At 39.9% G+C, this 265909-nt stretch overlaps 8 protein-coding genes and 2 non-coding genes across 11 annotated transcripts; 4 read left to right on the top strand and 6 right to left on the bottom strand.

Annotated features, from left to right (window-relative positions):
• Positions 1-18784: 18784 nt before the first annotated feature.
• Positions 18785-83937, bottom strand: wdr17 (WD repeat domain 17). Its single transcript, XM_038288202.1, has 32 exons — positions 83819-83937; positions 76869-76997; positions 74988-75171; positions 74685-74915; positions 67598-67708; positions 67188-67328; positions 66852-66974; positions 64023-64210; positions 63769-63937; positions 60925-61016; positions 60764-60846; positions 60587-60673; positions 51648-51812; positions 51450-51565; positions 50029-50115; positions 49768-49917; positions 49562-49692; positions 42979-43104; positions 40942-41097; positions 40797-40861; positions 40580-40712; positions 40417-40505; positions 35202-35301; positions 31058-31197; positions 30820-30931; positions 29416-29557; positions 29231-29333; positions 28670-28771; positions 25966-26064; positions 19904-19971; positions 19566-19663; positions 18785-19497 (listed from the first exon to the last, which is right to left on the bottom strand). The coding sequence occupies exons 2-32, from the start codon at positions 76989-76991 to the stop codon at positions 19378-19380; spliced, it is 3834 nt and encodes a 1277-aa protein (XP_038144130.1). The 5' UTR covers positions 76992-76997; positions 83819-83937; the 3' UTR covers positions 18785-19377.
• An 870-nt stretch (positions 83938-84807) lies between these two features.
• Positions 84808-87385, bottom strand: hmgb2a (high mobility group box 2a). The gene is made up of 5 exons (XM_038288201.1): positions 87234-87385; positions 85914-86073; positions 85682-85830; positions 85431-85605; positions 84808-85357 (listed from the first exon to the last, which is right to left on the bottom strand). The coding sequence occupies exons 2-5, from the start codon at positions 86058-86060 to the stop codon at positions 85187-85189; spliced, it is 642 nt and encodes a 213-aa protein (XP_038144129.1). The 5' UTR covers positions 86061-86073; positions 87234-87385; the 3' UTR covers positions 84808-85186.
• Positions 87386-100220: 12835 nt separating this feature from the next.
• pmm2 (phosphomannomutase 2) lies at positions 100221-106508 on the top strand. Its single transcript, XM_038288203.1, has 8 exons — positions 100221-100503; positions 102596-102707; positions 102784-102860; positions 102964-103055; positions 103796-103895; positions 104479-104554; positions 104694-104809; positions 106144-106508. Exons 1-8 carry the CDS (start codon positions 100429-100431, stop codon positions 106246-106248), a joined length of 753 nt encoding a protein of 250 aa, XP_038144131.1. The 5' UTR covers positions 100221-100428; the 3' UTR covers positions 106249-106508.
• Positions 106509-107898: 1390 nt separating this feature from the next.
• Positions 107899-125811, bottom strand: mtmr7b (myotubularin related protein 7b). Its single transcript, XM_038288204.1, has 14 exons — positions 125516-125811; positions 124964-125089; positions 123874-124036; positions 121342-121499; positions 118719-118847; positions 117917-118051; positions 114971-115103; positions 114764-114873; positions 113786-113911; positions 113662-113711; positions 113227-113427; positions 112994-113128; positions 110967-111093; positions 107899-109364 (listed from the first exon to the last, which is right to left on the bottom strand). The coding sequence occupies exons 1-14, from the start codon at positions 125549-125551 to the stop codon at positions 109017-109019; spliced, it is 1977 nt and encodes a 658-aa protein (XP_038144132.1). The 5' UTR covers positions 125552-125811; the 3' UTR covers positions 107899-109016.
• Positions 125812-130021: 4210 nt separating this feature from the next.
• On the top strand, positions 130022-209686 carry LOC119785478 (microtubule-associated tumor suppressor 1 homolog). 2 transcript variants are annotated; one of them, XM_038288176.1, is made up of 18 exons: positions 130022-130143; positions 149184-150292; positions 150376-150726; positions 154746-154920; positions 157862-158065; positions 162408-162632; positions 163057-163209; positions 183010-183113; positions 183246-183584; positions 192904-192970; positions 196224-196347; positions 197671-197761; positions 198589-198694; positions 198804-198877; positions 204744-204842; positions 207401-207517; positions 207595-207692; positions 208283-209686. In XM_038288176.1, exons 2-18 carry the CDS (start codon positions 149438-149440, stop codon positions 208494-208496), a joined length of 3396 nt encoding a protein of 1131 aa, XP_038144104.1. In that variant the 5' UTR covers positions 130022-130143; positions 149184-149437; the 3' UTR covers positions 208497-209686. The 2 variants fall into 2 exon arrangements, with proteins under 2 accessions (XP_038144104.1, XP_038144103.1); XM_038288175.1 differs by lacking the exon at positions 130022-130143 and adding an exon at positions 142161-142386.
• On the bottom strand, positions 209687-217190 carry LOC119785479 (fibrinogen-like protein 1). Its single transcript, XM_038288178.1, has 7 exons — positions 216684-217190; positions 215864-216032; positions 215281-215440; positions 214911-215008; positions 212345-212433; positions 210040-210230; positions 209687-209954 (listed from the first exon to the last, which is right to left on the bottom strand). The coding sequence occupies exons 1-7, from the start codon at positions 216738-216740 to the stop codon at positions 209741-209743; spliced, it is 978 nt and encodes a 325-aa protein (XP_038144106.1). The 5' UTR covers positions 216741-217190; the 3' UTR covers positions 209687-209740.
• Positions 217060-217151, bottom strand: trnar-ucu. The gene is given in 2 exon segments: positions 217060-217095; positions 217115-217151. It is a non-coding gene; the product is annotated as a tRNA-Arg (tRNA).
• A 4408-nt stretch (positions 217191-221598) lies between the features above and the next one.
• Positions 221599-221671, top strand: trnak-uuu. The gene has a single exon. It is a non-coding gene; the product is annotated as a tRNA-Lys (tRNA).
• A 1723-nt stretch (positions 221672-223394) lies between these two features.
• patl1 (PAT1 homolog 1, processing body mRNA decay factor) lies at positions 223395-253706 on the bottom strand. Its single transcript, XM_038288228.1, is given in 21 exon segments — positions 223395-223722; positions 223792-223941; positions 224656-224747; positions 230799-230924; positions 233106-233265; positions 233381-233526; positions 233628-233687; positions 233771-233868; positions 233940-234060; positions 237913-238057; positions 238139-238356; positions 239665-239751; positions 239868-239969; positions 240045-240239; positions 240334-240345; positions 240347-240415; positions 240633-240709; positions 242673-242909; positions 242999-243163; positions 243398-243503; positions 253603-253706. Coding segments are annotated over 21 exon segments (2403 nt in total). The 5' UTR covers positions 253618-253706; the 3' UTR covers positions 223395-223700.
• Positions 253703-260594, top strand: LOC119785517. Its single transcript, XM_038288229.1, has 5 exons — positions 253703-253813; positions 255584-255772; positions 255859-255972; positions 259495-260020; positions 260282-260594. Exons 2-5 carry the CDS (start codon positions 255626-255628, stop codon positions 260584-260586), a joined length of 1092 nt encoding a protein of 363 aa, XP_038144157.1. The 5' UTR covers positions 253703-253813; positions 255584-255625; the 3' UTR covers positions 260587-260594.
• Positions 260595-265909: the final 5315 nt, after the last annotated feature.

Here is a 265909-nt window from a genome sequence, read left to right as displayed (position 1 = left end):
GTGTTCTTTGCTTGCAAAATTAATGGAACAAAATTCACTCCCTACATACAGCTTAAGTAAGTCAATGAGGCTGCAGATCATCATCATCATCTCTCCACCACTGTGTTTCAGCCCTTGAAGGAGCTGATGGTTTCTGCTGATCCACTGATGTTGGATTCTTCGTGTCCATTATTGTCAAAAGTCTGCGCTCATGTCTCCTCTGTCCAGAGAATATTTTCCCAGAGGTCTCGTCCTTCATCCAGATCTTTTTTATTTATATTTTATTTTATTTTACAATATTAACTTTACAGAATACATACAAACACAGTCATCTACTAACCACCACTTTGGTCAAAGAAGGTTTTCTAATGTACATAAGATGACCAATATGTTTGCTAGCATATAAAAGCTGAATATACAAAAAAAGAAAAAAGAAAAGATATGTATACAAATAAACAGAGAAAGAAACAAAAATTTTAGCTGTGTGGTTTCCTTGATTTTCCATAACCGTAATGCTCCCATCTGTTCATACACCCTAATAAAAGTCAGATCTGTCTTCTCTTGATATTATTGAGTTTATCAGCCTATAATCTAACTGCCACAGTTGATTTCTCCATTATCTAAATACTTAATTGAACATGAATAATTTCTCTTAAGAGAGTAGATCCCTTCACCATCCTCTGGGTTCTGGCTTCAATATTATTAAAACCAAAGAACACTTTTTAAAAATGGGAAATCTGACGAAAATTGGTCTCAAAAATAGAACTTTGAAAAACTTCTCAATCAAATATATTTTATATTTTTTCTCTCTTTTTTTCATTCCTTTGGTGAGACTCTTTTTATATCCTGTTTTATACAGTTCTTACCCTCAACATTTTGGAGTGGTCTGTGCGTAATAGAAATAGAATAGAATAGAATAGTGATAGAAGGGTCAAATCTGAAAAACAGGATTCATAAACAATACAATTCATAAAATCATTCCCCCAACTGCAGGGAAAGCTCGGTTGTTTTACTCCATTTATCCATTACCTCAATGTATCAGGCGGTGAAGGTGTGGCAGTAGTTTCCTATCTATTTATCTATGATAGACGTTCAATCTGAAAAAAACTGACACGAAGAGAAAAGACAATCAGGAGAAATTTATTGATACAAATACTTCGTCTTTGGTGCGCAGAACTCGGCAGGAAACATAGCACTTAATTTTGATAGATACGCACGAAAAGGAGTAAAGAACAGGGCTGTTTCTCCCCCCAGGCCTGAAACTGGTGGTGGAGTGGAGATGGATGAAGTTGGTATACGATATATAAATAAACCTAAATATAATTATTAACTAGACTTTTTAACTTTACCTTTTTTTCTTGACTTGTTAACTTATTTCTTCTTAATTTACAGTAGGTATATTATTCAGGGGCTCATCTAATTGGTCAAATGCCAAAATAAGATGTTCTTGAAGCTCAGGATTTCTCCTTTTTTGTTGCAGCTTTATCTCGTCATCAAAGTATATATAACATCAGAGAAAAGTGAGGAGCAGAAAGTACAGATGTTTGTGTTCAAGTATTGAGTAAAAGTTAAAAGGTCCACATAAAAACACAAACTTAAGTAAAGAAAAGATACCAAAAAAGCTACTTAGAGTAACTATTTAACTGTTATTTATACTTAGTTACTTAACATCTCTGTATCATAGTACCATTGTGGGGACAAACACCCCACCTCTGTGTCTTGCTTTATTGTCTTATGATGATGCATTCACTGAAACTCGGACATTTTTAATGAAACTCATCAAGCAGGAAATTTGACTTAAGCAATCTAAAATGGTTCCAGTCGTCTCAAGGCTGTTTTGCAGAGTGAAATCATTAAGGCTCATGTGTTTCTGACCTTGGTTCTCCTCTGGAACTTCTCATCCTCATCTGGCGTCTCTCAGCCAATGTTTCTTCCTGTTTGCGTCTGCTCTGAAACACGCCACAATGCCTGAAGTCAGGACAAACATTTTACTTCCAGCATTTCCCCCAGGCTAATTCTAACAGGAGAATATCGGATTCCGGCTCTTAACCCAGATTTCATTACAGAGTGCAGCACCAGAAACCAACCAGTTAAACCAGTTTCTCTTCCCAGATTCGTGTCAGAGCTTTCGGTTGCAGATGAGAGAAACATGGAATCCCTTTGCTTTTAAATAAGTTCAAATCAGGTTCCTAAAACCAAAAATGTACGTGTCTATCCTCAAAAGAGGTTTGATCATTAAAACTTGGCTCCATAAAGTTCATTAACACGCAAAACCTTCCTGGGTAATTGCTAGTATCTTTTTTATACAATTATACATCTCCTTTTGAATTGTCTTGGCACTGAAATTTGCAATATAAAAAAAAAAAAGTCTAGCCTAAAAGCAGGCGATTGGCAAGCTGGCAATAAGATTCTGAAGGTCAAAAGGTCGTGGATGAGTTCTGGCTGGAGTTTGCATGCTCTCTCCCACAGTCCATTGACATGAGTTCCAGGTTAACTGGTCTATCGGGTAGTAATGTGGACGGTTGTCTGTCCTGTGTGTCTCTGCGATGGACTAACCAACTGTTTATAAAGACAAGTACCAACAGACCGTGTAACTTTTAGGTGCTTCAGTTGTCTTGAGTTTTCTCAGGGTTTTTTTCTGGTAAACTACAGCTTTGGAATCACTGACCTACTTCTGCGGCTACACCATGAATCCTGACTAAAAAGAAGATATTAAACACTTAAACCAGATAAACTGAGATTACTGGTGACCAGTGTTGTATTGTAATGAAGTAAAAATACTTCACTACTGTACTTAAGTTTATTTTGGAGTACTTTATAAATTTTTTTTTTGAGAACTTTCACTTTTACTTCACTATATTTACAAACTTCATTGCATACTTTTACTCGGATACATTCTCAATGTTTGCACTGCAAAAAAATGAAATCTAAATAAGTAATTTCTTCTTAAAATATGTGCATTTTTTCTTGAATTAAGGATTTAAGTGAGACACTTTGCCAATGGAACAAGACAATTTCACTTAAAATAAGAAAAAACAATTGCATTGTGTTATTTCAAGTGCATTTTATCTAGATACCTTATTTTAAGAGTAAAGATACTAATGCCATTGGCAAATCATCTTATTTACCTGCTCAAATTAAGGGCAAATACCCTTAATTTAAGAAATTTATACTCATTTAAAGATAATTTTTGCAGTGTGGTTTAGTTACTAAGTAAAAAAAAAAAAAAAAAGCGAGAGAGCGAGAGAAACGCAACTGTTTTGACACCTACTGACTACAAAGTCGGGTCTTGCCTGGGCTTGTTCATCAACACCAATAGGATACACCTGTTTCACAAAGCCAGTCTAAATTTATCCTACACTTTGTTGTTTATATTATTTTAAGTGAATTTAACCTTCAAAGTTTACCAAAATGTAAAAAAATGTCATTTAAACTGCACTTACTTTTTTCTTATACTTTTCAATACATTACTTGAGTACATCTATTTTTACAGTAATTCTTAAACTTCAGTTCAAGCCATTTCAGATACTTTAAGACTTTTACTCAAGTAACATTTCAGTCAGTGACTTGGAATTTTACCAAAGTCAATATTTTGGAGAGGTACTTATACTTTTACTTGACTCTGAGATTTCAGTACTTTATACAACACTGCTGGTGACCATCTGAGACTGAGCTGTTTACCAGTAAACTTCAGCTTACCTCCTTAAATAAGTCCAGTCAGCCTGGAATGATCAATGGATCATTATTTATACCTAAAACTAATACGTTTGCAGTGATTTCCAGAGGACTTCACCATTGAAATTCACCAGAGCTATAGTGAAACTGACAATGCCCACGTACATGGCGGTTGGAATACAAAGTGAAAATAACATTAGTTACATAACTTTTCCTATTCCTGATCCTCCATAGACAGGTTTGTCATTAGATTGCCAACTTGAAGAGGGAGGATTTGCCATTAAAGGAATAGTACACCCAAAACATGATTAGCCTTCATTTTCTACTCACCCCCATGCTGAACAACACTCTGGAGTACTTTTTTGATATCTCAAATGCATCTGGAGATCTGGGAGGCTTCTTGCTGTCTGCTGACATTCAAATAATGGAGGTCCATAGCGCCCAAGGCAGAAAGGTCCATAAAAGTCCACAAAAAACGTGTCAATATTACTCCATACTGCTCGTCCAATGTAATCCAAGTGTCCTGAGTGAGTAGCGTCCATAATTAACTTTTTTTAGAGCATAAACAGTAGTGTATAGGATTTCCTGAAAGCGCGCGCCTGCGAGTTCACGACTCTACGGAAACTGCGGCAGACCAAGCCAGATGAAAGTGCGCATTCAGCTCGGCAAAGAACTCATTCTCTTCCTCAACACTGAAGTCCTCAGACATTTTTCTTTCGTTTTTTCGTTCTTTGCACAGGTAAACAGCACATTTCTTCTTCTACGCTTGCATTATCGGCAGAGCAGACGCTGAATGCGCACTTTCATCTGGCTTGGTCTGCTGCGGTTTCCGTAGCGGCATGAACGCACCGGCGCGCGCTTTCAGGAAATCCTATACACCACTGTTTAGGTTCTAAAAACATTCTAAATGACTTCGTTTCGAGTAAATTATGGACGCTATCCACTCAGGACACTTGGAATACATTGGACGAGCAGTATGGAGGAATATTGACACGTTTTTTGTGGACTTTTATGGACCTTTCTGCCTCGGGCACCATAGACCTCCATTATTTGAATGTCAGCAGACAGCAAGAAGCCTCCCAGATCTCCAGATGCATTTGAGATATCAAAAAAGTACTCCAGAGTGTTGTTCAGCATGGGGGGTGAGTAGAAAATGAAATGTTGGAAATGAAAAGGAAATGTTTTACTCTGCTGGTTGAGAACTCTAATAAGATGGCGCAAGAGGCGGTTTGGCAGAGAGATGGTGTTGGTGAACATCAGATTAGTTCATTTCAATGCGGTTTGTCAGGCTCCGTTTTGCTTGGACTCTATGTGTTTCTCCATACACTCCTTGTGCCTAAACTTCCAGACCTTTGGAAAAATATCCAACCGCCTAAAACAAGAGGGAGCGCAAGACACGAGGGACGCCACCAAAACAATGCAAAGCTTATCTCTCAACAGCGCGCACAACGATTGAGTTATGCCCTACTTTTGTTTTGTGCTGGATTATTGTTGCTCCCGACTACACACATGTATGTTAAAGTTAAGACAGTACAACATGAGTCGTATGAAGGATTCCAGGTTAGGCCTACCTCCAGCCAAAACAAGTTTGAGTATGGACATTTTATCATTTTCACAACAATCCTGAGCTACGATGAAGCAAGATTTGAACGCAATACAAAGCCGGACACTCCATACACCCAGAAGAAGAACATAATTAAATGGACAAAAATAATTAAACTGCTTTCCTTGCTAATACTGTTAGCAGGGGATATTCACCTCAACCCCGGCCCGGCTGTCATTGGCGACATCTCGCAGCTGATGGGACCAGGTCCAGCCGCGTCTGAGCCGCCGGCGATGGAGGCGGTGACAGCGCCTGTGTCTGAGCCGGCTTTACTCGGGCTGATCTTGCCCCGCCGCTCCGACACTACTGTGGATATGCTGAATATGCCTGAAATGGATGCATTGCAACTCGGGGAGGGTCGCATCCTGTTGCCCAGAAGGGAGGCTGTGGAGAGCGCTGGAGGTGCGGCCGCACCGGTGAGAAAGGCAGGGTCAGCCGCCATGGGCCGCTGGACTACACAGGTGTCATCCGGAGGCAAGTCACCGGGAGAGCGGCGGGCCACACCAATAGTGTGCGAAGAGAGGGAAATCACATCACAAGAGGACAACGGCCGAATATTTTTTCCCCCCTCAATAAAAACGAGGAGCCGGGATAGACCATCACCACTAATATTAACTTGGAGCGGTTTCTAACCCTACAGAGCAGAACGGAGCTGGACAGAAACCTACAACAGGAGTAGTAGTGAGTAAACACTCATCTCAACTGATTTTTTCAACAGTGAACCACGCTAAAGTTATATGGGACAAAAACAGTAAACCGAAGGGTATATTTGGGGCACATTTGAACATCAGGAGTTTGTTGCCAAAGCATGATGAGATTAAGACATTATTGATAGAGTCAAATTTGCACTTCTTAGCCTTAAGTGAGACATGGCTCAACAGTAAAATTCACTCTAATCTAATTGATATTCCAGGATATAGTCTTTATAGAACTGATAGGAAAACAGGCAAAGGAGGAGGAGTGGCAATTTACTTAAGAGACTCTTTTAAGTGCACTGAAGTCACCTTTGAACATGATGTAAACATTGAGCATATTTGTGTTGAAGTATCCATGTCATCAAGCATGCACTTTTTAATTGTGGTTTTATATAATCCCCCTTCTTGCAATGAAATTTTTTATGGTGAACTAGATAAATTGTTGAAAATGGTTGCCCATAAGTCAGAAGTTATGATACTGGGTGATTTTAATATTGACTGGCTTAATTCTAGCAAAAGGAAAAAACTTAAGACCCTAATGACAAAGTTTGATTTTACCCAGATAATGAAAGGTGCCACAAGGATCTCAAAGTCTTCAAAGACCCAAATTGATTTAATATTCTCTAATAAAGAAGATCGAATATTAAAATCATACAATTTTCTAAACGGTTTGTCAGACCACAATATGATTTTGATAGCAAGAAAACTTTCTAAAAAACGCCTTCAAAATGTTAACAATATTAAATCAAATATATTAACTATTTTTAAGCGCGATTTCCCTGTTTTAGATAATGAATTAAATGGCATCAGTTGGAGCAATATTTTGGAAAATGAGGATGTCCACAACTGTTGCAAAGAATTAATAAGTAGTTTGGAAGAAGTAATTTCTAAGTTCCTCAAAAAACAATAACATTTAAAAAAAATATCTTTACCGTGGCTTAATGGTGACATCAGGAGATTGATGAAAGAGAGAGACATGGCTTTGAAGAAATCACTTAAAAGTAAATTGAATACTGATATCAACATATATAAAAGTTTAAGAAATCGTGTCATAAAAAATTTAAGAAAGGCAAAAATAGAATATTACATATCTACAATAACAGAAGCCAAAGGAAGTTCATCTATAATGTGGAAACAAATAAATAGCATTGTAAAACCACAGAGTACAACATAAATGTTTGAGCTTAAAATTGGAGACCAGCAGATAAGAGACATTAAACAAATAGCCCAGGAATTTAATAATTATTTTGTGTCATCTGTGGAGGAGCTGGTCCAACAGTTTGATTTTGGAAACCTTACAAGACCAATTCAACAACAGGTTACATCAGGCACAACATTCTGCATAGAGCAGACTTGTGAATCTATTGTGCTTGATGCCATAAATACAATTAAACAAAGCAATTGCATGGATCTCTCCCACATTAATACTGCTTTCGTAAAGCGAAACAAAAATGCACTCATAAAACCTCTAACGCATGTAATTAATTTGTCCATTGAGAGCGGGCAATTCCCTGCACCCTGGAAACAGGCTAGAGTTATGCCTATCTTTAAGTCAGGATCCCAAGACCAAGCCTGTAACTATCGGCCTATAAGCATCCTGCCTGTATTTAGGTCAGAAAAAATAGTCTCCAATCAGTTAATGGCGTACATACAGTATCATAAAATCTTACATCCTTTACAGTTTGGCTTCCGACCTCATTATTCTACGTTGGCAATAGACAGCGGGGAAATAGTAGGCGCAGTCTTTTTGGATCTCAAAAAGGCATTTGATACGTTAAATCATAAAATTCTAATTGCAAAATTATCCAAATTAAAATTTTCACCGAAGACTTTACAGTGGTTTGAATCCTACTTAGAAGGAAGAGAGCAGTGTGTCACAATAAACAATGAAAAATCATCATTTTTAAAGATAAATACAGGAGTGCCACAGGGATCCATCCTTGGCCCTCTACTATTTACATTATACATAAATGACTTGCCAGAGTCTTGTCCAACAGCAGGTTTTCAGTTATATGCAGACGATGCAGTAATTTATGTTCGTGGAAAGACTGTGCAAGCAGTTTCTAATGAACTGTCAGGACATCTACAAACTGTGTCAGTGTGGTTCCATAATGCAGGGTTGTCTCTGAATGTTAAAAAAACTATGTCTGTCTGTTTCTCTTCTAGGACCAAGCTCATATCTCAAGAACTAAATTTACAGATAAATGGAGCTAGAATCCAGCAGGTCTCAGAAATCAAGTATCTAGGACTAATACTTGACTCACAATTGAAATTTGACAGCCATGTAAAAAAAGTGTCCAGAGTGACAAAAGCAAACTTGTACACATTCAAACTGATTAGAGTTTCCCTACCGTTTCACGCTGCTCACAGTTTTGTGCACTCCATGATCTTTTCACATCTAAGTTACTGCATTAGTTCTTGGTCACAGGCCACAAGCACTACTATCAAGCCTCTTCAGATGATCTATAATAGAGCTATAAAAATCTTAGATAAAAAACCAATCAGGTCCCATCACTGTGTTAGTCTGAACAATTTAAAAATGCTGAATTTCGAAAACTTTGTGAAATTTGTTCAGTTAAAACTGGTATATAAATGCTTGCATGATAAGGCCCCTAAGGTTTTGAGTGACTGTGTAGTTCCTCTCAGAGCTGTGGGCTCAGTCACAAGAGGAGCCCACAGTGGAAACTGTCAAGTTCCCAGACGCAAAACCTCTTTCGGTCAATCAGCTTTCATTGTACAAGGCACCAAAACATGGAACACATTACCTGCAGAACTGAAGGGAGAGTCAAACTGGGTCCTTTTTAAACATAAACTTAAAGACTTTTTATTGAGAGGTCAGTCATGTGAACATTAATAACCTAACTGACCTGATTTTATTTCTGTGATGTTTTAATATGTAATTTGCTCTGTTGTTCTTGTGTACAGTCACTGTGTTTGTGTAAAAGCCTAACTGGGGACAGACATTGAGAATTAGCCTTAGCTAAAATGTTGTAGTGTGTGACATGATGCATGAAACATACTTGTCCCTATCAAATAAACGAATAAAAAAAAAAAGAAGGCTAATCATGTTTTGGGTGTACTATTCCTTTAAACTTCTGGCCAGAGAAAAAACATGTAATCTGTAGCCAATATTTCGAAGAAGAATGTTTTCAAGATGACTTGGATAATAGCGCTTTGTGACAAACACCAGATACAGCACTGGGACTTGATCAACAGCCGATACCGCACCGTGACGTCACAAACCGGTAGGTGGCAGTAGTGTTCTTTGACAAACATGGATGCCTCCAGTAAAGCACATTCAAATAAAAAATACTCTTAATTAAAATCACTTATCATTTTTTGAACAGTATGTAATAATAAAATTTTTTAAGTACTTTCATTCGTTTGAGTTCTGTATATGACCAACTCTTTGGCCATTTTCCAAATAGGAGTTCTCCAGGAACCCGTCCCAGGTCTGCCTGAGGTCAGTGGCTCTTATTTAGAGGAGGAAGAAGAGGAAGAGGGGGGTGTTTACTGTTTGAGCCGCTGCTTACATCCCCTCAGCTTTCAGACGGGACTTCTTGTTCCCACCAGCTGCTTTGTTGGATGATTGACAGCTCCTCTGCAGTACAATGAGGCTCTAATGAAGTGTTTCCCCTTCATTTCACACCCTGTGTTTGTTTAACTTCACCAGCTGAACAAAAAGTTCAGTTCAAAGGTCAAGCTGCTCAAATGGCTGAGGCCCTTTGCTCTGCTGCTTCCGGCTGAACCACTAACCTTTTTAAACCGCTTGGGGTTATTTTGAGGCTGCTAAGGGGCTCAGGCCAGAAGTGGGAACCGAGCGCAGACTCAGATGTTTGAATTGAAACCTTTCTGTTTATGCTGAGTTTCCTTTGGTTTTAATGTGGCTTCATGAGGTTGACCAGAAGGTCGACCACCAGCTCACACTCTGCGGGTAGTTTTGTCTACTGAACCAGGAGGCGTGAGATTGTATTTCCTCCATAAAGTCCATTCTGTCAGTTTATGAAGTTAATTTTATTCCATTATTTTATTCCAGAACAGATTTTGTAAATATGGCCACTGTTATGTTGATACACTGTTGCTATATTACTCTATAAATCCAGAAGAAACTAACCCATTACATAGACTACAGGCATCTCTGACCTGAATGACTCTAAACTTTCTGCTTCTGCATGCAGACTAAACAGAAGGTGTTGTCTTTGATCAAGTCTCCTGACTTGAACAAGTGCTAAATAAACACAGGCCGTTAAAAGTCACTATTCTTTGGAGCACAGTCTGTAAAAAAATGTTTTCTACTATTTTATTTAAAAGGAAATCTATTTTGTTCATATTGAATTTTTTAGTTTAGTTTCTTTTCTTTTTTTTTTACATTATTTTTTTTTTTTGGGGGGGGGGTTGTTTTAATTTCTTGTTTTCAAATTGATTTTTAAAAAATTCAAATTTTTTCTAATTGTGTTTTGCTAATCACATTCTCTTTACTTAAAGCCCAAATAAACACCGACTATTGACTTCTACAAATGTTGCTAACATCCATGGCAACCACTAGAAATAGGTAGAATAGAAAAAGCCCACCCCTAGAGGTCAAGAAACTCACTTGAAAAAGAATAACTTTAAAAGAATATGGATTTTCCGCCATTTTAAAAGAAAATGGCCAGTAAATGATTTACAGTCTGAGTCGGCTACTTGCGGGTATACGTCAGGTGCCAGAGATGGGGGATCTAGATTCAACAAGTCATCTCTTCGTCATGTATTTGTTCTACCCAGACACTGAACCAGGTGAGTCCATTCTGGTTTAACCTGTGCAGATTGGACTCACCTGGTCAGAACAAATACATGACTTAGAGATGACTTGATGACTCCAGATCCCCCATCTCTGGCGGTTGTCCGTATAAAACTTAAACCTATGGGTAAAAAAAAACAAAAAACTATTATATCACAGGTTTGGGCGTGGGTATAAATGAACAAAAATGCAGGCAGGTATCATCCAGAGAGTTATGTTCCTTGGCCGCACGCCATTCCCAGAAGTTCTCCAATGACTCAGCCATTGTAGGGGAATGAGATGGAATATTGATCGGTCATCATGAACTTTGTGGACTGTTGTGAGAAGAACTACCTAATACCAGTAAGACCAAAGAGATGGTAATCGACTTCAGGTGATGACTCTGTGGTGGCATCAGCCCTCCTCTACGCTGTTGTCTGCTGGGCCCCTGGCAGCGCAGAGTGGGACAGAAAAAGATTGAACAAACTGGTGAGGAAGGCCACTTCTGTCCTGGGCTGCACTCTGGACTCAGTGGAGGAAGTGGCTAAGAGGAGGATGCTGTCCAAGCTTACATCCATCATGAACAACACCTCTCACCCCCTGCACCCAACTGTAGAGGAGCTGAGCAGCTTCTTTAGTGAAAGACTTTTACACCCTGTTTAGAAATAGGAGCGCTACTGCAGGTCATTCATCCCTGATGCAACCAGACTCTACAATACGACACTACAACGGCAATAAATTGTGCAATTTATAATGCATATACTATATGATACCCTGTGCAATAACCTTTCTTTATATTTGACACCCAGTGCAATAATTATATATATAAGTATACATCAACAGGGGTTGACGTTAAGGCTTTTTACCACTTGCCCAAAGGGCAAGTGACTTTCACATTTCATTCGCCCAGAAACAATTTTTACTTGCCCAGTATAATGTTTGACAAATATAGCTGCTAATATTCATTTTTGTATATATATCAATGAAACATGTTTGTTTTTTAAATGTTTTTTGTAATTCAGTATTTTTTAATTTTACAGGTTCCTGGTGTGTATATGCATGCCTCAGATAATTAACTCAAGCCTACATTACCGTGTTAACATGCTTTTCAATCCTTCCTCCACATTCTTTTCAAACTAAACTTTGCTTTAAACTGTTGTGTGCTTGGAAAAATATAAATTGTAATGTTAAAAATCTAAAAAAAAAAAAAAAAACTTGACAGGTTACAAACTTAAGATAAATCACAAGACAGAAGTCAATGTCACAAAGGAATAACTTATTTTAGAGTCACAGTATGTTTATACAAGATAATACTATTAATATAATGTGACTTTTCTAGAGAATCATTATACATAGTTATTTTATACAGGGTTTCCACAGTCTTACGTAATTTCAGAATTCCCTGACTTTTAACTGACTCAGGATTAGTTTTCTCTGACAAAATAAATGCAGCAACAAGACAATAATAATAACATAACAGGTCACCAATTTAACATGTTTAGCTCTATAACATTTAAATGCACCTCTCCAATGTCTGAGAGAAAAAAAATTAATGAACATTTTTTAATGTATGACCACTGTACAGAAGACTGCCATATGATAGCGCTTCCTAGCTTGTTTGTCGTTTTGGTAACTACATCAAAATTACCGCTAGGTTGACAAAAATCACAAGTAAATCACGGCATCTGGCGGAAAATCTCGCGGCTTTTTCAAATCACGCGAGAATGTGTACTAAACAACAAAAATGGCGCCGGCTGGGTCGTTTTCATCTAATGTCGGTGATTTTAAAGTAATTTTGAGTGATAATTATTTTTTTTTTTAGCAATGAACTGCAATGAAATTTGTACTCTCCCGACAATAAAAAATACTTGCCCCTAGCGATCGAGCGATGGTTAACATCGAGCCCTGAATCAATATAAATACCCATGTAAACACCCTGTGCAATAATCCTGTATAATAATCCTGCTAAAGCTGTCATATGTGGACGCACTGTATATACTCTATATATCCTATGCAGCTTTTTCTCCCTTTGGCACCACCTTCTTCTCTTTTTGACTTTTTGAGCTGATGTAAGGAGTAAATTTCGCCACTGTGAGATCAATAAAATCAATCAATCAATGTAATGTCAATCACTTTATTGTCCCATAATGTAGAAATTCACTCTGCATTTAACCCATCTCCTTAGGGAGCAGTGGACTGCCATTGTGGGGTGCCAGGGGAGCAGTGTGGGGTTAAAGGTCTTGCTCAGGAACCCAGAGTAGTTAACTCTACATCTTAATAAATAAATTGTTTCAAGAATATCCAGATAACAGTAATGTTAAGCAATGAGGTGAAACCTTACTTCGGCCAATTTACAGCTGTTAATCTATGAGCGCAGCGCGCACTGCATCTGAATGTGTGGCAATGTTCCTGGCAGCCTCTGTTATTAGGAGAGCATTCTGTTGCAGTTGGAAAAAATCAAGCATTTTGTTAAAGCACCAAAACAGCTTTCAGACTGTGAATGAGCAGCAGTTTAGTAGTGAAATGAACATTTCCATTTCATAAAATGCAGCAGTGATCAAATGTTAACAGCGTGGGTGACTTTTAAATGGAATAATAACAGGTAACGGTCTGGGTCCTGAACGCTATGGGTGGGGCAGGTACAGTTGTGAAAAATCTGACCTGTTCAGGACTCTGCGTCTTCAAATACTTGGAAAATGCATAAGGCTACAGTCACGGTATCAAAGATGGAGACCCAACATGGCATCTTTCATTTGGTGCACTTTCACCAACGTATTTATAAGTAACTCATCTGAAACTTTCATTTTTGATACGACTGATATTAGATGTTGACAGAATATTTATGAAAGCAATGCTCAATATTTGCTAACAAAAAGCTAATTAGTTACACACTGTCCCTCTACCTCTTCTCTTTTTAAGAGCAAACATCTCATTATTTTTATGAAATAATTAGGCTGCATTTACCTCAATGATTTATCATTTCTTAAACAGCAAAGTGACGACTCATCCTGAGGCCTTCACTGCATCGACCACATAAGGTAATTCTAAACACTGATGGAACCACTGGATCCAAGTCTTGCACTGCAAAAAATCTTTTTCTTAAATTTCTATTTTTCTTAAAATAAGTGCATTTCTTCTTGAATTGAGGAGGTAAAACAATTTTTGCCAATGGAACAAGACAATTGACACTTAAAATAAGAAACACTATTGCATTGTCTTATTTCAAGTGCATATTATCTAATTATCTTATTTTAAGTGTAAAATTACTAATTCCATTGGCAAACTATCTCATTTACCTGCTCAAATTAAGGGTAAATACACTTAATTTAAGACATTTTTACTTATTTCTAGATCGTTTTTGCAGTGCGGAGATAATCTATTATCAAACCTGGAAGTTCAATCAGCTGCTGTGCATCAATAACAATTCACTGTTAAGGAAAATAATTTCCCTTTTTATTTGTTTCTTCCTTTAGTTTCTGCACTTTGTGCTCTCCATGGAGCTTATGCTGGGGTTCAGCATGAATAAGACTAGATGCTGGAGCGCCATCTGGTGGTCTTTGTGTGCAGCTGCTGCCTTTGTTAGCTTCTTACATGGAGTTTGGATGGAACATTTATCTGAAGAACAAAGATAACAAAGAGACAGAGGCAGGATTAAACCAGTTTGGTTTGATTATTTAACAAAGGTTGCATTAAACAGCTGCTGTTTCTTAATCAGAGGCTAGACCAGAAGCAGATCCTCTGCAGATTTTTTACATAAACATGTTGCGTCTCAATAACAATCAGAAACCTGAAGTAAGTTTGCATTGCTCACTTTATTCTGTTTTCTTTTCTTTACATTATAATAATCAGATTTATATCCTGTATTTACATGTTCTGCTGAAAAACAGAAACTGAATCCTATTAGAATAGCCAAAGGTTTCACTTTGTTCTCACATAACAGCTAAATAAATCAAAGCCAAGGTCTAAGAAATGGCAACAACCTGCTTTGAAAACAGCTGAGATCTAGAGTCACAGTGGAAAGAAAGTAAAACCCGAACGTTTCACCATAATTGAGCATAAAATACTACCGGGAGATTAAAAAGGCTTAAACATTTCTGATCCGCAACAACTTATTAATGTCATAAAAATAAACCAGCAGGAGCAGGAAGGTGGTCATTTGATACAGTTGATCATAATATTCTGTTAAAAAGGCTTGAATATTTTTTTTTTCAGGAAGGAAACAGAACTAGACTGGTTTAAATCTTATCTGACTTCAGCTATCTTTTAGTTTGTTCACGTTAATGACAAATCTTCCGCGTGCTCAAAGGTTACCTGTGGAGTACCACAGGGATCAGTGCTTGGACCAATTCTCTTCACTATATATATATATACGCTCCCAATCGGTAGAGTTATTAGACAGCATGGGGTTAATTTCCACTGTTATGCTGATGATACCCAGCTATATCTGTCTATAAATCCAGATGAAGCTAACCCATTACATAGATTACAGGCATGTCTCGAAGACATAAAAACCTGGATGACTTTTAACTTTCTTCTCCTGAATGCAGACAAAACAGCAGTTATAGTCTTTGGACCAGAGTCTCTTGAAAAAGAAGCTGATTTGTCAGTCACTTCATTTGGATGGGATTAAACTGATCTCAAATAATAAAGTAAAAACTCTTGGTGTTATTTTTGATCAGGACCTGTCATTTTAATCCCATTTCAAAGAGGTTTCTAGAATTTCATTTCATCTACGTAATAACAAAAATGAGAAGTATCCTGTTCAGGGGTGATGCTGAGTAACTAATCCAACCACAAACTATAGTTAAAAGCCTTCAGCTGATCCAAAATGCTGCAGCCAGAGTTCTGATGAAAATGAAAAAGAGAGATCATATCTCTCCTATCCTAGCTTCTCTTCATTCTGAGATTAAAGTCCGAATTCTGACTTTAATCTCAGAATTCTGACTTTTTTCCCCTGTTAAACTGAAATAAAATGTAAAAATCAGTTTACTTTTTTTTTTCAGTGGCCCTAATCCTCTTCCGTAGATACATGTACCATTGCACCTTAATCCTTATTTATCTTGATATACTGTATATATATTGTTTATTCTTAATTCACCTTTTTCCTCCTTGTTTGCACCTTCTTTAATTACTATGCCAATATGTGACCAGTGAATTTCTCCGCTGTGAGATCAATAAAGCTCATCTAATCTAATCTAAGTGCATTTTATCCTAAGTTGAGGAGGTAAATGAAACACTTTTCCAATGGAACAAGATGATTTACATTTAAATTAAGAAAAATCAATTGCATTGTCTTATTTCAAGTGCATATTATCTAATTAGCTTATTTTAAGTGTAAAAATACTCATTCTATTGGCAAACTGTCTTATTTACCTGCTCAAATTAAGGGTAAATATTTAAGAAATGTTTAATTAATTTCAGATCGTTTTTGCAGTGTACCAGTTTTAGTCTGTGAGGCAGACACCCTGTCTACTTTTAAGGGTAGGGATAAAACTTTCCTTTTTGATAAAGCTTATAGTTAAAAATAGAGTAATATCACAGCCAGATCTAGCAGGGGAGAATTTCAGTCCGGACAGACATTTCTCCTCGACTACCTCAGCCCAATTGTGGCTCTATGTTTCTTATACTTCTTTATACTATTTTCTGAATTTGTGCTGCTATCTTTGGGCTACTGGATCACATAGGGATCATTTTTCCTTATTCTGCTTCATTCTATATCTATTCTCCCTTTCTGGAGTATTTGTCAAGATCCACTCATAACTTTGTTGTCTCTGCCATTTCTTATCATAGTAGCTTCATCGTGTCTGTCTGGCTGTGACACCATCCAGGAGAGATTTCAGCTGTGCTGCCATCGACACCTTTGTTTATAGATGTTGGAGCTTGGCCTGTTTCCAGAGTAGTCCCGTTTCTTTTACAGTGGAGCTCGTCTTCCTGGCTGCGTGTGTCCTGGATGGAGCCGCCTTTGGATTTGCTTGTATCTATGCTTCTTTTTCTTTGCCTGCTTCTGTCTCCTTGATACCAGTCGGCCTTAGCAGAAGGCTGCTCACACTGAGTCTGCTGGAGGTTTCTTCCTGTTAAAAGGGAGTTTTCCTCTCCACTGCAGCCACATACCTGCTTGGTGTGAGGGATTGCTGAAGCGTCAACGACAAATTGCAAGCGCAGGTCGTCGCCGCAGACTCACCCAGGAGCATGTATTGCAAGAAAATCTGGGCCTTGAGATGACATTTGATTGGTGCTATATAAACAAACTGAATTGAACTATTAATAAATATATATACCTATATTTATACCTTGGCCCATTTAAAGTACAGGCAGATCTATGAGATATACTTTTGGTCATTATTTCATAAAATGCATAACCCTTAAGAAAAAGTTCTTCTCCATATTATAACAGTAGCAGCCATTCAAGATTTCCCCACTTTCCTTTATGGGTCCTTGGCTGGTCCCCTAAGAATCTTTTTTTTTAAATCAATCCTTGTACTAAATTATTATTTCTTTCATATTTTGTGGACATTAAAGGGATAGTTCGGGATTTTTGACATGAATCTGTATGGCATCCCCATCACCAGTGTCATGCAATCACACTGACTTACCCCTGGCAGCGTCCTGTGAGCAGAGTTCTCGTCCAGCTTTGGTCAAGCCGAAAGTAGTCCGGCAGGTTTGCTAGACCCAGCGAAATAGCTCCTAGCTAGGCGGAGCGAGACATGCATCTGGCTGTTGTTGAGCTCGCTGTCAGAATGACGGCGCGCACTGATACGAACAGAGAGAAAATAGGACCAAGTGATAACGACGTGTGACTTTTTCCACTACAATGTTTTTGGGATGCAAAAATATCACTCTTTTGAGCACATAATGTTTTGGGAAGAGAAACGTTTTATTTCGCTGGGTCTAGCAAACCTGCCGGACTACTTTCGGCTTGACCAAAGCTGGACGAGAACTCTGCTCACAGGATGCTGCCAGGGGTAAGTCAGTGTGATTGCATGACACTGGTGATGGGGATGCCATACAGATTCATGTCAAAAATCCCGAACTATCCCTTTAAGATCTAAAGAGAAGCGCCTCCTGATCAGACCCTGTAATTCAGTGAAAGGGTGGAGTCAGATTAAAACAAATATGCACACCCAGAAGAATGAGGGGGTCACTACAGGGGCTGGAAGTTGGCTGGCGTTTGACTGGGGAAGGGCCATTTTGAATGGCTGCTACTGTAGTTCTGTTGCAGGCTTGTGAAATTTTAAATCTAAAGCCTGTTTTAATCACCTTCAGATGACTCATATGTTACGTTTATAGATGCTAATTAGGGATGCGCGATATTGGGATTTTGGCCGATATCCGATATTTTAAAACTCATGTAGCCGATAACCGATATCGATGTTAAAGCTGGACAAAAATAAGTAGTCATTGAAAATCGCAGTTTTGTTATCCATTTCTGACACTTTGAAAAATAATATACTCAAATATATTTTCATATGCTGATATCAAATAGATTTTTAAAAACGCGGTATCGATCTATTTTACTTTCAAAATCTCGTGAAATTTTGCAAATTCTTGTGAGATTTTGTTAGTAAAATAGATCGATACCGCGTCAATATATCAACATATAAAAATATGGCAACATTTCGTGAATTTTCGGGGGATTTCGTAGCATAACGATGACATATAGCAATATTTCATTAGTAAAAGAGATTGATATGGTGTTTTTAAATGGCAATATATCAGCATATGAAGATATTGTGATATTTTAATGTATCAATATTTTTTCCCTCGTCTTTAGAAGTTTTTAAGTCTGTAAAAAAGAAGTTTTTGAGGAAGAAGAAGAAGTAGTATTTTTTATTTTTTTTTAGACTTTAGAAACTCAGAAGCTGATCAAATATCGGGTTAAATATCGGTGGGGTGGCCGATGTCCGATATTCAGTTTTAAGGCCGATACAGGCTGATACCGATAGGGGGCCGATTATATCGTGCATCCCTAATGCTAACGTTTTGTTTATATGACCAAAGACAATCAGAATACCCTAAACTGGGTATTCTGGGTTTTAAGTATAAATGGATGTAGTCTTACAAATAACTTACCTCTTTACATTTGTATTTATTGTATGCCTTGTATTCTGTATAGCTGTGCATCTAACAAACTTTCCGTTTTATCCATCTCACACATTCATTTTTATTTTTTAATGCTAGGTAGAAGCAGAGAGAACGATGTGATAATGATGACTTGTTGTCTTTTTTCCAGGAGTTTAGCATGGTTTGCTAATGTCTATGGCAATGCTAGCATGAGCGGCTAACTTCCCACAAACAACTGAAGCTCTGTGTGTTAAATTGGTCTTTGAAATGTTGCCAATCATCAACAATGGAGTTGTCAGAACTCTCTTTTCTTCATGGCCCTGCTGAAGAGGGTTCTACAAACCTTTAAAGAGGGTTCTACCTAGGAAGGTACTTAAAGCTGCTGGATCTACAGGCAGATCACTTATGCTTAGTTTTTCTTGACATGATGGAACGTTTTGGTGTAAAATGTTTGGTTTTTGTAATTAAATGTAGTCCTGAAAAGCAGAACCCTAGAGGTTAAAAATAATCTACGTTCTTTCCACTGCGAGTCATTTGAAATGTTCCTGTCCGCTCAGCTTGTCATCCTCGGTTAATACTCTTCTGTGTTCAGGTTCCTCTCCAGGTTAGAAGGGATTGATCCGGACTCCTGTTCCCAGCGGGGAGAACGGGTTCACCTTGGCCCACATTAACGCATCATTTAGGGAAATGGCAGATTTATTGTCCTCCAGTAAAAACACTGGACCCTGAAAGAACAAGAACGTCAGCGTCAGAGTAAACACTCAGAGGAACACAGACGCCTAGAGAGGCTCACCTGGATCCTGTGTCCGGTGAAACAGGACAGGTGAAGGTCCGAGTGGCTCGGCAGGTTTGAGCCAGTCACGTAATCGGCTCCGTTCAGAACCAAGGTAGCTGGGGAGAGAAGGAAACGCCCGTCAGTGGATCGTCATTCCGCATCACGTGTACAAGAGGACCAATCAGAGAGCAACGTGAAAACAGCTGAACTCATCTAGAGACTTCATGGTCCAAAACCAGGAATGCCTTCGCTTACCTCAGATGAATCCAGACAGGTCTGCTTCTGCTTTCCTACATAATGGATCTTTTCAACCTGTGAATCTGAACAAACCAGCTGGAATAATTCTGGACGGTTACCTGATTCTGTTGGCAGAATTCTCCTCTCCAGGCAGCTGAACTCCTCTGACTGGCTCTCTGATGGTTGACTGTAAACAGACATGCATGTAGATATATTCAGTTTGTCACTGATAGGGGGCAGTGGTGTCAAAAGTACACACATTTGTTACTTAAGTAGAAGTACAGATACTGCAGTTAAAACACTCTGGTAAAAGTTGAAGTATCAACTTGACCTCTTTACTCAAGTAAAAGTGAAAAAGTATGTGCTCCAAAAACTACTTAAAGTATAAAAGTATAAAGTTACCTCCAAATAAAAACAGCCAGATGCCACTATATGAATTAAAAGCTCAATTTTTCGACTATATCGAAACGTTCTTAAGGCCAAGGATGAGGGAGGTCTTGTTGGTCTCCATCTCCCGATAGACTCTCACCTGTGTCCGCCATTTCAGACATTTCAACATCTTTTTCTGAATCCATCATTGTAGCATGGCATAGACAATTCACGTTAGCAGTTTGAAGAACACCTGCTTGCTTCTGATGATTTCCTTTAGCTAACCAATGAGTGTTTGCGTTATATGACTCATCCAATTACACTAGTTTTCACTAGATGTGGATGAAGCCAGGGGTGGACTAGCCTGGGTGCCTTTCCGAACTTAGTCCCGCCCGCAAGGTTTGAGGTCGGGAAGTTCGGTCTGGCATTGCTCAACAGTAGCGCGAGTATGATCGCCCACTCTCTGGCGATCCAATCAAATTGTCAGGGCGGGCTTTATACGATGATGGACAGTTGATCAACAGTAACGTAATCAACCACGTCACCAAAGCGCGCTTGGGTGACAACAACAATGGCTGCCGCCGGAGAGTTGAGGTGTGTAGATTCGGCTATTAGGTCTGTTCTAGAAGATATCGACAGCAAATTAATTTTAAAAGAGGAACAGAGAAACGCGATCAAGGCTCATCTTCTAATTCTAGGCGTGCAACTGCACGCTTTGATTTTTGTTGACAACAACTATGCATCGCTTAACATACGTCACACACTCCGTTGCTCTTATTGGTTTTAGATCTATCCAATTGATTGCAGAGGCATTTTTTTTCCTGGTTCGTTCAAAACACGCCCCATAATCACAGCTCTATGGAGCAGTATCAGACTCATATTCTGACTAGAATTGAGTAGGACTACGTCAGGCTAGGGGTGGACTGGGACAAAATAAATCGGCCCTGGCATTTTGGACTAGACTGGCCCACCACTTTTTTTTTTGGTGTACTGAACGTGTATACCAACTGTGCAATACCTTGAGGCCTGGTTCATGGAAATTAGTGAGAGTGGACACTTAAAATATTTCTAAAATCTTAATTTATTAACACTGTAAAATGTAAACCCCACCACAGCACAGCAACAATTTTTAGATCAGAGAGAGGGAGAGAGAGAGCAAGAGAGGGAGAGAGAGAGAGAGAGGGAGAAAGAAAAGTCACAGTCAATCACACAAATTGCTCTTCTGTGCGCTGGTGCACATGCCTCCAATCAGACATCCCAGTAATAAATGAGCTTGTGTCAGTAGTCTTTCCAAATGCAATACATACAAAACTAAATATGTGAGCCACCTCCTGTTGGTTGCATTTTTAGTGGTGAATACCTTTTGCACAACTGGGTGGTGATTCAAAAAGCTTTGTAAAAGACAAGGATCAGGACGGGCAAAGTAATCTATTTCCTCCTGCTGTCTGCTCTCATCTCTCTCGCCATGTCTCTCCTCGGCCGCACTGACTCGGTTCGCCGTCGCCTCCACTACAACCGCAGACATCCCAAGTTCCAAAAACTCATTTCAGGGAGATGCTTAATGAAGATCAATTGTGCCTTCATCAGTAGTGGATTAGAGATAAACAGGGAATTCAATTCAGTTTGCTTCAGGTAGATATTTCCTGATGCAGAAAATAACAATCTTATTGTACAATCTTATTTATGATGCTTTATAATAATAAATAAGTGCCATAAAATATTTGCTCGAATGCTTGCATTAATTATCTGTGCCCATGTTTTTATAAAATAAATAATTGCCCCCATTCTTTTTTTTTTTGCTCACGTGCTCTGTGCGCTCGCATTTTATTTGGTGCCCTATTGTGCCCCTGTATAGTACTGGGTCAGCTGACGCCCGTGGCCGCACCGTGCCCCATTCATGCAGTCCATCATTCTTCACCTTCACTAGACATGGGTTAGGGTTAGACTTTCTGCTGTAAATTGAGGTGACTGTAAAAGAGTAAACTGAAACTTATTGGCTTGTTTTTCTGACTGATCCAATCAGCTCTCTGATCAGAGCATCGCTTTGGACAGATACACTGCTGAGGTTTCACCAGCAACCTCCTCCTCCACACACCCCGCACTCTCTTGTTGTCTGCACAATCGCAGTAGTTCTAATCCGCACATGATGCATGAATTATTGTATTGCCTGCTCGCTCTCACTCGCATTAAAAAAACACCACCTCGCAGAGTCTAAAATCCGGGATAATTTATCCGACTCGCGGGCATCAATGAACAACTACCTATATCAGGGAGACTCCTGGAACTTCCGGGAGACTTGGGATCTCTGCAACCACCACCATCATATTTTACATCAGACACCGGAGCAGATGAAGGGCCTGCTGTTGGGAACATTTCAGTCAGTTTCTCTGCGCCTCCCTTGCGTTTCTTATCCATTACTACCGTGAACGCCGCTGCACTAAGTTCCAATGGAGAGTGTAGATGTTTTTCTACTTTCTGATTGGCCTAGCCCTTTAGACTGACAGGGATGATAACCAATGGGCTGCAGCAGCCTGTGGTAAGGGCTGGATGATCGGAAGAGACCCTCGCGCTGCTGATTTTATTTTTCTTTATGCATTATGCAAATATAATGAGGCAGATATATAATAATAATAATAATAATAATAATAATAATAATAAACATTATTAATATACATGTCGGGTCTGCAGGCCCAAACAGCACGTCGGCCCACCGGGCAAATGCCGGGTACGCCCGATTACCAGTCCATGCCTGAATGGAGCCAATGATCCGCATTGATTGGCGCACATGACATGAAATAAATATTTATAAACATTAAACCGAAACCAAGAGTAACAAGTAACATTTGTTTTAAAAATGTAAGGAATAGAAAGAACAGATACTTGTGTGAAAATGTAATGAGTAGGAGTCAGAAGTAGGAAGAAAAATAATTATTGGAGTAAAAAGTATAGATACCTAAAAAGTGGACTTCAGTACGGTAACAAAGTATTTATACTTCGTTACTTGACACCTCTGCAGGGGGGACAGCAGAGCAACGAGGACATGAGATGTTCTAGAAAGGTCCATAGGAACATGTTCCACTGACAGGGGAACAAGGATCCAAAGTCACATCTTACTTTGGCATTTTCTCACCATCAGTTTTTGTTTTTTTAGGAAAAGTCAGCAAGGAGTGATCAATAAATAATTATTTATACTTAAAACTAATACTAATAATGAATTTAGCATTAATCGGTAAGAAAATAAAAGCAATAATTTTCGTTGCGATCACCGAGTCTGGGAGCAGCCATTTTTGACCAAGTAGAGTAACACATCACTGATGACATCTTCCGTCAGCGACGCCTCGGTGTGGTAAGCCTAGCGCATGCATTAGGGTTGCGATGATAACACGCAACCATAACCCCTTTACATGGGAACAGAAGACCTCGCCTATTCAGCCAGGCCAACAATTCCCTTTAACAACCCCCGCTCAGAGACATAGACAGGTATGAGGCATTACAGGCTAATAAAAGGAACAACAACCCCCATTCCAAAGGGGCAGACCTGTTCCAATTGCATGTTTTCTAAGCCAAAACAAGGCTTTGTTGGGCTACTGTATAAAGCCTCGAACTCAACGCTATTTCCGACATTTTTAATTGAAAAAGTTTCCTGGCCAAACGTCTTCAAACTTGGAAACAAAGTCCAGTACAGTGTTAATGTCGTAAACTAGGACGATGATGAAAATATTTCGTCAACACCCCTTTTTCCCGAATGCGCACTTTCATCTGGTTTGGTCTGCTGCGCTTTCTGTAGACTCATGAACGCGCTTTTAGGAAATCCTATACACTACTGTTTAGGCTCTAAAACATTCTAAATGACTTTGTTTCGAGTAAATTATGGACGCTACCCACTCAGGACACTTGGAATACATTGGACGAGCAGTATGGAGGAATATTGACACGTTTTTTGTGGACTTTTATGGACCTTTCTGCCTCGGGCACCATAGACCTCCATTATTTGAATGTCAGCAGACAGCAAGAAGCCTCCCAGATCTCCAGATGCATTTGAGATATCAAAAAAGTACTCCAGAGTGTTGTTCAACATGGGGGTGAGTAGAAAATGAAGGCTAATCATGTTTTGGGTGTACTATTCCTTTAATATAATGTTTCTTGAGCTTCATAGATTACACGTTGTTGCACTGTTGTCCCTACACTGCGCCTGTCCCACAGTGCTTCATGCCACTCGGTCAGTACTAGCAGAGTTGTCACTGCGTGGGGCTCGGATACCGGTGTACGATTTGCTGTTTCATTTACAACGCGAAGGAAAAAACCGGAGGAAGGACGCCACCAAGGAGTCTGCGGCTTCAAAATGACAGGGAAGAACACAGCGACATCTGAGGTGCCAACATTCTGCCATATGGAAGAAGGTAAGGAACGGGTGTGTCTGTGCGCACGTGGGCGCATACATGTGAATGTGTGTGTGCCTGTGTGCGTGCGGGCAGGCATGTACGTGGCTGTCTGTGTGTGCCTTCCTGTGTCTGTACCTGTCTGTCTCTCTTTCATAGAAGAAAGATGTTCTACTGATACACTGGATATTAATCGTTTAAATTTCTTCCTCCCAACTAAATACCTTACACAGTGACACAACAGCCAAATCAGAGGTTGGGGAAGGAAGGGAAGTCTGTTGCACAGATTTTAGGAGCCCCCCCACCGTACAAACCTGACGCCAAAGAGCAGCAAGCCCCGGAAAACTCAATGGCAAAGTGGATTGGGCGTTCTGGCCTGCCTGCAAGGACCATTGAGGATGAAGACTTTGTGGATATGATGAAACAAGCCGATATATGTTAAAAAGAGAATCAGTGTGTGGAGAAGTTCTATTCCTACAGTGTTATATAAATAAAATAGAGAAAAGGAGAAGCTGTCTGAAGAATTTTTATTCTGTACAGTGTGATATATATGTTTAAAAAAGCAGAGTGTAGAGAAGTTATATTATTTACAGTGTTGACTAAATGACTAAAATGACAAAAATGAGACTAAGACTAAAACAAAATCGGGAAGGCAATGACTAAATATGACTAAGACTTAAATAGATTTTTGTCGTTGTGACTAAGACTAAATAAAAAAAGCTGGATTGTTTTTTTTTACTTTTTTGGAACAACTGTGACCTTGATGACTGAGAACCTTCACCAACATGATCAAAGTTCACAACCTTCCCGCCACAGCCTGCTGGTGAATGACAAAGTGTCGTATATATTGTCATTTGGCAACAGTTAACGTGCCAGCTTTATTCTACCATTATCAAGATCTACAGGGATGGTTTTAAATCGACTGGTTAGCGACCACTGCTTTAGGCTAACTGCTGGAGATGGAAGGAGGAGAGAGGACAATCAGAGACGCATGCCGGGCAGCAGCTGGCCGGTGTGCTGGACCTAGGACCACAAAACAGTCCTTTCTAGAGCTAAATTAAAGCGACTTATTAAAAAGCTACCAACAAACCCCTTAAAAGCAATTCCATCTTCTGCCTTTGTCTACATTATTTTCATCATTATCTTTCATTTTAAGTGTTTAATACAAGATACTTTCTCATCTCCTAATTTTTACTTTATATTTCATCATTAAATATCTCCCAGATCTCCTCATCATCATCATTCAGAGCTGCTCGTCCTCTAGAAAGACTGTCACTGCAGCCAACTGGTTGCCGTGGTAATTCCTCTTCGACATCTGCTTCTCCTTAGTTATCTTCTGCTACCTATGACCCTCGTGAGGAAGCTTGGTTCTGCCCCTCTAGGCTCTCCGTTCTCTCTGATGCTGGTGAGACCAGTCGGCGGCGCTAACCTACCTGCTGTCGGGTTGCGTGCACGCCCTCCATGCATCCATCTCCACCGACAGCTGCTCGATCTTCAGAGGGACGCAGACCTCTCTCCTCTTCAGCAGCTGGCTGAGAGACAGATAGGAAAAGCTTTCAATAAAACCAGAAACCTAAACATGTTGCCTGCTTCCTGATTACCACCTTCAGGAGATGTTTATCAAGCTACATCCCTGAAAACGTCAAACAACTGAAAAAAACGGCCACAGTTTAAACAATGACGTCTTTCATGTGTTTCTCCTGGTTGCAGAGCGGCAACGGCTGTATTTATACATATTGATATCCTGCTCCATTCTGCCCTAACTCATGAACAGGACCCCAAGATACTTGAACTCCTCAACTTGAGACGGGAACTATGGCATTGGACTTGAAGGAACTGATTCTCATCCCGTCCGCTTCACACTCGGCTGCAAATCCCCCAAATGCATGCTGTAGGTTTGGAGCGAATCAGCATTAACACATCAGATCAACAAACTGTCCTTGGCTGCACCGAGAAATCCTCTCCATGAAGGTTATGAACAGGACCGGTGACAGAGGGCAGCCCTGTCAAGAGTCTAGAACACACCGAATTCGATTTGGCGTCTGATCAGACAGAAAATCGCGTCGGACAAGGTGGTGGTGTTTAGCTCTCATTGAAAGTCAATGGGGATGATCACACCGACACGATTTTATGCAAGGGGGCTGCGTAGCTCCGACTGAGATAGACCCCAGGTCGATTTTAGCTGCTTTCTTGATCATCTCTTTACAAAACAAGCATAAAAAATAAGGTTTCAGGATGTTCACACAAACCATTCCCACAAACCTCTGCAGTAACATCCAAACAACCCTTCCAAGCATCTCTGAACTAACAGCAGGAGTTTTTTTTTTTTTCTTCATTTTAAACTGCCATAAGGCAGACATGGGCAATGTGGAGTCAACAAGTCATCTCCATGTCATGTATTTAATCTACCCAGCCAATTAACCAGGTGAGTCCAATCTGCACAGGTTAATTCACGGTGAAGATTGGACTCACCTGCTTCACCAACACGTGACAAAACTGATTTATGAGAAGAAAACTATTTAATGAGGGCTGTGGGAAGAAGAGCGGCCATTTTTGTTTTCTGTTTCTTTGTTACATTGCTGGTAACTGGAGGGAGGCTGAGGCCCAGAGTATCTTGTATATGTTTAGTTTCTTTTGCACCCTGTTTTGAGTTTTTGAGCACAATAAATCACCAACACCGGTAACCCGACTGAGCCTGGATTCTTGGAGGCCAAAGAACTCCGTCACAGTGACCAAAATCATCACTGTTACTGTTATTATATAGTAAATTAAATCATTACTGTTAAATTGTATGTATTGTCCAATTGTTTATTTAAATTCTTATTCTGGATTAGTTGGAGACATACACTAGGCTATATCAGCCCCACCAAAAATATTTTTCACGAGCCGCCACTGGTTTGTAGTAGTGTCATTAAGCTACTCACATCATCTAAAAATACACTGAATTTCAAAACCTTTGTTATCATTTCCATTTATAGCTTGAATCAAGATTTAGTTTTGAAGAAAGACTCATGACAGAACATCTAGTTTAAAAGAAAAGTCCGCTCATATTCAGAATTCAAACTTCTAAAAGTACTTTAAATATGAAATTATTCCATACTGTTAAATAAATAATACAGGTTTTTAATTAAGAGTAATTTTCAATTTAATGTGCTTTACTGGAGACATCCATGTTGGTCAAAGAACAATACTGCCACCTACTGGTTTGTGACGTCACGGTGCGGTATCGGCTGTTGATCAAGTCCCAGTGCTGTATCTGGTGTTTGTCACAACGCGCTATTATCCAAGTCATCTTGAAAACATTCTTCTTCCAAATATTGGCTACAGATTACGTGTTTTTTCTCTGTCCACAAATTTGATGGCAAATCCTCCCTCTTCAAGTTGGCAATCCGACGACGAACCCGTCCGTGGAGGATCAGGAATCGAAAAGGGGAAATAAGTCTTTTTTTTTTCCACTTTTACCCGATGTATTCCATCATCCAACTGCCATGCACATGGGCATTGTCAGTTTCACTATAGCTCTGGTGAATTTCAATGGTGAAGTCCTCTGGAAATCTTCAATAATTGTTGTTGATTGCAGATGTGTCTAGTAGTTCCCATTGATTTTGCCTGTAAAGCGGGGATAATGGCGATAGGCTTACCGCACCGTGATGTCACTGCTGGAAGATGGCAGGAGTGAAGTGTTTCCCGAACTCAGTGAAGACGACCAAAATGATTGTTTTTATTTTTTTACTGATTAACCCTAAATTCATTAAATCACCGCGAACGTATTAGTTTTAGGTATAGATAATGATCCACTGATCATTCCTTGCTGACCGGACTTTCCTTTAAAACTAAACACATTCTGCATGATGATAATTAATAAAATAAAATATTGAAGAATAAAGTCTGGCTGTTCAATACAGGCAGTTAGTCAGTAATCCCAATTCAAACATCAATAATTAACTAATTGAATGAAATATATATTCTTTTCATTGTATTTCTATTATAAATTAATTGGATTATGTACTAATCTAAACATGAGCGTCTCCAGTGGATCTGAGCTCTCTGCAGATTTACACAAGATGCATAAGATGCCTGAAAACATGGAGGTAAGGGAAAAGCCTTTTTGTGGGTTTAAAGGTGCTGGAAGTCTACCTGGTGTATTCATAGAGAGCAGGAACGATGCTGCAGTAGTTTCTTCTGATGGCGAGCAGAGCTCCGATGTAACCACACAGGATCAACAGCTCGCTGCGCGCTCTGCAGGGACAAACACACTTTTATCACTTCAAACACTTAATATAAAGCTGTTCATTAACAGGTGATAGTTAAATTCTCTATAGTCTCAAAGCTGTCGGCTTTAAAGCTTTCCTGATATCCAAACTCATTTCAAATATTTGCAGAATTTCCCACATTAACCCACACTAACCCACAACTCCAGTTCAATCCAGTTAATCCATTACTAAATTAGCTGACAATTATTACAATAATCAATTAAACATGAAGAAGAATTTGCGAACTTGTGTTGATTAGGCCTCAAAATAATGAAATAAAAAAAATAAAAAAATGCAATAGTAAAATAAAAAAAGTTAAAATAATTTCCCAAAATATTCCTAAGTAATGTATAAATTCCGCAAAAGTATTTTTTTAATCTCTCTCTCCTGCGGCCATGAGTAAATATGTTCTAATGCTGAAACAGGAGTCCAACTGTGTTCTCACTCTGTCATCTTGGCCATGACGAGGCGCTCGGTCCGAATGTAGCTCATCAGATCCAGGATTGGATGAACGGCATCCACCGTCCAATCAGATCCAGACAGCTGCTCTGATCAGCAGGAACATTAGAGATGGACTTTTAGAAAGGAGACAGGACAGAAATCCATCATATAATCAAACGCTGTCGGTACCTTTGACATAACCGATGCCTATCGTCAGGGCGTCTTCAGGTTCAGAGCTGAGCAGGTGGAACTTAACCGCAGAGATGAGATCTCCGCTGCTCACTGCTTCTTCTGCCAGAGTCTTACATTCATCCATGGGAGGAAGACCACACTTTAACAACAACAAAAAATCAGTTTTAATATGGTCAGGTCTAGAAATGGCAGTTTATCGTGTTGTTTGTGGTGAAAAATGTCTCAATAAATTCTAGGTAGAAATGAATGGAATTGTGAGGTTTATTTAAAAAAAAAAGATACTTTTATTAAACATTGAACTTAACAGCGTGAAGACTTTTTCTGTAAATCAAAGGAGGGCCTAGGAAGAAAAGTTTGACAACCACAGCAATAAGTGCCTGTAATGTCAGGTCATTCATTTATTCCATGAGGACATCAATAAATACTAAGAAACTAGGGATGCACGATATTGGGATTTTGGCCGATATCCGATATGCCGATATTTTAAAACTCATGTAGCCGATGTCATTGTCATTGAAAATAGCAGTTTTGTTATCCATTTCTGACACTTTGAAAAATAATATACTCAAATATATTTTCATATGCTGATGTCAAAATGATTTTTAAAAACGCGGTATTGATCTACTTTACTTTCAAAATCTCGTGAAATTTCATCGTTCTGTTACAAACTCTCGTGATATTTTGCAAATTCTTGTGAGATTTTGTTAGTAAAATCGATCGATGCCGCGTCAATATATCAACATATAAAAATATGGCAAAATTTCGTGAATTTTCGGGGGATTTCGTAGCATAACGATGACATATAGCAATATTTCATTAGTAAAAGAGATTGATATGGTGTTTTTAAATGGCAATATATCAGCATATGAAGATATTGTGATATTTTAATGTATCAATATTTTTTCCCTCGTCTTTAGAAGTTTTTAAGTCTGTAAAAAAGAAGTTTTTGAGGAAGAAGAAGAAGTAGTATTTTTTTTTTTTTTTTTTAGACTTTAGAAACTCAGAAGCTGATCAAATATCGGGTTTAATATCGGTGGGGTGGCCGATGTCCGATATTCAGTTTTAAGGCCGATACCGATAGGGGGCCGATTATATCGTGCATCCCTATAAGAAACAATAAAATACAGATAATATGTGCAGTTTAATTATAAAAATCTTCCTTTATTGTGTAACCCATGAACTGAAGAAGCCTATTTGAACACATATGTGTTTTTTAAGAGCTATGTTTATGCTTCGTGGTGCTTTCATTGCAGCTGCATGCATTTAGAGTCTTAGTGTTCAAATTGGCAGAAACAAGTTTGACCTTTTTATCATCGTCTGTATCCAAATTCAAATAGAACCACTAAATATGGTGAGTCCATATGTTCTGTTTCACTTGAAGTGTGTGTCTAAGTGACCCACCCTCTCGTGCAGTTGGTTGATTTCCGCAGAGCTTCCTGGGTAAAATGTACACAGCTTAGCCAGTAAAATATGGTTGTCGGGAATCATCTGCAGCAGGTCAACTGAAAGCTCCCTGCGTGTGAAAAGAGGAAGTTTTCACAGTTTTAATCCCTTTTAGTGATCTGCAGATCATCAAACATTTTTGTGATTTAGCTCTAGAGTGATGTGTGGTAGTAGCAGGGTTGGTTTGGAGCTCTACCATGTTGAGGGGGTCATGTACTTCCTCGCCAACAGTTCAAGGCAATAAGCCGTGCTCTGACTGGCAGCCTCTCCCAGGACGAGTCCAACAAATGCAGCCAACTCCAGCTCGTTTCCACGGATCAGGTTGACCATGGCCTCCTGGAGAACACAGCTCACATTTCAGAAACCACTGAATCCTCTAAGTGGAAGGAGTTTTAGGCTACATTCACACTGCAGATAATTTTTGCCCTGAAGTGACTCTGGGGAGATTCTTCCTCGCTGTGTGAACAGAACAAGTCCCATAGAATAGGCCTTTTTCCAATCTGATCTTGGCCACGTTTGTAGGTGGTTTCAAATACGATGCCGGTCCGATCTTTTGGACAGCCAGGTGACCTATACTGGAATTAGTATGAGGATGATGTCACTCTGTACTGACAGCGCGGAACAAAAACAATGACAACAAACATGGAGGATAGCAAAGAGGGACGTGGACAATGGAGGGATGATAAAATTCTGGAATTAATAATTATTTTGGCCGGTACAACGATCCAAAAGGAACATAAGGGGTTATACCCTGACAGGTCAATTGGCTAAGAAGCTGCACCAACACATTTCTCCTCAAGCCCCTGTCCCACCTTGACGATTCAGACCAGCCTACGCCTGATGTATAAAAAATCAGGCAAAAACGCGGACATAAGTTGGATAAGTTATGGGTACGTTTTATGTAAGTTATGAGCACGCTGAAGCACGCTGGCACATGTCAACATACGGCGAGAAATTTTGCGCATGCTTAAAACTTCCCGCCGTATGCCAGCGTGTGCTCATAAGTGGGGCATAAGTTAGAGGTAAGGTATATGATCATTGGCATTCGTTAAGTATAAGTTACTCATAAGTCGTAGTGTTTAGCTTATCCAAAACCTATGAGCAACTCGTGCATAACTTATGCGTAACTTATCAAGAACTTATCTCCAACGTATATCAACATATCTGACGCTTTCAAGGCAACCGCTGAACGTGTTTCTAACTGACAGCTACTGTTTAATGGCGTATTGGCAGCGTTTTGGTATAAAAGGGGGTTCACAGGAGGAAATTGTCTGTACTCCTCCAGACTTCTTCCCCATCATAGGGTTAGCGGGAAGTGAGTGTGATGTCTCCTATCCATCTGGAAACCTTCCGTAGAAGTAATTTTGGGAAGGGGCGAAAATACTGGTTAGCTGATTGGCCTATGTTGGTGATAGACGGGCCAAATAAACCAATCAGATCAACGAAGCATATGACATAACAGAGCGACGACGAAGAGGAGCCAATTGATAGATCAAACTCTTGCCGAAACCAGTCGGGAGAAGAGCAAAAACATCTTTTCCTCTGAGAAAAGCCTCCAGAGCAGTGTTTTGCTCTTCTTTCAGTGAAGAAATACTCTGTAATTCCGATAAAACTTGCTCGATAGCCACGCTAACGCTAGTTTCATCGGCTGAAGCCGCCATGTTCTTTAGACTGAACTGTCGCGCTTCTCGTTGCGTTACACCTCAACCCGCCTCAAAGCCAACGCTGATTGGACGTTCGTTTGGTGAACGGCTCCAAATTTTTCTTCAACGGAGAGTCTCCAGACTGATTAGCGAGTGAAATCTTGAAAGCTCGCGAGATCAGGATGGTCTCACGAGGCTACTCTGGATCTGCTGTGACTGCAAACCTTCTTTCTTTCCGTCTTTCTCGGGTGGTAAACAGCAGCTAGGTTAATATCACAATCAAAGAAATCTATTTATGCAGGCTGGGCGTAGGGTTTGTCGCGGTTGAGGAATTTCCCCTGCGATTTTTCAAGGAGGCTAAATATTGCAATATGCAATATTATTGAACCATCTTTTTTTTTCTTTATTTTTATCTATTTATTTCGCAAATGTGTTTTCGACACTTTATTGAACACTGATCAAAGGGCAGTAATGGCACATATATGCCTCATTTCTCTGACTGAACTTAACAAGATTCAGAAGAAGGCAGAACTTTTAAAGGCAAATTTGACTGCAGAATCTTTCATTAAAAAAAAAGTGCCCGTTTTGTTATTTTTTTTTTTACTTAAGTGCGCCTATACAAAATTAAATGATAACACGCACCATAATTCTTAATTCACACACAAACAAATGACGGCAATATAAAGCTCAGCCATGTCCTTGTGGCTGGCACCGACATGAGCCGCTGCACGACTCTGTGTGGCAGGAGGCGGCGGTAGTCGCGCCGTAACAGCTGGGTGGCAGCTAGTCAAATGAGCCCTTACATTCGTTGTGTTTCCACGTTTTACTTAAACAGTTTTGCCGCAGATTTTTACAAATTGCCTCATTTAAATTGTCAGGCTCCCCCTTTTTATTTGGTTGAAAACCGAAATGCTCCCAAAGGGGCGAATAGGGCTGGGTATTGTTAAAAAAATTTCGGTTCCGGTACCAATACCGATACCTTCACTTCGATACCGGTTCCTGAACGATACTTTTTTCGATACCAGTTTTATAATATCAATTCGAAAAAAAAGAAAATTACACAACATAAAAAAGTACAAATCTTGAGTTTTATTTTAAGCTATGTTTTTCCATTTACATTTTTCCTCTTACATAAAAAAATAAATAATTCAGTGTCTAATATTCACTGTTACATTGTGAGGACCTTTTTACTTAGCAGTTTTCCTTTAGAAAAATTACCATGTCTGACAAACAAGCCCGTTGAATGGGATCCTACTGACAGCGCACCGCTGGTATGGGGGGGGGTCTGAGCGGCTCCGACAGAAATATTGAAGGCAGGATGAACTGACTGCACTGATTACGTTTTCAGGTGGATTTTCCCACTTAAAAACATAATAAAACTACTTTATTCCCACTGATCACAGCAAATATAGCTGCAAGGCAAATAAAGGATAGAGTAGCTCCGCCCAACGCGCGTCTGACCCACTTTGCGACCGCGCAGCCAGAGCAGCAAAGCTTCTTCAGCAGCGCGTCAGAAGCTGGTACAAGCAGCAAAAATGAAGCAGCAGACGAGATTTTGCTGCGTCCAGTTTGAAAGCAGCATGATTCACTCCGCTCTGGCTTTGCTCTGCCCACGGGCTGCTGAGAGGAGGATGGTCGCGCTGGCTGCGGTCCGCTCTTCTTGCAGTCAAACACAGAGCGACTTTCTGCTCTTAAATTATTTCCGTGCACGATGTATTGCATTGTGCACTATTAGCATCAGTCTTAATAAAGTGAAGCCGCACTTTTGACCTGGGGGGCATTTTAAAGGGGTTCCGCGACGCTGCAACCAGTTCACAATAGATACACATGAACCCTGGCTGTAGGCGTGACCACCTGTGTATTTTTCCTGGATGACGCAATCACCTTAAGTGTTCCAGCCAATCACCGAAACTTGGTACCGAAAGACGAGGCATGTTTCGATACTCTGTAGAACCGAAGCATTTCGGTCGGTACCATAAAAGTACCGAAGTTCGGTACCCAGCCCTAGGGGCGAAGTAACATTTGGTTTTGATATTAGTGCAGCTGCCATTGTATCCTTCTCAGCTGTTGTCCCAAGATGCGGTGATGGCGGTGGCTGGTTTTGTAGCGCGTTGAGCTTCTTGATATTGCGATATATTTCATTTGTGCGGTTATTGTGACAGCCCTAGCCGGGCGCCTTTGGGCGCATCGCTGTGCCCCTCAGGACATTGGCTTGTGCATCAATTCATTGGCATTACACGATCGTGCGTTATGCATAAGTTAGGCTGTCGTTGGACATAAGTTCTGGACTAGTTATAAATACGCTATGTATACGCCCAGAATTGAAAAAAAAATACATAGAAAGTTTACCATATGCCAGCATTTTAAGAGATTCTGGTATGTCAAGGCATGTCAGCGCCCTCGGAGATGTCTCTGCCAGTGCTTCACAGAAATATGTAATTAAAAGTTTAGCCCTCTTTCTCCTGTGGTCTGCTGTATCATCCGGCTACTTCCACAGTTTAACAGCTTTAAAGCCATCCATAGATGCAGACTTCTGACACGTCTTTTTTTTGTTTTTCTGAGCATGTGGGTCACCTCACAGACACAATCTGATATGGTCATGTGAACTGCCTCACAGAATAAAAAATAAAAAATAAATCAGAATTGAGCATTAGGACCTGCAGTGTAAACGTAGCCTTTGATGAGCAAGATGCAAACCTGGATGTTGTCGACAGCCAGGTGGCAGCATGCAGCCAGGACCGAGCATCCGTCCTGGAAATACCAATCTGCAAGTCCCCTACAAACGATATGAAGGAGGCTGAAAGAAACAAGAGATCGTAGCTATAGATTAAAAAGCTCAAACCTCTGATTCTGTCAGAAATGTGATCACTTAACATCTTTGTAGGTTCACTTCAATAACAGTGGAGTGTTTGGAGCTGGAGTCTGTCGGCTGATCGGATTTAACCTTTCTGGATTCTATTGTAAATTTTGCTTAGAAAAACTTAAATATGATTAGGTGGGGACTGAGATCAACATCCGGTTAGCTGAACAGATCTAAGCTAAAACAAAATAAACAACAACAAAAAAGACATTTAAACTGCTAAACTTAAATCAATATAATACAAGCTTTTGTAATGAAAGCTAAGGTAGGCTTAAGGCTGAATGTTAGTTTAAAGTCAAAGAGAGATCCATCATCCTTCAGCTGATCCCCCTAGCTTCTACAAAAGTGTCAGTGTTAATAGATGCTGATCACAAAAAAGCTAAAGATCTCATTAAAACTAGTTTCACTATTTTATTCCTGGCATTAAGCAGCTCTTGTGACTTAAACCAGGTGACAAAATGCACTTTGAGAAACCTTGGGAGTTTTAATTGATGAGGAATTGTCTCTGGAGCAGCACACAAAACAACTGATAAAACACAGTTTCTTTCAACTTCGTAACATCACAAAACTCAGAAATGTAGTTTCTGAAAATGACCTTGAGATGCTGATCCATGCATTTCTGTCATCACGTTTGGACTACTGCAATATCCTGTTCACTTGTCTGAACAAAAAAGGCTTAGCTCGATTGCAGCTAGAGCAAAATTCTGCAGCAAGGATCTTGACATGCACAACCAGAGGAACCTAGCCTTGTGAGACCATCCTGATCTCGCGAGCTTTCAAGATTTCACTCGCTAATCAGTCTGGAGACTCTCCGTTGAAGAAAATTTGGAGCAGTTCACCAAACGAACGCCCAATCAGCGTTGGCTTTGAGGCAGGTTGAAGTGTGACGCAACGAGAAGCGTGACAGTTCAGTCTAAAGAACATGGCGGCTTCAGCCGATGAAACTAGCGTTAGCGTGGCTATCGAACAAGTTTTATCGGAATTACAGAGTATTTCTTCACTGAAAGAAGAGCAAAACACTGCTCTGGAGGCTTTTCTCAAAGGAAAAGATGTTTTTGCTCTTCTCCCGACTAGCCTGGCTGTTAGTACGTCATATGCTTCGTTGATCTGATTGGTTTATTTGGCCCGTCTATCACCAACATAGGCCAATCAGCTAACCAGTATTTTCGCCCCTTCCCAAATTTACTTCTCGGAAGGTTTCCAGATGGATATGCAGAGCAAATCCATCTGGCGGAGTCAGGTTAAGAGGAACCCACATGACTCCTGTCCTCAAAGTTCTATACTGGCTTCCAATTGAATAAGGCATAAACTTTAAAATCTTGGTCCTGACCTTTAGAGCCCTGCACGGACAGGCTCCCTCTTAAATTTGCGATCTGGATTAAGACTCTCTTTTCTGCTTGCAGAGAGAACTTGTTAATGGCCCCTGGACGAGAGGAGACAGGTCTTTCCAAGCTGCCGCACACAGACTGTGGAATGCTTTGCACTTAGTAAACTCCATGGATAATTTTACAGGGGAACACCAGTTTTTTTACATTGGGCCCTTGATTTTACGTTATTACATCATGTTCTGCTCACCTATATGAGTCGTGTGTCATTTGGAGCTGTTCTGAAGATATTCCGTTAGGTTATATCCAAGTAACGTCTTCCTACAGGCAACGACTTGAAGGCAAAAACTAAATTGTTCATAATTTATTCTTTATGGAATGCCAGCATTCACTGTCCCCCATACATGAGCCTTTATATTTTTTATATTTATATATATTTTTTTAAACAAAGCGGAGTGTGTATGACATCATCCGCGCAACATATTCTCATTATCAGTTCGTATGAAATCGTACAAAAAGTTATGCACAGTATTTCGTACGTTTTTGAAGTTTTTCCTCGAAAATACAGATCAGTGCGCATGCGCAGCCAGACAGACGAAAAAAGCAGATCCGCGGACGGATGTAAAACTGCGAAAAACAGTGCGATAATTACTTCTTCATGTCTCTAACTAGGTTGCTTGCTGTTTTGTATCTTAGGGTTAGGGTCAGGGTCAGGGTTAGGGTTAATTGTATGTTAAATTCTATGTTATTTAATGTTGCATAAGATGCGCATGCGCAAGGATATCTTGTCTCGAGGCAAGACGTAAAAATACGACGAAATGCAAGGAAAAAAACGTCAAAAACGTACGAAATTACTGTGCATAACTTTTCGTACGTTTCATACGAACTGATAATGAGAATACACTGATCCGCGTGCAGGCTACCATTCATTTATTCTGTCCGCTGAACTGCTGCTAGTTTTCCTCACATGCCTGGAAGATGTCTAGTGCTGCTACCACAGATGATCTCGCTCTCCAAATGGAATTGAACGATTCAGATTAGCTAGAACGAATAGAAGGGGTAAAGCGTATCCGCCTGTGGCCCTGGCTGCCTGTCACAACTCCAGTCCGGCGCGCGGATGACGTCATACACGCTCCACTTTAAAAAAATATATATATAACCGCGGATGTCTGGGGGACAGTGATTCGCCTACATGTTATGAATGCTGGCGTACCATAAAGAATAAATTATGAACAGTTTAGTTTGTGCCTTCAATTCCTTGCCCATAGGAAGACGTTACTTAGATATAACAAAACCGAATATCTTCAGAACAGCTCCAAATGACACAAAACTAATATGGGTGAGTAGAACATGATGTAATAACATAAAATCAAGGGCCCAATGTAAAAAAAAAACGGTGTTCACCTTTAAAGAACTAAAAAAATTCTGTTAGATTCCTTTTATGAAGGGCTGCTATGATTTTATTTATTATTTATGTATGTTAGATGGTACTGTATGCTGGTGAAGATTCTCAGTCATCCAGAGTCATTAAACAGAGCGGGTGGACTCAGATTTCAGCTTTCACCTAAAAATAAGCGATTGAGTTGATACCTTCCTGCTATCGTCACAAACCCCACACCATTTCAGGGGAACAGAACACTTTGCCTATTCAGCCAGGCCAACAATTCCCTTTAACGACCCCCCTTTTAGAGACATAGGGCCGGATCTATCAAAAGTTTGCGTGTATAAAAACGTGAGCTATTTCACTGCGCACGCTAAAAAATGTACAAACTGATCTATCAACAGCGTGCTAAAAGGATTTGGTCTTTAAAACGTGCCAAATAGCGCCTCTTATCCATTTAGTACTTTTTCTGCAATGAATATGCAATATGGGGCGTTTACACGCAAAAGTGCGTCTTGTGGGAGGAGAACATGTAAATATATTAATTTAGCACTTGCAAAGTGATTTATCAAACCTGAAAGCAATTTTGCTAACGGTATCTGACTCTATATTTAACACGTTTCAAAAGAAGGTGCAAATGGTCTGTATGCGTAATTGCGCACACATGGCAGCGGTTATTGTCGCAGGAAGGAGACATCGAAATGAAGCAAGGAGACGCAGAGAAGGCATTTTTTCACTCCGTGTGAATATTTTTGGAATTAACGAGGAAACGATCATCAAAACATATCGTTTATCCTGCATTGCCGTTTTGGAGCTGTTGGGGGAACTCCGAATGGATTTTAAGCCAGCCACAAGGAGGACCCACGCAATACCAGATATCACAAAACTCCTTGCAACGTTGGATCTCCCAATCTAGTTTTTCAGAAGTGCTGTCTGACGTTCTAAATGCCATGTCGCCCTGACGCCCTAACGGAGAAACCAGACCTCTCCCCTGCGCCTGTGGAGCAACATGCCAATGCTGCAGGGATGCGTACGCGCAGTAATCTCATCCACAGTCACTTGTGAGCCATTTGTTTTGTGCATTTTTCTACAGGCCGATACAAAACACCAGTTTTTTTTTTTTTTTTTTTTTACTGCAGTGAAGTAGAAATTCAGCCACATACCACCTTAGGTAATAAAGGTTGCCAAAGTTTTTTCTTTATATATATATATATAGATATAGATATATATCTATATATATATTTTTTTTTGTTGGGGGTCACTGTAAGATTTAAATTTCTTAATGCACTAGTTTGTACAAACTACAAACTACTTTGCCGCAAACCACAAAACGCGCAAAAACATCATTTAAATAGGGCGTCTCCAACAGTTTTGCACCTGCCACCAGTTACGCAATCACTCTTGTTCAATCACCCGCAAACCATGGTTCAGCCCCTTGCGCAAAATTCCAGTTTGCGAGCGCAAATTACTGCACGCAAAATTGGATCGTGATAAATCCGGCCCATAGACAGGTTTCGGGTATTGCAGGCTAACATAGAAACAAAACAACCCCCAACCCAAAGGGGCGGACCCGTTCTTCAGGTTCAATTTGCATGTTTTCTAAGCCAAAACAATACTCCACTCTATTAAGCCTTGATCTCAACGCCATTTCTGACATTTTGAATTGAAAAAGCTTCCTGGATGGAAACCAAATATCTTCATACTTAGAAACAAAGTCCAGTGGATTGTTTTTTTTTACTTTTTTTGGAATTTATAGGATGTTATAGGAGCACTTTGTGAAGCTTGTCTGAGAAAGCTGCTAAATAAATAAATAAACCTTACTTACAGTTCATCCCTTGAATTAATGTGTTATTATGCCTAAATTAGCCATATATCAGAGAACTTACTTGACATAAACCAAAGTAATCAATTTTTATTAGTATCTGCTTATTTCCAAGGGATCCTTAGAAATAAGCAGACACAAAAACTGTGTATGAAGAACCTCAAGTCCAAAGATAAACCTTTAAAGACCTCCAGTAAGTGTAGAGAACCATGGGCCGGGATCAGTTTAGCAGACTATAAAGACTGGATCATAGGAGGGAGAAGGATCAGGACTTGAAGATGCAGCTGTTTGTCTTTAATCTAATACCAATCCTATTAAAGAAGGTCCTCATAAATGCAGTTTTCCAGTTAGTTTTTTTTCATTTAACACTTTTTAAAACCGTTTCGTTGGCGTTCAGCTGGAACTTCCTGGGAAAATGTTTTTCCCACCGATTGTTTTTTTGTTTCTGACCTGCTTCTGTTTTTTTCAGAAACTTTCTAGAAACAAATTAAACAAAGAAGGAAACTGCAGACCGACGTTTTTACCTTTGGTACTGCTGTCTGTTGTCCACGTCGTTGGCTGTGTGGTTAATGGAGGAAGTCGGCGGTGGACGGATGTTCCCTTCGCACGCACCCTGAAATCAGTCGATAGTTAGAGCTGTTATATAGACGCCTGTATAGCCAAAGCGCCTGGTTTACCCCCTGTTACCTGTGCGATCAGTAAGGCTTCCAGCAGCTGCCCTCTGCTGGTGAAGAAGCTCACGAGTTTTTTAATGTCCCCGGTGGCGACGCAGTACGGGATGGCGTCGTCGTTATCCTCGGCCATCAGCTGATCGGCTCGTCTGCAACACCACAAATCTTTCCCGTCATTCCTCGTTGGACCCAAATGGACTGAATGAGAAACTGTGGCTCTGGTGAAAGTTTACCTCTGCATGAGTTTCTTCCAGTACTTCATGGAGACTCCGGGTGCCACAGATAAGGCTTTCTCCCACTGAAACAGACGGCAGCAGCTGTGAAGCACATCTGAACCACAATAACCGATGGTCTAGTATACTGGGATCTGAGCCTCACCTCTCCCAGTTCCACCATCAGCTCACAGTATCTCTGGATCTGGCCCAGTCTCAGATGGATCTGCGCTGCTTCTTTCAGACGCTCCTCTTTACTGGGAGCTCCGATGCCTCCTCCAAACTTGGACATCTTAACAATCGTCAGCTCCTGAGCTTCAGACTGAAGCAACCAAAAAGTTTCATTATTACACTTTTCTGTACTGAAAAAAAAACAACCCTACCGACTGTCAGGATTTAAAAAACAAAATTTTAACTGCTTTAATATCACTGCTTTGACTTCACTAAGTTTTTTTAGTTTGTTTTTTCTCCCTGTAAGGCAAGGCAATTTTATTTGTGTAGCACAATTCAGTTTATAGACAATTTTAAGTGTTTTACATGGATTAGATAATAAAATAGAAGAAAAAAAAAACAAAAAAAATTGTAAAAAAAAAAAAACTTGGACCACAAAAAAGCAGGGATTTATGCTGAATTTTTTAAAGCATGAAAGCAGAGCATTGTTTTAAAGTCTTAAGTACTTATATTTTTACTAAATAAATCGCTGCAGCAACAAGATACATAAAATAAAAAATAAATAATGTCAAATCAAACCAGCCAGCTTATTTATCTAATAAATTGAAATAAACATAAATTGTTTATCATGTTTATATTAAGTAATTTTTAATTACTATAAGATCTTTTGGTAAACAATTTCAAATTCAAGTTTGTAGATAATTTTCTTATTTAAAGCAATAAAATTATCCGATCTGTCAACATCTGTATGTCTATATTATTTTAGGGGCATTATTTCTCTTCATGGTTTTTGGTTTATCCTTCATTTTGGCAACAATTTAATGCATATGTATGTTATTTTGTTTCTCTTTCTTTGATTTCTGTTGCCCTTTGGTTTTATTTGCCTTCATATTTTTGGCTTTTTTAAATATTGTAACTATTTTGTATTTTTTTTTTCAATGTTTTATTTCTGATTGCATATTTTTTTGTTAGTTTTTTTGCTATTTATATTTACTAAAGGTGTTCTTTGCTTGTAATAATAATGGAACAAAATTTATTCCATACATATAGTAAATGCTTTTTCCAAAATGTGAAACTTTTACACTGGACAAAGAAAGTCAAATTTAAAGGTAAAATAAACTTTTTTTGTTTTATTGTGAAGTTAGTCTTAATTTCAAATTTCAAGAGACATTTAAAAAGTCTTATAAAACCTTAAATTTAATTTGTATTAAGCTATGGAAACCCTAGATAATGATATACTTTTAAATAAAAAAAAAACCCTCAATTAACTCTCCATTAACTTATAATAAGTGTATGAAATCTAATTATCTTATTTTAAGGGTAAAAACACTCCCTGCATCAGCAGATACATTTTTTAACGTGCTTAAATTAAGGGAAAATACACTTATCTTTAAAAAAAACTTGTACTATTTTAAGATTAGTTTTGTGTTTAATGTTTGTTTCGCTGCTCAGGAGTGAAATTTGTTCCATTTGTGCTTCTAGCAAAAAAAACATTTTATAAATAGAAAATTAAAAAAAAATATTCAGAAATGAATGTATTTTAAGATTTTTTACTTTTTTACTTTTCTTTTTTTATATGATCCATAAACTTTAATTTGAAAACAATTAGATTTTTACAATTTTTTTTTCTGAAAATAGAAATAAAAAAATAATTAAAAAAAGAAATCTGTAAAAAAAAAAAAATGTTTTAAAGAATTAAAGGCTGAAGCCAATAGTAATTATTTTGACATCAATTTAATGGATCCCTTATATGTGCTGCTAAACAATGAGAACAAATTTTACCACCCTTTCTAATCGGCCTCAATTTAAACCAAAAAATAAACATTTAGTAAATCAAGCTAAACCTTTATAAATTGCAAATGGAGGGAGCGGCAATGCATGATCTTCACGTGATCCAATCCAATTGGCCAATGCCAATACAAGGAATATCAGCTGGCTCATGTATCAATCTACCTTTAACGTGATTGGTTGTCCGTCTGAGTGGGGGTGGAGCTTACAGTCTGCGCTGAGGACAGACTACCTGAGGACTCACCGTTTTAAACTTGACCAGGTGTTTCATGTGCATCACTCCTTTACTGTAGCTGGCAGGAAGCAGCGAGTCGTCCTGACCGTTTATAACGAAGACCAGGTCCCACAGGTTACCGCTGCCCCCTGGAGGCTGAAGGGAACACTACAAATGTTCAAAACATCTAGAAAATTCAGCCAGAAGCTGAAGGGACAGGAAAGAAATTTAATAAATCCCATAGTTTTGACTGCTTTGAATAATTCATAGTTTTTTATCTTGTGCTGACCAGGTTCAGGCATGATGCCAGAGGCTTTCTCCCCCCTCACACATAAGGTTTATGCAGGGACCGTTAATAAATATACAACTTTTAAGAAACTACTAGTACTAACTACTACTGGCTGTTAATTTTAATACAACAAAGTATGTAGCAAATATTTATTATGGTCTCCAAAAGGTTATTATGGCCTCCAAAGGGTGGGTTCGCGCCACCGTGAGGCGTGACCCACTGACACTAAACTAATATCAAATTATTGAACTAGACTTGACAAATTATGCAGACTCACTTTTATCCAACTATAATGCATTTTCATTTTTTAATGAACTTGATTTATTTTTTATTTCTGCAAAATAAACAATGATTACAGAAAGTGCAATACAGCAGAACAAATAGGAGCCCACTGCAAAAAAATCTAAATCTAGATAAGTCATTTTTTCTTAAAATAAGTGCATTTGTTCCTGAATTGAGGAGGTAAAAGAGACATTTTGCCAACGGAACAAGACAATTCACACTTAAAATAAGAAAACACAATTGCAATGACTTATTTCAAGTGCATATTATCTAATTATCTTATTTTAAGAGTAAAATTACTCATTCCATTGGCAAACTATCTCATTTACCTGCTCAAATTAACGGTGAATACACTTAAGACATTTTTTCTTATTTCTAGATCGTTTTTGCAGTGAATTGTCTTTCTACCTTAAAATCAATATTTAACATTAACTTTATGTCACTCAGCTACCACAGTATACATGTCAGATTAAATAAAACTAGTTAAACTTCAGTGATAGCATCAAAGTGCTACTTAATTGTATCTCTTATACTATATCCGTTGGTTTTGCTTTTCTTTTAACATCTTTCTTTGCAGGTGATGAAGCAGACTGAAGATGTTTTATCATCGTCTCCCTTTTATCTCCTCTTTCTTTTATCTTTTCTCCTTTTTCCTGTTTTTTCTTCCTGTTCTACTTATATTTCAGTGTCCATATAATCTGTAATACTCCCTGCATGAATTATAATAAAGCTAATCATATGCATAAAACAAGCGGAACACTATGGAGATAGCTGTACTGCTCCACTTGTGAAAGCAAAATCTGTTGGGCTCTTTTTGGCATCAAGACAATTATTCTTATTGCCACATCGCCAGACAGGACAGTGAAAAAAAAGAAAACTTTTTATAACTGGGTAGCAAGACAAAGTTATTCCTCTTTAGTTTTACTAGGAGCCTGTCCAGAATGTTCCGGGTGACGTTGCAAAAACAGAAAATCCAACCCTAATTCTGTCTCAAAGATCAGATGTGATGAACCTGCTTTAACCAGACGAACAGGCCGCTGCCTCACAAATGTCATTTTGTGTGGATAACTTAGAGCAAAACTTTGCTTTTTTCTTAAGTAGGAGGAGCTTCTATCTGTTGCATACCTGTTTTCACTCATGGCTGTGCGAAGACTTTCCCTGTTACTCGTCTGGAGAACTTAAACTACGGCTCTACGGCAATTCATTTTAACATTAAATAGCTGGACTCTATATTCATTACTTATCTCTGCAGCATTATTTGCTCATTTAAAACTCTTATTCAATATGTCTGTAAAAAAAGATTCTGAGCATTCAAAGCTCAGTTACCAATTATCGTAATTTTGTTTTAGATAGTCAAAACATTTTTTTTTTAAAAGTCCGAACATATTCAGAATTCAAATTTCTGAAAGAACTTTAAAATGAAATTATTTCATACTGTTAAATAAATAATACATGTTTTTAATTAAGAGTAATTTCCATTTGAATAGGTATAGATAATGATACATTGATAATTCCTTGCTGACCAGACTTTTCCTTTAATATAAAAATATAGTATAGTATCTAGATATATTATAGCATAAAGTATAGTATAAGTTTTGATATCTAAAAACAAACAAACTAACTTAAAAACGTAACGTAAACGTACTAAATTCTGGTAATTCTCAATAAAAACTGAACGATAAAGTGTTAATTGGCTTGCCATACCCTCTTTCTCTCACATATAATTAATTTTCCTTTTTTTCATGTGATCAAACATCTAGTTTTAATTGTCTTTGCTAACATTTAACTAAAAATAATGAAAAACATTTTTTAGAGGTTTTTTGATGATAGACTTTAAAATTAGGTTTAAGATTGAGCAGTGATGGGACTAACCTGTTATATTTGCTAATTATTTCTCAAGAAAAGTAACTGAGTTAGTAACTCAGTTAGTTTCTAGCCAAAGTAAGTATGCAGTTACTTTTATGATCTAACATATCAAAACATTTGGAAAACTTTCTTGTTTTTGTAACGTTTAAATGGGTTCAAATATGGAATATGAGGTGTTTTTTTAATTAATAAATTATTAATTAAAAGGATTACATATCTGGAAGCATTGTTGCAATATCATCATGTGATTATGTTTTTTGTTTACAAAACAGAATAATAATAGTTTTAAAACTTTAGATTTTTCCATGTTACCTTTAACTGGCTATGAAATAGCTTTGAACCCGAAAAATTATGCTTTCCAAGCGGTTTAACAAAAATGAAATATACTCTGTAACAGATCACGTTCACATCACTAGAGTTGCCTCTTTAGCATCGCTTCGCTCCTGAACGTGCCTCTACAGAGGGAAAATATCTTCAGGTTTCAGCCACCACTCAGACTGGAAGCGGGAAACCAAGCAGATCCACATCAGTTTGGACTAAAATCCCTTCAGGTATTTTTTTTTTTTTTTTAGTTTCAACAATTTAAACAGTGAGTTTTTCAGTTTTCTCTGAGATTCATCATCTTTAAAACGACAGTGTGTGCAGGGGCTGAAGTTACAGCAAAACACCAGAAGAGGGAGACAGAGAGCTCTGTAGTCCTGAGGAGGTGAGCTCTTTATCTCATTATGCACTGATCCAGAATCAGGTCACTCCGGCAGCACTGTTTAAAGCCTTCAGCAGGAATTTTCAATGAAGTTCTCCAGCAGATTAGCTCTAATTTAGCTTCAGGCTATTTCAAAGAAGATCAGGAAAGCATAGGGTTTAGAATGCAAAGACCACAAAAGGTCAGAAATAAGGAGAACTTGTTAATTGCACCAGTTTTTTTCCCAAAAGAGTCTATCTGCAGACCTGCACTGTCAGGTTGTTGCAGACTTGGACTGTGAGGTGTCCTGCACTGTCAGAACCGGAAGTTTATTCATAGCTTTTCAAAGTAAAAGCAAAATAAAATAAAAGCTAGTTAATCCAAAATATTTTACGTTCCCCTGTTTATTTCCTGGGTCTACATAATTAAAATATCTTTGTCTTTTCATGTGTTTAATGATTTATATATATAAACAGTTCAACTAGGTAAGGTTAAGATACGCAAAAAAATTGTCTAAATTAACTAAGGTCCTTTATAAAGACATCTCTCATGTGTGTTTGCAAGTATTACATTACATATTCTTTATTATTTCAGCATTTTGTGGTATGTTTCTGCTATGTTCTTAACTTTTCTATTGGAGGGAGTGATTTCCAATTTTTTGTGTTCTCACGGTGAATTACTGAATAACTAGATCAAGGTTTATACAGGAATGACTACCTCTAATTTAATGTTTTTTATTGTTCTTAGAAATACTTTTAATGCCATCAACAAGTACCCATCAACAGGCTGCAGCCATGTCCCTAAGTCCTCTTTTTCCAGCCACTTTTGTTGAATTTTGCATTTTCCCATTCTTTAGCTTTTCTCCAACTCGAGCTTCTTTTCTGAACATACTGCTTTAAATTCGAGCAATTCCGCTCAAATATTTCGCAATATAAAATATCTGACGAAATTGTTTTTATAAAGAGTTTTTAAGTAAAGCTCACATTTAATGATTTTTTTTTTTTTAGATTGTTTTAAATGGCACTAGTGGACTTGTTTTTTCAATAGTAGTCTGATAGGAAAAGGGGTATGAGAGAGGGGGGGGGGCATGCAGCAAAGGACCACAGGCCGGATTAGAACCCGGCTTGGCCGCGTCAAGGACTAAGGCCTCCATGCATGGGTCGCGTGCACTAACTATTGCGACACCTGTACGCCCACATTTAATACGTTTTAATGCCAATTAAAGTCTTAATTTAGATAAATAACAATTTAATGACTTAATGATTTTTAATGACCCGCGGAAACCCTTTAGACACATGGAAAAAATAGCCAATAACTCTTGGTTTTTTTCTCCGACACTGGAGAACTTTCTACTGTCTATTTATTTTCCTTGAATTGTTTTTATTGTTGAAACAGCAGATTTTACAGCATGATGTGAAGCACTTAACTTTTGACGAAGTGCCATCACAACTGACACATACGTCTGTAAGAGACACATAATGTAATGAGTAAAAGAAAGTCAGCCAAAAATTATGATAAAAGATGGTTTTCTTGGTCTTTAAATGGGGAAAAGTAGGGAAAAGGCACATTTATGCTCTGTTCGAAAACCTAGGACGCATCCTTAGAAGGCCAGATTCGAAGGCCGATTACGTCATAGCGCGGCGCCGAGGTCTGGTCGGATTCCAAGAGTCCTCGTTATGCGGCCTTAAAATGCGGCCTTCTTTTTCCCCGATTTGAAGGACGGGTCCCGATGTATCCTTGGTTTACCCAGGATTCATTGCGAGACCAAGCAAGCCGTGATCAGAGGAAAGGTTACTTGGCGCCGAACAGTGGTGAAAATTGGAATTTCAGTGTAATATAATACGAGTCAGTGAATAGTTCCGTCTGAAATGAATGAAAATAGTTGTTTTAATGGTTATAGAGTCAGATATGTGGCGGTAATGTTTGGTTTATCTAAAGGTTTTTATCTGTTACTGTGTAAATGGGTTTGGCTGTAATTTAAGGACAGATTCTAATATATCTGCAGGGTGGGGACTATAAATCTGATAGGATTTTTATCTTTTTATTGCTGTTTTGCACAATATGCTTAACTACGTATTTTTTGTTGTTGAATATTAGAGATTTTGCAGATATATTTTTTATACATACATTGTTTAGATTTACTTATATCTTTCTACCCCTTTTATAGAATAGAATAGAAAATCCCTTTATTGTCCCACAATGGGCAAATTTAAAGCAGCAGAAAGATTATTGAAAATGGTTACACAAATGTGGACCTTAGAAAAATGTATAAGAATAACATAATAGGGAAGAGTTAAAATATAAAAAATAAAATACTGTGTTTTAACAATATAAAACTGGAGAATAAATAACCAATATGCAGCTATGGACATTTTTACAGGAATGGATATTTGAAAATAGCAGCAACATCAGAGATGTGCAGAATGACAGCAGCATGTTATTTAACTGAAAGGTTTCTATCATTACATTTGATTTTATTTGTTCCTGCTCCCGGTGGTTGGAACCTTTATTCCACTCTGGATTTTTGTGAGTGTAGTCTTTGTTCACTGTATAATAAAAAAGAAATAAATAAACAGTTTTGAAAACTTCGGTTTTCATTCTTTTCCTGCTTTTTGTGTCCAGTTTCGCAGTTGCTAAGCAACAGAGCATTAAAGTAAAACCCGCCGAAGGGTAGACCTGTTTGAATTCACAGCCAAAACTCTTCCGGTCTCCTTATTTTCAAGGACTTCGAAGGATCCAGTCTAGGTAGACCGCGTCCTTGGAGGATGCAGCCCAGGATTTCGAACAGAGCCTTAGTGTGCACTCACTGTGCAGAAAAAATATATCTTCTTCTTCTAATAAAATCAGGCAGCACTGAGGTTACGTGCCATGCACTATTCCTGCAGGCTTCAAATAAAACGTCCGGAATAAACTTCCGGTCCTGACAGTGCAGGAGACCCCATTGTACAGGTCTGAAATGAAGGGTCCTGACAGTGCAGGTCTCCAGCCAGACAATTTTCATTTTGATAGCAAAAATGTTTACAAATCTAATGAAAACTAAACCGACTCCAGCTGATTAAATCAGAGTAAACTAAGCTAAGAGAGTCACATCAAAGTAATGAAAAAGGAGAAGTCAGAGTGAAATAAGGGATATTTAAGAAAACAGTTGACCCAGAGTGTCTGAAAGTCGCCCAAGATTAAAATGTATCATAATTTTTAGCAATATTTTACACCTAAAGGTTAAAAAGCTGCAGGATTTTTGGACAAAGCAGCCCTTTTTTTTCTCAGTTTCTCTTATATACTGAATAAATTCTTGTAGATTTAGTCTCTCTGAATTATTCAAAAGGAAACTACAGACATGCTGTCATTTCGTAAATAATTAGAGCTTAAGCAGTAAAGAATTTACTACCCTGACCTAATTTATCAATTCCTGTTTTTGTTTTTTATTCAATATTTAATTATCCCTTTTCTCCAAGTTAATAATCAGCACTGAGGAGGACGACAGGTTCACTCACAGAGAAGCACTCAGAAAACCAGCGCAGCTTCCTGGCCCTGGCGTTCCCGCTCAGTTTATCCAGCTCCTGCTTGATGTCTCTGGACACCTTCCCACAGAGTAGCGGAGGCGAGCCGGGGACCATCGCCTTGTCTGCGGAGACAGACGGCCCACCGGGTCAAATCGGCCTCTGGGACCCAGCTCAGCAGATTCGAGGTCAGCTCTCACCTGTGTTTCCGATTATCTTCTCCCACGGCTGCTCAGTCAGGATGTTCAGCAGCAGAGGAGAGATGAGGGGCGTGAGGGACCACAGCCTGACCGTGCTGTCCCTGCTGCAGCTGGCCATGGTGAAGGGACGGCTCTGGTGGCACGTCAAACCTTCTCACACACAGACACACATGAAGGGCTTAGAGAGCCTGATGAAGAATGAGAGCTGGTGGAGACGAAGCTCGGCGAGCTAACAGACAGGAGAAAACACAGCTGTCTCACCATAGACATCGGCTCCGTGGTCGTAGACCGTATCGAGACACGTCCCGTCTCTGGTGTCCCACACTCTGATGGTGTAATCCCAGGAACCTGCAAAATATTTCAAAATTCAACAAGAGGTCTGACACGAAGGAAGGAAGGAAGGAAGGAAGGAAGGAAGGAAGGAAGGAAGGAAGGAAGGAAGGAAGGAAGGAAGGAAGGAAGGAAGGAAGGAAGGAAGGAAGGAAGGAAGGAAGGAAGGAAGGAAGGAAGGAAGGAAGGAAGGAAGGAAGGAAGGAAGGAAGGAAGGAAGGAAGGAAGGAAGTTTGCTTTTATTATCCTGGTGCCTGTAGTTTGCTTTATGCCGCTGCAAACCGCCAAGAGGCGACCGGGCCAGAGGCTGCTGCTGAATGGGATTCCTACTGACAGCGCATCGCCGGTATGTGGGGATCTGAGCTGCTCCAACGGCGAAATAATATTAGAATGCTGGATGAACAGACTGCACTGATAAAGTCTTCATGTACACTTTCTCACTTAAAAACATATTAAAACTACTTTATTCCCACTGATCACAGCAAATATAGCTGCAAGGCAAAGAAAGGATAGAGTAGCTCCGCCCGACACGCGTCAGACCCACTTCCCACCGCACAGCTAAACCATCTTTGTCAGAACTAAACTTGTAGAAGCATCAAAAATGAAGCAGCGCACGCGTTTTTGCTGCTCTTGCTGCGTTTGGTGTGAACGTAGCATTACAGCCGTACATGTTTGAGCCCTCGCCTCGCAACGCTGCCAGCTCTGTTAGCTCTACGCCTGCAGAAGATACAGACGTCCATCCCTGTAAACACTGGGACGGAACTTAATGGGAAAGGAAATGATTCTTATTTCTTATTTCAACCGTCATGTATATTAGTTGCGACATATGGATCAAGATGCTATGACCGAAAAAAAATTGACACATGACCGTTGATATATGATTGGAGAAATGTAGGAGTACAAGCTGACATATAGCTAACTGCCCTGCATAAGATAACGGGGAAAAAAAACAGATTTTTGTTTTTTAAAATAGAAATTTTCTAACTTTTGGGACAATATCGTCTGATAAAGACTACATTTATATACATGTTTAAGCCAGAATGATTTGACATTTAAATATGACTTCCCTACGACTTTAACCCCACACTGCTCCCCGGGCGCCGCACAATGGCAGCCCACTGCTCACCAAGGGTGTGTGTGAAATGAAGCGGTGAATTTCTGTGCTCTGTACTTCTGACAATAAAGTTGAATTCTATTCTACCTTTAGCGTTTTTGTCTCACGCAGACAAAATGAGGAAAGGTTTGAGGTGGTTGAATGTTTTTGCAAAGCAAATGCATAAGGCTAAATTCTCCCAGACATGCTGGTCACAGAAGAATGAATAAAAACCAGCGATTGGTTTTGGGTTCTGTACCTGAGATGAGGAGGTGAGGAACCTCGGTGTTCCACATCAGGCCTCGGACCGGAGCTGTGTGACCGCTCAGCACGTTGATACAAGCATCCTGAGTGTAGTCCCAGATCCGGACCGTGCTGCAATAAAAAAACAAACATTAAAACCGTAGAAACATAAAATAAACTCATCTGGAATCTAACTTCTAGAACCAGGACTCACCCATCATCTGATCCGGAGCACAGAATCCCCTCTCTGAGCGGAGACCATCGAACATGGAAAACCTTGGCCGAGTGTCCTGTGAAAACCTTCAGAGGCTGATCTGAGCTGGTGGCCAGGTAGTAAACCCGCACATTCTTATCCTCACAGCCGGTCGCAATCATGTCCCTGTGGAGGAACAATCGGACCATCAAAAAAACCTGACCTTATGAGGACAGCGTTAACAGCCATTTTAAATCATAAACAGACTATTTTCCACTTTATTTAAAGCTCTACATATTCTCGCTCTGCACCTGCCTTCTGTTTAGCGGCTCTCTTTGCCCTCTTCTGTCCTTATCATCATGTTTTAACCTGCAGTGTTTGACCAAGTTGCTCTGTCTCAAGTGCTTCTTGCTGTTTTCCCACAAATATCACAGCTCTTTGTGGAGCTAAAATAATTCCTTCACTCCTTTTATGATCTACCACTTTGTTTGAGCAGCTTGGCATTACCTGCTGACGCATTCACATTACCAGAAAAACGATTTCCCATTAAAACGCGCATATCTAGGCAATTTTCTTGGCAACATGTACCCTCTAAAATGACAGTAGTAACCAAAGTATTCAAACTTTAATTTAAAAATCTTATTTCGATGTCTAAATTCAGGTATCTGAGGCGTTTAAGTTAAAGTATAGATCTGCACCTCACAGTATGTGCATTAGGGTGGCCATTTCTATAGCACCAAAAATGAGGACATTGTTCGGCATATCAATAAATTGCTATGGTGTACATAAGAATCGGGTAAAGTCACATTTATAGTATAATTCTTAGTAGTTTAAAGAGGATACTCGTGTAGCTGAATAGAACAAAATATTAAAGAAATGTAAAAAAAAAAAAAAAAAGAATCGGTTCCCAGCATTTGTATTTATTTAATACATTGTGGTGTTTCAAAAGTGACCAGCGAGATGAATCTTAAAAGCGCAGAATACCACAAAGCATAAGATGTGTGGACTTAAACGTTAGAAACTCTTTTTAACAAGAAACATTCATAATAAAACAGCCTAATTTATTTTTTTAAACAACAAAATAGATTGTAGAAAACACATTCAAATGCTCTAAAAGTATAGCTTTATTTTGAAGAGCCTTGGGAACTTATCTAAAGTGTCTGTGTGCAGCACACCTGTCTTTATGGTCATCCCTTTAGCTATGGGCGAATCACTGAAATCCACTTTCACGTCACAGTCTACACTTCCGTAGGACTAGTGATGTTTTATAGTATAGTCCACCCAGAGATGGCAAAAGTACTCACTTTCCGTACTTGAGTAAAAGTACAGATACTTGTGTTAAAAAATACTCTGGTAAAAGTGGAAGTACTGATTAAACTTCTTTACTCAAGTAAAAGTACCAAAGTACAGGCTTGTAAATTTACTTAAAGTATAAAAGTAAAAGTAGAAACCACTTTTTTCATGCCGTTGCCTACATTTTTAATGGATGTCTGCCAATAGGACTAGATCTCCGTTGTGTTCATTTTCAATCATCTCGTCGTCCATGCTACTATGCTAACGCCACCGCCACCAAGCTGCAATGATTTGCCGCGAATGAATACCGCCGAATCTGTCGATTCATCTTGTAGTAGTGCATTAAATGCAATGTAGATTCCCATCCAATTAGATTGAATTTGGTATTGATGACGTGAAAAATAATAACGGTAACTCCATTGAAATGATTCAAAACTAAAGTAACGAGCAAATTTTTTAAAATGTAAGGAGTAGAAAGTACAGATATTTGTGTAAAAATGTAAGAAGTAGAAGTAAAAAGTCGCCATAAAAATAAGTAGTAAAGTAAAAATATCAGAAAAATCTACTTGAGTACAGTAACGAAGTATTTGTACTTCGTTACTTCCCATCTGAGTCCACCTTGCAGCTCTGCACAAATAATTTAAGCATCCAGGGTAGGGGAGGGTATTGCCAAAGAGGTCATGATTCAATCCAAATCACAATTCACATGCCACGATGCGATTCTATCACGATGCATCGCGATACTTGAAATATTGCGATTCATCGTGATATTTTCAATGAACACTGTAAGAAAAAAAATAAAGCTATTACCAGTGGCTGACTGGCTGGGTATGATCTGGATAGTGTCTTCAATTGATACATAACTGAACGCAACTGAATTCATACATAGCTGTATTTATTGAAAGGACTTTTGGAGGTGTTGCCATGAAAACAAATACTGGACACAAATATTACTATTACTGGAGTGGACACACTGACAAAAAGTGCTTAGGATTTATAAAACTTAAAATAACAGTGCCGTTTACATGGCCTCAGTGGTCCTTTAAACCAATGAAATGGAAACATTGAAATGTTTGACATTTCCCCTTTTGCAAATGACGTGTGTCAAATCTATTTCGTTTTTTCCTTCTTTGTTTTTAAAGCCAAAATGCATCCAAGCATCTGACTTGGAATGTGATGGAGCCGGGCAAATTTTCTCAGTCTCCTCCATGTTTTGTTTTTAAATGACTCGTTGCAGTATTCGCAGCGACATCTGCTGGACTGAAAGTTGTATTCCACTTGTTTTTGGCTGATGTGTGCCAACCAGTGTTGGGCAAGTTACTTTGAAAAAGTAATTAGTTATAGTTACTAGTTACTTCTCCCAAAAAGTAACTGAGTTACTAACTGAGTTACTCCACAATAAAAGTAACTAGTTACTAGTAAAAGTAACTATTGCGTTACTTTTGCGTTTCTCGCCCCCGTAACCCTCACCACCCAGCCCCCACCTTCTCGCCGTGTGTTTCCAAAGCCAGCTGAATAGAGCGGACGACAAAGACAAGAACCTGCAGAGAGTTTAGCATTTATTGCAACTCAACGTAAATTACATCTGGTGAAATTAATAACTGGGGATGTCTAATTCTGAGATCCTGTGTGTTTGGGTTGTTATAGATACTGCAACATCTATCTATCCATCTATCTATCAAGATGTATACTCTGCGTGTGACATAAAATATGGATCTCCATCCCTGCCACAAAGGCCATCAAATAATGTTTAAAATAAAAAATACAGTAGGTTGAAAAGGCAGAGTATCCATCCATCCATCCATCCAGATTTCTCCCTTTCATTTGATCGTTCACGCTCTCCATAGTTCTCCTGTGGCGCGAGCACAGGGCGACTGTTGCGCGCCTTTAGCGAGCATGCGCATTTCCTGTCGCTTGCGCGGTGAATCGTGCCGCCTGCGCTGTGCGGAGATGCAGGGGAAACAGTATGTGATGGGGAAACGCAGCTCGACGTGACACTGGTATTTCCATGTGGAAAACGCTGTTTGCTGCTGGATCCTCCTCACTCTCCATCTCTCTGTGTGTGCTGTACGTTAACACCCGCCAGCAGAAACACCCACCTACCCAACTGACAGACGGAATCTCACTATACATCAGCCATTCTCATCCTCCCCTCTCTCATGACAAGGCGCGCACCTCTGGATGACCTAAAAAATAATCTTTAATATCTCTTAAACAAAAGTAGCACAAACAATATTTTTTTTCTGCACAAATCTGCACTAACGTTGCACTAACCATTCAGTCTATTTGCAGAGCTTTTTGACGTGGGTGGGGTGTCAGCTTCACGCAGCTGTGCACAAGTCCTATCATGAAAAAAGGTTCATTGTGCGACCTGAGTAACGCGCAGTAACGGGGTGTCTGAAATGGTAACTGCGTTATAGTTACAGTCAAAGTAATTGGTTAGATTACTCGTTACTAAAACAAGGTAATGGCGTTAGTAACGCCGTTACTTTCAACGCCGTTAGTCCCATCACTGGTGCCAACCATTCATGTATTTTATTTATTCCTTTTTGTTAATTAAGAATCGATACTTGGCATCAAGAATCGATGCAGTAGATCACAAAAAGTAGAATTGCGATGCATCGTCATCGTATTTTGCACACCCCTAATCCAGGGGCGATAAAAAACTTAATGTAAAAGCCAACATTGAAGAGTTCGCTGCTGCACGTTTATTACTTTTACGTTAATCCGTACTTGCACGCCGTTCAATTGCAGCTTTTCCTCGACTGCTTACACCCACATCGCATCGACAAAGTGGCAAAACCCATGGAATGAATCTCCACTACCTTTGGTCATAAATTCACACTCTTTTGTCCATTCTGAGCTAAACGACGTCCTGGTTTTGACAGGACGCTAACTTTAATACTTAGCATCAGTAATTCTGATCCTTGTTTACTTTTGCAACCAATTAAAAGCAGATCTTTATCTGACACCACGCCACTCTTGGCCAATCATCTGTTAAATCAGATAGTGATGCAGTTTTGATGATTGGATATTGTGCTGCAGCCCAGCAAAAAAAAAATTTATAAATAATCTGCTCTACAAGCCTAGTGCCTCATAAAGGAGGACAGGGCACAGTGCAATGACCTAAAACCTAAAGCTTTTAAGGTTGCTGTAATTAAACCTCTGCTTAAGAAACCGTCTCTTGACCCAGATGACTTGGTCAATTATAGACCTATATCCAATCTTCCTTTCTTATCCAAAATTCTTGAGAAAGTAGTTGCCAAACAAGTTTGCGATCACTTCCACCATAATGAACTTTTTGAAGAGTTTCAGTCTGGCTTTAGAGCTCATCATAGCACTGAAACAGCTCTGGTGAAAGTCACTAATGATATTCTCATGGCCTCAGATAATGGACTTGTATCTGTGCTTGTCCTGTTGGATCTTAGTGCTGCATTTGATACAGTTGACCATAATATTCTTTTAGAAAGACTTGAATATTTTGTTGGAATTAAAGGAACAGCACTAGACTGGTTTAAATCTTATCTATCTGATCGAATTTGGTTTGTTCATGTTAATGATAGATCTTCAACACGCTCAAAGGTTACCTGTGGAGTACCACAGGGATCAGTGCTAGGACCAATTCTCTTTACTTTATACATGCTCCCAATTGGTAGAATTATTAGACAGCATGGGATTAATTTCCACTGTTACGCTGATGATACCCAGCTATATCTGTCTATAAATCCAGATGAAGCTAACCCATTACATAGATTACAGGCATGTCTTGAAGACATAAAAACCTGGATGACTCTTAACTTTCTGCTCCTGAATGCAGACAAAACAGAAGTTATAGTCTTTGGACCAGAGTCTCTGAAAAAGAAACTGATTAGCCAGTCACTTCATTTGGATGGGATTAAACTGATTTCAGATAATAAAGTAAAAAATCTTGGTGTTATTTTTGATCAGGACCTGTCATTTAAATCCCATATCAAAGAGGTTTCTAGAATTTCCTTCTTTCATCTGAGGAACATTGCAAAAATTAGAAATATCCTGTCCAGGGTTGATGCTGAGAAACTAGTCCATGCATTTGTTACTTCAAGGCTGGACTATTGTAATTCTTTACTATCAGGAAGTCCACAAACTGTAGTTAAAAGCCTTCAGCTGATCCAAAATGCTGCAGCCAGAGTTCTAATGAAAATTAAAAAGAGAGATCATATCTCACCTATCCTGGCTTCTCTTCATTGGCTTCCTGTTAAATCAAGAATAGAATTTAAAATCCTCCTTCTCACATATAAAGCCTTAAATGGCCAAGCTCCATCTTATATCAGAGATCTGATTGTTCCTTATGTTCCTAACAGAGCACTTCGCTCTCAATCTGCAGGTTTACTAATGGTTCCTAGAATTTCTAAAAGTAGAATGGGAGGCAGATCTTTTAGTTATCAGGCTCCTCTCCTGTGGAACCAACTACCAGTTTTAGTCCGTGAGGCAGACACCCTGTCTACTTTTAAGGCTAGGCTTAAAACTTTCCTTTTTGATAAAGCTTATAGTTAGGGTGGCTCAGGTTATCCTGAGCTATCTCTATAGTTATGCTGCTATAGGCTTAGACCTTTGGAGGACATAGGGACCCCCATTTCATCATTCTGCTTCATTCTCTCTCTGTTCTCCTATTCTGCAGAATCTGTTAGTTCAATCTCTAACCTTCTGCTCTCTCTGCCTTTCCTCAGAGTAGCTTTGCCTCGTCTGTTCCTGTTTGGCTGTGACGTCATCCTGGAAAGAAACATCAGCTGTGCTGCTTCTATCAACACCCTTGTTTATAGATGTTGGAGATCGGCCTGTTTTCCAGTGTGGTCCTGTTTCTCTGACCGTGACTGAGTGGATGTGCTCTCTTCGTCCTCTGGCATGGGAGCTGCCTTGGAGCTCGTCTGCCTGGCTGCGTGTTTCCTGGACGGGGCCGCCTTTTGCAGCTGCTTTTTGTATCTCTGCTTCTGTCTCCTTGAACCCCAGTCGGCCTCGGCAGATGGCCGCTCACACTGAGCCTGGTTCTGCTGGAGGTTTCTTCCTGTTAAAAGGGAGTTTTTCCTCTCCACTGTCGCTACAAGCATGCTTAGTGTGGGGGATTGTATTTGAGTCAATGAGTCAATGCAATCAACTGGTTTTCCTTAGATAGAAAACTTTGTATCAATTTGACTGTATGATCTGGTTGAACTGTAAAGTGCCTTGAGATGACATGTGTTGTGAATTTGGCGCTATATAAATAAACTGAATTGAATTGAATGAAAATCCGGACTGTCCACCCTAAAGCCGGACATTTGGCCACCCTAATGTGCATGCATTTGTTAAGAGTGAGAAATTACAAGTGTAGTGTGTGTATACTATTTATATAGATCTTGCATTAGCAACATTAGCAGTTAGCCATGTTTCCCAGACGCTTATACGATACGTAAAAGGTTAGATAAGCAGTAACACCTACCCTCTGCCTGTAGGTTAGTCCCTGATTGTTTGAATCATTGCTTTTGGTGAAACAGAGACAGTAATGATGATAGCAGGACAGGCTAACATTAGCTACCTTTCAGAAATTATGTATATCAAGAAAAAGCACACAAAACAATTCTTATATAATAAACTAGGGATGCACGATATTGGGATTTTGGCCGATATCCGATATGCCGATATTTTAAAACTCATGTGGTCGATAACCGATAGGGTTGGGAATTGAAAAGATTTTCACGATTCCGATTCCCTTTTCGATTCTATGAAATGATTCGATTCTTTATCGATTCTTTTTTCGATTCCAATTTGGGGGAAAAAGGAGAACAAACAGTTTGATTATCAGAATCAACTTTGTTTACTTAACTATTGCACAATCTTACAAACTCAACAAGATCAAGATGTCCACAGGAAATGTGAAACTGGAGTAACATCTGTGTTTAAATGAAAAATAAATATACAAGAACAAACTTAATAACCAACAATGTCTAATAACAAATGATTGGATAATAACCTATTTTAAATAACAAAAAATACTAATTATAAAACAGTAGTAGGAAAAATTAACAGTTCTTTTGCAGAAAGATGAGCATATCTGCTTTTTCTGGAAGGATACAGGATCTTTCAGGGCTTAAGGTGTCTCCAGCCGTGGAGAACACCCTCTCAGATGGGATGGAGGAAGCCTGCACACAGAGGTAGTTTTCAGCCAGTCAGATAGCAAGGGCAGCGTATCTTGCTTGTTCCACCACCACAGTGTGGCGCTATCCCTGCAGGGGATGGAGGGCAAGCTTTTATAGAGCTGGATTTCCTGATCTACCCACTGGGCTAAGGAAAGACGGGGCTTTGATTCACAAAGTGACCGCAGCTCGTTGTCTTCCTCCTCGAATAGTTATTCCAACTTGCGTAACTTGCGTGACTTACGTAACTTACGTAAAAAACGTGACGTAAGTCGTGCTCCCCAGAGCCGGCGCTCTAGGCTCTGGTGCTGCGGGAATCGAAAAAAGAATCGTTCAGTGAGCTGCCAAACGATGCCATGGAATCGGAAAATACGGAACCGGTTCTTAACAGGAACCGGTTTTCGATTCCCATCCCTAATAACCGATATCGATACTGATGTTAAAGCTGGACAAAAATAAGTAGTCATTAAAAATAGCAGTTTTGTTATCCATTTCTGACAAAATAATATACTCAAATATATTTTCATATGCTGATATCAAATTGATTTTTAAAAACGCGGTATCGACCTATTTTACTTTCAAAATCTCATGAAATTTCATCGTTCTGTTACAAACTCTCGTGATATTTTGCAAATTCTTGTGAGATTTTGTTAGTGAAATAGATCGATACCACGTCAATATATCAACATATAAAAATATTGCAAAATTTTGTGAATTTTTGGGGGATTTCGTAGCATAACGATGACATATAGCAATATTTCATTAGTAAAAGAGATTGATATGTTGTTTTTAAATGGCAATATATCAGCATATGAAGATATTGTGATATTTTAATGTATCAATATTTTTTCCCTCGTCTTTAGAAGTTTTTAAGTCTGTAAAAAAGAAGTTTTTGAGGAAGAAGAAGTAGTTTTTTTTTTTTTTTTTTTTTTTTTTAGACTTTAGAAACTCAGAAGCTGATCCAATATCGGATTAAATATCGGTGGGGTGGCCGATGTCCGATATTCAGTTTTAAGGCCGATACAGGCCGATACCGATAGGGGGCCGATTATATCGTGCATCCCTATAATAAACTTTAATCTGTTAAAAATACACCAACGGTCACCTCAGTCTGGCTGTTTTTTCTCCAATGGAGACTGGTTTAGGAGTGAAAGGAGAAGCCCTACATGCCTAGACAGATGAAGCCCCTCCTTCCTTTATACTGTGTCATTAACAAGTAGCCACACATCTTTATACATGGAAACTGTCTTTTCTGAACAGACAGTTACAGGCTCGGAGATGGCGCATGATCAGAAGCATCATCATCATCATCATTTTCGATGTCCACCTCCTGTTTTAAGCCTTTAACTTAATATGAATGAATCAAAATTTAAGAAATATTGGTTACTGCGATCTATTTAGAGTGTCTGACTTTAGATTAGTTGAATTTTTTTAACGCAATTCAAACAGCTGAAAACATGAAGCACAAAAAACAGCAATTTCCTATAATTCCCCTGTTTGAACAGGGCGCTGAAGTCTTACTTGTTGTTCTGGCTCCAGTCGCAGCCAAAAACAGCAGCAGGATGTTTGTACTTATGCAGTATCTTCCCATCGATGGTTCGGATGATGCTGCAGCGAGAAAAATATAAAAACACAACACTGAGAAGTGTGTTGGGGGGGCTAAACCTAACCCGGCTGTTAGAGAAGTTGAGGGCTGACCAGAAACCGTCTCCGCTGCACGTGGCGATCCTCTTGGAGTCTTTGTGGCTCCATGAGATGCAGAATATGCCATTTTTACCGTGCTGAAAGGAAACCATCAACAGTCTGTAACTTTACCACCTTAATGAACATTGTTCTGCAGATTGTGGCTTTGAACAGACCTCGTTAAAGCGGGTAATGATTTTTCCTTTCCTGACGTCCCAGATAAATGCTCCGTTACGAGATGTTGCTCCTGCGATGCAGTTCAGGTCACCTTAAAAACAAGCAGAGATTTTTTTTTTTTTATGGAATAGAATCAGTGTTGCTTTCGTAAACGATGACAATGACGAAATTATTCCGTTGTGCCAAAGTAGAAAGAAGAATGTTTTTGTTCTTAACTTTTTTGAGCTATGAAGATTTTATTGATCGTATTGTCCTGCAACCATGTTTCAGTAAAACAAATGATAATGTCCTTGCTAGGGGTTGGTGTCCCTTTAACTTGTTTACTCAAAATTCCACATCGCCCATACTGATAACTTAGGCTTAATATTTATGCTATGTTCACACCAAACACAATTTGAGCAGCAGAAGCAGCTGGAAAATTCCGTAGAAGCGACGGTTTGAGGCAGCTGCTGCTGGGGATTCCAAGTGACGGCCTGCTGCCGAGAGCAAAATAATATTTTAAGGCAGGATCATAATCTTCATAAACTGACAGCAAAAATTATCTTTGGAGTTATACTTACTTGCTTGAAAACATATTAAAACTACTTTATACCTAACCTAACTAAGTGACTCTGCCATTGAATATAATAGCAGCACAAGCATCAGATGCATCTGAACATACTTTACTAAAAGATGCTCTTGAGGCACATCAGATGATTCTTTGCTGCTCAAATTGCATTCAGTTCGAACGTATCATAAGAGGTGATCACAAATTCGTCAAAGTATAGGTCCCGCAGGAGAGCCTGCCTGTGCTAAGATGGCTGCCGGCGATCGCATCCAGCAAGCCACTATAAAAGATCTAGCAGTTATATAGATATCTATGATGGTTGCAAACTGTATTAGCTATTAATAACGTTTTAGCTAACAATATCATTAGTATATAACCTCACTTTAACACATTAGTAACCAGTAGGATATCAGGTAACCATTTTTTCCTACACATATCAGCTAACAATATCATATTAGCATATTAGCTAACTTTACCATAAAAGGGAACCATTAGTAAACGAGGTATTGATGGATAACTGTATCAGCGTATTAGTTAGCTTTACCAAAACAGAAACCATTGATAGCAAACCGCATTAGCTCGTTATAGCATATCAGCCAACAATATAATTAGCATATTAGCCATCTTTACTATTAAAGAAAATTATTATATAATTACTACATCAGGTAGCGACTGCCAACTGTATTAGCTAATAATAAACTAAGGCTCAGTCCGAATGTCCACCCTAATACCCTTACACTCACCGGCCACTTTATTAGGTACACCTGTCCAACTGCTTGTTAACGCTTAATTTCTAAGCAGCCAATCACATGGCGGCAACTCAGTGCATTTAGGCATGTAGACATGGTCAAGACAATCTCCTGCAGTTCAAACCGAGCATCAGTATGGGGAAGAAAGGTGATTTGAGTGACTTTGAATGTGGCATGATTGTTGGTGCCAGAAGGGCTGGTCTGAGTATTTCAGAAACTGCTGATCTACTGGTATTTTCACGCACAACCATCTCTTGGGTTTACAGAGAATGGTCCGAAAAAGAAAAAACATCCAGTGAGCGGCAGTTCTGTGGGCGGAAATGCCTTGTTGATGCCAGAGGTCAGAGGAGAATGGTCAGACTGGTTCGAGCTGATAGAAGGGCAACAGTGACTCAAATAACCACCCGTTACAACCAAGGTGGGCAGAAGAGCATCTCTGAACGCACAGTACGTGGAACTTTGAGGCAGATGGGCTACAGCAGCAGAAGACCACACCGGGTGCCACTCCTTTCAGCTAAGAACAGGAAACTGAGGCTACAATTTGCACAAGCTCATCGAAATTGGACAATAGAAGATTGGAAAAACGTTGCCTGGTCTGATGAGTCTCGATTTCTGCTGCGACATTCGGATGGTAGGGTCAGAATTTGGCGTCTACAACATGAAAGCATGGATCCATCCTGCCTTTTATCAACGGTTCAGGCTGGTGGTGGTGGTGTCATGGTGTGGGGAATATTTTCTTGGCACTCTTTGGGCCCCTTGGTACCAATTGAGCATTGTTGCAACGCCACAGCCTACCTGAGTATTGTTGCTGACCATGCCCATCCCTTTATGACCACAATGTACCCAACTTCTGATGGCTACTTGTAGCAGGATAATGCGCCATGTCATAAAGCTGGAATCATCTCAGACTGAGTTCACTGTACTCAAATGGCCTCCACAGTCACCAGATCTCAATCCAATAGAGCATCTTTGGGATGTAGTGGAATGGGAGATTTGGATCATGGATCCAGCCGACAAATCTGCAGCAACTGTGTGATGCCATCATGTCAATATGGACCAAACTCCCTGAGGAATGCTTAAAGCACCTTGTTGAATCTATGCCACGTAGAATTGAGGCAGTTCTGAAGGCAAAAAGGGGGTCCAACCCGTTACTAGCATGGGGCACCTAATAAAGTGGCCAGTGAGTGTATATAGGGCCCTATATAAGGATTAGGCTATTTTAAATGGGGGTCTGAATGTCTAGAGGAGGAAAAAGTAGTGGACTCGAAATGTCCCACAATCATCCATGGTCACTAGGCGAGCAGATATATCCAGGAAAGCTTTGCGAGAGCTTTCCTCGCAAAGCATTATGGTATTTCTTGTCACAGCGGCAACAAATAACAAAGATCTGTCCGAACGGTCAGTTAACTGAGTTCCCTATAAAGTCCCTGCTCTATATAGTGATTAAGGGATTTAGGGGTTAGGGTGGATGTTTGGACACAGCCAGTCTGGCATACTGTTAGGATATTAGCTAACAGTAGGTAATGGAAGCTGATGTGCTGATCCACCTGGAGCCCAGGACAGCGAGTAAACCACTCCTTCGTTGCCTGGTGAGGTATGTACAGCCGTCAACGTGTTGGTGTCCCAGATTTTTATTGTTCCATCAAAACTAGCCGTTGCCAGGAGGTTGGGATCATCTGGTTTGAACTTGCAGTCAAAGATAGTTTCTACATGACCCTGAAATGGACAAAAAAAACTGTTCGTACAGAAAGACCACAGAGAAAAGCTCCAGGTTTCTGACTTTGTGCAGGCAGCGGAGTACCAGGTCACGTAGGAAATCCCACTTCTTGGCTCCCATATCATAGAGTCCAACACCACCATCCATGAAGCAGCAGACCGCATGGCCGGGCGGCAGAGAGAAGGCCCGGTTCTGGGACAGAGTCGGTGGGGGGACAGCCTCGCTGGTGGAACTGGTGTGCTGGCTTTTACCGGGAGAACAGGCGCTCTGAGCTGCAGAGAGAAAGGAGAGCAGCAGCTCAGGTTCAGAGGGTCCAACATGAATACTGCTGACCTGAGGTAGAACTGATTTATTTGAAAAAAAACAGGAACAGGAAAGTTTTTGATCAAATGTCTAAGACATGCTTGAGTTTATCCATTTGCTGCTCTGGAACAGGCCCAGAGTGGCTAATCGGCAGGACATGGACAATTCCCAGTAAGCTGGTCTTATTTTTAGGCTGCAAGTGCCATTCATTTATTTTATTTCATTAATTTTTTACACCGGTGTTCTGCCATGAGTGGATCGCTTGAACTGCTATGCCATCCCTGACCTGCCTCTGGCTTCACTGGCAGGTTTTTTCTCCCTGCACTCTTACGTAATACATTGGTGCACACAGTCCCTCACTGGTGCCTGAAAGTTGGGGAGTAAAAGGAGCATCAGCAGCTCAAAGAAAACCAAAAAAAGTTTCCGCCATGATAATGCTGCGTTCACACCGGACGCAGCTGGCGCGACAGAAGCAGCGAGTTTACATGCAAAGTCAATAGTTGACGCGCGTCGGGCGCGTTTAAGCATCTGACGCGCGTGACGCGCCGCAAACGCGCTGCTGCTCGAGATGGAAAAATTTAATTTTTGCTGCTCGACGCGCCACGTCAACCAATCAGAGAAGCTGATCTGGGAGCTGGCAGGGAGACAGACACAGCACTGATGATACAGAGCGCTATGATCACTCCTCTGAAACAGTTTATTGACGCCTAAATTTACTTAAAATGCAGAAATCTGCCGGCAGAATATGTTGGCTTTTATTATCTTTTTTATTAGCTAGGCGGAGCGAGACACGCATCTGGCTGTTGTCAGATTAGGTCTGAGCGGCTCCGACAGAAAAAATATTGGAAGGCAGGATGATAATCTGAATGAACTGACTGCACTGATTACGTTTTCAGGTGTATTTTCTCACTTAAAAACATATTAAAACTACTTTATTCCCACTGATCACAGCAAATATAGCTGCAAGGCAGAGAAAGGATAGTGAAGCTCCGCCCAACGCGCGTCAGACACACTTTTGCACCACGCAGCCAGAGCAGCAAAGCTGCTTCAGCCGCGCGTCAGAACTAACTGGTACAAGCAGCAAAAAGGAAGCAGCAGAAGCGATTTTGCTGCTTTTGCTGCGTCCGGTGTGAACGTAGCATAACTGCACAAAGATCGCCACTGTGCTAGCAACGAGCATGCTTTTAAAATTCGGTGTTAAAAAATTTAGTGTTTAAAATTCGGTGTTAAAAAAAAGGCAGATTCCAACGAGACTAATTTTCTTCCATAAATAAAGAGTATGGTGCAGTTCTTTATGCTCCTAAGTATGACATTTTTTATTAAATGTTACTTATTGTCAGAAGCAAAACCAGTGGTGATGATGGGATTGCTCCTGTTACTATGGAAGAAACGGGTGCTTACAGCGTGTGAACAAATAGGCATAAGTTCTAAATATTTTCTATGTAATAGCCATATAAGCATTTCAAGTAAATAAGAAAAACACAAAACCTACAAGTGAAATGGAATAATAAGAAATATATCTGAATATTTATACCCTGAAATGTCTTAACTGTTTCAAATTAAGTTTAAATTAAGTTCAAATGTGCTTCCCAATACGAATATGCTAAAATTTTTAAAATTACAATTTTTTTATGTGATGCAGGTCCAGGAGAGTCTAGGGAAACTGGAGGAAGTGTAAAATGTTAATATTTTCTGTTTTTATTTTAGTTTTTAGGTTTGGATATCAGTGAACACTTAGTGTTATATAGAATAATGTTGAGAATTTCCACTCATGTTTAAATAAATCTGCATTGTAAAGCAACCCTAACGTGTATTTTAAGTATTTTAGAACAAATACACAAAATTAAAAGCCTTGGGGTTTAACGTTGTATGGTTTTTAATAATAACAGGTCATTATCTTAAGTGGGCCTGTCTGAGGGGTGAAACTCCAGGTCTGAAAGTTAGGCCCCGTCCACACGAAGCCAAACCCTGGCCTAAACGCACACATTTTTCACCAAACCAGCCTCTCATCCATACGAAGCCGGCGTTTCGGGGTCTGTAAACGATCTTTTTTTTATTCAGCCTTCAGAGTGGGAAGATTTTGAAACGCCGTTTTCGCGTTTCCATCTTTAAGCTCTGACCGCATTTTTTTTTCTTACACGCATGCGTCATAGCGTCGCCTCTAAACACGCATGTGCGACACAGTATCACAACAACAATGGCGCCGTACTGTGTTGAATGGTTGCTGCTCATGCTACTCATCCTGCTGTCGAGCTTACAACAGAATCTTCTTCTTCTGGAATATCTCCAGGAAGAACAGAGCAATATCGACGACATAGTTCAACACCTGAATTTGACTGAACCACGAAAATGGACCCGCAGGGCAACCATGTATAAATATTAGTGCGCATGCCCAACATTTCGTCGCCTATTTTTGCTTTGGCACCAGAGCGCCACTTACAGGCCTGGCATACATTTTGCAGCGTTTTCATGCATTCGTGTGGACGATCACATTTATTTTATGTCTCCATCTTTACGACAAACGTTCTGGAAAATATTAGCGTTTCGTGTTCGTTTTGTCTTCGTGTGGACGGGGCCTTAGTCCCACTCCAGTGCTGCGCTGGACGTTACCTTTTTTGGTCAGAGGGGAGTTGAGGACGTGCAGGGCATGAAACCCTGTCTTCTTCAGCTTAAAGCTGTCCAACGGAGTGGACCGAGACACGTTCCACACTCTTAATACTCCAACCTGTGAATCTGATGAGCAGAAATAAACCGTTTCCACCATTATTCTCAGTCAAATACAAATTTCATTAATTTCACTTTGTCTCTAATCCAAATGATCAGAGCGATTTGGAATATGAAAACGCTTCTGCATGCGGTCCCACACACCAGCTGGATATGAGCTCTTTGCTCAGATTAACACCAGTGCGGTAATGAAAACCCACGTCCTACACGCTGCATATTTACCTCCAGTAATGAACATGCCGGGAGCCGATGGGACCCAGGCCAAACACTGAACGGATGCAGCAGCCGAGGGGAAACAGAAGGACGTGATGCATGCCAGACCCTCGCTGTCCACCAGCCTGATGCCGTTATGGAGGTTTGACACTGTGGCAGGGGTTAAACATGTGATGTTAGGAATACAGGAGGCTTCATGTTAATCATCTCATTCGATCAATCACAAATTCTATTTACAGAATACTAAAGGACTGCATGAATATTTTGCCAAAAAAGAAGCATTTCATAGAACCATAGAAGCGAACTCCTGTTGGTTTCGAGAATTCGACACTAAAGAATCATCTTCAGAGGATGAGACATCAGGCAGACAGAGTCCATCAAACCTGAACCGTCTACCACTGAAAATACATTAACCAGACCTAGTAAGTAGTCGGTTGACAGGGGGTCCCACTCCAGGGCACTGATGGGGTCCTCTTCATCCGTCCCCTCTAAAGACTCCGGACGCAGCACATGCTTCTGGCTTTTACTCCCTGCAGACAGCAGACAGGTTAGTGGAAGATCCAGCTACTGCTAAACTAAACAGTTGGAACTAGAAATTGACCAATACAGATTTTTAAGGCCGATACCGGCTATTTTGACATCACAAACCGATCCCCATTAGGGGCAGCTGACTTTTTTAATTTTGCATTTTCTTCCTCTACTTTCATGATAATCACACAGGTCTACAAATTAGGCAAAAAAAGAACATTTATCAACAAATGAAAACACTAACAATGGAAAGCAGAGGAAGGGAGCAGCAATCCATGTCCCTCATGTTATCTTAGGCCTGAAGACGCTAATGAGTAGGGCTGGGGATTTTTGCCTGAATCGATTCGATTTTGATACATACAGTTCCAAATCGATTAATTTCGATTCGATCTGTTTTTACAATAATGAAAGTGGTTCAACTGTGTTTCAAAATACTCATGTATTTTGTTTTTTCCTGTCACATTAAACAAACATTAAACATTTCAATTAAATTCAATTCAGTTTATTTCTATAGCGCCAAATTCACAACACATGTCATCTCAAGGCACTTTACAGTTCAACCAGATCATCCAGTCAAATTGATACAAAGTTTTCTATCTAAGGAAAACCAGTTGATTGCATCGACTCTGACTCAAATACAATCCCTCACACTAAGCATGCTTGTAGCGACAGTGGAGAGGAAAAACTCCCTTTTAACAGGAAGAAACCTCCAGCAGAACCAGGTTCAGAGTGAGCGGCCATCTGCTGAGGCCGACTGGGGTTCAAGGAGACAGAAGGAGAGACACAAAAAGCAGCTGTAAAAGGCGGCCCCATCCAGGAAACACACAGCCAGGCCCTATATATATATATATATACACTATATTGCCAAAAGTATTTGCTCACCTGCCTTGACTCACATATGAGCTTAAGTGACATCCCGTTCCTAATCCATAGGGTTCAATATGACGTCGGTCCACCCTTTGCAGCTAGAACAGCTTCAACTCTTCTGGGAAGGCTGTCCACAAGGTTTAGGAGTGTGTTTATGGGAATTTTTGACCATTCTTCCAGAAGCGCATTTGTGAGGTCGCACACTGATGTTGGACGAGAAGGCCTGGCTCTCAGTCTCCGCTCTAATTCATCCCAAAGGTGTTCTATCGGGTTGAGGTCAGGACTCTGTGCAGGCCAGTCAAGTTCATCCACACCAGACTCTGTCATCCATGTCTTTATGGACCTTGCTTTGTGCACTGGTGCACAGTCATGTTGGAAGAGGAAGGGGCCAGCTCCAAACTGTTCCCACAAAGTTGGGAGCATGGAATTGTCCAAAATGTCTTGGTATGCTGAAGCATTCAGAGTTCGTTTCACTGGAACTAAGGGGCCAAGCCCAGCTCCTGAAAAACAACCCCACACCATAATCCCCCCTCCACCAAACTTTACACTTGGCACAATGCAGTCAGACAAGTACCGTTCTCCTGGCAACCGCCAAACCCAGACCCGTCCATCAGATTGCCAGATGGAGAAGCGCGATTCGTCACTCCAGAGAACGCGTCTCCACTGCTCTAGAGTCCAGTGGCGGCGTGCTTTACACCACCGCATCCGACGCTTTGCATTGCACTTGGTGATGTATGGCTTGGATGCAGCTGCTCGACCATGGAAACCCATTCCATGAAGCTCTCTGCGCACTGTTCTTGAGCTAATCTGAAGGCCACATGAAGTTTGGAGGTCTGTAGTGATTGACTCTGCAGAAAGTTGGCGACCTCTTCGCACTATGCGCGTCAGCATCCGCTGACCCCGCTCCGTCAGTTTACGTGGCCTACCACTTCGTGGCTGAGTTGCTGTCGTTCCCAAACACTTCCATTTTCTTATAATACAGCTGACAGTTGACTGTGGAATATTTAGGAGCGAGGAAATTTCACGACTGGATTTGTTGCACAGGTGGCATCCTATCACAGTTCCACGCTGGAATTCACTGAGCTCCTGAGAGCGACCCATTCTTTCACAAATGTTTGTAAAAACAGTCTGCATGCCTAGGTGCTTGAATTTATACACCTGTGGCCATGGAAGTGATTGGAACACCTGATTCCAATAATTTGGATGGGTGAGCAAATACTTTTGGCAATATAGTGTATATATATATATATATATATATATATATATATATATATAATTTTTCCACTATGTCACACTCACCACTGACAAGTGAAAATGGGGGCGAGTACGTAGCACGGCCTTACGTAAACATATCACCAGAATGATTGACAATTAGGAGGACCACTTATTTTGATGATCCACCCAGAAAAAGAACATCCTCCACTATATCTTTAACGTTAATTTTGTTCCATCATTGTTAGAAGCAAAGAACAGATTTTGTAAATGGAAATGTAAAAAAAAAAAATGCAATCAAGAAATAAAACTGTTTTTCAGTTATTTTTAACAAATTGATTTCTTTTACAGGTCATTTCAAGCCCAATAGAAAACGCTCACTATTGACCAATAACAATGATTTTCTTATATCCCTGCAGACCAGTAGAAAAGCCAGCCCCCAGAATTGAAGAGAATTTGATCTGTTTGAAGAAAAAAAATCAAATATGTAACATAAGAAAAAAAATATATACATATATATATATTAAATAGATTTTTAAAAAATTGGGGGCTAAAATTTGACTTGATTTTATCAGAGAAAAGCAATAATCAATTCTTTAAAGTTTCATTTCTGAATTGCTTTTTTGCATCCTTGATTGCAACAATAATGGACCAAAATGCTCACAAAAGCAGGTTATTTTCCTCTCTAGATCCCAGCTGCAGCTCAGTGTTTGTATTCAAGGCTCCTCCTTATGTTCCTCCTCTTCACCATCAATGCCATTGTGCATTTAAACGAGTCAGCTGATCGGTGTTATTTAATGGTTACCAATGGCAACCATACAAAAGATAAAGAAAACAAAAACACCGTGTAACAGAGGTACAAACAGATATGTTGGTGAGTCACGGTGGAAAGTCAGATAAATGTTTTTTCATTTAATTAAAGAAAAGTATTGAGCTTAATGCTGGCTGATATCTCAGATTTATGGTAGAATTCACAGAATTATTTTGCTCCTAAAAGCAGCTTCAGAGAGTCATTTAATTCTTGATTATGTTAAACACCTGTGGAGGAATTCATGCTGGTCGGAGCCGACGGGAACCATGGGGAGGATAATGGGTGGAATTGATTAAAAAACAAGATGAAAGAAAACATTGAAAAGCAGAAAACCTATTTATAAGATTTAATATGAGCAAAATTACTTATACCGCTTCCTAATTTCTGTTAATTAATTTGGATCTTTAACAAACTGACTGCAGCTTGAAGCCTTATACATTTTTCTTATCTGTAATTCATAAGCTTCAGAGCAACTTTGCTGTTATTTAAATATTTATTTTTCATAATGTATTTTTTTCAAATGATCTTTTTTATAGAAATATTTTTTAAAATCTGCTTTTCAGACTGAGTTTTACAAAATTAATTCTTTTAAATGTTTCACAGATCACTTTCGGTTCACTTCAAATAGAAACACTCAAAATGTTGCTATATAGACCAGCAATAGTGCATCTTTAATCCTCACAAAGAAGAATAAAAAAAAATAATAATTTTGAAAAACAAATTTATCTTAAAATCAGTAAAGAGTGTCTTTTATAATATTTGAAAATTATTAAATATGAAAAAAAAAAAAAAAACCCGAAGTGACAAAACAGAAAAGTTGCTCAAATACTTTTTTGTATTACAATCTTTTTATAAAAAAAACATGATCTTTGCTTGCAACAGTAATAAAGTTAATTCCATATGCATCCATCAGGCACCATAAACCCGGTTCGGCTGTTTAAAGTATTTTCACTATGAATTCTTCCCATCTTATTACAATAATGAATCTATCTGCGAAATGACTCACTCTCTTATTCATCAGGAAGAGCAATAAAATGGTGAAAAAGTTGAAATATTATATAGACTTTGATAATGAATAAAAGCTGCTCATGAATCTCATTATTCCTGTGACAGGATAGCATATGTGTCACACATAAAATTAAAATGTCTGACCATATTATGACCCTCAGGTTTGTTGTTTATAAACAGAGATGGCAAAAGTACTCACTTTCCATACTTGAGTAAAAGTACAGATACTTGTGTTAAAAAATACTCTGGTAAAAGTGGAAGTACTGATTAAACTTCTTTACTCAAGTAAAAGTAACAAAGTACAGGCTTGTAAATTTACTTAAAGTATAATAGTAAAAGTAGAAACCACTTTTTTCATGCCCTTGCCTACATTTTAAATGGATGTCTGCCAATAGGACTAGATCTTTGTTGTGTTCATTTTCAATCATCTCGTCGTCCATGCTACTATGCTAACGCCACCGCCACCAAGCTGCAATGATTTGCCACAAATGAATACCGCCGAATCTGTTGATTCATCTTGTAGTGGTGCGTCAACTGCAGCGTAGATTCCCATCCAATTAGATTGATTTTGGTATTGCTGACGTGAAAAATAATAACGGTAACTCCATTGAAATTATTCAAAACTAAAGTAACGAGCCAATTTTTTAAAATGTAAGGAGTAGAAGTAAAAATTCGCCATAAAAATAAGTAGTTAAGTAAAGTAATAATATCAGAAATATCTACTTGAGTACAGTAACGAAGAATTTGTACTTCGTTTCTTCCCATCTCTGTTTATAAATCACAATATTTGCATGGCCGTTGCAGTTTGCAAGCTTTTTTTTAAATGAGGCCCCTGGATAAACTGCTGCTGACAACTGAATGTGTCATATGAGCATAAACAGCCTATACAGGCTGTCAGGCACAGTAGGAGGGAAGGTTATCTGGGCTTGTTTTGGGTTCACAGGTGGAGCCTTTTCAAAGTATTCTAGAACCAAATGTGAATTCTTCTATCCACAGCAGTAGATCTACAGCAGAATGGCTGAAAAACAAAAGACGGCGGCGCTGCGATGACCTAGACAAAAGCCCTATTTACACTACCCTCTGAAAACCGATGCGTGCCGAGCTTGGAGCAGTTAACCGCGCCAAGCTCGGTTTTTTAAGACGGTTTACACACTGCTTAGGACGGTTCCTCGCCTCCTAGTGGCAATCCAAGGTACTGCTGCTGTCTAGAGGTAAACAAGCAAACCAACAGGGAGGCCCCCGTAACATTCAGGAAGTTATGTTTTGTTATCTTTGTGATATTTTGTTGTTTGTGGAGAGTCAGGCGAAGAAGGCAGCCTTTGGTGAATTTACTTGACAGAGTCGGCTTTTGGGAAGTGGATACGACAAACAATATTCTAATCAGGGCTTAAAGATGCAGGAAACAACCACGGACATTGAGGTTAATCACACTGCTAAGCATAATCATTACTGGAAATCGTGTGGCACGTAGGGAAGCTAGTATTTTTATGAATGCCTGAAATTTCATTAATACGGAGGCTGACAGTAAAGAGATGACGCGGTCCATTCATGCGCTCTTTGTTATCTGAGAACTGAGCCAAAACTGAACCGTGCCGAGCCCTACTGATGAACTAGTACCAGTTAGGCGGGGTTCGGTTGTGTCTGGCGCTACCCGGTTCAGTTTTGCGTGCCATTTACTAGGGTTGTCACGATACTAAACTTTTCAACTCGATACCGATACTAAGTAAAATATTCGATACCATTTTCGATACCACAAGAATAAAAGCAAAGACTCTAAAATTCAACAGAAATATTTTCATTACTAAAAAAATACAAGAAATAAATAAAAAACAATAAGAACAATATTTTGAGGTTGTATCCTGTGCACAATATTATGAAAGCTTGACAAAAAACTTACAAAATTAAAATTAAGTGTTCCTTCCTTGGCTATGTTTTGCAGACATAGCAATGACACTAGCCAAAAAATAATTCTCAGCAGCTGCACCTGTTACAAAAAAAGTCCGGAACTGAAAAATGCACAGAATTATTCAATCACACAGTGTTCAGAAAGTGCATTTCCCACTATTCTGCACTTTGGATGGCTGTATCTATACTTTGGAAAATGAGTATTGTATCAGGATACAACGTTTCAGTATCGATACTTTTTTGAGTATCGATACTTTTGACAACCCTACCATTTACATTCAACAGTTATCCCGGTTCCCATGCTCTAACCGATCTCGGCACGTTTCAGAGGGTAGTGTAAATAGGGCTTAAGTCGTAACCTCAAACCGATGGACAGTTTGACTGAAAACGACGAGTTCCCACTGCTAGTTGTTCTGTAACAGATATCACGGACCCACCTGCTGGCTAATCTGGACCCAACCTGATTTAAAACATTAGTAAATTAAAGCATGTTGTCCGACGGCAGTGTCTAATTTCACTTGCGCCACTTCTCCTGTTTTTACGGTAAAGCCCTCCATAGCAATCAGGACCAGGCTGCAGGCGCTACAAATTAGCCAATGAGCTGCTGTCAGTCTGGCTTGCTGCTGCTAGCTACTTTTAGACACAGCAGGCAAACCTGTGGCAAGCCGGGCGATGGGAAAGAGGGAGAATATAGAACGAGAACGATGAGAAAAGGTGAAAGAAAGTGTGGACTGCTGGAAGAACTGTTGTGAACTGGTGAAAGAAAAGTGAAATGGCGCTCAAAGATGACCCTGCACATTTAGAGGATGTTTGGCTCAACCTGCTGCTGTGAAGCAGGATTCTCCACCATGAACAGAATCAAAAATAAATATAGATCCAGGCTCAAAATGAGCACCTTGATATGTGCTTTAGAATGACTTTGTCGCCATTCAAACGCAGGTTTAAAGCCTTGCAGGGCAGCATAAAGCCCACTGCGAACATTAGGACAGAAAAAAGAAAAAAATAAATAACTAATGGTCAGTTCAGCTGTTTTATAAAATATTTAAATCAGGAAATTGAATTGAATTGATTTGGTTTTTAATTGGTTACCCCTGGTCTATAAGCTGACTGCAACAATGGCTGTTCATTTTTTTCTGAGCAGTGGAACGTGTCGGTTCCATCATTTGGTCTCTCACCCGGCTGAAAAACAGACAAACTTCCATCTGTGTGTCCAAACACCAGCTTTCCCTTCTTGGTGGGGTGCCATCGGAACAGACAGATATCAGAGAGGAAGGAGTGGGCTTCCTTGTGGACGGTGACCCCCGGGTCAGAGCCTCTGTAATCCCAGATGTAGAGCGGACCGCGCTGGGAGACGAACGCCACTCCTTCAGTGGAGTTCAAGCACCAGCTGACGGACACAGGGACGCCTGAGGAAGGCAGAGGGGAGGTTAAAGGACATACAGCAGACCAACTTGGGCTGCTGACAACAAAGCGCTCACCTTTAGTGTTGTCCAGCCTCGCCACTGCCTTTTTCTCAGCTACGTTCCAAATAATAAGCAGATTGTCGGCGGAGGCTGACGCAAACAGATCCGGGTTGTCGGGACACCAGCTGATGGCTGTTATGGTCTTTTTGTGCTCCGACATGATGGACCTCAGCTTGAATTCATTGTACTGCTGATCCAGCTGAAACAGAGGCATAGAGACAAACAAACTTGGTTTAATCTCTGAGGTAGAGGAAAAATGCTCAGGTAGGAGATAAATGCTGGAATCACTGCTTTTCAATTTTGGCTGTGAAATCCATGCCCCAATTCACTTGCATTCGCTTCGACTGCGTTTTGTCGTTGACTCTTCAGCAATCCCTTAAACCAAGCATGCATGTAGCAACAGTGGAGAGGAAGAACTTCAAACCTCCAGCAGAACCAGGCTCACTGTGAGCCGCCATATGCCGATACCAACTAGGGTTCAAGAAGAAAGAATAGACAAAAGAAAAGAAGCAGAGATAACAAGGGAAACTGTCAACCAGCTCCACAGGCGGCCCCGTCCAGGAAACACACAGGCAGGCAGACGAGCTGCAAGACAGCTCCCATGTTAGAGGATGAAGAGAGCACATCCAGTTAGTTACAGTCTACACTCACAGTAGCCTGGGTGCCATTCCGAACTTAGTCCCGCCCACAACGTTTGAGGTCGGGAAGTTCAGTCTGGCATTGCTCAATAGTAGCGCGAGTATGCTTGCCCAATATCTGGCGGGCCAATCAAATTGTCAGGGCGGGCTTTATACGATGATGGACAGATGATCAACAGTAACGTAATCAACCACGTCACCCAACGGCGATGCAACTCGCCGTGAACGACGAGGTGGATATAGCCAGCGGTCGTTGCCAGCTCCTTCTCGGAAGCCCGGAATCCTGGCTGCTGAACAACAAGTGGAGGGACATGCTAGGCTCCGATGTTTTTCAAGCCAACGTTATGGGTATCGTCGTGGACGAAGTTCATCTAACTTACAAATGGTAACAGATCATCTGACTGTCTGATTTAGTAAAAAACTCGCAATGTCGTGATATTAATCCCATGTTGTAAACATAGTAGGTAACGTTGCACGTTTGAGGTGGGGAAGTTTAACATACGTCACGCACTCCGTTGCTCTTATTGGTTGTAGGTCTATCCAATTGAGTGCAGAGGCATTTTTTTTCCTTGTTCGTTCGAAACACACCCCATAATCACAGCTCTATGGAGCAGTATCAGACTCATATTCTGACTAGAATTGAGTAGGACTACGTCAGGCTAGACTCACAGGACTACATGGACAAAACAGGCCAAGCTCCAACATCTATAAACAAAGGTGTTGATGGCAGCAGCACAGCTGATATTTCTCTCCAGGATGGAGTCACAGCCAAACAGGAACAGACCAGATGAAGCTACTATGAGAAAAAGCAGAGAGAGCAGAACATTAGAGATTAAACTAAAGGATTCTGCAGAGTGGGAGAATAGAGATAGAATAAAGCAGAATGAGGAAATGGGGTCCTTATGTCCTCCAGCAGTCTAAGCCTGTAGCAGCATAACTATATCAATGAAGATAAGTTAGGATAGGAGAGATATGATCTCTCTTTTTAATTTTTCATCAGAACTCCTGCTGCAGCATTTTGGATCAGCTGAAGGTTTTTAACTACAGTTTGTGGACTTCCTGATAGCAAAGAATTACAATAGTCCAGCCTTAAAGTAACAAATGTTAGTTTCTCAGCATCACCCCTGGACAGGATGACTTCTGATCACCTGGAGAAGAGAGAGTGGGATCTGCATGGATACCATGCGGTAAAAACTTAAAAACCAAAGATTGATTGAAAAAAAAAAGAAATGATAGATGCACACAGGGGTAAATTCACCTGGTAGATGTAGATGGCCAGCGTAGCGCAGTAGGCGAAGCGGTCTCCACTAGCTGCACACACATCTTTGTTCCAGGGCTGACAGCCTGCTGCCAGGAGGCCCACCTGCTTCACCTTGGCCATCCTCACCTACAGAAACCAGCAGAAAAACGGATCAGTAAAGATATGAAAGCATGAATCTGAGTTCATTTCTTGCCCTCTCCGGTTTCAGTTACGCCGGCAGGGTGCGTGCCTCCACCGGCAGAAGAAGTTAAGATGATTAAAGAAGGGATTGAATTAATCTCCGCGGCAGTCGTTCTTCTTTATCTGTTGACAGTGTTAAAGGCGCAAAGGATGAGCTGGGAGAGCAACTGTTTTGTAGATAAAGAGGACCTCCTGAGCTTTAATGAGGGCCAATGAGCAGAATCGTCCAATCAGAGGTGTTCTTCAAAAGCCCCCGGGCCGTGACCCCTGACCTCGTCTTGTAAGGTGCAAATCGGCGTAATTTACATGTCGATTTCTCTCAGTCTTTCCCTATAAACCGATAATCAGGGAGGATTAATCAGATATGGCGCCCTTTGATGGAGAAACCTTTCAAGTTAATAAAAACAGAACCAGAATAGCTTTAAAAGAGCATTTGACTCAGATCAAATGTATAATCTTTTATTTATTTTTTTATTCAACCTGTTTTGGAAACAAACCGAGTCCGGTTTTATTCACATAACCCTGAAATTACCAAACCGGTTCAGGTCCATCAAAGAAAATAAATGAAATCATAAAATTCCGAATAAGAACAAATAAAAGATATTAATACTGGTTCTGATCCGCTGGACTTCAAAGATTCTTTTTGAGATCATTTCAGTGTTCAGCTCACTGAACGAGTCCTTCGGATCATGGACAAAATTTTGATTTAAGAAGTGGGGGGGACCAAGCATTTTTCAAATTTAACTATTATATATAAGTTCAGCATGTTTTCTAGTACCGTATTTTCACGACTATAAGGTGCATATAAACGTCTTTTTTTTTCCTCAAAATGTGCGGTGCGCCCTATGTGTGTTGCAACTGCGACTTTTGAGACCACCTCATTGAGGAGATGATGAAAGAGTGGCTGAGGGAGGTGAATGTAAGGAGACCAGGTGGTTTTTTTTCCACTCATCACCATCGCTGTTAATCTGACTACATGCCTGCCCATCTCACAGCTGATGTGAAAAACATGGTGAAACAAATTAATGCTGTGCTCGCTGTGAACCGGACGCAGCAGGTGCAGCAGAAGCAGCGAGTTTACATGCAAAGTCAACGGTTGACGAGCGTATAAACGCAGCAAAAGGTCCCCAGCGCGTTTTGAGCAGCAGGCGCAGCGCCGCGGGAGCGCGCCGCCAACGCGCTGCTGCTGCTCGAGATGGAAAAATTGAAGTTTTGCTGCTGGACGCGCCGCATCAACCAATCAGAGAAGCTGATCTGGGAGCTGACAGCGAGACAGACACAGCGCTCTGATGACATATTAAAGCAAATGAAAGGGCTGGATGGATGAGGAGATGATGAAAGCGTGGCTGAGGCAGGTGTATGTGAGGAGACCAGGTGTTTTTTTCCACGCATCACCATCGCTTTTAATATGTGACTCCATGCGTGCCCATCTCACAGCTGATGTGAAAAACATGGTGAAAAAAAATAAACGCTGTGCTCGCCGTTATCTCGGGGGTCTGACAAAGGAACTTCAACCGCTCGACATCGGTGTGAACCGGCCGTTCAAAGTAAGGCTGCGAGCGGCGTGGGAGCGATGGATGACCGACGGAGAGCACAGTTTCACGATAAGTGGAAGGCAGCGCCGGGCAAGTTACGCCACCGTTTGCGGATGGATTGTAGATGCTTGGACTAACGTGTCTGCTGGCTCTGTTGTTCGAGCTTTCGCAAAAGCCGGCATTATTTCTGAGGAGCTGTGCTGCACGGAAAGTGACTCTGACAGCGAAGAAGGGGAAATTGGCATGTCAGATTTAGCGCAGCTGTTTAATTCCGAAACAGAGGATGAGGACTTTGATGGGTTTGATTAATACTTTGTAATAAATACATGAATAAAGCACAATCATACTCAGTTTTGCTCCCGCTCTATTTTTCTACCTGAAAACTTAATTCAACAGCAGGGCGGGTCTCCTCCTCTTCACCGCGGCGGCTGGCAGGTGTTTTTTCATCTAAATAATCTAAATCTTGTAGCTATATTTGCTGTGATCAGTGGGAATAAAGTAGTTTTAATATGTTTTTAAGTGAGAAAGTCCACCTGAAAACTTCATAATTGCAGTCAGTTCTTCCAGATTATCTATTTCTGTCAGAGGCGCTCAGACCCCCACATACCAGCGGCGCACCGACAGTAGAAATCCCTTCATCAGCAGCCTCTAGGCCGGGTCGCCTCCGGGTTCACCGCGGCGGCTGGCAGGTGTTTTTCATCTAAATAATTTAAACTGCAGGCACCAGGATACCGGTAATAAAAGCGAACATATTCCGTTGGCAGGTTTCAGGATTTTAAGTTAATTTATGAGTGACCACAGCGCTGTGTCATCTCTCACGGCCAGCTCCCAGGTTTGATTAATACTTTGTAATAAATACATGAATAAAGCACAATCATACTCAGTTTTGCGCCCGCTGTATTTTTAAATACGCAGTAGAGGTATTTAAAGGTAGTAGAGGACATGTACCTGTATATAAAAAACGCGCCCTATAGTCCGGTGCGCCTTATGTGTGCGTTAAATACAGAAATGGGACACATAACTGAGACTGCGCCTTTTAGAGACAGCGCTTTCTGCCAGAGTGGTGGTGCAGAGGTAGCCCATTTTCCCATCAATGTTTTATGTAACCATTTTTTTCTTTTTAAAATTGTTACTAAGAAGTGAAAGATCGATATTATATTGGGCAGCCGAATATCATGATATATCGCCAAAACGATTATTTCCCACACCCCTAATTATTATCTAGAGACTATTAATAACAGCAGGAGCTTCAGACGAGCCTAGCGTGTGGTGACGTCACAAGTATGCTTCTGTTTATAATTGACCCATATTTAAGCTGCGTGCCATCATTCTCCCCAAGTCCACACTTTCCTGCGTTTTTCTCAAGAACATACTTGGGCGAGGACACGAGTCTGTACCCGTGTTCTAGTGAATTGAGAAACGACCAAAAACAACATAAACTCTTTGGTGCTCAGGCCCCAGCAGAAGACTTTGATGCTGTGAATTATTGTGTGCTAGGATGAGTAATCTAGAAAAGAATGAGAGTATTCTTCTCCCAGGGCGTGAGCACTGGTGGTGGAATAAGCCAGAGGATGAGTGGGACTGAGAGTGAGGGAGAAGATGTTGTGGAGGTGGGTAAAAGTTTGCTTGCGTGTCGGAGAGAGAAGCTCGACCAGGAGCTAAATGACGGGGAAAGATAATTAACTTCAGAGAAGGTGCTGGAGAACCTTCTCTGGGTTCTCGATTGGCTGGAGCTGAATGGGGGACAACGCAGGTGGTTCAGGTGGAGCTAATAACAGTCTTTCAGATTGAATTTACGCTTCATGTCTGAAGTGTTTTTTGTAAATGAGTCTTAAAAATTTATCAGATACAAAACACCTCCCATTAGCCAGTGTGTTTTCACTTAAAGCTGCATGTAGCCACTTGTTTTTTTGTTTTTTTTAAAGGTCATCTGTAATGAAATTAACTGACCCAATTATGACCCTCAGTTCCCCACCTCACCATCTGTGTCGCTAATTTCCCAGCCTCCAGGTTTTTTGTTTACAAATCACAATATTTGCATGGAAGTTGCAGTTTGCACGCCTTTTTTTAAATGGATAAACTGTTCCTGACAACTGAATGTACAATATGAGCATAAACAGAAATGAAATCTAATTAACAAAACATGTATTTATCTATCTATCTATCTATATATATATATATATATATATATATATATATATATATATATATATATATATATATATATAAATAACAGGGATGCAACATCTGCACTGTTAAATTTAGCCAGGGCTCCAGAAGGGCAACGCAAAAAACACAACGGATTTAAGGCAATATCTGATATCGGCCAATTAATCGGATATCGTTTTTTTAAAGACAATATCGATATCGGCCTTAAAAATTCCAAATCAGTCGGGCTCTGGTTTATATTCAAAAACAGAATAACATAAAGTTCCTTCTGCATCCATTAAATGTAACCCCATACATAAACTCCATTAAACAGAGTAAATAATCCCTGACCATTCTGATAATCTGGATCTATTCATGGCTCTACACTAGCTGGCTTTTTTTTTTTTTTGCAAAAACCCGTGAGGCTCCTGTGAAGAATGTACAGTGTCGCCCTGTAGTGGAGAACAGCAGAACTACAACACTGAAAGAAATTCCTGAGCAGATGATGTCCATTCATCAACAATTAAATGTAATTTGATTACTTTTTTACATCCATGATATTGGGAGAGAAATCTAGATTACAAAGTTGATAAGCTGCAGGAAGGACATTAATTGATTTGCAACAATTTTCTCTAACCCCTTAGAAAAACATTTTTAAATGGATAATTGGATAATTTCTAACTGAAATTTTCAGTTCTGAAACCTCCTCCTGTTTAGGGTCCAAACAGCTTAGATTAAAAGCCTGAACCTCCAGCATATCTGGGTTGTCCTTCTCAATAACATCCTGAGACCAGATTGAGAAGACTTTATCTTGCATAGATTTATTTATTTTTGCAACAAGAGTCTTTAGAACCTGGCCAGAAAAACAGCTTTGGTCCAAATAAATAATCATCATGTTCTGCTGGTACTCTGTGATCCTATGGACCAGATAGTTGCTGGCTGGATTTCTTTGGATCAGAAGAATCAAATTGCATTGTGGCCTTTCCGAAATGATAATCCCAGCAGGAGTCTTCAGAAGGAAACTTCATGATGGTTTGGGTCAGGGGTTTAATAGGCGAAGCAGAACTGATCAACAGTGTGGTTCACAGGTGTAACTTTTTGAAGAACTTGTGTGGACAGTCCACACTAGGGGTGGGTATTGCCAAAGAAGTCACGATTCGATTCGAATCACGATTCATAGGCCACGATGCGATTCTATCACGATGCATCACGATACTTGAATTATTGCGATGCATTGCAATATTTTCTCCTCCATGTTTTGTTTTTGAATGACTCAGCGCAGTATCCTGCGGCCGGAAATGCTTGTGACACAAGGCAGCGTGCGTCAACACATCCGCATCAACATCTACTGGACTGGAAGTTGTATTACACTTGTTTTTGGCTGATGTTCGCCAACTATTCATGAAATTTTATTTATTCATTTTTTTTTTAATTAATAATCGATACTTGGCGTCAAGAATCGATGCAGTATATCACGAAAATTAGAATCACGATGCATCATCATGACGATTATTTTGCACACCCCTAGTCCACACCAATAATTTAACTCTCCCGCTGCTCCCGTGTCCCGCATCGCAGTAAAGCATCATCGTATCTGTCGCTTTGAGACATCTGATTTGAGATCGCATTTTACGTGGTTGGAGAAGAGACACACAGCAGCACTCAGTGAATATTAACCAGCAGCTACTTTCATTTTGAAGTAAAAGTTAGGCGATTTGGTAAAAAAAAAACATTAAAAAATCAAGAGGTAGAAATTAGTTTGTTTGACGTACGGAGCTTTTTCAGCTAAAAATGGCAACAAATTGTAAGTTTATCCAAGTTAGTAATATAACGCAAGAAGCTGGAGAAAACATTGTTTTTTATTCTTTACTAGTTTAAAAAAAAAGCTTGGCTTCTCAGAGGACCATGACTCCCAGTTACAGGTTAAAATTAACATTTTTTTTTTTTATTGCACAGACAGAATCAGACTGCAGAGCTTCTACATATCTGGACATGTTGCTTCCGGCATCATTATATTAGTAAAGAGCTTCATAAACCTTTTTAAACAGAGAGAAATGGGGATAGCTGCAAGTTTAAAGGTGAAACAGATTTACTGGGATATGCAACATGCAATAAAATGTATCTCCAAGTTTACCAGAAAGTTTATATAAATATATATATATATATATATTGCCGCATATCCAGATTTTTCTGAATGGATAGATGGAATTGAAATTGTACTTCTAGGGATGCATGATATATTGATTTTGGCATCAGAATCTGCTTTTATTCATATTTTTTTTTATATACATTAATGTTTTTGGGCCCTATCTATGTAATGCACTAAAAAACATCTTTCTAACCATCTATAAATATAAATATTAGTGTATTATAGTTCTATGTTCTCAACAATAGGAACACATTCAATAAATATGTGTTTGAGCTCATTTTTGGAAAATACAAAAACCTAATGAAAGCATTGGGGTGGAGTAACTGTAGGTCCATCAGCCTCCACCCTTAGAGTGTCCCCACTGATTTTCATCATAAAGTTAAACCCTTGTTTTGGTTTATATCTGAACCATCCCATGATGTTTTATTTTAGCTGTGCGCCGCTAAAAGGCTGCCCTGTCCTGCCACCGACCCCCACAGGACCCGGAGCAGCGCAGAGAGCCTCAAAACGGGCCCGGTTCCGATGGGCTGATAATACTGGCTTACTGCTTCTCTTGGTTTTTATGGAGACATAATCTGTGCCACGGTGCGTGTCCACGCGTGACACATAAAAGGGGATTTTCACATGGCGCTGCCGGGTTGGAATGAATAAGAATCATAGATATCGGTGATCGGCGCAGGTACTTTGGGACCGGCAGAGGTCCCAGGCTGCGGTTAGATCCCAGGAGGACGGATGAACCTGCAACAGGTCTTAGCAAAACCAACTAATCCACGGAAGACGTTCGGCAGACACCTGCGCGACGCTGATGCGGCAGCGCGGTGACGGCGCGCGCGGCTAGCACCTGCTTTATTTCTCTGCTTTTCCGTTTTATTTTCTTTTTTCACTGATGGTTACATTCGTTCAGCAGCTCGATTTGAGCCAGGTTCTCCTCTTACCGTAAGGTGTCGACAGGCCGCTCCGTGGCGGACAGCTGCTGAATGGAGTCCTGCCGCTCCTACTGATGCTGCCGCATCCCAGCGTCGTCCAAGAGGGGCGGGACCAATGCCGAGCGGCGCCTGATTGGTCGACGAGGCAGCTCATTCTTAACAACCATTGGCTGCCGTGTATGTCGATCTAGCACTCTTCCTTTCCGGAGGTTCAAGATATGGTCAACATTTCACACAACTTGGAATAAAAAAAATATATAAAATTTTATTTGCTTAGCTAAATATTCAAGAAACACAAAAGTGAAACTCCTTATAGCATTTATTTACCATGAAGTATTTTGCCATTGTGAAATTTTCCCGAATTCCTATGAAAAAGGGGTTGTGAAGACACTTCTTGGTAATGTTGTTCTAACCAATATTTATGAGAAACATGCAAACCTGAAGACTTTGAAAAGCTTTACTTTGGTATACATAATATTTGCCATAGCTTCCATATGGCAAGTCATCATTTCACCTGAATTTATGCATTAGTACAAGTAATTTTCAGTTTTAATTCCCCCAGTCCTTGGCCAAGACAGTTTTTGCATTTATACTGAATTTGCCTACAAGTATACCTATTGATCCTTAAGGCCTCACAGATAACTTTTGTTTAGACAAGTTGATTTTTGATGAGGCCTGCATGCTCTAAATTTACAAGGGCTAGCAGCTGTTCAAGGTCTCTCCCTGAAAAGTAATCAGCCTCAGAAACAGGTTTCTTGGTAAGAAGTGAGATAAAGTATTTTAAATTATACAGACAAGCAAGTTGCTTAAACAAGTTGTAACACTTTAAACCTACCATTTTAAGTTTTTTTTTTAGTTTAACCTTTAATTTCATAAGGTGGAAAATAAACGCTGGGAGCATTTGATTTCAAAGAGCATAAACATTTAGATGTACAACAAAAGACTCAGGATATAATCAATATACAAAATTTTATTATAAAAGAAAAATTCATTCTACATGTTTTAAAGTTCCACTTTAAAAATGGCTGCCATCTTTAATCAAGCTACAGAAACATCCTGGTAATAAAACAGTGGAGAAAAAACAAAACAAAACTGCACCACTAGAACAGAAAACATAAGCAGTGCCCCCAGAAACAAATTTCAAAAGAAAAAAAAAATAGAAAATGTCCTGCTGTCCGCTAGTGGAGCTCAGTCCAATGAATCGCTGCTTAAATAGCAACAAGGATCTAAGGTGTAACAAACCCGAGTTCAGTAGAAATAACACATAAGTGGACCAGGTGAGGAAATGAAACTAAATCCCTGAATCAGAAGGAGGCATTCAGACCCACAGGGACAGCAGGCTAAATGTTGCAATCACACCCACACAAAAAAAGCCACTTAATCATCATCTTCATCGTCGTCTTCATCATCCTCCTCGTCATCTTCATCCTCATCATCGTCGTCATCGTCAGCAGGCTGGGCCTTCTTGGCTGGGGGCCGGCCAGGGCCGCTCTTCTTCCCGGCGTCGCTCTTCCCAGAGCCTCCCTTGGCTCTATAGGCAGCAACATCCTGCAGAGGAACATGCAGTGAATAAGCCAGAGTTCCACACAGGGAACATCCCTCCCAACACCCCTGCACATACCTTCTCGTATTTCTCCTTCAACTTGGCTGCCTTGGCCTCATATGGAGCCTTATCTTTGGGGCCCTGGGTAGCCCACAGCTCTCCAAGCTTCTTGGCGATGTCTCCTATGGAGATGCCGGGGTTCTCCTCCTTGATCCGGGGACGGTGGTCAGAGCAGAAGACGAAGAAAGCAGAGCTGGAGAAACAAAGATGGACTCCTTATTCTCAGAAAACTGAAAAGGACAAAAAAGCTGGTGGTATGGACAACTTACGGTGGTCTTTTGGGTGCATTGGGGTCCTTCTTCTTCTTGCCCTTCTTCATGCCCTTGGGAGGGACGTACGACTTCATCTCCCTGTCATAACGGACCTTGTCAGTTTTGGCCATCTCGTCAAACTTCACCTTCTCCTTGGCTGACATGGTCTATCGATTTGAAGACGGAGATAAAGTTAATATTCTTTACGTGTAAATCTGGGACCAGTTCCCCGTCACTCACACCGGCTCACCTTCCATCTCTCTGAGCACTTCTTGGAGAACTCTGCAAAGTTGACGCTGGTTCCTGGGTGCTTCTTTTTGTGCTCCTCACGGCAGGTTGCAACAAAGTAGGCATATGCTGAGGTTTTCCCTCTGGGCTTATTGGGGTCTTTCGTCATGGCTGCGCTTACTCTAAAAAAAAAATGTTAAATGAGAAATTAAATATATAGTTCTAATAAATTATTCCTGTAACCAGTAAGAGCACCATTTGAACCATTCATCTAATTTAATCCAGGTATCCTAGCATGCAACAGGATCAGAGGTGCACAAGTAAAACAAGTTTTATCAAGCTATGCTGACAGCACTTTTCTTCCTTTCGATTTCAAATTATGGGGTTTAAGAAAAATACTTGAATAATCTTCGTCTATAAAAGCATTTATAGTTAGATTAAAACAATGGTTCTGACTCCATTTAAGAACGGCTGCCATAATCTGTTAATCGTTCAAGACAAAATTATTTAGCTGCTAAATCATCATTTAGCAGCTAAAATATTTCCTGAATTTTAAATAGGAATGTGTCCTATTTATCTGAGGTCACCCTGGAGAAAAAAAAATATGGCGCGTTATGGGGAAATAAAAAGTAAACATCCACGATAAGAATCAGCGCTCCATCAAATGAACCGACAAACTATTTTTAAAGTTATCCAAAGTAAACTTTGACTCATAATTAATTTGTTAAATGTTAACGAGGCCCAGATCAGCCTGGTAGACGCTGGGCGGACTCGTCTTCAGACACTAATCGGATTTCTTCGGAACAAAAAGACGCGACTCCATTTTGTATCTTCCCGCCTAAACTCAAACTGCCCCTAAACTTCCCCGACAGAGCCGCCCCAAATCAATATGTAAAAAATAAAACTCCGAACAGGTTCTGGCGACCAGCACCAGACCCTGCACCTAGTCAGAACAAATTTGTGGGTTGTTTTTGACCGAAAACGAGGAGTTTCCGTCGTGTTTGGCGGCCGCGCTGCATAGTCAAATGGCGTTTCAACTGCGCGATACGCACCAACACCCTCAGGCCACAAAACAAGCAGAACAACGACACACAAACAAGAATCCGGCTACATTTATATCATTAGAAACCGACACACCAGCGGCTTTCCTTAAAAGTTATTTTCGACAAACATTAACTTTACCCTCTAGGCCAAAAAGGTCATAAAAAGTTCACTTTCCGCTTTTAAAGCTCGACGACTCGATCGAGACGAACACACTATTAAAGGGTAACATCAAAAAATGATATTCATAAAGAAGAAAGGACCAAAATGAGCAATTTGGGACAGAAACAGCGTCTCTTACCTGCTCTCTCCAACACTAGCTGTAAACGACTGAATGAGGAAGAAAGAAGAACTGTTTGTCACTACCTAAAACTGGTTTGGTGGCTCATCCCCCCGCTTCAGCGGATTGGCTAACTCTAAGCATTTAAACCTAAACGCGGGGCGGGGCACAGAACCCATTCTCCGCTCTGATTGGCTGAATTATCTGAGCGAACGCGTCTGTGTTTTTCTGCCCCGTCCATCGCCGATTGGCTGTGTTGGACTTTTAAACATACGGCGCGAAACGGAATTGGCCTTTGTTTGCAGCTGCTACAGGAGATAAGGGACGTCTTCCTCTGCAACCGCTTGTTGTTTTTTGAAACACGAGTCCGCCCGAAGCCGCAGCAGTTAGTTAAGCACAGCCCTGTTTAGCACTTCTGTTTTACAGAGTGGGCCAACCAAATAAAAGCTTCATCAGGATGGAGTTTAAAAAAAACCTTTATTTGAAATAACTGTCCGGAAATATTTCCAAACTAAACTTTAAATTGCACAATTAAGTTACTTTTGAGTCTTAAAGCTGCAAGTAATCACAAACCTTCTCATAAGTACATCAATGGCTTTTCATTATTTTAGTTCTATGTTCTGTGGTGAGTAAAGCTCTAATATAGAAATGCAAATACATGTATTTTATTGTCTGGTAGCAAGTAAACACATTATTTATGTGGATTTTTGCCTTGGTGTGTGAATAAATGGCTTATTTCAACAGTTGGAGTGGATCTGTGTAGGGGGGGGTCAGGCTGCTGAGAACAATTGTTCCTGATGGGCCGGGGGTGGGTTACATGTCAAAGAGGGACCTCAACAGCCTGCCTTTTGTTCATGGAAATGGCTGCTTGAAAATGTAGCCCTCGTTAATTAATGCCCCTAAATGACCCGGAAGATGGCGGAGCGAGCAGACGTGCTGTGAATAGCTCAGAGTAGCGAAACCTTGCAAGTCAATAGAACAAATGTATGTCAACGAAACCCTGACTTACTAGATGTAAGACTGGAGAGATCTTACTTATATATCACAGAAACGTGTAAGTAACTCTGAAAACCTCCCGGAAAACGTTATTGTAGAACATGGCTAACGTTAGCACCAAAGCTAACGCTAAGATGAAGGCGCTGCAGACACACGACTACTGTGGTCCGGAAAGGATGGAAACTAACAGTAGAGGAACCAAAAACACTTTAACATCTCCTGCCAAACCATCACAGAAAAAGACCAAAGTGGACGACGTGGTAGGTGCTGAAGTCCGTGTTGAAGAAAACTCTACCGCTGCCATCCTGTCTGCCATCGGCACGCTTCAGACCATGATGCAGGATTTCAGAGTGGAGTTGAAGCAGAACACACTGACTATAACCAACATTGCCAAAGCGGTGGAGTTTAACTCTGCCGAAATCAAACAATGTAAAGAACAGTGTCAAAAACTGGGCGTGGAGGTGAAACAACTCAAAGAGGAAAACGCAGAATTTGGAAGAAAAGCAGCAGAAATGGAAAAAAGAGCTGCAGAGATGGAGCGCTATAAAAAAAAATGGAACCTGCGGGTTATTGGATTACCGGAAGGAAAAGATGAAAACACGAGACAAGTCATTTCTGATATCATCAGAAAGATAGCACCACACTGGAGGGAGAAGATAGATTTCATCCTAGATTCTGTGTACCGACTGGGACCAAACAACACCAACCGCCCTCGTCAGATCATCCTGCAGTTCACAGGACGCCACTTCAGGGATGAACTCTGGAGGATCACCAAACTTCACCCCGTCTGCAAGGAGCTGAACATCCGCCTGGCAGAAGATCTCACCAGGGAGGACAGGGAGGCACGAAGGGCTGTGTGGCCCAAAGTGGAACAAGCAAGGAAAGCAGGACTAAAGACGGTGTTCCGAGGCCCCCATGCCTTCATTAATGGTCAAAGAGTCTCACCATAGACACAACCGTTCAGGGTTTTTAACCCCAAAATAAGTAAGTTTGAATGAAAAAGTATTTTCAGGGTTTTGCTACTGTCATATCTCCCTAAAAAGGAACCGTTACTGTTCTAAGCTCAGGAATCTAGTGTTGTTGATTGTTAATTTGTTTTTGCTCTATGTTCAGTTTAAAGAGCAATATTCTTTTAATTTCTGTTAATGCAAGGGGTTTAAGAAACATAACAAAGAGAAAAAGCTTTTTTTTATTTTGTAAAGGGAAGAAGTCAAATATAATTTTTTTGCAGGAAACTCATTCTAAGAATGATGATATTGTGTTTTGGGCCAAACAGTGGGGAGATGATGCTTACTTTAGCCATGGTACTCCAAGATCAGCAGGTGTCGCCATCCTCCTAAATAACTTTAAAGGTCAGATAATGTCCCATATAGCAGATGAGTATGGTCACTGGATCATTCTTATTATTAACATTGATGGTCTAAAATTCATATTAGTCAACATTTATGGATACAACGTCCGCAGAGAAAACCAAAACCTACTGGATCAAATTGGCTTACATTTGGACAATCTCAAATTAACATTCTCAACTGATAATGTCATAATTGGTGGTGATCTAAACCTAGTTCATGATGATTTTTTAGATAAATATCCTAGTAGATACTCTGCAAGTCACCCAAACATCACATTCACAAACTTTTACGAAAAACATAATTTGGTTGACATTTGGAGACATTTAAATCCAGGATTAACTAAATACTCCTGGTTTAGCGCGAACCATAAATTTAAATCCAGAATTGACCACTGGCTGATTGCTAATCATTTACTATTATATAATATTAGCTCTGATATCTCTGCTGCACCTCTAACAGATCATTGTATGATCTTACTGCAGATCAAACCTAATGATAACACTGTCCACTCACACACATATTGGAAGTTTAACTCCACTTTGCTTAAAAACAATGACTACTGCCAGAAAATCAAATCATTAATTAAAGAAATATCCAAATTGGAGGAACTAATAAATGCTACCAAAAAATGGGAATTTTTAAAATATAAAATACGCTTATTTACCATTTCATTCAGCAAAATTGTTAAAAAAGACAGGGAAAAACATGAAGTAGACATTATTAATCAGTTAAATATTTATTGCAACAGGCCTAACCCAACTGAAGACGATAGACAGAAGATTCTAAACCTCCAACCTAAACTAGATGAAATTTACAACCGTAAGGCCCAAGGGGCCTTCATCAGATCCAGAGCTAAGTGGATAGAGGAGGGAGAAAAAAATTCTGCATATTTCTGTGGTCTTGAGAAAAGGAGACAGGAAAAAAATAGCATCAGATCCTTAATGGTTAATGATAATGAAGTCACGGATGAAAAATTGATCTCTACTGAAATCTTTAAATTTTATAGCCAGCTCTATAGCTCTAAGTTCTCTCACATGGACTGTGAACTTTTTTTTCTTGAAATAATCAAACATATTCCCCAAGTGGAGGACAGCCTCAAACAAACATGTGATAATCCAATAACAATTAGAGAACTTGATGCAGTGATTGGTCGTCTCTCTCTTAACAAAGCCCCAGGATCTGATGGTCTCACAGGAGACTTTTACAGACACTTTTGGACAGATTTAAGAGACCTACTGTTACAAGTTTTTACTGAAATATTTGAAACCTGTGCGCTTCCACCAACAATGAGACATGGGGTTATTGTCTCAATTCCAAAACCTGGGAAAGATCCCAGAATCATAGATAACAGAAGACCCATTACACTTAGAAATTCAGACTACAAACTTCTAACTTACATCTTCAAGTCTCGTCTCCAAACAGGTATTTCAGATCTAATTGCAGATACACAGTCAGGATTCTTAAAGGGAAGATCAATCCATAATAATATTAGATTGGTAATGGACATCATTGAATATAGAAACCAAATAGAAGATGATGGCTTCCTTCTCTTTCTAGACTTCTACAAAGCGTTTGACTCTGTGGAGCATCCATTTATTCTTTCGACTCTCAAACACTTTGGTTTTGGAGTCAAGTTTATAAAATTTATCGCTGGATTGTATCGTGATATTAACAGTTGTGTCCTACTGCCCAGTGGCACCACCCCAAGCTTCAAGGTTAATGTGGGGATTCCTCAGGGCTGCCCCATCTCACCATACCTGTTCATCTTAGCCACAGAAATGCTAGCTATCTATATTAAGAACTGTAATGATATCGAAAAACTTAATGTACTTGGCACAAACATAATAATTAGCCAACTTGCAGATGACACAACTATATTCCTGAAAGATAGACACCAAATTTCAAAAACTATTGATAAAATTGAAAAATTCTCCAAAGCCTCAGGCCTAACATTAAACATTAAAAAGTGTGAATTACTGGCTGTACATGAAACCCCACTGAAAGACATCTGTAATATCCCTATCAAATCTGAAATTAAATATCTGGGTATCCATTTATCCAAAGACCAAAAACAGAGCCAACTTCTGAATGTAGAAAATAAAATAAAAGAAGGCAAGTCACGACTAAACTTATGGTTGCAGAGGGACTTATCAATACTAGGACGGATCTACCTAACTAAGATGGAATGCTTATCTAGATGTATCTACCCGGCTTATTCCAATGCCATTCCAAAAAAATTAATTAAATCTATCAACCAAATCAACCTAAATTTCATTTGGAGAAATAGACCACATTATATGAAGAAAAGCAGTATGGTTAAAGACGCAAAAGATGGGGGTCTCAAAGTTATTGATTTTGACTGTCTAAATGGGACCATAAAAATAAATTGGTTAAAATCTTGGATCAAACACAGCAACTCCTTTTGGTTTTGTATTCCAAGGTCCTTGTTCAAGAAAATTGGAGGATTGGATTTTCTTCTTAGAGCGGACTTTAATGTTGACAAATTGCCAATAACACTATCAGAGTTTCACAAACAAATCCTCTTGTACTGGAAAATGTTATATGTGCATAACTTCTCACCCCACACAGCTGTTCTCTGGAACAACAGATATATTCTGCACCGCAACAAATCTTTGTTCTTTGAAGACTGGTATGGGAGAAATATATGGTCCATAGTAGATTTAATGGATGCCAACGGAGCTTTTTATAATTATAAACAATTTTGCATTAAACATCATTTCAAACCTTTAGAGTCAGACTTTAACAAATTACATAGAGCACTACCCCAGGAATTTGTTTTTTTAATCAAAAATACTTTGGCATATCATCCAATTCACCCACAATTAGCTACTCTGTCAATTCAAGGGATTAACATTATGGATAGGAAATGCACTAACCATTTTATCAGAAACTGTTTTAATGAATACCTTTACCCTGAAAGACAAAATAAAAATAACATCCTACAAAAATTTGATAAAAGCTCAATAACTAAACTAAGAACAATGTATCTAGCACTTCCTATACCCCCAAAGGTGAAAGAAACACACTTCAAAATAATGAACAACATTTACCCCTCTAAAGAATTATTGAGACTTCGCTTTGGTATAGATGATAACACATGTATGTTCTGTGAAAATGACATTGAAACTACGGACCATGTTTTCTTCTCATGTTCAGTGGTGCAAACATTTTGGAGTGATTTGCATAGGTGGATTAAACAACAACAATTTTCATTCCCAACCGTTATTTCCAGGGACGATATCACTTTTGGTCTAATATTGCAAAGTAAAACTGATGAGCTCTGTATTAATACGATTGTATGTCTAGCTAAATTTTTCATTCATAAATGTAGAATTGTCAAATCATCTCCCGAACTTGTTGTTTTTTTAAACGAGTTTAAGCTATATATAAAATCATTAAAGTTTCTGAAAGGTTCTAAAGCACAAAAAATATATGATACCCTAAAATGCTTCCCTACAGAAGTAAACAGCTAAAACAAAGACTGAATTCTCCCCTCATGATATACTTTCTTATTTTCCTTTACCTATATTATTGTTTTTATTTTAAAATTATCCTTATAAATTTCTATTTTGTTTATTTATTTGGTTTTATGTCTTTGATGTTTATGTTAACAGCCCTCTATAGCAAGTCTATGTTATAGATATATTTCAATCTGTGTGAAGAGTTGTTCCCCCTGGCTATATTTTCTATGTAACCTAACTTGAAGAAACGAAATCTATGCAGCCATGTTTGTCTGTAAATTTTGAAGTTTTCAATAAAAAAAAAAAAAAAAAAAAAAAAAAAAAAAAAAAAAAAAAAAAAAAAAATTAATGCCCCTAAATTGAACCCCAAACTCCTTTCGCAGAACTACAGGACAGATGCACAGTTGGTCCATTGACGTGTTTTAATGCATTAAGGATTTTTTTTATAGTATGAATTAGGAGAAGCCATCTAAATGAAGGAAAGTAAGGTTCTGAAGCCTAAATGAAAGGGAAACCGGGTTTTCTTCTAAAATCCGACCTCAAATCCCAATATTAGAGCTTCTGTGGCGAACATCACAGACCACAGACCTGACTGTGGAGGAATCCAAAAGCTGATTTGTGAAAAAAAAAAACATAAAAAATAAGACATGTTAGCTCCTAAAACACTGTGTCCATAGAAATGGTACAGTTTGCATTTTTGCTTGCAAAATTATTTTTCTTAGATTAAAAAATAAAACCATGTGATTATTTAATTCTGCTATAAATGGGATTGATAATTACGCCATTATAATAAATCTTCATGGATAAAACTGTCTGTTTAAGATCTGTGTATTCATTCGATCTGAGGGCAAATAGAGACCGGTGGTCAAGAGGGGTTGTAACTGAGCAGATCTCTTAATATATCAACTGGGAGACAACATAAAAGCAACACATTTAGAAGTTTCTTAATACTTTCACCATCCTTTTATTTTGGTTTGTTTCAATCAGAAACTGCACATTCACAAACAATGAAGTTCAAGGTGAACTGGAATATTTTACAGTAACATAAAAAGTGTTGTTAAAAAGTGATGGGAAAGAAGGAGAAGATGATGAGAAAAAGTGAAAGAAAGTGTGGACTGCTGGAAGAAAAGTGAAATGGCGTGCTCAAAGATGACCCTGCACATTTTGAGTATGTTCGGCTCAATCTGCTGCTGTGAAGCAGGATTCTCCACCATGAGCATAATAAAAAATAAATATCGATCTAGGCTCAAAATTAGCACCTGGATATGTGCTTTAGAATGGTTTTGTCGCCAATCAAACCCAGGTTTAAAGCCTTGCAGGGCAGCCTAAAGCCCACTGCTCTCATTAAGAAGGAAAAAAAGATAGAAAAAAAAACAGTCAGTTCAGGTGTTATAAAATATGTGAATTAGGAAATTGTCTATATACCAAACTGGACGATTGTTGGTCTCTACTTCAAAAAACACTTAAGATTTTAAAATGGAAAAAGTTTGTTTATATATATATATATATATATATATATATATATATATATATATATATATATATATATATATATATATATATATATATATATATATATATATATATATATATATATATATATATATATATATATATATATATATATGTATATATATATATATATATATATATATATTATTATATTATATTATATATATATTATTTTTTCCTTTAAAAGGCAATATATAACATGGATGCATAAAAACCTCATTTTGTTTCAGTGTTAAATTCTGTTTAAAGTAACAGTTTATAATGTCTGTCTGTATAAAAATGTCTCTGGACCATTACTGGTTGATGATTTTCTTTATCAGACCACACTGATTTTTAATTGGTTACCCCTGTTAGGTTTATTATTTATACAACATGTGCATTGTTATTCTGTTAGCCAAATTAAGACAGAGTAGAAGGCCTTCCTTCACATTGTGGATGTCACTGTGTGAACGGAGGTCATCTAATCAAGACAGCCTTTGTGTCTTTAAGAGTACACAGGATATGGGCACATCTTGGAGCCGGTCTGATAGAGGAGAGCTATCTGTTACCCTGAGGCATAGAAGCAAGCTGCATGAAGTTCAAGACATGGATGGCGTGTCAGTTTCTGATACGGACAGCTAAGCATCCACCTGATGCAACACATAGACTCATGAGCTATAAGAAGCAGGTGATGACCTTGTTCGGGGTTCAATCTTTGCCGGACGCTCGCGGACATGATTTTTGAGCCCACAGCTGTGCAAGCTCCAAGCATTTTCTCTGTCCTGTAACGACCTGATCTGGAATAAACTCTGTTATTTTTTACTCCTGATTTATAGTCCTTTTTATATGGTTTTACTCAGTTCGAGTTAAGAGTAGTAAATAACTTGCTCCCAGGAAAAGGACCGTGAGGAAGCCCCCGAGGTGCAACGGCCTTTTTTAGGGGACATAACTTCAAACTTGATCTAAAGGGTCAGGATGAAAGGCTTCATGTTAAAGAAGAAGAAGTGGTTAGCACATAGAGATAGCACAGGATTGTGTTATGCCATCTACTGGATCCAGATCAGAAGCAAATTTTCTATAAACACGTCTTTACCCATAAATATTTATGAATACAGAGAGAGGCCTATCTGAACAGCACACAACTGATGATGAATAAACTGAGAGACAGAATTACATTATCTGTAAACTGATCTGAGAGGAATTCACATGTAATGAGGCCTTACTCTCACCGCAGGGTCTCATGACTCCCACTAATTATCACTGAGATATGAAAAAGGCCCTGGAGTTTTGCTTTTTCTTTTGCAAACAGAACCAAAGTTACCAAACAAAATAAAGTGGATATGAGCCTTGATCACCATCTGGCTCATCTGGTGTTTGAAGCATCAGACCAGAAGTTTATATGGTCAAGAAAAAGGATGATTTAAAAATGAAAAATCTTGAATAAGTCTCATTGTTTTGTTGTTGTTTTGCTCCTATGCTCTGTATTTCTGCTCAAAAGAAAAACACAGAAACATTTTATTTTATCCATTGCTTAAATAACACTGTGTTATTCACTTTCATCACAATCAACAATACTCTCACTATATAACGTTATTTTTTTTTTTTATAAAAAGGACAGATGGTGGGGTCTGTCTGGGTAAAGAGGGACCTGAGGCTCTCGGGTTTCTTCTCCATCTGCTTTCAAACCTTCATCTGCGGCCACTGAATATATATTCTGAGCATTTTCCTTTAAGCAGTAAAAGACCTAACACACATCTGACTTAGATGTATTTATTTTTCCAAAGGCAACTCAAAGTGTTTACTGAAAGGAATACATATGAATAAAGAGATCTTTATAGTGATAACACATGAAGAAAGAATAAAAAGCGTTTTATATTACAGTGGAAAAGCAAAGTAAACAAAAAAAAATGTCTTTAGTCTTGTTTTTAAAGAGCTCTTTCACAATGTATAGAATGCCTATTTCCAATTTTTAGAGCATAAAAACAGTTTTTTTTTAATGCTCTAATGGTTTTTAGCTATAAAGCATATGAAATCAGAATTCTGACAGAAGTGCATATGCAGAATAAATACTGTTTTATTTAAACCCACCCACTAAAGCCCTAGAGAACTCACAGGCAAAGTGGATTGGGCGTTCTGGCCTGTCTGCAAGGACCATTGAGGATGAAGACTTTGTGGATATGATGAAACAAGCCGACAAAAGGTTCAATGTGTGCAGTGGGATAAATGTTAAAAAGAAAAGTGTATGAAGTTCTATGCTGCACAGCGTTATATAAATAAAATAGAGAAAAAGAGAAGCAGTGTGTGGTGAAGTTCTATTATTTACAGTGTTGACTAAAATGACTAAAAGGACAAAAACAACTAAAATTTGACTAAGACTAAAATGGATTTTCATCATTTAGACCAAGACTAAAACTAAATCGAGAAGGCAATGACTAAATATGACTAAGACTAAAATTGATTTCTGTCATTCTGACTAAATTAACACTGGTCCACACACATTTTGAAAATGTATTATTATAATATAATTATATATTTATATGTTATATGAAATATGTTATTATATAATAATAATAATATTGTCATTACACTCTCACAAGTACAAAGCAATGAAATTCACTCTCTGCATTTAACCCATCCCCTTGCGGAGTGGTGGGCTGCCACTGTGCGGTGCCAGGGATTTAAGTTTTTGCTAAGTGAGCCAGAGTGGCAGTCTGTGGGAGTAGGGCTTGAACTTAGAACCTCTGGATTCCAAGCTCAATGCCCAGGCCGCCACTCTTCAAAGTAGCTCATTCCCCCAGCTGGCATACGAACCCAGGCTTCCTGTTTGCATGATGCATGGCTTACCACTTGAGACAACCAGCCGCAGAATTAGTCCATGCTCCTTCTCTGGACACCTGGCTTGCTTTTTATGTACCTTAAGGTTCCCTACTATCACGTGTGGATCTGTTTCTGAAGAAGAAGAAAAAGAGTTTGGGGCTTAAAGGTAATTGTGTTTTCTTTTCCTTTTCAGTGGAATTACTTCATTCTCTTCCACTTTATACAAGCCCAGGTCACTCAGACTTCCCTCCCTGCAGACACGCCCTGCAGCTCTGCTGGGGGAAGCCCGATGCAGCTCCAGACCAACCAAGTTATATCTTCCCTCCAGCATGACCTGGGTCGTTCCCAGGGCCTCCTCCTGTTGGGACGTGCCTGGAGAACCTCCAGAAGGAGGCGTTCAGAGGGAGGAGTCCAGAAGGCATTGAAAAAGAAGTCAGAGCCACCTCAGCTGATTCCCCTGGATGTGGAGAAACCGCTCTACTCTGAGCCTCTCTTGAATGACTAACCTCCTCACCTTATCTCTAAAGTGTGCCCTGAGTGCCCTGCTACATTGCAGAGAAAGCTCATTTCAGCTGATTATGTCCAGGATCTTGTTCTTTTAGGCTTGATCCTGATTTCATGACCATGGGTGAGGGTAAGAACACAGACCGACCGGTGAACGAGAGCTTTCCCTTTTCGCTCAGCTCTCTCTTCACCACAACAGACCGGTACGGCAACTGCATTATAGCAGCAACAACACCGATCCACCCATCGATCTCCTGCTCCATTCTCCCCTCACTCATGAACAAGACCCCAAGATACTTGAACTCCTCCATCTGAGAAAAGAACTCTCCAACCTGAAGGAGACATGCCACCTTTTTCCGGTGGAGGACCATTGCCTCAGACTTGGAGGGGCTGATTGTCATCCCAGCCGCTTCACATTGGCTGAAAACCGCCCCATTGCATGCAGCAGGTCTTGGCATTAGAGAGTCAGCAGAACCACATCATCTGTAAAAAGCAGAGAAGAAATCCGCTGGTAACTAAACCAGACCATTGGCTGCACCATTTAATCCTTTCCATGAAGATTAAGAACCAGACTGGTGACAGAGGGCAGCGGGAACAGGTCCCACTTAGTGCAGTTTGCAGACTTAACTCCTAGTCTACCTGTCCAGAGACTGAATGGGCCCCAGGAAGGGGCTCTTGACTTTGTTTATCACTGGACATAAGTCATGTTTTCATTACTTAACATTTTAACAAAGACATAATTTAATTAAAGTGATCTTGTTTTCAGCTCTCTGGTTTTTTTCAATATTGCACAGTCTCACAACTCCCCCCTTTATAGCCATCATCATTTATAAAGTGCTTCCAGGACCAGAGCTACTAAGAGAGGAAACCTTCCTGTTCCTTCTAGATGGAGAACACTGGGTCAGATCTCTTTTTCATGGAAAGCTTCTCGTCATAACTGGAGTAAAATACCAGGAAACATGAAACTAAAGAACATAAAACCACCACTAGGTGGCATCCTTACTAAGGGCTCCAGTGAGCTCCTGCTCCTAAAGCTCCTTTGGAGAATTTTTGAGTTTTATTTAAGAAAATTAAATCTTCAGCAGTAGAACTATTTTTTAAATGTGTATGATGCTGTTGGACAAACTGGGTCTATTCTGGGCTTTTTTTAAGCAGATTTAAGCTCTACTTTGAAAAAGACCAATTTGGAACCAGTAGAACTAGAGAGCAAACAATACTGTTTTTTTTTTAAGTTTGTGCAGATTATTTTGACATGAATCTGATCCCCAATATGTGCTGCTGTTTTTGTCAACCCAGTTTTTGTCATTTGAACTGAATATATATATATATATATAAACAAACGCATACATACACTCACACATTTATACATAACTTTGTATTCCACCCGTCTATATAATAAACACATTCACCCTCTCTATAATCAAATTCTATGAAATAATTTAGTTTTCTTTAAGAATTGAATAATTATTTATATGTTTACTCCCCCAATTCTGCCTCAAAATATGTAATAAATTAATCTTTTCCTTAATACATTCAAACTCTCTCCTCATATATCTTCTCTCGCTTTCATATTTATGACATTCCAGTATAAAATGTTCTATTGTTTCATATTTTCCACAGTAATCACATTTGCCAGTAGTATGCCTTTGAATTTACAAAAGTGTATAATTAAGTCCTGTCTGCCCAAATCTTAACCTTGTAATCTCTCTCTCCTCCTTTCTATTTCATCTTCCATTTCTTCTTTTCTTACTATCTTCTGAATTTTATAAAACCATCTTCCTGCTTTTTTTTCATCCCGCCTTTGTTTGCCATTTTTCCATCAACTTTTCTAACTAATAGGATTTTGAATTGCCCTCTTTGCCATTTGATCTGTCCTCTGGTTTCCTTCTACTCCAATATTTGCTGGAACCCACACAGATACAACTATAAAACCCATATTTTTTATTCTACATAATGTATGAAATATTTCTAATAGAATGTCCATCCTACTATCTGACTGATTATATTTAAACTTAATAATGCAGAGCTTGAATCTGAACAAATTACAGTTTTTATTGGTTTTATGTCTTTATTGTAAAGCTAATAATATTGCCAACATTTCCCCTGTGTATACTGATAATCCTTCTGAAATTCGTTTTGCTATTTTTATATTGAATTTGTTAATACAAAAGCTATACCTACTTTCCTTGTTATTTTTGATGCCTCTGTATAAATGTGAATATATTGATAATAATTGTCTAAATGTAACTGTACTAAATTAATATCTACCGATTTATCTAGTTTCTTTTGTATTATAGACATATCTACTATTGAGTGACACCTGAAGATCCTATATATACGCCCTTGTGTCATCATCATGTGACGTCACTTTGGACGCGGGGAGCAGTTTCATTGGCTAAACACTCGGATACAGGAGGAGGTGTTTTCCTCATTCTCCTCCCGTTTGTCACCGAGTCAACCTGAAGTTTGGGTCTTGGGATGTAGACCTGAGCTGATTCTTATCGAACCGAGCAGGTGGGATCACAGTATCACTCAACGGACACGCGCCCACCAGAGATCGCCCTGTGGGACAGAATGAGCGACAACAGCGTGGACACGAGCACGCTCTGCCTCTTTGATGTTGACGGCACACTGACGGCCGCGAGACAGGTAATCAAAAAAATTAAAAAAATCAAACACGATAACAGAAACGCATGACAGCTGTCAGAACAACTTCCGGCTCTATGTAATTTACTGTAGCCAGTCCGCTTTTTAATGAGCTCTACCGAAACACAAAACGGGTTTGGTTCCGCATTAAAACTTAAAACGTTAAAATCAACCAGTTGTTTGAGATACAAATAAAATTCATTAAATACATATTCGTAAAGAAATATCCCTTTTTAATATACTATTAATTATTTAAACAGACAATTGTGTTGCTAGCGTCTACATTTATCCGGAAGTATATTACGGAACATAAAACCCGAACGCACTTTTGTAGTTTCTTCCAGCAACTTTGAAGATTTTCGTTAAACAGCTAATTTGGACCCTTAGATACGTCTCTGAAGTTTAGCGATTATTTCTAAACCAGTGCAAAGCTTTAAATCTGTGTAATTATCCTCCTTTTGACCCGAATGTTTCAAATATTAGCCTTATTTCGGTTTATTTTAGCTAGCATCCTGCTAATAGCTGGACCAGTATCAACCAGTTTAACTGGAATGTAGACTACTGATCTAAACTGGTCCATTATTAAAGAACAGCCTCTGACCCAGCGTTGAATAGAACAGAGAAACAAAAATCAAGATATTTTTTATTTGTTAATTATTAACGTTTATTTGTAATCATCAGTCCAGGGTCACCATCACCTGACAGCTACATTATTATTGAATTAAATAGTCTTTACTCTATTTGATGGGCTTTAGAAACCTCCTTTTGAAAATGATTCCAGGTGTTTACAACCCAAATACATTTTCACTTCTTTATGACTAAATCATTACCTTGAATTGATAAATCTGCTCTTATAGACTGTATCAGCCCAAACATCCTTCCTCCAAAATTCATTTAAACACATAATAAACCTCCTCAGGGCCCCCAGCTCTTAACCTTCAGGTGTGAGACTGTATATTTTCACTAAGATTAATTTCACTCCAAACAAGAAGATGTTGTAATTCTTCTTCTGCCCTCTGATGGTTAAGCAGTGGTGTTTCCCAGAAACACCACACATCTAAAGCAGGTTTTATGGTTTAATAATTGAAGTTTAGTGATCTCACATTGGAGAAATGTACCTCTGCATTTAACCCATCCCCTTGTGGAGCAGAGGGCCACCAGTGTGGGGTTTGGGGGTCTTGCTCAGGGACCCAGAGTGCAGGCTGTGGGGATCCAACCGGATACTTGCAACCTTCTCAGAGAACAAGCGCAAATAGGCTGATATGTGGAGATAAATTTGTTCCAGTATTATTAGAATAAAAAGAAAATGAAATACTTTTGAAGAAAATGTGCTTCAGATGGGGAACTTTTAAAAACTTCTAAGGGTTCTTAAAGTAATTTATACGGAAGAGGATTAGGGCCAGTGGAAAAAAAAAAAAAAGTTAACTGATTTTTAAATTTTATTTCAGTCTAGTATGGGAAAAAAAGTCAGAATTCTGACTTTCTTCTCAGAATTCTGACTTTTTTTATTGTCAGAACTCAGTCAGAATTCTGAGAATTTTTTCAGTGGCCCTAATCCTCTTCTGTAAATTTATGTTTATGCAAAACTTCAAAATGTTTATTTTTTTTTTTAGCGCCTTTTATTTCAGGTTTTTATTTTCAAATATTATATTTTCACATATTAAGATAAAAAATGCATACAATTTTATTCTTTCAATTTTTTTTTCTATAGGGGCAGACTGAGTTTTATAAATTGAGGACCAATAGGAATGCTGTTGCTAGGTCTATCCAGAGCAGACTTGCTTCTATCGGTCCGTGCATAGAACAACCGGAAGTATAGATTTAAATTGAAAAAGACAAATCTAACAAAATATTACAACAAAAGGGAGGAGAAAATCTGGTAAACAACAAACTCTATAAAAAAAAAAATTCAATCAAATATTTTTATTTGAGACATTTTGAAAGCCCCATTTTGGAAACTCATTTTCTTCAAATCTCCTTTTTTGTAACGTGTTCTTTGCTGTCTATAATACTGGATCAAATTTCTCTCCATATTGATGGTTTCTGTCCTGTGGAGGTCCATTTATTTTTGGAGGGGGGGTCTGTTTGTGTTCAGAGCGTGACTCCAGAAATGAGAGAGTTCCTGGAGAAGCTGAGGACTCGGGTTCGAGTCGGAGTGGTTGGCGGGTCGGACCTGGTGAAGATCAAGGAGCAGCTTGGAGACGACGGTGAGGCGGCGGACTGGTTCACATGGCCAGCTTTAATGTCTCTGTTTGACGTTTCTCCTTCCTGTCTTTGTCTCAGTCATCCAGAAATCCGACTACGTGTTCGCTGAGAACGGCCTTGTGGCTTACAGGAACGGGCAGCTGCACTCCGTCCAGGTAGCGTGCATTTAATCATCAGGTGGCGATCAGCACCATTGGTCCTGGATACGACTCTGGTTCCTGCAAAGTGAACTTTCTTTTCTCTGCTCGCTCTCCTCAGTCCATTCAGGCCCACATGGGAGAAGAGCTGCTGCAAGATTTCATCAACTTCTGTTTGGACTACATGGCCAAGATCAAACTGCCCAAAAAAAGGTACGGAGTCACGACTCCAGGAAATAAAAGACAAACCAAAACCTGGAAATCTCCTTGGCTTGCTGAAAAAGCTCTAAAGTACACTGCAAAAAAATTGAAATCTAAATAAGTCACTTTTTCTTAAAATAAGTGCATTTTCCCTTGAATTGAGGAGGTAAGTGAGACAGTTTACAAATGGAACAAGACAGTTTACATTTCAAGAGCATATTTAGACTTAGACAGATTTGTCATTTTGTATACATGAGTAAAAGAAATCTCGTTTAAAACAGCTCTAGACAATTTAATTTTTTTAAGTGCAGCCCTGAAAACAGTAACAAATACATATATTTTCTAATTATCGTATTCTAAGAGTAAAAGTACTCCTTCCATTTGAAAATCGTCTCATTTACCTGCTGAAATTATGGGTAAATACACTTAATTTAATAAATTTTTACTTATTTCGAGACGGTTTTTGAAGTGCATTGGCATAAGGATACCTTCCACAATCAATGACTCTGCTGGAATGTGCTGATTATGGGTCATCAAATGCAGGAGAAGTTTGAAACTGACTGATCCTCCTGCTTAATGCTGAACCAGGCCCCATTAAAAGCTGAAATCCATCGCCACCTCTTCTGTTTCGAGTCGTTTCTTCTGGTTTATCATTCAGCAGACCTTGGATTAAAATCACTGATCCGACCTGAGGACGAGTCTCTGTTTGCTCGATGAAGGCTGAGCTGCAGCATGATGCCTTTTCTCCTCAGAGGAACCTTCATTGAGTTCCGTAACGGGATGCTGAACGTTTCTCCCATCGGACGCAGCTGCACACAGGAGGAGCGCAAAGAGTTCTACGAGCTGGATCAGGTGAGGAGCTAAAGCTGCTTAGGAAGCAGTTTCTACGGAGAGAGATAAAGGCCAATAAAAATGGATATAAAGATGTAAGAAAAACTTAAATAAATAAGATTTTCTTTTGTGTTTGTTTCATCTGAAAATACAAGTTTAAATGTTAAAACTTTGCAAAACTGCGATTATGGATCGCAAATTTACAAAAGCCACAAATTTGGAAGAATAATAAATTTACTTTTAAAAAATCAGTAATTTACCTGTCGAAACTTAGTTGTAAATTTCCGTTTTTTTCCTCTTTCTGTTGTTTTGCTGCAAAACCGTGGAATAACAACTTTTATTCTAATAGATGAAATATCTGACGTATGTTGGAGTTAACAAGGATCAAATGCAAATCCTGAGTTTATTCAAGTTCATCCATTTTTATGGACTTCTCTCACCCTGTAGGTTGCTTCTCTCTAAAGTCAACCTCATGTTTCCCATGTTCTGAGCTGCTTTAGTTAAACTCCCGCTTTATCTGCAAACATGCTCTGAAAAGAAAGGGATGTCTGAAGGATGGAGCTCCAGCAGGACTTTGAGATTTTTTCTTGTTTTTTTTTTGCAGAAAGAAAAGATCAGAGAAAAGTTTGTTTCAGTGTTGAAGGAGGAATTCAAAGGAAAGGGTCTGTCGTTTTCCATCGGTGAGCCTCCTGAAAGCTGCTTGTTTAAATAACCATTGTTGTGAGAACCGCCTGCCTGCCGTGGACCTTTTAACGGTCCTCTCAGCGGGACGGCTCCAGTCAAACTGCAACGTTACTCATCGTCTTTGTTTCCCTGCAGGAGGGCAGATCAGCTTCGACGTCTTCCCTGACGGCTGGGACAAGAGGTACTGTCTGGGCATCGTAGAGAAGGACAACTACTCAACCATCCACTTCTTTGGAGACAAAACCAAACCTGTGAGTTTGCTAAACGGGTCAAAGTCAAAAGCTCTTATTCAGTCTGTCCTGAGGAACGCCTTGGAGGAGAACAGCTTCCCTTAGAAACTGGAGGAAACTTCAGGAGTCATTTTATCAGATGTATCTCACTGCAAAAAATGTAAATCTAAAAAAGTCATTTTTTCTTAAAATAAGTGCATTTTATCCTAAGTTGAGGAGGTAAATGAAACACTTTGCCAATGGAACAAGATGATTTACATTTGAATTAAGAAAAATCTATTGCATTATTATCTAATTAACTTATTTTAAGTGTAAAATACTCATTCAATTGGCAAACTATCTTATTTACCTGCTCAAATTAAAGCTAAATACACTTGATTTAAGAAATTTTTACTTAATTTTAGATCGTTTTTGCAGTGCAGCTCCCAATAGTACTCACACCTCATGGATCATTTCTGCCTTTCTCCTTAGTTCACACAACTAACCATTAATTTATAGATTTTTATCTGCAGACCTATATATGGTCGAATCCTGAGGTGGAATAAAAAATTCAGTATCTATCATCTGAACATCTACACTGTTTCCCCATCAGACCAGACGGAGATAATCTCACACATCAGCTTTAAGTCCAGCCAGATTCTAGACCTGATTTATGTTTGAACTTTGACTAGGCCAATATGTCCCTTCAGTGCTGTCAGGTTTCTGACAGCACTAGTTTGGTGCTTTATTTAGGGGTATCAGGGGTAATGAGGTTGAATTTGCGGCCATAGCAACAGCATTTTTTTTTTTTTTTTTATCCATAGAAAAAGATAAATGTTCCTTCCTCCTTACTGTTCGGTTCAGTTTTTCTCCTGATGAATCCCTTTCAGGTTTCTGATAGATTTTAGACAGATTTTATTTTTCTTTTTTTTTTTACCCAAGTGTAAAACAAAAAGAAATTTCGTTTAGAAACAGCTCGATGGAAAATTTAATCTTTTAAAAGATGAAAAGTGCAGCCTTGAAAAATAGTAAAAATGACTGTAAATTTAGTTTTAAATTTACAGTTCTAAAATTCTTTTTAAATATATATATATATATATATATATATATGCACACAATACAATAACCCATTCTATATTCAGCAGTCTAATGGCAGTGGGGAAGAAACTGAAACTTCTGATGAGCCGCTAAAGAAGCTTGGAGGTTAAAGGATGAGGAGGAAATAAATTTCCTATCAGTCGGTTCCTCCATTTCTTGTTGTGACTTCTTTAATGAAGGCATTTCCCTCTAATTTGAGCAGAATTTTTAAAGTAAACCTGAGTCTGCAGGAACTTTTCCTCAGCATTCGGCTTCATGTCCTCCTCCTCCTCTTCCAGGGAGGAAACGACTACGAGATCTACAGCGACCCACGGACCGTCGGCCATGAAGTGTCCAGTCCAGACGAGACGCTGCGGCTCTGTGAGGAGCTGTTCTTCTCCTGAGAGCCCAGCAGAAGCATCGGGTCCCAGAGCAGAGACTATCATCGGACCCTATAGGTGTCTACCTCCACCAGAACCACCTGACTGGACCTGGACCCATTCAGGGAAGCTGCAGCCACCTTTGGTTTAATGAAGCGTTCTTGGTACCAACAGGGAACAGAACCAGAGACGCTCACATGATGTTACTGATTCCTGTTCTTAAGGCACTTAAACATGACAAAGGTTCTACTGTAAAAAATAAATAAAAATGCTTCAGTCTAGTTCATGTATGAAAATTTTTCTGGTTTCTACCCCTGAAGGTTCAGAGCATCTCCAAAAAAAAAATTTTTCTTCTCCGACGTCTGAAGCATCATTTATAGACGAGAGTTTTAGGGCCATGCTGGGACGTTTAAAGAATAAAATCATAATATTCAAAGAATTAACTTGTGATATTAAAGTTGTGATTGTAAGACGACTAATCAAAGTGGGCTGCTACTTTAATCTCCAAATATTCTAGTTCTATTACTACTTAACTCTTCTAATGTTACGACTTTAATCCCGTAAGGTAATGACTTTATTTGGGTGCCTCTAATACTTTAATTATCCCAAAGAAAAATTAAAGGTGTTGTAATATGAATAAGAACTACAATTTCCCGTTTAGAATGAATATTTTTGAATCAAATCTTTTTTATAATTTCTATTTTTTTTTTATATGAACTTTCTCTGAACAACCTGGTTTTTCCTCCATTAACTAACTGAATCATCCAGTCAGCAAATAAAGATCTGAAGCGGCTTAGCACAGTGCTAGACAGTCCCACCCATTTCCCCGACCTATCAGAACCTTTTGATTCGTTCAAACAAAGACAGAAATGTTTAACGCTTTGAACATGTGACAGTCATCACTCAAAACTGTTGGAACAGTCACAGCGTTTTGATCGGATTTGTTAACCCTTTAAAGCCTGGACCATGAAATAATTGACAGAGAAATTCAATGTTTTTTATTTAGAGTTGTCATTGAACTCTGAAAAATGAAAGAAAAAGAATATATATATTTTGTATAAGTTCAATTAAATCTTTTATTTGCATCAATTCTGATACATTCGGCATTTCTGTAGAATATTATATACGTTTTCTGTTCAAGTCAGGGTTTTTAAGATAAGCAAGATCACACTGATGATGATGCAAAGATCTTAAAAACTCATGTATCGAATATAATACAAATGGTTTTAAAGGGTTAATAAGCTGCTGTTTTAAATATATTAGCCTAAAAGTTCAGAGATGGATGTGAAATTAATGAAACCTTCAGGTTTGGCATCTCTCTGATGCTTCAACTCTGCTGCACACCTAAAGACAAAGGAACCATTTCAGTTACATGAAACATTTCAAATATTTTAAAGGATTCTGGAGGCAGAAAGGTATTTTAATCTGAGGGGAATCAGCTGAGCTCTCAGTAAAATGGCAGAACGGTCTGACCTGAGTGAGTGACACAGGTCACTATGTCTGCTGGCAACACGCCACAGCTGCACCTAGGCTCTGATGGCCGACAGGGATCCGCCTCTGCTGCTCTACTGAGGAGGATCCGTGTTTCTAGAAGTTCCAGCCACCCTGGAGTTTTTTTTTTCCTTCGCTTCAACTTATTTACGGTAGATGATCAAAGTTTTGACGTTGCAGCTGTTCGCCTTTATCAGAGCTTTTATTGATTACTTACATCAAAGATACACAATGTTGACTGTACAAATACCACAGGCAGCAGAGAACAGGTTCTAATGTTCTAAGAGAGGTTAGGGAAGACGAAGAATGACTGCATGGAACCCTAAAGGAGACATGACTGTTTAAATTCAGGCTTCGCAGTGGTTTTAGATATACGTGTATAGAACTGCAGACGTAGATTAGCACACACAGAGCTGCAGAAATAGAGCTGTGGAGGCAGATTTGAAGACTGAAAGCGGGGGACATAAATCTGCAGCTATAGAGATGATCTAGATCTGCAGAAGGAGACTCTTAGATGTAGCTGCAGACATAGATCTATAATCAGAATCTGCTTGGTTTGGTCCAGAAGTCCGTCGCCCAGGAGCTCCTCTACCTGCTTCATGTATGAACGTGAAAAGAACCATTGAGATTTTTAATTAAAAAAAATAAATAAATTAGAAGCAATAAAATGACCAACCAGGTGGCAGGAAGCCCTGGGTTCCACCTGTCTGCTGTAAACGTTCAATTGTTCACATTTTCAGAGTGAAGTCTCTGTGGATCGCTTAAAGAACTTCTGTTTTCCCCACATTCGGTTCTATGGATGCGGTAAAGCCAACTACAGCTCTGATTGTTGGAGGAGGCCGACTACGTCCTGTAAGTCGGCCTCTAAAACCTCACATCTTGAGGAGTGAGGAAAAAAAGAGGAACGTAGGACCCAATGGGAGACGTTAAACCTGAATATCAGGATTGTTTTTGATTGGGCCCAGAACCTGGTTTACAACAACAAAACCTGCTCAGTTGCCGTGGAGATTGATCCAGGTACATTTGTCTCTCCTCTTACCTCTTGTAGCCCGCAGCATGACACCTGTCTGCCCTGCAGTGGTTTATTTAAAAACAGTAAATCACTTAAATCCTGAATCTGCCAACAAAACGCCGCCTGCGTGGAGCGGTGCAGAAGGTAAACAAAAAATGGCTGCTTGATGAGTTTATGTGAGGCCTGCAACCGGTTTGGTTCTGTCTGTTATTAGCCTGAGCCAGCCGTCCCACTCCGTCTAAACAGACTGGGTTCCCTTTATTTCTGTCAGGCAGCAGCATGGCCAGCCTCACTCCAGCTCCGGGTCCTTGTTATCGTCTCCTCCGCAGGACGAGCGGCTGCTGAGGTCGGCCACGCCTGACTCCAGGTCGCTGCAGGCAGAGACGTCCTCCCTATCCGGACTCCTCAGCTGCTGCCCTGACGGCCCGGAGGAGGCGGAGCCTCCACGTGGAGGCCTCTGATTGGCCAGTTCAGAGGAGTGCAGGCGACTGTTCTGAAGTAAGGAGTTCGTGCTGGGTTCTGAGTAGAAGGTGGGCGGGTCCGGCCCGCTGTGTCTCTGCGGCAGGCGGCTAGTTCTCCTCCTCGGAACCTCCGTCTTCTCCAATGTGATTGGTTTCCCCGTGAGAGCCACGATCCTCTGGGAACAGAACCACAAAGATGTTCTGTTATCAGCTGACAGAACCATAAAGACGTTCTATTATCAGCTGACGGAACCATAAAGACGTTCCATCATCAGCTGACGGAACCACAAATACGTTCTATCATCAGCTGACTGAACCACAAAGACGTTCTATCATCAGCTGGCGGAACCACAAAGACGTTCTATCATCAGCTGACTGAACCACAAAGACGTTCTATCATCAGCTGACTGAACCACAAAGACGTTCTATCATCAGCTGACGGAACCACAAAGACGTTCCATCATCAGCTGGCGGAACCACAAAGACGTTCTATCATCAGCTGACGGAACCACAAAGACGTTCCATCATCAGCTGGCGGAACCACAAAGACGTTCCATCATCAGCTGACGGAACCACAAAGACGTTCCATCATCAGCTGACGGAACCACAAAGACGTTCTATCATCAGCTGACGGAACCACAAAGACGTTCCATCATCAGCTGGCGGAACCACAAAGACGTTCCATCATCAGCTGGCGGAACCACAAAGACGTTCCATCATCAGCTGACGGAACCACAAAGACGTTCCATCATCAGCTGACGGAACCACAAAGACGTTCTATCATCAGCTGGCGGAACCACAAAGACGTTCTATCATCAGCTGACTGAACCACAAAGACGTTCTATCATCAGCTGGCGGAACCACAAAGACGTTCTATCATCAGCTGACTGAACCACAAAGACGTTCTATCATCAGCTGACTGAACCACAAAGACGTTCTATCATCAGCTGACTGAACCACAAAGACGTTCTATCATCAGCTGACGGAACCACAAAGACGTTCTATCATCAGCTGGCGGAACCACAAAGACGTTCTATAATCAGCTGACGGGACCACAAAGACGTTCTATAATCAGCTGACGGGACCACAAAGACGTTCTATCATCAGCTGACGGAACCACAAAGACGTTCTATCATCAGCTGACGGAACCACAAATACGTTCCATCATCAGCTGACGGAACCACAAATACGTTCCATCATCAGCTGACGGAACCACAAAGACGTTCCATCATCAGCTGACGGAACAACAAATACGTTCCATCATCAGCTGACGGAACCACAAATACGTTCCATCATCAGCTGACGGAACCACAAAGACGTTCCATCATCAGCTGACGGAACCACAAATACGTTCCATCATCAGCTGACGGAACCACAAATACGTTCCATCATCAGCTGACGGAACAACAAAGACGTTCTATTATCAGCTGACGGAACAACAAAGACGTTCTATTATCAGCTGACGGAACTCAGAGATGTTTTGTCATGAACTGGTCATTTAAGGAGCTAATTCAATAATGTAAAATAAAGGGATAAACCTTCTTAAAGGTTTCTTAGCTCAGTGTGAGGCTTAGAACACGTCCAGGATATTAACAGGTCTAAATATTAGAACATGTCAGAACCTGAGGCTGGTCCAAATTCAGCCCATTGGTTCCGACTGTTACTGATGTTCTGTGTTCATCAGAGCAAAGCCTGGCCAGTCACAGTGTTCTAGTCAAAGGTGTGTTTGTGTGCTGTATGCCTTGGTCGGGGTGGTGGGTGGCTCCTCCGGCCGGTACCTCCTGGTGATTGGTCAGCTCCTCCTCTAGCTGCTGGGACTCCGCCCTGACGGTGGACAGGAAGTCGGCGGGTGACTGTCTAGGAGTCTTGGACCTCTCTGTATGGTTATAGAGGCCCTTCCACATCCTGGAGACAAACACAGTCACTGAGGTTTTAATCTTTATTCTGACCCATCATTGGAATCAGTCTTTCTGGCCTTGAAGGTCAAATATGATTCTTTTTTATCTCATCCAAAGTCAACTTCAAGCAAACATTGAAAAATTGCCTTTCGCAGAACAGAATATTCATTTTTTGTGTGTTTTTTTTCTGAGCCACAAGAGACACTTGATTTTACTGCTATGACTCCCCATGGAAATCAGTGGGATGCGCTATTAAAAACTACCCGCTGCTAGCACGCAGCGGAGTAACGTTCACAATTATGTACAGAAAACACATACCTTATTGTAAGTGAAAACAAGCATGTATAATTCAGCATAAAATCCATCTGCACTCGACAAAAACAGGTAGTACAGCATTGTTATTTTTAGGGCTTGGTGCCGAACATCGGTTTTTTTATGGTACCGACTGAAATGCTTTGGTTCTACAGAGTTTCGAAACATGCCTCGTCTTTCGGTACCAAGTTTTGGTGATTGGCTGTAACACTTAACGTGATTGCGTCATCTAGGAAAAAAACACAGGTGGTCACGCCTACAGCCAGGGTTCATGTGTATCTGTTGTGAACTGGTTGCGAGTGTCTCGGAACCCCTTTGACTTTATTAAAACTGATGCCAATAGTGCGCAATGCAATACATCGTGCACGGAAACAATTTAAGACAGAAAGTTGCTCGGTGTTTGACTGCAAGAAGAGCAGACCGCAGCCGGCGCGACCATCCTCCTCTTAGTAGCCCGTGGGCAGTGCAAAGCCAGAGCGGAGTGAATCATGCTGCGTTCACACCGGACGCAGCAAAATCGCGTCAGTTGCTTCCTTTTTGCCGCTTGTACCAGTATAGTTCTGACGCGCGGCTGAAGCATCTTTGCTGCTCTGGCTGTGCGGTGAAAAAGTGGGTCAGAAGGTGGTTTTCATGTACATAATCCTAACTGCAGGAACCAGGATAATAAAAGCGAACACGTTGGCAGGTTTCAGCATTTTAAGTTAATTTAGGTGTTAATAAACTGTTTCAGAGGAGTGATCATAGCGCTCTGTATCATCAGCTATGTGTTTGTCTCCCTGCCAGCTCCCAGATCAGCTTCTCTGATAGGTTGTTGCGGCGCGTCGAGCAGCAAAACTTTAATTTTTCCATCTCGAGCAGCAGCGCGTCAGGAGCGTTTAAGCATCTGACTGCTTCAGCTGCTCAAAACGCGCCGCGGAACCTTTTGCTGCTCCTTGACGCGCGTCAACCATTGACTTTGCATGTAAACTCGCAGCTTCTGCTGCGTCCGGTGTGAACGTAGCATAGGCCGTAGGCCGTGAGGCGCCTTCAGGAGGCAGTAGCTTTCATTGCATATCAGAGGCTCTGTTTGGAGATGTTGAAGCTGTTAACTTGAGCAAACTATTGTCGATTCCTCAAAGAGCATTGTATGACTTCTGTTTTTGTTTCCAGGTTTTATTGTCATTATACTGTCACAAAGAGCAACAAAATTAACTCTCTGCATGTAACCCATCCTCTTTGGGAGCAGTGGGCTGCCATTGTGTGGCGCCCGGGGAGCAGTGTGGGGTTAAGGGTCTTGCTCAGGGACCCAGAGTGGCAGTCTGTGGGAGTGGGGCTCAAACATAGAACCTTAGGATTCTAAGCTCTAGGCCGCCACTCCCCCAATTACCATAACTCACCTTCTATATGAAGATTTTGATGCTGGAATAAAACATTTCAAATAAGATAATTAAATATTATGCATTTAAAGTAAGATGATAGAATTGTTTTTTTTTTTTATTTATTAATATATGTGATGCAGGAATAGAAACACTGAAGAATCTAACCCTAGTAGCTTTTCCCGAACAGCTTGTTTAATTTCTAACAGACATTCAGAGACCAAAGCTGCAGTTCCTCACTTGAAGCAGTAGGGAGTGGTGTTGGGCCTCAGGATGCCCTGACTCTGGCTCAGCTCGGCCTTATACAGCGGGTTGGTGTACTGGGATCTGTCCTTCCACAGCTGAGGCCACACAGAGTGGCAGCGCTCAAGCAGCCTGGGGATAAAACAACGGAAACATCATGACATCACGAACGTAGCAGCGGACGGACGCGGTCCTGCGTATGGGATTGCTGCGCCCTCCCTGATCCGTACCTCATGTCCCGACGCTCCTTTTCACTGTTCCCCAGGAAGGTCCCGTACTGACAGGAGTACACGTGCGTGTGGACGGTGATGAGGAAACGCTCGTTGAACTCGAAGGCACATGGAAACTGCTCAGAGAGCTGCCACACACACTCCAGGAACTGGTCCATGACGGGGGACACCTCTTTAGGATCTCCATCCAGGTGGGCATACCTGCAGAGGGGGAGGAGCTTCTGCTGACTCTTCCTTCAACAACATCTCTAGAAGTACTCAGAAATCAACCTGCTGGTGGAGAACGGACGCTAAATCCTGTTTTATCGAAATAAAATGTTGTTGTTTTTTTATTGTAGATGAACAAAGATTGTTTTTATGTTCTTCAACCAGCGACGTCTGATGGTTGATGTTGAACAGAAACCGCCTGATGCCATCAGGGTTCCTCTCACTGACCTGTGTGAGAACTTGTGTCCAAAGGAAACCCAGTCCCTCTCTATCAGCACCTGGAGGAGGAAGAGAAGGAACTCAGAGACTTTCAGAGAGAGCTCTGATTTCTACCCGGATGTTTGTACGTTACCATGAACCCTTTGATGGTTCTGTAGAACGGGTCCAGCAGGATACTGGCCACCGAACACGCCTGGGCCGTCCTGTCCCATCCGTCTGAGCAGTGAACCAGAACGCTGACACCTTCGTCGGCCACCGCCTGGACAGACGGAGAAGGTCGATGACCGAGTCAGAACCAGGAAGTGGAACTGGTTATGAGACCCAAAAAAACTCTGGGATGTTACAAGCTTTTCAGTCCAGATTCTTCTGATTTCCAGAGCTCCTAACTTATCTAAATGCTCCGTTAATAAAACCTAAATACCTTCTTTCCTCAGATGATGTTATGCCTCTAAAATAAACACAGGAGAGTTTCAGCAACAGACTTTTTTCTCTTCTCCCATGCATGTGCACACTAATGGTGACCTTTCAACCGGTCGTCACAGGGGGGACACATCTGCAAAAACCTCTGGAAGTTGTTCCTTGCTTCTATAAATATGGAAAGCTGGAGGTTTTAAAAACTTGGAGAAAAAGCACATGCTCTGTTTTCCTCATTCTTCTTTGCTAAGAACACCAGTTCCCATGTCCTACTACATTTACTCAAAGTCCAGATTCAGGTCTGGACTTTGACTAGGACATTTTTGTATCGGGCTGAATGTTCAGGCTGATTCTCCAGCTAGAATGTGAACCTCCACCGAAGTCTCAGGGTTTCTGCAGCCTCGAACAGGTTTCCATGCACAGTGTAGGTGGAGATCCATGTGTTTCTAGGTCTGCAGGGCGTCTATCGTGCCATCCTAGTTGAGCGGAGCTTTGGAGGGAATGTTTTAGAAGCTAACTCTGCTTTAAATGTCTCTAGAATCTCCTCCCTAACCCTTATGCAGGTTCTTCACTGTTCATGATGTTGGTTTTATTGTCGTTTTAAGGAGTGGATTCTTTCCGAGACGCTGAAACCGAATTTGATCAGTCGGTTCCAGGTTTAACGGAGCTGTTGGCTTCACTCTGCATTCATACGAACCCTTGCAATGAAGACTCCAGCATCCAGAATGGCTTTAATGTGTTTGAGCCAACCAGAGTTCTCCAGCCCCCACAGGAAGTCGGTCATGGACGGAGTGCGCATCTCAAAAACTGCAGGAGGAAAGAGGATGATACATGAGGACCAGCAGGGGGCAGCATTTTACCACCTCAGGTATCATAGAACCACTCAACCAGAAACTGAACGGACCGTCGATGATCTTCTGCTGGCTGCTTCTCATCACGTGGATGTTCTCAATGCCAATGAAGTGCAGCTTGATGTTGGTGTAATGGTCCTCGTTCTCATAGCCTTTACCTGCTGCTCTGTTCGCCATGGCGTTCAGCTGCGAACACAATAATCAATTGGAATTATGACTGAAAAAATTAATCGAGTATTAAAATAATCGTCAACTAATTTCGTCATTGAATAATCGTTAACTAGAATATAGAGACTGAAAAAATGCTTCACCTGGTTTAAACTCAGTATAACATCATCCTTAGTGAACCTTTGCTATCTGATTATTTATTGACTAATCAAAATAAAGACTGATCAACCAATCCAATTGATTCCAGTTAATCAGTTCTAATTGGAATATAGTTGCTCCTTTAAAGATCATAAAGCCCTAATCACAAAACTCGAATCATTGGTGATGTTACATTCAACAAAAGTATGACGCATATTTTCTCACTTTAGGCCTTTTGGTGGCGACGATAAACTTATATTCTGCCACTGAATGCGTGCAGATGTAAAACTTTTAGCACTCAACAGTGAAGGTAAACATGTTCAGCAACAATGGGTTCTGGAAAAATTAGCCTTAAAAGCCACAAAAACATAAAACCCAGGAGCGAACGCCTTTGGTCAGGGGAAAGGAAGCATTAAGGGTATATAGGACGATCTATTATTTCAGGGTAGATCATCTAAATAAGTGCTCCTCCTAAGTGTCAATCATTCTGGTGATATGTTTGCGTTAGGCCGTCCTACGTGCTCGTACCGTTAGCGATCTTTTTCTGTGCGTGCGCACTTTCAGGCGTAAATGAGCTCGGAGCTATAGTTTCAGACAATCCCTAAAGCTCACATTTCTCACAGTGGATCTTTGAAAATGGCAGAGGGTTGCAGAGAGCTCTCCTCGTAAAGCATTACTGGATTTGCTGTTACAGCGGTCCGCAGTCGCCATAGGCTGCTGCTACCCGACAGCGGTGACTAATACCAAAGATGCCGTAGACACACGCAGTGGAGGAGGAGTTATGTGACCAATAGTGATTGAGGGATTTAGACGTTAGGGCAGACGTTTGGACACAGTAAGATTGTATGAGCTATAAGAACAGCAACTTTTAAGAGAGCGTGCACGAGCCCATTTCTCCTCGCACGCATTTAATAAGCATTCCCTCTCGGGAAAAAGGGTACAATGTTGTGCATGTTGTGCATTTTTTTTTAAATGGAGAGGACAGGTCTGGGAAAATCCTCCACAATACCTTTAAATACGGAAGGTTAAAGAGGACAAAATTAAATACATAAATGCATTTAAATGTATTATGAAATAAATAGATAAAAGTACAGAAATTTAACAATTATTAATTAAATGTATCAATATATACCATTATTTTATGTCAAATGACAAAATTTAAAACCAAATGTATAATTGAGTTATTCAATACATCATGAGACAATTAAATTTGAGGGGGTGTGGCAGCCTAGTGGTTAGGGCATAGAGCTTGGAATCCAGATGTTCTGAGTTCGAGCCCCACTCCCACAGAGTGCCACTCCGGGTCTCTGAGCAAAGACCCTTAACCCCAAACTGTCCCCGGCGCCGCACAGTGGCAGCCCACTCCTCCCCAAAGAGGTTAAATGCAGAGGTAAATTTCTCCAATGTGAGATTAATAAAGTTAAAACAAAGTTAGATTAAATTAGGAAATGTAGATATAAATAATTTAATGTGCTATTAATTAAATAATATACGTTTTAAATTATGACATGAAACATCATTTAAAAAACAAACTTATTAACATGTTATTTCATTTTGTATTAATTTATCTACTTCATGGCAGCTGCAGATCATGAAATTAACTACTTTACTCATCAGATTCAGGACTGCTTCCATAGAAACCCTGAGGTCTGATTGGCTGCTTCTTACTAACTGTGTCCGAACGTCCGCGCTAAACCATACATAGAGCACCATATAGTGCTGAATCTGAAAACATCTAGTGGTGGGTAGGGTTGTCAAAAGTATTGATACTCAAAAAAGTATCGATACTGAAATGTTGTATCCGGATACAATACTCGTTTTTAAAAGTATCGATACAGTGCTACCACCAGTGGCACCTAAGCAGTCAATCATCTAAAGTGCAGAATAGAGGACAATGCACTTTCAGAACACTGTGTGATTGAATAATTCTGTGCTCTTTTCAGTTTCAGACATTTTTTTGTAAGCAGTGAAGCTGCTGAGAATTATTTTTGTTCCATAACTGGTTTGGCTAGTGCCATTGTTATGTGTGCAAAGCATAGCCAAGGAAGGAACACTTAATTTTAATTTTATATGTTTTTTATCAAGCTTGCTTAATATTGTGCACAGCATACAACCTTTATTGTATTTTATTTATTAATGAAAATATTTCTGTAGAATTTTGGAGTCTTTGCTTTTATCCTTGTGGTATCGAAATTGGTATCAAGTATCGAATATTTTCCTTAGTATCGGTATCGAGTTGAAAAGTTTAGTATCGTGACAACCCTAGTGGTGGGAAAAAATATCGGACACAAAATATCCCACAATGCTCCTTGAAAAGATACCTACCATCTATGGTCACTGGACGAACAGATATATCCCAGTATGCTTTGCTAGAGCTCTGTTTGCAAAGCATCTTGGTCATTCATTTTGGGGGCAAGAGACAACAGTGACGGTGCAGACTCCGTACAGGGAGCCGGAGTCATGTGACCAACGGGGAGCGAAAAGTAGTGATCATCGTTCTAAAAAGTCAATTACGTCAGGATCACGTTAGTAAGGGGGGTTCCTGACCCCCACTTTGAGAACAATTGGTGTAGAAGGGAAATCACATTAAAATCACAATACTGAAAAACGTAAAATAAATAATAATTGCATTGGAGGTCATGGTCCGGCTGTAACTTTGGGTCGGTTTTGGTCAGTGTGGGTCAGAGTCCTACCTTTGGCCTGGTGTCCACCACGTAGATGAAGTCACTTCCTGGGTTGGACTTCATCACCGCCTGCAGCATCATCTCATCCTCCTGACAGCGGCCGCTGAAGCCTGAGAGCGGCTGACTGCAACGACACACTGCCGCCTGTAGAGGCAGTATAACACATCAGAGACCCGTAAAGCTGGGCATACACTCTCCGATTTTGTTCAATCGTTGCACGCAGCTACTGCCCGCACTGTACGACGAAACACAGGGTTTCGTCGTACAGTGCGAGTTCACAGCTCATGATTTATGTTCGGCCCGACGCTCTGATGCGATCTACCTGCTCACACTGTACGACAAAAAACCACGTCGGACTCAGCTCCGCAGTGAGATGGAGCTGCTCTGATTCGTCTATCCTGAAGCCAAACAAATAGAAGAGGAATATTAAGCTCACTAGAGTGAAACGCGCTGCCTTGGCAATTTGTGCAATTTTGTGCTGAAAGCCCAAAAAAGAAAAGGCGAGGACGTATTTGGAAAAAAGACGTGGCTGAGCAAACGTAGCTAATACGGTCTGTCACTTTTACAGACAGAGCTGCATTTCACTCATTGTATCCCTGCCATGCTCCTGTGTTTACATCTGAGAGGAAGAATAAAAAGAAAAATCCTTCTTTTCGCATTCCCACTGACCGATTTTGCCTGTGACCAGAGGTTAGTTTTGGGGTTAGGTATGTACTGGTAATGGTTGGTTAGGGCATAGAAAAGGAGAATGAGTGGAAGTCGATGTGAAGTCCCTGTTAGGAGAGAGAGGCATCATGTGTCTGACACTGACCAATGTATCCTGGTGGAAGTAGGACAGAGCAGGAAACCGTCCTCGGCTCCTGAACCTGGAGCTGCCCACGATGACTGCTGGCGTGGCCGACTTGGGCACAAACAGCTCAGCGGGGTACGTGTCGCACACCTGCAGGAAAAAAAAAAGCACAGCTGCTCTGAGTGTCTGGACCTCAGAAACATTCTGGACGGTACTGCAACAGCAGACAGAACCATCATTCATCTGTATACAGATAAAAGTGGAGCTGATATCTTCCAACGTTGAAATTTACTGTCATGCTAGCAATTCAGTTTCTATGGTGACAAAACAGGTTTGTCCAGAGAGACGTTTGCTTTCCAACCAGAGGAAAGCGTGGAAAACATGTTCCGAGTGATGATGATGAAGATGCATTCATCAGTAGCTGATGGGTCTCTGCTTGTTGTTGGATAAGAGTTGTGCAGAAAGTTACGAGGAACATAGACCTGTAATTAAGGGGTAATAATATTTGTTTTTTCCAAAGTAATGAATAAATGTTGTTTAACGTCTCCCTGGAAACCTATAAAACAGCTACTACAGTTCTAACATGTATTTCCTGTTGGGGACGCTGTAGTACAGGGGATTTTTGTACAGGAACTGCCGTATTTCTTAGTGTGTTTTACTGCCTGTAAGGTAAGCAGTAATATAAAATATACATTACACTAATATACTGAGCTATTTCTGTTTGTTTAGTTTGCCAGTTAAGTAAACATTACATTTTGTACTGGTGATGTTTGATTATTTTGTAAAAAAGAAAGAAAAACGGTTGCTGACAGTGTGTTTTACTGCCTGAAAGGTGGACAAAATAAACGCGCCAAGGTCTCCCCACAACTAAGAGCCCTGTGTCTGATTCCAACGCAGAGTCCATAGGGTGTCTTCCACCAGTTGCAGGTTAAAGAGGGAAAGCCTGGGTTACACAGCCAATAGAAACGTGTTGGGTTTCCTTCCTACACATTCATTTATGGTTCTGGAATAAATAAAACCGAGTTTGATTGGTTCTGAACAAGTAGAGGCTGACCAAGCAGCTCTTTTTTCCTTTTGTTTGGGAAGCAAAGTTCAGTTCCCGCTTTATTAAAGAAACATTGTATAACTTTTAGCCACTAGGGGCGCTAGACCTTAAATGTTCTGCTTTAGCTCATCTTCTAGGTTAAATCATCATCAGAGAACCAGAAATATGTCTGATCAGGTAAGGTTGGATCTCACAACAGTGAAACAGTGGGGGTGTTTCACAATCAATAGAATGAAAGACCTGAACGTGATGGTTGGCTGAGGGAGGGGGAGTTATCTGCATCTAAATCAAAAATATAAAAATCACCTACATCACTGTCTTTAATATGTTGTTATAAAGAAAAATGTCAAGCCTCATTTTATGGAATAAATAATGCATGCATTTATAATTGAAAGACCAGTTTAAAATCAAGAGACTTGACTTAGTGAGCAATGTATTTATGTTATATTTATAACCTGCTTTGTAATACAGGTCAGAAACACCAGCACCGTTTGTTTTCTAAATCAGCTGTGGGAAACGAAGCAGGTCTCCTGTCTGCCCTCTTTGCGCTGACTGCCTGTAAGACAGCGCTCAGGGAAGCAGGACGAGAACCACTGCTGTTGCCAAACTCGCCGAAGATACAGAGAAAAGTCACTGAATTTGTCTCCCGCTGTTTTAATTTAAATCGTTTCATTTTTAAACTCAGATTAGGATTATAATAAATGCACAAATAAACATTAAGATATGCTTTACATAAAAAAAAAAATACTTTTTATTCATTGTGAAATTATGGTGGGTTTATCTTGCTGGGTTGAGGCCACATGTGGTGGAAACCCTACAAGAATGTGAATATATCTAAAAAACAAATTGTAAAATACGAAATTAAATGTCCAAATAAGAAAAAAATAAAAAATTTAGCTTTTTATTTAAATGTAATTTAAAAAAGACTTTATTCAAAGTGTAATATAATATATAATTATTCGATTTTATAAATAAACTCCTCCTCCTCTGCTGTTTATCACCCAACAGTCTGCTCTGGTGCTGACGGTTCTGCCTGCGCTATTGCACTTTTTCCCTTAAATATATCCATATTTTTCTGCACATTTTGCTTCATCCGCATAGAGACGGTCAGCCTATCTGCCCCTGAATTAACCAATGGGTTGCATATACGGCCTCATATTGCCCACTGTTACGTTTATTAATTATTTTATTGGTGCAGTGAATTTCTGAACCAATACAGGCTCCGGCTCTGACTGCTCCTGGTGACCTTTTTAATCCTGTACCATCACGTGATCATTAGTAACGATCATTGAAAAACCAGTATTGGTGGATTTCTAGTTTAGATAAAGCTTCTAATCCATCAGAACCCCCCCCCCCCCCCCCAAAAAAAAAAATATTAAGATGAACTAATTCTAGAAACTTCTCTACAAGCTTTTAAATCCTGTTTCTTGACCAACCATCTCTGATCCTAGACTCCTCCAGCTGCTGCCTAAGAACAGCATCTGAATCTGCTCCCGTCTGATCCTGCAGCACAAACACAGCTCAGTTCTGTTCTCATGTTTCCCCCATTCCCGCCTTGAAACTACCGCCACCTAAATCATCTGTGTGACTCACACTGACCCGGTATTCGCTGTTGGCTGCCGTGGAAACCCACAGGTTGTTGGGAACACCCATCCTCTTGTAGTCGGCCTTCAAGTCGATGAAGCTCCAGGATTCCTCGCGCTCCTCTTTATTGACGTTGGGGTTGAAGGACAGGCAGTACAGCTCGCTGTACTTCTCTGATGGAGGAAAGAAGATCTGGGATCAATCCTGCTCCAAGTTCTTTCAGTCAGACAGATGTTACTGGGAGGTTTTCAAGTGGTCTTTGTCACCTGCCCATTTGACTCTGAGAGAGTTTTACTTTTTTGTTTTGAAAAATAAAAGTTTAACTTCGTTTTTTCAAACATTCAAAAGAGTGAGGAAGCTGAACAAACATTCAAACACTGCAAAACCTGATCTAAAAATAACTGGATTTGCCCTTAATTAAAGAAACTTAAAGGGGTCATAGAATGAAAAACCGAGTTTCCATTGTCATAGATGAATAACGATAGTTCAGTGGGTGAAATGGACGTACAGAGAAGTTCAAACCCCATCGACGGCTCCTTTCTCTGCAAATCTCACTATTCTAAACTTCCACCATAAAACAGGTGAAGGAGGGGGGCTGGGGGCTGGTAACAGACATCCCAAGTCTCCCGGGAGTCTCCTTGATATAGATAGTCATTCACGGATCCCCGCGAGTCAGATAAATTGTCCAAGATTTTATACAATGCGAGGTGGTGTTGCACAGGCAATACAATAATCTGTGCATCATGTGTGGATTAGAACTGCGATTGCGCAGGCACAACAAGAGAGAGCGTGATGTGGGGAGGAGGTTGCTTGTGAAACCTGTGCGTATCTTTCCAAAGTGATGCTCTGTTCATCGAGCGTTCCAGGCGACTGGTTGTCAGAGAGCGTGCTGATTGGATTAGTCAGAAAAATAAGCCAATAAATTTCGGTTTACTCTCTTACAGTCACCTAGTTACCACTCAAAGCTGTGCATCCTTTAAAATAGCTTGAATCCTCCAGTAAAAAACAAAAATTTAAGACTCATTTAACAGCAGAATATACTAAAATAAGTTCACGTCTAGTAAGGGGGAAGAATGATGAAGTGTTTGTGTATGGAGCACGGTGCAGGAACCTTTTGAAATTCCCACCGATAATTTTTTTTAGGTATAAAAAGTAGGATGTCCGAGAAAAGGAGGACGTCTGGTCACCCTACCATATAAACAATTTGATGTTTCAGTGAGTGAGTGCTTGTTGCTATGATGCTTCTTTGCTCAGCAGCTTCGCTCTTTGTAAACCAACCAATCAGCGCACAGCTCATCTAAATATTGATGAGCATACCATAAAAGAAAGAAAACTTGTCGTTTCGTTTTAGGGCTGCATTAGGGCTCATAGAACAGCAAATATGCATTTTCAGCCCAACCAATGTTACACACCCTATTCAGAGACCATAAGGACCAGCACCAGATACCCTATAGAATCATTCTATGATCCCTTTAATATGATGATCTGCCAATGGAATGGTCAATGATTGCGACTCCATCCTGGAGAGAAATATTAGCAGGGCTGCTATTAGTTGGGCCTCTTTTATAGTTTTTAGGCCTGTATCTCTCCTATAACTATGGGTTCAGCTTTTGCTGTTTGTTTCTTTTATGACTTAAAAACTGGCTCAGAGCTCGTCTGATTAACTTTTTCTTTCGCTGACAGAGCCACAAGTGGAGCTAGTTTATCGTTAGCTTTTCTAACACAGATCACTGCTTTTATGTTTCTTTTGTACGCCTGCTTCTGTCTCCTTGAACCCCAGTCAGCCTCGGCAGAGGGCCGCTCATACCGAGCCTGGTTCTGGTGGAGGTTTTCCTCTCAACTGTCACTGCATGCATGCGCTGTGTGAGGGATTTCTATACCGTCAACAGCCCAATATCTACAGTCTCTAAATGCTCATCCAGGAAGAGAAAATCCTGTTTGTTTTCTTTTATACATTTCAATTTATAAAAATTTGCATCAATAATCAAACTAAATTCAATGCCTATATATGAATATATATAGAAAACACACCAATGGCAAGTTATTTTGACTTCCAACTATTATCACTATTGTACTGCATTTGGAACTTTTTTTATCCACCAGTCAAGGATAAAAAAACATGCTTTCAAAAATCACAGTAAAAACTATTTCCACAGCTATTGAGTGGATTACCTGCTCAAATCAAAGGGATATTAACGTTTTTTGTTTTTTTTGTTTTTTGCAGTGTGTCCAGAACTTGAGCATTTCAGTTCAATGCAAAAACTGAAACATAACCAAGTCAATTTCTCTTCAAACGAATATATGTTGCCTTGATTTAGACGGGTATTTAAGACAATTCAGCCACAATATAAGATGCTTAACGTTTAGAAGAGGTAAAAGAAACTCATTAGCTTATTTTAAATGCATCAATTCTAATGATCTTATTTTAATAACTATTTTTAGATACATGTTTGCACTGAGAACAAAGGTTAAAGTTGAACCAGAGTCAAAACAATAAAAAAAATCTAAAAAGCTTTAGAGTCTTGCTATCCTGAAACAAACAAACACCTGGTCGAGACAACCGGACCAACGAGGCGTGGACGTCCACACAGTCTCTCTCCTGTGGGATGAGGACCTGGTAGACGCGGAAGTCTTTGCAGCGAAGGATGAGCTGGCTTCCAGCGGGCGTGGTGGGCGGCCTCTCCACGCTGCACACCATGCTGTGCAGAACCTGAAACACAAACACAGTCAGACTCAGCATGGAAAACACTTCCGCATCTCCAGTCAGCATGACTGTTGATCTGTAAAAAAAACAAGAAGTTGGTGATACGGATCAGCAGGCGCAGCGTCATCCGTCCTATGACCCCATAGAGGAAAACTCACTTCCTGTTGAAGTAAAAAGCACCAGAGAAAAACAATAAAAATGACATCTTCATCATCTAGTCAGGTCTAGAGGGATGGGAACCTCCAGCTCCTGTAGGAGAGGAAGGACGCAGCAGTCCATAGTGGATTCCTCGAGCGTTCGTCCATTTGATTAAAAACACTCGCTAAAGTCTACTGTTAACCCTCATATGGCTGACATGTTGCTGTGTGACGTGGAGGTCTGGATTTAGAATGAAGCATGAGAAGAACAGAACAATCGCGCCACATTTCGGAGAACTAGCCGATCTGAGGGACTTAGGTCTGGTTCCTGTTAAGGATTCCAGTTTTCCTTTTAGAAAATGTCCCACATTTCCTCTTCTTCCATCTGTTTAACTCCTGAATGCTACATCTGGGCGTAGCATTAGTGATGCTTATATGTAGAGAAAGAACATGTTACTTATGGGTTTTTTTTTTCTGACAGCAGCGCTCTATATGACCTCTGTTATCCAGAGGTCAATGGAACCTCTCAGCCTCTTCGCTGGTTCCCCTGAGGATCGTCGCTCTGTCTAAACAGGTCTGGATGTTTGAGATTTGAACCTTCTGCAGCCTGACAGACAGAGAAGCAGGTCAGCAATCACAGCCTGAAGGTACGAATTTAAAATTGGCTCCTTACGTTTACAACAAGGATTTATCCGAATCATATTTAGGGTGATGGAACACATCAACCTAAACTGGAATATGATGGTTTAAAAAAAAAAAAACAACACAAAAAATAAACAGCTGATTAGGGTCTTACCCAGGTTTCTTTGCGTGTCTCAGGATTGTTCTCAACAAAGATGGTGTGGGTGGAGGACAGGTAGAGGGTCACCGCACTGGCTTTCCTCTGGCCTGCTGACCGGTCCAAGAGACGGACATTTTCCACCTGAGGAGCACAAACATTGATTGGTTGGTTGAGATCATAGAGTAAACATGGATCAGAAGCAGACTGAACAACAGTGGAACAAAAGCCATAGACCATCATCATCATCATCATCTAACAAGAGCTCATAATGGAATGGATGGACAGATTATGGGATATCTGTTACAGAAGAACCGGAAGTGCCCAGATCCCATCTGAGACATGGATATTCCCATTTTACCCCCCCTATGAATCCATTGTCGGACAGCGTTTTAAATTCTCATCATGTTCCATAATATTCCTTAAATAATTAAAGGAACCATGACCCTGAACAGACTAATGTCAGGATCTGGCAGGTTAACAGATCAAATGTCCTCCAAGCAGAAGGTAAAGTGAGAAAAGACAAAGACTAAAAACAAAAAGAGGAAACAGAGGAATGTCCGCGTTTACCTTTGGAGTCCGGATGTGCTCCATCATCACTAACATCCAAGATGGAGGAGATGGAGAGGAACAGGAGCCCGACGGCTTGTCTTCGTCAGCGGTTAAATTCCCGCATTCACACCGAGAACGGAGCTGTTTTTTCCGCCGCTGCTGTTCCAGCACTGCCCGGGAACAGCAGCCATCATTTCGTGTCTTTGTTTGGATAAACCGACAGACAGCGGTCCTGTAGCACCGCTCCTCTCGGTCGGTACCCGGGTCAGTCCCTGCGGTCTGACCGCATCACTGGCGTCATGTTCGGAACCGTTAGCGCGCTCATTTCCTTCTTAAGTTTTCAAAATAAATGTGAGTTTCGCATAAAAACGCTTCTGGACATCCAAACTAGAGGAAGTTTTATCTTAAAGGTTTTTTTCAACACCTGGACGCAATTTTATACACGGAAAATTAATTAACGATGATTTACAGGTGCTGGTCATAAAATTAGAATATCATGAAAAAGTAGATTGATTTCAGTAATTCCATTTAAAAAGTGATACTTGTATATTATATTCATACATTACATACAAACTCATATATTTCAGATGTTTATTTTGTTTAATTTTGATGATTACAAATGACAACAAATGAAAATCTCAAATTCATCATATCAGAAAATTAGAATATTGTGAAAAGGTTCAAAATTGATGGCCCCTGGTGCCACACTCTAATCAGCTAATTAACTCAAACCACCTGCAAAAGCCTTTAAATGGTCTTTCAGTCTAGTTCTATAGGCTACACAATCATGGGGAAGACTGCTGACTTGACAGTTGTCCAAAAGACGACCATCGACACCTTGCACAAGGAGGGCAAGACACAAAAGGTCATCGCTAAAGAGGCTGGCTGTTCACAGAGCTCAGTGTCCAAGCACATTAATAGAGAGGCGAAGGGAAGGAAAAGATGTGGTCGAAAAAAGTGTACAAGCAAGAGAGATAACCGCACCCTGGAGAGGATTGTGAAACAAAACCCATTCAAAAATGTGGGGGAGATTCACAAAGAGTGGACTGCAGCTGGAGTGAGTGCTTCAAGAACCACCACACACAGACGTATGAAAGACATGGGTTTCTGCTGTCGCATTCCTTGTGTCAAGCCACTCTTGAACCACAGACAGCGTCAGAAGCGTCTAAAGAGAAACAGGACTGGACTGCTGGTGAGTGGTCCAAAGTCATGTTCTCTGATGAAAGTAAATTTTGCATTTCCTTTGGAAATCAAGGTCCCAGAGTCTGGAGGAAAAGAAGAGAGGCACTTCATCCACGTTGCTTGAAGTCCAGTGTAAAGTTTCCACAGTCAGTGATGGTTTGGGGTGCCATGTCATCTGCTGGTGTTGGTCCATTGTGTTTTCTGAGGTCCAGGGTCAACGCAGCCACATACCAGGAAGTTTTAGAGCACTTCATGCTTCCTGCAGCTGACCAACTTTTTGGAGATGCAGATTTCATTTTCCAACAGGACTTGGCACCTGCACACAGTGCCAAAGCTACCAGTACCTGGTTGAAGGACCATGGTATCCCTGTTCTTAATTGGCCAGCAAACTCTCCTGACCTTAACCCCATAGAAAATCTATGGGGTATTGTGAAGAAGAAGATGCAATACACCAGACCCAACAATTCAGAAGAGCTAAAAGCCACTATTAGAGCAACCTGGGCTATCATAACACCTGAGCAGTGCCACAGACTGATCGACTCCATGCCACGCCGCATTGCTGCAGTAATACAGGCCAAAGGAGGCCCAACTAAATACTGAGTGCTGTACATGCTCATACTTTTCATGTTCATACTTTTCAGTTGGCCAACATTTCTATAAATCCTTTGTTTTTATTGGTCTTCAGTAATATTCTAATTTTCTGATATGATGAATTTGAGATTTTCATTTGTCATTTGTAATCATCAAAATTAAACAAAATAAACATCTGAAATATATGAGTTTGTATGTAATGTATGAATATAATATACAAGTTTCACTTTTTAAATGGAATTACTGAAATCAATCTACTTTTTCATGATATTCTAATTTTATGACCAGCACCTGTATGATTAAAATATCCTGTTCTCCTAAAATCCTTCCGCTTTTATTTTGAAAGTCCTCCCTTTATCGTTAGCTTATATCGGTAAATTTACTAATTCACCTGCTCTGATGTATGATTATTAAACATCGAAGCTTTTTCTATGGTTCAAAAATAGGAGAAGAACTACTGTAAGTAAAACAATAATGACAAAATAAATTCAACAATCAACGTTATTAATTGGAGCATCTTTGAAAGCTAGCTCTCGAATATTCCCGTTTCCTGTTGTATTACATTAACGGGTAGAGATCTATGTTAATGGTTTGTCGTTTTTTGAGTTTTATTGTCTAAGTTTGACTTTACTTTATCATTTACAAACATAACCACTAATAATTGATTCCGAGTGTTTAGTAGATAATAATAATAAGAGAGGTTACAAAGCTGAAAATGGTTAATGACCTCAGATAATGGATTTTTTTTAAGCTTTATTAAAGAATTTTGTACTACAAGAAGATATAAGTACAATTTCCAAGGGAACAATCGCCAGGGGTTTGAACACAAATAGTAATAATAGATAAAAAAAAATACCTGAATAAACATAAAAATAGTAAAGTGAAGATAGAAGCACATAAGGGGATTACATAAATATTTTGAATTTTGAGCATAGAGATAAAGTTTTAACAGCCTTTTTGTTATTGAAGAGGATAATGTAGATAAATAAACTGTTGCTCCCTTTAAGAAAGAAATACATGAGGGTCTAGTCATAGTAATTTTACATTTATGGGTATACAATTTGGCCCACAGAAGCAACAGATTACATAAAAAGAAATGGTCAGACAGTTATTTTATATATCCTGTAATTCCAAATAAAAAATCCTGAAAATAAAGTTCAAATTTGTCGTAAATGTTGTCTAGAATAAAGCGACAAACACCTTGCCATAGACGCCTGGTGTATTCTCAGGACTAAAACAGGTGAGAGACAAACTCAGAGTAACTGTTACAGAAAGTGCAGGTGGTATCAATATCCTTTTTATATTTAATGAAAAATGACTTAACCAGGTAACAGCGATGAATAATCTTAAAGGAAACCTCTTTAACCTTGTTTACTAGAAGATACTTATTGGGTAGAGACCATGGTTTGTTCCAACATACTTCTGAGATCAGACCAGACCAGATTGAACATAAGCAACTGAAATGCAGTCATCTTGGAATAAAGAGTGAATGTGTTTGTTATTTTTAGAAGATTTTGGTTGAAAACACCGTCTACTCACATAAGTATCAGTTGGATCAGGTAGAGGGCTCGGGCCTTGAGAGGACAGGGAAGTCTGACCTTTAAATAACATTATAACAGCGGGTGGAATAGCATAAAAAACTAACTGTTTTGGGCTTATAGATCATCACATAATTTTCTTTTAAAGGCCCGAACATGCTGAACGTCTCCAGAGAACAGAATTAGGAGGGTTTAAATCTAAGATATTACTGTAAGATATAAAAAAGTAAAAAAAAAATACCCGACAAAAGTAAAAAATACCCAACATTTCAAAACTGTCTCAACATATCAGCTTTAAAGTGACAAAAGGTCTTATATGGAGGGTGACCAGTACAATAAATAAATAAATACATTTCTGTATTTATTTCAATTCTTAATAATTCATTAATATGTTTAAATAACCATTCCACGAGTTATTTTTTTTGTATTGTGGCACTCGTCATTCTCCATATTCTAAGGAAGCCTGTTTCCACCTCATGAAAGAAACAAAGTCATAATTATTAGATAAGAAGTACAATTTTTTTACTTTCAGTCATAATTATGAAAGTCAAAGTCATAATTTCAAGTTTCCAAGTCATAGTAATGAGAAACAAAGTCATAATTATGAGATTCAAAGTCAGAATTTCATGTTTTAAAAACGTAATTATAAAAATACAAAGTTTAAAAGTCGAATATCTCATTATTATGACTGAAAGTCAAAATTATGTCTTTGAATCTCCTAATTATGACTTTCTATTTTGCATTTTTTTATTTTCATGTGGTGGAAACGGTCTTCCATAATATTCTGATGGGTATAACAGAGATGGTTTTAAACGCAGTTTATGTCTTTAACCTCTAGGTGGCAGTGTTGACATTTCTAACCACTGGTAAAAGTGGTCCGATTTGATCAAGTTTAACATATTTATTTATTCCTTTATTTATTAACGGTTTCTGGAAGTAATCCGTTAGAATATTATCACCTTAAATCGGAAATACAATTAAATATATATATAAAAAAAAACAAAAACATTAAAAACATATATATTTTGTTAACTTTTCTGACGTTTTTTCTTAACCAAATAAGCGCCTTCACCTTTTTGTAATCCTCCGCCAACAAATATAGTCCGCGAGCAGTTTTGAGTGGGTGACTTATTTCCCTGATCGGCTCCTAGTTGATAACACCTGACAGGTTCGGGGGATCATCGGTATCCGCCGTGGAACCAAGCAGAATGAGCTGACCTGACTGTGTGAGGAGGAGGAGGAGTCTGGTTCCGGGTTCGGGGTTCAGGTGAACGCTGCAGGTGTCATCTCTGCTCCCCGCTGCTGCAGCAGCCTGCATGGTGACATGTGCAGACGGTAGGTGTGCTCTCACCTTCTCCTCAATTGTTTGGACTTGTGTAACATTTTACTCCCCTCAGCTTCTACCTATGGTGATACAAGTAATGGGACTTTTTGTTTAGAGAAAAGGGAGATAATGATAATAATGTTACTGTGAAGCTTGACATGAATAAATGCAAGTTGGATATTCAATTTAACTGCTTAGAAGCTTAATAATTTTATGTTAAAGAATCAAGTCTTCTGTAAACTGGGAAAGTTTCATCCTGTTTCTTTTTAAATCAATAATGAATTAATTATCTCCTGTCAGCGCATGCAGGCAGCATACAGGTTACCTGCAGCTGTATGCACAAGTGTTCTATCTTTATATATGGAAAAGCTGCATCCTTTCCCCTCCATCTTTGTGCTTTAATGTCCACTCTCTGCAGCTCTCTGTTCCTGGACATTTGTGCTGCTGCAGCATTCTGGGTGTTACATAACAGGTTGTCCTCTGCATCATCCTGCAGGGCTGCTCAGGATTAAATAAGACTGGGTGCCTCTCCTTGACATTGCACAGCTCTGTCTCTTTAGCTCTGAGCTGGAGAAGCACTTTCACTGTTTTATAGCCTCTAGCAGCTTCATTTTTCTTTTTGCCTGCTGAATAACTAGTTTTTATGCTGAAAAGAAAAGGGAAAATCTTAATGGGCCTGTGGACTTTTAGAGGCCAGTTTGTTTTTTTTTGTTTTTTTATTCAGAAGGATCTAGACACAACATTTTAACTTTGTGTCAAAGAGAATAAGACATGCCAGCTCTTTCCTTAAAATGTGTGCATAGTAATTAATTTTACCTGCATGGAACATTTGGCTAACTTTATGATCTGCTCAAATTAGACAAAAACTGCCCCATATGGATTCATTTTGTTATTTTCTCACAAGTAAAATATATATATATATATCAAAGACCCAGTATTTTTTATTTTATTTTTTTTGAAATATTGGCATGTTTTCATTCTTTGTAATTTAGCATTAAAGTTCCATTTTTTTTTAATTAAGCTTTCAATTAAATATTGAAGTTGAGAAGTACACATTCGCATACGTTTGACATTTTCCCCATTTATTGAGCTTTTTAGTCTCATGTTTTCAATATGTAAACAAAATAATTGAAAATATTAATATTTTATTTATATTATATTATGACTGAATATAATAATATATTCGTTATATACATTTTTAACGATTATAATTTGTACAGTTACAATCTGTGCATAGTTTAACAAAATTACACATCAATAAACTTAGTTCTGATGTCATCTGCTCCCACAGAAAAAAATGGATAAATAATTCTTAGTAAAGTTTTTTTCTGTTTATTAAAATATGAAGTTTTTAGAATTAATAATCTTGCATGTTCTTTTCTGTTTAGTATATATATTATGATATTTTTGCCCCTCTTTGAGATCAATATCATTCACTTTCATTAACAAAGCATGGGGTTTAGATTTAAACATTCAAATGTCTTGTTTTTTTTTCTTGTTTTTTTTTTCTCAATCTTTTTACAACAAATTAAAACCCAAAGCCCCCGTGCTGTTTGTCCCGTCAGTAGAGCCATATTAGGTGGATTGATTACGTGATGCAGCCTCTCCTTGGTCAAAGCCGTAATTGTGACTCCAGTTCATCATAATTGACATTTTTCTGTTTGAATGTCAGATTCTGTCCTCTGTTCAGACTTGTTGGGATTGAATCAGTGACTGCTTCTCATTTCTAGCTATTATCCAAGCACGCACATTAAAACAACACCAACTGCTTTGATGGGATTTGCTCCTCTATCCCAGCTTTAAATCTCAGTTTAACTCCTTTAACCGCAGCCATTGTTTGACCGCAGGTTGAATCACGTTAACTGGTTCTGCTGCATGTAAATCTAGGGACATTTCCAATGATGAAATATAAAAAAAAACAAAAAACAGGGACGGTCATGATTTAATTTAACTTTAGATATTTACATTTAAAAATCAAATGTAACAGCTGGAATTTTTCTACTCACTGTCAGCATTTCCTGACAGTATAACAAAAAAAGTCATAATAGTCATATAGAACTGAGGAGCTGTTCAGTCATCAATTCAGTTAGATCTTCTTCTCTATTGTTATTCTCCCCAAAGTCTTTTTGTTCATTCATTCATTCATTCATTCATTCATTCATTCATTCATTCATTCATTCATTCATTCATTCATTCATTAATGTCAAGTAATATCAATGTGTCTTTTGCACCATGTTTTTTTCTCCCACAATGTTTCCATACGATCACTGCTTCACTTTAAGAAATGGAAATGTTCTGAAAGTCGTACAAAGCGAAATTTCGGTTTTGCATACACTGTGTATACAAAATAACAATAAATGTTGTCCAAGTCATTCATCTTTCTCACATTCTACTTTTCTTCTCTTGCTTTATCTCTTCTATCAGTCCTTCCCTGTTTTAAAACGGACATAATACATTCAAGCTTTTACCAAGCTGAAAATATCCAGTTAACATTAAAGTTCTCTTTCGGAACCTTTCAGATGTTATTTTTAGATCAGAAACTGGGGTCCTAAAAGTATAATAATATAAATGTTCATGTTTGCTGATTATTTTAAAGAGAGTGGCAGCCTAGTGGTTAGGGCGTTAACAGCGCAATCTTTCAATAAAGATGCGTTTGGCTCTTGGTTCAGAAGCATCCAAGTTGGACTCACTTCAGATCTGTCAGATGTTGTTTAATGTGACCATGCAATCAGCAAACTTTCTTTCCTCTTGATCAAGACGCTTTATTTTCCAAAATCAAAACAAACTTAGATTTTCTTACCGCCATATGACGTGACAGGCAGATCATATCGGCTCATTTCGTTCCTTTTTTGCCACTCAAAAAAAACAACAATAATCAAAAGCGGTCAAAAACTGTATGGCTGCGCTGCCTGAATCCAAGAGCTCACCCGGCCCCAATAGCCAACTCCAATATAATCCAGGTGCTGCAGTCACCTGTCCATAATGAAGGGGTGGAGGCGAGAAAACAGCGTAAATTATGAATGGCAGCAAAACACAACTAAACAAATTCATAATTAAGTCAGTCAACTTATACTTCAAACAAAAATATTTCATGTTCATATATATCATACCAAAACCAGACAAAAATAGTAAACTAGAAATAAATATTCAATCATAAATCAAGCATTTGGCTCCAACAGGCATAGAGCTTGTATTCCAAAGGTTCTGAGTTCAAGCCCCAATCTCATGGACCGCCAATCGGGGTCCCTGAGCAAGACCCTTAACCCTCACACTGCTCCCCGGGCGCTGTACCATGGCATCCCACTGCTCCCCAATGGGATGGTTTAAATGTTGAGTTAATTTCGCTGCTTTGTACTTGTGACAGTATAATGACAATAAGGTTGAATTCTATTCTAATTCTATTTAACTCGTTTCCTCAGCTGATCACATTTTAAAAAGCTCTTCTTTTTGGCATTTCACTTTCAAGTTATCAGCAATATCACTCTTTTTTTTTTTTTTTTTCCATGTACATGTTTTAAGCATGGAGCTGTTATGATGAAAACAGATCTAGCTTGTCGCCATTCTGCTAACAGACAAGAACATAGGCTACATTAGGTAATGGCTGATCCATACCAGGAACACAATGTGGACTATCAGTTCTTTTGAGTATGTGCAACCAAAATGTCCTCCCGGTCACCATTATTAATGTAATTATATTACAGAAATCACTGATTTCTATTATTAAAGCATAATGAACTGCACTGTATTAATGAGGACTTTGCTAAGTGAATGGATGTTTCCATTCTTTCTGTTATATTGCTTATATGTCATCATCAGACATGCTCAGAGCAGTCTGGTGAAACAAGATTGCATTATGTTTGTCTTTATTTCAAAATGATCGCAAATAAAAAAATAGAAAAAAATCCCAAGGCGTAAAATGCGCTGCCAACAGGGCAGAGTCGCATTTCCACAACAGCTCGGGTACAGTCGAGTAACACAAGAGAAAAGATGTAAGGGGTTTTATTCTCTAAGCCGGAGGTCTTCAACAGGGGCTCCGCGACCCCTAGGGGGTCCCCGGAGGTTCTGCATGGGGGTCACGAAAGTTTTGGTTGATTAGACTTTTTTTTTTATTTCCCTCTGCAATTTTTTTCCACTTATTGAAATGTTTTTAGATACACATTAACATGAATTCAACACACTGTAGTAAACAGATAAATGGAGGCAGAAGATGTCTTTCAGTCATCAATGCACACATTCAGCGACACACACACTGCAAAAACTGTTAATCTAATTTAGTAATTATTACTTAAAATAAGTAGATTTTTTCTTAAATTGAGCAGACACTTTGCCAATGTAATAAGACCATTAACATTTAAAATAAGAAAAAACAACTGAAGTCTCTTATTTCAAGGGCATAATATCTAATTATCTTATTTCAAGGGTAAAAATGCTCATTCAATTCGCAAATCATCTTATTTTCCGGCTTAAATTAAGGGTGAATACACTTATTTTAAAAAATTTTTACTCATTTGTAGAATGTTTTTGCAGTGCAGGAGCTCTTTCAAGCTGGGAACCGATTCATTCACAACACCTGACCCAACCAGGAATCAGAAACACTTTAATAATCCCACAGAGAAATTACTTTCGTTACATATAGGACCAGTTTCATATAACACAATTGAATACAATATATATAATTAGGGGGTCCCCGCTCCATCTATACATCAGTTTGGGGGTCCTTGGGCTGGAAAACGTTGAAGACCCCTGCTCTAAGCTAATTAGTTTAGTTAGTAACTTTTACACATTGCAAACTTCAAATTCAATTCAAAACTACATATTCAGTCCCAAAGGGAAATTAAATGTTGTGACTCTTAATGTTTTTTTTCCAACCCAATTTTGTTAAAATCATTCAGCTTAAGTGTAAAGTAGAGCCCTGAAAGATTCATATAATCAAGTGTCAAAACTATTTTCAAAGACTTCAAAAATGTCAGAGTGTTTTGAAGGAAACGATAAATAAATGAGATATTAAACTCAGAGTGCTATAGTAGTTATTTTGATCCTGTAGGACCAGCTAGTAGCAGATGGCTGCTGTCATGGACTCTCACACCCACACACTTTTCTCTCCTCAAACTGGCTGCAGTTTATTTTTGGTTGTTTTGCTGCCTTTCAGCCAAACTGAGCCTCTGCTGCCTCCAAGGCTTAATTAAACTATCACAGTTTATTTTGCAGAAAGGACGAACTGAGGCAGGGGGGATGGTGGCTTTGTTTATGTTTTATCTCTGATCCTGTGCAGAGGAGAGTTTGACACCTTTATGTGGAACCAGACCTTGGAATCTAATCCAGTGTGGTCCCAAAGCTCCCAGTAAAAGTGGGGCCCTTGTAGAAGATTGTCTTTATCATGACAGCTGGACAGAAAACAGTCGCATACATTTCCATTCTAACTTCCTCAGTTGGACAGGCTGGACTCCATGTAGAATATCTAATTTAGTCAGATTTTCCAGAGAGATTAATCACCATAAACTTGGTGTTATGCACCTTTATTCACATGGCAAAATGGGTGTTTTCTGATATACCAATTGTGTTCTAAACATGAAGTTTTCAGGTCTGACTAAAAGTTGCTTAAAGGAATTAAAAATGCAGATGAGCAGTACTTGCATGCAGAAACGTGTCAACTTATAATGCGCTGCTTTCTGGCTGCTGTCTTTCTGTCCCCTGCAGTCAAACATTTGTGATTTAAAAGGCTGACAAATTAAACCTGCGTCTTGGGTAGGTGCCAACAAAACTGAATGATGGCTGAACTGCCTCCCCTGCATGCCTGTTAGTTAGCTTTACATGATTAGGATGTGCTGGACCAGGAGAAAGTCTATAATATGCAGGACTGGACATCCGTACACTAAATGGCATTCCAGTCTTGGAGCGAAATAATGACAAAATTTCTGTTTTTCTGCAGAATAGTTTAAACTTTAACATGAGGAGCTTAAAGACTTGTGGCATTAAATCCCTTTTTTCTTATTATTTTTCTTTCTTTTTTTTTCTTTTTTTACCTTCAACAAGGATGCAATGTATTTAGCAGAGTTTATATATGTCTGTGTACAGGATAACTAAGTTATTGACAGATTTTGATAAAATATTGTCAGAGAAGTCCCTCATGCCAAGGAACAATCCATTACATTTTGGTGATGATCCAGATCATAATCTGGATACAAGAGTTTAAAAAAAAAACATTGTGAGATAGGGATATTTGGCAGAACAGGCAGTTCCCCTTTAAACCAGAAGGGGGTAGCAATGATTATTGACAAAAATTCTTGAGTTTTTTTACTGAAGACAAAAACATAGAAGGGAACGTTGTTGGTTTGTTAGCAGGATTGATTGAAAGCGTATGAACCAATTTTATGGAGATGTTTTAACAGAGGCCTGCCTGATGCCAAGGAACAGTTGATTTAAAATTCATAATGATTCAGATCATGTGCGAGTTTTAGCCATTGGTGGTAGTCACAATTTGGGGCAAAATGTGCTGCTTGGCGGAGGTCTGCACTCTCAGAGGGCTTTCTAGTTTCATTGGGGAAGCAATGTGTACTTAGATATCAATATAAGCCCCATTTACTCCATCCTTTTGAAGATTCAAGAGATTCAAAATTCAAGAGACTTTATTGTCATTCACATCACGTGTTACATGAGGTAGAACGAAATTGAGAGTCACGGCCCCAGTTACATCCAATTATAAAAAATAAAATATAAAAACTAGCTACAAGATGAAATTGTGCTAGCTACAAGATCAAATTATATAAATAGAAAAAATATTTACAGGTATATAAAAACGAGAAGTAGAAAAATAAAATGTATATTAATAGGAATGTACAGGATGGATGAAGTATGAGTAATGTAGCAGCGTGGTAAGATAATTTTAGCAGTGCAACATTTTAAAGTGTCCGAGTGTAAACTGCAAATACAGTGTCATTGGGGGGGTTAGGGGTTGAAGTGACCAAGTTATTGTGCAGGGAGAGAGACTGAGAGGAGTTTGAGAGTCTCACAGCTTCTGGTATGAAGCTTTTTCTCAGTCTGGTTGTCCTGCATTTGATGCTCCGCAGCCTCCTGCCTGACGGTAGCGGGACAAAAAGTGAGTGTGCTGGGTGAGTGGGGTCCTTCATGATGCAGGAGACCCTTTTCCTGCATCTGGAGGTGTAGATGTCTGTGGTGGTGGGGAGGTTGACTCCAACAGTCCTCTGTGCAGCCTTCACTACTCTCTGCAGAGCTTTCCTGTCTGCAGCAGAGCGGCTGCCGTACCACACGTTGATGCTGGAGCACAGCAAGCTCTCCACCACACATCTGTAGAAGGAGATGAGGACTGAGCTCCCCAGTCCTGCACGCTTCAGCCGCCTGAGGAAGTAGAGCCGCTGATTCGCCTTCTTGACCAGAGCGGAAGTGTTGTTGCTCCAGGTGAGGTTGTTGCTCAGGTGCACACCCAAGTACCTGTAGCTGGAGACAACTTCCACTGCAGATCCTCCGACGAGCAGGGGGAGGTGGGCGTGTCTGCTCCGTCTGAAGTCCACAATCATCTCCTTCGTCTTCTTCATGTTGATGCAGAGGTTGTTTTCTCTTCACCAGCCCTCCAGGTGTTCCACCTCCATGCTGCGATCGTTCCGAGCACAGTAACCGAGATAACTGCTGAGTTTAAATTGCACGCACAACTGAGCCGGACCAGCACGGTTCAGTTCTGGCTCGGTTCTCAGATAACTAAGAGCGCATGAACAGACCCCCTCCTTACAGTCAGCCTCCATAATTATGAAATTTTAGACATTCATTAAAATACAAGCTTCTCAACCGTGCCACACAATTTCGAGTGAGGATTCTGCTTAGCAGTGTGATGAGCCTCAATGTCTGTTGTTGTTTCCTACGTCTGTAAGCCCTGATTAGACTATCGTTTTTGTATCCACTTCCCAGGAGCCAAGTCTGTCAAGCAAAATCACCAAAGGCTGCCTTTTTCTTTCTCTGCAAAGAACAAAATATCACAATGATAACAAAACATAACTTCATTAATGTAATGGGCACCGCCATGTTGGGTTGCTTGTAGTGCTGGTGAGATGAAGCCTCATGAGGCATTGAACCGTTTGGCCAAATTGCTTCAACGATCCCCACAGTTCATAGCCTGGGTGCCATTCCGAACTTAGTCCCGCCCACAACGTTTGAGGTCGGTTGCTCAATAGTAGCGCGAGTATGCTCGCACAATATCTGGCGGGCCAATCAAATTGTCAGGGCGGGCTTTATACGATGATGGACAGATGATCAACAGTAACGTAATCAACCACGTCACCAAAGCGCGCTTGGGTGACAACAACAATGGCTGCCGCTGGAGAGTTGAGGTGTGTAGATTCTGCTATTAGGTCTGTTCTAGAAGATATCGACAGCAAATTAATTTTAAAAGAGGAACAGAGAAACGCGATCAAGGCTCATCTTCTTATTCTAGGCGTGCAACTGCACGCTTTGATTTTTGTTGACAACAACTATGCGCCGCTTAACATACGTCACGCACTCCGTTGCTCTTATTGGTTGTAGGTCTATCCAATTGAGTGTAGAGGCATTTTTTTTCCTGGTTCGTTCGAAACACGCCCCATAATCACAGCTCTATGGAGCAGTATCAGACTCATATTCTGACTAGAATTGAGTAGGACTAAGTCAGGCTACACAGTTCATGAGGCTTCATGTGAACATGTCACCACCTACTGGTGGAGGGCAGAACTACAGTTTGTAATAAAATCTGTGATTTCTTTGCAATCGTTTTTCTTTTTTTTTTACTCCTTTTAAGTTCCTTTGAAATTGTTAATGGTTGGTGTGTATAATGAAATCCTTTGTAAGTTTTTTTTTTAAGTGTAAAATTTCTTAGAATAATCATTTAAGGTGCACAGTTTTCTGCCATTTTAGTGAAATAAACTCAAGCAGACAGTGAAAGTGTTTGTGCAAATTGGGTAATGATGAACAAAATGAAAGACGTTAGTCATTTTTATTCAAACATGATAGTTTTTCCACGTTTTTTTTGGTTTTAATCAGGTTGGAAGTTGTGTTCAACCAATCTTTTGGCTAAACCAACCTAATTTACCCAATCTATATTTTACTCAGGCAAAACAATGCAAATTTGTCTCATCAGCCAAAAGAATTAAGTTTAATCGCAACTTTCAAAAGTCAAAGACAGGTTTTGAACATCAACCTCTAGCGTGAGAGTCTGAGTTTTACAATTGAAGCCACTTATAAAGACATTGATACCACGGAGAAAACACTAGTTAATAGTGACGTGTTCACACTAACTTTGTCTGGTGGTTTGCTCAGATTTTGATCATTACATTGTTTATTCTCACCAAAATAGTTTTACACAACTAGATTAGTTGTTTTTCCAACCAATTTATTCTTAGAATCTTTCCGAACTTTATCCAGCTGACAGCAGCTCTCCTCCAAACTCCCACATCTTGACTGAACACTGAGGCTGTTTAGATACCTTTCAAAATTCTTGCGCTTCCCGAACCACTTCCCGAAGCAGTCACGTGGTATCACGGTAGCGAGGCTTCGGACGTCATCAATTTTGGCCCCTCCTCTAAATGAATCACGCCTCGACAAGCGCTTCGTGGAAACGCCCCATCCATTACTCGATACATGCCTCGAAGCCTCGCGGTTCATGTCATAACATCACTAGTTGCTTGTTTACCTCTAGAGAGCAGTAGTATCATAGATGGTCACTAGGAGGTGAAGAGCCGCGCTAGCGTGGTGTACAAATGGTTGCAAGGAACCAAGCTCGGCACTGCATGCTCACTTTTTTGAAGAAGTCTCTTTGTGAAAAGAGAACAAGCCATCAATAAACAGAGGGGGAGGGTCGTGGTTTCAGCTTCCAAGCATCTACAACTCAGTCATGGAACTCACTCTGCATAAATTACATAAGCACTTTCAACATGATTCAAAAGGCCAATGGCATATTCCATGCACAACAACAGACTCCAACAAGTCAGAAGAAATGGATTTGGCTATTTGATTTGCATCTGACTTGGAAAGTGCTTATGAGGATGGACCTCTACTGCTTGAATACATCCGTGCTCCAACTACATAATTGCTCTGGTCTGAGTCAACAGAATTGATAAAGATTTCTGGATAAGTGTGGAAATGTCTTTAAATTAACTGAGCAAAAATCTGTTTGCCTTCAAATTTAAACCTGTTTTTTGGTCCCTTAAGTTAATGAAAAGAATTCTCTTATTGCAAGTGAAAACTAAGGGTTTTTCATTGATCCTTGGTAGTCAAAATGTCCATATTCTAATTCGTAAATTTCATCTGGAATACCTCTGAAAGTTAGAAAGGCAGTACAACAGGATGGATGGCTGCCACTCAATAACATTTAAAGGGCAGGTTGCTATGTTGGCTGTTTTGTAGCATTTTTTAACTGTAAAATTGCCTGCAAGCTGAATTCTTGTTGTATTTTTTGTGTTAACAAACACATGAGAATCCATCTCGCTCCGCTCTAGCTTAAACCTTTTGAGTCTGACCTATAACAGGCGAGCCAATCAAGTTGCGGTATTAAAACACAAGTTGTGATTAAGTTCGGCATCTATTCTTTGGAGTGAACTATACAGCATGTGTGCGTACGCTGAGCCGAGGGGGGCGATGACAGTCGGAGAACACTGGAGCTGTTTGAATCTATAGTTGAACCCTTCCGGCCTCCTTATTTTCACGCCCTCCGAAGGACGCCCCCTACCTGGATGTTAGGTTTATTCAATGATGATTATAAAATTAATGTGTGCTTATGAAACATTTTTGCAAGGGGATGCTCCACTGCTGTCTCATGATCCAGTCAGGAGACCATCCTGCCTTGTCATTCTGATGGAGCATTCTGTCTTCATGAACTGATCAATTGTTCTGTCAGAACAAATACTATTTTGTAACCAAGTGTTATGTTCTGTTAATAAAAGACGGCTGCAGGAGGGGATTCGGAGAAGGAAAGCTTGAAGTTGGGTTGGGCTTTTCCTTCCGCTCCTGCAGAAGCTGCTTGAATCTCTTTCCTGTGTAGACTCAATTTCTATTTATTTATTCTGGACTTGGTCTTTCGAAGGACGGAGTCACTGAAATCGAACACAGCCTTAATTTGGTCGTTCTTAAAGCAGGCGGCCATATTTTTTTTCAATACCCATATTCACCAAATACACGCTACTTCTTGGGCTAAATGACCGGTACCGCTCCAACCCAATATTGGCATTGATTCCTGAAACTTTTTGGCAGTTGGTGCTTCCTGTTTTTAAATTGATATATTTGTCTTTATTTTATTTGTTTCTTTCTCAAGGATGTGATATGTTGATCGCAGTACGTCTGATCATACATGGAGAAATTCTCAGCTGTCGGACTGAGTCGTCTTCTGTGTCGCTGGCCCGGAATTGATTCAAGATCTGAAACATGAACTCATTTAATGTTCTCCAACTTTCCATGTTGGGATGATCCAGCAGCAGCTCTGATCCTGAAACCAGTCCACGTTTTACAGTGAAACACTTCCAGGCTGATGTGTGGATGATGTTGTTCAGCTCCTGCTGGTGAAAGGTCACACGTGCAGAGTCATTATGTTAGTGGGGGGGAAGTGAGAGGCCCGCTGCAGCTCTGGATCAGTGCTGCTTAATATTCAGCTTTTTGGCAGGATCTTCACAGCTAATGTTCAGTAATCTGACTTGGATCGAGCTCCTCGTTGGCTCCCTGCTCTGCATCAGATTACATGTTTGAGTTTTCCATTACGCTCGTTACCTTCTTGTACTTCAGCCCTGCTTGTTTTCTCTCCTGAAACTAAACAAAAAGGACCAACGCGGCGCTACAGCAGTCAGACCCCCCCAAACTGAGTGGGTGATGAAGGTGTGTGTAAGTCCTGTAGAGGAATGTCCTTCCCTTATTGCCATAGTCCTGTGCCAGAAGCAGCCGATTTCTGTTTACTGCAGCTCAGAGGAGCACGAACCAAAAAGGGAGGCTGGATCCCTCCCCCTCTGTCTCTCCCTCCCTCCCTCCTCGCCTTGTCCTCTCCGTCACAGCCTGTGCAGCCTTCCCTCCTTGCCTGTGTGGGATACCACAGCGGTGATGGGATAACACATGACTCAGGAGCGTGCAGCGCAGTGCAGCGTGCGAGGAGGTGGAGGACCGATTGTCCCAGTGCTTCCAAGTCCGACCTGCTGAAGGAATCTTTTCTCCATGGATCTCTTTTAGGTGTTTTTTGTTGTTTTTGTGGTTTTGCTGTTTTCAGCCCTGCAGCCTCAGAGGGAGCTGGAAGAGTAAGTTATGACTGCGGCAATAGTTACGCTGTGTTCTCTTGTGTGTGGGTGGGTGTGTGTTTTCTGGTCCAGAGGTGTCTTGCAAAGTATTTTAGTGGAACAGTCCTCGGGTTCCTTTAGAAAGGAACACATCTCATTTCTATTAGAGGGCCTACAGATATTCATGTGTGAAGCTCCTGTTATTGTTGTTCAGGTGCTGCTACACTCTTAGTGTTTCGATGTTAAATCTAAAGAAGACGCTGGGGATGGAGCTTCTGTGGCGTCGTTCTAAGAACTCAGTTTCACTCCGGGTTTACACCTGATCTTATCGTTGGGCCTCCCTGTGACACAGCATCATGCTGCCACCACCATGTTTCACCGTGGGGAAAGGACCCCTTAAAACCTGAATATGTCAACATGGGGGGAAAAATGTGGGTGTTATTGCCTTTTAAGTTTTTGCCAAATATATGTTTTGAAGTTTCTGTTTACTTGATATATTTAAAAATGTTGGGATATTACATCATGGATCAGTTGTACCAGAAATAAATGCTGCCATTGGGAAGATGCACCACAGTCTTGACAGATAAGCATTAATGGGTTAATCTGGTATGGAGGACATCAGGTCATGGAAGATTCAAAGCCGTATTTGTCCCAATCTTCTGGCAAACGCGTCTCCAGAGGTTATCTTTGACCGATTTCTGTTTTTAGTAGGACAGAAGACAGGTTAATCCAGCAGCTATTAACCTCCTTCTTCCTCTGCCAGGCCTTTTATAAAATGGAGTTTTCACTATTTTGGTGTGAAACGTCTGAGGATAAGCATTCCATGGTGAGATTGCCTCCACTGACCTGCTGCAGGGTGGACTCATGAGATTTGCTGTTACCGGAGATGCCTGACCAATCAGCTGTGGGGGGTCCAGGCGTAGATCTGCAGCATCATGGAGATAACATAACTGTGCTCATATTAAGGCTGAAATTTATCGGATTAATTGTGATTAATCGATTATTGAAATAATCGTCAACCAATTTAGCAATCGATTAATTCTTAACTGGGTATAGAAACTCTTAGGTGACAGAGCGACCCACTTAGAGCAGTAACTATAGCAGGTTATGTATAAAAATATTCTGCATTTAAGATAAAGCAAAAAAATTACGACTGTCAATATGCTCTAACCAGAACTCCTCAACTGGAAAAAGTTTGAGTTTCACCTGGTGTTATTTCATAAAATGATTTCTTCAAAGAATCTTCGGCTATCCGATTATTAATCGATTAATAAAAAAAACAATCGACAGATTAATCAATTTGCTAAATAATCGTTGGTTGCAGAGCTAGTTCATACGTTGCTGTTGAAACTCAAAACATACCCAGTTTGGATTAGCACTCTACCAATCAGCTCGACTTCTCCCTCCAGAAACTTCAACATTAACTCTGAGTTTTTTAGTATTTTCTCCATTAATGGATTTTGCTGGCATTTTCTGAAGGGGACTAAAAGGTTCTCTTTGAATCACGCTGTAAAATAATCTGACCTACAGTAAACTGTGCAATAAGTAAACAAGGCCTGAAAGATGCAGTCTAACATGGGGACTTGTATGATGACGATGGGGTTTTACAGGCTGCTGGATCAGGAGTCAGGATCCTCAAGGATCCAGGTCATTTTAATTATATCTAACCTCTGCATGACTCTAGGAGAGGAAATCCAGCAGGAAGAAGCAGCTGGTACTTATGCAGCATCCTTCCATCCTCTCTCTTGATGACGAATCAGTTTTGTCGCCATGGTAACCATTTGTCAGAGCCGCCGTCTAGGAACTTTCCTGCGTCATGTCACGGAGCTGCAGAGGCCGTGCTGCTGTGATGCGTGCAGGAGATGTAGCGTGTCGGAGCTCCCTGATGGCTGCGTGCCCACCTGAAATATAAAACGGGAGCTCCTGTCCTCCACCAATTAATCAGCGGGATCAACTGGGAGTCAGCTGAGGGTTTAAGGGATTTACCTTCTACATCTGGGATCGTTTTATGTCTTACTGCCGGATAAGATCACAGATTTTCTCTGGTTCATTATGCAGCTTCATAAAATTGTAAGGTGAGAGTGTTTGGGAACCTGATCCAGCTGAGGGGAAACTGAGCTCTCCTGCTGTCAGGTGGGTTCGGTTTTGGATCTGATGGCTCTAAAGAGCTGATGCGGATGAGGTGGATAAAGCTCTTTGATGGTTCTCAGCTTCTGTATAAAGGTTTTTTTCTGATGATCCTGTGTCCAATTCAGCAAAGTTTGACTCTTTGGGCTAAAAGTCTTCAATGATTTTAGTCCTCCTTGTTCTGGTGTATGTAAATTGGTGTTTTAGTCTGTCTGTTCACCTCCTGAATCCCATAATAATCCCTATCAAACTGGTCAGGGCTGACCCAGTTTACCCCAACCAGTCAGGGGTTCAGGCCCCTGTTTAAGTAACATACCTATTATTGTACCCCATTATTAGCTCAATTTGCAACATGTTGACATATGAAAGTGGCTTTGTCCATTCAAGGAACTCCATGACTTCCCAATCTGCTGGTCCTAAGCACACTGTTACCAACTCTTCAACAAGAAAAATCACTATTGTGTCCAGTCCGGTGCACGGATGTCGTCATACACACTCCGCTTTGTTTAAAAAAATATAAAATATATAACCGCGGATGTCTGGGGAACAGTGATTCGACCACGTTATGGATGCTGGAGTACCATAGAGAATAAATTATGAACAGTTTAGTTTGTGCCTTCAAGTCGTTGCACGTAGGAAGACGTTACTTGGATATAACCTAGCCGAATGTCTTCGGAACGGCTCCAAATGACACAAAACTCAAATGGGTGAGTAGAACATGATGTAATAACGTAAAATCAAGGGCCCAATGTAAAAAAAAAAAACGGCGTTCCCCTTTAAGGCTCACAAGTTTGTTTCCATTACTGTAATAAAAAATGGCGACGCAACATGACGTCTTCCATTCAGTGTCCTGTTGGTTTGTAGTTTTCTGACCCACATGTAGAACCAGTGAGTTTTAACTTTTGTTTTTGTACAGAAAGCAAAAACAATCTGGAAGCTAAGAACTGCAGGAAGTCTGTTGGCCTTTGTGGCTGTTCTGAGGAGAGGAAGCAGACTGATCCGGAAGGAGTTGGTTCATGACTATTGATGACTGATTGATTTGCTTACTTGAGAGATGGAGGGGAGTTAGCATGGATCTGTAGAGGTTTGGTTTGTAGACTGAACTCCAGAGGTCCAGGAGAATGTGAGTGAGATCCGAGAGTGTTGGTACTTTATCTAAAAACAGGTTTGTTTGTTTGGCTTCACTTAGTACCAAGTTTACCTTCAAAGGGACAAATAAAGTATTTTTCTCATAGATAGCCTCACAGCAAAATGGAGGAAAAAAGGAGCTCTGGTGGTTCTGTTTCCCTGTCATGTTTCTGCTTCATTCATCTGAGCTGAACTTGTTCGACAGGCGTGTCTTAATGCATAGCAGGGTTCCTTCTCTCCCATCGGTCCTGAAACGCTGCCAGAGGCGGATTCTAACAGGACGGGATAAGCTGTTTGATTCAGTTGGAGAAACTCAAGTGTCACAGAAATTAAGCAGCCAAGTCTGCCTGGAATTTAGGACGCTCTCATGAAGCTCGTCTCTCTGCCTGGTCTGGTTTGATGGGTGAAAGTGGAACCCGACTCAAGGCCTGGTTCTGGATTGATGGCTTAGTATTTGGGAAATTCTGTGATAAATTTTCACCAGAAAAGGAGATAACAAAATGGTTTCATACAAATCATTAATTTTAGGAAGTTTTAGCTTCAAAATTGAACAAATTGATATTTTCAGTCAAAACTAAAACCCCCAAATTGTCCCCATTATCACAGTTTTCATCTCATCATGCCTTAGTTCATGTCCCTGTTCCACACCTGAGCCTATTAGGTGGTCTGCCTCTGGACCACGCCTCAGCTGGGCAGCCAGCGGTCATTTTCCATGTTCTAGTCTCATTTAGAGCTCATATGATTTGATCCGTGTCTGTTTCTAGCAAAACATAGAGTCCAGCAGGTCGTGCTGCTCAGCAGAGTTGTTTAAATATGTAATTTGTTGTCTTAATTTGACTCAGGGTAATGGTTCCCTAGCTTTCTGAAATGGAAAAGCCAGGGAATACAGGAGTTACCCCAGAACCTACTCTGTATTGCCACCAACCCAGCTTTGTGAAATGGGGGCCTCTGAATGATCCGAGTCTGGAGGAAACTCTGCCCAGAGACTTTGAGCTTAGAAATGCTGTTTGGTCAGATTTCTTTCCGCACTGACATCCTTTCTCACAGTAAGCACAGTTTGACTGCTGACTGTGAAGCAGCCAGAGTGAGAAACTGCCCCTTTAAGTCCAGCTCTCCACTGGAACAAGGTGAAAAGCTCCCTCTGGAATAGAAGTGAGGCTCTGTCTAAGGGGAGGGAGTTTAAGCATCTCTGTGTTCATTTACGAGAGATGGACAGATGGATTAGGACCTTGTTTGGAGTGTAAGAATAGAGAAACCAAAGCTCCGTTAAGGTTGTTTGTATGGTGACCAAAGAATGCCAAACCGATGAAATTGTTTGACTTCACAACAAATTCAAAAACTCCTGCAAACACAAAAAATGCGACAGAAATAAAATGCATAAAAAGGAAAACTGCTGCAATGCAGAAATGCTGTAGTCACAGAATATGGAGGATGCTAAATTAAAATGTGCTGCAAACACATACATGCTAACGCACAAACCTTAGGCAAAGGAAAAAGGCAGCAGGTTAAGAAAAGCTGCAGACCAGTGGTATGTAAAGTGCTCCCCCATGTGGGTTGATTGTTTAAACCAGAAATACCCACAAGATCGAGCTCTCCACAAAACACGATTTTGATCCTCCCCCTGTATTGACATCAATCCTGGGCGGGTGTTGACGTTATTCCCTCTTTCTATCACCCCTCCCGTCTCTGTTACACCAAAGGGGGACATTTCCCCCAATCAGGGACTCGCCTGAAGTCAGTAAGTGTTGCTGCTTCTGTAACTTTTTAGAGATAGAATGATGAAAAGTTGTCCCTTTGTCCTCCAGCAGTCTAAGCCTATAGCAGCATAACTATAGAGACAGGTCTTGAAAAGTTCCAAGATGTTGATTAAATCAAAACCTTGAAAAGATGACTGTCACTGAATGTTTAGTAACCTTCTTAGTTCTGACTAACACCTGGACCAAGTTCCAACAGATTTCTGTTAATCTGTTTCAATTTGAACTATAGATAGACCGATACATTCTGTCATTTCTGTATTAAACTTGCTGTTTTGCTTTTTTTTTAGTATCACTGATATGTGTATTCGTTTGGCTATTTATTTTCACATGCAATGCCGCTCCCCCCATTTTCTATCCTGATTATTTTGTTTTTTTTCAAATACATGTTTTCTCTATATCAAAACTTGTGTGAAATCTATAAGTTTATTGTTTTAATGATGTAAATGGAAAGGAGAAAACAACATTAATTCAAACAATCTGCCAGAAAATATCAAATCAAATCAAATTTATTTGTATAGCCCTTTACAATAGCTAAATTGTATCCAAAGTGCTTTACAACAAAGCCATAAAAACAATACATAACACATATAAAAACATACAAGATACAATTAAAAGTGCTGTAGTGGTGCAGCGCTGCAGGACATTAAAAGCCTTCCAGATGTGCATAGAAAGGAGCACACAGAAAGATGACATCTAAGAGACAGTATTATAGTCAGAATTAAAAGCTCAATTAAAAAAGTGGGTTTTAAGCTTTTTTTTTTTTAAAAAGGCTGAGGTCAGTAGTGGTGCGGATGTCAGGGGGTAGTTTGTTCCACAGTCTGGGAGCAGCGACGGCAAAAGAACGATCGCCCCACTGTTTGAGTCTTGACCTAGGGACCTCTAACAGAAGCTGACCCGAGGAGCGTAAAGCTCTGCCACAATTGTGGAAAGTTAAAATCTCAGACAAGTAAGAGGAAATATCTGCAACCAAACTGCATCTGCCTTTAAAAAAACTTGTCGCCCTCTGGTTTAGTTTGGAGGCAGATTTTCCAACTCCTTTTGTCCTTTGGAAATTGTATTGACTCACAATTTCGGAAAACATATTTACTGAAAGGGCTAAACATGTTGTTCCAAATGTTTCTGAAAACATAACGATCAATAACTGTGTTGGTGACCTTTTAAAGTTTCACTCTTTTCCCTACTCTTCATTTCTCTCTACCTGAAAGCGAGTCGTCTCCATTGCTCGCCGAGGGGCCCCGCCGTCGTTAACGAATAATAGATGAAAGTGCCCGTCCCGGATCCGATGGCCTTTATTTAGCTGCTCCGTTTCCCTGACCCACATACATTTACAAACTCAGACTGAAGAGCAGACTCCCAGCAGCTGTTTCTCTGAACCTCTGAGATTGATTCTGGACTTTAAGTCTCTTACTGTAACAAACAGCAGAGCCTGTAGGAGATGAAGATGCTTGATATGAATTTACTGTGTCTAGAAGTTTAATTTTAGTTTGGCTTTTTCATTCTTTTGTAACTGCATCAACACATACAGCCTGCAGGGGGCAGCATTTTTCAGTTCGAATCAAACTCAGCAACTCGGGAGTGTCTGTCAGACACTTCGTACTAGGAAGAGAGATCTTTACTTTTTAGAAAGCGAGCAGATTTTATGACTTTTTCTCTTTCATTTTTTCAATTTGTTTTTTCTCTTTTCAGTTTTTTTTCCCCCCAAGTTTATCATTTTCTGTCTTCCAGTGGAAGATCTGGTTTAGAGTTCCTGGTTCTGATGCTGTCACAACAGGGAACACTAATCATGTTCTGTCTCTGTTCTCACAGCTTTGGCGGCGTTCTCACCTGCCAACTCCTGAACATGTTGAACCTTCATGCTTGAAGCCAGAAGTCTGTTACCTTTCTATGGTGATGAGCTGAAACCTTCTGGTGAAAAACTGCTGGATGTTTCTTCAATGCTTGAACTAAAGTGGATGCAACCATGTGAGAAAAAAGAATTAATCTAAAATGTCAGATTTTAGAAGATAAAAGAAGGACCACTTTTGGAGAAATTTTTAACCTCCTCATTCCAAAACCGGGAGATGAGTGTTTCTGAAACGCCCCAGAGCTTCTCTGCGAGGAAGAGCAGCTGCAGCATGAAGCTACCTCTTCATCGTTCCGGAGACCGAGACGGGAATGCTTTCCCGGTGTCCTCTTCCTCCTCCTCGTCCTCCTTCCTGGGGGAGTCGTCTCCAGAGTCCCTGCGGAGTCTGAGCAGCCTGAGTGGAGGACGGATGGACAGCCCGCAGGAGTACGACCTCCTGGAGGTCACCCTGATGACTGCCGTGTTGCCTGGGGAGAAGAACAAAGATGTGGTGCTGTCCAAATGGTCTCCTGAGGAGGAGGAGGAGGATGATGATGAGGAAGGGACGTTCCAAACCGAATCCGACGACGTCTCGGTCTCTGTTTACCTGGATGCCAGCAGTGGTGATTACCACCAGCAAACCTGGAACCACGGCCTCACGCTGTCCCTGGAGGCACAGGATGGTTGCCATTTTAACGAGGATGTAACCACTGGCTCATCTATTGTGGATTCAGATGCTACAGAGATCCCTGCTGATGATGATGATGATGATGAGGAGGCGGCTATGTTTTTGTCCGTCAGCTCAGACGTTTGTACAAGGCTCGCTCAGGTGAGTCCAGGTGGAGCTGCTGATGATGAGCTTGGGTCGGAACAATTGCAAACTGGCTTAGATTGTCCCGCTCCATCCCTGGGCTGCAGAGAAAACGCCCAGATATGTGGGTCCCTGCCGCCCTCCGATAGTCCAGACAAAGATCTAGCAGATGTCACCGAAATCGCTGGAACTCAAATCATCACTCAAATCAAGAAAGCTCCCAAACCGCTCAAAGCTAGAACTGGATCACACAATATGTCCCCATCCAAAGCACCCCCTCAGGTACTCTCTGGCATTTTAACCTTTTCCCCAACCTTTTTTTTTTCTATCTGCTTTAAAGCCTCCATTTTTTTCTCTCTCACCAGAACAAACCAGTGGCGGTTTCTACGAGGAGAGCTGTTCCTAGAAAGGATGAGGTGGAGGCCATCAAGAAATCGGCTCCAGGTCCGATTAAGGTGGCTGTGATTCTAAGATCCACCAGAGGAAAGGGTGCAAATGTCAAAGCCAACCACAAGGTGGCAGCAGGTTCAAACACTGCTCATCCAGAAAAGAAAAAAACAGCCTCAATCGGACTGTGTGATCCTCCTTGGAACGCTGGCCGGGATCTGCAGGAAGGATTGGAGGGAAAAGGTCAATCAGCGGCGAGGGAGAAGGAGCTCCTGAGCCAGGCGTCGATGACGGACGCCACAGAGGAGCAACGGAGGAGTCCCACTAAGGTGAGCTGGTTTATAGTCATTGGAAAACTAAGCTGCAGTGAATCTAAGCATTTAATTCTGGCTTGAGTCATGACCTTTAACCTTGGGTTTTGGTCATTTCTCTGATTTTCTCGCTTCAACCTTGGGTCATATCTGTTGGCGTGTCCACTGCTGGGAAGATCAGCAGCTGTTTCCTATGAATTCAGATTACTGTCAATAAAACTGTATGCAAAGGTTTCTGAAATGGTCAACATGAATACATTTAAGATTTACATTTGTTTATTGTTATCAACTTTTAGAAGTACAAAAACAAATGAATAAGGGTGACTCTATGACCCCTTAGAAAGCTGTTCCACTACTTACCAGCTGGTGGCAGTATTGCAACTGAGGGTTATTCTCCAACCGCCGTTAAACAATTAGAGGTAAGAATCTTCAATCAAACGTTCTATGGCTGTGTCCGAATGTCCACCTTAACCACTATGTGTCCTATATAGGGCACAATACACTGGTTACGCCATTTTAGTGCCTTGAAAAGTAGTGATCATCCATGGTCACTGGACAAGCAGATAAATCCCAGAATGCTTTGCGAGGAGAGCTCTCCTTGTAAAGCATCATGGGATTTGTTGTCACAGCGGCCGGTCGTTACCCGACAGCGGCGACAAATAAAGACGGCGCAGGCACAGGGAGGCGGAGTTACATGACCAACGGGGAGTAATGCAAAGTAGCACAATGCGACACTACAACGGCAATAACTTGTGCAATGTATAATATGCAACGACTATTTAATACCCTGTGCAATAAACAGTTTTTCTATATTTGACACCCAGTGCAATAACTATATATGTAAATATAAATATCCATATATACAAATACCCTTGTATACACACTGTGCAATAAACCTGTTTAAGGATCCTACTATAAAAAAAAAACTGTCATATGTGGAAGCACTATATATACTGTATTTATCCCATGCACCTTTTTCTTCCTTTGGCACAAGATATATAGCCTCGTGAGACCATCCTGATCTCGCAAGCTTTCAAGATTTCACTTGCTGATCAGTCTGGAGACTCTCCGTTGAAGAAAATTTGGAGCCGTTCACCAAACGAACGTCTAATCAGCGTTGGCTTTGAGGCGGGTTGAGGTGTGACGCAACGAGAAGCACGACAGTTCAGTCTAAAGAACATGGCGGCTTCAGCCGATGAAACTAGCGTTAGCGTGGCTATCGAGCAAGTTTTATCGGAATTACAGAGCATTTCTTCACTGAAAGAAGAGCAAAACACTGCTCTAGAGGCTTTTCTCAGAGAAATTTTCCCAAAATTACTTCAACCGAAGGTTTCCAGATGGATATGCGGAGCAAATCCATCTGGCGGAGTCAGGTTACAAGATATAAGTAAACCTAAACAATGTATATATAAAAAATATATCTGCAAGATATATTTAATAGATATATTCAACAACAAAAAATACTTAGTTAAGCAAATTGTGTAAAATAGCAATTAAAAAATAAAAATCATATATTTATAGTCCCCACACTGCAGATATATTAGGACCTGTCCTTAAATATCAGCCGAACCCATTTACACAGTAACAAAAAATACGATTTTGACAAATCAAACATCCGCCACATACCTGACTCAATAGCTATATAAAAAAAAAAACTATTTTCACTAGTTTTAGACGGATATGTTCACACACTTGTATAAGGAGAAACTGCACTTCTGGTAATCACCACTGTTCTGTGCCAAGTACATTTTTCCTCTGATCACGGAGCAGCCAGATTGCTTGGACTCGCAATAAATTGAGGGATATGCAAGGCTATGTAGGACACACCGTATCTGTCCTTTAAATCCGGATAAAAGAAGGATGCATTCATATATATATATATATATATATATATATATATATATATATATATATATATATATATATTGTTTTATAGTTTTACAAGTGATGTGGAGAACAGGTAAAATGACAAAATACCAGTTCTTGAAACACTCAGTGACCTCTAGGCATTAGGCCAGGGTTCCTTTATGGAACTAGAATCAACCAGTTCATCATTATAAGGAATCACAAACTACGATCTCTTCATCGGGATTGTTTTCACTTTTCTGCAGGAAGGAGAGACACATTGATGAACTCAAGGGGGGAAGGCAGTAGCCACTTATTGATCGCAGTAAATTTAAAGAGAATGTCTGGTGTGAATCGAAAGATAAATGGTGAAAAATTAAACAATTTTTGATAGGGATGCACGATATTGGGATTTTGGCCGATATCCGATATGCTGATATTTTAAAACTCATGTAGCCGATAACCGATATCGATACTGATGTTAAAGATGGACAAAAATAAGTAGTCATTGAAAATAGCAGTTTTGTCCATTTCTGACAAAATAATAAAATCAAATATATTTTCATATGCTGATATCAAATTGATTTTTAAAAACGCGGTGTCGATCTATTTTACTTTCAAAATCTCGTGAAATTTCATCGTTCTGTTACAAACTCTCGTGATATTTTGCAAATTCTTGTGAGATTTTGTTAGTAAAATAGATTGATACCGCGTCAATATATCAACATATAAAAATATGGCAAAATTTCGTGAATTTTCGGGGGATTTCGTAGCATAACGATGACATATAGCAATATTTCATTAGTAAAAGAGATTTATATGGTGTTTTTAAATGGCAATATATCAACATATGAAGATATTGTGATATTTTAATGTATCAATATTTTTTCCCTTGTCATTAGAAGTTTTTAAGTCTGTAAAAAAGAAGTTTTTGAGGAAGAAGAAGAAGTAGTATTTTTTATTTATTTTTTTAGACTTTAGAAACTCAGAAGCTGATCAAATATCGGGTTAAATATCAGTGGGGTGGCCGATGTCCGATATTCAGTTTTAAGGCCGATACCGATAGGGGCCGATTATATTGTGCATCCCTTAATTTTGATCCTGAACCACTTTATGGCTTTGTGATATTTACAGGAGATTATTTGACCCCAGAAAGATGCTGTCAGGAGATTTAGTTTCATATATTAATCTCAGCTCAGCAGCTGAGGTGATTTTTGGATCTTCTGCTTTGTAGAAGCCAACAGACGACAGTCTAACCCTGGAATCAACCATTTGAGAGGTGGGTCTGGGGAATGTGTGTTTTTTAAAGGGCTGTTGGGCCAGTAGGAACTCCCAGACCTGCCTCAGCGGGTTCCCTCACAGGCCGCCTCAGGCCTCTGAACCATTCAGCCCAGATGGGCTGAAGGCTGGAACCATCGTTCCATCGTTTCTCCTCCCAAGCAGAGAGACTGTTATCCAGATGTTTGGAGGGTTTTTCTATGGATTAAAGCTGCATTTTCTCAACACCTGGAGGCAGAAATCTGTAGGATTGTGGACAGTGTTTTCCCTGTAATCAGAAGCAAACGGCCCAGTTTAAGGAGCCGAGGTGCTGGGCTCAGGACGTGCAGCTCTCTCCCTTATCTCATCAGATAAAGGCTGCTGCACGTGCCCGCTCAGAGCCGTCTGTCAGGAGCTGCCAGGGAGCATGTTAACACAGGATTGAGTGTGTTGGGATGACCCAGTAATCTGAGGAACTCTGGCTCCGATCTTCCCCAAAGTTCGTGTCCATGGGAGGGATTTGGGTGGAGGGGCATCAGGAGCCATAGAGAAGGAACTTTTTTCCCGACTTTACCGCCGTTAGAAGAGACGGATGCCAGACCTCCTAACTCTGTCCATGTGTGTTTATAGAGTCAGGTCGGGGGGTGGGGAAACAGCCGAGAGGGAAAAGTGTTGGGCCTGCTCCGAGCCGGGATTCCTTGGGGGAAACTTAAACACTGCAAATTTTTTTTTTCACTCTTCTTGTAGTTTCTGCACACTCCCAGTTTTCCTCCTCCCCCCTCAGGTCCCTCCTCCCCTCCCTCTGCCTCTCCCTCTTTCCCCGTCTGCGGCTCTGACTCTGACTGGGAATGGCTAACACCATGGTCTCTGTGCACAGCTCTGAGCTCAGGCCCCTGGGCTGGAATGCCGTCACTAAACATCAGCTCTTCCTGCAGAGGGTCTCCTCCAGGTTGGGGCCCGGGGTCCGGCAGCAGGGCAGGACCGCCAGGCCAGATCGAGGACCAGCGGCACCTCCAGGCTCTGGAACGGGACCTCCAGGACAGGAGAGCTCTGAACAGGGAACCTCTGAGTACGAGGTGGGAGACGCTGATGCAAGGAACCAGAACCAGGGTGAGTCAACACGCAGCTGTGCAAGTTTCCTTCTGCCAGGCGTGTGTGAGAGCAGCAGGTTTAAATCCCGGCCAAGCGCAGAGTGTTTTCCGCTCTAACATGCATATCTGTGACTGTGTTCAGGACCGTCCTGCCGGTCTGAGTAGGTTCTGAAGTCTGAAGCCTTAAAGGATGGTTTGTGTGATTCACGCAGCATTTCCCCCTCAGGGGAAGTAAAACTGGGAGCTGGGTTTTCTCCTCTTTCTTTTCCAAAGCTGTGAATGTTTGTAAATACCAGGTTGTGGTTTCGACACGCTGCATGTGTTCCCACACGTGTTCAGTTCCAGGGTTGCTGTCTGTAATGATAGAACTGCAGCGTGTCATTTATTCCATCCATTCATGGCTTCTCCATCAGTGGCTGAAAGCAGGTCTTTGTCCTCAAAGTTCACATTCTGATGGACAATAAGCTCGTCTGTCCTTTTCCCAGATGCAGAGAGACAAACGGACCCGCCGGGAGTTACGTCCCCCTTTCTGTCCTTTTGGTGTCTGCTTTGCATGATTTTTTTTCCTGTTGTCCAGCTTAACAGCATCTTCGTTCCCCTTCAGGTTCCCCTTCCTTCCTACAGTTCAAACGACTGCATCCTCCCCTGCCTAAAATATAAAAACACATGTAGACCTTTCTGCATGAAACTGATTCAAGCCCATACCATGATACAACCTCCTAGCAGCACAGAGCCTGACTGCAGGGTTGCTAACTGTGAGCCACATGCTCCTTTTTTGCAGAACTGATCCATCTAGTCGCCAACTTTTGTTACCTTGAGGGGGGAACCAACCAAAAAAGTATACTGCCTGTGATTGGCTACTTTTTAGGAGCTTTTTTTATTCTTTAAAAGAGCAAAGATTAGCCCGACAAGGCTTTGCTAAAGTTACTAGCTGTAACCAGGAAGTAAACAGCACTGCTTCGGTGTGATTTTCCTCAGGTTGTAGCTTTATTCCAAAGGGATTTGTAATTGGTTCTGATCGTTTTGCTGGAAACTGGTCTCACTACTGGCCTGGTCCAGTTTCTGCAACCTGGTGTTCCTCTTGGTGAGAACGGGGTTGATAACCGTGTTTCTGTGCGTCAGCACAGGACAAATGTGTTGCGGTTCAGCTCTTACCTAACTGACTCCTGAGGTAACACAACCCAGCTGTTCTCCTCTGAACCAAACGGAACCAGATGTTTTCTGCTGCGGCTCTGTGTGTCTCTGAGCTGATCTAGCTGAAATTAACATGCAACCCCTCTGCTAAATTTTAAGTTTCACGCAAATCTGGAGAGATATTCTTCTGTTGTGATAGGAACAAAAGGCATCAGTGTTCTGTTCTTTACATTTGTTGCTTTTTATTTGTGACATCACTTGCCATCTACATCACATAAGCTGTGGTCTGCTGATTGTTTTATTTGTTGTTCTAATGTTCTTGGACATTACATGACTTCATGTATATTTAAGATCTACAGGAGATTTGTTCTTTTTCCAATTCTTGATTTAAAATCGGGAAAATCAGTTTAAAATCACTGTAAACAGAAAATGCACTTTAAATTGGTTGCACATATTTTTGGAAAATTACACTTACTGCAAGAAACCTAAAAAAAAAAATTGTTTTTTTACATTAATTTTAGCAAATCTAATGCAATCAATCAATGGAGAAAACCCTAAAACATGCATTTGTTACTATATCTGTTCAAATCTTTAGCTGGCTGTTCATTATTTAAGGCGAAGGTGATGAAGACCACGGTTGAGTATCTAAAGTGCCACATGTTTCAGGCTGCTGGTATAAAAGCACCGCCCACGGTGTCTGTACACCACGGCGACTTGTTCTGGAGTGAAGGTGGTACAGATCAGGAGGTGGATGAAGGGTTTAGCTGTGGTAATAAACTGTTTCTCCATCTTTTGGAGAAGAGTTGAACTAAGCACCATAATCCAGTGGTTATTTTCATAAAGATAACCGTCTGGATACCTCTGTTTGAGGTTCTAGTGAGCCTGAGGAACTCACTGAGATCCCTGGAGAAGATGGAGAATGTTTGAGCTGACTGAACAGCGGAAGACAATGGATGGGTTTCATCTTGTTCTCATACTTAGAGATCTTTTTGTTCCTCTGTACTTCTGTGTCGTTATATTTTCACATTGTTCTGTTTTTGCGTGAGTGTTTTTCTAACCTTATTATTAAAGGATGTCACAGAACAAACTGTTCCTGTTTGATTTTGAACAACTGTTCCTTATTTTTGCTGACGGGACTCAGACCCAGTAATCTTTTCCTTAGCAGCCGTACTTCCTGAACATCTCCCGCCCTCCTGTTCTGGGTGTGAAGACCAGGACGCCTTTGTGGCTCCGAGGGACTCGCACCGCCTCGGTCTTTGGAAAGAATGCATGAATCAGCCTGCAGAAATGACGAGTGACGCAGTGCTTCCTATTGCTTTCGCTGTAGAACCTCAGGCTGCAGGAGCAGCAACCGCAATTCAGACACAATCCCGTCTCCGTTGGTGTCTCAGCCCTAAATATAATTTATATTTAAGCCTCTGAAACATCTGAACTTCTCCTTTCTGATTCCATAACCATCCCAACTTTTCTTTTTTTATGTTCCCTAGAAACAATAAACTGCCGGTTAAACCCACAGTTTGGTCACATAAACAAGTCGGATCTGACAAAAACTAAAGCCACAAAAGAACAGAGGAACTCTTAAATAGTTTAAAATCACTGAAACATCCTTCTTCGGAATGTGTTTGAGTCTGAACTGCACCAATTGGTTGGAGTACAAAAAAATTAAGTTTAGTAGATAAACAGAAAAAATCTTGGAATATCCAAATGTTAGCTGGAGCATCACATCTTTATAGAAGGATGTTTTCACGCTTGGATGATGTCAGACTTGCCTGCAGCTTTTGTTGTAGTTATTTTTATAACGTCAGGCTGATTTCTTTGCTTCCTAGGTATTCCCAAACCTCGAGTATCGGGCATCGGTTTCATTCCCACTGCATCCGTTCCCAAACCAGCGACCAGTCAGCAGCCAGCAGCAGGACCATCAGGACGGCAGCCTGCACCCACCGCCTCCAAGCTTCCTGTCAAAGGATCCCCTTCCAGCCTGGGTTGCTCGTCACAGGGGAGCAACGAGAAAAATTTTGCTGTCAGCAAAGGTGAGAATCACCAGAGGTGTGGTTTCCATCCTTACTTCCTGCCTTTCTCTGGACTTCCTGCTCTTCTGTCTCCATTTGATATAAAACTAGCTGCCAAGATTTCAAACAATCAAGCTGTAGGATTAAAATAAAACTCCACTAATTATGAGAAAACTGTTTCAATATTATTGAAAAAAAAAAAAAAACACTTTTCAATAAAGGAAATTGGAAGACAATGCATTTCGAAAATTGAACTAAAAAAACTTCTCAATCAAAAAAGTTTCGAAATCCGTTTGTGTTCAACCAATACTTCTAGTTTTCAATAAAAAAAAATAAAAAAAGTTTTTTACATTTTGTTTTTATTTTCAATATTTTATTTTATTTTTTTCTCAAATTAAACATTTTCAATTTTTTTTATGTTTTATTTTTCAGTGTTTTTTCATATTTTAGTTATTTATTTATTTTTATTTGAGAGATTAATAGAGCAATAGAAATGCTATTGCTAAACAAGCTAGGTTTTAAAAGATTGCAACCTGAAAAAGAGACATCTGAATAAAATTTTATTTGAAAATGTATGAAAAAAAACAATGTATATCATTTTTTTGATGTATGAAAAACATTTAGAAGACAAAATATGAAAAAATAAAAGTTATAATAAAATGAGAAATCAGTAATTCTAATAAATCCATCTCTCTCTATCTCTCTTATGAAATTGTGGCATCAGCCTCCAGCTCAAACATTATTGAATTAAAAAGTCCAACTAACCAAATGAAATTGTGCTTTTGTTGAATTTTCATTTGCTCCCAAGTCCTCTTCCCTCCTGCGGAGTTTATCTGGAGGATGAGAAGCAGTTAATGTTCTGTGTTTGACTTTTCCTTAAGACTGTTTCCCTCTTCGTATTTCTGTAAATAGGTTTCTGTTCGTCGAAGGATAAATATGGCGCTCTCCCTTCTAAGCTCAAGATTGTGATTGGTCTGTTACCTTGAACCCGCCCCTTTATTCGTGCATGTTCACAGATTCATGATCAGTTTAAGCTAGATTGAGTTGATAACCATAATGATACTACTGGTCCAGTTTGCTAATATTGTGGATTGGTTAAACTGGATAGGCTGGAAGTCATCCCGTTAGGTTGGACTCTCTTCATGGGACAGACCTCTGCTTTACCTTTGGTTTTTATGGTGTATTAACACCTGCAACCTTTACTTTCCAGTACATGTTTATAGTTGATTTCCTCCCTTGTCCAGAATTTTTTCACAGGTCAAATAAACTATAAATAATAAACTCAGGCAGTTCGGGAGAGAAGGACTGTCTTTTTATGGTTATTATGTATGAGGAAGCAGAGATGAAGCACAGGTTTCAGTGTGAAGCAGGACATACTCAAAGGTAGTGAGACAGTGGTGAGGTGTAAGCAGGGGCGGAGCTAGATGGGGGGCCAGGGGTGGCCATGGCCTCCCTAACCCAATCAGTGGCCACCCTTACCATTTTTTCCCTCTAATACAGACTCTCAATTGGGATGTTTTAACTTATTTAAAATTTTAATTTTCGATATGTAAACTATTATCTTACAACAAAAACGCTGCGGTTAATTATGCCCATCAATATACCAACATTAAAGATAATAACACAATGCATGCTTTTTTCAGAACTAGATTTTTTCTTATATTGGTTAATGGGAAAATTATGTCTCTGCAAGTCATCTAAGGAATCTTCACTGAGATCAGAGACAAATAACTATTTTAATAACAAGTAATCCATTTAATGTGGATATTAGAACATATAAATATAAATTTTTATGCAAATTTGTTATTAATAAAAGTAGGTAAATAATGACAATGAATAAGATGTTTGCCCTAGAATAAAAAAAAAAATTTGTCCTCTGTACCTTTAATTTAGACAGCATGGATGTTTAAATATATGCGTCTATTTGTTAGCAAAGGCTGTAGGAAAGTATAGTTTGTCTTTATTTAGAAAATATGGATGTTGTGCTCGTTTCCGTTGCAACAGTGTAGATAGACCCTGAGGTTCATGTGCCTTTCGGCCACCCCTCAATGTTCATTGGTTATTGACTGGCCACCCCTATTAGGATTTTCTGGCTACGCCTCTGGGTGTAAGGTAGGCGGGGGCCACTTCGTGCTTACAGGTGTGATGGACAGGGTGACTGAGGCCAGGCAGGCATTTGGGTAAAAGTAGGGAGGAGGTGGAGTAGTGCTCTGGAGAAAAGAGTGAGTCAGAAACTGCAAACTTTTTTTTTTTTCATCGATAAACAAAAAATTAAGATCAGCTTATAAGCTTCTTCTTAACTAGCAGTTTTCACTCTCACACACCAACACACTCCTACTGGTGTGAATGAGTTGTCACGGAAACCAGACTTCTGTATGAGCCAGCTAGTTCCCATAGTGACGTTGAACCTCTGAGAGCAGCGTAGGTGTTGAACACCTCCATGCAGATATTTATCTTTGATGTTCTCACATCGGGTCAATCATGCTTTTAGATTTTCTGTTCTGGTTTTGGTTCTAGGCTTAGATTTCATTTGTTGGCAGCAACATCCCTTCTTTTTAGTCGAGATAGAAGCAGAGAAATGGGGAGGGGGGAAAAAAACGGCTTCAGGTAGAAATTACCTTGAAGAAAACAAAACGTAATCGACAATATAGGAAACTCGTTCTTTTTTTCAGAGCTGTTCTGGAAACAGTTTTTAGAATAGATTCTTTAAGCTTCCTGGACATAAACATCTCATATTATAAAGGTGCAGGGGGACTTCAATCAGCACTAGGGGTGTAAATCACACCCATCATGGCGACTCGATTCAGTATCGATTTCCTGACCCAACGATTCGATTATTTTCGATACTCAAGAATACACCACGATTCGATTCGATTAATCGATAAATTATTTTATTTTTTTTACACCTTACAGGCTAAAAAAAGTTTCAAGTTTGAAGTACATCAATGAAAGCTGTAATATCGGTATGCATTTTTTTTTTTTTTAGAAACAACAGCAAATAACAGAAGTAGAAAAGTTTCATCAAAAAATACTGCAAAAATACTGCACAAAATCAATGTAATGAGTTCAATGCAATACCTCGGCTCCAGACGTCCCGCCCCCTCCACAGACGCTCCACTGCTCCTCTCCCAAATTGTAGCTGACCGCAAACAGTGCCGCAGACAGGAGGCCGGCTTGTTTTGTTTTTATGACCGAAATTGCGGAAAACAACTCGTGAAGTTTGACCCGCTAGAAGAGCGAGGTGCGCGAGAACGCTGGGACCCTTTTTCAGCCTGGATCTCCACTCTTTTTGGCCCTTATCTCCCTCTTGTCGTCGGAATAAACTCGCCCCCACTTCCTCACCGCCTCGGCCGTATCTAGACCCACAGTGTGTAGCACAGACCACGCTTCAATATTGAGCATAATTTAAAAATGTCTGTGTCAAGCTTACTGCAACACACTGCTGTAAGAGTATAACCAGGAAGCGAGGTAGGATGGCAAAATAGGTTTAGCGGCACCGCAGCACGGGAGGGAGATTTACGCCCAGGAGCAAATGGTTAAAAATAGACCGGAGGGAAAAAAAAACATGAAAAGATTATCTTGGGGACGTGTCGATGCATCGGATCGTCGGCTGTTGGATCGATACAAAACGATTATTATTTACACCCCTAATCAGCACTACAGAGAGGAAATCAGACTGAGAGAAATGAGGATCAGACATTGAGCAAAGGTCATGAGGTCAGGAATCAAACCCCAGGTGGCTGCAGGAGGATAAACTGACTTTGATTTAGTGTCTGCATCCAACTTTACACCATGCATCACCCCTCCTTTCTTTTCCTCAATGAATCACATCACAACTTCTTTATTTTTTTAATAACTTTATTATTTATTCATTATTTGAGTCACAATCAGAGAAGATGCAGATCAATATAAGAGATTTAATGGTCGCTCAACTGTAATGTTCTGTTGGGAACTCTTCAAAGTGACACAAAAACAAACAGGACTCCCAGCTGTCACTGCCTGCTGTTTGGGAACATGAATGCTCTCATGCAGCTGCAACATCCTGTGCACTTAAATTTCTTACATCCTACAAAATGCAGAACAATCTCTCTAAATTGTAGGAGAGCTTTCCAACAGCTGTTTATGTTGTTTTCAAGGACAGCTAGGACATTATTGTTTTCTGAATAAAACCTAAAACATGTAGCAAAGGGGTCCCTGAGGAACACGATTGGGGAACCCTTGACATAAAATTATAAACTTGGATAAAGATCCTGGTTGATCCAGAAGCATCTTATCTGCAGGAATCTTTCTGTTCATTTGCTGTTTTGAATAAAGCAAATCTTAAATGTTTGAACGTCCGAAAATGGTCCCTTCTCTCCCGCAGCTCCATCTCCAACGAGGTCAAAGCCCGATGAGCTACGCAGCAGAGGCTTGCTCCAATCTAGCAGCCAGAGCACAACAAAGCCCCCAAGCTGTGGCATCTCAGGCCCCCCACTCACCAGCAGCACCAGCACTTCCAGTGACATCCCATCCAGCGCCGCTTCAAAGCCTCCAGCTGCTGGATTGAGGAGCAGAGCACCTTCTGGGCCGGCCAGGACGTCAGCTACAGGTGAATCTGCCTATAGGGTTTGGTTTTTACAACATGAGCTGAACATGTTGGCCTAAATATTTTAGAATTCTCCAATTATCTTAAAAAATTGCTCTTTGTTTCCTGGGGATTACTGAACATCCAGGTTTTAATGTGGCTCTAAAAATTGTTTTAGTGGAGCTCATCTTCATCGTACGGTGAAATGATCCAGTAGCGACGATCCTCTCAGGTTTTTCCTTTTTAAAATCAAATCTTCCTCTGGATGTAAAACTATCTCTGCAAGATTATCCGATACATCTGTGAATAACTCTGCAGGTTGGCTTCACTTATCCAGAGACCGGCAGGCTGTTTAAAAGCTTCAGCTTCTGAACTGTGAATAATCTGAGCGTTGAACCACACACTGAGGCAGTGATGGTCTGTGACGTTTCCTGCGTTCCGTCCACAGGGCTGAAGACCCCAACCGTCACCAACCAGAACACCACAAAGACGCCTGCGGGGCAACCGTCTGCCAAAACGGCTCCATCTGCATTCGTTGGGCCGACGAAGCCCCCGCCACAGAGGAACGGCTCAACCCGACCCAGTAGACTGAGCAGCACAGGTAAGACTAACGCTGGATTAATGCCATCTACTGAAAAAAGACGCTCTTTGTTATCTGAAAAACACTGTTGATGATTTATTAAAAACCTCCATCAGAGCTTCTGCAAATCTCACAGCCTTTTATAGGTTGAAGCTCTGGAAAAAAAAGATTTAAAGTTCAAAACATCAAAGTTTCAAGCCTCTGGACTTTCTTTTTCTATTAATAAGATTTACATTTTCTCTAAAATTCAATGCTTGAACTGCCCTCAGATATGTAAGGGGCATTTTTCTAGTTTTACTGATGATCTTTTATTCCAAAATCTTTATTTAACTGACAGTTATTCATCAGCTTTAAGGACAAGGCCGTCAGTACGGAAGAGGATTAGGGCCACTGAAAAAAAAAAAATACAAAAGTTAACTGATTTTAAAATTTTATTTCAGTTCAACATGGGGAAAAAAGTCAGAATTCTGACTTTAATCTCAGAATTCTGACTTTAATCTCAGAATTCTGACTTTAATCTCAGAATTCTGACTTTAATCTCAGAATTCTGACTTTTGTTATTTTCAGAATTCAGTCAGAATTCTGAGATTAAAGTCAGAATTCTGAGAAAAAAGTCAGAATTCTGAGAAAAAAGTCAGAATTCTGACTTTAATCTCAGAATTCTGACTGAATTCTGAAAATAAAAAAAGTCAGAATTCTGACTTTAATCTCAGAATTCTGACTGAATTCTGAAAATAAAAAAAGTCAGAATTCTGACTTTAATCTCAGAATTCTGACTGAATTCTGAAAATAAAAAAAGTCAGAATTCTGAGATTAAAGTCAGAATTCTGAGATTAAAGTCAGAATTGAGAAAAAAGTCAGAATTCTGACTTTTTTCCCATACTAAACTGAAATAAAATGTAAAAATCAGTTAACTTTTTTTTTTTTTTTTCCACTGGCCCTAACACTCTTCCGTACGTCAGTCACCACTTTATCCTGCAGCATTAGTTTTATTTTAACTGGGAAGAAAATTTTTCAAACTGATTAAGAAGATAAGATCTGGCGTTCGGACCAGAAACGCCTCATAGTGGTGGTCATCTCAGTGTGTGTCTGGATACACCTACATGGAATATTACTGCTGGAATTTAAAATCCTCCCAGAAAGGATGAGAAGTTCCTAAAGGGAGAAGATCAGTAAAATGTTTCAAATGAAAAAAATATTATATTTTAGTTCTGCTAGTTTGTAAAAAGCACTTTCAGGCGTCAGAGAGCAGTTTAGAGAACGGCTTTAATGGAAAATTACTGGACAGACATGGGAAACGACGTTTTCTCCATTACCACATCTGGATTTGGATCCTCAGGGATGCTGTGGTAGGGTTTGGGACGGGTAGAAGGTGGGGAATAAGAAATGGGTGCTCAAAGTCGTACAGATGTGTTTAATTTCTGACCTATATTTTTATGTTGTTACATGTTTGTTTTCTTTTTTTCTCCTGTACTGCTCAAACTAAATTTCCCCTGGTGGGATTAATGAGTCTGACCTAGGAGTATTGGATTCCTCCCAGGCTGCTCCTTTGGACCGATTCTGTCTGTGGTGTTTATGCTGATCTCTTGACGAAGACATGGAGAGGCAGATGTTTGGTTTGGGAACTTCTGGATCCCGTCTTTGCTTTTTGATGGTAATGCGGTTCTAAAGGCTTCCTTAGGCCACAATCTGCTGCGTTTTTTGAAGCTGTTTGCTGCTGCATGTGAAAAGTGCCATGATGAGAGTCCACTGCTATGATTCTGAGACCATGGTTAATGACTAGACAAAGGTGGACTGCTGCCTATAGAGTCAGTCCCCAGCTTCAGTGGGTCACTTGTTGCTTTATAGCGATTATTCAATCAGATCATCCAGACAAATTGGTTAAAACTTTTGTAAGAAAAACCAGCTGATTGCATCGAATCATTGTCTTTTCAGGATTCACGGCTCCTGGATGAGAATGTAGAGACGGTACACATTTACTTATGTTGTGTTGGTGACTGTTCAGAAATTCCTCATACTAGTAAAGAGGAAAAACTCTCTTTTGAATTGTCTCTGTAAAGTGCCTTGAAATAGCATTTGTTATAAGTTGGCGCTGTATATATAAACTGAACTGAATTGAATTTAATGTGTCAAACAGACCAAATTAAGTAAGGGGATGAACTAACATATATACACTATATTGCCAAAAGTATTTGCTCACCCATCCAAATTATTGGAATCAGGTGTTCCAATCACTTCCATGGCCACAGGTGTATAAATTCAAGCACCTAGGCATGCAGACTGTTTTTACAAACATTTGTGAAAGAATGGGTCGCTCTCAGGAGCTCAGTGAATTCCAGCGTGGAACTGTGATAGGATGCCACCTGTGCAACAAATCCAGTCGTGAAATTTCCTCGCTCCTAAATATTCCACAGTCAACTGTCAGCTGTATTATAAGAAAATGGAAGTGTTTGGGAACGACAGCAACTCAGCCACGAAGTGGTAGGCCACGTAAACTGACGGAGCGGGGTCAGCGGATGCTGACGCGCATAGTGCGAAGAGGTCGCCAACTTTCTGCAGAGTCAATCACTACAGACCTCCAAACTTCATGTGGCCTTCAGATTAGCTCAAGAACAGTGCGCAGAGAGCTTCATGGAATGGGTTTCCATGGTCGAGCAGCTGCATCCAAGCCATACATCACCAAGTGCAATGCAAAGCGTCGGATGCGGTGGTGTAAAGCACGCCGCCACTGGACTCTAGAGCAGTGGAGACGCGTTCTCTGGAGTGACGAATCGCGCTTCTCCATCTGGCAATCTGATGGACGGGTCTGGGTTTGGCGGTTGCCAGGAGAACGGTACTTGTCTGACTGCATTGTGCCAAGTGTAAAGTTTGGTGGAGGGGGGATTATGGTGTGAGGTTGTTTTTCAGGAGCTGGGCTTGGCCCCTTAGTTCCAGTGAAAGGAACTCTGAATGCTTCAGCATACCAAGACATTTTGGACAATTCCATGCTCCCAACTTTGTGGGAACAGTTTGGAGCTGGCCCCTTCCTCTTCCAACATGACTGTGCACCAGTGCACAAAGCAAGGTCCATAAAGACATGGATGACAGAGTCTGGTGTGGATGAACTTGACTGGCCTGCACAGAGTCCTGACCTCAACCCGATAGAACACCTTTGGGATGAATTAGAGCGGAGACTGAGAGCCAGGCCTTCTCGTCCAACATCAGTGTGCGACCTCACAAATGCGCTTCTGGAAGAATGGTCAAAAATTCCCATAAACACACTCCTAAACCTTGTGGACAGCCTTCCCAGAAGAGTTGAAGCTGTTCTAGCTGCAAAGGGTGGACCGACGTCATATTGAACCCTATGGATTAGGAACGGGATGTCACTTAAGCTCATATGTGAGTCAAGGCAGGTGAGCAAATACTTTTGGCAATATAGTGTAACATCAATGTTGGACAATAGAGATAGAATGATGAAAAGGGGTCCCTGTGTCCTCCAGCACTCTAACCCTATAGCAGCATAACTACTCAGGATAACCTGAGTCACTCTAACTATAAGGGTTAGTCGTCTTCATTGTTTTCTTCCTCTTCATCTCGGACCTGGTAGCAGAGGCAGGAATCTCAGCAGAGACTCCCAGACTTCCCTTTCCCTAGACACCTTCTCCAGCTCTGCTGGGGGAAGCCTGAAGTATTGATGGTAATAATCTGGGTTTGTTTCTGCAGCCCTGAGTCTCTGTGACTGAACAGCTCTGCAGGCTAGAACCACCAGCCCCGTCCTCATCGTGTCTCATCTCGTCCCGCTCTGACTCATGCTCACAGCAACAAACATCTTCCTTTGAATTTTAGCTAAACCACATTTGGATCCCAGCACCATTTACACGGTCTGGAAGTGGAACCAGTAAACACTAATTCCGCTGAGTTAATTACTGTGTTGACAGACGATGAGCAGAGCGACACAGGAATTCGGATCTTTTAGATCATGCTAAATATGAGACACCCTTTGTTAAAAATGGGCATGGACGCAAATAACGAAATGAAAATATAAATGGGAGTCTTTTCTTTTTTATTACATATAGAACTTAACATTTAAATAAATCTGTTGAGGTATTTTTTTAAGCCTGTAAACAGTGTCTGTGGAAATGATGTGGACTGGTCATGGGGAATTCTCCCCTTGCCTGGGTCTTTTTCCCTGTGGTGGGGCCCTAGCGGTTCTGTATAGACCTGTGGGGAGCCCTGACTTGCTGTCGCCCTCGTCATGGCTTCATAAGCATGTTAAAATGCACCAACAGAGGCAGCAGGACACATGCTTTTGATTGCCCATAAATATGTTACGTCCACCAAGGACACAACATATTTGAGGACACGAGACAAAAGATGAGGGTTCAAAAAAGATATTTTATTAATAAATCTTCTCCTCTTTAACTTTTCTTTGCTTGCCTTCTTCTGATTTTCTGTGAAGAGGAAAAAGAGTTAAAGGCCCTCAAATCCCGTGCCCCAAAAAGAAAAAATAGAAACCCAAAGTAACAACAGAAAGTTGGACCTGGCAGGCCGATCAAACAGAATAAAACGGTACAGCAGGGGGCCAACCCTATACAGGGCCGTCGAAGCCCCTACTAGTACCGGACTAAAGGCCAAAAATAACCTAAGCAAAATAAAAATCGAAAACAGGACAACCGGTCCCACCAGGCAAAAAACCTAAAAAAAAAAGTAAGAAACAGTTAACAAAAATACCGCATGGCAGGCTGGAACGTCCGCTGCAGGCCGCAGCGACAAGACAAGTGCGCACCGCGCACGATGGAACAAGTGGAAGCAGGTGGAAAAGCGGCGTCCAAGCGAAGTTGGAAAGGAACGCCCCAACATGCTGAAAGCCAGCCTATTTTTAGGCGGACGACAGCACCACAAATTAATGTAATTAACTCGCTAAAAGAATCCCAAAATATATTAACAAAAGATCCTTCAACTAAAGTCTGTAAGAAAACAAAGAAAAGAAAAGAAATAGACAAAAATCCTAATGTGCCCGAAGCACATAACACCCCCACCCAAAGACTCTGAATGGGGTCTGAAGTAAAAAAAAACTCAACCCATTCAGAGAAAAAACGGGACTAGAGTCGCGAGAGTGCGTCGGCCACCACGTTGTCTTTACCACGAACATGTTGTATAGAGATGTTAAAGGATTGGAGTCGCAAAGACCAGTTCATCAAGCGGCGGTTTTTATTAAGCATGCGAGCCAGAAAAACTAACGGATTATGGTCCGTAAAAACAACCACAGATCCGCTAGAACCTCCAACATACACCTCAAAATGTTCTAAAGCAAGGATCAACGCTAATGCCTCCTTCTCAATGGTGGAATACCATCTCTGATACTTATCCAGTTTCTTAGAAAAATAAGAAACCGGATGTTCCACCCCATCAGTACCATCCTGGAGCAGGACAGCTCCGACACCAGAATCACAAGCGTCCACAGCCAACTTAAATGGTACATCAAAACGAGGGGCAGACAACACAGGAGCATTAACCAGCAAATGTTTAGTTTGCTCAAAAGCAGAAAGCTTAGCCACTTTAGGGCTAAGTAGGTCTGTCAACGGGGCAGCTACAGAGGAAAAGTTTTTACAAAACCCCCTGTAGTAGCCAACCATCGCCAGATAGCGGCGTAGCTCAGTACGAGTGGTGGGTACTGGGACAGATAGAATAGCCTCTACCTTAGCCTCAACGGGGCGCACCTGACCTCCCCCCACCCTTTTTCCAAGATAGGTCACCGTCGCGTGGCCGAATTGGCATTTAGAAAGATTAAGCGTCAAATTAGCCTCACTCAGAAGCTCTGAGGGCGACAGCAGACTTTAAAGCCTCCCTGTGGTTTTCTGCAGCTCTTTTTTTGTCTCGATTGAAGTTTGCTTTCTTGATGCTAAGATGCAGACAGTTCAGGGTTTATTGCCCGTTTATATTTTCATCACATTTTATTATTCTATTTTTTTTTCCAACACACATTCATCTGTGTAAAAATGCCTTAAAAACACACAAGAATGCATGGAAAGCAATACAAACCTGAAGGTGAAGTTCCCTCCTGTTGCCAGCTGGAGGCACTGGTTTGCAGCTGGGGTCTTTCTGAACAATCGGCAGGAAGAACTGAGCTTTCCTAAACATTTATTATTTGTTAAAAGGTAAACATTTGTCTTTTACCTTTAAAACATTTAATCACGTTGAGATCAGATCAACACCAAGTAGTGCAGAGCTTGGAAGAAAACTAAAGCAGAGGTTTCAAATCTTATTCCAAGCTGAGCGAAGCCACTGTATCTGCGCTGTAATCAGTTAGAGATACAGGGTTTTTCTTTTTTTATAGACACTGACTTCCTAAATTTTCTTGCCAGGGGCCTCCATTTGGTTGACCTCCCCCAATAAAACAACCCACCAACCATTGGTATACAATAAAATTAAATCCGTTTGAAAAGGTAAAGCCACTTTTAAGGTTCAGTTATATTTTTTGACAATTTGTCCTTTTTTTTCTTTAACATTGCTATCTATATAAAGAAAAAAAGAAATAAAATGGGTAAATTTTTAGTAAAATTTCACCCAGCAATATCATTGGACCCCCCCCCCACCCAAAAACACACACACTTTGGGAACCACTGGTCTTTGGCGTCATCATCTTTATCCAGGACCGCGTCGCAGGGCCAGCAGCTTTATTGGTTTTATTTTTAGGCCCATGTTCTCTTTCTCCATTTACATCATAAAATTAACAAAAATATTGCAAATGTTGCTTAAGTCTCAGACAAAAATTTTCACCAACAATAGAAAAATGATATTTAATTTCTCATTATTTTTGATTATTTAATTGTACATTTTACAATTTAAAGTTGAATTATTTACACACATACTCCTTGCAGAAATCTCTGAGACTTCCTTTATTTTTTATCCTTTATCCTTTTAATTTTTAGTATTTATTTTAGAACTCACTTATCCAACCACACACATTAAAATGCTTGAGATTATTATAAAATGTTTCCAGATGTGTGATTATTTAAATCCTTTATTAATATCAAACATCTTTGACTTCATAACTTGCCTTTTAATTCTATTTAAAGTTCAGATAACAGGAAAGCAAAATTCTTTAACATTTCGGTTAATAAACAGTATCTTCACAATTACTGCGGCTAGTAAATGATTACTTGTGCAGTGACTGAGTTACTCTGTTATTTTCAAGCTTGCTGTTTTAGCGTAATGACAGTCTTAATGGAGCAAGGTTCAGGTTTTCACGGGATGTCCCTCATGTTTGCAGTTAAGGAGGTAAGGGTGTTTAAAACACCTTTCTATGGCCGTTAGGCTGATTAAATGTCAGTGTTTAGGCATAATTCCATTGTAATTCTAAACTTTTCCCCCCTAACTAGCGTCTGTGCTGAAAACCGGCGGGAAAGAAGTCCAGATGTCAAAGGGCCGATATGCACAAAAAAAAATCAGTGTATTTTTTTTTTTTTTTTTTTTGTTTTTTTTTTTTTAGCCCTCTGCACTGCAAAACACAGGAGAGAACCCTGACTTTATCTAGTTTTATAAACCAACATTCCAAACACTTCGAATAAAAAAGTAACATATACTTGTTTCATTGCAAATTTATTTATTTTATGGGAAATTCACATTTAATATATTTTATGGTATGTTTGTGGCCCTCCATTTACCTCAATGATCAAATCACCAGGATTGAAACCATTTCGCGACCTCTCACTTGGTGTTTTGCGACCCCCTGAGGGGTCCAGACCCCTACTTTGAGAACCCCTGTACCAAACACCTCTGACTGATCCATCCATCCATTCATCCATCCATCCTTGGCTCTTTAAATGGAGGGAAAGTGGAGGGAGATTATTTCTCACTCCTCCTCCTCCTCCTCCCCCTCCGCTCCTCCTCCTCCCCCCTCCCCTGTTTACTTGGCAGAGCAGCAGCAGCAGCAGAGGAGGAGTGGATGTGCTCGTCTTTGTGTAAATGAGGGACCTAACTCTGGTGTTGTGCAGAGGAAGAAGCTGCTGTGTGTTTGTGGATCCGATGTTGCAGAGGGAATACTAATCGACGCTGGCAGAGAGGATTTCCTCTCCTCCCTCCGTTCTCACACTAATACCTCATCCTGTTTTCCTCCTCCATCACGCTCTCTTTTCTCTCTACTCGAACGCCGGAGGAGAACCGACTATTTTTGGCGCCATTTTTATCTTTTCTGCGTTTTCTAACAGAATCGAGCTCCTCGTACGATTGGATTTCTCTTTCTATTTATTTATTTATTTATTTATTTTTTCTGTGACTTCGATTTGATGAAGAGCAGCTGGAGGATTAACAGACGATCCTCTTTCCTCTGTGCTTTTTAAAGCCGACATGAATGTCTGGATCTCAGCAGAGGTTCTGCTTTTGAAATTCTAATTTCAGCTTTTCTAGGATCCACGTGGAGCAGATTCATCCAGCGAGTATTTTAAATTTATTTTATTTAAGACGTAATTTTTTTTAAATTATTATCATTGTTCACCAAGGGGAAAGCAAACCTAGAAATCTGGTTCACCTTGGTCCTGATTGATCCTATGAGGCTGTGAATCTTCTGATAAGAGCATCTGTTGAAGACCTGGAGGCGGAACGATGTTATGGTCTCCCAGACTCTCGCTGTCCAACTTCCATGTGAAGCTGACGGCTAAAGGACTTTTCCGAAACCTTCAGCTTCTGCCGGGATGTAGGAAGAACACGGTGGTCTTCCATGCAGGTCTGGACCCATCTTCTCCATCGTTCCTTCCATCATCCAACCATCTGCCGACTCATCCTCTCAGCTCCTCCATCTTTCTGTCTCAGACTGTCAGGTGCATCAGTGTCATTCCAGGTCTTCTTCCCAGAGTATATCAGATTATCCCATTGACCCCCCCCCCCATGGTTCAGTTTAGACCTTCATCCCTCCATAATCATCATACTCGTAGTAGGGGCGGGGTCTAACTGCCACACCCAACCAATCAAACAGAGTTATCTGATGGCTTTTTAAAACTGTTTGAATGATGGTGTGTCCAGGAAGTCCCTGCTTTAACTTTATCCCCCTCCTCCTCTCTTCCCTGGTAGTTAATTGTCCTCAAATTGATGTTTTTGACCGTCTCAGATATGAGTTCTCTGATTTAACTCCAAACCCCCTTACTCTTCCTCCTCCTCCTCCTCCTCTTCCGGCAGCCATTGTTGCCTTGCTCAGTATTGTGCAGATCGTCCCTTTAGAGGCGGCTGTCAGCTGAATTAACACAAATGACTCAGGATGTGCATGGATGCTTTCTGCACGAGTGCCTCAGCAGCGACTCGATGAATAAACATGGCCGCCGGCCTCTTTCAGCTACAACCACGTGACTCACTCCTGAACCAGAACCAGGCAAGGACACAGCTGGCCTGTAGTTATTCAGCCGTTAGGAGGATGCGCTCTGTGATCTAGGTTGGCGTGTTTGTGTGTTAGCAGGATCTGCTCCACTGAGCCTCTGAGCTGTCAGAGGAACGCTCCTGTATGTGGCAGCCATGTTTAGACACGGCCACAGCGACTCTAACCCACCAAACAGCGGGGGATCCTGGCCTGCCCGGATCTAACCTGTCGTCTCTCTACTCTGTGTGACACACCTCCACCTGCACAGATAGTCTCTTCTATTTTCTTCTCGTCAGCCTCAGGAGTTGGGTTTGGTTATTCTCCTAAGATCAGAAACTGAACAAGATTCAGTCAGTTTCAGGTTCAATCAACAGATTCAATCCCATATTGAGAAGATCCACATTATTCTTCACGAGGTTGCTTTGAGATTTCTCTGACCAGTTAATATTTTTAGTCGGTTCAAAGGTTATTAGGGCTAAAGTCCACTTTTTGTTTCATTTAGAAATTAGGTCATCTGCAGCTATCAACAGGATCTTTAAAAACCTCAGCATGAGAGATGTACTCCCATCTAGTGATGTGAAAAATTAACGGAAGCTGCAGAGGGTCACAAATGTGATGTCTACTAGGGTTGGGCGATATTGGGGTGGAGCAGTTCACAAAATCCACGGTTCGGTTCACGGTTTCGTGGTCACGGTTTTCGGTTCGGTATACGTTTATTGTTACACCGAAAAATAAAAATTTTTATAAAAATTAATGAATTTTTTTTTTTATTAAATTAATGAATTTTTAATGATTCGTGGAAACCATGGATCATTTCCGAATGTTTTGCTGCTTTGAATTTAATCATCTGGCGCATGCCCTCTACGATCTCCAAGGAACTCAGAGCGGAGCGGACGGGAGCCACAGTGGAGGCTGTAGGCTTTCCTTTGAGCAGGCGGTCTGGAGCGCAGCGGAGCGCTGACGGAGTATGTGGGATTTCGGGGTTAGCATGACATGTTGGTCATGTTGCTGTTAGCATAAAGAAAACGTGTTGCACAATGCTTGCACACTGTTGCACTTTTATCCACAACTTTCTTTCCACCGTCATCGTAGGTCACTCTAAATGCAAAGCGCTCCCATACAGCAGACCTATAAAGTGCTGCTGGCGCGTCTTCCAAATCCTGTTCTTTCCCAATCGCCATACCCACACAATTCTCCACAACAACTGATTTTTTTCTGCTACACCCGGCTACGCTGCTTCGCTTCTTCTTCTCGTTTACTACTGGTGGTTGGCTTTGGTCGCAGTACCGCCAGCTTCTGCTCTGGAGTGTAATCGCTTCGCCTATGAGAAAAAGGAGCAGCGCATGAACCGAACGAAACACACGCGAACCGAACCGAGACAGTCCAACCGAACGGTTCGGTTGGTTTTCATAAACCGTTCCATCCCTAGGCGATATATATATATAATGTTTTTCCAACCCATATCCGTCAGTCCATCAAAATGGCCATAGGCGATATATTCATGTCGGTGACTTTGTGGGCAAAGACAAGCACACCTTCTGCACCGCTACTGATGTTGTTAACCACCTGTGCACATCACTGAAACACAATGAGGGAAACATGCTTCTTTTTGTCCATTGGGAATAGTTTCCTCTTTTAACGTCATCCTGACTATATTATGGGACATTACAGTTTTTGTAATCGTTATTCATTTATATATCTGAATGCTCAAAATCGAACAGACTGAAAACGTAGGCCGAGAGTTTAAATTTATATTTGTTTTAAAACCGAATCCGTAATGGATCGAGCAGCCAGTATGCATTTAACAGCAGCAGTCTCTGGTTTGGATAATAATTTGTATCCTATTTAAACATATAGCCTTACTGCAGGTCTGTCTTTCAGTCTCAAGAAAAAGATCCAGTAGGAAGGAAGGAGTTAAAAAAAAAAAAATGTAGATTTTTCTTTTAGATCATAGCCTCAACTTTTTCATCAAAATGGATATTCAAAAATCATGCATCCAAAAAAACGTTTAGAATGGTGAATCAAGTGCTGAATAAAGTACCATTTTAATTGAAAAATATATGTATCCAAAATGTATAAATATTTAGGCTACTTCTGCTTATGATGCCAACACTTTCATGAAAGATTTCTGCACCAATAGGAATAGTAAGTTAACGTTACGTCAGACGGAGCTCAGGTGTTGCCAGGTACCAGTAGCTCTATGACAGAAACTGCGAAATGGTTTCTTCTTGGCATAACAACTGAAAAAAAAAAAAAAGATGGTGCCAACTTAAAAGAAGCAAAGGGCTACCACTTTCCTTCTTGATAAGTCAATTAATTTAACCAAAACTAAGCATTAACAGTAAGTCAAATGTTTGCTTATATCACTAACTAAATCTTTGTACACTAAAGGGGGAACCAGCAAAAGGTTGGGAACCACTGAGGCCAATATTGAAGTCTGCTGTAGAGACCAAGGCAGGGACTACAGTAATATATATTTTTTTTTAAGATAATAGCTTTAAATCATAAAACTAGAGCAGATTGTCTAAAGCAAAGAATTTATAATGTATTTTAACAATAATGTTACTCAGTTTCCTTCATGTTCTGGAATCAAACCTTTAACTGAAGTTATGACTTCCCTAAATCTGCACCTGGATGTTGCTTTTTTTATACATTACCATTTACTCATTCCTCCCTCTTGAACATATTATCTGAATTAAAATCTCTTATCGGGTCGTTTTCCAGCTCAGGAGCCAATCCTCTCAATCCGCTCGTGTTTGGAGCGCTCCTCGCTGATTTTTGGCCCACATGAGCGCGTTCCCCTGTGGCTCTGTGGTAAACGCGTGACGCTCTTCTCTGAGATCATTCCTGCTCGTCCATCTGAGCCCAGCTGCACGTGTTTTCTGGGTCGAGATCCACAGACCTATTTCCCTTCTGCTGCCTGCCTTGGAGCGGGAATGTAGGTTATGGCAGGCTTTAGTCACCCCGCCGCAGAGGTTCAGCTGAGGAGGGATGATTTGGAGCTGGTAGATTATAATCCTGGTGGCTGAACAGAGGTGGATTTAAGGATCCTTTTAATGATTATAGCAACAGTGGAAAGTTAAGCTTTAATTATCGTTTGGGATTTTTCTTTAACATCTTGTCTTCTAAGCTTTGGGCTGACAACTCTTTAGAGTTTAAATAATCGCAATCGAAAAGAAGTTGCATATGCACTCTATAAAGGACATGTTACATTTACATAAGAATATTCAATATTTTCTTCAAACATAATTTTTCAAGCAAAGGTAAACAAATTCAGATTAGTAAAACCAGTATAGTTTATCCCTTTAGTTTAGTTTTTTGGACCATGAGTCTGTTGAATAAAGCAATCATCAGCACTGTAGACTTTAGTTTGTAATAATGCTATGAAGTTAAGCTGATTAGATGCTAATAAGAGTTAATGTCTATTTCAGTTTAATCATTACTATTATTGAGTTGCTTTAACCAGTGTTGGGAAAGTTCTCTTTCTACGTGAACTAGTTCAAAGTTCAGTTCACACATTTTAAAATGAACTAGTTCAATTCATAGTTCATAATTAAAAATTTTGAACTAAGTTCACAGTTCCAAAAAATGAACTAGTTCATAGTTCTTTTTTTTTTTTTCATATATTGCTCAATTACACCACAGCCTACTGTAGAACCACAGACAGCAATTATTTTATCAGTTGTAACTCTGAAACTGTGCGTCAGATTTCATCTTCATATCCAGTTTTGAATCCTTATCCAACCAGGGTTTACATTAGCATTGAGGGGACAGATTTCCCCATTGTTGCTTTAACGCTTTGTTGCTGTCCATTCACTTCACACTAGTAGCAGCTGCAGCTTTCACCCCTACAGTATATTCTCAAAAACATCAGGAAAAATGTGCTGCTTGTATGGTCTTTTTTATGAGGAATTATTTAAAGAAAAACAGGAAAGTAGTCTTTAAGGTGCAAATCTTGTTGTTTTTTTAATTTTAATATTTTTTTCCATTTGAAATCCCATTTCAGTACATACTAAAAAGGAATATTGGAATCCTGGAAAATTATACCAGGCAGGTTTAAGTGCGAATTTTTTTACTGAAAGCCGGCGGGCAAACTTGTTGCCATCATCCTCACCGACCACCTGGTCATAAAACTGTTTTAAGTGATCATACTGCTGCTTTGTCGCCTCCACGTTGCTGTGGCTTCCACGCTGCATTTTGTTTTGATGACGCACGCGGCTGTAGGCTACGACGCTGGTAGCTGGTGTTGCCAGATTGGGTGTTTTTCCCGCTACATATTAAGGCCTGTTTACGGTGTGATTTAGCCGGGGTTTCGCCTGGAGGGCTCTATAGAAATTTGGCAACCTATTGAACGGAGCTGAACTGAGAGAGCGTGCCGTTCACAGACACCAGAATGAACGAGTTCACAATAACGTTCATCAGGCAGTAATACAGTACGTTCAGTTCACGTTCGCCCAAAATATGAACGAGTTCATGAACTTTCGTATAATGAACGCGTTCAGGCACAACACTGGCTTTAACATTGTTGGATTTCATTGCTGTAATTTAATAAACTCATGTTGCTGTTAAACATCCTAGTTTATTGAAACCAGTTGATATAAGAGGGTTAAGGAATCACAGCATACATACATAGTTTTAATAATTCTTTATAGTAACAAACTAACAAACTTAACCAAACTAACTTTATTAAAAAATTGATTTAAAGAACAATTCAGTGGGTCAGGATCAATGATAACTGATATTAGAGGTGCAAAGAGGCATAAAGAAAGCAGCATCATTCGGGCAAAGACTTTCCGCCTGTCCATCCGCCCACTTATTTTCCCAGCAGTCATTGGGAAGAGGCAGTGGACGCCCTGGACGGGTCTCTGGTCCATCTCAGCTCAGCTCAACATAAACCCGTTCTGCTGCTCTCCTTTCTCTCATCAGTCAGAAGCTAAAAAAGCTGAACAGGGAGGAAGCTGTTGCTAGGCAACCACTTTGCCCGGTGAAAACGGGCCATGGAGTGCATGTCTGTGGCAGATCATCAGCAGGCCTGTTACCGCGGTAACAAGCGTGACTAAGAGCTGCTGCTGTGTTTTGGGTTTGTGAACGAAGAATAGAGAAAACATGATACATGATGTCTTCATGCGGTTTAGGTTAGTGTGTATATTTCAGAAAGCTGGTTTTATCCAGTTTGAACCACCTTGGTGTTTAATTTTAAATGATCGTCTGCTGAACCAAACAGAACCGGAATAATAAGGGAAATCCTTTAACGGCCTGAAGTTGGGTTTATTACGTCTGGCCGGTCTGATCGCAGCAGATACAGGATGCTACCTGCCGCTGATATACGACGCCACATTTCTGTCCTGAAGGCATAGATCAGAATAATCCCCCAGTAATCTGCCTCAGAGATGGTGCAGCTTAATCTGTCAGAACCACAGCAAACTGACTGCCCTGTGATTGCTGAGTGGAGGATTTGGGAGTGTCCGTGTTAATGACGGAGCTTATTAAAGGCGGACCAACAACAGACGGTAATCTAATTACCAACCAGTGCTGCTTTGTGATGCTGTAATGATCAGACTCCTGTTTGGTGTTTGTGTCAAGGGTTAATCTGAGTTTAAGGCTTTGGACTAGGAGGGAGAATATTTAGTGTTTTGTCCAGCATTGAGCTCATGGATTCATGGATTACTTCATCGGTTCATATTCTTATATTTTCTCCTGGTCTTTAAGACGTCTCTGAAGAGAAAACAAATTTTTCAACCTTTTAACCCTAAAGTTGTATAATTTGCTTTAAACCTCCTCCTCGTCCTCCTGATGTTATTCATCAACTCCTCAGCCTCACCCCCTCCCTGGTTTTCATTCAGCAAACGGGGGACGTTCCTGCTGAGGGTTAAGGGGACTGCTGCAGAAACACATGGCTGATGGCCTCCTTAGACCCAGATCCTAATTGATGCAGAAGGTTTCCTCAGTCTCCAGCCCAGGCTGAATCGTTCAGGTCTTACAGGCCACTTAACTGCATGTTTTCTGTTAAACACACCTGACATGAATCAATAAGACTCCTGGCTGGAGAAATGAAGCCTTCAGGGACTCCTTTAAAAGATGCTGGACTCTGAGCCACCAGGACAGTCAGGCGATTCTGTTTATGATCACGTGGGTTAGCAGCAGACCTTTCACCCGCAGCAGGAGGTGCTCCCGTCTCTGTTTGATTTGCATGCTAACTGTCTGGTTTCTCCTTCAGTCTGGGCTCAGCAGCTATGCGTTTCAGCCTGGCAGGCTCCAGGTACAGACCCACAAACATCACACACTTCTAGAAGAATCTTGGGCTTAGATGATGTTCACCACAGAGAGGAACAATCCTCATCAAGCAGTCACTTCTGTCTGTTTATCACTGTATAATCCGGAGTCTCTTTATTGGACCTGATCTTTCAGACTTTTTTTTCTTCCATAAAGTCAAACTTTACACAGATTTCCATCCAGCTTCAGTTATTCTACTGTTTAAATTCAAAGGAGACGTAAAACATCTGAATTATTTTCAGAAGCTTAAAGATTCAATTATATCAATGAACAAACAAGTATGGAGTTAATTTTGTTCCGTTATTGTTGCAACGAGCATGTCTTGTGAATAATAAAGTCAAAAAATGCAACACAGAAATCAATTTAAAAAATTTCATCCAAAAATCTTTTTTAAGTAATTTCTGTTTTCTTACTTTTTTTTTTCAAACTTGTTTCCATTTTTTTTTTTTTTTTTTAATAATTCAAAAAAGTAAATCTGATAAATTGGCAAAGTTACTCTCACAATGGTTTTATCCCAAATCAGAGCTATTTTTATCATTTTGTTTTATTTCAAATTTTAATTTACAACACATTTCTTTGGTCGCAACTATAATGGAGCATAATTCACTCCATACATGAGCAGATGACGCTGTCCTGATGGATTGTCACAGGAAGAGGAAGTTCTTGCTGTGATTTTAGGCTCTTTATGGATGTAAACAAAGAATGTGTTCTACTGTATTTTGGCAAAGCATCTCTTAACAAAATAAGTGAAATGATGAAGAGGTTTCTGTGTTTTTAGTGGAGCCGTACTCCCCTCCTCTTCCTCTAAATTCATGGTCAAGCCGCCCAGATCAGACCCAGTGGAGTTGCTGTTCAAAACGTCCCCAGAAGGAAGCACTAAGTTGGTCACCTAATGGTTGTTTTATGTTGATCATAAAATGATCAAATGGTGCAGAAACAGCGGCCATTTTGTTCTGTCTGGTGACCACCAGTAGGGGGCGTTGTTTGTCTTGGACTAATTTACTAAAAAACCAAGCAGGTTTTATTTTAGTCATAAAAACGTGCAAATCTTCAATAATTAGTCCAAGTCTACTTAAAAGATCATCATCAGAATTTGATGTTTATTTGTCACTAATTTAGGATAATGGTGACCTAGATACTGATGAGGGAGGAGACAAAACCGGATGAAAGTGACATTTCTGAACAAAACTTTCAACTAATGCATTAACTGTGACTTGTTTTGTTACACTGCAATGTTTTAGACCATCAAAAACATAATTCAAAGTCAAAGATAACTCTGCTAAAATATTCTGAAAATTTATGAAACAATTCTTAAAGTAAGTGTATTTATGCTTAATTTGAGTGTGGAAATAATATGATCTGCCAATGAAACGAGAATTTTATCATTAAGATAAGATAATTAGGTGCTATGCACATAAAATAAAAGACTGCAGTTGTTTTGTGTTATTTTAAATGAAAATTGTGTTATTCCATTGGCAAAGTGTCTCACTTTCCAGCTCAATTCAAGAAAAAAATTCACTTATTCTCAGAAAAAAAATACTTAATTTACATTTTTTTTGCAGTGAACGGGTTCATAAAAGAAAAAGCTTTTAAAAGACCCCCCAGTCCACAAAAGAATGAACCTGGTTCTGATTTGATGATGTGTTTACACTCTAAACCCATATGGTGTACATTAGGGATGCACGATATAATCGGCCCCCTATCGGTATCGGCCTTAAAACTGAATATCGGACATCGGCCACCCCACCGATATTTAACCCGATATTTGATCAGCTTCTGAGTTTCTAAAGTCTAAAAAAAAATAAAAAATACTACTTCTTCTTCTTCCTCAAGAACTTCTTTTTTACAGACTTAAAAACTTCTAAAGACGAGGGAAAAAATATTGATACATTAAAATATCACAATATCTTCATATGCTGATATATTGCCATTTAAAAACACCATATCAATCTCTTTTACTAATGAAATATTGCTATATGTCATCGTTATGCTACGAAATCCCCCGAAAATTCACGAAATTTTGCCATATTTTTATGTTGATATATTGACGCGGTATCAATCTATTTTACTAACAAAATCTCACAAGAATTTGCAAAATATCACGAGAGTTTGTAACAGAAGGATGAAATTTCACGAGATTTTGAAAGTAAAATAGATCGATACCGCGTTTTTAAAAATCAATTTGATATCAGCATATGAAAATATATTTGAGTATATTATTTTTCAAAGTGTCAGAAATGGATAATAAAACTGCTTATTTTTGTCCAGCTTTAACATCGGTATCGATATCGGCTACATGAGTTTTAAAATATCGGCATATCGGATATCGGCCAAAATCCCAATATCGTGCATTCCTAGTGTACATTTAAGGATATCAGGTTTTAGTTGATCAATTATCAGGTCTCAGGGGAATGATTGGGCTTCTTTTTTTAATTAAGTGAAATCTTAAGTAAAGAAGTAGACAAATTAGTCTAAAAATTCTATGTTATCACCAGGCGCGCTGGAAGCTGTTTCAAGCGAGGGGGGCTGATGGCTGGGTTGGAAAACACGTGACGTCATTACGTTGAGGGCTGTGGCTGACGTTTTTAACATAATATTGTAGGCCTACATTTGTCGCCAAAAACTGCCATTTAAAATGCATCGGAACAAAGCATGAACATTTTAAACTTTATTTCTTCTCTTTTAATCATTCAAAACAAACAACAGCTTGCAATCAACAGGAACAGGAATACTTGAATGAAACATGGCCTAAATATAGCCTAAACTGAGCATTGAACGTCTTGAAGGTCCATTCGACTATGGATATGGGGAATGATTTCATATCTGAAACAAAAAACACACACAAAAAAAAAAAAACAAATTTCATATTTTATCACTTAATAGCTTAATACAGACATAATATTTAGTGATATGCAGCCTTATTCTAGCGTATAGGCGAATTAAAACCATTTCTCACCTCGAAATAGTCAGAAATAAGTTTCTGCTGCCTATTGCTAGCCATGCCTAAACGAATGTGAGGTGGCGGAAGCTTCCGGGGGAGTAGCCTAGTTTTTTATGAAATATTAAAATAATGAATCATTAGTTAATATCTTATACACAGCCCATCATTTTAATCCCATGTCAAACACAGTCTTTTAAAAAATAAATACATAAATAATTTCATGTTTTTAAGTACAATATTATGTTACTCCACAGCCCCCCACCATGGGGGGCTGATGCTATGACGAGGGAGGCTGCAGCCCCCGCAGCACCCCCCTTCCCGTGCCACTGGTTATCACCTAAAAACATCTTAAAGGTTAATATTGGGTGATTCAATTTGTAATATCAGTTTTTTTGGAACTGAGGGGAAAAAAAGAGCGAAAAGTCTGGAAATGGGACGGCCATCGATGCTGTGATGTCATCAGTCTAAAAACCTAAAATAAATTGAAGATATTTCTAAGTCAAGGTTTTAGCTTTGCTTTACTAACATATCTGCTCTAGATTTAATCTAATTTAACAAAGTGCTTCATATTTTTTCCTGAGAACTGATGAATTTATCACTAAGTCCTGAGACCTGAAACCTTTTATGTTCCTCAGTCCTGTTGTGGGCCTTTGTGTTCTTTTGGGTCAGCTGTGGTTCTGACCTTAGAACTCCCCCCTGTAGCCTTTATTTTCCTGCTTCTGTTTCTACTTATAAACTCTGATCCAAACAGAGGAAAAGAAAAAGTAAATTTATCTGTAAAAATGTGCTATCATCTTTAAGTGTTAGTCCTACTGGTTTGATGGGTTCTGATCCAGTCAGCTGTTTGTTCTCCTCCTAAATCAGAATATTTAAAGTTTGCATCCTTTTTTTGATAAACCTCCATGATCGGATCAGAACTCTGTGATCGATCTGATGCTGTGTGTAGCTGACCCATAAAACCACAGATAGGCGGTGATTTAGGAACCGATCGGGGCCCGGAGGAGCCGACAGTCGATCCATAAATGGACGGAGGAGGAGAGATTCAGAGGGAGCTGGGATCTCTTTAGCTCTAATTGTTTTTGCGCCGCTAATGGACCCTTAATGTCCATCCAGGGCCCGATGGTCTCGGTCCAGCATTACCTCAGTTTCCCATCATGCATCTGTGTGAGCCTAGAACATTCTGAGGGCGTGTTCCCGCAGAAGTAGACGGTGTTTGGGCCTGTGGACGCCATGCTGAACGTCGCTCCTGCCGCTCTAACGGATCCACGTTCTCTTTCAGTGGACAAAAACAAGCCCCGGGAGGCGCCAACGAAGCCCAGCAGCACCAGCCCCCAGATCACCACAGGAAACCAGCAGAACCCACAGCTGCACCCACCAGAACCGGTACGTCCAGTTCCTGTCTTTTAAAACTCACTTATCAGTGTGCAGCTCTGCTTTTCATGAACGGACCTGCTCCAGAACGGAACCATTCTGCTGACCCGATCTGAAACCTGTGTTTTCTGTTCTTCTCTTCAGGTACCAGATGTACTAAATGCTAACACTCCAACATCACCAGCTCTCCCAGTCCCAGCCCTCGATGGTTCTAACACTACACCTGGACCTGCTGGACCTGCCGGTCCAGGGCTCAAAGCCAGAACCGGGTCACGTTCCAGTCCCAAACACGGAGGCCGGCCTCAGCATGCATCCCGACCTGGTGTGGGTGGAACGGCAGCGCCTGTCACAGCTAAACAGAACCAGAACAAGGAGCAGGTGGAGAGGAAGAACCAGGCCCTGGTCCAGCTGAGGAGGCTGCTGGTTCAGGGGAACCGGAAAGTGGAGGCTCTGGCTGCTGTCATCCAGCACCTGTTCTCTGAGGTACCAGGCTTCATTTCCTTACAGAAAAGTTCCTCTGAAAACAGGCCAGAAAAAAAGTTCTGGGCTGAAAATGGGAAGACAAGCTGCCAAAGTCCAAAGAAATCCACTGAAAGTCCGGTAAACTTCTCTCTCTCAGCAGTTCCTCAGATTACAGGAAGTTCTGACCGGAGGAGTGAGAGATGATCAGCTTTAAGCTGCACTGATTTGGATGTAGGGAGTGAAGTTTGTTTCAAAAAAAAAAAAAAAAAAAGGTGTAAAAAAAAAAAAATGAAACGTTAAAAACATCCAAATTATTAAAGAGTTTTGATAGTAATTTTGCCCTTTTCTCAGCTTTTGTTTTCAAAATATTTTTTTTGTAATTTATCTTTCAGATTTTACTTTTTTTCTCAAATTTTGTAAAAAAAAAAAAAATTGATATTGTATCAATCTGCTCGTCAAAACCTGGGATTTATTTGGGTTTAAAGAGAATGTGATCTGAAATACAGAAATAAAAAGAATCTGTTAAATGTTAATAAAATAAAAAGAAATGATAAAAACATAAAATCTTTAAACAAATGTAAATAAAAGAAAACAGATGAGGTGCTTCATAACCATTTTAAATTAAAACGATTTTTCAAGATTAAATTCTATATGGCATGTTGCCATCTACAAAACATGCAAAAGTAATAATGGAACAAAATTCACCCCATAAGCATTGAAGAAGTCGGTATAGTTCTCCTTTCCAGCTGACGGCACCAACTCTGCTGAGAACAGAACAAACTTTTGAATTTTCGCTACAGATGGTTTATTCCTCTTCTTCGTTGGTTTTCCAGGCCTTTTAAAAAACAATCCACCATCAGCTGATAATACCAGCAAACGTCTGATTAGCATGTTAGCTTCGGCTTGAAGCAGCCAAGCTGTTGCTCTCCTAGTTAGATGTGATTGGATTCAGCCGCTTCCAATCAGACATGTTTGTAAAAGACCATGGAACCCCTTCCTCCTGTTTGACTGCTCTTTGCGGCTACAGAGATGAATGTGTTTGGGCTCGTTAAGCACAGGTTGCTCTCACCAGACTACAAGAGAATAAATGAGTGGAAACCATCAGTTTTCTGCTCCGTCTCCTACCCGCCCTGCAGCACTTCTGAGCCAAAGAGGCAGCAGTCTGTAATTAAAGCATCAGTCTGTGATCGGACTGGTTTGTGGCTCCAGGGCAGCAGAAAAACAAACTGCTGAAATGTGAAGTGATGATGAAGGTGACACTGAGCTGAGATGTTCTGGGTAAAATACCTCCTGATCCAACATTTATTCCATCACAGAGGCTTTCATCAAAGCTTTTTCTTTGGACTTTGACTGCTTTTCCAGTCCACTTCTGTTGCAAAAGACCTACTTTACTCTCAGTTCTTAGGTTGATTCAATTAAAAAGATTCCAAAGAGAACAGATCATCAGGAGAACCAGTTGCCTGCTAACCAGGGGAAAATGTGTTTTAATGACTCTGACCCAAAACTTCAGGGTTAGAAGCCTTCACTGCTCAAGTATCTCAAATGTTTTTCATTTTCAAAATACTTTAAATGCATTTTGTTGGCTCCAGTTTTTAAATGGATCCGCAGGAGTCACAGAACACAGCAATGTTCTCTAGTTTTCCTGTAATCAGAACCACTTTAGCTGCCAATTCTGTTTTTGATAGGAACATAAACAGTTTGTAAAAACACGCTGCAAAAAGTGATCTTAAAATATAAAAAAAAAATCTTAAAACAAGTTCAATCTCCAGATCAGGGTTTGTCAAATAAAACAGTTACTTATCCTTTTTTTGTTTATTGGAGTAACTATGATTTATAAATAAAGCATCAGTCTTCATCTCATCCTTTAGGCTTATAAAAAGGATAAAGTTCCAGATTTAAAATAGGTTTATTTTCCCCTTAATTTGAGCAAATAAATGAGATGAACTGCCAATGGAAGGAGTGTTTTCCCCTTAAACTAAGATGATGAGATACGATGCACTTTAAATTAGGGATGCACGATATTGGGATTTTGGCCCATATCCGATATGCCGATATTTTAAAACTCATGAAGCCGATAACCGATACCGATACCGATGTTAAAGCTGGACAAAAATAAGTAGTCATTGAAAATAGCAGTTTTGTTATCCATTTCTGACACTTTGAAAAATAATATACTTCAATATATTTTCATAGGCTGATATCAACTTGATTTTTAAAAACGCAGTATCGATCTATTTTACTTTCAAAATCTCGTGAAATTTCATCTTTCTGTTACAAACTCTCGTGATATTTTGCAAATTCTTGTGAGATTTTGTTAGTAAAATAGATCGATACCGCGTCAATATATCAACATATAAAAATATGGCAAAATTTGGTGAATTTGCGGGGGAATTTGGAACCATAACGATGACATATAGCAATATTTCATTATTAAAAGAGATTGATATGTTGTTTTTAAATGGCAATATATCAGCATATGAAGATATTGTGATATTTTAATGTATCAATATTTTTTCCCTCGTCTTTAGAAGTTTTTAAGTCTGTAAAAAAGAAGTTTTTGAGGAAGAAGTAGTAGTATTTTTTTTTTTTTAGACTTTAGAAACTCAGAAGCTGATCAAATATCGGGTTAAATATCGGTTGGGTGGCTGAGGTCCGATATTCAGTTTTAAGGCCGATACAGGCCGATACCGATAGGGGGCCGATTATATCGTGCATCCCTAAATTGAATTATTATTTTTTAAATTAAGGCCTTAATTGGCATTAAAATTCATTAAATTTGATAATCGTGTTATTAAAATGCTTCGGAAAAGAAGCATAAGGTGTATAAGGATACCGATAGGGGGCCGATTATATCGTGCATCCCTACTTTAAATAAAATATTAGAATTGTATTTTCTTATCTTAGATATAAATCATGTTATTAGATTTGCAAATTGTCTTACTTATCCTCTTAAATTAAGCCAAAATTTACAAAATTTCAGAGAAACTGACCTATTTAATTTCTAGTTTTTTTAAGAAATAATTAGAACTCCCTTAAATCCAATAAAAGCTTATAGACCTTTCAGTGAAATAATGATCAAATGACCGACTGCTGATTGCTTTGCATTGAACCTAAACAAATCTGGACCCTGAATGTCAAAAATGAATACAATAGTGTAAAAATCATTGAATGGATTAATTAAATCTAAATGTATAAATATGATATATTCTAACAGGCTGAGGCAGTTTACCTGGTAGCAGAAGGTCAGGAGGAGTCTTAAAAATGGACAGTTCCCCTCCCCATCACCTGCAGGGCCCTCTAAGATCCAGATCCTCAACCCTATCATTAGTCTGTTGCTGACCTGATGTGTGGAAAACATCTCTGATCGGCTCGTGTCCTGCTGGAGGCTGATGATTGGCTGGGAGGAGCAGGATGTCGGTCCTCAGGTCCTGCATTTAGAATCTCTTCAGTAAATATTTGCTCTCAGAGCAGAACTTTAGCACATGCTACCTGTCAGTGAGTCATCAGGATCTCAGAACATAATAAACAGTCCGGACGATATCCCCAGGTGTAGCAGTGAAAGTAGATAATTATCTGAGCTTTTATGACTCGTCATGCGTTGTTTATAATGGTCGTTGTTATATAACTGAAAGTTAATTAAAATTCCTGTTTGTTGGGATAACCTTCAAAATCCTGCTGCTTTTTTCTGGAGCCGATGGAGCTGGAGCCGCTCTGACGTTCCAGCTGCTTAAAGTGAGGCTGCAGGAGGAGCCATGCAGACGTCAGCAATGCAGCAGTGTGTTTTTATCTTTAGCATATAGTCTTATCTAATCTGCTTCATGCTTGGGGGGGCGTCTTGTTTGTTTGCTGCCTTGAAGCAGATTAATCCTCAGTTCAGGGAAATCTAAACCTAGAAGTCAGTTTCAGCCCAAAGACTTGTTTTGTTACGCTGCTGGTGTTAAACATGAGGTTAATGTTTTCAAAGAGATTTTATGGGTAAGATAGCTGTCAATGACACATAGTCAGAGGTGTCTGAGTTTAAAAATGTAAGAGAATAGGTTTAAGATTAGTGTTTGTTCCGTAATTTCTAATAAATATGTACATATGACATTAGATGTTTTATGTATGAGATTACGAGTTTTAAAGTTTAGAATGCAAATTACAAAGTTAGATTTATCAAAATCACAAATTTATGAGTTTAAATCAAATTTGAGTGAAGATCACAGTGTACAAATTAAAATTACAAATTTACAAGTTCAAATTACAATTTCGTGTTTAAATTGCAAATTTACAGTTCGTATTACAATTCTATGAGTTCAAATTACAGTTATAAATTGAAATGACAATGTTTCGATTACATGTTACAAATTTACAGGTGCATTTTACAATTTTATGAGTTAAAATTATGAATTTATGAGTACAAATCAACAACCTCTGATGAAGCTCTTACACTCCTCATCCTCCTTTGTTACGGGAAAGCACCTAAAGGATGTTCACAATCAGTTGACCATTCATTTAATTAACAACATTTCAGCAAACACCTTAAATCTTTAAGGACCACTTAAGCCACAGCAGAAATGCAAAATAGGAACAAATACATCTTACATTTATTCATGTTTTCTGACTTGCTTCTTCAAATTCAGACACCTCTCCTTTTTTTTATTGACGCTTTCTTGCCCAGTAGGTTTAAGCTTAAAGGTTTTTGTTAAGCACTCACTGTGTCAACATGTTGTAGATAGAACAGAAATGCTGCCTTTAACAGAGCAAGTTTTAAAACAAAAACTATCAGATAATTTCTCCTAAAGAACCTATCTTGTGTTGTCGGTCTGTTCTGCACGTCTTCAACAGGGCTGTTTGCTCCACGTCTAACAGGATAGATGCTGCTTTTGATTTTACAGGAGAATGTTTTATTGTTAGAGCGATTAAATGAAAATAGGATCTTCTTTTAGCTGAGCCTCACTGTCCTCCTAAATAGCCGCAGTTTTGTCCTGATCAGCTGATCAAGTACAAAACATGAGGCCAGAAATTAGGAGAAATGAAATGAAGCTGATGTTTGATATTATGATGAGGAATGTGTGATCTAAGGAATTTGAAGATGGATAAAGTGATTTGGGGTTTCTCTGCTTTTTGGGGATGGAGAAGCTGAACTGGTCCATCTAGATTCCAACCTTTATTGGTCATGAGGTGAGGTGGAGTTTAGATCAGCTGCTGATTCTCCACATTGATGCAGGACTCCTACTGATGGGAGCAGACCCTGGGTCAGATTCAGAACTCACTTTAGGAGCCATATATCCATCTAGAACATTACAAGGGGGCATCAATGGGAAGCAGGAAGTCTGGGTTTAACTTGAACCTGCGTCATCTTGGACCTGACCGCCAAGATCAACCAAACCTGACTTTCCTGTTTTAGGTCGCAGAAGAAAGACTTCCATTTTTTTCTCCTTGGTCAGATGAACATCCAAATAAATCTCAGGTAGCTGATGATGCGACCACTTATAAAACTCTAGAATCTCCTGAATCTAATCTTCTACTCAGAGGTCCATTGATGTTGGTGAAATGGTAGAGGAATCGCGCTTAGAATCCTGAGGTTCTGAGTTCAAGCCCCACTCCCACAGACTGCCACTCTGGCTCCCAGAGCAAGACCCTAAACCCTTTATAGGGAAAGTTAAATCTTTGATCACTCGCAGTGACCAATTAGATGAGCCCTTGAATGATATTTTATTTACTGTAAATTAAGTTGGAAAAAAAAGTAACAAGTTACGCCAAAATTTAAAAAAGCTAGTTAAAAGGTTAAAAAGTTAATAAGCCTAGTTAACAATTATATTTAGGTTTTTTTTTTTTTTTTTATGTAAGAGCCAGTATCAGCATTAATGCCTCTAAGGTTATGTTGTATAAAAAAAAGTATTTCTTTCTCTCTGAGTGTTTTTCATGAAATTCTTATAGAAGCACTTTTCTTATTTTTCTTAATATATTTAGGCAAGTTGGTGTTTTTGTTATTATGTTGACATTCATTGTTTGCATCAAAATGTCCATATTTTTTTAATGTTACAAAGGTAGTAAGGTCTTGTCCTGGATTCCAATAACACTATTGGATTGAAATTTGGATTATTAAGTATTTCACTGAGGGTTAACCCCATACTGCTCCCTGGGCACCACAAAGTGGCAGCCCACTGCTCCCCAAAGGGATGGGTTAAATGCAGAGTAAAATTTGTTGCTCTGTACGTGTTGTTGTGTAAGGACAATGAAAGCTGGAAAAAAAGATGAGAAGGTGGATGACGGACCTTATGGTTTTTAACCTGAGTTTCTCATCAATCCATCACCAAAACCTCAGAGACAGAGAGCTTTTTAACCATTAGATTGTCACCAACATGTCTTCCAGTTTTCATCCTTCTAATTGTCGCCTTACAGGTTTGACAGAAATTATTGCAAACAATTAGAATGAACGAAAGGCGAGAAAGGATTGAATTCAATGCGGATCCACTGGTTTAACTGATGGAAGGGGGAAGGTTACAGTAAAGGAAGGCGGAGCGGGAATAACTGGCATTCCTACGTCCAGTAGTGGATCCCTGCAGCAGCAGGAGGAGGAACAGGTACAGAGGGGGAGGAGCAGCTCAGAGGCACGGGACGCTCTTTAGTTCCAGAGAACAGAGGAATGAGAGCAGCTGTTTGGTGTGTGTCTCTGTAACATGGGCTCCACGGAGAGTAAATCCCAGCTGCAGACCACTAAGACCTCCCAGCAGCGGCGCAGGAAGAAGCGGAAGGTTGGTCTGGTTCTGCTCTTTGTTTTCATGGAAAAGCCAGAGGATTGGGAAGGAATGTATCTGATGCATCTGTTCAGATCTCCAGCTGTTAAACTCATGTTTCCATTTGAGGCTGTTTCTTGGTCGGGATCATAAAGGACCCTGATGTGTCAGGAATTCCTACTCTTTTATCTACCATTATCTGTGATCTTATCTTTGTTTGGTCTCCAACATCCAGCTACAACCAGAACTTTACTGTAGTTTGGAAAAACAAAGCAGCTCTTCTTGTGGATACATTTCGCTACTGCGGCTGTTGTGATGCTTCCTCTTGCAGATGTCAGGATCGTATTATTCTGTTCCGAGTGTTTACCAGTGTTTCAAGAGTTGTGAGGGAGTCGGATGGCGGGATGGTTAAAGGCCAACAGAAGGTTTCCTCCTGTGCCATGGCGTAACTAAAAGTCATTAATGTCCCATTTTTAGCTGTGTTTGTTTAGGAAGTCAAAAAGAAATGATTCACCCTGAGAAAGAAACAAAAAGAAAAATGCATCCCTTCCTCCTCCAAACAAAAAAGTGGCTGAGATGACTTTTAAGAGTCTCTGACTGCAGTAGGAGGAAACCCCTGCAGCAGAAAGAGTCCTGATGGGCCGGGTCCACAGCATGGACGTGTTGTGTCAACAGAGACTGTAGATTCAGACATGGCACCAGCTCTGCTGTGGAAACACTTATTAACCTGTCGGACTCTAATTGTTTTGAGCTGTAAGGACCTCAGAGAACATCCAGACATGTTTCATCAAGTCTGTTTGGATCAACCTAGCAGCTCACTTTTTAATTTGACAGATTTATTCTGGATTCTTTAAGAAAAACGAATCAAATATAAAAAATTGATTAAAATAAACTACACTTAGATTAAATGTCCTGCTATTATTTCCATAAATGGGCTATTATGAGATGCTGGCTGGCTCACTAAAATCCCCAGATACTGAAAAACGGAACACATTTTTTCATCTTGATTACATTTTATTGAATGTTTTATGTTTGAACAAAGTTGATATAAGATGACTAAGCTAAAAGTTAGAGAAATAAAAATAATCAGAAAATAAAATCATTCTGCGGTGTGCAAAAATGACATCAGAAAGTGCAAAAATGGCAGATTCTGCACAGTTTCTTTCTTCGTCAGTTAAATAACACGCTGCTGTCATTTTACATATCTCTGATGTTGCTGCTATTTTTAAATATCCATTACTGTAAAAATGTCCATAGCTGTATAATGGTTATTTATTTTACAGGTGCACAGTATTTATATTGTTAAAACACTTTACAGTACAGTATTTTATAGTTTATATTTTAACTCTTCACTATTGTTATTCTTATACATTTTTCTAAGGGTCATATTCGTGTGACCATTTTTTTCTCTATCTTTTTGCTGCTGTAAACACCAGAATTTCCTCATTGTGGGACAATAAAGGGATTTTATTCTATTTTGTTCTAAAATAAGCAAGCTAGCTCAAGCTAAAGCTAGATGACTCAATGCAGGTTTAAGTTGTTAGCCTGAGCTAAGCTTTAAAATATAACAATAATGTCAGCTAAAACAAGCTAACATAAGCTAAGAAAAGCTTCAGGACTTATTAACATTTGAAAAAATACATAAATATGAAATAATAGAGCCAAGATAAGCTACATTTTGGCTAAGCTACTCTTAGCTGATACCTAATTGATATAAGATAATGCAGGCTAAGCTAACCATGCTAAAATAAGCTAAATTAGGTAACATTTGTATTGTAAATTTAGCAAAGATGGCTACATTAAAATCCCTTAAGGTAAGATTTCTATTATGAACTAAAATTAATTAGGGCCAATAAAGGAAAGTTATAGAGTTAATCTAAGTGAAGAGGATAGGTTTTATAGTATAAAAGTATAAAATTTATACTCCTTAGTATTTTTTAATTTTACACTGCAGAACTGATCTAAAAATAGGTCAAATGCTTAGCGTAAGTGTATTTGTCCTTTTTTTTTTTTTTCCTTTGAGCAGATAAATAAGATGGTCTGCCAATGAAATTAGCATTTTTGCCCATTAGATATTATTCACTTAGTAGGACAAAACTTCAGTGCACTATTATGCACTATTTTTGTCCTATTAAACATAAATTATTAAGCAAAAATCCTCTTGTCCTAATGGAAAACTTACTTATTTTAAGAAAAAATTACTTGTATTTTAATTTTTGTAGCGTCCATTGACCTGCAAAGTCAATAACTGGGTGTAAACAACAGGGAATAATTGGATAAGAAACTTTGAACCAATCTGTCTGGATGGTCTGCTTGATTATTGATGTCTGATTGAATTGTCTCTGTGCTTTGAGACGACGGGTAAATTAGTTGTATAAACAGGTATATAATATAAAAAGATTTTTTAAACGGGTTTTTCGACAGTATTCTGAATAATTATGATTTATCACTAAAGCATTAGTGTTCAGCCCATCCTTTAAGCTAATAAAAAGGGTTAATAAAGTTTTAGCACTTTTTTTCTGCAGGTTAGATGCAACCATTCAAAGAGGCTCTCCTGCTTTATATATTTATTCTGTGATCCAAATCTTACAGAATCTCTTTTGTTGTTCTCTCTGCAGAGAGAGGAAACCTTAAAGCAGAAGAAGGAGCTGTCGTCGGAGCTGTCCAAGCTCAGAGAGGAGCTGGGTAAGAGCCTTTCCTACTTGTGTGCACACTGCTGCACAATCCCCGGCCAACCCTCTATTTGCATGCAGGACAACGGCTGTTTATAGCAGGCTGATAATGGCTCGTATTGCAGCTGCTGCACGCAGGCCGTGACCTGCAAACAGAGCAGTCGTCTGCAGCTTTATGAGTTCATGATGACACGAATGTCAGCAGCGTCAATGAAGGATTTAAACACTTTTACACATAAGTGAAAACTCATCAGTGCAACAAGACTTCACATTGAGAAAGAACCCTGATGGATCAGAGCAAAAAGATCTGATCCAAAGAGCCCGGGTGGAGGTTCTGATCAGTGGGATTTGAGTTCAGAACTCAAGATAATTTCACTTGTTTTATAAAGCAGATAAATCCTTCACTAAGATAGTTTTTAGAAGCTGTTTGTTTTTGCAGCATAGCTAAATTGATGATTAGATATAAAGTAGCAACTTTTAATAAAGTTTTTAACTTGAAGTTTAAATTTGTTTTTTGGGGGGTTTAATTGTTTCATTGCTACAATAATGATGCTACATTCCCTTCATACTAACAGAACAAACAACAATGAATGTTGGTCAATAAAATTCCTAATGAACAAGAAGCTTATTTTCCTCCAGTGCATAAATTTAGATCTCATCGTCGACCCCCTTCTGAATCATAGAAACGACAAACGGTCCAAATAAAAGCGGACCTTTCTCAACCGATGTTTCGTCTTAAACTCGATCAACAAACCGGGTTCAAGAACTTCTTCTGCTTTCCAAAACCAGGACCAGATGAGCTGTTCTAACAGCAGCAACCTTTTACATGCTTCCAGAGCCAGAAACATTTTTTTGACCCAGTCAGCTGACTTCACTGGAACCTGCTTTGCGGCCTTTTACAACCAGGTCCGTGTTTTATGTCAATACAGCAGCAGCACCGACTCGGATGTTTCTACAAAAACAAAAAAGATTTTACTCAGTTCTGAAGGATTTTATTAGGCAGAGCTTCCCTCCGCCCACACAGAGCGTTTCCTCCAGGATTCAGCTCCTAACATCCCTGTCCCGCAGCAAGGTGGTGCCACCACCGTGTCTGACAAAGGAGATGGTGTTTGCCGGGTGAAGCGTAGTCCAGGTGAACCTCCATGTCAGCAGGTGCTCCATCCTGGCTCCACATTCCGATTGGTCAGAGCTCATGGCGACCGAACCAGAAGTTCCTGCCTGGCCTTGGTCTTAATGATGCTAAATGTTCCAACCAACTGGCCTCACTGGGCTTGATTTAGGGCTATAAGAGTAAAGGGGGGTGAAACAAAACCTCCTGGTTGATCCTGTTATATACATCACTGTTCTCATTTTGCTTTGAGTGTTGGTCTGTATGTCGTATGGAAATCAAAGATGGTTCCACAGTGTTCTGATCTTGGACCTGCGACCCTGAAGTCCTCACCCAAGTTCCTTTTCTTCCACTGGTTCTTACTTCCTTTTTTATTCGACTGCTTTTTTCAGCCAGCTCCAATCCAGCAACAACCAACACCTTCTCTGCAGAAGATGATCGTTGTCATAACATGTCTCTCTTGAACCACACTCTGTCCAGGTGTGAAAAGATGTCCAGCTAACCAAGGAGCTCCTGATATTGGGGAGATAATCCAAGTGCAATTATATTACTATTGATTAGTATCTCAAAGCAAGCTCAAAAATATGCATTTTTTGTCTAGATGTAAGATTGTAAGACGTGGTCAGATGGACACTTTTTGCAGTGCAGATGATGGATCAACTTGAGAAGCGAGTGGAGGAGAAAAAAAACATAAAAAAGCTCCTTTTAGACGGTTTGTGGAACGTGGGATTGGGATAATTCCAAAAATTACAGGAAATTCTGAAGATCTAAGGGTTTAACATATATTTTTAACTGAAATTTGGAAGAAAAAAATGTACTACCGAAGTGAAACAAAGTTTGCTTTATTGCTTAGTTGTTTTTTTTCTGTTTTTCTTTACTTTATTAAAGAGTTTCTTTTATCATTTTTTTATTCCGTTTTTTACATTAAGTTGCAAATTGCATTCTTTTCAAATGGCATCTCTCTGTACGTCAAACCCAAAACCAACACTTATAAAAATGTTCTCGCTAACCTCCATCCAAACCAAAAAAAATGAATCTTTCTCCCGACTCCAGAAGAAAGCTGCCCCAGATGTGAAGAGAATAAAAAAAATGTAAAACTTAATCTGTAAACTAATGTAAATATTAAACCTGTAAAAAAGAAATATGAAAAAAATTCTATTTTGAAAAAAAGAAAAAATTGGAAAACTATAGTTGATTAAAAAAAATAATAAGTAAATCTGTTAAAACAGAGTTTCTGTCAAAACTTTTTTTTCAAAGTTTAATTTTTGGATTGTATTTTTTTTTAAATCTCTACTTACAAAAAACATATTTGCAACAATAATGGAATAAAATTAGCTCCATATAGTAGCAGAGACCCTGGCTTCGGTCTTCTCGCTTCCCCTCTGAGCGTCGCCTTCCTGGTCAGAAGGAATGTGTGGGGCCTGTAGTGAACAAACACTCAGCTGTCGCTGACCAGTGTGAAAGTCCAGCTGAGCAGAAACAAACTCCTGTTTGATTCTTTGATGGTCTCACAGCTCAGACTAACTTTTTTCTGCTTCCCTCTGTGAAAACGACTCCTCTGGGTTCCTCTGAAGAGCCGTTTACATGCAACAGTGAAAACCCACTTTCAGTTGAGAGACTCGTCAGGAAAGTTTCACTCCATCAGAACCTCCACCTGCCGTCCGACCCTGAATAAGGATGCGTGTCGGAGCGGCTGTCAGCTGCTTCATGTCTCCATCAGTGCAGCGACAGGCGCTGTAAAGGGCTCCATTCACTGCAAACAGCAACTGCCTCTGCAGCAGCCAGCTGTTGCCCTCTGCGACACAGTTAATCTGGAGGAAAAGTTGAGCTAACATTCCTGCTGGCGTGTGGATCTGATCCTCAGGTGCACGAAAATCGCCCCAAATATCTAGCAGTTTGAAATATGTGAGAGCTGGGCACGATGCTGGGTGGAGACAGAGGAGGCCTACATGTGCTTGCACCTCTTAGAGGGACGCTGCATACCTCAGAGCTGACTTACAGATGTTTCTGGGTTGGATGAGGAGCTCACTGCAGGAATAATTTAACTGGAATGTGAGCTTTTCTTTTTAATCCCCAGCAAATAAGAAAAAAAAAACTGGGGAAATTTTATTTCTGAGAAAGTTTACAGCATCGTGACAAACGCTTCTTTCCTCTCCAGTTTCATCATCGCAATGCTGCCAGAGTCTGCAGGCCGAGAAGGAGGAGGTGCGGACAAACTTGGAGGCAGCCTTGAAAAGGTTGGAGGAGCAGCATGAGGAGGAGCTGGTTCAGCTGGAGAACAGGTGAGACGCTGGTGGAAAATCCTAAATTTATTTAATCCTTTGTGTTGCCTTTATTTCGTTTTACCAAATAAAAAGACACTTTGGTGCCAATAGTGAAGCAGAAATGGTCTAAAAGCAGAATAATTAACTGGGTCTCTGAGGATCAAACATGTTCAGATTGACTGATAAGTTGTTGTTTTCTTCGGGCTGAGGTCTAGGCAGATTATTTCAAAATCAGTGTGAAACAATTTTTAGGCCAATTTTACTTTTTCTTCCTCCATTATGTCATAAAAAATACAAAATGACACCAAATGCTACATTTATGTAAATTTAAAATAAATAGCAATATTTATTAACAAATAAAAGAAAACATTAACATTAGAATACATTAACATAGATGGATGTTGAAGGGCTGCTGAATTCAGTAATGATTCGACGTAAGCATACACATATCGGCCGACATATCGGTCTAACTATACTTCAGACAAATCTCAGAAAATCCTGGAACTGATGGCAGATTGTAAAAGATTAGCATCTTTCTTCCTCTATGGAGCAGAAAGTCATGAAGCTGCTGACCTATGACCCCTTAGATGGCCATCCTTCATGCCGCTGAAGGAAGACTGGGTTAAATATATATATTTCCGACATCAATCGGTTGGTGTTCGGCTGTGACTCCATCCTGCAGAGAAACATCAGCTCATCACCTTGGAGTGTAGAAGATGGAGTTGGGACTTTTTTTTAACCAGAGTTTAGTCCTGTTTCTTTCCCAGACAAAGCAACGTGTGAATCTAGTTTACCGTTAGCTTTTCTAACCTAGAAAGTATTAATAGATCAGTGCTTTGGCTTTTTTTTGTGTGACTCTTTCTCTCTATTTGAACCCCAGTCAGCCTCAGCAGAAGGCTGCTCACACCAAGCCTAGAGTTTTCTTCCTGTTAAAAGCAAGTTTTTCCTCTCCATTGTTGCTACATGCTTCAAGCAAATGTCTAAGTGCTCATCCAGGAGGAGCCATTAGTGCAAAGTCAGTGACTGGAGGCAATCTGATGGTTTTCCTTGGATAGAAAACTTTGAGCCTTTAATCTGACTGGATGATCTGATTGAAGTTTGAAGAGCCTTGTGATGACATGTTGTGAATTGGAATTAAAAATAAACTGCATTGAATTGAATCTCCTCCTAGAAAATCCAGGGTAGTAGAGTGCAGCTGATGTACTGACTTCCCCCTAATAGGAACTAGAATAAAAAAAAAGGAAATAAAACATTACAAAGTGCAAAAGCTGCAGAAATGGATGAATGGAGCTAAGATGTACCAGAAGTATCCTAACCCTGATGTTTCCCTGTGTGTTTCAGGCTCAAATGCTTCTACCAAGCAGAGTGGGATAAAGTTCACCAGCTGTACCAGCAGGAGGCCGATAAATGCCGCCTGTTGATGGAGCAGCAGGTGAGCGAACGCACACGGCGAGGGCAGAGCAAGCAGACTCACGTCTGTGCTATAAAACCGTCCTAGGCAGAGAGCCATCCCATAAATCTGGTCTCCTCAACAGATGATTACAGTTAAATTTACAGCAGAAACAACACAACCTGGCCTGGGATGTGATGGATTAACCTGCAGCTGGATAGAAAAAAAAAAAAAACCTTTCACTGACTGAGCCTGAGGGAATCTAACCATGCATGGAGGGAATTTTGTTCCGTTATTGTTGCAAGCAAACAAAAAAATAAATAAATAAAAAAAATTCAAAAGAAATTTTGAAAAAAAAAAAGTAATAAAACTTGGAAAAACATTTAATTCCAAAGGGTATTGGGAGTAGCTTTCCTTTTTTCTCTCTGATTTTTTTAAATTGTCAAGAACAAAAACTGAGAAAGTAATTAAATTCAGTTTATTTTTAAAGTGACAATTCAAGACAAACATCATCTCAAAGGAACTTTACAGTTCACCATATCATACAGTCAAATTGATTCAAAGTTTTCTAATTATCAGTAACACTAAAAAAACCTTTTAAATACCCTCTATATGAAGATGAAAATTATTAAATTAAACTCCATCTAAAAAATCGAAAAAAATAAAAGATACAATCTATACAACCTATTAAAATGTGAAAAAGGAAATCAGAAAATGTAAATAAAAATTTTTTTTTCATTAGAACTTATTTCAGTTTCATTTTAGGATTGCATTCCTTCATATTTCAATTTACAAAATGTGTTCTTTGCTTGAAACAATAATGGAACAGGTTTCACTCCATAAACCGTATCGTGTTTTTTGTTGTCCAGGTGGAGGAGCTGAGGAGCCAACAGGAAGCAGAAAGGAAGAGGCAAGAAGAGAGCCACAGCCAGAAGATGGAGGCGATCAAACAGGAGTATGAGACCTCCATACAGGGTATGTGTGTGTGAGCTGAGTCCTCAGCAGGTCACCGAATCAAACTTTATCCACCTGAAAGTTTTTAGTGCCAGAAACTAAACAGTGTTTGTTTGTTTGTTTGTTTCAGAAATGAAGAGGATCCAGCAGACTGAACTGGAGGATCTGCAGAAAACGCTGAAGGAAACCCAAACTTCTCTCACTGTAAGTGTTTCATGTGCCGTTTCCTCAAAGACTTAAAACAGGGTTTATACAGGAATGAGTAACTCTAATTTAATGCTCTTAAAAATAATTTTAATGCCATCAACAAGTAAACATGACTCTCATATAATACATGTATATAAAACACAGAAACATCCTTCGACAGGCTGCAGCTATGTCCCGAATTCCTCGTTTTCCAGCCACTTTTGTCGAATTTTGCATTTTCCCCCTTCTCTAGTTTTTTTCTCCGCCTCAAGCTTCCTTTTCCTAACACACAGCTTTACGATCAACCAGAACCAGTTCTACGAAAAGACGCGGAACAAGTTAGATCTGATATTTTAAATGTCTGATGAAATTGTTTTTACAAATGTTTTTTTTTTTTTTTACATTTTAAATACCGCGATAATCACATTTAATGAATTTTAATGCCAATTAAGGCCTTGATTGGAAAAAAAATAATAATTTAATGATTTTTAATGACCCGTGGAAACCCTGTAAAAAGATTAATAAGGGTTTAAAAAAACAACAACAAAAACAGTTGGTTAAAATGAACCCCAGGCAGCTACAACACGGTCTAACAGGGTATCCCCTCAGAAAGAGGTTAAAGAGAAATAGTGTAAAGATGAAACTAATGAAGCTGACAAAGCTGTAATAAGCATTGCAATGCGTATGCCAGGCCAGGGGCTGGCGTGCTAACATTCCCACACTGGCATATGAGGTAAAAAGGTTATCAAAGTTGGAAGACACAGACTAGCCTTGCTTTTTGTTTTCTGGCTACATAAAAAAAAAAAAAAACTCTGGGGCTAGAGCTAATACTACGGAAGAGGATTAGGGCCAGTGGAAAAAAAAAAAAAAAGTTAACTGATTTTTAAATTTTATTTCAGTTTAGTATGGGGAAAAAAGTCAGAATTCTGAGATTAAAGTCAGAATTCTGAGGAAAAAAGTCAGAATTCTGAGGAAAAAAGTCAGAATTCTGAGATTAGAGTCAGAATTCTGAGAAAAAAGTCAGAATTCTGAGATTAAAGTCAGAATTCTGAGAAAAAAGTCAGAATTCTGAGATTAAAGTCAGAATTCTGAGATTAAAGTCAGAATTCTGAGGAAAAAAGTCAGAATTCTGAGGAAAAAAGTCAGAATTCTGAGATTAGAGTCAGAATTCTGAGAAAAAAGTCAGAATTCTGAGATTAAAGTCAGAATTCTGAGAAAAAAGTCAGAATTCTGAGATTAAAGTCAGAATTCTGAGATTAAAGTCAGAATTCTGAGGAAAAAAGTCAGAATTCTGAGATTAGAGTCAGAATTCTGAGAAAAAAGTCAGAATTCTGAGATTAAAGTCAGAATTCTGAGAAAAAAGTCAGAATTCTGAGAAAAAAGTCAGAATTCTGAGATTAAAGTCAGAATTCTGAGATTAAAGTCAGAATTCTGAGAAAAAAGTCAGAATTCTGACTTTTTTCCAATACTAAATTGAAATAAAATTTTAAAATCAGTAAACTTTTTTTTTTTTTTTCAGTGGCCCTAATCCTCTTCCGTATAATACCAAAAGCAGAAGCTAATGTAAAATCAAATTTATATCAGGAGATAGTTTAGGTTTAAAATGACCTTAAATCATCTCTCAGTCGTCGTAACTGATCCTAATATATGAGGAAAGGTTTCATCCTGAAGCTAACCGCTAACGGCCTCAGTTAGAATCTGAAGCTATTTGTAGCCAACCTGCATCAGAAGCACTGAGGCTAACCAGCTGTAAACCACCACATGTCTGCTCTGACATTTTTCACCAAATATAAACCAATAGTAAGAAAAAAAGCTAGTAAAAGTTGTATTTATGGCGCTCCCTAAATCCAATACATCAGCAGCACCAGATTCCGTTTACAAATTTTTTCACGCAGTAAAGTCGCTGGAGACATTTTAATCTCAATCGAATGTTACTTGGGTCTGAATAAGACTGGTGACTAGCGTTGCCAACTCTCTGAGGGGGAAAAAAGAAAAAAGAGACACCTCATGTGCATGTTAGCTGACCTGACTGCCTTTACGCCTCCTGGCGTGGTCATTTATTTATTTATTTATTTTTTTCTAGCCCCCCTTTGTGTGAAAAATTATTTTTTTTACTATCTACTCTGAATTAGATGCATATTTGTGACATGAACACATGAAAAACAAATTATTATCCAGCAATTCACTTTAATACAAAATAACAAAATTTGCTAAATAAAAAAAGTATCTTAAACATAAGCCTGTCCTGCTTAACTTCAAACTGTAGAAATGAATATAAAACAATAAAGAAATAGTGCAAAAGCAAACTTGTGCAAACTTGTAAACATATTTGTGCCTTAAATGCAATGACCGTAGGCTACAGTTGTAAAACAGAAAAAAAAAATCATTAGCTCAATGCCACATTATGTTGTGCTAGCCGACTTTTTCCTCTTGTATTTCCTCTGAGCTCTTGCAGCAGTGAGGAGTTGTTTGTCTTTGACTGCAGAGTAAAGCTGAGTAAAGCAGCGTCAGCATTTAAATCACTTCGTTGGTCCCCCATACTGTTCGGTTGTCTCCCACTACCTTCTCCGTGAGCAACACTTGGCTCGACCAATGGGATGAAGGTACTCACGATCGTTGCACATATGTTGTCCGCTCATCGGTCACAATGCAGGAACAGGCCCGGGAACAAGTTTACCATAAGTTTTGTATCTAACGTGCCCTTGTTCTTCATTTTCCATTAGCTTTTTACTTACAATTTTTTTACTCTCACAGTAATACGGGACAAGGTGCGTTCCTTTTCCACTAAATACGGGACAGGTACTTCTATTTATGGAGGATAAAAAGTGCCAAAATTAAATAAATACAGCATTGAATAAATAATTAAATGTGAAATTAAATAAATGTCATTCATTAATTAAAACCACGTCACTAATATAAAGTTCCACAATTAAATAAATAAATACAGCAATAAACAATTAAATGTATAATTCATTAAATAAATAAGGAATTAAATATATAAATGTGTCATTAATTTAATAAAATACGTCTTCATTTTATAAAAAAACATATATAATTATTTCAGTGTGCATTTAATTATTTCATGGTCCTGTGTCGCAGTGCATCCAAACCATTAAAAGAATCTGTCAAACTCACCCATCAAAGTTAAGGGGCGGGGTTAACGCGAATCGAGTTGCCACCTACTGTATCAGAGTATGTCCACAACCTGTGGATCACAGTCTCTGTAATCGATTTGCTTCGCCTTAATGTGCAGGGTGACCAATCAGGTGTTAGATAACCGCCCCCTAACTTTGATTGGTGAGTTTGACAGATTCTTTTAATGGTTTGGATGCACTGCGACACAGGACCATGAAATAATTAAATGCACACTGAAATAATTAGGTATGTTTTTTTAAGGAAATTAAGATGTATTTTATTAAATTAATGACACATTTATATATTTAATTCCTTATTTATTTAATGAATTACACATTTAATTAATTTTATATTGCTGTATTTATTTATTGTGGCACTTTACTTTAGTGACGTGGTTTTAATTAATTAATGACACATTTATTTATTTAATTCCACATTTAATTACTTATTTATTTAATGCTGTAGTTATTTATTTATTTAATTTTGGCACTTTTTATCCTCCATACCTATTTCTAAATACGGAACAATTCAGTTTTTCAAGGGACGGTTGGCAACCCTATCTGTTGCTCTCCATCTGGTCAGCATCTCCTAGCAGCAGCTTCTTCAGCCAACTCTCCCCTCTTCCTACAATGGTCCTCCTCATCTTCATCACCTCTTTTTATTTCTATATTTTCCATTTCAAACGTTACTCGTTGCTGTTTTGGCTGGATGGAGCTAGCGCTACAGCACCTAGCAAACAGCATAGCAACATTTCTGTGACAATATTGTTTTAAATGCTAAAACCAAACAGCTTAAAGCCGGAGATAAAAATAAACATTTCCTAAATAAAACCTCTTCTTACAACTAATTTTGCATCCCTTTAACATGTTTTGCCAACCGCTAATAAGAAGAAGTAAAAAGTAAGGGAAAAAAGTACAAAGAAGGAACAACTAGAGAGCAAAATCTTTAATATATTTAATAGCTTTAAAGCATAGATCCTGAAAGGAACCATCCAAATCTGCCATTGTGGTTGTTTGTCAGTGCATGAGTGTTAAGGGATGGTGGAGCTGCAGCCGGTCACATGCTGAAACATGCCAGTTATGGCTACTTTATCAAATTCTCTTTGGTTTGTGTGAAAGATCAGAGGGTTGGCCAAAGATCTAGCTGAGATTAGGAGACATGAAGATGGTCTGTGAAATAACTGAGTCAGTTGGATGTGTTCTGTTTGAATCCAGCAAATATGTCTGCCTAAGAAGGAATTTTTTGAAAAAAAAAAAAAAAACGAAAACATTTGATGTGAAAAAGGAGGTTGAATTGTTAGTCTTCATTCACTGTCTTCTTCTTTATGCCTTTGTAAACTCTCAGCCATCGGGGTCATGGCCCCACAAACAGTGGAGTTTTGGATTGTTGGCACCTTTTGTTGTGCATGTGCTCTGTGATTGGTCCAAGGGTGGCTATTCTATTTGATTTGCATCTAATTTGGAATGTAAGCAGGCGGATGGACCTCCATATACATCAGTGCTTCAATTAGAATTTGCTCTGGTGCAAGCCAAAATAATTGACAAAGACTCCTGGATAGGTGTTGAAGCGTCTTCAAAAAACTGAGCAAAGGTCTGGTTGCCTTCCAGTTTAAGCCTGTTTTTGACTGTCTTGTTTACTTAAAAAAAAAAAATTCGTATTAAAATGTTAAGGAAATGTAATCCCTGAGATAATTGAACAATGGCAGTTATATTTAGTAAATGAAAGAAGAAAATGATTATATGGGGTAGCTTCAAACTTACCCGCTGTGGCAGCTGGTTAGAATGTTGTCGGAGTCACTGCATCGGGATTGGACCCTGTGGACAGGGGCTGACTGTTCAATAGGAGTCTGTTTCTGATCGGCATTAATAAAAAACAATGCTATGTAATCATGTCTGTTTGCAGTAGCAATGCTTTCCTCGGGGCTTCAAGCAAAGAAACACATTCACCAATTTACAGATCTCATCTTAAGACTGCGCTCAGTAGCAGAGATGTAGAGCAATCAGAATTTTTGTGGCCCGGTCCGTATTATGGATAAAAGTCAAAATGGAAGCAGAGGTAATTTCACAAGTTGGTGTAAAACAAGTTTTTAGTGAAATTTTCATCCCTCCTCTGTGTCTTAGCGGTTAGCATATTTGGCAAAGCCTTTTAACATTAGCCCCTGTGAATCTGTAGTGAATGTAAAGTCTGAGAACTCCTACATCTACTGCATTTCCTAATCCAGTTGACTCCAAAAACGTCTGGATCCTAATCTGGATTAAACGTAAAAGGTTTACTGGACCTTCCTGTTATCTGCTGAAATTCCTGCTCTTTCTCCAAGCCTGAACAAGCTCCACTTACATCTAAATAACATTTTCTCTGTGCTTTATCTGACGTCCTGTCGATTCATCCTCATCACCTTAGGAAGCGGATCAGAAAGTTTTTTTCCTGATAACCATCAGGGTTCAGCATTATCAGGTTGACCTTCATCCCACAGTGAGAAAAAGATCTGTTCAGAATCCAGTTTTTTAGTACAAACAGGGTTTAACCGTTGACCTTTAACCTCTCTGCTCTTCAGTTTGACTTTTGACCATTTTTTTGTAGTAAAAAAAAAAAAAACACTCCATGACTAGAGACATGTTTATTATTTGATAAACCAGAGTTAAGGTTACTGCAGATGTTGAACTGTGTCCCTTAAGAGACGGATCAGAAACAGCGTCTCATCCTTTCTGCTACTTCTATTAACTTTCATCTTTTATTTCTCCTCCTGCAGGAGAAGGTCTCTGCGCTGTCGGCCGAAAACGAGGATCTGAGTGAGAAACTGCGAGCAGAAGAAGAGAGGAGGCAGAGGATACTGAGCGACAAAAACGTGGTAAACACAGCTGCATAGAGGGAATACAGGGAAGGGTCCAAATAGCTTAGCTGAAGAAGGTTTCAGGTTTATTTTATGGAGGGAATTTTATTCCATTATTGTTACAAGCAAAGAACAGGTTTGTTAAAGGATATTTAAAAATTAAAACAGTTCTAGAAGTGAAACTTTGAGAAATATTTTAATGAAAATAATAATGATAATAATCCTTGACATTTTACTATTTGTTTTATCTCAATCCTTATATTTTCAAATATTTTTTCATTAAAGTATATCAGTTTTATTCATTGGATTCTTTTCATATTGCCTTTCACAGATCGTATTCTCTCACTTTAAACCAAATAAAAATGTCGTTGCTAACGTCTAGCAGACCAATAGAAATGCGTTATCGCTCCTCACTTCATTGTAGTGAAAAAAATATCTGTTATATGGGATTTGAAAAGAATTCCTTAAACTTAAAAAGAAAAATTATAAAAAGAATTGAAGCCAAATTTTAAAAAAGAGAAAACAACAAAGTGACTGTTTTTATTTTGGGGGGGATTTGAATTGTTTTAGGTTTTTTTCCACATTTTCATTTACAAATCATGTTCTTAATTTACAACAATAATGTAAGAAGATTCACTCCATACATCTTAAACTTTTAGGTGAGGAATCTCTGTTCCTTCCTCAAAGGTTTTAATGCTTTAATGGTAAAATCTTAGCTGATTTTTTAAAATTAAAAATAAACCTTTTCATGGTTTCATTTATTCCTGTTTTTAATAAATTAGGGGAATACAAAAGATCCAAATCTGACTGAAAACTAGAAAAATTCTTGTCTGGAAATGTGTGTAAGCCCAAAAGGGGAAAATAAATCCTTCCTGTTTGGGTCATACAGGTGCTGGTCATAAAATTAGAATATCATGAAAAAGTAGATTGATTTCAGTAATTCCATTTAAAAAGTGAAACTTGTATATTATATTCATACATTACATACAAACTCATATATTTCAGATGTTTATTTTGTTTAATTTTGATGATTACAAATGACAACAAATGAAAATCTCAAATTCATCATATCAGAAAATTAGAATATTACTGAAGACCAATAAAAACAAAGGATTTATAGAAATGTTGGCCAACTGAAAAGTATGAACATGAAAAGTATGAGCATGTACAGCACTCAGTATTTAGTTGGGCCTCCTTTGGCCTGTATTACTGCAGCAATGCGGCGTGGCATGGAGTCGATCAGTCTGTGGCACTGCTCAGGTGTTATGATAGCCCAGGTTGCTCTAATAGTGGCTTTTAGCTCTTCTGAATTGTCGGGTCTGGTGTATTGCATCTTCTTCTTCACAATACCCCATAGATTTTCTATGGGGTTAAGGTCAGGAGAGTTTGCTGGCCAATTAAGAACAGGGATACCATGGTCCTTCAACCAGGTACTGGTAGCTTTGGCACTGTGTGCAGGTGCCAAGTCCTGTTGGAAAATGAAATGTGCATCTCCAAAAAGTTGGTCAGCTGCAGGAAGCATGAAGTGCTCTAAAACTTCCTGGTATGTGGCTGCGTTGACCCTGGACCTCAGAAAACACAATGGACCAACACCAGCAGATGACATGGCACCCCAAACCATCACTGACTGTGGAAACTTTACACTGGACTTCAAGCAACGTGGATGAAGTGCCTCTCTTCTTTTCCTCCAGACTCTGGGACCTTGATTTCCAAAGGAAATGCAAAATTTACTTTCATCAGAGAACATGACTTTGGACCACTCACCAGCAGTCCAGTCCTGTTTCTCTTTAGACGCTTCTGACGCTGTCTGTGGTTCAAGAGTGGCTTGACACAAGGAATGCGACAGCAGAAACCCATGTCTTTCATACGTCTGTGTGTGGTGGTTCTTGAAGCACTCACTCCAGCTGCAGTCCACTCTTTGTGAATCTCCCCCACATTTTTGAATGGGTTTTGTTTCACAATCCTCTCCAGGGTGCGGTTATCTCTCTTGCTTGTACACTTTTTTCGACCACATCTTTTCCTTCCCTTCGCCTCTCTATTAATGTGCTTGGACACTGAGCTCTGTGAACAGCCAGCCTCTTTAGCGATGACCTTTTGTGTCTTGCCCTCCTTGTGCAAGGTGTCGATGGTCGTCTTTTGGACAACTGTCAAGTCAGCAGTCTTCCCCATGATTGTGTAGCCTATAGAACTAGACTGAAAGACCATTTAAAGGCTTTTGCAGGTGGTTTGAGTTAATTAGCTGATTAGAGTGTGGCACCAGGGGCCATCAATTTTGAACCTTTTCACAATATTCTAATTTTCTGATATGATGAATTTGAGATTTTCATTTGTTGTCATTTGTAATCATCAAAATTAAACAAAATAAACATCTGAAATATATGAGTTTGTATGTAATGTATGAATATAATATACAAGTTTCACTTTTTAAATGGAATTACTGAAATCAATCTACTTTTTCATGATATTCTAATTTTATGACCAGCACCTGTAGATGTCCTTCTGCTGAACGATGACTGCCCCCTGCTGGACTTATCCAGTAAAACAGCCTCCCTTTTCTGTGTTTCTGTTCCCTGCAGAAGGATTCACACACCCTGTACCTGGAGCAGGAGCTGGAGAGCCTCAAGGTGGTGCTGGAGATCAAGACCAACCAGCTGCACCAGAAGGAGAAGAAGCTGATGGAGATGGACAAACTGGTGAGCGTCCGGACTTTAGAGACCGCCAGCGGACCTCTGCTCTGACGGCTCATAACTGTGACCCGTTTGCGTTTCAGGTGGAGACGAATGTGAGGCTGGAGGAGGTTCTGAAGAAGGTGCAGCAGGAGAACGAGGACTACAAGGCCAGGATGGACAAACATGCGGCTCTGTCAAAGTAAGAGCAGCAGCAGCAGCATGATGTTTTTGTCTCACGCTGCCGTTCATTTATCTCAGAGAACAAGATGTTTCAGGAGAGACACAACATGAGCAGACGGGCCGAGTGCAGGAAGGAAACTGCTTTATTCCCACTTCAATGAGCTGGAATATCATCAGTAGACATGTTTCACCTGAAAGGATGAGGAGAACAGACTCCACTACTTCCTGAATTTAATCCAGGTGTGTCTGACGTCAGTAACCATGGCCAGACACACCTGGATCAATCAGTTCATCCAGTAATGAAAGACAGGAAACTAAAGAGCTGCATTTTGTTTAGAAAGTAGTGGAGCTGTGCATAGAGACCATTGAAGAGTTAATAATGCGGAAATGTTCTGGTCCTCTGGGTCAAACACCCGCTCACTGACACCCATCTGAAGGCAAATGGAAAGGAAAATGGTTCACTTAAATATAAGAACATTTTGAGGATTTGGCTTAAACTTTAGAGGTTTATTCATTGTTTATCCATAAAATTTTAAAGCCAAACGTGTAGAGATTGTTAAAGCAGTTTGACCCGGTTCTGCTCTGACTGCTCTCTGTCTCCCCCTGCAGGCAGCTGTCCACGGAGCAGGCCATCCTCCAGCAGACCCTGCAGAAGGAATCCAAGGTCAACAAGCGTCTGTCCATGGAGAACGAGGAGCTGCTGTGGAAGCTGCACAACAGCGACCTGCTGGGAAGCCCCCGCCGCCTCTCGCCCACCTCCCCCTACAGCTCGCCCCGAAACTCCGCCTCCTTCCCCACAGCTGCAACGTTATCTCCCAGATAGCCCCACTGCCCCCACCCCACCCAAGGTGCTTTACATCACTATGAACGTTCTGGAAGGACAACTTAGAGGCGAGCGCAGCTCGGTCTGAGCGTGGGACCGACCTCGCTCTGTCCGTTTCAATCAAACGTCTGAAACTCTGCGACACGCGTCAGGCGCTCCTCAGGGTCTGTACATATCGCCACTGACTATCCTTCAGGAGCTCCCTGCTCTTCTTGCCCCCCCTCCCTCTGTCGGGAGAAGGGGGGAAGATAAGGGAACGTGAGAAGGGGGGGAGGGGGTTCCCCTGGATTATTATTATTATTTTTTCAAGGATCTCATTTGTTCTCCCAAAGAGCGAAGCTCAATCAGTCGGACCTGCAGAGGAGGAAGCTGATGTGAACACAGACTGAGTGGAACCCGCTGTCCCTCTGGAAGCTCCTCCACCTTTAAACGCTTTGTGGAATGTAAAAATCCTCAGATGGTACCTCTCCCTGTCAGAGCCAAATATGCAGCTTATTTAACATGAAATGTTTGACCCCCCCACCGCCACCTGCACCACCCAGTGCCCAAATGAACTGGAAAAATTATTTATCTGTTTTTGTCCCTTTCTATGGAGAGAAATCTGTTCCAGTATTACTGCAAGCAAAGAACATGTTTAAAAAAATAATAATAATCTCATTCAAAATAAGGTTTTGACAGAATCTATGTGTAAAAGTTCAGTTTGCTATTTTCAGATTTTATTTTTGAGGTTTTTTTTTTTTCAGATACTATTTTCAAAATGTTTTTTTTTTTTTCCCAGATGTTGCGTTTTGACAACCCAAAACTGTAAGAGGTGAAATCTATAAAAATGGGATTTGAACAAATGCAATTTGTAAAACTGCATCTCCCCAAACAAATGTAATTTTTTTATATTTTGGGGGGGAAAAAATGGAAAATAAAAACAAATATTCTCAAAATACTTTAACAATATTGGTTAAACCTTTGCTTACATATAAATCACTCTCAAAACCTTTGTTTTGATTGAGAAGTTTTCCAAAGTTCTATTTCTATATTCCTCTAATATCCATTTTTTAAAAACTTCTTCTTCATCGTCAATCGTTTCCCTCCATGTTTTGTTGTCTCGGCGTCTTCCTGCTGTCTTTCGACCTGAACGCCATGTTGTGCGGCGTTCTGCTTTGTTTCTGCCTCAGAATAAAACCCGTACGACAGGATGCTGTGAAGCAGGCTGGTTTTTATTACAAACAGGAAGAAGCCCGTCCTCCGCCCTACGGGCCGCCCTCCACCGTGTTTGGGCGAAACTGATCAGGCCAACGCTCGATAACAGCTGGCGGGTTCTCCAGGTCGGCGGCCCGCACCATCATCACCACCGACTTGATGGCGTAGCTCCAGCCGTGCCAAACGTACCACTCCATGCCGTCGTCGCTCATCGCCTCGAAAGGCCCTTTGAAGCCTTGCCCCTTCAGGTTCCCTGAGTCACACCTGCCGTGAGGAAGAGGAGGAGGAGAAAGATGTACCTGCCAGGTTTTACACTGACCCCTCCGCCCCCGAATGAAATGAGCCTCACTTGCAGAACCACCAGCCTGACTTGCTGTGCCGCATGCAGCGGCCGCTGTCGCTGTCGATGTAGTTGGGATGGTCGTAGGTGCTGAATTTGATCCCTCCTTTGCAGGGACTGTTGAGGTTCAGGCTGCGAGCATCAGCCAGAGCGTCTCCAGCGTTCCCAACGTAGTCTCCCACGTGCAACTGGTACTGGTCCTACAAGGAGAAGAAATGCGGTCAAATCTCTTTCTCTTTACCGTGTTTCTACACTTTATCCACTTCAAGCAGCAGAAGATGTTTTATTATGTCTGTTCTGATGGTTTTGGATGTTCTGGGACTGCATTGGGTTGATTCTTGCAAATAGAAGCAGATAGAAACTCAGCTTTGCAACCGTATTTTAAACATTTCTAGCTTGAATGTTTGAAGGTGTATAAAACATTTACACAGGTTTCTTTTTTAACGCATGTGCTCCAAGCCCTGAATAAAAACCTCCGCTCCCTTCACTGCAAAAATGATCTAGAAATAAGTAAAAATTTCTTAAATTAAGTGTATTCACCATTAATTTGAGCTGGTAAATGAGATAGTTTGCCAATGGGATGTGTAATTTTACTCTTAAAATAAGATAATTAGATAATATGCACTTGAAATAAGACAATGCAATTGTGTTTTCTTACTTTAAGTGTAAATTGTCTTGTTCAATTGGCAAAATGTCTCTTTTACCTCCTCAATTCAAGAACAAATGCACTTATTTTAAGTAAAAATTACTTATCTAGATTCAGATTTTTTTTGCAGAGGCAGGGTAAGAAGAAATAAAAATGAAAGAAAACTTTTCTATCCAAAGTCAAAAGCCACTTGGTATGATCCAATGAGCCGGTTCAGATTTAAGGTCAGATGCTCTAATGGGGATATTTAATTTTCATTTTATTTTACTACAGCTCAGGTAACCAGCGGCTGCCTCCATCTGTTTCATGTTAAATTTTTAATTACTAAATTTGGGCAAGTTTATAGGAAACAGGTGAGTAATCCTGTATTAATATGGGGATACATTTGTTCCAGTATTATTCAAAGCAGAGAAAAAAAAAAAAAAATCAAAGAATTTAATGTGAAAATGTGTTTTAAAAATGTGAATTTTGGAGAACTTTTTAGAAATTTTAAGAGAAATTTATGTATATACCAAAGTTCTACCTTATATTTTTAGTTTGCTATTTTGTAATATATATTTATATTTTTTCAGATTTTTATTTATTTATTTATTTTTTGTTTGTTTTTGGGGGGGTATTCTGTTCTGGTTGGACATTAGCAACTGTATTTCTTTTTTTTCAGATTTGATTTTTTAAAACAAAATTTTTGATAAATAATTTTTCCCTTTTTTTGGTTTTAATTTTCAAGATTTAAATATTTTTTTTGTTTTGGAGGGAGATGAGTCTGCTCTGCTTGGCCGTTAGCAACAGCATTTCTGTTGGTCAGAATTACTTTATTAATCCCTTGCAGGGAATTCTACGGAAGAGAATTAGGACCACTGAAAAAAAAAAAAACAGTTAACTGATTTCTTTTTATTTTATTTCAGTTTAGTATGGGGAAAAAATTTCTCAGAATTCTGACTTTAATCTCAGAATTCAGACTTTTTTATTGTCAGAATTCTGAGAAAAAAGTCAGAATTCTGAGAAAAAAGTCGGAATTCTGCCTTTTTTCCCCATCCTCTTCCGTAAAATTCTTTATTTTCCAATAGAATTTTTTTTTTTTTTTTCCTTTGAGATGTAGAGGGTGAAATCTGTGAAATAGGATTTGAAAGGAATCCATATCTTTTCAAACTCGGTCTACCAAAAAGAAGGAAAAAAAGTCTCCTCGGACAAAAATTTTATATTCTTTTTTTGGGAACAATTGAGTTGGGAAAATTAAATCTGTTTAAAAAAAAAATAGGAAAACTTTCTCACAGTTCAGTTATTAAAAAACATTAATTTTACTTTACTTTTTTGAAATGTGTTCTTTGCACGTAATATTGGACCAAATGTCTTTCCGTAGATTTCAATATATTATTCGATGTATACATAATGCCGAATTACACACCTGTACTAAGCTACATTTGATCTGAGCACCACCGTGAAAACCAAGCTTTTATGGACAGAACAGGTGCACAGAAATTAACGGCAGGATGGAGACGACCTTGATGTTTCTATAGTAACAGAAGAAGAAATCTAGTCTAAATAGAACTCTATGTTTTGGGAAATTCAGAAGGCAAGGTTAGAGGCTGTGAGGACGGCGCAAAGAGCATGAATGTAATCAAAATTAGACCGATTGGATTTTTCTCAGCATTTCCATAAATATCCAACCTTCTCGTCGTCCACTCGGAAGTTCTTGTATTCTGCAAAGCGGTGGTTGCCGTCAAAGTCCTCAGTGTCGATGTGCAGATCGTAGGTTCCTGCAGAATTAAACCCAGAAAACAGGTCAGCACACACAGGGAGAGAAGGAGACTAACTCTATGCTCTCTCTGATCCTGTTCTGACTGAAGGCTGTTTACACGGAGCCTCATTCTGGTTCTGGTTCTGCTGGAGCTCTTATCCTCATTTAATTCAATGAAAAAAAAAATATTAACCCTTAAAGGTTATTAAATGTTGAAGCTAATGGGGTTCCTTCAGCAGGATGTTGATGACTGCATGCAGGTTTCAACAAGAGAGTCTGGCTGCAGACCTGCACTGTCAGGACCTTTCATTGCAGACCTGCACTGTCAGGACCTTTCATTGCAGACCTGCACTGTCAGGACCTTTTATTGCGGACCTGCAAAATGGGGTCTCCTGCACTGCCTTCGAGAATAGTGCGCAGCATGTGTTTGCTGCAGGAGTTTCTGACAGTGTTAAACTGAGCATAGGAGCAGTTTATATTATACAGTAAGCATAAATCCACATAGGACAGCCAACCTCCATTATCGTTTAAAAAAGTCTTATAGACCAAATACAGAGACTTATTTCTATGTAGAACTTATCGATTATTTCAGATTGGAGTTTGGTGGGGAGTAAAATTGAGTGTGCACATACACTGAAAAAATGCAAAATCTAAATAAATCATTTGTTTCTTAAAATAAGTGCATTTGTTCTTGAATTGAGGAGGTAAGGGAGACACTTTGCCAATGGAACAAGACAATTTATCTTTAAAATAAGAAGAAGCAACTGCATTGTCTTATTACCGGTGCATATTGTCTAATTATCTTATTTAAAGAGTAAAAAAAATACTCATTCCATTGGCAAATCATCCCATTTACCTACTAAATTTAAGGGTAAATACACTTGATTTAAGAAATTTTTACTTATTTCTAGATAATTTTTTCAGTGTAAGTTTCCAGCATAACAATTGTTTGTGAAAGGAAACTAGCTTCACGGGGAGTTTATCGACGCTAGCTCGAAACGCTTCAAATCAACTTTGCTTTTGCTTTGAAAGTATTTGAATAAACTTCCAGTTCTGACAGCACAGGAGACAAGACAGTACAGGTCTGCAGTCAGGCTCCTCTTGGTTTCATGGGGAGTTTTCCTTCCTACTGTCGCTACATAAAAATAAAAACAACAATAATAACATCTTAACTTATTATTTCTTGAATTGCTTTCAAACTGAGTGCTGAACAGCAGGGGGAATTGTAAAACACAAAATAAACAGATTTAAGCAGCATTACATAAGGTGAAAATATAATATACAGCAGATAAATTCTGGATTCAGATAAAATTAGACTATATTTATTTAGATTAACTCTTAGAGGTTTTCTTTAAATTATTTAATTGAATAAATGAGGGAAGAAGGGAGCGGGAGATCGACAGGCGGATTGGTGCAGCGTCTGCCGTGAAGCGGGCGCTGTACCGGTCCGTCGTGGTGAAGAGAGAGCCGAGTCAAAAAGCGAAGCTCTCGATTTACCGGTCGATCTACGTTCCTACCCTCATCTATGGTCATGAACTCTGGGTCATGACCGAAAGAACGAGATCGCGGATACAGAGATAGGGTGAGAAGCTCGGTCATCCGGGAGGGACTCGGAGTAGAGCCGCTGCTCCTCCACGTCGAGAGGAGCCAGTTGAGGTGGCTCGGGCATCTGTTTAGGATGCCTCCTGGACGCCTACCTGGTGAGGTGTTCCGGGCACGTCCCACCGGGGGGAGGCCCCGGGGAAGACCCAGGATACGCTGGAGAGACTATGTTTCTCGGCTGGCCTGGGAACGCCTTGGGGTTCCTCCTGAAGAGCTGGAAGAAGTGGCTGGGGAGAGGGAAGTCTGGGCCTCCCTTCTTAAGCTGCTGCCCCCGCGACCCCACCCCGGATAAGCGGAGGAAGATGGATGGATGGACTTAGTGATGTATTTTTTTTGTATATTTAGAATTTAATGTATTAAAAAAAAAGAAACTAATTTCTCATTGACTTATTTCCTGGGACATTTATGTTTATGCACTGCAAAAATTATCTTAAAATGAGTAAAAATTTCTTAAATTAAGGGTATTTACCCTTAATTTGAGCAGGTAAATAAGATGATTTGCCAATGGAACTAGTATTTTTACTCTTAATATAAGGTATCTAGATAAAATGCACTTGAAATAAGACAATGCAATTGTTTTTTTCTTATTTTAAGTGAAATTGTCTTGTTCCATTGGCAAAGTGTCTCACTTAAATCCTTAATTCAAGAAAAAATGCACATATTTTAAGAAGAAATGACTTATTTAGATTTAATTTTTTTGTAGTGTGTATCTCATATTTTTTGGTCATCTGGGTTAAACAGCTAAACGGATTGTTTATCCTCTGACAGGAGCCATTTCTGTACAATTATGTTGGGCGTGAGGGATTGCTGCTAAATCAGTGACGGAATTCAGTCTGCTGCTTGTTTAAACTAAAAAAAACTTTTTAATCAGTTTGAATAAAAGTGTTGACAGACCTTGTGAGGTGAGGCGGTGCAGAGGATCGTTTCCCAACCAGAATTCTCCTTCAGGGGAGAAGAGATCTCCAAAGCCGTGGCTATACTCCAACCACGTCCTGCAACACAAACGCAGATCAACCTGCTATCGCTGGAAACAAAACATACTTCAACTCAGAGGCTCCAGAATATAAAAATAGGTCAAAGGTCATGACCCTGCACCGGTGTGTCTGTTTGGAAAAGTTAAAGTAGAAAGATTTGTCTCTCTAAAGAACAGCATGGTAGCAGCGTTTAGGCTCAACGAAGTGAGGATGTCCGAGCATGCTTAGACATGGCAGTGGAGGAATATTGATGTGGGCTTGTTTCTCAGGCTGTGTGTAACAAAAGAAACCTGTCAAAGCTCTCCTTCCCGTCCCTCCTCCTCTGGAAGACGGTCCATCCTCCTCCGTTGCTCATATCGCAGTAGACGCTGAGCGCCGTGGGTGAACCATCTGGACGGATGACGTACAGACCGCTGGCCACGTTCCCGTCTGCAAACACCTCTGAGCAGTCTGAGCAGACACAACCAGGGTTACTCTACTGCTGCGTTTGAGGACGCTTTCTTACAAAAGGTTTAAAACAAACGACAAAGACACGGGCCAGAGATGCATCTGCTGAGTCCTTTTCCTCTTCCTCTAGTCCTCTGACCTTGACGCTAGAACCCAGGGAACCAAACAATGAGCTAAACTGCTGAATAAACGGAACCAGTAGGGAAAGTAGCTTCTGAATTTTAAGAAATGTTCAATTATTCAGAGCATCTATTACAAATAACTTGAAATGATTTATTCCCAAAAGAAAAAAACACCAGGAGAAAAAATTTAAGAAATAAAGAGGTTAATATGATTAAATAAAAAATAAGTGAGTTATCCTCAATGCATTGGCAGAAACACCCTTCTCTGGTTAAAATCTCTAGATATGTTTTGAATGGAACTGACCTTTGTAAAGGTTGCTGTGGCCCAGGAACATGTTGGGGATGTGCTGCAGCTGCTGCGCCTGGCTGCTCTGGAGCTCCTGGATGTAGCGGTGCTGGTCGTTGATCACACTCATCAGGCCCTGGATCTCCGCTTCCAGACGGAGAACCTTCTTCTCACATCGTAACGGTCCCTGGACCAGGAACCAAACCACAGCAGTGAAGCCGTCACAGCAAAACGTAATAGATTAAAAAATGATAACCAGCAGTGGGGTATGGTGGTGGACGCACAATGGTTTGGGTTCCCAAAAGTTGTTTGGTTCATTAAGATGGAAAAAATCTGATAATTTTAAACATTTAGTGAAAACATTTTTAATAGTGATTCCGTCCCAACCTGAAATTCTTTTTTTCTTTCTTTCTCAAACTGCGGATGGATTTTCATTCAATAGAGATGGTCATTATGGAGGGAATTTTCTTCCATTATTGTTGTAAACAAAAAAAAATGAAAATTTGTAAAATTAAATTTTAAAAAATGCAGTGCAGAAATGATATTTTAAATTTTCAAAACACATTTTTTGCTTGGAACAGTAATGGAACTAAATTGTCTTCTTGGTTCATCATGCGGCCATGCTAGAACACAGCTTAAGGAGGGTCACAGGAAAACTTTTATGTAAAAATATCAATACTATATTTTACAGTAAGAATAAAAACAAATTTCCTGACCCTTCTAAAATTTGAATCAAATAATGTCTAGATTAGATCATATTTCTACATCTGAAATAAGAAAAAAATTCATTTCTATCATTCTACCAGAATAAATATGGATGAAATTTCCGGTATCTTACCGCTGCAGAGGAAGCCAAGTACAGCAGAAAGGCTACAGATGTTCTCAGCGCCTCCATGATCCGATGAACTTAAAACTTCCAGCTGCTCCAACTCTCAGTTCCCGTTTGAATCTGCCTGTTTGCTTCCTCCTCTCTTTATGTTGGGAATGAATAGTTACAGCTGAAGCTTCACTGATGCCAGACGATTGACTCACTGCACAAGGGCTCCATCTAGTGGTTCAAAGGAATATATGCTTTTTTATAATATCTATCTGTTAAGGTTGTAGTTTATCAAAGTTGTTTCGCTGTTCAGTTTAAAGTAGGTAGCTGATTGAACAAACTAGCTGGACTTGGAAAAAAAAAAAACATGTTTGCAAATCTAACGGGAAAAAAAATGCGACTCCGGTGGGACTCGAACCCACAACCTTTGAATCACTGCTCAAGTGCTTGACTAGAAGTCCAATGCGCTATCCATTGCGCCACGGAGCCACCTGTTGCATACGGAACAAAGTCTGAATTTCAAAGGAGAATAGTCCTGACGTCATGTTTAGCTGTGCTAATATTTAGCATCCACCAGTGAAAACTTGAGACGAGGGGAAAAAAACGACGCTTTTATATTCCGGCAGCTGAGGGCAGACTCTGTCCCTCTGGTTTTGATCTTGTGCTGAACGAATTTAACACAAAGACAATTGAAATTGCCTTACGTTGATTTGACAATAAAATACAAGCAAATATATATAAAGCAGAATAACAGCGAGTAAGGATAAAACGTAATAAAAGCAGTTAGAAAAGTCAACAAAATTGTTGGACCACAAACATAAACTAATAATACATCAGATAACAGATTAACAGTCAAATTCAGTTCTAAACAAATGCTTTTTCCTTTTTATTTTTTTTATTTTCCTGTGCAGCGATTCAGTGATTCATCTATGTCAGAAAATATAAACCCAAAATAGCCAATCGGTGAACGCCTCCTCCTGAAGGACCAATCATGTCTCAGTTTTGGGATTACGTTGGGCTTTGTTTGACCAATCACTTGCAGCCTGCCTGGCTCGACAGCTGTCTGGGCTACTTTCACGAGCAGTAAATGTAAACATATTTTCTTCTTAACACCTAAATCTGTGACAGATTATAGCCTAATCTGGTTTTTAGCATAATATTTATATAGAAATAAAAAACAGCACTTCTGCGTATTACGTCATTTTTATGCATTCTATTACCTGTATGGAATTATTTATTAGATATTGTAGATATAACACTGTATAATGAAAACAACAATATACCAAATACAGCTCCTTTTTTGTTATCAATACATTTGTCACAATATTTAATATGCAAACAAAAAAAGGCAGCAAAGTGACATAATAAACAGAGATACATTCAATTAAATACAAAAAAACATCAAGTAAAACAATTACAGATCATTGAGGCCAGGGGCGCAGATAGGTTTTTGAAACTGTGGGGGACAGTTACTAATTCTGGCTATTACTCAGCTATGACAATCCATCAATCTTAATTGCCCATCATTGCAAGAAAATAACATGTATTGGTACCAAGTACACACCAAACATGCCACATGACATGTGAAAAAAAAAAGGTTTTATTTAAACATGGACTGACTTTAAGTGCAGGCTGTAAACACACAGAAACACGAACAGCAAAGCCTACATATATACAAAAACAAATTTGTAAATAAGTACTTTACATGGCTTTTCAATAAATGGCCTCAAATGAAGAAAGTTGTGTGTCTACTTTGTCAAGGACTCTGTAGAACTCAACTCTGTGGTACTCCACAGCAGATTCTGGCCTGTGTGCAGGTGCTGGCCCAGAATATCTCTTTGAGGGCCTATGTGTTCGAGGTAGAGCAATGGGCTCTAGAGACAGCTTCTCAGCCATATCCACTGCTTCCTTAAAGACTGCCTCAAAGTGGGCTGGCTTTCTTTTGTCCCATAAACTCTCTTGGACAACTGAGACTGCAGAGACCATGCCCTCCAATGTCTGGGTGCTTTTTTGGAGCGATGTATTCAGCACTTCCAGTTCGCTCATTACATCTAAGGCCAGTGAGCCCCAGTAGCCCCAATTTCAGTAAAATCTCAGGCTTTTAAATGTTGTAAAATCACCCATAAGTTTTAGGTGTTTTAGTCCTTTATAATTAAAGTTATACATTCAAAAAACATAAGGAAGTTATTATCAACGTCTCACTCTGCTTTACAGCTTTGTATTAACATTGCTTTAATGTGTGTTATTGTGTACAGCTGGGGATGTTAAGGATCACATACATATATATATATATATATATATATATATATATATATATATATATATATATATATATATATATATACACACATATATATATATATATATATACACATATATATATATATATATATATATATATATATATATATATACACATATATATATATATATATACACATATATATATATATATATATATATACACATATATATATATATATATACACATATATATATATATATATATATATATATATATATATATATATATATATATATATATATATATATATATATATATATATATATATATATATATATGAGAGAGATTCTTTCCTCCGAGTTACAGTGACATAGACAAACTTGAAGATACATGACATCCTCAAATTTCTATTCTATTAAAATTTCTGTATCTGTATAATGGGTCTGTTCTATATGTTGTCTTCTCAATTCAGACGGCCCCATGCCTGTCTTTGCCTAGGGCCCCAAATTTCCTAAATCCGCCCCTGTGTAGTGGAATTTGTCTAGCTTTGAAGTTCGTTTTTCTCATGATTCAACCTGTAACAACCTAAACCATTTGGCTTGGCATAAATACGGATTCAAGTAGCCTACTGTAGCCTACACATTTCTGAAAGACCCCCAACAACTCCAGAAAAAGTCGGAACAGTCGATTTAATTATAAATAAATAAATGCCAGTCGATTCCCCCTGCCTCCCGCCTTATGACATTGGCACCTCTCTTCACGCTATTCTCACTGACCGTCTCTACTCTTTTTTCCACGGCGACATCGAACAGACAACCAAAAAAATGCAAGGTGATATGATGAACAGTTTACTTACAGTTGGTGCTTTTCGAAAAAAGGATGCAATTGTTTTCTGTTTTTTCGGTTTGGCTGGCCTCATGTTGATGTCCGGACTCCGGAATTGGGAACTATCCCACCACTACTGTCTGTCTGAGTAACCATGGAAACCAGGCTCGAGACGTAAATGCCAGAGACAGGATAACTTTTAGATTAGAATCTCTACGACGCAGGCAGCCTGCAGTTAAACAAAACGATTGCCCGTCTATGATCTCACTGTTTTATGTTGTTGTTGCAAAGCAGTAAATTAGAAAAAGCTTTTTGATTTTCTGTGAGTTTCGCCGTATGTTTTTTTTTTTTTTTTTTTTTTTTTTTTTAATAAAAGTGGGGGGGACGGATTGAGGGTCATTCTAATCTGTGTACGTCAGAACACCCCTGACGTACACGCTATCTGCGTCCTTGATTGAGGCTGCTTCAAATTCTTTCACTTTCAACTTAAAAGCATTTAAAGATAAATACTCAGTCAACTTCCAGTTTCTTTGTATACTGCAAAAAGTTGAATCTTAATAAATATTTTTTTCTTAAAATAAGCGAATTTTTTCTTGAGTTAAGTAGGCAAGAGAGACACTTTGCCAATGGAACACGGCAATTTACATTTAAGAAAAGAAAACAACCATTGCATTGTCTTATTTAAAGTTCATATGATCTAATTATCTTATTTTAAGAACACTTTACTTATTTCTAGATCATTTTTGCAGTGTAAAAAATTCCACAACACAAGGAACTGCGTAGCTTAAGGCGTTCTTCCCTAGTTCTGTTCTTTTATAATAATAATAATTATAAGTTACGCTTAAATGAACGCGTTTTTTTATGAAAAAAGAATGACAGAACATTTGATGGAAGCCCGTTTCCGCCACTCTGTAAAAAAAAGAAAAAAAATTATGAGACGGTAACTCAATATAATGAGATAGTATCTCATTATAATGAGATAGTAACTTAATATAATGAGATGCTAACTCAATATAATGAGATAGTATCTCTCAATATAATGAGGTTGTAACTCAATATAATGATATAATAACTCAATATAATGAGATACTAACTCAATATAATGAGATAGTTATTTGTGTAACAGATGTGGAGAATTGTTCATTAACGTATCATATAATAATATAATTATTTCCTTGTTGTTTGCATAAAAGGATTTTGGAGCTAATAGTCCTGTGTGACATAATAACACCAAATCTACATTGTTATAGTGTTATTGTGAAGTTGAATTAATAGCCCATATATTCTCCTGAGAATGATGATGTCTGTGTGTTACAGACCCTGGTTGCGTGCACTGAAGTGTATTGAATTGTATAGCGAATCTAGGCTAATAGGTGTTTTGTCCAAAAAAAAAACCAAAACAATTTTCAAAGCACCCCCTGTTCAAAGGTAATACCAGCGGCCCTGATTACCATCCAATAAGGTTGCGGTATTTCCATCTTTCCATTTCGGTTTACACCCAATCAAGAAGCCTAACCCCATAAATCGGCGCTGTTGAAGAGCAAATCACGTTCCAGCATTTCCATTTTAGCCCTTAGAGCCAATCACGTTCCAGTATTTCCATCTGTGCCTTGTAACAGCTAACCATTAAACTCCGCGCAAAGTGGTGGAGGAACGACACAGAATAAATATCGTGAGCTCGAGACCAGATTCCGATAAACTCTTTGTTTTGAATCAAATGACTAAATACGTTAAAAAGGTGCTCTAAGGATCGCTACTGCACTACTATTTGGACCTCGCACATTTTTAACAAAACAGTCCACATTTTTTCTCTAGGGCGTCGGGTCCGCAGGTACAAGTTGAATGCGTGATGTGGCTGTAGTCAGAGCCCGGATAGCTCAGTCGGTAGAGCATCAGACTTTTAATCTGAGGGTCCAGGGTTCAAGTCCCTGTTCGGGCGAACATATTTTTTTATTTTTTCACAGTGATTCAGAAGAGTTAAAAGTTTATCCTTTTTCCATTGTCTCCTACCTATCGGCGCACAGACGTTAGTCAACCTGTTTACTTGACTAGCTCTGGCTCACAAGCAACACATTAGATCTAAAGTTGAATCTTTAGACCAAATAGTTTCCTTTATGTTGTTTAGATTAGACGAATAGGGGCTTGATAAAAAAGATTGAGACTTTTTTGAGCTTTACTTGTAATGCTTTCACATCTTCCAAATCATGTAGAAATGGGTATTTTTCTTCCCGCTTCACTTTATAATCCACATGAGCTCTGCTGTGTTAGCAGCAGCCCCTCCTTGGCTTGCATAAACAATTGTTTAAGGAATAGGGAGAGAATTCCTACTTATTTTAGCAGCTAATTTAATAGGACAGCAGCCGCCCTTATGACAGTCTGAGTCGTGAAAATCAGTTTTTTTTTCTTGATCACCAGAAGTCTCTAACTGTTCAGCCTTCAGAAGTGCTGAAGGTGGACTGTTTCTATTTAGGGTTGGAAGAAGTTAGCTATATTTTGCTCTGCCAAGGAGGTGATGGTTTTAGTCGAGCTGCTTTCTGTCCGTCAGTGTCAAGATAACTTGAAAAGTTATGATTGGATTTTAATTACATTTTCACTAAAGGTCCAAGGAACAATCCATTCCATGTTGGTGGTGATCCACATCATAATCCAGACACAGCAGTTTTTTAAAAAGGGTTCTTTAACATTTGGTGGAAAACCAATTCCCTCCCTAAACCAGAGATATAGCAGTGATGATTGGCAGCTTCAGCATCCGGCTAAAAAAAAAAATCAGTACAAGTATTGAAAACACACAGGAAAGGTGAGCAATGCTTCACTCGTAATCTAGATCTGCTGATCAAACATGAAAGCAGAATGAAGGTTTAAGTGCTAAAGGTTTTATTTTACATTTACATTTAGTTGACTTTAGAGGGATTAAAATAACAGATAAGGGCCCTTTAAACCAGTGTCTGGTCCCTTTGGCAGCATGGACTGGAATCAAGTCCAGTAGGAAAATGAAACCCATGGCTACATGAAGCTCATCAGCAGAGGTGTTCTAAGTGTTCTAGTAGGTGGTTTCTGATTGTGGACTTTGGACACACTGGACCATCAACAGCAGATGCCATCAGGGATGGAGCCACGCGCCCCATCAGGCGATTTATTCCTCCCAAGTTGACCAACTCTGGAATAAGCAGTTCCCTTCTACACCAGCAGGCGGCAGCAGTGTTACAAACAGTTAACTTTCTAATTGTTAGTACGGTAATCACTTATTCACATCAAATATTTTTTTAACCTTTATAGCAGTCTGCGTTTTATGAAGATGACGGAAAGTTGTCTCTCTGCAGGTCATCTAGAAGAGTTTATGTAGTTAAAGCAAAGCTCGACCCTTTCAATGAGTATATTATGATGAACCGTTAATTAATTTAGACAGCAAAACATTAATATAAGACATTATATATTTATGAGCCACGGTTTGATAAAACTAGTGATTTAATTAGACCGTCACCAGATCTTTTGCACCTTGGATTATAAATCTTTCATCCTCCACACTCTGGGACCTTGGTTTCCAAAATTAAAAATAAAATAAAAATGAGACTTTGAAAGGCTGAGCGACGGTTCAGGAGTGTCTGGACTCTTTAAGTCAAACTAAAGAGAGATAATTTCTGAACAGAGCAGGGAACACAGGCTTGTTATATAATAGAAATACTTTTTAATTTTTATCACAGGCATAATTGTAAACAAGATATTTAAAAATGCAGAACTGATTTTTGTTATGATTCAGATTGTTTCACATAATTTTACAATCATCCACACAGACGCACACAAGCAGAACATCGGACTAAACACAGAAACAAATGTGACTAGAGATTCTTCTGCGTTAAAATCATCCAGACCAAACACTCATACACACCACACACACTCTGACACACACTGAAATTCTGCATGTACTGGGCCGGGGGGTGGGGTCAACGTCGTCAATGATGATGTAACTTCTACCTGGATGAAGCTGAGATCCTGGAAAGCAAACAGATTTTTTAGCAACATGTTTACTCCACTGTGAGCGCGTGGTCTGATTCGACTTACTGTAGCTTGTCTTGTAACAGCTCCAGCCGCTGCCGATCCACGTAGCGCGAGAACAGAGAGAGCAGGTTGGGAGGAGTGAAGAGGGGAGGGGAGAGGGACGAAGACGGGACGCCGAGCAGCTCCCTCGTCACTGAAAACACCAACTCTGTCCTGAAAGAAGACAGATTAATGTCAACAGAAACCCGCAGGGTGACGAATGGGAGGAAACCATTGGCTACGTTCACACTGCAGGACTTGATGCTCACTTCCGATTTTTTTGTGAAATCCAATTTTTTTTTTTTTTTTTTGCGTTGTCGTTCACATTTCAAAATATATGCGACTTGTATGTGATCTCCTGTGTGAACTGCAGCCATACAACGCAACTGTCCCGCATGCGCAGTAGAGGACGCAATGACATCACAGGCCAGCGTGCTCTGTGTTTACAGAAGTTAACATGAATGGTAGTGCCGCAGCGCATCTAGCGATCTTTCCCAACCACAAAAACACAATCTTTTCAAGATGGTTAAACATAATTACTGCTCTACGCATCATGGTCCGCCATGGTTGTTGTTTTTCTTGCCGCTTCTTCATAGCAAAACCCAGAATAGTGACCTTTGTCGGGTATTAATGACGTTCAGATTGGATTAATGCGACCTTGCCGCTCAGACACAGGTCACATTAGCAAAGATCGGATTCGTATCGGATTCAGGACCACCTAGCCAAGTGGCCTGGGTCGCATTGGAAAAAATCGGATCTGTGTTGTTCAGACAGCCATGAAAGGTTCAGATCCAGGTCGCATATGCGCCAAAAAAAAAAAAAAAAAATCAGATTTGGGTCACTTCAGGCTGCAGTGTGAGCGTAGTTATTGATGAAACCCAGACTCACCATCGATTGTCATCCATGAGTTGGCAGTTTGGGTCGGAACTCTGCATCCGCTCTCCTTCACTTAGGATCAGGTACAGCAGCGTCACTCCAAACTGTACAGACAAACAGAATGATGGAAGGAAGTTACTTTTCCCTTTGATAGAGCTAATCCTCTTCTATAGTTATGCTGCTATAGGCTTATGCTGCTGGAGGACAAAAAGACCACTTTTCCTCACTGTCTTACGTTCTCCAGCTACTCTATTACGTTGTCAGGGCGCATGGCAGCATACATCTGAACTTTTGTAACAGTGTGGACAGTTTCTGCACTGCTTCTTTCATAATGAGCCAGAGGCAGACTTTTCACATAAATGGTTACAGACAGGTAAAAGAAACATAAATGAGATAAGTTAGTGTACACTAGGCTTGTCCCGATCCGATCCACGTATCGGACGCCGATATTGGCAAAAAAATGTGTATCGGCAAAGCATGTAAAAAAAAAAAAATCCGGTCCGTATTTTCCAGTTTTGCCGATTGAACAGTCCATTCCACTATTTTGCGCCAGTGTTTCCCTTTTTTGCATTTTTATTAAAACTTACAGTAATACTTGCACCTTTAACTGTTTACGGTTTTACTGTTCACTGTGATATTTCAGATTGCTATTCATAATTTTGTCCAGTTTGTGTTTATCTCTTAATAAACAGGTAAGTTTGTTGTTACCAAGCATTGTTTTTATTCAATCTCACCTAATTCAGCTGGCTAGATGTTATCAAGAGTACTAAAACCCTTTTCAACATCAGTCTTACAACTAAGGCTAAATACTTTAACTTAAACTTAAATACATGCTCGGATAGGCTGGTATCGGCCAGTATCGGTATCGGATCGGAAGTCCAAAAACAATATCGGATCCGAAGTGCAAAAACCTGGATCGGGACATCTCTAGTGTACACAACAAATAAAGTAGGTATTTTTACAGTTTATTGGTTTATTCTTAGTTTAAAACTTAAGAAGAAACAGAATTAAGTTTACACCCTCAGATCCACGGCTAGAAATCCCGCATTTGACACAGTTAAAGGTGGTTTCTTTCAATGTAAATGGCTTAAATAATCCGAGTAAGAGATGGAGAGTCCTGTCTAAGCTCAGGAAAGAAAAAGTTCAAATAGCAATGCTGCAGGAAACCCACCTAGGTGATTCTGAACACGCCAAACTGAAGAAGATGGGGTTTAAATCTGTCTATTTTTCTTCCCACGGCTCTGGGAAACGAAGAGGGGTAGCCATTTTAATATCTAGCTCCTTGTACTATGAACATGTTACAGAACATAAAGATAGGGAGGGTCGTTATATTTTAATCACAGGAAAAATAGATGGCATCCCGATAAGTCTGATTAATGTTTATGCTCCACCTGGTAGTGATTGGTCTTTTCATAAAAAAATACTTGAATTAGCAGCAACAGAAAGTCAAGGTATAATGATTTGCGCAGGGGACTTTAATATTAGGCTAAATCCAAATCTGGACTCATCAAATGGGAAAACAAGTTTAAGAAATACCAGTAAAAGAATGAAAAGTATGATGGACGAACTGGGAATAGTGGATATATGGAGGGATAAGAACCCAACAAGTCGTGACTACACTCATTATTCCTCTTCTTATAATGTATACTCACGAATAGATTATTTCTTCATGTTTAAAAAGGATGTTCATAGATTAGAAAGTTGGGCAATCGGATCTAGTCCAATTTCAGATCATAGCCCAATCTATATTTCTCTCCTGCTGGCTGAAAAAAACAGATCCACGCTCTGGAGACTGAATACGAACTTATTAAATAGTACATCCTTTAAGGAGAATATGAAAACTGAAATCAAACGATATCTGGAAGAGAATGACAATATAGAGGTGGGTCCAGCAATACTTTGGGATGCATTAAAGGCGGTAATCAGGGGAAGAATCATAGCCATCTCCTCCTACGAAAAGAAAATTAGACAATTAAAACAAACCCAATTGGAAGTGGAACTAAAAAAACTACAGAAAGAACATTCCAAAACCTTCAAGAGGGCAACAAAAAATAAAATTGAGATAGTGAAAAAAGAGCTGAATGATTTAAACCTGCAAGAAATACAAAAGAAACTTCTCTTTACTAAACAGAAAAACTATGAGGCTGGGGGAAAATCCCTGAAGCTCCTAGCATTTAAACTACGAAAACAACAAGCTGATAGAACTATTCACAAAATACAGAATATCCATACAAATAGGGTTGAAACAAGCCTGGCAAAGATTCATAAATGCTTTGGAGAGTATTACCAAATCCTATATTCCCAACCCAAATTGAATAATGAACAGCAAATAGATACATTCCTTTCTCAACTCACTCTGCACAACATTACAGCCGAGCAAAACGAACAATTAATATCAGAGATAACTGAGGCAGAACTAAGATCGGTGATTAAAAAGTTAAAAGGAGGGAAATCTCCAGGAACGGATGGGTTTACCTCTGAGTGGTACAGAGAAATGCAAGATCTATTAGTCCCTGTTTTATTAAGAGTCTTCAACAATGTTCTGGAGAAGAAAATAATTCCTCCTTCATGGAGAGATGCAATTATTTCATTAATCCCCAAGGAGGGAAAGGATAAGTTGGACTGCAGAAACTACCGGCCGATAAGCCTGCTTAATATTGATTACAAATTATTTACTGCCATAATTGCACAGAGATTAGAAAACATCTTACCAGTGATAATTCATAAGGACCAAACAGGCTTTATCAAACAGAGACAGACACAGGACAACATCAGAAAAACTTTGCACATCTTAAACCATGTAGTTCAACAAAAAATAGAGACCCTTGTACTGAGTCTGGACGCAGAGAAGGCTTTTGACTCGGTAAGATGGTCCTTTCTCTACAAAGTTATGTCCAGATTTGGGTTTCACCAGAACATAATTGATGTCATTTCAGCCCTATACAATAAACCATCGGCTAGGATAAAAATTAATGGAGACCTATCTGACCCCTTTGTTTTAGAAAGGGGGTACGAGGCAGGGATGCTGCGTTTCGCCGCTTCTCTTCGCCCTCTTCATAGAGCCGTTAAGTCAATGGATAAGACAGAGAACAGACATAGCTGGGGTTCGCATGGCATCTGGGGAACAGAAGCTTTCATTGTTTGCAGACGATTTGTTGCTAACCATTACAAATCCATCTCAAACTCTACCTGTACTTATGGGAGCAGTCGAGGAATATGGCTTGCTCTCGGGTTACAAGATAAATGTTACCAAGACTCAGGCTCTAACAATAAATTATAACCCACAGAACAATATTAGAAAACTGTACAGTTGGAACTGGGAGGCAGATTCCATAAAATATTTAGGGGTCACATTGCCCAAGGACTTTTCTAAGATTTTTGATGTCAACTATGGGCCCCTAATCTCAAACCTGAAGTCAGACATACAGAGATGGAACCTGACCCCTTTCTCAAATCTATACTCCAGAGTGGAATCGGTCAGAATGAACATTCTCCCACGCTTCCTTTATCTATTTCAATGTTTACCTATCCTGATATCAGAAAGACGTTTTATAGAATGGGAAAGAATGATATCTCAGTATATTTGGCAGGGAAAAAAGGCAAGGGTGAGGTATAGGACACTGCAATTAAAGAAAGAGAAAGGTGGACTGGGTCTTCCCAATTTGCAAGTTTATTACCTTGCAGCTCAGTTAAGACCAGTGTTCTGTCTATGCTCTCCATCATACGATGCAAGGTGGAAAGATATGGAAGGTAGAACAGTGGAGGGAATACCCCTAATTTCAGTATTAATGGATACGGAATTACAAGATGGGCTGAATATACCACAAGGTTCAATGTTACACACAATGCTGGATTCCTGGAGAAAGGTGATTCAAATCTGTAAATTGGGCAACCAGATAAAAATACTCAGATGGTGTGCCTTTGACTCTGCTTTTAAACCGAATAAGATGGATGGGAGATTTAGAGGATGGATCCAAAAAGGAATAACCACCTACTATACATTTACCAAAAAGGGGGTATTTCAGAGTTTTGAGGAGCTTCAGAGATCTAATGGGTTAGAGAGGGACGACTTCTTCAGATATTTACAAGTGAGGGCCTATTTCAATCAAAACATACGTAATGATTGGGAAACAGCCAAATCAAAATTGGTTGATGTGTTTTTGTCTTTGTTGAAGTCAGGTTCATGCAAGAAACTTGTTTCCATACTTTACAATGCTATTCTATCTTCTAAACAAGGCGATACGAATTATATAAGGAACAGGTGGGAAAAAGAAGGAAACGTAACTATCTCAACTGAAGTCTGGGAACAGATTAATAAACTACACTGGATGACTTCAAGCTCCAACACATGGAGACTGTTCTGTTGGAAAAACTCTGTTCGATATTTTGTAACTCCAGCTCAGAAAAAACATCATGGCAGCGGAGACGCCTGTTGGAGACTCTGTGGAAAAAACGGAGCAAATCACCACCACATCTTTTGGGGATGTCCGGTGATTAAAGATTTTTGGGAGCAAACGTGTTCCCACATAAACAACATCTTCACTAAAAATCTCCCGTGTAAATGTGAAATTCTGTACTTAGGAAACATTCCATCTGACAACTGGACTCTGGAAGATAAAAAACTGCTGTTAATGCTGTTGGCTGCAAGTAAAAAGACAATCACCAGAAAATGGTTCAAACCTCAAGCACCTACAGTAGAGGAATGGTTGGGCATAGTGCAGGACATTTACATGCTGGAGAAGCTAACTTTCTCTGTCCAAGGACGTAGGGAATCTTTTTTCAGGATTTGGTCTAAGTGGACAAACTATATAAAACCAGTAATCCCTGTGATCTAAACTTGTCTTATCACATGCAAATACTGTTGTGCTGTGTACTGTTCCCTTTTGGCAGGCTTATGTCCTGAATTGTGCTTTTCCCCAAAAATAAGGAAAATTTGAATTAGACCTCATGTTCCCACCCGCTCGTTTTTTTTTTTTTTTTAAGTTATAGATGTTTGGTTATTATACAAAAACTCCGGATCGGCTTATGTTATTCTTTCCCATATTTCCACTGTGGTGGAAGTTTGAATGTACAAAGTAATTGTAACCTGCCTTTCCAAATAAAAACTTCAATAAAAAAAAAAAAAAAAAAAGAAATCCCGCATTTGGCACCGTTGGCATCTGTTAGTCTGTCGTCTGCAGCCAGTGACATGAGGCTTGGTACCAAAAATGGGTATTGTTGAATACCAGATAAAGAACATCGTTGCCGTATCTGTAATGTGAACAGTATCCATCCCCACTGGTTATGCTGTATACTGCCTCATACTTAAACAAAATGTAAACGTCTAAGGTGGTTGTTCAGGGCTTCTCATGGACACCTGCGCAGTGCCTTGATAACTCAGCCTTGAATTCTCTGTTTTTCTTTTAACAGAAACTACTCTATGCCCAGTCTTTCTTCCTCCCATGTCCTCTGAAGCGTCAGCCTCCCACAGCAGATGGCCGCTCACACTGAACCAGGTTCTGCAGGAGGTTTCTTCCTGTTAAAAGGGAGTTTTTCCTCTCCACGGTCGCTATAGGTATGTTTGGTGTGAGGGACTGCCTTTGATTCAATGCAATCAACTGGTTTTCCTTGGATAGAAAACTTTGAATCAGTTTGACTGTATGATCTGGTTGAATTGTTTCTGTAAAGGGCCTTAAGATGACAAGTCTTGTGAATTGGAGCTATATAAACAAACTGAATTGAATGTTACTCATAGGTTTTCGTTAAGCTAGACACCATGACTTATGAGTAACTTACACTTAACATATGTCAACTATCAGATAACTAATGCCTCACGAATGGCATACGCAGGAAATTTTGAGCATGCCCACATTTTTTTATGTACTTGCCATATGTAAACGTGTGCCAGCGTGTTTCAGCGTACTTCAGCATTCTCATAACATATACAAAACGTACCCATAACTTATCCAACGTATGCCAGTGCTTTATATATATTTTTCGTAGGTCAGGCATACGGTGGTCTAAATCTGCAAGGTGTGACAAGGGCTTAGGATCAGGTGGACGAAAGACATTTCTAGCATCAGCAAAAGAAGTGATTCCTCCTTAGCAGATGATCTCACACATGTTCTCCCCGGCTGACTGATCACCCAACCAGCTACAGTCTGCTGATGGTTTACCTTGTTTTGCAGAACGCCGGCCAGCTGACCGTCGCCACCTTGAAGCTCCTGCAGCAGGTCTGTGAGGGCGGAGCTGGACAGCGACTGAATGACTGCAGAGACCGGCTCCACCAAGCAGCATAACACCTGGACAGGAGAGCAGAGAGAGGTTTGGATCAGAACCGAGCCGATCACAACTCTGGCTGTAACGGAAAATACCAGAGAACAGAAAAAAATGTAAATAAAACTAACCAAGTGTTTGTTTTTCCCCCCATATTTATTAATAGTTTTTGTTACATTTTAGCAACAATCCAAACTTCAAACACCAAAACAAGGTTTCCTGTTCTCCAACTGAGAAAACCGAGGAGATGGACTTTTGAAAGAGTTCTCCCCATCCTCCTTTACAACTTGCCACCGTTGATGTTTTCTACTTCAAGGGCACCATCATCGCTCAGGACCTCTCAGGGAGGGGGCCTCACATCCCCTCCCTCGCCAAGATGCCACAGCAGATGATGTACTTCCTGCAGCAGCTGAAGAAGTTCAGCCACCAAAGATAATAATAGTGACCAAGTGTGGGTTGCAACATTTTGTTTGCTCAACAGAGACGTCTTCCTTCCCTTCAGGGACTGTATGGAATGAATTATGTTGCATTATTTTGCAAGCAGCTAAATGAAACTCTTAGTTCATAATATGGAACTGGTTTGGGTTCACACCCAACGACGTGAACTTTACAAGGAGAGCATCAAGACAAGTGATGGGAACACATCGAACGAACGAAAAGAAGGCATCCTCAACAGCACAAAGAGAGCCAGGCGACTAAAGGTAAGAAGCCGACGCAGCTTCAGCAGCGGTGGCCGATCCTTCTCTGATTCAGCAAACGCTAACAGATTCATTTACAAAACCTACTCCCTACGTTAAAGGTAGAAAACTGTAGAACAGCCTGACAGACGTGTTGAAAGATGTTTGTCCAAAAGGAAACGGGGAAAAAAAAAAAAAACATTAAAAAGGTGCAGTTATTTGCCACCACAAGCACCTTCAGGTCCAGCACATCAGAGCCATATAATGAAGCGTAACCATAAACTAAACCTGCAAATAGAGCATGTGAACGGAGCGGAGCGCCGCATGATTCCCGCTCAGGAGGATGTTCGCTAATTCACTCAGCCACTCAAAGTTGCGCCAGGACGCTGCAAGCTCACCTTAACTTTCCTGCTGCTCCGACGAAATCGCTCCACGTTCTCTCAAATTTTCAAGAGAAGGCATTTTCTGACATGTTTTCTTCATGTAATTATGCCAGGGCCCTGGGACACACGCCGTTTGATTTAATGATACATACATGTGTATTAGGGGTGGAACGGTTCACAAAATCCATGGTTCGGTTCGGTTCACAGTTTCGTGGTCACGGTTTTCGGTTCGGTATATGTTTATTGTTAGCCTGACATGTTGGTCGTGTTGCTGTTAGCATAAACAAAACGCGTTGCACAATGCGTTGCACACTGTTGCACTTTTATCCACAACTTTCTTTCCGCCGTCATCGTAAAAAATCGAAACATCGAAAATGAAACAAGCCCTAAAAGAAGCATGACTCTAGCCCAGCTGAAGCTGCACTCTGAGACTTCACCGATGCACTTTCTGGGGAGGGTTATCAGAGTCTCCTATGTGAAGCCTGCTCTGCATCTACTTCACAATCTTCTGAAACCGGATGAAGAATCACAGCTGACAGTGCAAATAAAAACGATAGATAAGTACCTATCAGAAAATTAGCCGATCCCGCCACTGATCACTTTTTGACCCCAGATTGAAAACCCAATACATTAACACTGCAGAGGAAGTGTTAATGTGCTGACTCCTGAGAAACAGAGCAACTAGTGCCGTCCACCTCCACGTTATAAATCCCCGAAACACAGCCAGCGAAGCAAGCAAGAAAGCCGGTTTTTGGAAGGCGGTAGTAGTAAATAAGTTTTAAAAAGTTTATTTGTAAAGCGCTTTTTGGCAAACACAGTCACAAAGCACTGAAATCCTATAAAAAAAGATCACATCTATAAAGATAAGAACATACTAAAGTAAAAAACATGAAAAATAAAATACTTGTGATGAGATTTGACCGTGTAGGACTAGAATGCTTGCCTAAACAAGAAGGGTAAACAGAATATAAAAACAAGAATATCTCATTATATATCATGAGAATAGCATTTCATCTACTCTCATTTCTTTAAATAGTAGCACTACTTTTTTCTCATAGCATTACTGCACAACTTACATTTGTTTATTCCACATGATAAATTCCTCAAAAGTGTTTTCATAACCTTTACGTGAATGAAAGATGGTTACCTGGTCCTGCTTGTCCTTCTTCGCCAAGGCAGGGAGGTTGCGAGCAATCACCATGACAACGGCAGCACCCTGGGATGCGGGCAGGAAGGGGAGGAGCCTGGCGATGAGCCGCTTGCCCTTCCTCACTGACATGATCATCACGCACTGCTCATCACTCACTCTGTGGGAGGAGGAGGGGCATTTAAACTGCTGCAAGAGCTGGAAGTCCATCCATCCATCCATCCATCCATCCATCCATCCATCCATCCATCCATCTATCCATCCATCCATCCTACCTGTCTTCCCACTCCTTCTCCTGCAGGGAGCTGCACAGCTGCTCCGTGTTGGTCTTATGCTGCTCCAGCAGGGCCTCCCTCTCCTCCTCTGGAGTCTGAACAAAACGTTTCTCGAAGTCTTGGACCTCCAGTAGCAAACTGTACATCTGAACAGGGGTAAAAAAAAAAAAAAAAAAAAAAAATAGAACGAATAACCAAAAGAGACGTCTTGAAATGTTTTTTTCCCCTTCAGCGGAGCTCCGCCTACCTTCTCCACGGTGTAGAGGATCTGACGCCTCTTGTTCCAAACCTGCTTCTCTCTCTTCTCCTGCAGGAGGACACACAGAACCAGGTCACTAAACTAAACTCAATGGCTTCACCTGACTAAGGATAGAATATGCGAACACGCACCTCGTCGTCGGAGCGAGTCGTCACCACGGCGTCGATCATCTTTCGCGGGTTGTTCACGCTGGACACTGTAAGCTTCCCTAGAGATCCTGCAAACTGAACTGCACACCGACATCCAGCAGCGTCAGCAGAAGGTTCTCTGGTGTTACAGGGCAGCTCTGCTGATTCTTACCTGGCCTGTAGGTGTGTTCCACCTTGGCGACCTGCGGAGTGATCAGCTTGGTGGCATGTTCCTTCTTGCTGCTGCTGTCTCGCTCCCTCTCCTGCCGTTTCTCCATCTTTTCATAGTAGTTCTATAAATGCCAACAAAACAGCAGAGTTATCAAAGAGACGCCAGATTATAATATGCTCCATCATCCACAGCCTAAAGAGCTGAGACTGAACACTTGAATCAGAGTCAACCTACATCAGGTCTTGTTACATTTCTCAAAAATGGATGCTTTATTGAACATGTTAACAAACATAAGGCTTCTGAACAGGTTTGATTTCCAGACGCCTTGAGATTCTGCTTGATCGTGGCGTAGTTTGAATCACAAACATTTCGCAACCTTGCATCAGCAGTTGGCCAACTTGTTTGGATCGTTTTTTTTGTTCAACATCTTGATTGTCTCTAACCACAGATATCCACAGTGGAATTTAGTTATTTTGATAAGTCCGTTTGCAAAACTATTTTAAATTAAAATCTATGCCAAGTTTTTTATTTTCGGTGAATGTTTTAAACATCCTTAAAAGTCGTAGCCTAGTAAACTAGCCCCACCCGCCAGCGGCCAAAATAAATTTTGCCTGCGACTTGGTCTAGCCTCGATCAATGCCCCAGGCCCTAAATCTGGCCAGCCAATCACAACGCAGAGATGTGTTTTGAATGTCTGGATGCAAAGCAGGCGGGGTTTTGAGGGCTTGACGACAAATCTGCTGGAGAAAGCGCAACACTAGCATGCACTGCGGCAGCAGCAGCTTTTAATGGAGCGCTCCACTGAAATCAAAAGTTCTCTTTCTGTTGTTCAATAAAAGTACGTTTTAAGATAATTTGAGGCGAGAATATTACACTTTAAAGCGCCACTATATGGTCCATTCATCAATTTAATGAGTAATTAAAAAAACAATTTCCGCAGCCAGGGCTAACCGCAGCTCGTCTGCAGCGGCCCTCTATCAGCATAGTCTTGTGTGAAGGACCGCTGGCTCTGATGGCGATTTTTGACTCTGCTTTGAAACAGTTTTGGAAGGATTAGCCTTTGAGTTTCCGTTGAATCGTGACCAGGAAGAGGCTCTACGCTCATTCATCTTAAAGAAGGATGTATTTTCTGTTTTACCGACAGGTTGTTTGTTTACACTCCCCCACCAGCTTTCTGTCGCGATTCCTACGTCACAGTCAGTTGCGCTCATTGGTCAGAGCGTTGGCCAATAGGCACAGACATGGTTTGAAAGAAAAAAAAAAAAGAAAAAAAAAAGGGTTGTTCTCATTAACAATCTTCCGATGTCTCATTCATCAGGGCCAGACTAAATTAAAGCTTTCATCTCCCATTTAGACTGGTTTATCAGGCGGACGGTGGCGACAGATCTGGCTACAAATAGAGAACAGTGGTTACGATGCCTCAATCAATGTTAAAGGGAGTGGCGGCCTAGTGGTTGGGTTATAGAGCTTGGAATCCTGAGGTTCTGAGTTCGAGCCCCACTCCTACAGGCTGCCACGCTTGGTCTCCGAGCAAAGACCCTTAACTCCACACTGCTCCCCGGGTGCTCCACGATAGCAGCCCACTGCTCCCCAAGGGGATCTCTGCAACGTGTGATCAATAAAGTTTATTGAGTGGGTTTATCAATTATTTAATTAAATAAGTGAGCGCATTCTCTTTGTTGCAGGGAGAGATTTTTTTCCCACCGGAAATGAGCAGAGATATAAAACACAGATACATGATGCAGATTGGCTGAGCTGCTGTAATGTAGGCGGGTGTTCAGCCTCAAACAGACAGAGGAGAAAAGATGAGGTAGCGCCGCTAATTCAATAACATCATTTATCGAGAAAAGCTCTCGATAAAGTCTGATGGCAGTTTTTCCTTATACACACTCACTGCAGCATAAATACATGGGTTTTTGTTTATATTTTCATTTGGCAATACTAAAATAAATTAGGTCTAATTGTAGTGGAACCAGCAACAAAATGAAAGCTAGATGCTTACATGTTGCTCCTCACTTTCTTTTGTTCACTCGCATTTTTTACAGTTTTTTTCCCCCCCACAGAAATACTGGGATTAAACAATCCTGCTGTTTTTTTCCCCAGAATAACTTTAACCCCATTTAATTCTACGGCAAAGTGTAATTTATTTTGTAAAATAGCTTGAGAAGTGTTTGTTTTGTTTTTAAGCTTCATGACTATTATATTGTCAGTTGAAGCCTTTTAACATGCAGAATGTGTTATAAAACATATAGTTGGTTTTATTGTTCTTTAATTATTATATCTTATAAGTTTAATCTATTATTCCTGTTCAATTCAATTTAAAGTGTAATTCAAAGAAATTAAATGTCACAGTAACTCATGTTTTTTTTTTTCAAACCAGCTGTTGTAGGTGTAGGATCTTCTGTCTTGCACCGCTCTGTAGAAGCCTTTTGCTGAAGGCATTCTGTTTGTTGTTTAACAATCTTCTGAGGAAGAAGCTCACAGTTGTCCATAATGTTTCTTCACTTTATGAAGAATTTTTTGTGAATTAATACCCAGAGGTTTTACAGGGTTTATACATGAATGTGTAACTCTTATTTAATGCTCTTTTAGTGCTCTTAGAAATAATCTTAATGCCATCAACAAATACCCATGACTTATATAAACACGGCAAAATCCTTCACCATCTTCACCATGGACAGGCTGCAGCCATGTCCCAGGTTCCTTGTTTTCCCGCCACTTTGGTTTAAATTTCCATTTTCCCCATTCTCTAGCCTTTTCTTCACCTTATGCTTCTTTTCCGAAGCATTTTAATAACACGATTATCAAATTTAATGAATTTTAATGCCAATTAAGGCCTTAATTTAAAAAATAATAGTTCAATTTAGGGATGCACGATATAATCGGCCCCCTATCGGTATCGGCCTGTATCGGCCTTAAAACTGAATATCGGACATCGGCCACCCCACCGATATTTAACCCGATATTTGATCAGCTTCTGAGTTTCTAAATCTAAAAAAAAAAAAAAATACTATTTCTTCCTCAAAAACTTATTTTTTACAGACTTAAAAACTTCTAAAGACAAAAAATATTGATACATTATAACATTAAAATATCACAATATCTTCATATGCTGATATATTGCCATTTAAAAACACCATATCAATCTCTTTTACTAATGAAATATTGCTATATGTCATCGTTATGCTACGAAATCCCCCGAAAATTCACGAAATTTTGCCATATTTTTATATGTTGATATATTGACGCGGTATCGATCTATTTTACTAACAAAATCTCACAAGAATTTGCAAAATATCACGAGAGTTTGTAACAGAACGATGAAATTTGAGGAGATTTGGAAATTTGATATCAGCATATGAAAATATATTTGAGTATATTATTTTTTAAAGTGTCAGAAATGGATAACAAAACTGCTATTTTCAATGACTACTTATTTTTGTCCAGCTTTAACATCAGTATCGATATCGGTTATCGGCTACATGAGTTTTAAAATATCGGCATATCGGCCAAAATCCCAATATCGTGCATCCCTAATTCGATTACTTTTAATTTTTTTTAATGACCCGCAGAAACCCTGTTTTAGAAGCAAAGATTCCTCTCATGTCGACATCAGCATCATAAACAGAAAATGTATGCATGTTGAAACTGTTCATTTTCTATTCCATATATTTTTTACTATAATTTTTTTTTCTGCATCAATCTAAATATTCGGTGGATTTATCCCTTTGTCAAAAAAAACATATTGCTTTAATAAGAAAGTTGAAGCCAGGACGAATAAGAAACTGGACTAATAGATCCTTTAACAAAATTACAAATTCTTGACGCATTTTTTACATTAAATACAAACGGAAACCTTGATGCAGTTTGAGTTTAGTTATCAGAGATAATTAAGTGTTTATGGTTCATGCAAAACAGGATAATAATTCAGCTAAATCAGGTGATCTGCAGAGAGAACAGAGAAGAATCTGACCTGGTAGTAATAGTCGTCCAGGTAAGGGTCGGTGCTCTGCAGCTGCATCATCTGGATCTTAGTCACCCACTCCTTCTCCTTCTGACTCATCAAGTTACTGTAGGGGTCTCTGCTGCGCCGGTCCAGGCCTGTCCTGCCTCGGTCACTGTAGGAACATAAATAACCAGGTGATGCTCTGAGCGGCGCGTTCATCAAGCATCTGAAGCTAACGGAGGAAGCTTCTCACCCTCCTCTGCTCTGCATGCGCTGCGTTAGCAAGCGGCGGTGCTGTGGGTGGAGGTGCGTCGTGTTGTGCCTGATGGGAGCTGTGTGGTTGTGGGGGCCGTGAGGCGGCGGGGGACCCATCCTGTGGCCGTGAGGCGGAGGGGGCCCCCCAAAGAAAGGCCTGAAACCTCCACCAGCTAACAGAGGAGGACCGGGGCCACCGCGAGGAAAGCCTGCCACCTAGAGAGAGGCCGACATGAAGATGTGCTGAAATATTTACAGAATCATAGTTTTGGTCATAAATCCGCTGTTTCTTTCATTCCTGCTGGTCTTCGAAATCCTTGCAAGTTTGACAATATAAGTTCAATGCCCTGGAAAGGTAATAAAATAGCCATAAGAGAAATTTTTTAAGTCCTTGATTGCTTTTTGGGGTTTGGAATGTGACGAAGTTGGCGAACGCCATCGTTTTAACTTGATGCAGCGGTGCGGCCCAGTCGGCGTGAAACGCTAAGCTTGGAAAACAATCATTTCAGGAGGAGCTTCTCCCAAAGCCCAAAGGACAAAACAACTTTCTGGTTTTGGCAGCAGTTGGAGAAGATTGAGGTTTAAAAAAAAAAAAAATTTTTTTTATTTTTTTTGTATTTTCAACTATTTTTTCTTTTGTTTTTACAGATTTTCAAATTTTTTCACAATGTCATAAAAATTATTAAAGAATAAACTTCAGCACTAGCAACAGCCTAACGCCCAAAGCCGCTCTTCATTTTCTACAGGACATTGGGTCCTGGAAAGGTTTTTTTAACCTGGTTGTAAGTAAATAAAATGATTACAATTTTGATAATTTAAGACATGAAGTGATAATCTTTTTTGTGGTTAAGCTACAAATAGATACTGTTAGTAAATAACCATTTAAATGTGGTCTAAATATTATTGAACATTAAGACATTAAGAAATGTTCAGAAACACCAAGTTAAGAATTAATACTGAGCAGATTTACTGATAAAGAATCCTTTATCATTTCAAATGCAAAATGTGTTTTTGTCAAGCTTTGGTTTAATTTCTGCTCTAAGTGCGTTGTTCTTCCAGTAAATTGTATCCATTACGGTTTGTTTTCTCAACTAAATGATGATTTGATTAATAGATAAGTTGCTGACTATTTAAAGAAGGAAAAGATGGATCAGGACGGTTCTGGATGTGATCAATGGTACCGGCAAAGAACCACCTGCTTCCAAAAGTCTCACACTGCAAAAATGATCTAGAAATAAGTAAATATTTCTTATATTAAGTGTGTTTACCCTTAAATTGAGTAGGGAAATAAGATGATTTGCCAGTGGAATTAGTAATTTTATTCTTAAAATAAGATAATAGGTAATATGCACTTGAAGACAATTCCGTTGTCTTTTCTTATTTGAAATGTAAATTCTCTTGTTTCATTGGCAAAATGTCTCACTTCCTTATTACAAGAAAAAAATTCACTTATTTTAAGAAAAAAGTTCTTATCTAATTTAATTTTTTGTGTGCAGTGATCAGTTCTTCACCCCCGATACTGACCTGAGAATTAAGCAGCTGCGCTCGCTGGAGCTGAGACAGAACCGGGCCGACTCTGGGAGGGAACGGGCCGCGACACAACGGAGAGTTCTGAACACAGAGAGAAAACACAGCACATGAATTTCCCGAATCAGAACCAGAGATTCTTTCTTTGGGTCGGTGTCCAGCGTTCTAAAGCAGCAGCAGCAGCGACAGGAAGCACTCACAGCTATGTTGAGGAGCGTGTTGGGGGACAGGCGCTCAGGGAAAGGGGCAGGGTATCGGTGCTGGATCGGGGCTCTCACATGAACCGCCGTGGGATGGTGGATCTAAACACACAGCTGATCAGTCAGAGGAACATCTGCTCAGACTGGAGAACCTCCACCAACCTCACTGCAGCCTACCTGATGGTTCAGGCTCATAGGGTGCTTGGGTGGGGTCCCAATAGGCACCGCCCTCACCGGCGGAGAGCCAATCACAGGAGAAGAGGAGCGAGGAGGCGGAGCCCTCTCTGACAGGTCGTGCCCTTCATCGGCCCGCCCCTGAGGAGGACGCTTAGGAAGCCCCGCCTCTTTGATTATTGACATCAAGGAGCCTTCCTGAGGAGAAAGAAGATGTAGCGAACAGAAGGAAACTTAGATCGATTGAGGCTTAAAGAGTTCAGCAATGGGAGAAGCGGCAGGGTTCCCTCACCTCCATGTGCGGGTACCAGTTTAGGCGTAACACTGAGCGGTCCAAAGCCCATGCTGTTCTCCCAGATGTTGTGAGAGTTCATCTATAAAAAATAAAAAAAATATGGGTCAACTTTAGTGACCCTGTAGCTGCAGACATTTGCAGCACGTCAGAGAGCTGCTGTCTGAGAGCTCAGCATCACTTTTAGCCACAGGTTTAATATCTGTTATCGTCCCCAGGCTGATGACGAAATCACCAAACGAAAGACACAGTAATGTCTGGAATGTGAAACAAAGTGGAACCGGGGGATAGAAACAGACCTGACTCATTGGAGCGGAACCTCGGAGCAGCAGGTGCTGCTGCTGCTGATAGCTGAGCATGGAGGGGGGAGGAAGGCCTGAAGAGGAGAAACAGTTAAAACAGTTAAAAAGCTCCCAGAAAAAAAGCAGATCTGCTCTAATATCTATAACCCGCTCTTTAAAGGTACACTATGCAACCGGTGTTGATTTTCCAGTGAGGCTCCCTCCAGAGGGCGAAAGTAAAAGTGCACTGTCGTAAATATGCACAGCTGTTCTCCTGGTTTCTCCGTCAAGCCAGGCGCGGTTGTTTTGAGCTTAGCAGCGAATGACTAACGCTGCGTTCACACTGGACGTAGCTGGCGTGACAGAAGCAGCGAGTTTACATGCAAAGTCAATGGTTGACGCGCGTCAAGGCGGAGCAAAAGGTCCCGCGGCGCGTTTTGAGCACCAGGCGCAGCGCGTCTGAGCAGCTGAAGCAGCGCGTCGGGCGCGTTTAACGCAGGGAGAGAGACACAGCGCTGATGATCACTCCTCTTAAACAGTTTATTGACGCCTAAATTAACTTAAAATGCAGAAATCTGCCGGCAGAATATGCAGTTTGGATTATTTAGATGAAAAACACCTACCAGCTGCCCGGTGAACCGCTGCTGATGAAGGGATCCATACTGTCGGCGCCCCCCTGGTATGTGGGGGTCTGAGCGGCTCCGACAGAAAAAATATTGAAGGCAGGATAATAATCTGAATGAACTGACTGCACTGATTACGTTTTCAGGTGTATTTTCTCACTTAAACACATATTAAAACTACTTTATTCCCACTGATCACAGCAAATATAGCTGCAAGGCAGAGAAAGGATAGTGAAGCTCCGCCCAACGCGCCTCAGACACACTTTTGCACCACGCAGCCAGAGCAGCAAAGCCGCGCGTCAGAACTAACTGGTACAAGCAGAAAAAACGAAGCAGCAGACGCGATTTTGCTGCTTTTGCTGTGTGAACGTAGCATAACTGCACAAAGATTGCCACTGTGCTAGCAACGAGAATGCTTTTAACTGAGGGCGTGTAGCAGTTCTCGCCGTAAAGCAAGACTGACTCTCACGAGACTTCTGAGCCTGTGGGTGCGGGTCGGTGCTCCTGCAATTGCAAGTGCAGTATTTCCCCCACAGACCACCAGGGCGGCCGAGAATACCTTTGTTCAACCTGAAATGACTCATTTATTCATCCATAACGTTATGGAACACATTAATTAACTGAAAAATGTTGCATAGTGTCCCTTTAAGCCTCATTACCAACTTTTAAATGCAGAAAAAAAATAAAAAAAATAAAAGTGTGGATTCAGGCTTTATAATCATTTTAGGTTCATTTAAAAGGAGTGAATTTTTTTTTCACCATCGATTTTTTTTGTAAATCGAAATAAAAAAAACAATAATTGCAATCTAGACAGGAAACTTTCAAAAGCGTTTTATGCAAAAAGAGGTTTTAAGAGCAAACTTTTTAAAAGCATTTTCTCACATTTTTTATTAAAATTTATTTTTATATTTTCTTTTCTTAAGATTTTAAATTTTAAATTTTTTTAATCAAACTTCTCGTGATCAGATTAAGTTATATGAATTGTATTATTTTCACACTGTATTTACAGATCGCGTTCTCTTCACTTCAAACCTAATAAAAACGCCGGAACTCAACCAATAAAAATGTTGTTGCTAACGACCAGCAGACCAATAGAAAAGAAATCTTCATTTTGCATCTGGAGCCCGCCCCCACAAGTGAAAGAAAATTAATCTTTAAATTGAAATAAAGTCTGTATTAACACCTGAAAAGAAAAAAAATACTTGCATAACCAATTTTTTGCTTAAAACATTTTCAAAGTTTAACTTCCAGATTGTATTGTGTGATTCCCATTTACAAAAAAATACTCTTTGATAAAAATAATGCAACAAAAATCACCCCATACACTTATATATACAGACAAGCCAAAGAGTTTTACAGAAAGTTAATCTAGATTCAAAATCAGATAAAATATCAGGTAGTTTTACTCAAACTAAGACAGGCGACCTCCCCTCACCTGAGCCTCCTGGGAGCAGCTGGTGCTGGGGGGGTTGCTTTGGAGCCATGGAGGAGGGCTGCTGCAGGACTCTGGACTGATCCAGTCCTCGCAGGGCAGACAGAACCGACCCCGCAGAGCCGGGAGAGGGAGCGGGCCTCTCTGCTGCCCCGACCCCAGCGATTGCCGGGTCAGCGTCCAGAATGAACCGAGCCAGAGACTCGGCCAAGTCGCTTCCCCCCGATCGTTCGTCCACATCTGAAATTGAAACTTTTTGTTAACAGTCTGGACTAACAGAAATTTAAAGACCAGGTTCTGGGAATTTTAAGTTTATAAATGTTTCTAACCTTGTGTTGGCAGCCCAGAGGAAGACGAGGAGAGCTGAACAGAAGACGAAGGCAGACCGAGTGAGGACGAGGCGTCCTCTCCTCCTCCTAATCCCGGCCCGACTCCTAACCCGTCCCGCTCATCGAGCTCCGCCAGGCGTTTGTGCTCTTCCTGCCAGTCGTCATCTGGAAGCAGAAAGATTGTAGTGACTGGTTAAGACAGGATCCATTCATCCTCAAATCTGTCTTTACAAACACAGATTATATCTCCCAAATAAGGTTGTCTCCTCAGATTAAGAATTAAGTATTTGTTGACCTCTGATTCAAAAAGTTCAACCTCAAGAAAATTCCATAAAAGTTTAAAAAAGTGACTGGTTTTTTGAAGAAAACAACATCGAACACTTTTCATAGAAGACCCACCGATGGCCCCGGCTCCAAAGGTGTCATCATTAAACTGGTCGATTTCATCTTCCTCCTCAATCAGTCCATCATCTTCCTCCTCCAATGTACAGTCGTCATCCAGGGACTGAAAGCAGAGGGAGGTAGAGATTAGGGAGACTGAAGAAATACAGAAAAATACCCAAGAGTAGGACTGGGTACCGAACATCGGTTCTTTTATGTTACCGACCGAAATGCTTCGGTTCTACAGAGTATCGAAACATGCCTCGTCTTTCATTGATCAGCTTCGGTGATTGGCTGTAACATTTAACGTGATTGCGTCATCCAGGAAAAATACACAGGTGGTCACGCCTACAGCCAGGGTTCATGTGTATCTGTTGTGAACTGGTCACGAGCGTTGTGGAACCCCATTAAAATCCTCCCCCAGGTCAAAAGTGTGGCTTCACTTTATTAAGACTGATGCCAATAGTGCGCAATGCAATACATTGTGCACGGAAACAATTTAGAGCAGAAAGGAGCAAAAGCAACATCATTATGACTAGTCGGCACATTTATCTGTTCCTGTTTCCCTGCCAGCAATTTCAGGCCTTATAAACTTCTAAACTTGATTTTTATGTCATCTTTCTTTTGAAGCTTCTGTTTACAACTGGCTAGAAAAGTGTTACAAAATGTTTCCCAATGGAAATGAAATAAGTTGCTTCATATTTACGTCATTATTTAAAATAGACACCCAGATGTCTATTACACTATTAGGTTGATAATGGTGCCTAATCTCCTGACTCTTGTCATGAAAAGCCATCTTTTGAGCATATTTCTATTAATATCTTACCGCAGTACTTCAAGTAACATGCAAGAAATGTTTGACTTTTAAAAGCAAATACAGTTCTGGTCCAGCATCTTCCTGCTCTCCCTCCATCTCTCTCCTCACTGTTCCTCTTGCTGCTCACCCAAGAGGAAATCTGTAACACTAATTCTTTTCCTCCCTATCCTGTTTTCCCTTTAGTGAAGAAAATCAACAGTTAAATACTAAAATGATAGAAATGAAAAAATGTGCCATTTGAATATCATATATTAATTTCTTATTAGCCATATCAACACATTAACATGAAATTAGTTTTGAGGGTTCCAGAGCAGCCCTCTGAAATATGAAAGTATGAAAGAATGACAGACACATAGTATGAAAATTAAATAAAGTTATAAATAAGTTGAAGTATAAATATTAAACAAGATAAAATATGCACATTTAAGCAATTATATGCAACAAATAAATATAGGAGTCTACAAAATAACCAGAGTAAAGGCAAATTAAAGGGCATTCTGAGGCTTTTTGAGGGATCATTATGGTGACTCTTGAAGTAAGGGCAATTTGCCACAGAAAATTATAATTATTTTGAAAATGAACCAGATGTTTAATTTTGCTTCAGCCCATGATTCCCTGGCCCGCATGATCTGCTCTGTACCATCTTGCTGCAATGATCTCCGGCATCCGGCAGAAATATTAAACGGTTCAACATCCAACAATGAGAAATCAACGCTAAATAAACGTTTTATTTTCAAGACGTCGCCAACATATCAATCACATAATGAATGTACATTCAACTGCTGGAAATTGACTGACGACCGGTACAGTTAAATAAACTTTTGTTCGATGTTTCCTTGCTGTCTGAATAGCTCACTGGGCTGAAATATTTCCTCATGAAAATGCAGGTTTTTCTCGCCGTCATCAACAACTTAAACTGCTCTCCACCTACATTAAGCTGGGCATACACTCTGCTATTTTTCCAATCGCTGCACGCAGCTACAGCTCAACCTGAATGACAAAACCCTGCGGTTTCATCGTACAGTGCGAGTTTACAGCTCACGATGCACGTTCCCACCCTGTGCGGCCTTATGCGATCTACCTGCTCACACTGTACATCTAAAAACCACGTAGGACTCAGCTCTGCAGTGAGATGGCGCTACTCGGACTCGTCCATCCGGAAGCCAAACGAGTAAAAGAGGAATATGCAGCTCCCTAGAGAGAAACAAGCTGCCTTTGGCAAATTGTTCAATTTTGTGTACTGAAAGCCCTAAAAAGAAAAGGAGACAATGTATTTGGACAAAGACATGGCTGAGCAAACGTGGATACTACAGCACCCCCACCACGCATTTGGGTTTTCATGTGAGAAGAGGAATCCTTGTTGGTGTACTGAGCGATTTGCCCACAACGGCCAACTGTATTTCAAACATGTTTGACCAGCGGTCCCCAACCACCAGGCCGTGTTGTTTATTTTGTTGTTTTATTTTGAAAAATATAAAAATTGGGGTATTCTTGCATCTGTCCCTCTTGACACAGGTTAATTCAGGTCAAGAAGCATCCCATCTATAACATCCTATCTTTGTGAAGCGGGATTTTCTGCGGTTAAAGCGACCAAAACAAAGCTACGGAGCAGACTGGATACACGTCGTGTGTCATTGTCTCTGATTACGCCTATATGGGACCGGCTTGTTTCAGAGAAACAAGCTCAGGGCTCCCACTAATTCAACATAATGGTGAGTTTTATTTTTATGCTGTTTGTATTTGATTTTATGCCAGTCATATCATTTTATTTGATCTTATTCACCCACCACACTTTAAAGGCCGGTCCGTGAAAATATTGTCTGACATATAACCGGTCCGTGGCGCAAAAAAGGTTGGGGGCCGCTGCACTACACGACGCACAACCAAGCTGAAAGTTGGCCGGAACGAAAAATTCTTGCACGACTAAAAAGTCGGCCCGAAAAAAGCAAAAAATAAAAATAAAAAATGGTACAGTGTATGCACAAAGTAGTAACTTTATGTGCTCCTCATCCAGTGACTGCCATGACTGACGGACTCACTAACGGCATCTGTAGCCTATGTGGCAGTTACCATAGTGACAGCAGTGTTAAGGTTGCACAGCAGGTATGACCAAACCCTCCAGCTTCTTTTTTTATTAGATAGTCGCGGTACTCTTGGCTCGTCAAATATAAAACACCTCACAGTTTTTTGGGAGCCCTAGATCATTTCCTAGATACAGTTTCATTGTAATTTATTTTTAGAATTTATTTATCACAATTTAGGCAAAATATAAATAAAAAGATACAGAGGACATGCTCTTGCTGTCCTCAATGGTAGTTATGGCCCTGATCCCAGATATATGCTGCAGATATTTTTGGGCTGATAGTTTCCTCATTCTCCACAGTGATTATACACATCACCCTCATCTCAAGTTAAACAAAAGGAACCTTTATTAACAAGTCAAACAGAACATTAAAAATAGCTAGCAGAAGGAGGGAGAGGCAATGCCTGCGCTTCATGTGCTCTCAAGGCATGGCTGCTGGATGCACTGATGAATACGCAAACAAATGTCTGAGATAATTCAAGGAAAAAGTACAATATCGCCCAAAAAATATCGGACGGCTGATAAGGCATAATAAAGGAGGCCACTAGTTTTACTCTGAAATGTCGACTAATTCACCTGCAATATGCTGCTTCGGCCTGAAGGCTGTTCACCTATCTTCTTTCTCCTGGAACTGGGGTCAGAAAAATGTTAAACTACCTGAACTTGTCTCACTTAGTGACTTTACCTACAGGCTAAAAGCTCTTGATGCTGATTTAATAACATGGTTATCACCAGGAATTTTTGTGTAGGAGGGTTTTTTGTTTTTTTATTTATTCTATGCCAGAGGTCAGCAGACCGCGGTCCGTATCCGGACTCAACTGCTGGCTAATCCAGACCACACCTGATTTAAAAACATTTAGAAATTACCACATGTTGTCCGACGGCAGCGTCTAACTTCACTTGTGCCGCTTCTCCTGCTAATATGGTAAAGCCTTCTGCAGCATCAGGACCAGGCTACACGTGATACAAATTAGCCAATGAGTTGTGTCAGTCTGGGTCACTGCTGAGAGCCACTTTTAGACACAGCAGGCAAACCTGTGGCAAGCTGGGCGATGGGAAAAAGGAGAATACGAAGAGAAAAAGAGAGCAGAGAAAGTGTGGACTACTGGAAGATCTGAGGTGAACTGGTGAAAGAAAAGTGAAATGGTGTGCTCAAAGATGACCCTGTACATTTAGAGTATGTTTGGCTCAACCTGCTGCTGTGAAGCACGATTCTCCACCATGGACATAATCAAATATAAATATAAATCCAGGCTAAAAATGAGCACCTTGATATGTGCTTTAGAATGACTTTGTCGCCATTTAAACCCAGGTTTAAAGCCTTGCAGGGCAGCATAAAGCCCACTGCCAACATTAGGCCATAAAAAAGAGAAAAAAGAAAAGGTCAGTACAGGTGTTTTAAAAAATATGTGAATCAGGAAATTGTCTATATACCAAACTGAAAGATTGTGTTCTCTACTTCAAAAAAACACTTTAGATTTTAATATAGAATTTTTTTCTTTTTTTTAATTCAATGTATAACTTGGATGCATAAAAATCTCATTTTATTTCAGTGTTTAATTCTGATTAAAGTAACATTATATTAAAAATGTCTCCGGACCTTTACTGGTTAATGATTTTCTTTATTCAGACGCCGCTGATTTTTAATTGGTTACCCCTGATCTATGCTAAACCTATATGCTCTTCCCTTAACTAATGAAAAACACTCAGCTTTTTTTTTTTCCTTCTATCTTTTATCACAGTTGGAGGTAATATTTACATCTCCATTTATGCTGCATTTATGCGCAGCTGGCGCGACGGAAGCAGCGAGTTTACATGTAAAGTCAATGGTTGATGCGCAGCAAAAGGTCCCGCGGCACATTTTGAGCAGCAGGCGCAGCGCGTCTAAGCAGCTGAAGCAGCGCGTCGGGCGCGTTTAAGCATCTGACGTGCGTGACGCGCCGCAAACGCGCTGCTGCTCGAGATGGAAAAATTGAATTTTTGCTGCTCAACGCGCCGCATCATCCAATCACAGAAAATGATTTGGGAGCTGGCTGGGAGAGAGACACAGCGCTGATGACACAGACCGCTCTGATCACTTCTCTTAAACAGTTTATTAACGCATAATTAACTTAAAATATATACATCTGCCGGCAGAATATGTTGGCTTTTATTATCCTGTCGCCTGCAGTTTGGATTACGTTCATGAAAACCGCTTCCATCCGCCGTGGCGAACTGCGAGGAGGCAACCCGGCCAGAGGCTGCTGATGAAGGGATTCCTACTGACAGCGCACCGCTGGTATGTGGGGGTCTGAGCAGCTCCGACAGAAATAACATTGGGAGGCAGGATTGTACTCTGGATGAACTGACTGCACTGATGAAGTTTTCAGGTGTATTTTCTCACTTAAAAACATATTAAAACTACTTTATTCCCACTGATCACAGCAAATATAGCTGCAAGGCAAAGAAAGGACAGTAAAGCTCCGCCCAGCGTGCGTCAGACCCACTTTTGGACCGCGCAGCGAGAGCAGCAAGGCTGCTTCAGCCGCGCGTCAGAACTAACTGGTACAAGCAGCAAAAACGAAGCAGGAGACGCGATTTTGCTGCTTTTGCTGCGTCCGGTGTGAATGTAGCATTAGTGTAAAGGATCAGAGACCTGCTTACTCTGATCCACCAGCTGCAGCAGTAAGGCACGAAATAATGGGTTTTATTCAGTAGGAAAAAAAAGAAAACAAAAAAGATAAAAATAAAAACAAAACACTGACCATTAATTGCTAAGATTTGAATTGCTCCCAACAACGTTACCGACATTACAAATGGTGAAACCGGTATTTCTGATAATCATTTGGTTTTCTTAGCTGCCCAGTTTGGATCTTAAAGCCTAACCAAGAATCCAGCCTAAATCAAACCAGAAGCTTTTTGACGTCTTCAAATAGGACCAAGTTCTTCCACAATGCTAGACGCAGCACAAACAGTGTGTGTGTCTTTGATTGGATTTAATATAGATAGAATAAACTCAAATGTGCATCTACTTCTAGTAAGAAAGGTTTCTTTTACAGGCGGACTGATACAATGCCAGCCAATATTTTTAGCCGATGTTAGCCTTTTTTTCTTCTGTCTGCATCAGGGATACATTAATTGATTCCTATGAGACACGTACACACTGCAGCTCCCTCTGTTTCCTATTCTTGAAATGTTTAGTTATCATTGTGCCTTTTTGTCTCGTAATTGGCATAACATAAAGCAACTCCGACCTTATGATCAGTCCAAAAAATGACAAAAAATCTGCAGCCATATTGATGATCGTTAAACTTATGTCCAAATAATCAGTATTGGACTTGAAAAAAAAAAAAAAAAAAAAAAAGAGAAATGAATGGTTCGAATGAACTGAGTGATAGATGATCCCTTCACATCATGTATAGATGGAAATTTCTCGCCTACAAAACAAACATGTCAGATATTCGTGTAGAACCATCTGAGGGCCTGGAGATCACACCTGTCCATTTTAGTCGCACTGGGATATATAAATTAATCGCTGATATTCTGAAATAAAGAATGCTGGATAATGGCACAGTCACCTTGCTGCAGGAGGACCCTGCGTTAAAATCCCGGACTGTGTGTCCTCTTATGTTACTGTGGCACTTCTGTCCAAAAAAAAAAAAAATCCCAACTTGGTTCTTCATTTGCCATAAACAGTGTGGATGTGTGTTTGCATGGATTTTCTCTGTTAACCAAGCTTACTCAGACTGACTGTCAGTAACCTCTGGAGAGAAGCACCAGTTCCCCAGGGATCCTTCAAGGATGGCGGCATAGTGCAGGGAGTAATGTGCCAATCCCGTCCATGTTTTCTAAGAGGTGCTTTAGAATAACTCAAACTCAACTGTATGACTTTAATTTCCTGTCAGACTATAGTCTTATAAGCTCTTGTTCTGCAGGTTTTATACGAGTTTTACCTCCAGTACTGAAGAATAATGGCTGACTATCCTATGCAGATGTCTGCTAACGAACCATAACTATACAGGTGCTGGTCATAAAATTAGAATATCATGAAAAAGTAGATTGATTTCAGTAATTCCATTTAAAAAGTGAAACTTGTATATTATATTCATACATTACATACAAACTCATATATTTCAGATGTTTACTTTGTTTAATTTTGATGATTACAAATGACAACAAATGAAAATCTCAAATTCATCATATCAGAAAATTAGAATATTGTGAAAAGGTTCAAAATTGATGGCCCCTGGTGCCACACTCTAATCAGCTAATTAACTCAAACCACCTGCAAAAGCCTTTAAATGATCTTTCAGTCTAGTTCTATAGGCTACACAATCATGGGGAAGACTGCTGACTTGACAGTTGTCCAAAAGACGACCATCGACACCTTGCACAAGGAGGGCAAGACACAAAAGGTCATCGCTAAAGAGGCTGGCTGTTCACAGAGCTCAGTGTCCAAGCACATTAATAGAGAGGAGAAGGGAAGGAAAAGATGTGGTCGAAAAAAGTGTACAAGCAAGAGAGATAACCGCACCCTGGAGAGGATTGTGAAACAAAACCCATTCAAAAATGTGGGGGAGATTCACAAAGAGTGGACTGCAGCTGGAGTGAGTGCTTCAAGAACCACCACACACAGACGTATGAAAGACATGGGTTTCTGCTGTCGCATTCCTTGTGTCAAGCCACTCTTGAACCACAGACAGCGTCAGAAGCGTCTTGCCTGGGCTAAAGAGAAACAGGACTGGACTGCTGGTGAGTGGTCCAAAGTCATGTTCTCTGATGAAAGTAAATTTTGCATTTCCTTTGGAAATCAAGGTCCCAGAGTCTGGAGGAAAAGAAGAGAGGCACTTCATCCACGTTGCTTGAAGTCCAGTGTAAAGTTTCCACAGTCAGTGATGGTTTGGGGTGCCATGTCATCTGCTGGTGTTGGTCCATTGTGTTTTCTGAGGTCCAGGGTCAACGCAGCCACATACACTATATTGCCAAAAGTATTTGCTCACCCATCCAAATTATTGGAATCAGGTGTTCCAATCACTTCCATGGCCACAGGTGTATAAATTCAAGCACCTAGGCATGCAGACTGTTTTTACAAACATTTGTGAAAGAATGGGTCGCTCTCAGGAGCTCAGTGAATTCCAGCGTGGAACTGTGATAGGATGCCACCTGTGCAACAAATCCAGTCATGAAATTTCCTCGCTCCTAAATATTCCACAGTCAACTGTCAGCTGTATTATAAGAAAATGGAAGTGTTTGGGAACGACAGCAACTCAGCCACGAAGTGGTAGGCCACGTAAACTGACGGAGCGGGGTCAGCGGATGCTGACGCGCATAGTGCGAAGAGGTCGCCAACTTTCTGCAGAGTCAATCACTACAGACCTCCAAACTTCATGTAGCTCAAGAACAGTGCGCAGAGAGCTTCATGGAATGGGTTTCCATGGGCGAGCAGCTGCATCCAAGCCATACATCACCAAGTGCAATGAAAAGCATCGGATGCGGTGGTGTAAAGCACGCCGCCACTGGACTCTAGAGCAGTGGAGACGCGTTCTCTGGAGTGACGAATCGCGCTTCTCCATCTGGCAATCTGATGGACGGGTCTGGGTTTGGCGGTTGCCAGGAGAACGGTACTTGTCTGACTGCATTGTGCCAAGTGTAAAGTTTGGTGGAGGGGGGATTATGGTGTGGGGTTGTTTTTCAGGAGCTGGGCTTGGCCCCTTAGTTCCAGTGAAAGGAACTCTGAATGCTTCAGCATACCAAGACATTTTGGACAATTCCATGCTCCCAACTTTGTGGGAACAGTTTGGAGCTGGCCCCTTCCTCTTCCAACATGACTGTGCACCAGTGCACAAAGCAAGGTCCATAAAGACATGGATGACAGAGTCTGGTGTGGATGAACTTGACTGGCCTGCACAGAGTCCTGACCTCAACCCGATAGAACACCTTTGGGATGAATTAGAGCGGAGACTGAGAGCCAGGCCTTCTCGTCCAACATCAGTGTGCGACCTCACAAATGCGCTTCTGGAAGAATGGTCAAAAATTCCCATAAACACACTCCTAAACCTTGTGGACAGCCTTCCCAGAAGAGTTGAAGCTGTTCTAGCTGCAAAGGGTGGACCGACGTCATATTGAACCCTATGGATTAGGAACGGGATGTCACTTAAGCTCATATGTGAGTCAAGGCAGGTGAGCAAATACTTTTGGCAATATAGTGTACCAGGAAGTTTTAGAGCACTTCATGCTTCCTGCAGCTGACCAACTTTTTGGAGATGCAGATTTCATTTTCCAACAGGACTTGGCACCTGCACACAGTGCCAAAGCTACCAGTACCTGGTTGAAGGACCATGGTATCCCTGTTCTTAATTGGCCAGCAAACTCTCCTGACCTTAACCCCATAGAAAATCTATGGGGTATTGTGAAGAAGAAGATGCAATACACCAGACCCAACAATTCAGAAGAGCTAAAAGCCACTATTAGAGCAACCTGGGCTATCATAACACCTGAGCAGTGCCACAGACTGATCGACTCCATGCCACGCCGCATTGCTGCAGTAATACAGGCCAAAGGAGGCCCAACTAAATACTGAGTGCTGTACATGCTCATACTTTTCATGTTCATACTTTTCAGTTGGCCAACATTTCTATAAATCCTTTGTTTTTATTGGTCTTCAGTAATATTCTAATTTTCTGATATGATGAATTTGAGATTTTCATTTGTTGTCATTTGTAATCATCAAAATTAAACAAAATAAACATCTGAAATATATGAGTTTGTATGTAATGTATGAATATAATATACAAGTTTCACTTTTTAAATGGAATTACTGAAATCAATCTACTTTTTCATGATATTCTAATTTTATGACCAGCACCTGTAATTGAGGTGTACCTAGAAAAAACAAAAATAAAAACATCTAATTACTGTCAGGGTACCGGCTATGTTCACGACCCCCAGCCAGCCTGCAGTCAGACACAGGACCAGTTAGCATCTTTGCTAACACTGGCGTTACATCACGCTAGGAACCACGCAGACGGAGAACTTTCACATAAAACCAACTCCATTAAATGTCGTCATAATAACTTTCAGAATCTGAACCGGTACAGCAGAAGCCGACCCACCAAACCACCGGTTCATTCTGGTTAACGGTCGCCGGGGAGCGCTCTCTGTCTCTCCCTAGGTGCGCAGGAAAGCGCGCTGCTTCAAAGGCCGCTGGTCGCATTGAGAACAAAACAAGGAGCAGGACGGGACATATTACTCCAAAACAGACCAGACTCTCGAGAAAACCTCTGTAAAAGCCTAAAGTTAATCCCCATAGTAAAGCTGGGGCAAGTATTTAAGGTTAAAGCTTACCTGAAATCGAAACATCTATCTTCTGGCTGTCGGGGAAAGGAGAGCATCGGGAGCGTGGAGGCGCGCAACTGACGCAGCACGGACGCCGTCACACTTGAACGCGCGTTTGGAGGGGTCGTGAACGAGCCCGTAGCTGACGCACAGCTGAGCGTCCCCTCCCGGAAAATAAGGAAGAAAGCCGAGGGAAAACAGAAACAGAGCAAAACAAACGGTAAAACAGACTACTTAAATGTATATAATTAATTTCGCGCTTCATTTTTTAACCTCATCTGTATACACGACTTATTTACAGGGCTGCCAACTTTTCACCAAACCTTGGGGGTGAGATTTAGAAATAGTTTGGACAGAAAACCCTGTCAGGATTAGATGAGTTTTCAGAGGATTTAACTGAAACAAAGCTGTAAAATGTGGATTTTTTTTATAGCACAGTAAATGTTACTGAGTAACAATAAGTATTCTGTATTTATGACTAAACCTTTTCCCACAATATACATTCTTTTCTATATTCTGGTGATTTTTAGAGAATTGAAATAAAGCAGAATGAGCCCTACTAAAATACTTGCATCTGAAATATACTTTAAACTAAGAATTTCACAACTTGGTTCTTTAATTATTCTCTGCAGTTCAAGTAAATTAAACAATGGGGACCTATAAGTTATTACTGGTTTACTTGCACTAATACAGGAGCCAGTGCAGTGCAAACTACTCTGTGTATATGAATATTTGGTAATAGGCTAAGGATTAAAAATCTTTATTCATTCATTATGTTTTTAGTTTTTCTTACAACTTACAAAACGGCTAAACAATTCAGGCTTCTAGGAAGCTGTAGGTTTTTATAAAAACTCCGCATGACAGGAGACAGCAATTCTCTGGATGTTTCAGTTTGGAAGATGTGATGGAAATTAAGTTTTTAAACATATTCAATAGACCAAAATAAAGATAAATGAATAAGATCAGTAATAATAAAAGAAGAACATCCCTGTGGTTTCTCCTCTATGAATCCTGGATAACTGAGTTGTTCTGCACATCCTCTCTTAATGTGGTTGGTCTTTTCTTGGGTGGCTGATCTTTTGAAAAATAAAATGCAAAATAAAAAATGAAAAATAAAATTCTTTTCCTTTTTGTGGACCTCCTATGGGTTTGAGAGGCAAACCTGGAAGCTTTAAGAATCAACATAATTGTATTGGTTTAATTATTCCTAAATGCCAAAGGGAGATTATTAAACTAGACTGAGCAATAATTATTTAAATTAGCACTAAGGTTGTATTTAAAACACGGACTGGATTTTGATCACCATGGTATTTTTATACATATGTGGAACAGAGTTGAGTTTTAATGTGTGTCATTTTTTAGTGTGAGAAATTGGGTACGTGGAGTGAGAGTGTGTGAAGACACTCAGATGGGTCAGTCTTACTCCCAGTGTTTGAGAGTTGACAGCCCTGTGTTTATTAAAGTCAAAACTATGAAAACTATGAAACTCCTTACTTACTTTACAGTTTTACTGTTTATGTAAAAATTAGCATAATGTGTAAGATAATAAATCTGCAAATACATAAGGCCCAAAAAACATTAAAATTCCCCAAATAGATATTTGAAGTATCACTGTTTTTTTAATTAGACACGTAATTTCTATCTGATCTCCATAGCTGATTTTCTAGATTTTCTAGTCTTCTTTAAAAATGGTCAAATATAAATCCAAAAACTGCAATGATCTACTGCTGCCAGTAAGTTACTAAGCTGTTGATCACCTGGCAGGCTGACACTGCCTGGGCCTCTGGTGTGGGATGTCTGGTACTTGCAGATGTATTTAGTATTTTTAGAAAGTTTTACTTTTAATATTATGAATAGTTTTCAATTCAGATCAGTTGCTTCCTTGTTGGTGCATGTTACACTATCAGGGGGAGAAGTGTGTTTCTGCCTGAATAAACTCTTCTCTTAAAATCCTGTGATGTAACGCTCCACACCTTTAATGTTTTCAAAGTTATCGCAGCAAACATCAGCTAGAGTCCATGTTGGCGTCACCATGGTTGTGTGGCAGCTCGCAACCCTCCAGCACCTCAATAATTCTGGGTTTGGTCGTCCTTTTCCACGACACGGCCTCCAGCTGCTGTTCTGGTTCTCCAACCACTGCGTGTCTTTTGAACTGGATAACTCTGTGGACATCATGAAGGTGAGAAATTTTCACCGTTGTCCAGCCACATCGCTGTTAACGAATACTCAAACATGTTACATGGTTGATTTTATTGATTACCACAGCTGGTCTCAGAGTGTCAACCGGAGAAAGGGGTTTACGGCTTCCACAAGTTTGGGAACGTGGAGGAACTTCTTCCTGTTCTCATCAAACCTAAGAAGCAAAAAAGCACCAGACAGGTCTGCAGGTCTTTTATTCATGTTAGTCATTCTTTAGATCCCGACCGCATCAGAGATCGGGATATAAATCCTAAATGTTAGCTGTGTTTGGATGCAGAAGTTCTGCTTTCATTTACATTTTAGTCATTTTTTCTTTACTCATTCTCTTTATTTAGCATGTTTAGGATGATGAACAGAAAACTTATCAATTGTCTGAAGAATTAAAGGAATAGTACACCCAAAACATGATTAGCCTTCATTCTCTACTCACCCCCATGCTGAACAACACTCTGGAGTACTTTTTTCCTAAAAGCGCGCGCCTGCTCGTTCACGACTCTACGGAAACCCGCGGCAGACCAAACCAGATGAAAGTGCGCATTCAGCTCGGCAAAGAACTCATGCTCTTCCTCAAAACTGAAGTCCTCAGACATTTTTCTTTCGTTGTTTCTTTCTTTGCACAGGTAAACAGCACATTTCTTCTTCTACGCTTGCATTATCGGCAGAGCAGACGCTGAATGCACACTTTCATCTGGTTTGGTCTGCCGGCTTCCGTAGCGTCATGAACGCGCAGGCGCGCGCTTTCAGGAAATCCTGTACACTACTGTTTATGCTCTAAAAGCATTCTAAATGACTTCGTTTCGAGTAAATTATGGACGCTACCAACTCAGGACACTTGGAATACATTGGACGAGCAGTATGGAGGAATATTGACACGTTTTTTGTGGACTTTTATGGACCTTTCTGCCTCGGGCGCCATAGACCTCCATTATTTGAATGTCAGCAGACAGCAAGAAGTCTCCCCGATCTCCAGATGCATTTGAGATATCAAAAAAGTACTCCAGAGTGTTGTTCAGCATGGGGGGTGAGTAGAAAATGAAGGCTAATCATGTTTTGGGTGTACTATTCCTTTAAATTAGACATTAGTTGAGGAATGTTTTTATTTCACAGGTACAGAAACTTGTAATAAACCTCTTGAGATGAAGCCATCTTGTTTTCAAAGGGGTCTTTGAACGAAAGGTGGAAAAATTAAGCAAAAGGACATAAAACATAAAAAACTGACAGATAAAGAAAACAGATAATGCAGTATAAACAACACAGGAAAATACATATATAAACAGATGGTCACACACACAATCACACCTTGTTTTCAAACACACAAAGCACAAATATTCCAATATATTATATTTTCTTTAATGCCCACACTAAAAAAGAGTCAAAAACAGTTAAAAATATTTTAAAGATGTTGAGCAAGGGCTATCTTAAATACATAAACAGGTTATAGACAAGAAACTGTTCCGATCAAAAGGTGCTTCATATTTAAGTGACATTTTTCCTGTTTCCTTATTGATTCTCAGCACAATAAAAATATTTGTGCTGCATGTCTAAGACTATAGGATGTTCTAAATTAAATCGGGTATTGTTTAAAATAATCAGGACAATTAAGATTATATAAGTATCCAGTGAAATCATCTGTAGGAGGAAGTGAGCCAGAATAGATCCTGGTACAAAAGACGGTGGTGGGTTCTGAAAGGGCCTCAACGAAGAAACCTGCACACTGATATTTACAACATTACGTGTTTGGAGATTTTTAGATGTTATATTCTAATAAATGAGGTCACAGTAGTCAAAATAGAAAGTAGTACTTGTGTTACAATCCTCTTCGTGTACTAAGAGAGAAAAACAATTAATTTCTAGATAAAGAGGTTTCAAACAATTTGTAATTTTATTTGTAACAGAATATATATGAGAGGAAAAAGAAAACCAGAGGCCTAAAAATTTAAACTGCTCAACTGGAACAGCTGATGTCATTTTCAAACATGTAAGATAAAGCTTGCAGCCAGGTATTGGCTTTATGTTTTGAAACAAGATAGTGTGATTTTGTTTTATTAGGAATCAATTTATGGGCTTGAAGCCAGACATGAACTGTGTCAAAGTGATTTTAAAGAGAGAAAAACAGGTTAGATTCTACGGTGGCAGAGGGGTGCAAATGAATAGATTATTTTGTAGCAAATTCAAAGCGTTCTGCAAACTTGAAATCAGACTAATTAACAGACACAGAAACGAAAACATGCTCCAGAGGATTAAAGCTACAATCACAGAAAATACAGAACAGTAAAGTAGAAACACGCTGCACACACAAAGCCTACTGCAAATACATAAATGATGCTAATGCAAAAAAACACACAAATGACATGCAAAAGAAAAATGCTGCATTTAGGAACCGCAAGGTTAGAAAAGCTTCAAACTAGCGTCACATGGCAGAAATGCTCCAGATCACTAAGGGGAGATGATCATCAACTCATACAGAACAATAACATTGACATTACTTCAATATTGAAATGTATGGACACAAACCCTTAGTGAAAGCATAAATGGGATTCTAACTGAAAATAAGATTTAAATAGAAATTTTCCTTTTCTTTCTTTCCTCTTGGTGTCGTCTGGACATCCCATTTAAGGTTTTACTAATGCTCTGTCCGAAACATATAAATTTGTGGTAATGTCAATCTTCTGATGCCATATGAGTTGATGACCGTCTCCCCCTAGTGGTTTGGAGTACTTCTGTCAGTCAGTGCTAGTTTGCTGCTTCTCTTGACCTGCAGTTTTTCTACTTGTAGAATTTTTTTCCTTTACATTTGTTTTTTATATTAGTCTATTTTTTTCAATTTGCAGGGCCATTTGAATTTGCTGTAAAATTACATATTAAAATAGAATAGAATAGAAAATCCCTTTATTGTCCCAAAATGTGGATATTGTGGTGTTTACAGCGTCACATATATACACCTTGTCTACACTCCTCGGTCAATGCAACGATTGATTACTTTAATAATAAATTTTTTTCTATTATCTTCCTTAATTTAATTGTGTTCTTGTTTTTGCTTTCTATTTTCATTTTTGTTTGCTTTGTAGCTTTTATGTATTTTACAAATCAGGGATTTCTTGGTGTGGTTCATTTTATTTTCACTGATCCTATTGTTTATTTTTCACATGGAAATAAAAAAAAAGCTAATAATAATCTTTGTAATTTAAAGATTATCTTTAAAATAAATTGATTAATCCTAAAAAGTTGTTTTAGTAAATTTCTAAATAAACAGTTGAAATATAAAAAAAAAACCTTTATTGGATGTTTTATATAAAGTTCAAAGGGTAAAATGTAAAAAAATATACATGTATTTTTTTGTTTTTGTTTATTATAAAGAATAGTTCGCTTTCAGTGTAAAACTGTATCTATTTTACGTTTAAGAAAGACTAATAAGGTATATTTTAAACCAAAAATAAAATGGCTCATAGTGAGTTAAAATAATCAACATGGGCAAATATGGCTGCCTGGATTGAATCTCACATCAGAGGTTTATCCTCACCACACATCTGCACTAAGTAATTTTCTACATTTATATACATATTCATGACATGCTATTATTAATCTATGGTGTCCAATTAGTTGAAGGAACCTCTGTTCCTACAACAGAAACTTTAGCTGAACACCAAACTTTATGCAGCCCTTCTCATTCATATTGTGTCTCTCTTCGTCTTTTCTGTCCAGCTTGTTTACTTCGTGGTTGGAAATCTGAACACACTGTCCTACCCGGAGTCCGCAGATCTACCGGCGTTTGTGAGGGAAAACCACGGGGCAGACAGGAGCTCCAACAGCGACCGGCTCATCATCAGCTGCCAGGTGAAGACCAGGGTAGTGGAGAAGGTGTACGTCACAGAACATGACGACGGAGACCTTGGAAGGTTCCGATCCGACGGAACCCACGAGGTCAGCCCGGAACTGATCCGGGTTCTACAAAACCCAGAGCTGGACCTCAGCTTTCTCCTCACTCAAATCGGTTACTATGACGATGTAGAGATGCTTCAGGATACGGAGGAGAACGATCCATCTGGGTTATTCTGCGAGGCCTTCAGCTACCAACTGAACTCTGATCAGTTCAGGTCCAACATCAGCACAGACGGGAGTGTTGTTTGTTACAACTCCACGCAGAAGAAGAAGAAAAAGAAAAGCAAAAGGAAACAAAAGCCTTTGAATGCAACCTCCTGCCAATCCGACTGGGAGCTTCGGTATGAAGGTAAAACACTCAGATTGATTAACTCCTTCGAGTTCTTGGGATGTTAAGGAATGTTCAATGGTTTTTATTCACCCATCACCACACTGGATCTCCTTTAGTACCTTAGTTAGATCCATATTGCTACACAATATGAACAAGAAACACTTAATTTGTCAGTTTTTATCATGTTAACTAACTTTACCTGTTTGATTGTAATGAAAAATTAGCAAAATGTACTGTTTTAGTCTCAGATTTGACTTTTTTGTGACTTTTTGTCTGCAGATTATTATGACGATTACAGGACAAGCTACAGCAGTGGAGCAGGATATGGAGCTGGGTACGGAGGAAGTTATGGAGCTGGATATGGAGCTGGGTATGGCAGCGGAGGTGGAGGAGGATTTTCCAAGTTCCTAAAAACTCTCTTCAAAGTTGCAGCGATTTACTTGGCAGCCAAATGCTTCAGCTGGTTGATAAGGAAAATCTGGAGCGCAAACTGGGGCAAACAGCTTCTCCATTTTATTCCAGGTGGGACTCCTGGGTCTCAGAGCTATCCACGTGCCCACGCCATGCTGGATTATGTTTACTAAGGCTGAACAATTTTAACAAAAATCTAAATTGAGATGAGTTTTAACCAGAGGTGTCAAGTAACGAAGTACAAATACTTTGTTACTGTACTTAAGTACACTTTCAAGGTATCTATACTTTACTCCATTGCTTATTTTTCTTCCTACTTCTATATTTCTACTCATTACATTTTCACACAAGTTTCTGTACTTTCTATTCCTTACATTTTTAAAACAAACGTTACTCGCACCATCCACATCTAGTGAAACTAGTGTAATTGGATGAGTCATAGAACGCAAACACTCATTGGTTAGCTAAAGGAAATCATCAGAAGCAAGCAGGTGTTCTTCAAACTGCAAACGTGAATTGTCTATGCCATGCTACAATGATGGATTCGGAAAAAGACGTTGAAATGTCTGAAAGGTCGCACACAGGCGAGAGCGTATCGGGAGACGGAGACCAACAAGACCTCCCTCCTCCTTGGCCCTATCGCAAAGAATTTTTCAAAATAGTCGAAAAATTGAGCTTTTAATTCATATAGTGGCATCTGGCTGTTTCTTTTAAACGTTACTTTATACTTTAAGTCGTTTTTGGAGCACATACTTTTTCCCTTTTACTTGAATAAAGAGGTCAATCTGATACTTCATCTTTTACCAGTGTTTTTAAACTACAGTATCTATACTTCTACTTAAGTAGTTTACTTTTGACACCACTGGTTTTAACCAATATTGTGATTTTATTTAGATTTTCTTTTGCACTAACCACAAGCTTGTAGATGTTTTCTTTTAGGGTTTCATTTAAAAAAAAAAATGTTTTGCCTTAAAACCTTGCTTGTCCAGAGTCCACTGTTTTATGTCTATACTGTAACCTTTTGGTGAAAAAGTGCTTACTTCTAGTTCTATATCTAGATCTGCGCGCGAGCTGGAACTCTCTCTACCTTTCTGGGTGGCAGCAAACCCACTTTAAATGTATTACCGCCACCTAAAGGCACTGAGAAATGTAGCGTGTTGCTCTTGTTAAATGTACTGGGAACAAAATTGAGTGCCTCTGCTATTTTTAAAATTGTGTTTTGCTAAATTGTGATTATAATGCAAATGCAATTAATATCAAAGCTCTAATATTTACTAGACCTGTCAAGAGTTTTATTTTGACCATTTCTGATTTCCTGTTTTATGCTGATTGGGTGATTATTTTAATCATTCCGAATCGATGAAGATGTATTTTAGGGTGTTGTGGCCATTAATTAGCTTCGTGAGACCATCCTGATCCCGCGAGCTTTCAAGATTTCACTCGCTTATCAGTCTGGAGACTCTCCGTTGAGGAAAATTTGGAGCCGTTCACCTAACCAACGTCCAATCAGCGTTGGCTTTGAGGCGGGTTGAGGTGTGACGCAACGAGAAGCGCTACAGTTCAGTCTGAAGAACATGGCGGCTTCAGCCGATGAAACTAGCGTTAGCGTGGCTATCGAGCAAGTTTTATCGGAATTACAGAGTATTTCTTCACAGAAAGAAGAGCAAAACACTGCTCTGGAGGCTTTTCTCAGAGGAAAAGATGTTTTTGCTCTTCTCCCGACTGGTTTCGGCAAGAGCAGCCTGGCTGTTAGTACGTCATATGCTTCGTTGATCTGATTGGTTTATTTGGCCCGTCTATCACCAACATAGGCCAATCAGCTAACCAGTATTTTCGCCCCTTCCCAAAATTACTTCAACCGAAGGTTTCCAGATGGATATGCGGAGCAAATCCATCAATGACCCGGTCAGCTGGAATTAGAGACATGTTCATCATCAGAACCATCCTGACTGGCGCTCCGTTCTGCAGAGGTGGAGTCTGTCACCAAACGGGGACACTGGGTCGGAAACTGATACCAGCTACTAGTTAAGTTCAGCCGTTATTAGGCCTCTGCACATCAGGCAGTTAGAAGGTCCATGATTGCAAAGACTGACCCGGTTCAGTTCACTGATTCAGTTCTAATTTCAACTGGGCCCCAACTGGGTCCAGATCCATTAATTTGGAACGGGTTGTTGTCTGTCCATCAGCAGTGTGCGAATAAAGTTGAGCTCATGTTCAGTTCTAGTAATCCCAATGACGTTTTCTTCTGGAATCTTCCCAGGAAGCGAGAGGCTTTTATTTTGAAAGCGTCCATTGATACTGGGTCCCACCAAAAAAGATTCCTTCTCATTAAACATGTCCAGAGCATCGGGAAACGTCAACAGGTCTCAGCAGTCCGGTGATGGCACCGTCTGTGGGGTCATGTGACCGTCAATCATCTTTGGATGGGTGGACGTCCATACATACTAGCTCTGTTAGGCTGCTGCTGCTGCTGGGCTGGCTGATCACCATCTAGACAAACAGACATCAGGCAGGGTTGGTTCTGGTCCAAATATGGTTATAGATATGGTTTACTGAACATTTATCTAGGCAGGTTTATCCCGCTGTTTAGGGCTGGCCAATATGGCCTTAGGTCTTATCACAATATACTGGTGCAATCTGATGTCGATAAAAAAAAAATGCCATAGCAATCATAGCCCCACAATAAAAAACACTACTCTTGAATAAATATACTAATTTAAACCAGACATCTTGAGAACACAGGCTGAATAAAGTGATTTATATCAAACATCCTGTAGTAACTACATTTTATTAAATTCTTAAAATTTGTCAGTGCCCAAATAGAAAAAAAAAAGTAAAGAAGACAATTCCCTTTAAAGACCCCTCTTTCAGAGACATAGACAGGCATGGGGTATTACAGGCTAACAAACAAACCAAACGACCCCCATTCCAAAGTGGCGGACCCGTTCATCTGGTTCAATTTGCATGTTTCTGAGCCAAAACCAGGTTTTGTTTTTGGTCCTCTCAATAAAGCCTCGAACTCCACGCCATCCCTGACATTTTGAATTGAAAAAGCTTGCTGGACGGGAAGCCAAACGTCCTCAAACTTGTAAAAAAAAAAAGTCTAGTGGATTCTTTTTTTTGTACTTTTTTGGAATGACTACAACATTGGATGACTGAGAATGTTCACCAGTTGTTGGCTTTGAGGCGGGTTGAGGTGTGACGCAACGAGAAGCGCGACAGTTCAGTCTAAAGAACATGGCGGCTTCAGTCGATGAAACTAGCGTTAGAGTGGCTACCGAGCAAGTTTTATCGGAATTACAGAGTATTTCTTCACTGAAAGAAGAGCAAAACACTGCTCTGGAGGCTTTTCTCAGAGGAAAAGATGTTTTTGCTCTTCTCCCGACTGGTTTCGGCAAGAGTAGCCTGGCTGTTAGTACGTCATATGCTTCGTTGATCTGATTGGTTTATTTGGCCTGTCCATCACCAACATAGGCCAATCAGCTAACCAGTATTTTCGCCCCTTCCCAAAATTACTTCAACGGAAGGTTTCCAGATGGATTGGCGGAGCAAATCCATCTGGCGGAGTCAGGTTAGCCATTTATGCTAAATTTTTGTCATTTGTTATTTCTACCAATTTAGTTTTTGTCCTTGGTATATAAAATATATTTAAGTTAATTAAGAACCAAAATTTGTTATTTATTTTTTACATTTGGAATTGTTTGGAGTAAGTTCTTAATTGTTAGACCCTCCCTTTAATTTGAGTGATTAGGAGCACAGCAGATGTTGGAGGATGTTTGGTAAATGTCTAGTGTGGACGGGAGGTTTTGAAAAATGATTTTTTTGACCACTTTTTGGAGAGCTTAAAACATTAAATTTCGTTTCTACTAAGTTCCATGACATTTGAAGTAGTTTTTTTTTTTTTTTTTGCTTTTTAAGTCAAGCTGGAAGTGCGTACAAAAACAAAACCAACAGTTACCACCCCCGGCCTTCATTGGAAATTTTGGTATTTTATTTTTGTTTGAACAGAAGGCTGCGACACAGGGTTATTGGTAGATACATTTTCTATATCTGATTTTTATACATTCACTTGAAATGTGACACTTAGTGATGCTGTTTCAACAGCTCCCCCTGCTGTCGCCGGTGGAGAATTAATGATCCTGTTTGACTTATGGGCTGATCAGGCTGGGGATATAAGTGCTGCAGTTATGGTAAAGAGTTTATTAAATACAATCTGAGGTTCCACCTGTTCTGTCAGAGGACACTTGGGGTGTTTTTTACAATTAGTTTTGGAAAAAAAAACCTGTACGCAAGGCTGAGAAATTTATTTTTTTCTTTTTTTTTTACACAAATTTTTCTTCAGTTTTTATTTATTTATTTATTTTTTATTTCTGCAGAACATTTATTTATCCTCTGTCAGCCTAAAAATAGTTTCTGTTCCTTCGAAGAGAAAAGGATTTTGACATTTAGGAAGTGTTTTCATTTATGTTTTGTTGATTCCATTTACATATAAAAGATTTCAGTTGCATTTCGATGAAGGGGTCTAGATTTGTTACCCTGCCTAGACATTTAGTGCCTCTTTTTGCCCCCAATCCCCCAATGAAATATTTATAGATTTATTCTGTTAGTGAAAATAAGTAATACATGATATCTCTTCACTGCCTTTAATGAATCACAGCCATAAAGAACTGAGACTGCTTGCTTGTTTCATTAATGTAAAGCACTTTGTATTGTCTTTCTACTGTATAGAAATAAACTTACATTGCGTATAAATATGAATGAAACCTTTGGATTCTTTGACTTTGAAAGTGTCCCACACGTTCTGTCCAGAGGAACGTTTCTGCCACAAACATTATTATTTCAAGCTTACTTTGCATAAATGCTCAAGAGGAGGAAGTGTAATGAAGGTAAATTCTATTTACTACAAGAAAGGGGAGTTTTTCCTCTCCACTGTCGCTTCATGCTTGCTCATCATGGACAGATTTACACAACCTGTGTTATCCAAACTGGACTTCCATCTTTCAGGTCCCAGGGTGATGCACTAATATCAGCTCACGACCAACTTTGTCCTCTCCACTCCACCACCAGTTTCAGGCCTGGGGGGAAACATCCCTACTATTTACCTCTGTTTATGCATATCAAAGCAAATTCTGCGCTAATGTTTCCTGCCGAGGTCTGAGCGCCAAAGACTTAAAGGAATAGTACACCCAAAACATGATTAGCCTTCATTTTCTACTCACCCCCATGCTGAAAAACACCCTGGAGTACTTTTTTGATATCTCAAATCAATCTGGAGATCTGGGAGGCTTCTTGCTGTCTGCTGACATTCAAATAATGGAGGTCTATGGCGCCCGAGACAGAAAGGTCCATAAAAGTCCACAAAAAACGTGTCAATATTCCTCCATACTGCTCGTCCAAACCAGATGAAAGTGCGCATTTAGCGTCTGCTCTGCCAACAATGTAAGCGTAGAAGAAGAAATGTGCTGTTTACCTGTGCAAAGAAAGAAACAACGAAAG

The sequence above is a fragment of the Cyprinodon tularosa genome, unplaced genomic scaffold, assembly GCF_016077235.1.
Source record: "Cyprinodon tularosa strain WSP-4 unplaced genomic scaffold, ASM1607723v1 ctg25, whole genome shotgun sequence".
In the NCBI taxonomy this organism is placed as follows: Eukaryota; Metazoa; Chordata; class Actinopteri; order Cyprinodontiformes; family Cyprinodontidae; genus Cyprinodon; species Cyprinodon tularosa.
Note: the sequence above shows the minus strand (reverse complement) of the source record. Positions and strands in the feature narration are given on the sequence as shown.

Excerpts from the sequence above, each read along its gene's own strand:
- wdr17 (XM_038288202.1), bottom strand. The coding sequence starts at position 76,991 with ATGGCCAAGGTGAAGCAGGTGGGCCTCCTGGCAGCAGGCTGTCAGCCC. Across the intron at positions 64,211-66,851 it reads CTCCCCTCTGACCAAAAAAG|CTCAGAGCGCCTGTTCTCCC; the intron begins GTAACGTCCAGC and ends TTCTCTCTGCAG. Across the intron at positions 51,813-60,586 it reads GACTGGAGCCAGAACAACAA|GGACATGATTGCGACCGGCT; the intron begins GTAAGACTTCAG and ends GTTCCTCCACAG.
- hmgb2a (XM_038288201.1), bottom strand. The coding sequence starts at position 86,060 with ATGACGAAAGACCCCAATAAGCCCAGAGGGAAAACCTCAGCATATGCC. Across the intron at positions 85,831-85,913 it reads AGTGCTCAGAGAGATGGAAG|ACCATGTCAGCCAAGGAGAA; the intron begins GTGAGCCGGTGT and ends TCAAATCGATAG. Across the intron at positions 85,358-85,430 it reads TGAAGGAGAAATACGAGAAG|GATGTTGCTGCCTATAGAGC; the intron begins GTATGTGCAGGG and ends GTTCCTCTGCAG.
- pmm2 (XM_038288203.1), top strand. The coding sequence starts at position 100,429 with ATGAGCGACAACAGCGTGGACACGAGCACGCTCTGCCTCTTTGATGTT. Across the intron at positions 102,861-102,963 it reads GGCAGCTGCACTCCGTCCAG|TCCATTCAGGCCCACATGGG; the intron begins GTAGCGTGCATT and ends CGCTCTCCTCAG. Across the intron at positions 104,555-104,693 it reads GGGTCTGTCGTTTTCCATCG|GAGGGCAGATCAGCTTCGAC; the intron begins GTGAGCCTCCTG and ends GTTTCCCTGCAG.
- mtmr7b (XM_038288204.1), bottom strand. The coding sequence starts at position 125,551 with ATGTTAGTGATGATGGAGCACATCCGGACTCCAAAG. Across the intron at positions 118,052-118,718 it reads ACTTCCACCAGGATACATTG|GCGGCAGTGTGTCGTTGCAG; the intron begins GTCAGTGTCAGA and ends CTGCCTCTACAG. Across the intron at positions 113,712-113,785 it reads GAACCATCAAAGGGTTCATG|GTGCTGATAGAGAGGGACTG; the intron begins GTAACGTACAAA and ends TTCCTCCTCCAG.
- LOC119785478 (XM_038288176.1), top strand. The coding sequence starts at position 149,438 with ATGAGTGTTTCTGAAACGCCCCAGAGCTTCTCTGCGAGGAAGAGCAGC. Across the intron at positions 162,633-163,056 it reads GGCCAGGACGTCAGCTACAG|GGCTGAAGACCCCAACCGTC; the intron begins GTGAATCTGCCT and ends TTCCGTCCACAG. Across the intron at positions 197,762-198,588 it reads GCCTGTTGATGGAGCAGCAG|GTGGAGGAGCTGAGGAGCCA; the intron begins GTGAGCGAACGC and ends TTTGTTGTCCAG.
- LOC119785479 (XM_038288178.1), bottom strand. The coding sequence starts at position 216,740 with ATGGAGGCGCTGAGAACATCTGTAGCCTTTCTGCTGTACTTGGCTTCC. Across the intron at positions 215,441-215,863 it reads CCACAGCAACCTTTACAAAG|ACTGCTCAGAGGTGTTTGCA; the intron begins GTCAGTTCCATT and ends GTGTCTGCTCAG. Across the intron at positions 215,009-215,280 it reads GGGAAGGAGAGCTTTGACAG|GACGTGGTTGGAGTATAGCC; the intron begins GTTTCTTTTGTT and ends TTTGTGTTGCAG.
- LOC119785517 (XM_038288229.1), top strand. The coding sequence starts at position 255,626 with ATGGTTGTGTGGCAGCTCGCAACCCTCCAGCACCTCAATAATTCTGGG. Across the intron at positions 255,973-259,494 it reads AGCAAAAAAGCACCAGACAG|CTTGTTTACTTCGTGGTTGG; the intron begins GTCTGCAGGTCT and ends TTTTCTGTCCAG. Across the intron at positions 260,021-260,281 it reads CTGGGAGCTTCGGTATGAAG|ATTATTATGACGATTACAGG; the intron begins GTAAAACACTCA and ends TTTTGTCTGCAG.